This window comes from Aulonocara sp. 'chitande type north' Nkhata Bay, linkage group LG3, assembly GCF_057382095.1.
Source record: "Aulonocara sp. 'chitande type north' Nkhata Bay isolate Kocher_YH1m ecotype deep benthic linkage group LG3, A_spYH_male_GT1.1, whole genome shotgun sequence".
In the NCBI taxonomy this organism is placed as follows: domain Eukaryota; kingdom Metazoa; phylum Chordata; class Actinopteri; order Cichliformes; family Cichlidae; genus Aulonocara; species Aulonocara sp. 'chitande type north' Nkhata Bay.
The window spans coordinates 29,086,918-29,360,102 of NC_141346.1; the positions used below are offsets into that span (position 1 = coordinate 29,086,918).

The window sequence follows — 273,185 nt, forward strand, 5'->3', positions numbered from 1 at the left end:
TTACAGGTTATTTTTAGAACATAAACTCCTGTGATAAGCAGGGACCACTGTATTTTTTTATCTGTATAAAAAAGATATATAAATAGATGACTAGTCCTACTGCTATTGAAAAATCCCATTTGAGCATGCTTTGGTTTCATGCATGTGCCAGTGTTTGTGTAAAGTAAGGACTTTATAGACAGAAATTCAGTCTGTAAACTAATGTCTGCTGTCTAAAAGTGACAACTTAGCTTTTTAATAGCTTTTTAATGATGAGAAATGAGAGATGAGAAATGCTTATTTTATTTAAAATTACTGGCTGTGGTCGATCCATTAGTAATGTTTTTGCTGTTTTAGCCCACATTTAGAAACAAGCTAAAAGAGCGCACTTAACCCTACTTTGCAAAGTAGGGCTAAGTGTTAAGTTGGGTTTCCTACGTCCTGTCAGCACGTAAGATTTAGGAAGTTGCACAAGCTCTGCTCTTATTTTCATACTGCTCTATTTTCCTCAAGGTTGTATTTGAGAAATGTAGTGCTGCATGACTTGAAGGCATTTTATGACTTTTTGAAGGAAGACATTTTGTGGAAAGTAAGCTCATCCTGGAAAATTAAAAACACATTGAGCAAACTAGAGACAGTTTTTGAGAGTAATGAATTAATTAGGTCAGGGTTGTGGACTAGTGGATGAACAATGCCGCCGAGGGTCCTCAGCAGTACAGAGAGTGTGTGTGTGTGTGTGTGTTTTTGCGTGACAGAGAGACGGGGCAGTGATGACCTCCTCCAGCTGTCTGTGGCTAATGAGAAGCTGTCAGCACCAAGAGGACAGGACACACACACGCTAATAGTTACACAAAGAAACACACCTTATATTTACGCACGCACTGTAAGGCAGTCGCATAAACACACGCGGTGACTCAGTCACAGGCCTGAAAACAGTCTGTGTGCCTCAGTTTCTTTATCCCATCCTGCATTTTAGAGAAGACAGAATAAGCCAGGTGTCAGGTGGTGCCAATTAGGCAGCAACCAATGGCTTGGCTTGACTCTTTTTTTTTTCTTTTAAGTGATACAGCTGCCTCTTTCTGAACAGCTAACACTTTAATGTCCCTCCCATAATATTATCTGATTGGTTACATTCTGTAGATGGCCTATGAATACTGCTCTCTGTATTTATGAAAGACATAGCCACTGTAACATTCAGCACTGATGCACAAAGGCATGATTTTTTTTTAAGCCCACAAACGAATTATTTTCAAAGTTGGTGTCTACAAATGAAGCAATTCAGTTGTCATGGATCGCTTTGTTGCAGATGGTTGATTGGTAACAGGAATTCCAGGCTCTGCTAACCTTTTAATGTATTCATATGTCAGTCAGTGGTTTAATATAATTGTTGTGGCTGGCTAACAAATAACAAAAATAAATCAGAATTAAACTTAAATGTTTTGTAATTTTTTACCTGAGTCACCTTAAATACTAACTTGTGTCCAATGTCAGTGCTGCTGCTTTTGCCACTGTTAGTCTTTGTTAGCTGCTGCTAGCCTGTGGTAGCTGCTCTTTATCCAATCTTACTAAAACTTTTGTTGAAGTGTAAATAATATCATCAGACTTTGGCAATTAGTGGATGAATTCTCATATGTGTGAATTTAATCGAGTTGTTTATCGGGTGGAATGTTCCTTTTTTGTGGGGGGAATTGGAGAGGAAAGAGAGAAAAACAAGCTCTACTATAGGTGGTCTGAAAAAACAGACTCATTAGAAACTTATCAATCACAACTTATTAGATGATGAGCCTCAAGTTTTTGTCAGTCCTGCCCCTCCTTGTCACAGCTGTTTTTTGTTTGTTTTTTTCAACCATGATGGCAATCATGGAAATGTGCATCTCGAGGATTCAAGACGGGCCTTCAGAAACCAGTGGACATGCCCATCTTCCATATACAGTTTATGCGATAGAGTTTTTAAGATTTTTGTTTTTCTTATTTATTATATATATATATATATATATATATCTGAAAAAAAAGATCCCAACTGCAATGACACATTTGGTCTCCAGTTGCTCTGCTGATATCTGTCCTATTAGGTTCTCTAATTATGGTAAAAAAAAACAAATAAATAAGTGTCCGTCTTGTCTCGCTGGTCATACTGGCAGTGGTGTATGTGAAGCCTCCAGAGCTCCACCTACTGTAGGGCCTACGCCAAACAGCTCTCTGACCTTGACACACACCGTGAGATACTGCAGGTGGGTACAGCACAGCTAACACCACAATTTTACAATATTTTTTGACATGTCTGCTGTTTTCGGGTCTTAGACTTTTCGTTCCTATCTTAGCCGGTAATACCCCATGTGATCCTTCGCTTTTAGTTCAGTAATATATTTTTAAAAATTAGGAATCCTCACACAGTTTTTGATTTACATCATTTTATTTACATTTTCAGATCCGTGTGTGTGTGTGTGTGTGTGTGTGTGTGTGTGTGTGTGTGTGTGTGTGTGTGTGTGTGTGTGTCTGCTTGTATCAAATATCTAGTACATAGTTTCCACACACACACACACTGAGTTACCGTTTTGTTTCCTCTTTCATCTGCTAAACCTCATGTAGAAATTAACCACAGTTACACACACACACACACACACATACACACAGAGGCAGGTTGGACCTCAGGGTTCAGTTTGGGAGGAAACTCCCTTTCTAATTTTCCTCATAAAGGCCCTAATGAAGACTAATGATGGAGCAAGGTGTGTGTGTTTGTGTGTGTGTGTGCGTGTTTGTGTGTGTGTGTGTGTGTGTGTCTTAACAGCCTGGCTGCTCTGTCTGGGAATGTCTCTGTTCGCTCTCTTTTCCTTCCATCTCTCCATCATTTGAGTCGCCCTTTATTTCCCTTTGATGTATTTTCTTCTTCCTTTTACATTTTTCAGGTGGGCTGGAACATATAATTCAGGACTGATTAACCCGAACATTATTGTTAGTACTGGATTTGACTTATTGTTTTCTGTATACAGACACATACAGCACTGTGCAAAAGGCCCGAGGCTCCTTTCAGCTTTTTCACTCCCTTTCAGTCCAAGTTCTTGTAAGTGATCATTTTAAGAGGGATGTGTTTTTGTTTGTTAAAGCAGACTTTCAAGCTTTCATTCAAGATTAAAAAAGTCACCTAACTCACAGGCAAAGAACTGATTTTATATTGTATCTTTAGGCAAAAAAACAGATAATTTGTTCCCATTTCTGTATTTGAATCTATGAAAAAGGTCAAAAATAACACAGTTTGACAGACATAAAATAGTATTTTTGCACCAACAAAGTGATTCCCAAAGAACTGTTAACTGGAAACTTACAGAAGAGAAAGAGGAAGTGACAGGTCTAAAAGAAAAATATCTATAGCATATACATGGTATCTAAACATCATGTCTGTAAGACAGAGAGAAAGAAATCCAGCAAAGAGCTGACACACGACCTGAGAGATGCATCAGGACCTTCAGTGGATCCATCTACTGACCACTGAAGCCTCATCAGAAATGCTCTCAGTGGAAGGGACAAAAGGCTGAGGTCTGATTGCACAAGAGCTGGCCTAAAGATCAGTGAGAACAGGTCTGGTAGAGTTATTAATACAAATTTGGAATTCTTGGTTGAAATCATCATGAATATGTCCAGAGGAGGTCAGGAGAGGTGCAAGCGTGAGTGTCTACAGCCATGAGTGAAACACGGTGGAGGCTGTGTCATGGTTTGTGCTGCATTTCAGTCAATGCTGTTGGAGATCTTATCAAATCTGATGGAAACACGCCGTCTGTCGTGGTCTTCCTGTGTCTGCCATGCTCCTCTATCTGCGTCTGTGACCCCGCCCTTTTGTATTTCAGACTCGGCGTACTTTCGTGCTTCTGTCTTTCTTGCTAATGCACCTGAAAACTGTTTGCACTAATTTTGTGACCGTTTTATTTTTTCTGTAAGACTGGGCTGCATATGTACAGAATAATTATGTAACTTTTTTTTTTGTATGAAACTCTGCTGTAGCTTTTATGCAACGTGATGAAATTTATTTCAGATATGTTAGAATAGTTGCAAAAATGTTCCTGTAGACTTGGTTTCAGTTAAAAATGCTTGATTGTGTTTAGTGTGTGTATTTACAGTTTAGCCATGATGTGGTTTTTTTTAAATGCACCACACAGTTTGCACTTTGACAGCATTTCTGCCAGCTGGAGCTATACTAGCCTGTTTGGAATAAAACAGAAGACTTGAGTCATTAGACTGAGCATCAGTGATGTTTTCAGGTTGATTTCTCCTTCAGAAAAATCAATAATTAACCTTTTTATGATGGGCCACTATCTTTTTCTTACCCATAATCCACCACTCTCTCTCCATCGTCTTGTTTTCCATCATCTTTTCACCTCCCTACACTCTCCGTCCATCATTTCATCTGCCTTTCTTTTACTGCTTCCTCCCCTCATTCTCTCAATCTTCCTTAATTTTCTCCCACGTCAACTCCCAGGTTCTTCAGTCTCTGTTTCCCCCGGCTGTCACCTTTTCATCCTTCCTTGTTGACTCCTTCGCTTTCCATCCATCCTTCTTCATCTCTGGCTGTTTTTCCTCACCGTCCATCGCTCTGTGTTTCTGCCTCCATTAGGAGGAAATGGAAAAAGTGACATCAGCTATTTGGTAAACGGAGAGAGATGGAGGGTGAGAGAAAGAGACAGAAGATGAAACAAAGGACAGAAGGGGCAGAAAAATGGAAAGCAAAGGTCAGAAGAGTGACAGTGGGAATGATTGTAAAAGAGAAAAGGAAAACAGAGAAGGAAAGAAAACAGAGGCAGGAATGAGAGGAGAATAAGAGACAAGCACAGGAAGAGAGCGAGAGAGATCCATTAAAGAGAGAGTGAGTGAGAGAGGGGAAAGCTTCACCTCATTAACCCCGTAATGCAGAGTAAATATACAGTCTAAATGGAACATAGACGACGTGTGTGTGTTTACTGTCAGCCCTCTGTGCTTGTGTGTGTGTGTGTATGGCCACAAAATACATTACCAGAATACCAAAGTGCCAATCTGTATTTGTATTATGTGGTTATCTGTGTGTGAGTATGTGAATATCTCCTGAAATACCAGAGTGTTTGTGTGAAAATGCCTCCTTATCCCGGATAGTTGTTCTTCTGTCCTCTGGAATCAGATGTCACCCAGGAGCTTTATCCTTGCATGTTTATGGCAAACACCTTAATCATTATTAATCACAGATTTACTGAACTGTTTGAAGAGTTTCATCTTACACAAATGTCTTTGTTTTATATTTAAAGTTCAAATTTCATATTAATAGAAGAGGTGGAAGGAGTAGTAGTAGGAGGAGGAGTAATGGTCCTCACAGGAAGTGATTTCTTTGTCATTTATCCCTTTGTTGGTCCCTAGTGGACATTCCGGTTTCCAGTTGCCTAAGTGCCAATCTATATTTACCACCCTGTAACATGTCAATCAATGTTATCCTTCACTGTCATTGGTATTCATGTCAGTCGTTCACTTAAAAGTTGATAAAAGGTTAACTCAAAACCTGCCCACCTCGCGTTGCCCGTGGTTATTATGTCTGTCATCGCTCTTAGAATGTCTTTGACGTTCTATGGTCTCTGCTCGTCTGGCTTCAAATCTGTGTGGATGCCCAGAACAGTGGGTGTTTTAGATGGTAAAGAGAAGGCCACAAGGCAAAGAGTCATAGCATAACTAACCAACACCTCAGTCGTGTGACCCCAGAAGCAGATCGGATGAGAGACGCTCAGACATCTGAAGACCAAAGCCAGCCTGTTCTCATGGCAAAACATGAAATGCTAATGAAACAGTAACCTATTTGCTCGTGAGCAAAACTCTTCCTGTTAGTCCTGACAATCTGCAGCACATAGTATGGTCTGGAGGCTTTTAAGAGGCAAAGCAGCACCATAGCAATAACAATAACCATGCTTGGTTTGTGGAAACTCTTGTATTTTCACCACTGACAAACAAACAAATGGTTCACACCTGCATTCTTTTTAATGGTGAGCAGGGGGTGATGGCTGTGGATGCATAAAGACTTCTTGTCCTGTAGAAGTCTATGGAAAAAAATAGCCCACTGCCCTACAGCTATAAACACAGAATCTCCATAAAAAATTAAGTCCATTTTTAAAATTTTGATTATCTTAAATTTGAGGAGGACTATTCAGGGTGTGCTCGCTGGCTGAGGACTTGTAATTAACAAGATGTAAATTACAACTTGTTAATTACACGTTAATTAACTTGTTAGTGAAACTTCATGTCCTATGTCTGACTTTAATACCATCTGTGATGATTTTTTTCCAAAATCTAACAAAGTATCATCATCAGTGGTGTGAAATCATCAGTGACACAAAAAAACGGAAAGATTCAAGACAGACCCAAACAGGCAACCTTCAAAGATGTCTTCATTTTCAAATGGGCTAAAGCTGACGTAAACAGTGAGTGAGTGTAAAAATACTCCTCTGAAAAGGCCGGGTGTGCTTGATTTATAACAAGATAAAATGTTGTGGTGAAAATGAATACAAAAAGCAAAAAGTTGGATCATAATGATCAAATCTGTAATCAAGAATTGTATCTGTCGTTGGGCATTTCTGGCTCAACTCTTTCTCTCTCCTTGTCTTCAGACATTCACTTTTAATTATAAAACAAATCTTAGAAAGTTTCTCAACTTAATTTTGGTGAGTAAAATGGTATTATATCAGTCTGTTACACTGTTCAACTACTGGAACTTCTTCTTGTCTAAAAAAAACTAACCTTGCTAAAAAACTGCGACTGAAGCTTCAAAGAAAACATTGTGTGAGGTGTGTAGCTATCTACATGATTTATCCACACTCTAGGACAGAGTTCATTTTCTCAAGGGCCTACATTAGAAACATGGTGCGGCCCTCCACAATAGTCCCATGTGGACTGTTGTGGAGGGCCGCACAAACAACATAAGGAGATCAAATTAATATTAAGTAGAATTTAGTTGAGCTTACTAGTGCGGCCCAGTTTCTCATGTGCGCCCTCATGGGAAAATTAATTACTCACCTCTGTCCTGGAGTGCATAATAATGACCTACACAGCCGTTGTGACCTCACCCACTATTTTCTCCATGGGTGCCTAGGATGAAATCGTAATTGTTTTCATCTGAATTTAACTCCTAGTAATCAGACATGCTTGACGCAATGCCTTGCTGTTCGTTCATTACATCCAATTTAAAAATACTCAAGCCACCAGAAATACACTGAGCACAATTGCTTTGCGTAGTTTTTTCCCCCATGTCTGTAAAAAACATAGTGATAGAGCATTAAATTCTGTAAACACAAGGATAACTCGATACAAGAAAGTGTGGTGTCACAGTTCGTAGGACTTTACGGTTCAAAACTCTGCAGAGTGTTTAAATCGTATTAGCTTATGATGCCGTTCACATAAAGTCAGCAACGTACATGAACTCATGATGTAAAACACCAGGAGACAGCAGTCATTATAATACTGTATATTTGCAGTCAGCTCAAACCCAGAGAACAGTGACAGACTGAGAGATCATCAGGAGAAAAACATAATAAAACAAAAATCAAGAAAACGCTGAATGTCATTTCTATCTACACTTAATATCCCTTTAAGCCCACCCACCCTGGCCCAGCCCTCCCCCGTTCCTCCCGTACACTTTTCAAATAGTAATTCAACAAATAAACAAAACACGCAGTGGAATAAACAAAACTTCAACACAGTCTGCACTCTTAGTAGGTCAGAAAATCAGGAAGTGTTTGATGTTTCAGGAGAGCGTCTTCACCTGCGGTACGTTTGATCACTGAAAAGTTCTCAAATCCAACAGAAAAGGAGCAAAACTGAATGAGTTATAGAAAGTTCATAAACCTTTTTTTTTCAGGGCAGTTAAAAATAATAATAATAACAACAACAATAATAATAAAATAAACTCCCCATCTTTAGTTTGACAAACAACAGAAACTGTACTAACACTTCCTGGTAACAGGAACGGGCATCAAAATGTGAAAAGGTCAAATGTAGAGGAAGAGAATTCGACATACTTTTAGGATAGTATGTGTCTAAAAATCACTCCATTGCAATAAAAAAACAGTTTTTGTTTTTTTGCATTTTGGTTTTTTTTTTTTTTTTTTTTTTTTTTTTTAACTCTTGCATTGTTTCATAAACTGATTCCATAGGTTGTTTTAAGGGTGATAGAAAATACTTCATACATCGAAAAGCTGCATCCAACATTTTCAGAGTAATGTCTCCTTTACAGAGAGAGGGAGAGAGAAGACGTCGAAGAGGTAGACGGGAAAAAAACAAGTATGAAAGAGAGGAATTGGGCAGTGGGAATATACAGAAGGATGGGAGGGGTTTAATAAAAAGGATTTAAAAAAAATAAGAGGTAGAAATGAAATGAAGAGGTGGTGGGGAGTTCATAAGAGGGGGAAGAAAAGGGAGAGTTCAAGTTAAGGAGTGTATGGAGGTTAAAATAAGCCAAACAACAACACAAAAGTTTTCCCATGCATTCTTTTCAGTCCCTGTACGGAAAATAAAAATTAATGAAACACAAGACAGAAATAGCCTCCCAAGTTGTTTTCCTCTTTTCATCTTCAGTTTGTTCCTTCCTGATATTTTATACATGCCTCCCTTTTATTCATTTATTTATTTATTTGTGTGTTTTTTGTTTCTCTTGTCCAGCGACACACTTAGAGAGTGAGAGTTGAAACTTTTTAGCTCCTGCAAATCATCAACAGCCTTGGAATTTTTTCTTTTAACTGATTTTTCTAAATTATGTCCAACCATGTTGATTCTCATCTGTCCGAATTTGAGAGTATGTTGACGTCATCCAGCCCAGTCACATCTTGCTGCCTCTTTTTTTTTTTTTTTTTTTTCAAATCCTTGGGAATGACTTTCAGTTTTCAGTTTCGGAAACAAATAAGGAACAAGTTCTGCTGCAAGGACAGATAAAGAGGAATGAATGGAGTGAAGTTTGTCTAAAAAGAAGAAGAAGGAGAAAGAGAAGGTAGAGAGACAGGCCCCAAAGTACGTCCAGATAGGGAGTTTGTCTCTTAGTAGTCCCATTTTTATCATAGCAACGTCAAAAAAAGGTCGCTCTGCAGCAAAGATAGAGTCCCGCCTGGGGAGGTCATATCTGTGGTGATCCAGGCTGCCGTGGAAGTGGGCTGGTGGAGTTCTTCTGTGCAGGGCCGGGATTCTGGAGGCGGAGTCTCCCTCTAGAACATCATGGGAGTCTTCAGAAACGGCCGCGATTCTAGGCAAAAACATAAACATGTCATTTAAAAAAGAAAAAGAAAAAAAAGGTAGCACATGCAGCTAGCATAGCACTCAAAGATTCCTGAATCAACAATTATTAGAATTCATGGGTGCAATGGACTGGCGACCTGCCCAGGGTGTAACCCATGTGTCGTCATTTGACTGCTGGGAAAGTCTCCAGGCCTGCCACAACCAAAATGTTTGGGAAAATGCTAGAACAGCAAATATCTTGGTAAAAGTATAAAACTGAGTGTGTGTGTGTGTGTGTGTGTGTGTGGGGGGGGGGGGGGGGGGGGGGGGGGGGGATCCTTTGGCACAAAGTCAGAAAACTCTCAGCTTCCATCATATTTGACTGGTGATTCCAGCAATCCCTATATCCCAGTGATAATAAATTTAGATACTACCTTAAAATAACTGAAGAACTTGTTTCTTTGGTAAAACATTGATAAAGTTATGGAAGTGATTGTATCAAACTAGGCAACTATTTTATTTTTTTAATTATTTTCATTATCTATTTGTATCTTGTAACCCAGCCACAAGCCAGTGATGGTGCTGATCCCAAACCCAGATAAAAGGGGAAGGCTGCATCACAAAGGGGATCTGGCATAAAACCTATGCAAAACCAAACATGCAGATCATAAAGAAGAAGATCTATGTGCATCTTGTGTCTGTCTCCTTAGTAATGTTTCAGTCCTAGGTCAGCAGACTGCAAAAAGCCCAGGTTATACATTTAGATGGTAGAACAATAATTTGTTTGCCAGACCTTTAAAATGACATTAATGGAATAATTTAATGAGGAAAAAAACAGCTTCACACACAACTGGCAAAATATTAACCCCTTAACATCTACCAGGCCAAACACTTAGGGATAACGTTGGAGATAAGTTGCTCTTTAAGGTCAAAGTTATTTTCCAAAACTTGTTTTGGAAAATAACGAGTTCTTCTTCTTGACTAGAGTTCTTCTGCGATGAAATTTCCATTTAAGTCTGCCAAATGGGGGAAAAAATCCTTATAAAGGGGTAGATGTGAAGCTAAGGCCGCTGTTACACAGGCCTAGGGACCAGTCTGTGACCTCCTGGAAACCACCAGTCATTGGGGGGAAATGTGTATCCCCTGACACCAACCACCCACGTGAATGAAAGTTTCGATTTTTTTTGTTCACCAGTTGCTGAAGTCTGTGAGGATTCTTGGCTGTTATGGCATCACTTAGGGGTCTGTGTGACTTGGACGTAACCCATTTCCTAACTCTAAATGCATTGCTACAGAGCAGATGAATGCTAAAAGGTTAGCCAGTTTTAAATTGTAATGATGTTTTTTTACCTTCTTAATGCAATACCTTGAGCTAGTTTGTCTGACCGCCAAATGTGCCAATGGAGTGATTTTACATACTGCAAATCCGTCCGTCCAGCTACTGCAAAACTGCTCAAGGAGCTGAACATTCTTTACTGAGCAACAGGTAAGCTGTACAGTGTGTATATGATGCACTATGATCATGGTTCAAACATGGTTCTAGTAGATGCACCCATGGTATCAGCTTAAAAATCTTTCTCGAGTCATCATTTTCACAAGATTTTGAGAAAACTTGAGCTTGACTTGAACTCAAGGTCAATGAGGTTTGAACTCTTCTGTGATTTTCAGTAGATGCATCTATGCTATTAATTTGAAAATCCTCATTCTTGAGTTAGTGTGTTCACAATCTTGGTGATGCCAGCAGGGTGATGACAATAACAAAGACTGAACACTATAATTAACTAAAGGGAGGAGAGGCTAAGAACTGCTGACAATAAAGCTGGGAATCAACCTCAGTATGTAAATCATCAGCAGGTAAAAATGGGGAGCTGGTATGGCCAAAAACTTGTTTTTGTTGTTTTTATTTCCAGATTGAGAAATTGGCTAATATTAAGCTTGGGAACGACTGCACTAACCTAAAACAGAAATCCAGAAGGTGGTGACACATTATCCCTGCTTCTTTCCTTCCTCCGCTGTCATATTTATACTCCCTGAAGGCTAACTCAGTAAACATTTTCCTCCAAAAATTGGCCATATGAATTAAAATTTCCACTTGTAGCAACTAAAATTGAGCTAAAGTGTCTTTAAGCGCATTAAAAATGCAGAGTTTAAAGTCTAATGAGACGTTTGCACAGGAACTTCACCCTTTCTTTATGATCATTAAAGCAGGAAGTATTTTTTCTTCACTTGTTCTCCCTTTATGCCGTTTACGACAGAAATCTCGTCTCTCCAATTTTGCCAGGGTCGACTCTCCCTCCTCTCTTTTTTCTCTCCCTCTCATTTCACCTCCGTCGTTCTCCTTCCGCTCCCCGTAGTGCTGTTGCTGCACCCACCCACACAGGAGCACGTGCGCACACTAAAACCCCGAACACACGCATGCATACAACAGGAACACACACACGTGTGAAAACCTTCCTCTCCCTGCGGTGTCATTGTTTTCTGCGAACGTTGCAAAGTGTTTACATTTCTGCATAACAGCAACCATAAACCTGCCCTCCCTCCTCTTTCCACCCTGCACTTCTCTTTCTCCTGCCCTCTACTACCTTACTACTTTTTTTAAGCTCTTAGTCATCTTCCTGCCCTCTCGTTTTGTCCTCTGCTCATGATTCTTTGTTATTTGGATATGAAACAGACCCATGATCTCTGTGTTGGACTTAAAAAAAAGAAACTTTCTTAAATTTTCTCTTTCATCTCGCGCTCGCCCCTCGTTTCCTCCTTCATATTCCCTGCCTTCCCTCCTTTTCATCCCTCTCATCTCCTGCCCTTCCCTATTTTTATCACTCCACAATCCACTCAAACCCCCTCCTCTCCTCCTCTTTCATCCCTCTATTCTACATGCATCCCCTCCTCCTCCTCACCTCCCCTCTGCTCCCTCCTGTCCTCTATCTGTTACTCTCATATTATTTTTATCCCGCCCCATTCTTCTCTCTGTCCTCTCCTGTCCTTTCTTTTTCTCCTTTAGGCAGCAGGTTTGGCCCGGTGCTTAAAAATTGTCCTGCAACTTAAAGAGTGGAGAGCCGCGCTGATCCCCTCCGACAGTGCTGTCCTTAAAACTCGAACCTGTAACTTCTTCCAGTTAAAATATCAAAAACTTTCACATCAGCTTGCTTTTCTATGGCTGCGCTCATTTTTCCACTGTCCACTGGAACTAATCTGTTTTATTTTTGACCTGTTATTTATTCTTTGTTTGGTGGAAATTTTGAAAATGTCAATTCCAGGCTCCCACAGTTCCAGGAAATCTCTATAAATGTCTTGTTTTGTGCATCTAGCGGTCCAAAAGACAAAAAAACAGACAAAGCAGCAGAGCCTCACGTTTGAGCAGCTGCACCCAGAGCGTAATTTGAGATTTTGCCTGAATATTGAACTTATGTGTAAAGATTCTGCATAAGGAAGTGCAAAATTATTGGCCCCGCAGGCAAATTCATACCAAACGAGCCTAGATTCGCCTGCATTTGTGGCCCACAAGGGCAAAAGCAGGCATTTGTTTTTTATGTACGGTATCATTGAAGTAAAGGGCTTTTTTGAAAGTATAATAGTGTTTGGTAAATTCGATGTCCATCCATTCGTACATCCATCCAGCTTCTGACACTTATCTGGGTCTGGGTCCAGAACAAGCCCAGACCACACTCGCCCCACCTTCTCCTGCTCATGTGGGGAAACACATGAGCATGTCTGCACCAGCTGAGAAACAGGTCTACCCCGGGGCCTCCTCCCAGTAGGACATTCCTGAAACACTACTTTGTTTTGGTCACACACACACACACACACACCCAACTGACAACTACCCTAAAATGTGTATTCTTGGAGGTTGCTGGTAGTCACTATATGAAATTGGTTGCAAAGAAGTAAACTGTGTTGCGCAACCTCTTTGTGACTTTGGCTTCAAACTAAAAGTTGTGCGTTATTCGATGCAACAGTCTCCATTCTATTACCCATTTTTCCCAGTTTTGCTCCCACTCAGCGAGTGTTTGCAGACGTGATCTATCGAAGCGACAATCTGCTTCCAACCAAAGCAATCTTAAGGAGACTTTTGGTAAGCACTCCCTTGGTGACCGATTTTATCTATCAACACTCAGCAAATGCCAACATCCTCAGAGGTTGTCGGGGGGTTGCCAACCAGTCTCTAGGCCTGCGTGACTGAGACCTTAGGTAGCACTTTACTCACTGTTCATTTATTTAGATTACAGACCACTTAAGAATGTAAATAATGTAAGAGTATATACATTCACAATAGCAAATGTAAGTTCAAAGTCATACGTGATGTATTACTGTTTGACTGAACTGTGTGTGTCTAGGAAGAGCACAAGAGGCCCACGGTCAGGAAAATCAGTCCATGTTCCAGGGATATTTGTGGGTCATGGAGTTGGAGACCCAACGGCCAGGCACTCATTCCTGGTAGACTACTTTGAAGTCCACGGCACAGGTCTCAGTTTGCAGAGTCACGAAAAAACAGTTAGGACGTCCGCACAGACCCTCAAGCTCATTTTCTGATGATCAAATTTACATTTAGTTATTATTAATAAAATTAACGCAGCTTAAGTCTTTCCCCCATAAAGTATAAAATGTGTATTTAATGCCACATGATGATCCTCCCTGTACCCTTAATGACAAGTATGTATTTTGAGTTTTAGACTGTTGGGTGGAACCAAATGAAACCTTAGGCCAACGACATCGTGCTGGGCAAAAATGCTTTCCAATATTTTCCTCGAGGAAAGAAAAAACAAATAATCAACAAAAATACATCTGTAATAAAAGTAATTGTTACTTGAAGCCCTTAATGAATTGTCTAGTACTTAATCATTCTTACAAAATAGCACCAAATGTGTCCATCGCATTTTTCCCAAAGCCCAAATCAACAAATCACTTGTTTTGTTCACGAAACGCCCAAATATTCAGTTCAGTGTCAAAGAAGACAAAAGAAAACCAGGAAGCTGTGAATTACTGGCTGTTTCTGCTCCAAACATTCATTTACAGACTAAGAATAACTCGCTTTTTAGCACTCGGGTTTCCTTTTTCTTCTCTGATGTTTTATTACTGATTTCTTTTCTTCAAATTATTATCTGCTAAAATAAATAACAAAACATGAAGCAGCTGAGTCTTTGTGAGTCTGAGTCTTGCCTTTTTGTAACTGCTTCGGTACATTTCCCTCTCACCTCTATCTGTCACTATAAAATACACCTCCAGCCCACGCGTGTGTGTGTGTGTGTGTGTGTGTGTGTGTGTGTGTGTGTGTGTGTGTGTGTGTGTGTGTGTGCGCGCGTGTGTGTGCGTGTGTGTGTGTGTGTGTGTGTGTGTGTGTGTGTGTGCGCGTGTGTGTGTGTGTGCGTGTGTGTTTGCTGTCGTAGTTAAAAATGACGCTGACCTGCCTTGTTAAAAGTCTATCAGCAGGGTGGAGAAAATGTCACCAGGTCTCGGAACAAGGTCACATTTTTCAACTCCGTCCCAAGGAACCTGCTTAGTCTTCCTCCACCTTCTCCACTCCTCCTCCTCCTCCTGCTGTCCTCCTTTCCCACCTCTTCCTCTACTGCACCCCACTTTTCCTCCCTGGTTTGTTCATCTTTTTTAATCCTCACTGTTTCATTTCTTCTCTAACCCTTCCTCTGCTCCCCCTTCACGTGTCTGGGACTCCATATAAAAACGATGTCCATATACGCACGGACACCTTCTCATCCTGCTCTTTCCACCTAACATCTGGTATCCTTTGATTTTTTCCCTCTTCTTTTTCCACACATTTACTCTTATCCCTGTCTTCCTTTGCTTTTTTTCCCCTCGCTCCATCAACCTTTTCTCCCTGCTTCATTTTACTGCTTTTAACTCATCATCCTCTTCCTTTCTTCTGCTTACTTTTCCCTGTCCTTTCTTTTCATTCATTCTGACATCATTTTCCTCTTCTCTTTCTCCATCTCAGTCAAACCTTTCTCCTTTTTCTCCATCCTCCATCCTATTTGTCCCTTCTCTTGTTTGTTTTCACTCCACACCCTCCTTCCAGCCCATATTTGCCTTTTCCCTCTCAAATCCTTCCCTTTTCGCATCTCTCTTTTTCCCAAATCTCCCTTTCTCTCCCATTTCTCTTCCTACTTTTGGCCATGTTTCTATTCTATATTCCTTCAGTTTTCCCCTTTCACCATCTCAATCTTTTAACTTCCTCCTTCAGAGACTCCCACCCCACAACCTCTAAATCTTCTCCACTTTCTTCGCCCTCTCCCCCTTTCTAACTTCCTTTTCTCTGTCTTAATTTCCCTCAATTCTTTTTTTTTTACATGGCCAATTAGCCTGGTCAGCTTTTAACAACCAAATGAAACGGATCTCACTTCCTTTCTTTTTAACCCTCTCTCGCTTTCCCTCCCTTGCTTATCGTTTTTCCCTCCCTTCGTTCTCTCTCTTTTTGATTGTAATGCGATGTCTTTCTTTGTATTCAGCACTTTTCTTCCTCACTCGTTAATTAAGAGTGTGGAAGGTGAGAGAGGCAGGGGAGAGGTGTGTGTGTGTTTGTGTGTGTAAGTAAACCACCATAGGTGCAAAATGCTTTTATGGCAGGAGGGATGAGTGTGTATTTGTCTATGTGTGTGTGTGCAAAGGGGTCCTACTGGGCCAATCAACATTAATGAAATCAGGTGGGTGGGTGTGTGTGTGTGTGTGTGTGTGTGTGTGTGTGTGTGTGTGTGTGTGTGTGTGTTTGTTTGTCGGAGTGCTTGGCTTGCAGAAGAGAGGGGATCTAAAAGGGGTCTAAAGAGGAGTGAGAGCTAATTAGAGTTCCCTGTCTCACAAGAGTGTGGATCAAACACACACAGAAATGCACAACTACAGGTACAGAGCACACACACACACACACGGTGTGCGCCTGTAGATATTCATTTATACACACGCAGAGTTTCAAGTGAAGGTTTTCAATGTCAGGGAGGACTGAGCACAGCTGGTGGAAAGAGGACAACACATGCATACTAACACAGACGCACACACCGGCGCTGTACTTGTGAGGACCCTCATTGGCATAATGCACTTCCAAACCAATAACTCGGACTTGGACCTTTCCTCCACTTCAGCTCAACTTTTCAACCCCCTCCACCTGAAAACAGTCAGACTCCAGCGCCGCTTCCTTCAGGTTATGTTCATCTGCGGCCGGAGGTTAAAGTGGGCCGGACCCATCCGCAGAGGTGCACCTTTGATTAATAAGTAAATAAGTCTATTATTTATGAAACTGCCAAACAAAGTAAAGCAAGTTCATTTTTCATGCGCTACAGCCTGCCGTTCTTTCCACCCGAGGCCACGGAGATGCTCAACAAATCAGAAACTAATGTCACCCCACAGTCCCACCCCGCAACCAACACACGTCCTTTTAACAGTCGGCACTCGTTTTATCCATTTTCATCTGTGTGTGCCAAAGATATCACCGATTTACTATCGCCTCTTTAATCCCAACAGTAGCCATGCTCTTATTTTGAAAGAGCCTAGACTTAACAACCTAGCTCCAGGCCTTCCTGTCTTGTGTTTTTCCTTAAGGTCATCTGATCAGGTCGCCGTTATAGTCTCTCATCCTGGACCACAGCTGGAGATGGTGGTGGTACTTATTCTGCTTTGCAGCTTTAGTGAGCGACACTCAGGAGCACCATCAGTCCAAGAAGGTGGACTTTGTGGAGGTGGTGGTACTATGTATTTTTCTTTAAATTTTGGGTGTGGCTGCTCGCATGTCTTACCGCCACCACCTCAGCGTCAACGGCTGTTACACACCAAGCGCATTGTGAAAAAAACAAGAATATTAAATTCTGAACTTTTCGGATCCAAAGTTGTTCAAAAGTGTTAGTTTTTGTTAAAAATTCATCATCAAAAATGCACACAAATAAAAAAATGAAATCGACATCAAGCATTAATGAGATGGTCCTGATGGTTCTAGACAAGAAAATTAAGAAATTGAGATTCTGGGTTCATCCAGTTCCCAGGAGAAGGCAGCAGCAGGGAGAATCTGATGGCTTGATCCAGCAGTTGAAGCTTTCGTACATATTTCAGGATGTCAGTGGAGCACTTTGAGCTCAGAGTTGGGATCACATTTCAGGAGGCAGAGAGCGATTTGAGAGGTATAATCAGTACTGTTGCATGTTTTGAGCTACGAGCACACCTGTTGCCTAATGCAGTGGTCTGATTGGCCATATCTGTTTATTCTGAATTTGTCCGGTGACATCACGTGGTTCGTGTGATTAACAGGTGAGTCTAAAACATTTTTAGCTTGCCTAATTGTTATGCGCCTGATGTGCAGAGGCCTTAATTCAATGGGAAAAAAATCTAATCTACTCAACAAACATCACCAAACAAATGTGTGTCCATCTGTTCTGCTACACAGCGGCACTGTAGCTGTATTTACAGAGAGTTTACAACATTACTGGATGTAAACTTTACTTTTAAAGATGGAGAGAGCTGCCAGAAGGACAGGGCAGCAGAGGATGTCCTGGTGCTTTTAAGGATAAAGTCTGCTCATCAACTTAATCTAACAAAGTGGAAGAAATTTAAAGCCCACACGAGTATTGCCATTTATTTACGAGTTACATTAATCAGACAGGCTATATAATGTGTTGTTAAAGTTCCATTTTGGCTCTTTTACATGGCATTTGCTTATTCATTTTAAGCCGGAAAGCAGCCATGAAACTACGACAGTCCAGTGACAGTATGACAGTTATGGAAGCTTGTTTCTTGTTTGCATAGATAAGCTGAAAATTTAGGTTATTATCTCAAAATTTAGAGTGAGGAAGTTAAAACTTTGAGATAATAACCTGAAATTTTGACTTGTGGATGGGTAATTACAGTGGTGCAAACAAGCTTTCCCCCCATACAACACAGAACGGAGCTGGCTAAATCCACAAAGTGTAGTAACCCCCAGAGCGGCAGCAGTAGCACTGGTCAGAAAACAGGCATGTCACTTTTTCCTAAACTGCCAAATCCCACTTTAAACTTCTATTTGACTAAACTGTCGTCTCACTTTCAGGCAGCTTGAACTGAAGTTGTCAGGAGGAGTGCAGAGCTTGCGACTCTCTCATTTGAGCCCAGGCTGGAGTTAAACGCAGGTCACGAAATCAGTTTTGCTCGGGTTAGACACGACTGTGGTTTTAGTGAAATATAAATAAACTCACTCTGGAATTTGTCTTTAAACCAGACTTGGATCTTTTCTTTAACCAAGTGCTGCTGGCATCTAAAAATAACTCGCCATATGTTTAGTCTCTGCAAGTCTCAAAATATGCTGATTAACCTTACTACAGTCCTTTTAAAATGTGTTTGCTGTGAGTAATAACAAAGAATTTTCTAAATGACTAAGCTTTTAACCCTCTGATGCATAGTGGTCACTGGAGTGGACAGCTACTAAAACGTACATATCTCTTTAATGCATTGGTTTCTATGGTGGAACTGCATATTAGCCTCTAGAGTGCTCTCTGCTGCCATGCTCCATTGAGGTCAATTCAGTGTTCAGTTAGTGCAACTGCAAGTAAATTTCCTCTGAATCAAAGATGGCAGACAAACTGTCACCCCTGCCGACCACTGCTGGCATATCCTGTCAATCCTTCTATGCTAAAAGAGCCCAACAGGTAAAAAAAATATGATGATATGCAGTAACATCTAGGGAAGGATATTATCTGTTTGGAATAAGAAATTGTTATGTCTAATATGTAGAAAACTACGATTAACCATGTGTCCACTGTAGTGGACATCATGCATTACCCACTATATTTTTTTAACATAAGTCATAAATTGTCTCACTGTCTTTTGGGACTGTTTTGGTTATAAGTAAGCATATAATTGTTACATTTATAAGCTACTCATTTAAAATGTATATTTCTGTGCAGATCAGCTGTAGTTTGAGTTACTATAATAATTATTTTATCATATTTTGTAGACTTCAAATGCAGCAAAGAATAAGGCAGCGTACAGAATAGTCCAGGAAATTCCATCCAGCTCCAGTGATGATGATTTCATTGATGAGTGCAGTGATGATGAGTTCAGTGATAAGTCCAGTGATGATGAGAGTGGGTGCCAGAGCAGAACAGAGACATAGGAACTACGGACAGCCTAGGTGTGATGAACACAGAAGTGTTTGGAGATGCAGAGACTAAGATGTCAGTTTGTGTTTTCTTCCAGCATGCTACTAAGGGCTTGGTAATACTGTCCTGCATCGTTATAGAACTGTGTAGACTCAAAAATGTTTCTCTTGTTGGAGATAGTTTGCCATATTCAGGTGTAGGATTCACAGCTAGGACTGTTGATTGGTTTTGTTATTTACGTCTAAACATTGGGGCCTTATGAGTTGAAAGTTCCAAAAAAATTGCTGAGATGTTTTTCAAAGGATACAAGCAAACAAGTGTTTGTATATTTACAATAGAACACAAGGTAATTAATTTTTATAGTAAATTCACAGTATTTCATGCTAAGTGCTCAGGCGCATGTAGTCCACTGGAGTGGACAAGTTTATAACTTTATAAAAAAACATATTTTTGGGGAAAAAAGAGTTGAACATTTTTTTTCATGTCCTGAGAAGAATAAAAGCACTTAAGAAAAAAATCTTGACCAAGGCTTTCATAATTCATGCATCAGAGGGTTAAGAAAGTCTGCACTCTATTAAAATGTCTTCCACTGAACAGCTCACTACTTTTGAAGAAATGCAAACTCGAATAAATGCAAGTTTTGACTTAAAGATTGATCTTTCTCTTTGCTTCACTTTGCAAAATCTTTGTTAAATAATGTCCTTTGTCTTTGAAAATTGAAACAATTTCCAAAAGATCGTCAAGGATGTTTCTAATGTTGTTGCTCTCTTTCCTCTTACTTTCTGTATTTACCCCGCCTCCCCGAATAAGCTCTTTGTGATGGTGGGGAGAAAGAAGTCCCCAATGACAGGAAGAGCCATGTGGAAGAACCGGGCCCAGCCAGAAGCTACCTTCTGCTATGACAGGCTTTTTAATAAGCATGTCCCTATTTTCTTAATTGTTCAACCTTTAGTTTGATTTTAAAATAATCCATAAATATTGTTTATCTTGTTCTAAAACTTTATACATTTCTTATAAACCTTAAACTGATCCAGACAAAGATGGAAGTACAAGAAGATGTGCACACAAATACACTTAGTACACTCACCAGCTACTTTGTCAGGTACACCCAGAGCCCGTAAGTAAGTCAGAGTTGTGTCAGCTGGGGTTCAGAATTCAGGGTTGTCACGTGGGTCATGTACGGGTGTGCAGAAGGCAGTTGAAACATTGCATATGAAACCTCTGTGCTATTATATCTTTATCGCGCACCTAGCATATTTTGATAACTTTCAGAACTACTGCAAGGCTTCAGGATCTGCCATTGCTGTAAAAAAAAACAAAAACAAAACTCCACTGGAATGAACGGAGATGACGTAACTCTTCCATTTAATGGCTCTGGATACACCTGGTCAGTTACTTGCTAATGCAGAACTCTAATCAGCCAATCGCATACCAGGTATGCAGACATAGTCAAGATGACCTGCTGAAAGCCTGCAAGTTCTCAGCCATTAAGGTCAGGGTAGGCTTTAGAACTTTGAAATAAAGTTAAGGTGAAGAAGTTTTTAAATGGAGTGGGAGATTCACATCGTGGCTGACAAATCTGCAGCAGCTGTGTGATGCTGTCGTGTCAATGGACCAAAATCTCTGAGGAATGTTTCCAGAACCTTGTCAAATGTGCGCCATGAAGAATGAAGGCAGTTCTGAAGGTACAAGGAGCTCCAGCCTGCTAGTAGAAGTGGCTGGCAAGTATAATTTTCAGTGTTTGTTGCTCAGTTGGTTTCCCAACAGTGTTTATGCAGAGTAACGGGCCAATAACCAAACAAGTAGCCTTGATACAAAGTCGCTTTTGCCAAGTAGCTCAGTCACTCTGTTCTTCTTGTTGTTGGTATCTCAATGACATGTTCTTTTAGTCTTTTTATAGAAAAATGTGTTTCTACAGGACAGCTAAAAAAAAAGCAGGATTAGTTCCCATGAATATTATTTACTGTCAAATCTAAGACACGCTGGAATTCCAGCACGGAGAGCTTAAAGCCCTGCGTACTGACACGCAGCCGTCACACACTTAAACATGAGCTCTGTGAAATATTTACATTCGTCGTCACATGCGTGTCTGTTGAGGTGCACATCAAAGGGAGGCCACTGCGCCTGCTTAACGTCTCCACTGATCTCAAATGGGCCCCAACACACACATGTGCCTGCCATGTGTGTATCTGTTAACGTATGGCACTTTGCGTCATGTTGTTTGCGCGTGTGTGTATCGGCGTGACTGTGTCTGAATGAGCACGCGCTTGTGTGTGTGTGTGTGTGTGTGGATACCTTGTACAGCGCCGTTGTCTTGCTGGTTCCCATTAACTTCAGGTTTGTCCTCGGCTACAGCAGCGTCTGGTTTGTAACACAAAGACAAGACAGAGTCTCAGTGGGTCGGCCAATAAAAAACAAACAGCACCTTGTAACTGCGTGCAGGTGAAAGACAAACCGGATCCACAGAGGGTCCAGCCCCAGACAGTGTTTTTTTTTTTAAACTTTTTTCTTCGTGAGAATCACATCGGTGGGCGTTGCTATGCTTCTTTTCTCCTTATTAATGATAAACAGGCATAGTCACTGCCATCGGCCTGCACAGGAGCACCAACCTGAAGCAAACGTGGAGCTGCTTCTACGAGACGTAGTGCTGCAAACTGCGCTGGCGTTGTTTTTCTGCAGCGGTGCCACGCAGACAGATTAACTGCACGTTTACTGCTGCTGGTGATTATTCCGAATTTTATGGAAGGACGACAGAAAAACAGCAGCAGCCTATAACTCTGCTTTTAAAGCTGCTTGTTAGGGTAAACAAGAGGCTGAAGGGGGGGGGAAATCATTCATCTAACAGGCAAACATTTAAGCAGTTTTAAACGCAGGCAGTTCGAGCTAAAGCGACAAAGGGAAGAATTTAAAAAGACGAAAGAAGAAGAAGTAGGAGGCGGCGAGAAAACAAACCGTTCTTTTTGTTGTTGTTGTTGTTGGCAGCGTGCAGCGGCTCAGGAGAAGGGGAGGACGAGGACGAGTGTTTCAGAGCGTCCTCCACTCTCTCCCTCCTCTTCGACTCGAACTCCAGCGCCTCCTGCAGCTTCCTCTTGGCCTTCTTCTCCTTCTTCAGCCGCTTCTGGATGGAGGCTGGAGGAAGAAGATAGCTCGTCTTGTATCTACCATGTAACTCACTGGCAAATTTCCATTCTTTCTAACGGCCCCTTTATGTTCTAACATTGCTTTTGAGGCTCATCTTCAAAGAACTTGTCAAATGCCCCCCCCTCCTCCTCCTCCTCTAACCTCTGCTCTGTAGTTCAGAGGTGAGCTGTCGTTCCAGACTCTCTCTCATCTCCCGTTCCCTGTAGAGCTCCATCTTCAGCTCCCTCTTCTCCGCCTGGATCTGTTTGTCCTGTGCCCGGGCGTTCTCCACAGCCACCTTCAGCAGGCCCTGAGTGCACAGATTGGAGTTTATAACCTCTAACACTGTTCAGGACGTGCAGATGAGACAGGGACCTGCCGTGTCGTCAGTGTTTAAATTAGGAGTACTTAGAAAAAAAAGAAAAGAAATTAAATCCCAATTTGTATATATGAATTTTTCTTTTGTATAAGTTAAAGTGCATCTGCCAAATTATATTATTTTTACCGATTTTTAATTTTTTCAAGGACTTCTTTAGTGAAACAGAGAGATGAGGAGAGAAATGTCACGATTACAGACTGTGACCATACGTGTTTGTTTCCTTACTTTAGTTAGCTAATACACATGCTCATTACAAAAGCATCAGCTCTGTTACATCATGTTCAAGTGACTGTTTAACTCATTAACCCACTGTCTCTGCACATGTCCAAACTTTGTCTTCAAACCACTCAACCTGAGCTGTCCCTCATTTCTAATCGTGTCCACCTTGTCTTTTTAACAGCACCACCATCTACATCCTCTTCATCTTTCTCTCTCAGATCACTCCTCGTCACCCACTCTGTTCGTCACCTGTCTTTGTTGACCCCGGGTATTCAAACTCATCCACCCTCACTACCTCGTCTCCTTTCCACCTGCTTCCCTCTCATTCACACACACGTATTCTGTCTTGCTTCTCATTCCAAACATATGCAACCATAAGAATTATATGACCTAATGTAATATTGCTGTAGTGTTCTTTGCAGTAGCATTAAAAAAGTGCAATAAGTCCCTCGTACTCCTGGAGTCCATCTGCTGCCTTTTCCCAGCGGCTGTTAAAGCGACAGTGACAGTGAGAACAGCATCACACCTGTATGTTGGTGAGGAGGGTCTCCACTGACGACAGGCCGTCAGCGAACAGGAACGGAGCAGGAAACCCGGGCGGCAGGGTTTGTCCGAGCGGAGACTCCTCTGTGAGAAACAGTGAACAGAGCAGGCAACTTTAAATATTTTGGACCTGATGAAATGGTTTATCTGCCTGGTTCATTTAAGACGCTGTCTTAATTTGTGAGGACCCTGCTCCACAAATTCAAAAAAAGAAGAAAGGTTCCTTCGACAGTACTTGTCACGAAGTCAGAGTGAAGTTTATGAAATGTTTACTAAGGTATAAAAGGCAACGAAGCAGCGTCACAGAAATCAATTACACCAAACCCACACGCACACACACACACACACACACACACACACACACACACACACACACACACACACACACACACACACACACACACACTCTGAGGTCGTTAGTATTCAGACAATCATGTGGGGTACTAATTGGCAAGGATTAAAGACATCCTTGATTTGTGTGTGTATGCGTGTGTGTTCATTGTGAGTGCGTCACAGTGTCTGCTCAGCCCTTAATGCCTAACACACTGACAACTGGGTTAACTCTGCTGTGAAATTAACGCTGATTAAGATGCACTCTAACACACACACACACACACACACACACAAAATCTCCATCCCCTATCTGCCACTTCATCCACACATCCCTCGACTACCTTTCCCATCATTCCCAGATCTTCCTTCATCATTTATTTCTCCACCTCAGCTCATCTCTTTTCTTCATCTTCATCTTTTCATGCTTCTTTTTTCCCTCCGTTACTCTTTTCCCCATTTCCTTAAATCCATGTCAGGTTATCCTTTCTATCGTTTCAACCCTTTTTGTCTTCCCTGCTCCTTTCCTTATTTCTCTGCAATTAATTTCCTTATTTCTGTTCCTCCTTCTATGTTAAGCTTCTAGTTTGTGGTTTTTGGCTACTTGGAGTGGTGGAAACAAGCTTTAAGGTAGAAACTGACCATCTTCCAGTTGCAGGTCCAGTACTAACACACCTTTAGCTCTGTTTTTGGTCCCTACGAACATTTTTGTCACTTCTGAATGATCGACTCATAATTCTCTGCAAGTTTGCCACTATGAGCAAGCCCTTTTACACTAACTACAATATTTGTTATTTCTCATTTATAGCTGCTTTGAGCCTCAAAATGCTTCTTTTTCTGCTTTATCTCCTTATTATGTTTCCATCTTCACTGATTCATCACCTCCATTTTTTTTATTCCTCTGCTTTTCACTCAGACCCCTGCCACCCCTTTCATTATCAAACACTGAAAACGGCCAGGCTTTTCATATATTTACCCTGATTTCTTTCACTAAAATATGTTTGGCCAAAAAATAAATAATGAATAAATAAAGGGTAGAGACGGTGAAGAGGTGGAAGAGCAGAGAATGATTTAAGAAAAAAAGGTAGATTAAATAAGGAGAACAAACAAGGAGATAGTAAAGGAACAAAAACAGGAGCTGGAGGAAATGTTCATCAGTGTTAGACATATTTGAGCTTTTATTTTGAAAAATCAATAGATGGTGAAAGAGATTCATTGTTGGCTGGCTACAATTTGAAGTTCATACCATCCATACTACAGCTCATACTACTAAAGAAAGAATAAAAAACACTATGAATGAAATTTCATGTCAACTTCCAAGTTTCCATTTAAAGAAAAGACACAATAAAAATACAACCAAGGATTTGAAGCGCTGTCAGGTCATTTTTGATAACAAGTTTGGTTTATTATGTTGCTCTGCTACAGTAATTACTGCACTACACCGTCCAGATGGAGCGAGGCCACAGGGAACATTGTGGTCTGTTAACACCCCAGAGAGGAGCGGCAGCACTTCCTGTGTCTTTTTGTGGCTTTTAAAAGTTTTTTTACTCAATACATAATTTTTGTTGAATCACTCTCCAACAATACCAACTACACTACAGACACAGTAAATATTGTAGGTTACTTTCCTGTCTATCTGAAAATAAAACATAAAATCCTTTTAGCACATAAACTCCTTAAGACTTAGGAGTCAAATTATCCTAACATATGTATTTTGTTCTAGAGTGAATCATTTGTACAATATTTGATTTTTGTGGCATTTAACAATCTTAAATTTACCTGGAAGGCAAAGAATGCATTATATACATGGAAAAATGTAGGTCTGTTTATTATTTATAACTAATGTATAAAGAACGTATATAGAATAATTCTAAACATCAATTAAATGGTAAATGTACTTAAATTTAAAGCAGCTTCTTACAAAAGGCTCATTCAGCCACATTTTTTCCATACCAAGAACTTTGAATCTAACGTTCACGGGATCTTGCCCATAGACTTTTTGACATGCAGGTTGGAGGAACCAGAACCAAACCACCATCCTTCCAATTAGTAGATCCAACCATACTCAACAACTTGATTTGTAACATGTCCTTTTTTAGAATGTCAAAATGCGACAGCACAACAAGCTGTTAAAAAAACAAACAAAAAACAGTCTGCTTGATGGACTTTTTGTGCTTTCCAGCGTCCTCTGCAGTGCGTCACCCCTCTTTCACCCACATCTGAAAATCTCCAGACAGGAAAGGAGACGACCCCGTTCATTTACCGACATCAAAAGCAGCCTTTGGGAGTTTCAGAGTCGAGTAAATATGCGTAAATGACCCGGTTCTGTAAAGCGTTCTGCAGAATGACGCTCAGGTTAGGGTTCATCCTTTCACACGCAGGAGTGTGGCTGCTCCATCATTCAAAAAAATTTCTTCACAGACAAACTTCATAGCAAGCAGCTTGATGCGGCCTCCGTAAAAGAGTAGACTCTTCTGGAATCACTCTTCTGGAATCACAATCACTGTCTTGAGTCGCCGAGATCATCTCTGGTAGCGACACTGTAGCTAGAACTTAATGCACCTGGTTTATTCCCACCCATTATTTTCCAAAAATGAAAGGTGGCCGTCAGTGCTTCCCTTTTAGTTTCTACTACAAGCACCTATGGTAACAATTTGGAAATCCTACGTCGCCTTGTTCTGGAGTTATCATGTTCACAAAGTTAGGTTTTTCTTACGGTGGTCCTGAGAGGTCAAACGGACTGTAACTTAAGAAAACACCAGCAAATAGAAAAACGCTGCAAACGGACACAAAATGCAGCGGAAGTTGAATAAATTACATTTAATTTCCGTTTCATTAATAGTTTGATAAAACTTCATCACTGACCTCGACTTAGAGTTTAAACTCACCAAGATTCAAACTCATCCAAGGTTCTTAGTGTATACACCTGTTGTATCAGTTTGAAAATCCTACATGACATCTTTCGAATGATCATGTTCTTGAAGATTTTCATGTTCAAGATTTTCAAAAAATTTGATCTCTGACCCAAGATTCAAACTTTTGGAGATTATGTATCTGAATTTCAGGAGCGGGACCACGCCTCTAAACACGCTCCTTCCGGTTGCCATCTATATAGGTTTCACCAGTTCTGCAACTGTTCATTCTCGCTTACGCGCCCCACCCTCCCTCCCTCCTTGTACTCAATTCTTTAACTTCTTCACTTCTATTTAGTACATGGGGATCTGCCAGGCCCAGGAGCCGTCGCCAGTCCCCTTCGAGGCCAATTCATGTCCAAGCATTCACCTTTACCTACTAAAACGTTGTCAATCCTAAAACGAGGACATGGGCCCAGCTAGTGAAATCTGTGATTTTTAGTGGATTCATCTATGGTATAAGTCAGGGGTGGGCAATCTCACCTTGGGTCAACACACCTGAATCACATGATTAGTTTGTTACCAGGCCTCTGGAGAACTTCAAGACATGTTGAGGAGGACACATTTAAAACCTGCAGGGACACCGGCCCTCGGGGCCTGGAATTGCCCACCCCTGGCTTAGGGGGTAGAGCAGGTCATCTAATAATTGGAAGGCTGGCGCGTCAATCCCGGGCTCATTCAGTCTAAAGATCCTTGGAGAAAATATTAAGTCAAGTTGGTCTCCGGAGTGTGAATGTTAGATAGAAAACACTTAAGCACAGGAAAAAAAGTGCTTATATGGGTGAATGAGGCAAGTTGGACAAAGTGCTTTGAGAACTCAGGTAGAGAAGCTCTATATAAGAACCGGTCAATTATCGTATTCACAAAGGCAGGTGTCGACAACATCAACCTTTAATGGCCGAGTGGTAAAAAGCGTTTTTTAAATGAATCATTTTAAAGATTATGAGAAATCTGCCACCTGTAATCAACACTTTTCTAACTGTATTAGGAACCTCCATCTGGGAAAACTTTCATATTCATCCATACATGGCAGAGTGTTTATGTGTTAGATAGTTCCTCTGATAGATAAAAAGCAACAACTGAATTATGTGAAACAAATTGTGTTTGTGAACCTTAAAGCTCTTAAAGTAATTCTGATGCTTTCACTAGCTAACATCAACACAGTCTAAAAAGCCTCAGTTCTGATTGGTTCACAAAGCCTACTATAAAAGGCAACACACCATCACATTTATGAAGGAGGGCTGGCGCGGGGGGGTCACGTGGCCTGACTCCACCGCAGATATCGGATTAAGAAGACAATCTTCGAGACCGAGTTATCTATTTTTCTTTAGCCCTTATTGATTTTAAAGGAAGTAGCACTCCTGCTGATGTCTGCAGTGGAGCTTCAGGAGCGTGAAAGGTGGAGGTGGGGGGAGGGGGTGAGGATGGAGAAAGAGGAATTACAAGAATAATGTGTTATAAGAATGGAAAATACAGCGGACGGGGGGTGGAGAAGAAAGAGTGTGAAGGAGGAAGGAGAGGCCCTGCTTGCTTTTAGTGCGTGACCTCCTGACCCCTTTTAGCCACGCTTCCTTCACTTAGCTTTCCTCGCTCACCCCCACCCCACATCCATCTATCCATCTTTTATCCATCTCTCCCTCCCTTGCTCATCTGATTGATGGTTTGGAGACAGGTGATCAATAGGAGGGGCAGAACATCCTGACTCTTCTGTTTCTCAGTGTGTGTTTGTCTCTGCATGTGTGCGTGTGAATACAGTAGATGAGGAAAGCCCTCCTAAGTGAGGAAATTTATCAGATGTCAGAAGTAACCGGGAGAGGGCTTAGATTAAGGCGAGTAATGGAATATCCTCACTTATATTTAAGTGTGTGTGCGAGTGTGTGGTCCAACCTTTGTCCTTTGTTATTTTCTTGATGGGTGGAGTAGAGTTGGTCAGCGCAACATCTGCATCAGCTGACACCAGTCCTGTTGAACGAAAGCATGCTCTGGTTATGTGTGGGCATTACAGTGTGGACGCATGTGTTTGCATACATGTACATCTTCCTACTTGTGTGTTGTCTAGTGTGTAAGATCTTTACTATACATGCTGCTTTGTTTAAAAAAATGTAAGACAATTACTAAAAACTTATGTTTTGCCTGTGTTCAAGAATGAAAGACAGCATAACCAAATTAGACATATTTAAGACGCTTAAAACCATTAAAGATTTATTTTTATGTTTAAAAACTTACTTTCATGATAACCAGTCAGCAAATCACTTAAAAAAAGCTCAAAGTACACAGTTTACATTGATGTGACAAAGAAAGCAGCAAATCCTCTGATTCAAGAGGCGGAAATGTGAGTACTTTGCATGGTTTCTCAGATTTTTGCATTTAATCTGCCTCTTTGCTGTGTGTGTGATGAGTATGTGTGTGTGTGTGTGTGTACCCAGTCTTTCAGGCGAGCTGGAGGCTGAGCTGCTGGGCTGCGACTGCAGAGGAGTATTGGTTTCGTCAACAGACGGGGAGAGCGAGGGGCTGTCGCACACTCTCTCCTGCAGGAGGAGAGGCAATGAATGAAAGTAAGTGGAGAGATTCAAACATGTTACACTGGCTTATAACTGGCTGCCAGTGATTAAAGCTCTCTCTCTCTATAATCATTCTCAACATGTCATAAAGATAAACTTTATTAAATTTTTCATTGATAATTACAAAGTTGAGTAAGACTGGCTTTGGATGGTCCGCTGCACAGATGTTTACGTGAGATGATTAAATGAATGTGTATTTGTTGTAGAAATACAACTAATTCATATTTTGTCAGAAATTTGATTAAATAAAATAAAATCCAAAACTTAAAGATATCAAACTGACAACATAACAGCCAAGCTTCCCAAATCCAAATTCCCTCCGGATATTTTGCTTGAAAAATGTATTTAATTATTGCATGTATTTATTTTCACTTAAAATATGTATTTATTATTATGAAACAATACATCATTACACATCATTAGAAACTTTAACATCTATTCCAACATCTTCACAGTCTGCACCACTGCATGTATGTGTATAAACATGACGTACGTGTTGTTATTGTCTGTGTAATGTGAAGTACATTTAGAGCAAAAGAAAAATAACCCCTGCATGTGTACACATACTTGGGTCAATTAAAGCTGATACTGACTGCACTGCAATTTAAACCAAATGAGCTTTTCTTAACAATTTAAGGACTCAATCTGCTTCTATAAAAGGCTTTAATCTTTATATTTGGGTCTACTGTGTTATTGCGCAGCCTAAATATTTAGAAAAGTAGGGTATATGGTAATCATCTGGTGGGCTGCAGTAGCCACATAAGACTAAAGAGCACTGTAATGGCAAACAAACTCTCGAATAAAAGATTTATGTAAAGATGTAAAAGATTTTTCACACAGGAGTTCCTCATGGATCCCAGTCGGATCCTCTGCAGTTGCGTGTCGTGTTACCTTGATGACAGGTGCACGGTGTACGTGAGTGTGTATCTGCTGGGCTGCAGCGGCCATGTTGGCAATGGTGCTTAGGTGGTTCATCTGTGACATCGCCATGGCAACAGACGCAGGCGGCAGCCCCATGGGCAGCAGAGGGTGGGGCATCATCATAAAAGGCAGATCCAACCCTGAGAGACAAAAAGAGGATAAACTCTCCTCACTCTGAGGCAACCTGACATTAAGGCAGGGGGTCTCAAACTGTGAGGTGGACCCCACTGGTGGGACGTGGATAATAACTAGGTGAAAGACAGGAAGTGAAACCAAGATGAGTCCATATCATTTATTTACATTTTCAGAGAAAAGTTCTTGCTGATGCTATTGTGCTGACGTTGATTTCAGTTAAATGAAACTGAGAATTTTTTTTGCAAATAGTGATTGGTAAGAGTTGTTGGCTGTGGAGCAGAAGATTATTATAGTTAACCAAAGCTAAACACAAAACTTAAAGCTATATGTGAAAAAAACTTTTAACAAAGGCAAAAAACAGACTTAAAAAAAACCTAACTGAAATGATTTTGTGAACTTGGAAAACATAACTAAAATAAATATGAAAATAAAACTGGTAAAAATTTAATTACAACTTGTCTGATGAGGCACTGATGACTGTTTAATGAGAAGTTAGTAGTCTAAAAAAACTGAATCACTGCTTTGAAAAAGTTGTTAAAAAATACACACAAAAATCTGTAAAAGCACATTTATTTGCCTTTTTACACATTTTCCTGAATGGTTAATAACTAAAATACATAAATAAGCCTTTGGTTTTATATATTTCAGGTGCATATTCACTTAAAATTAATTTCACGTTTATTGAGGGTAGTCTTTTTTTTTAATTTGAGTGTTCATCTGACATTTGTCCGCCATGCAATAATAATTAAAAAAAGACTAAAACTAACAGTGAGACTAATAAAAACTAAAGCAAAACTAAACATTTTTTAAGCAATAAAAAGCAAACTAAAACAAGGAAATCCACCCTGGCAAAGAACTGAAATCAAACAGGATTAAAAACATAAAGTGAAAATAAAATAAGAATAAAAACAAATGAGAAAATTAAAAAAATTATAAAGGTGGTGAGGCACAACACAAGTGCGGCCTCCCAGAAAAAGCTTGCAAACCATTGCTTTAAAGCAGCTTAACTTAAGAGGAGCATCCACTAGTGTAACAGCAGAAATATGACATGAAATGAAGAAAATGCGAATATGTTTTCTTTTTAACCCAAGTAAAATATTACATACGAGATCTTTTTCTCTCTCTCTTTTTTTTTACATTTGGTTACTTGAAGCTTGATGGTGAAAACGAGACAGTAACACAGTCTGAGATTGTGTCTGTGAACTCAGGTTGAACTTAACCTTGAGGAGAGAGGGAGAAGGAGAGGTGTCATTTCAGTGTCGAATGTCTCGCTAACAAAAGTTAACCAAGCAGAGGAGGACAGAGAGAAAGAAAGACAGGAAGACCAATAAAACACGGAGGTCAGAGGTTTGAAGGGTGATGAGGTGAAAGAAGGGAAAAAGAGAAGGTCAGTTTTGTAGGTTTTTTTCTGTTTTATTCTCTGCCTGCGCTCTTTGAATACATCCTGTACTGGTGCATGTCCTGTCTCCAGGTTTTGTGCTTTATCTCTAGCAACACTTTTACGTTTATTTGCCCAGCTCTCCTTTTTATCCTCCTCTTATCCACCTCTCAGTTTGCCCTCTTTCCCTCCCCCTCGTCTTCCTCTCTTTACCTCATGCACAGATGCACATCACCAACCACACATTTCACCGTGTTTGTTAGGACTATCCATTAGCTTCGATTCATCCTTTAAAACCCCCCTTCCAAAACCTCTTAGAAGTCCAACCTTGACCTCTGACCTCCAACCTCAGTGACCCCCCCCCCCCCCCCCTTGACCCTCAGAAAGGCCACTTATTTTCCAAGACGAGCTCCCAGCTAGATGTACACACTTGAGCAGACGCCTCAGCTGTCCCACACACACACACACACACACACACACACACACACACACACACACACACACACACACACACACAAATGTGCAGCGGCTGCTTTCATTCCAATGAAACAATAACACTGATTGCTGTTGTCGTGACGATTGAAGTGATAGAATAATCAATGTGAGTGTTTGTTGCCGCCGCTGTTCTTTTTGTGTGTGTGTGTTTGTTTGTGTGTAAATATATTACTTCTGCAGTTAGAAAAGGAGTATGAGTGTGTCTCTGTTTATGTGTGTGTGTGTGTGTGTGTGTGGTGTTGATGAATTGAGTCATTTAGTAGAGTGTGTGCTGATTAATCCCGGCAGAGTGTTAATACAGGAGATGGGAACAGATTAAATGGCGTACATTAACAAATATTGCCACCCTTTAAACACACAAACTCACACACCTTCAGTGTGTGTGTGTGTGTGTGTGTGTGTGTGTGTGTGTGTTGTCCTTTTTTTCCTTGTGGTTTGTCTCTCGTGGCGTGGATGTGTGCACTCACTGTTTGCCAGTAGCTGTTGCTGCTGGAGTTGCTGTTGCTGATTGACAGCTCCTAAGGCGGGCCCCCTCCCGGCACCTCCCGCTGCACCACCAGTACCAGCTACTCCTCCTCCTCCCACTGGTGGTGCTCCTCCACCACCACCACCTCCTCCTCCTCCCGGCCCTCCGCTGTGGGCACCAGCAGGGGGGCTGGTCAGACGCTCCTTATCCCAGGAACACTCACTTCCTCCTGGGTAGAGATGGAGATATTTTTATTCCAAATGGTCCAAAAATAACAAACAAATACATGTTTGTGTGTCTTTTTTTCCTCATTTTTAAACAACAGTTCATCGGTTCATCCATTTCTGGGTACATTTCTGGGGAAAGAAGGACCCTATAAAGTACTGTGGCTAAAAGTTAATTTCTGTTACAGTCTTACAACAGCGTCGGACAGGGTACCACTATTTTAGAGCCCTCCAAAATTGTAACCACAGCCTTTAAACCTTTAAACAGAAAAGCTGACATTTCATAACGACACCTGTTACAAAACTGTGTTCAGCATAGACTGTAAATAAAAGATGTAGTTACTATCAAGCCACCCACTGGCTAGCAAGGCATTACAAATCTTGAGTTGAGCATTTTTGTTGTTGCCATCTTACTGTTGTGAAACCAGCAAGTAGGCTGTAGATCTCAATAACCTGCCTATTGTAAAGCATGCCCTGCTTTATCATCCTTTTTTACCCTAAGGTGGACAATAATGTACAAACTGAACGTCACTTCCTGTTTAGTTAGACTTAAAATTAGCTACTGAGACCCTGAACTCTCAAGGAAATGTTTACCAAGGCCATGAATTAAATAGGTAGTATGGTTGTTTTATCTAAAGCCTGTGCAGCAAGTACTCTTTCAATATATAGATCACCAGCTCAACCAGCTAGTGGTACCCTGCACTTAATGGCTCACTATAGTATAATATGACAGGAACCAGGAAAAATGTTTGGTTGCCCAGTGATTTGTTTTGCTTTTGTTGACTGATTGCAAGTAGTTGCAGTGACCAACTCGTCCACCACTTTAGATCAGAAGTGACTGGTGGTCCAACTCTACTTGTAATCACTCTTAGACAGATTGCCAACAAGTTGCAATCAACTTGAGCGAGTCTGCGCCGATGACTGCAGCTCGTCTCTGACACGTTTCTTTACAGCACAGGACTCGACTCATCTTGACGCTGACTGGTTGCATTCTGGTTATATTCCTATATAAAAGGAATAATGCAGAGCACCTGTATAATTTTGCAGTTAAACTACCATCCTGCAGCAACTACGTCACTATTTGTTGATGAGTTTCTGAATTTCTGTTTTAAAGCAAGTGACTGAAGCATAATGTAGCTCTGCTCTGTATGCGGGGAGCACAGGAGTTAAGCACATGGCAAAAACCCAGAGCAAAGGAGAGAGATTAGCGTGACTATAGATGATGTCAAAATGTAAAAGACACTCTCACAGTGGAAATATGAAAAGAGCGAAGTGCACATAAATCAGGTTAAAAAAAAGAAGCCAAATTTAATTTTACATGTTTTCTCAGAAAGGCCGAGGTCTCTGTGGAGCAACTCAGACCACTACTGATGGATATATCGATCGATAGAATTGATCTAAAAATCCTGGTACATTTTCAAAGCTTCTTCAAACAGCAGGAAACATTTGGTTGTCTGTGAAATTAAAAGGGAATAAAGAAAGTGTCCAAAATCCTGTTTCTTATAATTAAAAATGATAAATGAAATACATTTAGCTTGTAAACAATCACACGCATGTAAATGACTGACTGAAGCATTATTATTGTGATAAAATGATGATCACCACAACTTTTTCCCGTTGTTTGGATCCAAAATGAATTTAATCACTTTCTCACTTCACACCTTCATTCCCTCTCTCTCTCTGTATAGTGCTGCCTCTCTCGCTCTGCACAGTTCTCTCTCTGCTCCCCTGTTCCCTCTCTCATCCATCTTCATCTCCCTCCATTAGTTTGAATTAGCAACCGTCTCTCTCTATTATTGCCTACTGAATTCCCTGCGCTCTGTGAGTGTGTGTCTGTGTGAGAGTGTGTGTGTGTGGATGACAGCTGGGCCTCATCCCCTCTGCCATTTACACCGGGGAAGAAAAGAAGTATAAACAGATGGGCAGATGTTCTCTCTCTCTCTTCTCATTTTTTCCTTGGCCTTGTCCTCTACCTCCCAGCCTCTTTTTTTCTCTTTGCCTCTCCTCCATGTTTCTCTGTCTTTCACTTTTTTGGGCCTTTTTTGCATTTCCGTGTGAGTCTTCTGTGTGTCTCTTCCTCCTTTTTCTCTCCAACTTTCTTAGAAACTTACACCTTTGCTCTGAGGCTACAGCTTGCAGCTCTGACACCTGGATTTCAATTTAGCTGCTGCAAAGTTGTGGCTCTTGTTTCCTTTATTTTGGGGTCAGTAATCATTCCTCTTGTTCATAACATTAGGGTAAAATAAAATCCAGTCTTAACAGGCTTTTAGTGTGAGGGAGTGGGGACTAAACCCAAAGCAAGTTATTTAAAGCTAATAAGAGGGTTGTGAGACTTTATCTTCTGACCTTATGGTCTTTTTAGGAAAAAGAATTTGCTGTTTTTGTTACTTGCCCTCTATCCACTCCACTCCAGAGGATATCCACTTGGATAGATGAATTCAGATTCCTAAACCCTCATTAGCTTCAGATATAGTTGACACACACAATAAGGACTGCATGACCCCTATCATTTCCTCTGATGCTAAACTACAAAAGGACAACCAGCATGAACAGGAAGAAATATGTTTTGGTTAAAGTCATCGCTCCACCTATTCACTTTTTAAAACATCAACCTATGGTAACTGGGATAGGCTCCAGCCCACCCACAACCCTAATAAGTGTAAGCAGAAGACAGGATGGATCGAACCTGTTTTAGGTTTATATGCCACTAACTATGGTGTCAAATTAAGTTTGCTACAAAACTTCTCTTCTCCTACAGCTTATTTAGGCATCAGTCACACAGGCCCAGAGACTGTGCTGGTCTGCAGGCACTAGTCACCTTCAAAGGAAAAGTTGTGCTTTAAAAGGTTAAACTTTCACCGTCAGTGCAAGTAGTTTCAGTCATTATGCAAATGTACTGTTTATACATTAACTGCTTCCTTCACTACAGTGAACGTTTGCAAACATAATCTAATTAGTGATTTTGTCTCCTATCACAGCAGCTCTATAATAATCAGCAGGAGTTCGAGTAATGTAGCTCTTTCTCCATTAATAAAGCAATTAGAGGCAGATTTGAAAAATAATGAGATATGGCGTTACCTTCCTTTGTGAATACCAAGAAAATATCATCTCAATGTGGTTTAATAGTAATTACCCATGTGTTCATCTCTCACTCTTGAGTTTATGGCCCTTTTAATTTGAGTAATCCTCACTGAAATAACACTGCTCTTGTTCAAAAATTCATTTTGATTTCATTCATTTAGATAGATACGATTTATTTCGAACATGCAAATATAATTGAAATAACAAGAGAAAAAAACAAAACTTAAAAATCATCATGTATATATCGATGTCTACAGAATGTGTGTGCTCGAAAAGGAGTAGGATGAAGTTTACAGTTTTCCTGTTCCTACCCCCTTACTTCAAATTTCATTGCTTACAAATCCATATCCAGGATTCAACATATTTATTGATTTGTTATTTAGTATTTATCCACGTTTCTATACAGAAAAAACACTTGTTTGCTTTTCTAACTCGACACAAAAACCTGACACGTGAGTAATTTTGCTGACATGCTTTGGCCCAGCGTCTCACATGTTCTCACTGTTCAATGGTTAGAAGCTGCCATGGAGACATATGTCATGTTACAAGCACTTTATAACCAAAGCTGCTGCCACAAAGTTGCTCTATATGAAATCACCATGTTGCTATGAAGTATTTGCAGTTTTTTCCTCCTCATAGGTTTTATTAACTCCATCTTCTTTCTCACCTCCACCTACAGTGTTTTATTTCCAGTGTGACACTGTGGAACATCTGCATCTACACACCAAATCACACCGTCACACAAAACATCGGTGTGGACAAACAAATGGCGTGATGTGAAATGACATTTAAAAAAGAAGACTTTAAATGTGCTGATGTGACTCACAGAATGGCACAAAAAGTGTTGCGCTATGATTTAAATGTCAGGTTTCATGTTGGTTAATGATACAGAAATAACTGCGGGCCGACGATGCAAAGGTTTAACTCTGCAGCAGCATGTCAACTGTCCTCTCTCCTCAAGAAGGCGGCAGAAAAAGAAGATTCAGGTGAGCAATCAGAGGGGTGGTCTCTTGAACCATGGACAGTTTACACCATTTGTGTACACTTATAGCATTTGTTCTTTAATTGTTGTACACGTGTGACATGCTTTTAACGCCAAGAACTGTCTTCCACTTCCTTTGGTTTCTCCCTTCAGAGGTCACCACAGTGGATCACCTTCCTCCATATCACCCCACTTCTAGCATCCTCCTCTGCATGTCCTCCTTCGCTACATCCATGTAACTCGTTTGAGCTCTTCCTCTTCAACATCCTTTGTCCAATATATCAACTATCCCTCCTTTTCAAACCATCCAAGCCTTGCGTCTCTAACTTTGTCCCTCTGAGGTACTCACTGTTAGGTTCTGCTTGCTGGTTGATGGTCTTTCAAACAACTCGCACCAATAATTATCTGCCATTTTGATATCTTGTCCAAGGGAGGATTTTTGATTTCGAAGTTGAAGGCAACATCTAAAAATTAACCTTATGAGTAAAAATAAGGAGAATCACAATTTTTATATTTTCTATATTTTATGTTTACTTGCTATATTACATGTAATGTCTTTGAGTGGACAGGAATGGGAAGCACGGAGATATCAAGACCCCGAGCTTATAAAGAATGTGGCTCAGGGTCGTAAACAGGTTCATCCTACCATCCAGCACTCTCTGTTTTAATGCATTTGTCCTCATGTGCAAAACGCTTCTGTAATTATTTTCTTATCCTTCTGCCTGCTGGTGTCGACAGTAGGCTTAAAAAAATATAAAAAGTTGCGTTGTATTTATGAATAAACCTGCGATTAATACAAATATATGAATTGCGCAACTCCTCACGAACACGTTATTTCAAGTTCTTGTTTCTTCTGTCCTTTCTATTGCACATCCTCTCCTCCCATGTCTGCCATTGTTTCCTAAACTTCCTCTTCCTCGTTCTTCCATTGAAAAAAAAGAAGATATATTTTCCATTCACACATAAATTGGTCCTTCTCATTTTTCCATCATTCCAATCTGTGTTTTTCTCATTTTTAATGAGAGGAAATACAAATAAATACATTTTAAAAAACGTGACTGTCACCATGATCTGGACAAGCCCGAGCGATCGACTTTCACCCATCAAAACAGCAAAATATCTCTTCTTTTTCTCCCCTTTTCCTCTCGCCCTAAATATCCCTTTCTTTCCTCGTGAGTCCATTTTTCCTCTCGCTTTATTTTCTTTTTCATTTCGTTCCTCTGCGCTATTGTCCGCCACAGTTTCCCAGGCCGGTGTGAGTGTCCCTTACAAAGAAAACAAGGTCGGACAATGAAAAGAAGGCTTTCCACGCACTCACGAAACAAAACAAAGAAGAAAAAAATCACTCTGAATGAAATAAAAGAAGGAGAAGAACACAGAGACGAGCAGGAAGGAATAAATAAAAAACGACAGAAGAAAATGAGAGAATAGAGTAACTCTATCGGCCCATTTGCCAGGTCAGCTGAAGAAAAGGAAGAGAAAGAAAAATAGAAACAGGAGAGTCTGGGTGGAAACAGAAGGAAGGACCCCACGCTCTCTCCTTTCTTTTCCTTTTGCTTTTTGTTTTCTGTCTTTTTAATAATTCAGAGAAGCAAACACAGCAGAGATTGACTGAGCCGGAAAACACGTGTGTGCCTAAGTTACCTATGAAAAAGGACTAAAACATAATACTTATAAATTTTAAAAAAAAAGGACTGATTAATACATTTGTTTAATGTTTCAGCTATTGTCAGGCTGTAATCTGACCAGAACTTACATAAGAGATGAGCAAATTTCCATGGAATTCAGGCACTCAGGTTTAGTTTCATTACTTTTGTCTGAAGTATTCTTTTTCTTTTGTCTGTCTTTTATTTCCTTCCTGTCTTCTGTCTTTTTTTGCTTTACCCTGCAGTCATCAGGCAGACAAGAAACTTTAAATGGTGTTAATCGATCTTCAGGGACCTCAAAATGAAAGTAAATGGAGGTTTTACATGAACAAAAAGGCAGAAATCTCAAAGAGTTGCAATTTAATGATTTCCCCTGATCCCAAATTTTGTTTGTGGTGTACTGAAATTCAAATAAGACGAGAGTTACAGACTACACTACCAAAGCACAACTTGACTGTTATTATTATTGTTTTTTTTTAAATCATTGTTATATCTGTAACGTTTCTTCATTAATTTATGTTGTTTTAGATGTGCAATTGATTTGTCTTTTTTTTAAATAAATACCACCACTCCACAGTAAGGTTGGGCATATTTACCAAGGCTTACCCCATTAAGAACAGAACCTGGCAACACACGGCTGCTACTCACCCTCTGGATTGACTGATCGTCAGTATAGAGCACTTCTATGAAAGCTGAAGTTTTGGCAAACTGCTGGTCGGAAGCATTCAGGTGTGTGTTAACACAAAATCAAGAAGGAACGATATCAGTAATGATCTTAGAGAAGCAAATTTGCTGTCCAACCATCTGGGAAGGGTTAAAGGACATTTCCAAACAATTTTAATCTCTAAAAACAAAATGACAGTGTGGCTTTGGTTTCATGTGAACAAACTTCAAGACTTCTAAGTTGGTTAGACGGTGGAGACCAAAGTGGAGTTCTTTAACAATAATGCACAGCAACATATTTGCCACAAAGACTTCACACCAACTGTAAAGCATGGTAGTTAGAGAGGTGATGATTTGTGCTTGTTTTGCAGCCACAGGACCCAGGCTCTTTGCAGTCACTGAGTTGACATGAACTCATTGACTCTGGGGTCAAACGTAAGGCCCTTATGGGTCGGTCTGATGGCTAAAGTTTGGTTTAACTTAGGTTTAAACTGCAACGGGACAATGATCCCAAGCACAGCAGCAAATCTACAACAGAATGGCTTCGTTTCTATGAAATAATTTTGACACAGTGTAATATGTCATGTTGGTCTTCAGCTTAGGTTTTATAATTTTTAATACAACCTTAGAAAGAGGGTATACTTTCCTTTTCCTGTATATAATACAATAAGCAGGTTTTTTTTTACTTGAGTATTTTTTTTACCACATTTCTTTAAAAGAAAAATGAATTCCTTTGAAAATAACTTTATCAAGCACTGTTAGCATTAATTAGAAACCTTTTTACTTTATTTTCAACCATTAAGTTTCATGAATTCAGCTCTTTGTCTTCACATTACGTTGTATATTTTATGTTGTACCTATACAGTTCTTGTCTGGCTTGTGAGCACCTATGAATTTCAAGTGACTGAACATACTCAGAAATAAACGCAAAATAACTAATTTATATAAAATAACACCATCTGTGACCAACTTTCATTAAAACTGGCTCCTGGAGTCTTTAAACACCTCTTATGACCATGTACTTGTGTCCCTGGAGACTTCCACACAACATCTGTGTTCTGACAGTCCACTCTTACATTTACTGATCCGTGTCGGTTTACACTTCAGTTTTTGAAAAAGTGAGGCGAGCAGGCTGAATGATTAGCAAGAACTAAAGTCTTTTCAGGTCATTGTTGAAGACTGGCTCACTTTCACACATATCGTAATATTTTTACACTTACATTGCATTTTACTTTGCTCTTTCCTTTTTTTTGTTGATTAACTAAACAGTTTATTGCTTTCAAAGCTGCTGGGTTTAATAATTATTCATTTATAGATGGAAAAGTGTGTGTGTGTGTGTGTGCCTTAGTATTTTAAAAAGCTAAAGAGTTGATATTAATTGATTTCATCGCACTTATTATTTAGAGATTACAAGTTTAATGTGCCATGGATTTAATTACAGTACTTGGCTGTGCGCTACATCACAAGCCCTTTTTTTCTGTAGTGCACGGAGCCATGGATCTTAGACCTTACAAAAGGGAGTATGTGTGTGTGCGACAGAGAGTGTAGCAGTGGGGGTGTGCATTAATGGTGCCATGGATACAGTTAATTATTTGTTTAGACTTGGGCAAACATAACCTTTTAAAGTATGCTGAATTAGCTTTTAGCAGTTTCTGTTTGTAGCTGTCTGCAAATGGCCGAGTCCGTCGCTGGTTGTTAATTTTTTGCTTCATGTTTGTCACTTTACTGTAAACGGTTAAGTGGTCAGGCTTATTCATTTAGGTCTCCAGCTTGCCAGTTTAGCCTGGTTTAAAATACAATAATCGCTCCATGGAATTGCAGAAAAGCAAAAGAGTTCTAAAGCAATGAGCTCCCTCTTTCTATATCATAAGCTGCTAAATGATGTTAACATCTGCAAAATAAACAGGCTAGTGTTCATTATGCTGCATAATAAAAGAAACTGGGCTTAAAAACTCAAATTTGCCACCGATTTAGCACCGATATTCACAGGAACTTTCCAGAAACAGTTGACTAACTAGACTTGAAATGTACCCAATAACTTTGGATGCTAATGTAAGTGTGTGTTTGTTTGTGTGTGTGTTTGTCTTACCTGTATTGGAGTGTAAGTCCTCGTTGTCTGACTCATTACCGTTCTGGAGGCTCATCATCATCTTCATCTTCTGAAGCTTCTGGAGCTCGGCCATGGCTGCAGCTGTCAGGCCTGAAACACACAAACACACACACACACGGTTAGTTTCATCATGGCATAGCTCTTCAGGCTCACCGTCATGCCAGTCAATCAAAATTCAAATTAAAGCATTTGCTGCTCTCAAGTTCAACCATTTCTCATGAATAACCAATCACAACACTTGTTACAGCGTCCCTGGACCTCCCAAGTCCTACCTGCCTTTACCCATGATGACTTGCAGGAAGCTGGGACACACACACACACACACACAGATGCTTGCACTGGGCTGTCGCTGTCAAATTTTCTTTTCAGTGCCAGTGTTTTGCTGAAATGTTTCAGGTTGTGAGCGCAGTTTCAGGAGCCTTGGGCCTGATGTGTATTCGCTGATACACATGCAGAATGTGACACGCATACAGGGAGATACCCCCCCCCCCCCCCACACACACACACACACACACACACACTGACCCCCCCCCCCCACACACACACACACACACTGCCCCCCCCCCACACACACACACACACACACACACACTGACCCCCCCCCCCACACACACACACACACTGCCCCCCCCCCCCCCCCCCCCCCCCCACACACACACACACACACACACACGCACACACACACCCTTTTGTATGAACTAAGATCCCTGGCTCTGTGCACTGACCTGGAACTGACTTCTATACACAACAACCAGCAGAGTGAGAGAGATGACCCTGTGTGTGCGTGCGTGTGTGTGTGTCTTATTGTGTAAAACCCCTATTATGTGTGTGAGTGTGCACGTGAGCTTTTGCATTGTGCTGAGTGTGTCTGTACAGTTTGCTTTCATGTATAAATGTGAATGTGAGGGAATGCATGCATGCTTATCACTGCTATCCGTGCGTGTGTGTGTGTGTGTGTGTGTGTGCGTGTGCGTGTGCGTGTGTGTGTGTGTGTGTGTGTGTGTGTGTGTGTGTGGAGGTCAGTTGGCTTTGCCCCGGTCACGGTTGATGGCTTTGGAGGAATGTCCATTACACACAGTACAGTTGTCTGTACGCTATAAAGAAAATAAGATAGAGGGATGGAGGAGGAAAAGGGGGAAGGGAAAAGGGGGTTGTTTGAAATTTAATTTAAAGCAGGATGGAGGGATAGATGAGGGAGGAGGGGGAGGTGTGGAGGAGAGGAAGTTGTGTGCAGGTTAAACTAGACCTGATCTTTAATCAGTAGTAATAGTAACTAAGCACATTTATGTACTCGTAACAGGTGGATTTGTTTTCCAAAGTTAAGCTCCCCAGCAGCACATGAAGCAGTTATAACTGTCTCTACCAGCTTAACATTGTGTGGATGTGTATATGTAATGCTTTAATATACAAATATTTATCTCCATAATTCAGAAGTGAAAAGAAATACTTATCAAAATATTTTAATTGAATGTCCTATAAGCCAGCAAATGTACAATAAAAAAGTACATTTCCCTCACAGGGTATTGGAGTGAACCCATGATTGTTATATTGATTAATAGATAGAAAGGGTGAGCACTGTGAGTCCTATCACCTTCAAGGTTATTGTGATGTTTAGATTCGTTAAATTTGCAGTTATTGCAGTTATTAATAAGCACAAAACTCATCAACTGGATTTTTTAGATATATCTCGTAACTTTTTTTTTCAGTTTTTAACTTAGTAAGTTCCTTTTTGTATTACATTCACTTTTTTTGCTCTATTATTTATTTAGATTCTTATTTAATGACCTCCGCTGGGACTCTTAAAAAGCACCGTATTTTCACGACCATAAGGCGCACTTAAAAGTTTTAGATTTTCTTCAAAAAGTGCGGCGCGCCCTATAGCGCGGTGCGCCCTATGTGTTGTAAGGAGGACATAGTAGAGAACACCATGAGAACGTTAAAGGGTGAAGTGTGGGCGTTGATCGTATATACCGGGACAATCGCACATACCTGTATAAAAGAACAGGTATGTGCATTATGCAGGACATCGTTGTTTTAACAACCCTGAAAATGGCAAAGAGACACGCTTACGAAGCACAGTTTAAACTGAAGGCCATCAGCTACGCGGAGGAACATGGAAATCGAGCAGCGGCGAGAGAATTTAAGATTAACGAATCGATGGTTCGCAAATGGAGGAAGCTGGAAAACAAGCTCCGGCAGGTCAAGAAAACGCAGCTGAGTTTCCGCGGACATAAGGCGAGGTGGCTCGAGTTGGAGGAAAGACTCGAGCGGTGGATCATCGAGCAAAGAGCGAGCGGGAGAAGCGTTTCGACGGTCACCATTCGGCTAAAAGCAGTTTCACTAGCTGAAGAGATGAACATTGAACATTTCCAAGGAGGTCCGTCTTGGTGCTTTCGTTTTATGAAACGGTGCCATTTTTCCATCCGGACCAGGACTACGGTAGCGCAGCAACTTCCAGCGGATTATAAGGAAAAGCTGGCCATCTTCCGCTCCTACTGCAGCAAACACATCGGCGACAAAAACATCCAGCCAAGCCACATCACAAACATGGACGAGGTCCCGCTCACTTTTGACATCCCGGTGAGTCACACTGTGGAGAAGAAGGGGACCAGCACGGTAGCGATACGCACAACGGGGTATGAAAAGTCTTCTTTTACTGTTGTGCTTGGCTGCCATGCTAATGGACAGAAACTGCCGCCTATGGTGATTTTTAAGCGAAAGACTTTGCCTAAAGAGAAGTTTCCAGCAGAAATCATCATTAAGGCAAATGAAAAGGGCTGGATAGATGAGGAAATGATGAAAGACTGGCTGAGGGAGGTGTATGTAAGGAGACCAGGTGGTTTTTTCCACGCAGTTTCACTAAGAGTGGAAGGCAGCGCCGGGCGAGTTACGCCACAATTTGCCAATGGATTGTAGATGCTTGGGCTAACATGTCTGCTGGCACTGTTGTTCGAGCTTTCACAAAAGCCGGCATCGTTTCCGAGGAGCCACTAAGTGTCTCTGAACTGACCTTCAGCTTGGCAAAGCAGTTCATTTCACATTCAAAATGCACTACAACTACCAAAACACTTCATTCAGGTCTCAAATAAACTCATTCTTCCAGAACACTAGCAAAGGTTGACAGCCGACAAACACACTTTGTCACCCACAAAACAATGACCTAAAAAACACTAACAACATGTAGCATTACACAGTGTTTTCTTGTGTAAAACAAGGACACATCTCTCTTTATAATTTCAATATATGTTACTGGAATGAATCAGACATCATGCAGAATTTGTTAATATTTGTTTATGTATTTTTAATTTTTTGCACTAAGTAATCCCAAAATACAAGAATTTGTATACACACCATCCACTGATACACATACAATAGTAATGCTAATCTACTCGGTCTCCTCCATTTGGCCACAGGTTCTCATCCACATCACAGCGCAACACACCTAGGAAAGAATCTTCTGGCATTCCAGAATTGAAGGAGTTGAAAAATTGAAGGCAAGGCAAGGCAAGGCAAGTTTATTTGTATAGCACAATTCAACAACAAGGTGATTCAAAGTGCTTTACAGAGACATTAGAAACAAGAACAAATAAAAAGCATGATTTAAAATGTGTAGATGTTCATCTACAATGAGAATCAGCTGTGGCTGGTTAAACTGCATTTTTAGATTTAAAATATGTTTCAATAAAATATTGCTGTTGGATTTTGCTGTCTTTTCAAGTTTTGCATTGTGTTATTGTTTTGGCCATAAGTTTAACAGTTTTGAAAACAGTATGTAAGCACATGCAAAATGTCCTGTACGTACAAAGATTTTTGGCAGTTGTTGTGTCTGAGTGAGAAAATAATTCATGAAATTTGAGAGATGTAGTCATTGAATGCATTTTGTGCCAAAACAATGATAACTGATCCTCAGTTTAGCCCACATAGACTTCTGTTGTGCTCACTGTGTGAGGAGTTTTGCAAAAGTGACCTAAGTATTGAGAAATGTGTCCTAGCGTCTGTAAAAAACTGTAATATGGAAAATAACCATTAGCTTTAGATCAATTTTGACTCATAGGTTTTCACACTTTTTATAATTTATAATATAAAGTAACACTTGTGAAGGGAAATATTCTCTGACAGAAAATTAAATGGATTTTTAATTATCAAAAATTATGAAAATGTGACATTTCTCTTATGCAAATGTAGCAAATACGAGAAATGTAGCAAATAAAATAAATAAAAACATCCCTGAGTTCGGGGCGAAAGCTGTACAGACTGGACATCATACCTACTTTTGGACCAGGTGATATGACAAAACATTTACACACTTACATATTTGTCAGTTCCAGTTTTTAAAAAACATTGCACATCAAAGAAAAAGAAAACTTGGGCAAAGCCAAAACTGAAATTCCTCTTCAGCACACAATGACTCGGACTGTTAATCAGTCCACGAATGGCAAAAACAACAGATCGAGCAGAAAGAAAGAGCGACCGAAAGAAAGACAGAGGTCTATTCAGAGAGCCTGAGGGAGAGTGACCAGACGTATTGTCTGCTGCCTGCTGAGAGAGGAGGAGGAGGATGAAATGAAGAAAGATGATGGAAAAAAAGAGGGCAAAAATAAGTTTTTTTTCTTGAGTCGACGCCATCGAACTGCTGCCCAAAAACGCTAAAGAAAGCACATGATTCTAAATTAAATCATGTCACGTAATTTTCAATGATTTTTTAAAATTATTCTGTATAAATTCAAGAAATAGCTTTTGTAATTTAATATACACAACTGACATGTTTGTATTATTAATCTTTCATTTAATGGGTGAAATACCTTAGTGATAGTTCAAGGGGAAAAAAGTGAAGACAAGTCTTCTATTAGGAAGAATGAAGAAAAACATTCAGACAAGACGATATGAAGGAAGGCCCAAACATAGAAAGGGAGTTTGAAAATGGAAAAAAGGGGAATGGCATGGGAAAAAGTGGGACTGATAAAGGAAAGAAGGTCAGATAGATTTAAAAAAAAGTGAAAGGAAAAACTTGCTGTTTTATGGGGAAAAGGGAAAGAACGAAGAAGCATGAAACAAAACTATATTATGGGAAAGATTTGAAGAAAATATGTGGCTCTTTACCCAGGACAGTGTCAATGTGTCAACGAAATTCATACCACTACGGTTCATTCAGGAGTGTACAATTGTTAGGTGAATATGTGTGACACTGTGTTAATATTCCCAAATGAAACAGGTCAAAACCTCTGACTTTTCTTCTATTGCAACAATGAATTTAGCATTTGTTGCTTTGAGTTAGCTGGACTGACATAAAAGTTTGCACATGTACTTGTGTCTCTCTGAGGATGAATCCTTAAAATGATATACTAATCAATGAATGAACTGACTTTTCTCAGGCTTCATGGTTTCAACAACTACTGGATCGAGAACTATAAAATTGTGTATATTCTGATGCTTCACTTTAGACCAATGCAACAACAAATTTAGGTTTGTACCTTTAAGTTGAATATTTTGATGAGACTGAATGCCATTAATTTTTCCCCCGAGGAACAGTAGTAAATGCTAGCTGGAAAACTGTGACTGAGAGAACCTCAAAATTACTGGATTGAAACAAATGTTCCCTTCATAACAGCTAAGTTTTTGTCCAACATCACGATCAGGTTTACACTTCAACCTGGGTCCTACTTCAAAATGTCAGCAAAAACGTAATTTTGATTAACCTCATCTAATGCTGTAGTATAACACTAACAATATAGCTCGTTAGCATGCTGATGTTGGCACACTGAGAAAAGCATTTATTTTTAAAGCTACAGAGCTGTTAACATGGCACTCACCAAATTCTGCATGATTTTTACCTCATTCATACATCTCCATGTAATCAGCATACATCTGAAAACCTGCTCCAGAGCTGAGGGAAGTCTTTTATACATGAAGAAAAACAAGTGGGCTGAGAATAGATCCCTGTGGAACACCTGTTGGAAAGGACTAAGTTTTTTAAAATCATTTTTCTGATTAGAAAGGAAAGATTTGAACGTTTGCCATGTTGATGGATGAGAATGTCATGATTTAATGTATCAAATGTCTTTGAGTAAAAGAGTAACTGTAAAGAAGGTAAAATATATATATTCATAATTCATCAAAAATGTTGCTGCTTTTCTTTGAATACAAATGAACTCCAATCTAATCTATTATTTCTTCCTTACCTTTTTTCAACAGGTAAACATCTTACTGGATATCTGTGAACAGTTTTTTAAAAGCAACCTGGTTTCAAAGTGATGCTATCATAGATGTTTTTACTACAAATTTTAAATCATGCTTTTTATTTGTTCTTGTTTCTAATGTCTCTGTAAAGCACTTTGAATCACCTTGTTGTTGAATTGTGCTATACAAATAAACTTGCCTTGCCTTGCCTTGCCTTACATATCAAAGAAGCTCCTTTAATTATCCAATTCAGGGGTGCAGGGAGCCTATCCCAGCCACAACAGGGCAAGAGGCAGGGTACACCCTGATCAGGTTGCCAATGGGACAAAGGGCTAACAAAGAAAGAGACACTTAGTGGCAATTAAGAATGGCTAATTAACCTAACATGTATGTCTTTGGACTGTAGAGAAAGCACCAGTACCCGGACAGAACCCATGCAGAAACAGTGACAGTCAGTTAAACCCACTTTAAACACTTTGAATTCACCATCTGGATTGCTCATAGGTGTGAATGGTTGTCTGTCTCTCTGTGTTAGCCCTGAGTGGCAACCTGTCCAGGGTGTATCCCACATCAAACCCACTTTCACCCTTAATTGGACAAATGGAAGAAAATGGATGGATGGTATCTGTATTTGTTGTCGTCTGAATGACAGACTTATTATTCATTAATAGTTTTCATCTGAAAAAAAGTTGTTGAGATATTTTGTCCTGTACTTGTGGGCACAAGTGCAGAACATAAATAAGTCACTTTCATTTTGTTGCGTTGAAAGTTGAAGTCAAGATGTTCCATTCAAGTTTTTCAAATTTGAGAATGAACGCTTGGGAATAGAAAACAAAGAGAGGTACAAGGGGATGGGGTTAAAATAGAAAATGGAGTCCCTCTGTGGGGTCAGGACTGCATTTACACATTGATTACTCTGAGGAACACCTTGACACACACACACACACACAGAGTTGCATTTACAGATACAGGAAACACACATGGGTGGACACGTACACACATTTGATCTCCATGTACACACACACTCAGATACAGAGTCAGAACGCCCGCTCCGCCTCAATGCAACCAGAAGACGATCAATAGCAAAGCCAGAGCCACAATACTGTTCTCCATCATGACTATCAAACACGCACATGCACGCACACACACACACACACACACACACACAGCTCTCTCTCTTCCTATCTCAGATCAATGGCTGTCCGCTGTGTCCACGGTTACCGAGCATCGACCCCCGTCCCTAATGGCGACCACGAAACCTTGGGAATTAGTGTGTGATTGATTGACAGACTGCTTCAAAGGCACACGCATCATATAGCCTCCGTGTGTGTCTGTGTGTGTGTAGGACAGAGAGAGGGAATATATATATTTTCCAGTTTGTCTTCAAGTGCGTGTGTTTCAGCATCCCCCTGTGGGTTGTCTGCACATCGTTTACCCATCTCTTTTTTCCATCTTGTGCATTGTAATGCTTTCCGAAGGACATACGGTGGAAAGGAGAAGAGGAGAAGTGATAAAGGAGGAGTGAAAAAACAAGGAGTACAGAGCAGATCTCAATAGAGAAAACAGAGAATCATCAGCATAACTTGGCAAAAGTCAGGACTAGATTGTAAGAAAGTGCAAGGATTTCCCCACCAGCACTGAGATGGTGTTACACTTTTTAAAAACTAGTGTCCAGAAATAAAGTGACTTAATATTAATAATCTGTTAACGTTACTGTTTGAAAGTTGCTAAAACGGGATCTGTTACAGCAATACTCCATGCATGACATTCATAAAGGCTATTATTAGCCTGTTTGGCCTGTAATATTAATAGGCTACTGTTCAGTATGTGGAAATATACCATTGTGCTTTTAGATCTCATTTTTAAATAAATAAAGTTTATCCTATGTTACAAAATCCAATTATTTGAGTCACTTACACCAATTGGCTACAGCAATGAAACCACAGGGAGGTAATATGAATCACGCTGATATGTCCAGTGTCAGACAATGTCGAAGATGGATATAGCTACTGAGTCTGAAAAATAAAGACAAACGGGAAGTTTCTAGAACTTGCATTCATTTTTAATAGCCACCAGAGGGCGTTACCTGTGGTGCCAATAAGATTTCCGGTCTGAGCGTTCACACTAGAGCGCGTTTGCTGTCGCATTTTATTTATAGTGTGAACAAGGAGACAAAAAAATCGGACTTGATCAAAAAAATCTGAATTGAGCATTAAGACCTGCAACGTGAACGTAACCAAAGTTGACCTAAGTAAACACTTTCCAAATGAGTTTAATAACTTGGGACTGACAAGTTAGTAGCCAATGAGCGTGTGGTTTCACAGTCAGATCGCACTCTCTGGCAGTGTTCAGGGAGCATGCAGATTGGCTGCAAATTGTGGCACCTGGTACGCTCACTGGCTTTCAGCCATACCACCCTGAGCACACCTGATCTCATCAGATCTCAGAATCAAAGCACAGTTGGGTTAGTACTTGGATGGAAGACCACCTGGGAATACTAGCTGCTGTAAGCTTGAGGCGATTGTGTACAGTAGATCATCTACTAACCGGAAGGCTGGTGGTTCGATTCCTGGCATGCTGAAGTATCCTTGGGTAAGATACTGAAACCCAAGTTACTCCTAATGCATTCAGAGTGTGCACGTTAGGTAAAAACGCTTGTATTGAGTGTGTGTGAATGGGTAAATATGACATGTTATATATGTGCCTTGACTCTACTCAAGTAGAAAACTGACATAAGAAGCAGTCTGATGATACCTGCTAATATATGCATGGTGGTAAGAACAAGACAGGCCAGTACACACGTCATAAATCCAACAACAATTCTGCTTAAGTGCTTTTTTCTTGCACAGGGTAAGAACATTTGCACATATTAGTAAATGAAAACCTCATTATTCAAGTTATTATCATGGCAGCAAAAGGAAAACCTAGACAGTATTTAACATGGAGTCTTAATGTTAGGACAGATCTGTGTGTATATGTATTCTTTTATTTAGCATCAAGAATCAAATTTATGGTATCATAACTTTCCTCCAACTGCAAGGTCTGTGAAATTGTAAATTACAGACGTTCATATTTGCTGAATATTTCCTAAATATACCCTGAAGTGCCAATAGCAGGTTGGGATTTGGGTTTGTTGCATGCAAAGATGAGGATTGTTAATTCTGAATAAAATCTGATTTGGTATTTTAAAAAAGTAAAAAATAAAAAAAGGCCTTGTTGTCATTAGTTGTTTAATCTTTACTTATTGAAAAAGCACAAGCAGAAAATCCAAAAATCCAGACTTGAAACTTTTTGCAAGACAAAGTTCAATAAAGACTTAATACTCATCAATTGGGTAACCAGGAGTGGGTGGTTTTTATTTGATTTTATTTTCAACGTCATGCTACATTTCACATGCTACACCCAAAACCTACTTCTAAACACAAAACTTTAAGTCCATGTCCTACATAATACAATAGTTGGACTAATTCCTTAGCATCACAAACATGTACCTTCTTTAGCTACTGAAAGGCCTTTCTTGATAAAAGCATCCACCACATGGCAGGCGATATCCTAAATGAGATCTGACAGTGTCCTCCACAGTGGGTCTGGATAGTCTTTAATAGCTTTGAGTTTGTTGGTGGAGGCCGTTGGGTGATATTCAACAGTCCTGAACCCCCCTCCCGAGCTCGCGTGAAACCCACCCCATTTGGCTGCGGTTGTAAATATTTAATCCACTGCACCTACATCTCTGACGAAGTGCTCTGAACGTGCTCTCAGAGATGGAGTGACACTTTGAATAAAACAAACAGGAAAACAGAGAAATTGCTCTTTGTGTTCTGAATTTAGAAACACACTGTTCTGGCTTTTTTTTTGTTTTTCCCCTTCGCTTTCTTCCGGCGAGCACTCGAGAGTGCCAATTTACAAATGCAGTCGATTGCTCTTGTGCTGAGTCAAATAGATTTCAGCTCAGTACTCTGGCACTTAGGTCGCCCATCTTTAGCTCTTACTGAATGTTCACGATGCCCATTTGCAGCCATTTTGCAGCCGCCATTTTGTGCTATTTCAAATGGAAATAGACACTAGCTGGAGAGTGATTGTTTTTGCAAAGTCTTTGACTTTGAACAGTTCAAACTAGAAGGCTTGGGGATTGCATTTGTTCTCCCGAATCAATACAAACTTTTCCATTAGGTTTCTTTATGAACTGCTATAACAACTGGGTTTGTAGGTCAGGGACTTGAGTCAAATAGAAACAAGATTTGAAAGCCCGTTGAAGACAATGTTTGATGTAAACTTTGGGTAATATAATGAAATCCAGTATTAGGGCTCTATTCACTATGATATATACTTATTATTTAGTTTAGACTATTAGAGTTTGGGGTTCTGTTGCCTACTAAGATTTACCATCATATTCAGTCAAAAGTTATTGCCTATTCGGTCAACTGCTCAATGGTAGTTCTCAGTTTAGTGGTTAAAGGTCAGAAGTAAAAATCAATGATTATGGGTTCTGTCGGCCTCATAAATATTTGTTGGGACTTTACTGTCTAATTAGATGAACAATTTAAGCGATTTAATGCTTAATAAAGCCACCAGTTAGAGCTTTTAGTACTTGATTACATGCCAAAACCAAAGCAAAGCTGAAAGTTTAAAAGTCATTAGCAATGATGAGAGGCTCTTTACAGGTAAATGTAAGTCCACCTTATACCCAAAAAACGAATGTTTAAGAAGATACATCGCCTATTAGTGATGGCTATTATAGTTTCCATTAACTATTAATGTTCTGTTAACTGTTCAAGTTGATGTCTGTGTGTTGGTGTGATTGATTTGTATTTTTTACTGCCTGACGTTTGTGGGTTCACTTTCCTGTTAAAAGTCAGTAGTTATGATCTCATTTTCATAGTCATGTCTGTAGTTACAGATTAAAGTTCAAAAGTCACACTTCAAAAATAATCCTCATTTATCTTATGTTGGGTGTATGCGTGGCTCCTCAGTTTAACCTTGATCTGAAATAAGCCATCCTTTCAGTAAGCAAACTTTCTTCTGATTGGCTGATCCATGCAAACAGCAGATGTGGGTGGGGCTTCTGTTCTCACTGTGCCTGAGATGCCCATATTAAGGATATTTTCCCTCCATGAAAGCCTGAAACTGAGTGTACGCCACACACTGACCTTATTACTGCAAACTTTTGGATATGGCTAATATCAGCATCACCACTGTAACTGTATATCTGCCTGAAAATAAGACAGGGCATAATAGGCTCCTTTGTCAGAGGCGCTGGCCAACGTCACTGGCTTTTATGAAGAAAGAGTGATTAAAAAGTGATGCAGCAGGAGGGGAAGGATTAAAAAGAAAAAACTTAATGTCACCTCAGTCCTCCTCAGACTCCCTCCCTCTCACTCTCCCACTCCACCTCCTTCATCTCTCTCCCTCTCTCTCTGCAGGTGCACATAAGAGTCCTCAGACAAGTGTATTCTTTTTAGGACAAGATTGAAAGCACTTCATCTGTAACCTACACAGAGTGTGCGTGTGTGTGTGTGCACGCGTGCGTGCGTGCGTGCGTGCGTGCGTGCGTGTGTGTGTTTTCATACAGCCAGATGTGTTCATCACTTCAAATTGGATGTATTTGCACAAGACTGTGCTAAAGAAAGGTGTTTACGCACCAATTGTGCATGGATACAAAGTCCGTTATAGGTGTGTGTTTAAAAAAGAAAAAAAATGGCACACTTGTGCATCCCTGTAAGTGTGTGTGTGTGTGTGTGTGTGTGTGTGTGTTTGAAGACAAGGCGAACCATTGAGCTGTTTTTGAAGTGAATTAACAAGTCAAATGAGTGCCGCAGCACCCTGCATAGGTTACCACACACACACACAAACACACTCCCACGCTTATCATCGCAGCGTCTTTGTTAAGGAAGATGAGGCCAATTAAACTGATATCACTCTCTCGCTGTTGTTGACGCCTCCTGCCCTCCCTTCTTCTCTCTCATCTTTACGTTCCATCCTCCTGTTTTTGTCTCCTTCCTCTCTGTTTCTCAGTTTTGAACCTTTTTTCCTTCTTCACTCTTTTTTTTCTCTCGTCTTCGTCGGCTGGTTTCTTTACTTTTTTCTTTAAAGTACTCCATCCACATTTTCCACCTCCTCCCTCATCCATGATTTCTTCCAACATCTCCCTTCTTCTCTGCCCTCCTCATTGTCCCGTCGTCTTCTTCTTCTTCGTCTTCATTTTCCGCCCTCATGTCCTCTGCCTTTCTCTCACCATTTCCTCCAAACTCTCTCCTCCTCCTCCTCTCTCTGCGTTTCCTAACCGTGTGATAAATGTCCATCTGCGATTGGCCGATGCCCCCCATTGCTGTGGCGCCCGCGAGGTCGTAAACAACAGCCCGTCTCCCCCAGCAACGTGGTGTCTCCATGGACGCAGGGCCACTAAGACGACGGACTCTGCATGTGTGTGTGACTGAGACAGAATGCGACATCTGACAACTGCCAAGTGTGTGTTTTATATATGTTGTGCATGCATGTGCGTGAGTGTGTGTGTGTGTGTGTGTGTGTGTGTGTGTGTGTGTGTGTGTGTGTGTGTGTGTGTATGTGTGTGTGTGTGAGCTAATGAGCGATCATAAGTGAGCAAATGTTGTCTCTGGGTTCCACTAATGTTTAACAAACACACACACACACACATATATCAGGTGTGTGTGTGTGTCATTAGTATGCCACAGTGAGCTGTGTCCATATGTCACTAAACAAAACCATGTTTTATTTATCCTGTAGAGGGAGAGGGAGGAGAGAAGGAGGCCAACAGTCACTGTCAAGGGGGATGGAGGGAAGGATGGAGGAGAAAAACTGGCGAGGTGATGGAGGGGAAAGATCTGAAGGAACGAGAGCGGCAAGAACGAAACGCAAATATGTGGAGAATGAAGAGGAAGCAAAATGAAGATCAGAGGAAGAGAAGTGAGGAGGTTCACAATGTGGAAGGAAAGGAAAGAGGAGATGATTGAAATGAGGGTAGGAAGGAGAGAAGGAAAGTTTAGTGTGGGACCACGATGAGGTGAGAGGGGAAAGATGGAAGGAGACAGTCAAGGAGGCAAGAGCAGAGGAAGAGAAAGGGAAAGCGTGGGGGAATTCAGGGTTGAAGAAATGACAGAAGAAACAACAGGAAGGAAAAAGAGGTGGAGGAGGAAGATCTGGAAAATGAAAGGAAGGAGGAAAGAAAGGGAAAGGAAAGAAAGGCTGGAAATAAAAGAGGAAAGGACAAATTAAAGAAAAAAGGAAATGAAGGGAAAGAAAGCAGAAGAAGAGAAGGAAGGGTAGTGACCCCAAAAAAGCAGAAAGGACAAAGGAGAGAGAAGAAAGCTGATAGAGGGAGCAGGAGGGAAAGAAAGATGCTTGGATTTCTTTTAAAAAAAGGACATAATTGGGGGAGAGGGAACAGGGGGAAGGAGAGAACGAAAGAAGCAAGGAGGATACAAAAACAGCACACGAAAAAAGGAAAGTGAGGAAAAATTAAGAGCTTGTGAGGGGATGAAGGAGGAATACAAAGACGGGAAAAAGAAGGTGAGGAGAATGACGCTGAGGGCATGACGAAGGGATGGGGTAGGGAGCAGGAAAGCAAAAAGGAATGATGGAGAAAGAAAGAAGACAACTGCAGCAAATGAGTGGCACATGGAAAGAAAATCATGGAATATGAAGACAAAGGAAAGGGGGGAAGACAAGGTATGGATGGTGGAACTAAGAAAAAGAAGGAAGAGTGAAGGATAGAAAAGTTTACAAGAAGAGTCAAGATGAATGGAATGAGTTTAGGAATAAAAATGTGAACAGAGCAGGGAAGCAAGGCAAGAGACAATCAAGCAGGATACAAAAAACAAGAAGAGAAAGGAAGAAAATGGAGGAAAACTTATAGGAAAAAGGAGGGAAGAGTGAAGGAATGAAGGGAAATGAGAAGGGAGGATAGGAAGTGTGTTAGGAGTTAGGAGCAAGTTTAAGGAAGGAAAAGAAGAAAACAAAGGTTAGGAAAATGGAGGGCAAGTAGGGGACAGTAAGATGAAGGAAGCAGGATGGAAGAAGATGGAAAATAAGGCAAGGAAGATAGAAAGGTTACAAGAACAAATTAAGCAGAAGAAAGTAAAGGATATAAGGAAATTAAAGCATGAGGAGGGGGAGAAACAAAAAGGAAGAAAGAGGAGGCACAGGAAAGCAATTACAAAAATGAGTAGACAAAAGAGGAGGGAAGAAAATAGAGAGGAGATAGAGAAGGAAATAAAAGGGGAGGGAGGAAGGAAGAAAGAAGGAGGAGGGGAAAGAAGGAAAGCAGGAAGTAGAATAGCAGAATAAGTAAAGGAGAGGAGTAGGAGAGACAAGAAGTGGAGATTGAAGAGGATAAAGTGACAAAATAAAGGAAGCAAAGAATAAAGTGAGAAAGGTGGCAGACATGGGGGGGAAGAGAAGGGAGTGAAAGAAGTAGGAAGTAATAAAGTAAGGAAGATGCAGGCAGGAGGAAAAGAAGAGACTTAAAAAATGAAGAACATGAAAACCTGGATGACAGAGCAGGAAGGAGGGAGGGAGACGAGTTGAGGAAGAAGGGAAAGGGAAGAAAAGAGGGACACAGCAAGGGAAGGAGGGGGGAGGATGGACAGATGGAGGAGTGGGACCCCAGAGACGTGTCATTCATCACACCACCATGCAATCTGCACTCGTTCACTCTCCCTTTCTCTTTCTCTGCAGGTCTTTTTCCTCCTCCTCGTCTCCTTCGCTTTACCCGTTTTTTTCTTTCGTTGTGTCATCCACTCGTTTATCCATCTTCCATCGCGCCATTTTTGTCACACTCCTTGCCTCTTCCTCGGTTCCGTCTTTTTTTCCCACTCTTTGGTCCCTCCAACCATGTTTTCCTCAGTACTTTGGCAGTCATTTTTAGGTTTCATTACCTCCTCTGGCGACATCCCTCCTTTCTTCTCTCCATTTCTCCCCCTCCTCTATCCTTTGCGTTCCCTCCATTTCCACTTTCTGTGGCTACAGGAGGGGGAAAAAAGAGGGAGCCTTTCATTTTGTTTTCTTTGCCATCTCGATTGCTCAGAAAGAAAGGATGAGGATAGAGGAAAAGAGCTCCAACATTCGGAGTACCGATGCGTGTTGGTTACTTCACATCACAGATCACCAAAAGGTGGGCTGCAGCCCTGCCCAGATGCTCTCTTTTATGGATCCACATTATTTACTATACTCTGACACACTGTGTTTTTTTCTTGTTTTATATTTTACATGGCTTCATTAAATATGCTTGTAATAGCTGATTCTGAGGAGGTCGAGTGGGGACCTCCTTCGTTTTTGGTTGCTCTGATAACGGAGTGACCCATCTGCACGCTTCTTTGGTTGGCAGATGCAAAAGGTACGGAGAAAACTGTTTCTACATGAAACTGCTCACAACAGGGTACGCATAAAAACACCTCATGATTTCTGGAAGGAGACATTCCTATTGAGCGTACAAATATATTTTATGGTGCTCTGAGCAACATATTGTGAGTACTCAGAGCAACGTCCGTATCTCTACAACTCGGCAACTTGCATCCACACAATCTAGATGCTTAAACAGCACTACAGGCACTACAGAGATGTTTACACATTTGATCAAAAAAATTTAAAAAACATATGAGTGTTTCCTTAAAATACAGCCCGCTCGGGATTCATGGTAGATGTTAATGTGAAAGCTCAAAATTAGTGAAATGTGTCAGTGCGCAGCTTTATGAGGATTACTGGTCATTTTCTCTGGAGGTTATAAGCATAACAATGTGATACTTTTTTCCATTAAAGGCCAGCAGTTGGCTCCTCTACCAGCTGTCACCAATTCGCAAACTGAAACACGTGTCAAACACAGAGCGGGAAACACATTAGGTCCATTAAACAGACACGGAAACGCAGTAACAGAGTGAGCCGACCAGCGCGAGCCGTTCAGGACCGACCAGCAGCGAAATTTAGAGCGGTCGAGGGGGAAACACGAACTTTGATATGACAACTGTTGTGCAGTATTAACAAAGTAAAGACTATGCATAAATAATATTTCACATTAAAAAACACGACTGAAGTTCCTGTGACCACGTATTCATAAACATGTGCAAACTTAATGACACAAAAGGGAACACAAGTCATTTCTTAATCAAATTTTAGGTATACTCATAAACCCAATTAGAAATTCATGGAAACTAATGGTCACCGAGCTTTTCATTAGTTCTTCCTGAAAATGCACCAGAAAATCCTTTATTGCTCATACTCAAGTCCATCTGGTCATTGAGTGCATGTCCTTGACTAATGACTGAAAAAATATGTGAACAAAAATCTGTGTTCAGCCAATACTTTAAGTGCTGTAAAGGAGCTTAAATTGGTTAAAAGTTGAATTTTCTCTTCCAGTTCAGTGCAAAAATGCCCACAGCATTCGTAAAATCTACAGCCCTCACCAGCTAATTACACAGCCCAAGCTAACAGGAACATTCATTTCCTACTAACCATTGATCACTTTAGAGATCTTTGCAGTTTTAGGCACAAAAACAACTTTTCCCACAGATTTCCCCACAATCTTTCAGTTATCTTCCTGTTTGCTCTTACACCGCTGGTATGGAAGCAATCCAGTGTATCGCTGTGCTTTACCACAGGTGGTAGAGGTGATGAAGTCGTCACTCATCACTGCATCTTGTATGAAAGGAAGAAAATATCCTCCTTACGTTGCATTGTATGTGACCTGTCATCTGCAAAACCCGCCTCATTACCTGTGCTCTCCATTTTCATGGAAAGGCAAGTCAAGGCAAGGCAAGGCAAATTTATTTGTATAGCACAATTCAACAACAAGGTGATTCAAAGTGCTTTACAGAGACATTAGAAACAAAAACAAATAAAAAGCATGATTTAAAATTGATTAAAACAAGCAAACAAACAAACTAACTAAACACACACATTTCACACCTGTTCGCGCGATCTGAACCCTTATCGTAAGGGGAGCTACCAGTCCTTCTGTGGACGAGCTACTTTCTATTTTAAATTCCCTGAATTTAAAATACTCTCTAGACCCAGTCTAGACCCAGCTGGGGAGCTACCCAGAGCTCTAAGCCCACTTAACAAACAAACAAACAAACAAAACAGTATATAAAATCAAAACAGATAAAATCAGAAATAGATAAGATCAGTAGTTAGTGTAAGTTTTGAAATTTAAGCTTAAAAGTGTGGATTTGGTGCTTTATTCAAATGCAGCTGAGAATAAGTGAGTCTTCAACCTGGATTTAAATAAACTGAGTGTTTCAGCTGATCTGAGGCTTTCTGGGAGTTTGTTCCAGATATAAGGAGCATAAAAGCTGAATGCAGCTTCTCCGTGTCTGGTTCTGACTCTGGGAACTGATAAAAGACCGGATCCAGATGACCTGAGGGATCTGGAAGGTTCATACTGGGTCAGGAGGTCACTGATGTATTTTGGTCCTAAACCATATACAAGACTTACAACATCAGGTCGCGGGACATGTTAGCATGAAAAGCATTGTATGTTTAAATTAAGCATCAAAGAGACGATTTCAGTCCCTACAAGTCACTGAATCTGAAATTCTTCAGTCTGGAAATAATCTAAAAATCAACACAGTTTATGCTTGTATGCGATCCCAGATTTTTCCACCTGTGTTTGGTTGGGTTAGATGAGTATTTATTGAAAGTAATTTGCATCAAACAGCAGTTGTTGACCCATCCATCCACCCCTACCTCCTCCCTACACAACTTCCTCTCTGTTTTCTGTCATAATTACTTTGACCAGTAGAGGGCACTATCACAGAGTCCTCAGAAGCTGCTGGAACAACAAAAAAAGGACTCAAAATAAATCCCAATAAGGTAATAAGATGCATTAAAAACGAGAAAATCATTCATGTCTCGGTCTCTTTCTCTTACCAGTGTGGGACAGCAGGCTGGGGGACAGCAGGCCGGGGAGGCCTGGGTGAAGCAGCCTGGGGCTTTCCTGGATCCCTGCACCAGAACAACGCTTGGGAGGACGGCCTGGGCGAGAGCTGGAGGGGGAGAGAGAGAAAAGGAGATTAGTTTCTAAGATTTTCCAGGGTTGAGTGCAGAAAAATGAAGCCATTATAATCTGTGCACGCCTCTCAGACCATCTGCATCAAACATGATACAATACGGTATCATTCAAAGCACTTAGGTTCATGTATATCAGTTTCACATCTGAGGTCTTTGTTTTCCATATAAAGATATCAACACTGTCAGCTGTGTCGGGCAGACAAGTTTCCAAGGACTCCGAGCAAAAAAGTAAAAGCTGCCTCACCGACATATTTCATCCTGCCCTTTGAGCAACTGAAAGACTATGAAGTACAAAGTCTCATGTCCACCAAGTGTTTCTGAAATCCTGAGTATGGCTGACAGACTTTTTCCTGTGAAGAAGCTCCTGGAAGGAAACTCAGCAGAAAACTTAAATGTTGTTTAGATATGCAGATTGTTATTGCTGCCGATGGACTTTAAGGAGTTTACAGTCTTCACGGAGAGACAGAGGAGGAACAAATATGCTAACACTCATGTAAAACAGCATTCTTTTTACATACATAAGCTGGGATACATGTTCTACATGAGCAAGTGAACCTGAATAAACACTCAACACACTCCAGCATCTCTCTCAACCCCCCTATTTCTGTCACACACACACACACACACAACCTACTGTATTATGCATGTGCACGTAGGCATAAATAAACACACTCAAACAAGAATACTGTAACTGAACACATGCGGCTAAACATAAAGGAAGCCACACACACACAAACACACGCACACACACACACAGAGGAGGTGCGCATGCAGGCCAACTCTCTGCAGGGTAGCTAAGTAACAGATGGCCATCCAAAGTCATTTACACCTAGAGAGAGAGAGAGAGCGAGAGGCCAAAAAATAAAACCTGTTCAAGACTTCGACATAGTGCCACTGCATGAGATTAGAAAAAATAGAAGCAGGTACACTCTACTTTATTTTCCAAACCTAAGATTTCTGTAATGAAAGTACAAAAGTGTGACTTTCCCTGTGCTAACAGAAGGCACTAACGTTAGCTTGTATAGCTAACTAGCTTTTTATTACTTGACTTTGAAACAAAGGGAAACGACTTCAGTGCTAAATATGGCAAATGTGTGGTACACAATCTACCCCGTCAAAAATTAATTAAATAAATAAGTAGAATGGAGCTCATCTGCTTGCTGACAGTTAAACCAAGAAATACTGAGCCACTTGTGTTGTAGCTGTCGTGCAACCACAGTTTAACAAAGTCATTTGAAAAGTGACTCCAGTACTTACGCTAAAAAACCTGGAGGGTCAAACTTCTAATAAAACTTTTTTTTTAAACAAAATCTGAAATTTATGCATCCAGCTTATAAGTTTCTGTCATCATTTTTAGATGGGACACTAGTCTTGTATCTCCACCTGGGGGCAATACACAGATAACTAACGCACTGTTTTGTGATTGTAAAAGTGTTCTTAAATAATCCTTTTAGTTGGATTTTATAGTCTTTATACCAACACTGTCCCAACAAAAGCAGCACTGCTCTGTTATGTTAATGTCATTTGCAAAGACCTTGAAAACACTAAGAATAATGCCTTAAAAGGATAAGATCTACACATGACAGCAATGTATTTGGTTTTTAATTGTACATCAATAAAAGAAAAAACAAATATTACTGTTTTTATTCATACCAGCTGTTGATATAGAAAAGTGAAACATATGCACATGCTTTTCCAACTTATGAAATCATAATTTTGTATGTTTAATTGTGGCCCTCAGTGCATTAAGTTGTGTTTCTAGTGATATACTGAGAAACAGCTTTGTTTTTCCCTAGTAAATGGTCTTTAGGCCCTAGCGTAGATATCATTCATAGTGTCCAGATATGAATACAGAATTAACCTCATTTTGGAGATACAGTTTTACAGGTAACACACCTTCTCCAATTAGTATGACTGTCATCATGACTTTTACATAAAAGTCATCAGGGCTGTTATTCAAACATGAAGCCATCACATAAATGGAAAGTGGGTGCAAGTCTGAAAAGCACCTAACAAGGGTGTGGGCTTACAGACGGGTCAGCTACTACAACAGCAGAGACTACAGAGTGGCTGTGCGGTTTTCCAGGAACGTGTCAAGTACTGAATATCGGTCAAATCCCACTGGGAGGTGCGGAGCAAGAAAGAAAAGAGAAAGTGTGCTAAAAGAGAGAAAACGTCTGCAAATGTTTTTGGGTGTGATCTGTATGTGAGAAAAAAGACGTGCACACACAAACACACACACACACAAACACACATACAAAAACCGAAAAAAAGAGAGAGAGAGGCAGAGGAGCATGAAGAAATGAAAACATGAACCTTCACTTTTCCTCTGAACTCTGCTTCACCTCGTCCTCCTTCAATCACACACACACACTCATCTTTGCAATAAACTCCCTGTTCTCTCTCTTTTACAGATACACACACACGCACGCAGGTGTTTGCATTCAAACCTTAAAACCTTTCCATCAACAACCCTCTGCTACCTTTCAACTCCCACATACACACAATGGATACATGTTACAGTACCAGGTGTGTGTGTGTGTGTGCTCATCTGCATCCATCCATGTGTAAGCAACATTAGAGTGTGTTTGTGCGCATCCACATGAATTCATGCAGTGTGTGTGTGTGTGTGAGTGTATAGAGGACACATGATATCGCCTTCTCATTAGCCTTACAGTTCTTTGTTCAGAGTAATGACTGCAGTGTGTGTGTGTGTGTGTGTGTGTGTGTGTCCCGTAGGGTTGCCATATGTTGGGCATTAATCCTCGTCAACGGTCCACTCTCCTTACTGCACTGAGCACAGGAACAAAGAGCAGGTCACACACACATACACATCACATAGACATGAGCTGGAAAAAAATGGAACCACATATGCTCATACATGCTACATATATGCACACACACACACACACACACACACACACACACACACACACAGAAACTTCAGAGCCAGTCCATTGACCTACATTCATCTGTTAACCCTTAACCTCAACTGCAAACAGCAACAAGACCACTTCTTGTCCACAGGTTCCTGTTTCTGCACTGAAGATGTGGGATAGTTATGCCGGTGACCTTTCACCCTTAACCTCTGTACCTGTCCACATTTATCTCTCATTTCCATTTCAACCAAGGTTTAGGCCTCTCTTAGCCTGGTTCCAATCAGACCCTTTTGGCGTGTGCATGTGTGTGGATGTGGATCAACACAACCAGCCTTCTTTTTGTGGAATTTTTCATCCCAAATACAGGAAGACTGTCCTTGTAGTCTCCTGTAATTTTCATGTGCGATGCAGATAAATGTTGCCAACTGCTCCATGGGGAATGCTGCAAGTCCCAGCTAGACCTTGAGTCAAAGTTTTCCTATAATTGCGGACATCTTTATCATAGAATTCCAAACAATGCCCAACTCTAATTAATGTGTGACGAATGATCCAGTAGAATCGGCGCCGTTCATCCTGCCTGGTCTGCAGGTGTAACTATTGCAAAATGTGCTCTGGAGAGGTGAGTCAGAAGAGTTATTTGGCCATAGCAGAAGCAGATATGCTTGGCACAGACCAAAGACAGCTTTTGTTGAGAATAATTGTTGAGCTTTTGGTGGTGAAATGCTATGCCTTGGGCTTTGCTGATTTGAGGGCTGAGGATCATAACACAGAGTGCTTGAGGATAGAGCAAGTCCATCTGTCTGAAAGATGAAGTTGAAATGTTAAAGGACCCCTCGACAGGATGATGACCACAGCGAATCTATAGTGTAATGTCTCAGATGGAACAAGTGGAAATGGCTTCATCAAAGCCCAACTGAGATATATTTGTGGTTATTTCAAATGGACGGGTCTCTCTCTGCATGTTGTCCTTGTGTCTGCGTGGGTTCTTTGTGGATACTCCAGCTCCAGCGCTCTAAAGACATGTAGTTAGTGGGGTTAGTAGATTGTAAATTGCCCATAGGTGTGAATGGTTGTCTCTCCCTGTTAGCCCTGCGACAGACTGGCCAAACCCTAACCCTTTATCCTGCCTCTTGGACAGGCTTCAGCCTCCCCACCCCGTGACTCTGGATTAGATAAGCAAAAGAAGAATGCATGCATGGAGGATATTAGAACTTTGGCCCCAACAGGTCTATGCATGAGACAACTTTAGAAACATAAGCTACAAATGTTAAGCTCGTCAATGATCCTATTACCTAACTGTTCCTATTATTCAGTTTTTACTAATAGAAAGAAGATTGAAAGGGTCAGTAGAAGTATAAATAAAACGAATCACTTCCACTGTGAAAGGAGTGGAAGACAAAAGAAAAGTGAAAGATAAAGTTACCCCCTGTTGTCCAAATGTTATACTTTAAGACTCATAATCAATAACAGTCTCAAAAATTTAACTAGACTTTTTGTATAAAGGATTACAGAATGTCCGACTTCCTCGTGGTTAGAAAAACCGATGGATGTAGCCACCGTGATGTCACCCACTAGTTAGTTAAGTCCAGTTCAGAATCCTGAAGTTAAGCTTTTCTTTCCGTGTTTTGATGCCTGATGCGATGAGCGAGTGGCGGATCTGATTGAGAAATTGACTTGTGATTGATAAATAGTTAGACAATGACCAAACCCTAGACTCTTCTTTGCCTGTTAAAATGACCATAATGTACAAAGTGGACTCACAATTGAGCCCATAAAGTGAACATAAAGGCCTTTAAAGCGGCGACAGAGAGAGGAAGCCATGTGGTCACATTCCCATAGACCAGGGGTGCCCAATCTCAGTCTTCGAGAGCTACTGTCCTGCAGCTTTTAGATGCATCTCTACTGCAACACAACTGAATCAAATGGTTTGATTACCTCTTCAGTATGCCATCAAGTTTGGCAAAGGCCTGATAACAAGCCATTCATTTGATTCAGGTGTGTCAGAACAAGGACGCATCTAAAAGCTACAGGACAGTAGCTCTCGAGGACCAGGATTGGGCACCCCTGCCATAGACTTTTATATAATCAGAAGACCCGGATTCACCCCCTGCTGGCCATAAGAAATAATACAGGCTCAAGGTGCTTGAGGGTTGGCTTAATTTTTCAGAACTAGAAGCTACATTCATCTTTTAAACCATAGCATGGTATGGTACATGTATGTTCTTGGCTATGGAGATATTCTGTGTTGTCACAGTGCCCAAACACTACAGCAGTAACTCATCACTGGTCTCTGTCTGAAAACACTGGATGGGCTTCATTACGATCAAGAAGAAACAGCCATCTCAAGTTACCCACATCTCTGGTTTAAATCCTGTAACATCACTTCACAGTTGAGTAAACGTTACTACAGATATTCGTTCTGTTTAAGCCAACCTTGAACCTAGAACTTCTTTCAGACATTATGCATCGTTAAAAAGGAATAAAGTCCAAACTAGAGTCCTTCATTCCCCTATGGAGAGATTTAGAGCTTTATTAATCAGTGTGTTTAATGATGCTGCTGCACACATGCATGTGGCATTATACTAGATCTGATTCATTGATTGCTATTGTGTTCCTACAGATAAAAAAGTACTTTGGTCAGTCTAATGAGTGTTAGTGGAGCTAAAGTGAGCTCTCAGAATAAAACACGAGCTGGGGTAAATCATGACTGAAACGAACTATGTGGCTGAAAAATTATACAGGAGACACAGTCTGCTCCTGTTTGTTTACAGTAATTATAATATTGTCTCATAATTACACAGGTAATGATTTATGGAGGTTAATTAAAGTAAGACACACAGTAGCTTCCAAATGTTTGCCACTGATGTGTTTTGGTTATTTGATGACCTTTTAATTGGCCGAGAACACCAGAACACGCCACGAATGGAAAACACGAAGGTGACATTTTACACACGCACTCACACACTCACGCCCACACCCCCAACGATCTGATGAGCCACCTTGAAGTAAGTCTTCCCACTTTGACACACGCGCCCCATCGCCTGTCCTCCCAAATGGCCGTTTCTATGGTGACGGAGCCTTGATCAATACTCCGTCATTGGCTCTGATGGCCGGTCAGGGTCGGTCACACACACACACACACACCGATGCCTGCACACACACTCAAATAACACACGCACAAACAGGCATGGCGGTGAATAAGCACGGATTCGCTAACACGTTTGACAGATTGATTTAGCTCAGAACGTGCAGAGGTCACACACACACACACACACACACACACACACAAACACACACACACACACACACACAGTGTAGTTTATCAAAGCCTAGTGCGGTCAATACGTGGGGCTGAGCGAGGGGTCAACCCTCTTTAACTAAAATCTTTCATCTTCACTCTTTCCTTTCTCCCATCTCACCATCAGCATGCTAATCTTTTCCCCTCCTCATTTTCTTTTGGTTTTTCCTCTTCTTGTTCATTTATTGGTTTTCTCTCTCGGCCCTCCAAATTTGGCTTTGTTCTTGGATTTTGTTTCCTTTTTTTCCCCTCATCAAATAAGTAAAACGTTTTTGTAACTTCTGTATTTTTGGTGTCAGGATAAAATGGGTTCTCAGTGAGTTTTAGATAGATTCATTATCTTTTACTTTATCTGTTATTAGAGTTTTCTTTTTTGTCAAGATTTTCTTTCAAATGTTGAATCCCTTGAAAAAATCTATTCAACATTTTTACTCTTTTTTTTTACATTAACTAAATATTTCACAAGTATATTTTTTTAGGATTACAGATGCATTCTTTGCCTTATTGTTGTTTATGTGTCAGTTTTTAGCTTTATAGTCACAGTCCAAAATGTTATAATCCTGAAATGTTACTCAGTTATTTTTATATATTTTTGGTATTGTTTGGATATTTCTTTCATCTGTCTGTTGTAGGAATGCTCCAAATACAGCACTTACAAATTCTAACATTTTTTCTGCTTATCCAGGGATGGATTACGGGGGCAACACCCTAAGAAGCCCGGCAACTTTCTCCAGTTCTTTTAAAAGACACAGAGGTGTTCCCAGGCCATTCAGGAGACGTAATCTTCTCTCCAGTGTGTCGTATGTCTAGGGTGGAGGGCCTGGCGATCTGATCCCCAGCTGTTGAGGCCGACTGTTGGGACACGCTAACACCCATCTTCTGCTTATTCAGGGTCGCATGGGTAGGTGGAGCCCATCCCAGTTGCCATAGGGCAAAAGGCAGAGTACACCCTGGATAGGTCGCCAGTCTGGCTAACACACCTGTGGGGGACTTCTGGGTCTGAAAAGTGAAGCCAGTGATAAGGTGTTTTCAAACTACATGTTTGCTAATGATCAGCAGGGGGTGATTCTTGTTGCTGCAATGCTAAGTACAGGAAGATGTCTGTGAAGGTTCGCAGTCATCCAGGTCTTTTCTTTCCAAGCTCCTTAGACTAAGTACAGAAAATCTGAGAAAAAAAAAGTCACTCTTTTGGTTGTTTTGTCTGGTAAGTTTGGGCTTGGTCACTATTTCCAAGTCTTACTGAAAATGTGTTTGGTTTCTCGATTGTGGCACTTTTTTGTGTTTCTGCACACTGAAGCCTTGTCCCCATTTAACTGATAGCTGCCTGCTAGCATACATTGCAGGGCTACAGTTGCATAGCCTCCTGAGACCCTGTGTCCTCATACAGGGACATTACATTTTTGGTTATTCTGCATCTCACACTTCATTCTACTCAGCAGTGTCTTAGACTTCGTCCCCACACGTACTTTCTCTCGTTCACAACTTCAGGTCAAATTATGTCACAACCTCTGCTAATCGTTTATTTTCTTTGTCTCAGAACCGCCGGTTGGTGGACACTTATACATTTCCTTCTTTCCATCCATCTTTTTCCTCCTTATTTTCCTCTTGCTCCCTCTCCGTTTTCTGTCTCCCTGCACCTCTCAACCATCATAAATCGTGTCACTGACTTACATCCTCTCTGTCCCTCTCTGTGTGTCTTTACTCTTTGTTTGTAGCAGAACAACAATCCATTCTTTTTAAAGAGACACCAGAGAAATGGGATACATGTCTGTCCACGCACACACACACACACACAGACACACACTCACTCACAAGGAAAGGCATCATAATCATGGACGCTCACGGACTCACAAGAGAGAGGGAGAAAGAGAGAGAGATGGATGTTTACTTTCTTCTGGGCTTCCGCCTCTTTGATTGGACAGATGAATGACTTCATTGTGTGTGTGTTTCCTTCTCTCTTTTTCTGTCTTTCGTTTTCGACATGGAGAAAAAAGAGCCAGAGGAAGAGGTGGGGAAAAAAGAGAAAGAAAGACAGGGAGAGAATGAGAGCGAGAGAGCACTGGAGTAAGGTAAGCAATAATAAGTATTGACTGATAAGGGAAGTAGAGCGAAAATAATAAAGGAGGAAAAAAAATCACCCTAAAACACAGAGTGGAGGGAAACAGGGATCCTGTATTGATTAACTGATGACACCTCTCTCCTTCTTCTCATCCCTCGCTTCTTTTTCACCCCTATTTATCCATTTCTGCTTACTTACTATTTATCTTACCACTTCCTGTCTTTTATCCTATACTTATTTTCTCACATCTGCTCAAATCTTAATCTATCCTTCTGCCCATCTTATTTTTCTATTCATTTGTCCATTTAGCAGTCTATCTATCACATGTACAATCCATCCAGCTTTTCCATCCATCCTTTATCTGCAACCTAACATTAAAGCCACTGATTGGTCAAGTAGCGCTTACCATCTTTTTATAATGCAGTCTTTGCACTCGGCTCTGGGATTCATGTGGATATACTCTGACAAGTACTAATAAACCTGAAGATTGCTGCAAACCAAGCACACTCTCTATGGCAATGGTGCTCCCCAACTACTGCATCTTCCTTCTCTGAAGACGAAGAGCCCAAGTTTGTTCACCCAGAATCAAGGTTTTCCAAATCCCAATGATATCAAGAATCCACAGCATGCCCCTGAACAAACCGAATCCTGGGAGGTAATCGCCCTACAGGACCAAAAAGGACCCTTTTTCAACCATCAAGTGGCATCACAGGACACCCCCAGAGGTCCTATGACCATTCCTGAAGGGGACAAACCTGCTGAGATGAATCTATACAGTAGTAGGCAGAATACCATGGCTTCAAAACTAAAATCTAAAACAAATATTTACTTCAATGTTGTGACTGATCGGTATATACATGTATCAAATCTCATATCCATCTATTCATATTTTAATCAACTGTATCTACATCTATGCCACCATATGCTCTATAGGTTTGGCAAGTATGCTAACATTTAGCAATTGGACAACCAATAATTGTTGATACCGCCTATTCACAAGTTCATTTACAAACTCTTCCAAATGGACAAAAAGGAGAGGATACTGTGTTACTGAATTATCAGGTTGCATGACCTGTAAGTTCAACAGCTGCTTTCCCAGACACGTATCAAGTCCCAGACTGAAAGGAAACTTCATTGAAGACCACCACGGACAAAGTTTTCAGTCTAAGACTTAATCTTTTTTAGGACAAAGAGACGTCAGAGAAAATTCTGAGCCAAAGGCTTCGACAATGGCGCTTTGTTCCGCAAGACTTCCAATGCAACAAGTCTATATTCGGTGGTCATTCACTAGGCATATCTCTGCTAATGTCTGTGTATGAACTGCAATTCTCAAAAAGCAATTGGAATTTACATGTTAATTATTGGCCACTTTGAAAAAACAAAACCCAAAAAGCAGTGGCCTCTCCAGTCGCCTATACACAATTTATTTGTTTATTCACTCAATCAAACAATCAAAGGATCTATCCAATCATCCACTTTTCTACCTACACCGTCTATTTTTCTTTGCTGTACCAATCAATTTGTATTTTTGTATCTATATCAGAGTCCATCCTTCTAGGAATCATTGTCCTCTACCTCTCCATCCATTCATCCTTTATCTGTATATGCATCTATCCACACAAACACACATTCTCTATCATCTGTCTATAAATATCTATCTGCACATCCTCCGTACCCATTCTTAGTATCCTCTTTTTTCTATCAATCCATCTACATATCAGTCATCTATGCAGCCATTTTGCCATTCTTGCATCCATCTCTATTTTCTACATCTACCACCACCCATCTCCCCCTCTCGCTCTCTCTCTCTCCAGTGGAACAGGTGTGCAACGGGACAAGAGACAAAAACACTCCTGCATTTTTAACCAGCACCTATTAAATATTAAACATGGCACACACACACACACACAGTCATACACTGAGCGACACACAATCGCTGACGAGACAAGTTATACAGGTCGATGGGCTAACGTGTGTCTGCATGTCTGCGTGAGTGTGTGCGAGTGTGTGATGGCTTTAAGCGCCATTACCTTACTTCCTCGGCATGTGGGCAAACACACACACACACACACACACACACACACACACAGGCAGGGATAATTCATACAGGCATACACAGTGCTCTCACATGTTAACATTTAAGAGGTAAAACTATAACAGACTCCATGTTCTCTCTCTCTCCTCTTCTGTGTGTCCGCCCCCCCCCCCACCCCCTGCCTTCCCTCCCTCGCCGTCTCTTTGAAGTGCTCCATAACAAACTATAACAACAGGAAGTTTTCAATGCGCCACATTGAGAAGGAATGTCACATATGGTATGAGCGAGGGAGGGACGGAGCAAGGGAAGGAGAAACACAGGGAGGATTAGAGGAGCTGGATGGATGGTTACACTGTAGCTGGGAAGCCGCCTTCACTTCAAGCAAACCTGCAACTTTATATAAAAGCTCCCCAAAGACCCTGACTTATGTGGTTTTCATAGAAAATATAGATTATCTAACAATTCAATAATCAATAGATTTAGTCTGCAGAATAGTCTTGAAAACCCTCTATTCCTCTCATTCAACCTCTGTTATTTTCCTTTATTTGTCCCTAATGTTCTTTATTCTTACACAGAAATCATAAAAGACAAAATCAGAGAGAGTTCCTTAATTGCTAACAAATCCTTAAATCACTCAGCTTGAAAGTCACTGTTAAAAAGAAATGTCCTATAATTAACATATGCATTAGCAATGTTAATTTTTGATACTTTCTATCCAAGATGGAAGCAATTCAGTTTTTTCACAGCACCACATCATAACAACAGTCGCCTGAGGGTGCTTTTTACTATAAGGTAAAAACCCTACAACAGTAGAAAGAAAGCCAACAGTCATACAACGCCCCTACAAGCAAACAAGCACTTGGTGACAGGGGTAAGGAAAAACTCCCTTTCAACAGGAAGAAACCGTAGAACCAGGGAGGGATCTGCTTCCACTGGTATACTGTAATAATAACATCTGGCAGATGACTCTCTGCCAAACAGATATCTTGTGTTAAAAAGGTTGTTAGCATGTGGTAAGAAAGACTTCCTGCAAGTGCCCTTGTGGCATTGGTGCTGCTTCAGTGTGTTAGAAAAGATGCTCCGCTGCCTGTCCTGTTGGAGGTGCAGAGTCAGGACTATTCATGATGGATAACAGCATGCTCGGTGACCTCAGCTTCAGGGGTTTCCAGGTTTGCAGCCAATCAGAGAACCAGGTATCCTGATCAGATCATTCAGTTCACTGGTGTCACCAGTTCTCATGATGCTCCTCAGCTGACCACAGCGACAGAAAATCTCTGCCTCTTGTTCATGCCCAGGTACTTGTACACCTGCACATCAATATCCTGTCCAAGGACAGACATGGGCCAGGAAGCCCCCATCTTCCTTGTGAAGTCGAGCCTGGTCTCTCTGGTCTTATTAATATTCAGCAACAGATGATTCCTCCCAGACCGCTTCACAAAAATCCTCCACCAGTGCTCTTTCCTCCTCCTCCTGACCATCACTAATTCATCCAACCATGCAGTAATCTTCACAGTATTCCTGTAGGTGGCACGGTTTGGAGTTGTGCTGAGAGTTGTAGAAAACAGTTCCTGTACTGCTCAACATCACACAGAGCACCACACAATCTCGCAAATGAGACTTAAAAGGATTTTAGATAAACATTTAGCAGCAGAGTATCTGGTTAGCTAATCCCTAATTTATCCCATATTTATGAAACTCACAGTAACAGTAAGACGTTAATATGTGAAAAGAGAAAGTTGCTATCATGTTAAGGAGCATATGTTCTTGGCTGGTTCCAGTTCATTTATACTGGGACTTCTGCTCACATTATAATGTTAAACTGGGCAACTGTCCCATATTGGGTGAGGAAGTGGTGGCAAATACCTGCCAGTTTAAAGATGCTGATCATCACCAGCAGATGTATACTGCCTAATGTCAAGGACCCCACCAAAAAGGATATAGTGCTGTTTATCTTCTGTTTATGGAAGTAAAGAAGAAATCACATTTTTCACATGCAAATAATCAGATCTGACCAATCAGATCACTGCATTTAAAAACAAGTGTGCTGTAGCTCACTGATGCTGAAATATTAAAATAATACTATTTTATGTCAGGCACACAGCTTTGGGTCAGATGTGGTAGTTTTGTATTTGCTTATCAGTTTTTCTTTTACTGTGTTTTAAGATAAGATAAGATAGAACTTTATTAATCCCTCGGGTGGGTTCCTCTGGGAAATTCGATTTCCAAAAAAAGCACAGCAACGACCGAAGTTACAGTTACAGAATTGTTATATATATATAAATATATACACACACACACACACACACACACACACACACACACACACACACACACACACACACACACATATATATAAATACAGAAACAAATATAAATAAAATATACAAAGGGGATAAATAGAATAAATAGGAATAAAAAATAAAAATACAAGTGAATTGCACATTTCAAGTATTGAGTCTATTGCACTGTTGACTATTTACAAAAGTATTGCACAAGGTATTGTACAGTGAGGTGAAGAGGCACTACAGCTTAGTTGTTCCCCCCTCCTTTGTCCTCCTTTGTCCCCCTGTTTCTCCTCCCTCTCCCCTCCAGAGAGGAGTTAAACAGTTTGATGGCGTGTGGGACAAAGGAGTTTTTAAGTCTGTTAGTTCTTGTCTTGGGGAGAAGCAACCTGTCACTGAACAGACTCTTCTGGTTGTTAATGGCCGTGTGCAGAGGATGCCTGGCATTGTCCATAATGTCCATCAGTTTCTTTAATGTCCTTTTCTCTGCCACTGTCACCAGAGTGTCCAGCTTCATGCCGACCACAGAGCTAGCCCTCCTGATCAGTTTCTCCAGCCTGGATGAGTCCTTCTTTGCTGTGCTGCTCCCCCAGCACACCACAGCATAGAAAAGTACTCCAGCAACCACCGACAGGTAAAACATCCTCAGGAGCTTCCTGCAGATGTTAAAAGACCTCAGCCTCCTGAGGAAGTACAGTCGGCTTTGGGCTTTTTTATACAGGTGCTCTGTGTTGCATGACCAGTCCAGTTTATTGTCCACCCACAGCCCGAGGTACTTGTACTTGTTGACCACCTCCACCTCCTCCCCCTCTATCTGAACCGGCAGTGGACCTTCTCTGGACCTCCCGAAGTCCACAACCAGTTCCTTAGTCTTTGAGGTGTTGAGTTGCAGGTGGTTTGTGTGACTCCATGCGACAAAGTTCCTCACCAGACTTCTGTACTCCTCTTCCTGATCATCCCAGATAGACCCCATGATGGCCGTGTCATCTGCAAACTTCTGAATATGGCATAATTCAGAGTTGTAGCAGAAGTCAGAGGTGTACAGGGTGAAGAGAAGAGGGGACAGCACAGTTCCCTGTGGTGCTCCTGTGCTGCTGACCACAGTGTCAGACGTGATGTCCTTCAGCCTGACGTACTGTGGTCTGTTTTGACTTTTTGCTAGTGTCCAAAGGGGTTTGCTTTCATTTAAAGTGTTTAAGTTTAGTTAGTGTTTATTAGTTTTGGTTTTAGTCTTTATTACTTTTTATTTCATTTAGATTCAGGAAAGGTTTTGGAAAATCAGTACAAGGATGAAGGGTTTGTAAACATCCGAGGGCACAATAAAAACATCCATCACACCCTCATCAGGCAGACTGTGAGAACACATTTACCAAATTACCAAATTAACTTTTTTTTTTAGTTTGTTTTCCAATATAAGGAAAGTGTTTATCTTATGTCTTTTCAAGAGTCTAGCTTCCAGTTTTATTTTAGTTATTTAAAATCTGTCTCCTCAGATTTGGTCCCAACAGCTCAAACTGCCCCACTGACATCCTGAAATATGTCGGGATGCAGCGTCAACTCCTAAGTCAAACCATGAAATCCTCCCTGCTGCCTTCTTCCTGTTCTTGCTTCGAAACACTAGGACCAGTTAAATTTTTTGAGGAAAGCTTTTCCACAAAATAGTTATAATATATAATATAATATAATAGGTTTATATACATATATAACTTACACTGCATGTTTGGATCTGATAAATTCAGAATTTCGTGTTGCTCTCTCGCGATGTGCTCGTTGTGTAAAGGCCTTAGCACTGCTTGAGCCTCGCGGTCAAAAGGGAAAGAGAAACCTTCATCAGATCTCTTTCTTTGCCTTCTTCCCACCATCCCTCCATCTTTCCCCAACTGTAGTTAATTTTCCTCTGACTGTTCATTCCTCACCCTACATCCATCCCTCCTCCTCCTCTTCCTTTTTACCTGTCCTTTCCTTCCTCCCTCTCTCTCTATCAATCTCTTCCTTCCCCTCTCCATCTCTCTCTCCTCTCCCCTCCTCTCTCTCTCTCTCTCTCTCTCTGCAGTTAAGTCAGTGTAATGTAAATGATGTGCCATCGATCGCCCCTGACAGTGCAAGGACGCTCACCTCTTCTCCTCCTCCTCCTTTTCTTCTTCATCCTGTCATCTCTCTCTCTCCCTCCTTTTCACACCCCTCCCTCACTCTTTCTCTACTCGGCTGCTCTTTCCTCCACCTAATATCTTTTTATCTCTCCTCTCTCTCTCTATTGCTGCCTTTCTAAGTCTATCTCTCTCACTCGTCCACTGCCTCCCACGCCTGTCATCTTTCATCTGCCCCTCTCTCTTCATTTTGCTCCCTCTCTCTTTTTTACCGACCATCATTTATGTCTCTCTCTTCCTCCATTGTTCTTTTCAGAGCATCTGCTCTCTCTCCATCGCTCTCTTCCTACCTATGCCATCTTTTATCTCAGCCTCTCTTCATTTCGCCTCCTGTCTTTCTACCGCTTGCTCCCTCTCTTTGCTGTCTCAGGTCTCCGCAGTCCATCTTTTGCCCGCTGGCCTCGCTTAAAGGAACACACAGACCACCACGGAAAGTTCAAATCGCCTTTTGCTGAAATTTTGGTCAAATTATATCAATTTATTATCGCAGTAGATTTAAGGAAAATGTAAGCAGCGCCATGTTCTTAAGCCACATGGGGGTCATGTGTAGGCAACTAAGGGCTTTTGCTAAGATGAAAGCTTTTATTGTACATCATAGTTACATGTCTAAGTTAATGATCTCTATCAGATGTACAGGAAGTGCAGGAAAAATGTGTAGACCCATAGATGAGGCTGTATTTGGCACCTGAGTAACACAAGCCATGAGAACTGCAGCCCTGATTTTTTCTACACATCACCTGATGCAGGTGAACGTGAAAACACAAATGTCCTACTTAAATCGGACATTAACCCGCCTTGAAACTGCCAGCTTTTCGGTACAAAGCTCACCAAATGTGCACAGGCATGAAAACTGTGCCGTACTAGCAAGTGGTCATCTGGTTGTTTTCAGCCTCCTGTAAGATAAACACACTTGCCTAAACTATAACCTGTAGTGGCGACAAAACAAATGATATGTCATTGTTTTGTCTCCCACCTGCGTGCTACATGCAAAAACAACTCAGTATCCACACTAAAAAAATTAAAATCAAGCCTAAAATGTCAGCTTTAAGTAAATTATGTGAAACTTTTTAAAGTAATTTTGTTACATAAATAAAATGTAAAGGGTTGCATTAAATTTAAAAAAATAATCATTTACAATCATGTTTTGCGATCAGTGAAATATACTTGATTGGAGTGCATTCATATTTTCCGTAACTCTTTCAAACCTGAACCATGAAAGAATTACTTTTTTTTTTTTAAACGCAGTGTTTATTGAACCTTTATTCAGCCATTCTACATTACATTCTTGAGTCCAGGTAAATGTCCGTGAAAGGGAAATTTCAGAAGAGGGATGTCAAATGACCTGATAATACCTACTCTTTTTTTAAGTACATAGGTTTATTCACCACTGGGACTTTCTAAAATATGACTCTTACATTATTATTTTATGTTTCTTTTATTTACAACAAATCTTTATGATATAAATTACAGTTTCCAGGTAAACAGGTCAGTATTGTGGGATTTTCAAACACCTGCCATACGGCAAAAGCATGCCAATATGAAAGCATTAAAAATCATATTACTAATAAGTGTACATGTCAGCCCTGTGGCCACCTTAAAATTCAGAAGCCGCAGTTACGGAAACACTCGTGGGAGCTGCAGATGTGATTGTGAATAATGCGAAGAAAATAAATGCTCCTTCATCTGTTTTACTGTCCTGTCGACCAGTAAACACCCATTTTTATCTTTTCAACGATTTCTCTGGGGAGGGGCTCGAACATAACGTGCACGTGTGTTTGTCACAATGCAGATCATGTCGGCCCCTTGTGCTGTCATCAGACTGTAAAACACTGAGAATTGATCACTTTATTTAGCACCAGACAGACATAAATTTCATTGTTATTATGCAGATTTTTAACACCACGCAGACATTATGTGCACAATAACCATTGTTCAAACTCTTCCCTCATTTAACAAGTACAGTGTAAAAAAGATTTTTTTTTAATTTTGCCTGCTAAATGTTTTAAGATGAAACAATCTTAAACACCTAAAATATATAAAAATATACACTTGCTAATAGGAAAGTATCAATTGTTTGAACACTATAGTATTTCTTGATTTATATGTACATTTTTTTTGTTTGTGAGGAGCCCAAAAATAGTGGAAAATGCTCATTACACATACACGTTAGATGCATCTTCGTTAAGACCTTCTGTTCCTGTTAATCTTTAATGGAAAAATTCAGTACATGGAAAACATATCACGTTCTAATAATTGTTATCAGTTGCTTCTAGCTTGTTGAATTTGTCCCCTCAGCTGTACTTTTTACTCCATTTTCCTCCATCCTCCTTTAATTCTGCTCCTCTGCCTCTCTTGTCCCTTCTTGTCCTCCATTGTTCCCTTCCTTCTTCCTCGTGCTCCCTCTTTCCCTTCTCCTTATCCAAATAGAGGACACAGACAATCCAATAAACGCCCCCACTCGCAACAGCTGGAGTGTGTGTGTGTGTGTTGTGTGTGTGTGTGTGTGTGTGTGTATGTGTTTGTGTGTGTGTCAGCGAAGCACCGAGTCAGCAGAAAACTAGGATGACACTCTGAGTGCTGGACAGGAATGTCACAGAAAAAAAAAAGAAAAAGGAGAGAAGAGAGCGATGAAGAAATAAAGAAAGAGAAAGAAAGGGAAGACAGATGGGAGGGAGAGAGCAAGGGAGGGAGGAGGGACATGATGAGAGAGAGAAAGAAGAGGAAGAAGAGAAGAAGAAAACTCTGGGGACTCAGAATGACACATGCAGTATTACTCACCGTCCCCACACACACACACACACACGTGGACGCACAGCGACACACACAAACAGTCTGAATCTTTCTCTTGTGCACAAACAGACATGCAAGGACACCAAGAGACAAACACTCTCACTTTCTCCTTCACCCACACCAGCAGCGCTTTCTGCCCTAAAAAATAGGCTTCAGGGAAATGCTGCCCTCTGTAAATAAACAGGGGCATTATTTTACTTTTATACTAGAATCTCTTCAAACCTCCAACTCTTTTACTGTCCATTATAAACACAACATGATCATTTGAGTAGTCGTCAGTTATTTAGTTCAGTAGTTTTTTAGCAACAATTCCCTGCTAAAGTTATCCCAAGGTGTTTTACACTGATGTTTCCATATGAGCAAAGACCTGGGAAGAGTAGGGAAAAAGAACTTCCTTTTAAAAGGAAAATAACCTGAAATTTAGAGTTAATAAGTCAAAATATTTACCATTTTTCTTGATTTATGGATGCCATATTTTATTTATTTATTTTTGGTTACTCTGCGGTCTGGGAAGTACCTATAAAGTAGTATTGTTCCCACCTAAAGTAAATATGTGCATAAAATTTAAATATACATCTGGAACACTTTAATTTAATCAACCTCATCCTGCAATGATGATTGTTTGGGACATCAACAGAATCCATTTTGGGCCAGAATTTCTAAAACCTTTTAAACGTTGGTCAAAACTTCTCTTAAATATATGAATCTGAATTCACTTCACCATATGCAAATTTGACTTTTTACTGTCTGTAATTGTGCCACACAACAAATTTGCTTTGCATTTGGTCTGAACGCACCATTAGAGAGCGACAGATAATGTCAGGGCCTCCGTATGAAGCAAGTTTTTGTGTTGGAAAACTGAGTCTAATGACTAAAGACAGCCCTTTTCCACCAGTACCTACTCAACTCTGTTTTAGAGATTTCTGTTAACATCTGATATCAGGTACTTTTTTAGTACCTTCTCAGCCGGGGTTCCAAGCAAGCCCAGACAATCTCATGAGAGCGACTACTTAACAAAACTGAAACCACCATTTTTGAAACCCGACAACGAGGGAAATGGTTAAACAAACACCAACCCTGTTGGCCCCGAGTTTGACAAAAAGCCATGTATGAACCAGCAGGTATACCATCACCTCAACGTACTCCATTATTGTGTTGCATACAAGTGATATCACGGGACATTTGGCCATGTTGCTATAACGACCACACGCACGTTGATGGTATTCAATTGTAATGGAAAGTGAGCAACACAGAGTAGAGTAGATTTGAGTCAAACTGAGTAGGTACCAGTGGAAAAGAGGCAAAAGAGTCAGGGATGAAGCCCAAAAAGATCCAGGAAATCACCTTCAGTGTTACCAAAGCTACAAAGAGCAATTACAAACACATAAAATAGAACCCCCCAACAACAACTTCACAGTGAATTTTCCTGTTTGAGCAAATGATGCAACACAAACTGAAGCCCAGATGATTTTTCAATGAAAAAACAAAATGCCAATCAGATAGGCAACAAACAAAGCTAGCCTAAAACTAACAAAGGCACAGAGAACTGAACTGACGGATTTGATGAATTAATAAATGCTTGACTGGAACAAACCACAATGCTAGTCTTTGTGAACACTTAGACCTGAAAAGATAAATCTGAAACATCGTAAAACCCAAAAACTACTTTTACCCAACCGCACGCCTTAGCACACGGGGGCAACGGCGAACCGTTCAAAGTTTGATTGTTTTTGCTCTTGATTTGCAATGTGAAGCATTTGACACATAAACTGCACATGGTCTAAATCCAACCCAGGACCCCGCCACACCCACACACACAGAAACATGAGAAAGCACCCCCCCCCCCCCCCCCCCCCACACACACACACACACACACACAGAGTCAGAAGGTAAGCCTAGATCCTACAATAAGTCCAGTTTTATGACTAGTGTATAACACCAACAGCTGAATCAATATTAGTTTACACTGGTCACAGTGGACACACACACACACACACAGCTCTGTTCTTTCATAAACACACACTCTGAATCTCCCAGAATATATTATTATTGCAGATTCACACACACACAGAGATTAGCTTTTATTCTATTACACCCTGGTGGTAGGTCTGCTTGGCCATGTAAGGAAACACACACACACACACGGTTAGCCATTATAAAAGTGATAACTGTAATGTAATAAAACACGCACACACACAGAGAGAGCTGGTTATTATAAAAAATGATAAACATTCAAAGAGTTGTAAAGTTTTACAGTGATGAACTAACATATCAACTTTATTAACGGCTGACCGTCCTCGTTCTCAGGCTGCTGCCGGGTTTTAACACACCCATTTAAACCATTTTAATTCCCCCTTTTTCCCCCTTTATAACAGCTGATATGGAGTCAGAAACATTAAACGGTTTATGGTGACAAAGTGACTTTAAGTGCAGAGTTTCAGACTTGGACGTCTTTCAGCAGCAAGGACTCCCCAGCCAGGAAACAAAGTCAGAGTTTCCATTGATAATCGCACAAAGAAGACAGCTTATCGGCAAAACTGAAACATTTGGAGGTATTTTGAAAACCCACCATAGCAGGAAAATATGAAGACTTTCATTTTATTTATATTATATATATTATATATATATACTATTATATATTGTATATATATTTATTAGTTTCAGATTTAGCCATTCGTATATTTTGCCTGTTTATGTTATTGTATTTTGCACAACTCTGTTGCTTGTGAAGCTCGAACACAAGAATTTCACTCGCATGTGCTGTACCAATGTACCTGCACATGTGATGTGACAATAAAAGTGATTTGATTTGATTTTAAGAAGGCTCCACCCAATACATACCTTTTTATTTGTTTATTGTTAACTGCAGTGCAGGTCAGACAAACATGGGAGTATCAAAATAAAAATGATAATCCCATACCATATCTTTTTGTACAAATGGAATTTGTACAAAAAGATATGGTATCAAGTCATCCCAACTTCATTTTTAGACTCCAGCGCTGGTTTTATGTTGCTTTCTGCCATGTGATTTTGCTTCTGTGATGATGATGATGATGTCGTTATTTACTGTGTGCTCCACGTGGGTGATTGCTCATTATTCATTCTGGCACAGAAAATTAAGATGAAAAATATGGAGTGCCCAGTTTCTCTCCCCAATCAAATAATGACTTTCTGTAAGAAGGTCTTTAACTTAGGAAAGAGTTTTTTCCAAGTTTTTTAAAATACAATTCTTTTTTACGTTAATAACACATTAATACTATTTTTCTTCTTATCTGGGGGACATTTTCAGAGTTTGAATGTAAAGAACACACTCTATATGATTATTCTCTGTATAATGATAGTACTTACCAAAATAAAAGATGGTTCTTTTATGAATTCCCAATCTTCATGCTTTGGTGCTGTAATGTTTATTTCACTTTATTTCTAGGTTAGGCAAAGATTTCAGAAATTATTTAACACACAAAAAGTCAATTGCTTGACAAACTACAGTCTTTCCCTAGCTTGAAGCACTTCCTATCTATTAAAACACACACACAATCCTGTGCTCTGTACAAGTCACCCCAGTCTGTTCTCCAGTGTCAATTTTCAGCATGCTCATTTTGAGTGCCATATTTTTAATTCTTGGACTCAAGTATGTTAGCTTTGCATGAGTCGCATTTCAAACGAATACCTGTTCATTTATACTGGGCCTTTGTGTAGTTCATCATCTGTAACAAGCACTTTAGTTCCCTTTAAGACAACTTTCTTCTGATTGGCTGTCACTCACCAACAGAGGATTTCAATGGGAGGTGGGTGGGGCTTCTGCTTTGGCATGTCTTCTCTCAATGACATCATTTAGATACAAAAGTTTTAACGTTGTATATAAACCTCATTATTATAAAATTGGCCGTGCTTAACATGAGCATCCACCTTTGTAACAACATATATGGGACAAAACAAAAAAAATTTATTCCTTTCTCATTGCTCAACTCTGCTGAATTCTGTGTTTATATTAATTAGTAAAAAATCTGACATAAACCTACTTTAATAAAAGGTTATTATCAAGTATCATCTGTGGCCTTCTTGACCTCCAACTGGACCACCCATCTTTGGCACAGACTGTTACATCCCCTCAAGCTACGGTGGCCTGTAGATGACACAAACAATACAATCAAATTTTCCCAACAGAGGGAGCGAGAAGTAATCTGGCTAATTAGAGCAGAGATCCTGGAGAAACGTCCAGTGAGGAGGCAATATATCACTGTACTAACTACTGGAACAATAAAACTGCTTTGTCATGTGCTTTTTTTGGCATGAGAACAGGGGCTTTTCATCCCTCGTAGGTTAAATATTCAGCTGTGTTTGTTGTTGGTGGTGAACGGCTGGAGGAAAAGGAGGAGGGGGAGGGCAGGATCCTGCTTCAAAACAGAAAGTAAAGCCACAAACAGCAGCCGGTGAAGTCTTTATTGACCTGCTCATATTGATCAGCACTCTCCAATGGCGATATTATGGACATATTGTTCACTTGGTTAACTTATAGGTGAACATGGGGAAAAAAAACAAAAAGAAAGAACAAACATGACCAGACTTTCCACCTTCTCCTGGATGCACATGTATCTGTCAGTGGTGTTTAACTCCTTCTGCCCGAGTGATTTTAATCTAATCTGATCCAAACGTGGCGTCAACAAGCTCTGTCGGAGGAAGCCGAGCGGCTCGGTCTGCAGCTTTAACAGTGTCCTACTTTATAAGGCCCTCAATGGTATTTGATTACACACAAACTGTATCACTTTATTAGGCTGTTAACTCTGTTATCAGTTAGTCGATGGGAAGAAGGGGAGGGGGAGTTCACTAGCTTCATTATTACTGTTGCTGTGGGGTCACGCTAACATTTCAAAGTACAACCTCACCGCCATCTGCTTAGTTCGTCTGTTGTTCAACTGGCAGCTGCTGAGACCTTTGCTGTGTTGATTTTAGTCCTTCAGAACTATTTTTTTAATTATCTCTCTGAGGCATTCAAAAATTTCCTCAAAAAACGTGAAATGTATTATGTGAAATAGATGCAACGTATACATTTGTAGTTACTTGACCCAAATAAACTTAGCATGTTTCCATCAAAAATGTGCAATAGTCCAAAATTTGTTCATTAGGTAAAATTTTGTTCAAAAGCAGATGTAAATAGCTACCCAAGCCTGTTATACAGCCTAAATTATTATTTATATATTTATAGATACAACTATGTGAACTGACAGTAAAGCTACAGGCAAGATTTTAGTTAAAACTACACAGCCTACACAGTACAAAGCTCTGTTAAATTCATATTTATGAATTACAAAGAATATCGATGAAGTCAGCCATCTCAATGCCATGAAAAGAAAAATAAATTAGCATTTTTTAATTTAATGTGTAGAACGTTTTAACCGACAGCTTCATGCTGTCACTTTGTTCTGGTCACAGGGTTAGACATCCCCCACCCAGTGGGCGAGGGGTTGGTGAGTTGCTGTTGTAGGCTGATGGCAGTTAGTAGGTGAACTTGGTTGCAGGAAGGTTCTTGTTATCGCTTTGGACACGTCGATATCTTCTAATGCAAACTATGCAAACTCCGCACCGCGGATGACGTCAGTGCGCACACTGTGTCTGAGGAGGATGTGCGGAAGTGCTTCAGGAAGGTGAACGCACGCAAAGCTACTGGTCCGGACGGGATTCCCGGCCGCGTCCTCAGGTCATGCGCGGCTCAGCTAGCTGGAGTGTTCACGCACATCTTCAACCTTTCCCTCTCTCTGTCTGTAGTCCCAGCCTGCTTCAAAATGGCCACCATCGTCCCTGTACCCAAATCCTCCACCATCTCCTCATTGAACGACTGGCGACCTGTAGCCCTGACCCCCATCGTAAGCAAATGCTTCGAGAAGCTGGTCAGGGACTTCATCTGCTCTGCACTACCCGACTCACTGGACCCTCTACAGTTTGCATACCGCCACAACAGGTCCACTGATGATGCCATAGCCCTGACACTACACACTGCCCTGTCACACCTGGAGAAGAGAGACACGTATGTGAGGATGCTGTTTGTAGATTACAGCTCAGCATTCAATACCATCGTTCCCTCGAAGCTGGACAGGAAACTGCAGGATCTAGGACTGAGCAGCTCCCTCTGCAGCTGGATCCTTAGCTTCCTGTCTGACAGACGCCAGGTGGTCAGACTGGGCAGCATCACCTCATCCCCCATCACACTGAACACTGGTGCTCCACAGGGGTGTGTACTGAGCCCTCTCCTGTACTCACTCTACACCTACGACTGCACAGCCACTAACAACTCCAACATCATTGTGAAGTTTGCGGACGACACTACAGTGGTGGGTCTTATCACCAACGGTGATGAGACGGCTTACAGGGAGGAGGTCAGCGCCCTGACCCACTGGTGTCAAGACAACCATCTCACCCTCAACGTCGCAAAGACAAAGGAGTTGATAGTGGACTTCCGGAGGTGCAGAGAAGTACACACCCCCATCACCATCAACGGCGCTGCTGTGGAGAGAGTGAGCAGCTTCCGGTTCCTTGGAGTACATCTGGCTGAGGATCTTACGTGGTCAGTACACACAAACAAAACAGTGAAGAAGGCGCAGCAGCGCCTCTTCTTTCTCAGGAGACTGAAAAGATTCGGCATGAGCCCCCACATCCTCAGGACCTTCTATCACTGTGCCATTGAGAGCATCCTCACTGGATGCATCACCACCTGGTATGGCAACAGCACCGCCTACAACTGCAAAGCTCTCCAGAGAGTAGTGCGGTGCTCTGAACGGATAATTGGAGGTGAGCTTCCCTCCCTCCAAGACATCTACAGGAAGCGCTGCCTGAGGAAAGCGGGGAGGATCATCAAGGACTCCAGTCACCCCAGCCATAAACTGTTCAGACTGCTTCCATCAGGAAGGAGGTTCTGCAGCATCCGGTCCCGTACCAGCAGACTGAGAGACAGCTTTTTCCATCAGGCCATCAGACTGCTGAACACGTCATAGACACCTCAGCTTCACTACTGGAACTTCAACATTATGCACTCCACACTGTATATAAATGCCACTTGTTCTGCACATATTCAACTCTGTATATTTTATATATTTTATTATTATTATTTTTTTTTTTTTTTATTTTATTTTTTTTTTTTACTATTTAATTTGTAAAAATGTGTATACACACACACACACACACACACACACACACACACACACACACACACACACACACACACACACACACGTAGGAAAATATTTAGTATACACATCCAGAAATGCATACACTATTATATATTGTACATATATTTATTAGTTTCAGGTTGGCCATTCTTGTATTTTGCTCGTTTGTGTTGTTGTGTTTGCACATCTCTGTTGCTTGTGGGGCTCGCACACAAGAATTTCACTCGCATGTGCTGTGCCAGTGTGCCTGCACATGTGATGTGACAATAAAAGTGATTTGATTTGATTTTATTTGATTGGGCAACTGTGTGCTAGCAACCACTAGCAATCTCCAACAACCACTCACCAAGTCTTGAAGGAATAAGCTTTTTTAGCAACTGGATGTTGCCAGGGTGCCACTGACCCATCGCTGGGCCTGTGTGACTAGGGCCTAGAGCAACCCTTAACACAAGAAAACATTCATAACAAACATCTCATGACCTGACTTGCATGGTTACAGCGATAAACAGTCTTGTTCTAATTACTTCAAGCCGAAGACTTTTAATGGATCACTCCTGTGAGTCTTTACAGCTACAGTTTGGATGTCGTGTTGATAAGATAAATAAAAAGAAACAACATTGATCTTTTAATTTGTATAAAAACTAGATTTCTCAAAAGAGACCTTCTCATGTTCAGGCTCCTTTTTGCAGCTGGTACATTAGCTGAGAGTGACGCAATGCTTCATTTCAGCAGCCACCCAAGAACATTATGCTCCAAAACACAATCTATTTAATACAAAATGACACAGTTTCTGCCATCAGGGGATTTCTGCAGGTCTCCAAACCAGGAGCGTTGTCATTTTGCATTAAACGACACCAGGTGAGCTGGAGCATGGTGGCGTGAGGAAATGAAAATGTAAAAGCGGTGTGTGAGCTGCAAGTTGAACAGTTATTAGTATCCCAGCTATTTCCTTATTTTTATGTTAAATATATGTAACACTTATCTGTTTAAACATATAACACCCGTCCTGTTTCAGAAACACAGATAAATCTTTAACCAGCTACCTCAGTCCAATAGAAACCAGGATGTTATGCTATGTAAACACCAGATTCAGAACATGTCAGGTGCTTTCTCAGAACAAGCCACATTAGCAGTTAGACAGTAAAACACTAAATATGATAAATAAGTCACTGAAATGAAATGAAAGTCACACCAATAAAGCAGAGGACAAATGTTATTGTAGCCCGAGCCCAATGACACAATGTTAAAGCTTTAGAAGCATGACGAACACACACCTCAATCTACAGGCAAATCTCTACAGTAAACTTCAAATAAAATAAAAAAAATACATGGAAAATATCAACCTTTTAGGCTTTTACACATTGGATGCGTAAAATCCATCTAAATATTTCTTGATTTTAAAATATTTTTCAGATTTTCTGCATTTATTTTTTCAAATCAAGCTGGATTTTCAACAGATCTGACCAATCAGATTACGGCATTTGGCAACAAGTGCACTGTAGCTCTAAACGTGTACCGGTAGTGACTATGCCATTCTATGAAAATAGTAAAATAATCCGATTTTACCTCAGATACACAGCTAGACGCTGCTCTGGGTCAATCAGCTCTCTGAAATGATTTTGAAAGCAGCTACAGCTTCAACTCCTGGTTCAAACCATGAAATTCTCCCTGTTGTTGCCTTCATGTGAGAATTGGTTGAACCCAAAATCTGTTTCTTCCATTTCATGGTGTGTTTTATTGAGGACGTTGGTGTGTCAACATGTTACACAATTTTGGATCAGAAAAAATCTGAATTTCGTGTTGTTTTGCAACATTTTCAGTCATCAAGATCGAAGCATCTACCAAAAAAGTTGATTCTGGTCATCTGGAGGCAGCGTTTTCAGTTTCATTACTCTTCAAACCACTGATCAATGATTATTGGTCATTAACCAATGGTGATGACAGTTTGCATATTAACGATAATGAAACTGAGCTCACGGCCATTGTTAGTCAGTGGTGCTAGTGTCAGTCATTATGCAAATGCACCCTTTATAAGGTTGGGGAAACCGTCAGTCAGCTAAGACTGAAGAAGTCACTTGGAAGAGTGACGAAACGTTTCTCCCACTGAAAACTCTACGTCCAGATGAACATAATCAATCTTTTTTGGGATTTCTTTACCTGGATGATAAGACATCTACTTGGTTAGGTTTATTAAAAGAGACACAATTTTAAAAGACATCTTAAAAAGCAAACTTGTCCCACCTGCTTCACACAGATTTCTGATTATGACAGTTACACCTCCTTTGATTTCACTGATTCCATTTCAGATGGTTAGGGACTCTTACAGACCCTGTTACATTAATAAATAATCCTAAAGAGGACACCTACAGGTCCTAACCAAGTCTCAGTATGTGATGACATAAGAGTGAAATTGGGTTGGATATCAGCTTTCCTGTTGGGCGTCACAAACACGTTATGGAAGCTGACATATCAGGCGAGATAAGCTGGTGTTAAGATGCAATACTGGTTTACGCCAGATAAAACCATCAACTGCCATGGCTACATCTGTCACATGGGCCCATGATGGTGCCGAAATTATGCAGCCTGACTCTGGCATAACCTCTAAGTAGTTAAATGATTTGAACCTAAAATCCCACCAAACCTTAAAGGATAATGTTGATTCACATTCCCCTCTGCGTTAGTCGTTCTAGGTTTATCTACCAATGGATAGAGTCTGTTTCTGTTCATCCCTCTTTGTATCTGCTTCTAAAACCTCACCAGTGAAACAGCACAAAGCCTCTGCTTATGAGTTCACCGGTGTTTCCAGTAAATATCAGGCCCGGAGTGACACATCGTCTCTCCCTCTCTCTCTGTCTGTGACACTCATTCCCTTTCCTGGAAGCAAACGGCCTGTAAAAACGTGACTCTCTCTTTCGGCTTGACTACATTTCACAGACAGCAGCCACACAAACCAAACTTTGTTTTTCTTTAATAAACTGGCTTGTTATTGCCCTCATTATGCTGTCGTAGCCTAGTTAATCTGTTTTCAGGGAGGCCACCGCGCTCTCCACATTCTGCTGAGTCAGCCTTAACCAGCTACAAGCTTTAATGGAGTCAGCATTAGTCGTCTATTAATTATAGCTGACTGATAATTTTCCTGTTTTGTTCTTTTTTATTTAACAACACATGAGACAACGGCTATGCAAATGAAGCAGTCAGTGTTGGATGTCTTGTGGCTTTGGTTGATAATGTGGTTGCTCATAGGTGACTAGTACACTTTTGTTTTCTTTTACTTGTTCTGTTGTAGTTTAACCTTTACATTTTTTTTCCAAGTTTTCAAGAGTAAACAAATAGTTTCATGGAAGTTCTGTTCTGTTCACACTTAATAAAGTACGTTTATGGAACTGGAAACGGAAAAATAGGGGGAAGAACTGCAGCTATATAAAGTACCCATGTACTCAAGTTTGTCATTGTACACTCATAAACAGCTAAATAATTATTTATTCCACAAATATGATTTCCTTTACTTAAAAGACAGGGTCCGGGTTTACCCACATCTGTCCTAAAATTATGGGAATAAATTAACTTTCTAGACTGTGCTATTGGAAGTTTCTCACCTGACACCATTGCTCAAGAGTTGTCCCCGATATTGGATGTGGTGTTGCTAGGGAAATGTGTAGGCTGTGGTTCCTGGAGGTTGCTGGTTGTTGGTGGGTGAAACTGGTTGCAAAGAAAAGAGTAGCCATATGGTGTTTGTAGACAAGTCCATCACTAACATTTCAAACTATGTCTGCAGCTCATCCTAGCAACGAAAGCAATCACAAGGAGGTTTTTGCCAATTGGTTGGAGAATATATATTTTTCTAAGCATCATGTGGTTGCCAGTGGGTCACTGACCAGTCTCTAGGCCTGTGTGACTGGGGCCCTGTTCACTTGACCTGATACTGTCACCATGGTTTTCACACATCCAGAATAGCAGACAAGTTTAAGTCATGTGGTTCGTGGTCATATGTCTGCAAAACCTCAACATTAATCGACCACAACAATAAATTATAACAAAATAATCCCTACTCCCAGTCGCAGATATCGAGTCTAACTTGTTTCTACTCAGAACTTTCACTTGTCCGGCAAATGTGTAAACCACTACACTATCGAGTCACTGAGCAGTAGAATGATGACTAGACTCCCCTGCCCCCACTGCAATCTCTATTTCCATATACTTCTATATTATTATAATGACAGGGATTAAATTAATAATTTCTATGATTTAAGAAGTTTATCTGAGTCATCGGACTCTTTGATGACATTGACTATGATGAAGTCACTGTTCCCGATGGAATATAACTGTGATGATGATTTCACCACAGGATGGCATAATTATTAGATGGCTTTTGATCACAGAGACTCAAATTTCCAAGAAGTCAGCTGATTTTGGACTAAATAACACCAAACACAGAGTGAAACCTACAGCTGTGTGTCCACCAGCAAGTTAAGCTACTATAAGCTCAGGATGAAAGATTTTAGTTGCAATTTTCTCATTTAAGCCAAAAATATTCAGTAAGGGGGGCCTGTCCATTTTGTCTGGCATGCTTGAATCATCACCACACAGTCTGAGGTGCTCTTGTGTTCAGCATTTCTAGGACATGCCCCGAGGACAGCACTGAGTGACAGCAAATATAAGTGAGAGAGTAGTTAAGCCCTGAAGGCAGCGGGGTATAAACAGCACTACGTGTTTAATTTGGTTTAGTTTACTGCCTTTCCTGTGTTCATACTTCTCACGTGGCAAGCATAAGTATGGGATTTCGGACATGTGGTGGAGAAGACTACAACATCTTTAAGTTAGAAGATGCAGAAGAGAAAAATTTTATTGTAGATCCTGAAACACTTCAGCTGCTAATGGACATATTAAATAGAAGTTCAGTCAATTTAACTTGGAACCAAAGTCAAAGGACTGTATTCTCAGTCAGTTGACAAAACTCCACCCCCAGGATTTTGCTCCACTTACAGTTAACTGCTGGAATTAACGAAATTTCAAACATGTTCTGACTGATAGTTTTAAGCAGGAGTTCCTCAGGGTTCCTGATTAAGATACGTTTTAATTTCGAGGTTTTTTCTTAGTCTTAAATTTCTTAATTAATTTAGTACGAATCATCTTAAACTCGACTTATAGGTTAGAAAAATAAAAAATGAATATAGAGAAGTTTTATACCATATGTTAAAGAAAGGTGGAGGCTATGGAGGTATGCCTCAAACCTGGTTTCTTAGTAATGGCCACCAGGGGATGGCATCTTTGGTTCTTAAAAAAAGTCCAAATACAGAGAAGTTTATAAGAATAGGGCCCTCCTTTTTGCTCTACACAGCAAATTCAAAAGTGTTAAATGTTTTGGTGTTAATAGTCTTCTTGCAAAAGTAGAGTTAATTTTACTCTAAGCAGAGTCACATTCTTTTAATGTAACTCTGAGGTGTAAAATGATAGTAGTTAAAATCGAGTGTTAAAAATGAGTGTTTCTATTTCAAATCTGGAGGTGTTAAAATGGAAACATTAACTCTTGACCTCTTAACTCTGAACTCTTAGAGGGGCTATGACACCAACAGAGTAAATTCACAGACTCCGCCCCCAGCACGGCTCCAATCGAAGCTGAAGTGCAGCCGTTTCAGAACATTTTGCTCTACATATTTGAGTTGTTTGCCATGCTTGGTAAGTCATTTTTTCAACGATTGTTTCAATTATTATTATGAGCTTTTACTTCTGTGGCTCTTTGGAGTTGAGACAAAGCTGTGTGAAAGGCATTAGCCATGTTGCTCGCTGATAGCATAATATTCTGTTTTAGCTAGCTGAAAGGTATTGTTTGCGGGCAAATACCACAGCCTTGAAAAAAGCTTGCATGTGAATTTTCAGTCAAACATTTGGTCAAATACACCTAAAACAATGTCTAGAATGTGAAATGTTGGTATAATGGTGCTAAAAAAACAAAAAACGAGCAAACAGCAGTAGCTGACGTCCTGACTGGATTCTACGTTAGCATAGATCCCTCCAGAGTTTGGTGCACACGGTTTAGGTAAAAATTAAAAAGGTTGAGGTTTTACATTTAGTTCAGTATTACCTGTTGCCTGTGTCCTTGTCTTTTGGGAAAATACTTTACACAAGTAATGGCTCAAAGAGGATTCCTTTTTTTTTTCTGTGCTGCAATTGTTTACTGGATTATTTGTGCCATTAATTAGCGTCAACTAATTTTTATTCAATCTCCGCACAGGATATGCTTGTGAAGATGGAATATGGGGGAGAGCAGAAGTGCGTTGAAGTTCCACAAAGGGATGAATGAAGGACATGCATATTGTATTGAAGAAATAAGTGATGAGAATGCTGTTATTTGCATTTACCATGTCAGACCTTTTGATAAACAAAATTCTAATGAAAGTGAGAACATGTATGCTGTTACATCTTTCAGAAGATGTTTTGAAATTGTGGTGCACAGTTCAGAATAAATGTTTTTCAAAAACCATTGCGTCTTTTTAGTAAATGTTTATTTCCAAAAAAAATTTCTAGAAGTTCAGAACAGTAAAATTCCTGCTTTTTAGAATGAATTAGAAGATAACTCTTAAGTAGTTAAACTAAAATACTCTTTGAGAGTTAATATATAAACTCTTAACACCAAGTGTTAAATTATCAACTCCAGACAGATTTGGTGTTTAACACTAAATCAGAGTTAACGTACCAACTCTCCAAAAAGAGTTAAATTAACACTCTGGTGTGGACCCATATGGACACTTTAATAGTGTTGAAATCAAATCCGACAGTGTTAATTTGGACATGCTGGATTTGCTGTGTATGACCTCAGTAAATACTTTGCCAATTAATTTATGTTCTCAGCTATTACTTTCAAGGCTTTTACTGAATAAACCATGAAGTCGATTTTGTAAATTATTGGTGTATTAGTGTCATTAGGAGGATGAGCAATATTAAAAATTAAGGTGTGGCTCATTTAAGTCATACTGTCCAATTTCAAAACATGAAAATGGAGAAGAAATGCTCAACTCTTCACTGAAGAGACTAACCAGTGAGTGATGATGGCGACGGTGGTTAGATCCAACTTTATATACAGTCTGTGAGACAAATAGACTCATTTGATTTGGCCTGTTGTTTGTTTAAACTGAGCCCTAAAACTTCAAGTACAATTTAAAGTTAAACTCCTGCTTCAAATAGAAGCACTAGCAGCCACAAAGAGAAAGAAAAGAAAAAAACAGGAAGTCAGATAACACGCTATGATAACAGAGGAAGTTTAGAGAAGCTGATTGCATAACAGCTGCCAGTAGTTTACAATAAAAGCAACAAATATTGCACTGTTGCCAGGTACACAATAGCCATCTCCTTTGTAAAGTGTCTAACTGTGTGTGATGTGGAAACTTTACACTTTAAAAATGTCTAACTGTGCAATAAATTGGTCAGAAGTTTACATCCACTCATTCATTGGCTTGAATCTCATGGTAATTTAGATCTTTTAATGATTTCTTTCAATTGTTCTTTTTCTGGGATGACTGTACAGCATCGTTAATGACTTAGAAAACAGGCATGCAGGTGCACAGCATTGAGTTTATTTTGCTGTAGTTGTGGTCACAATGAAAACTTCTGACCAAACTACAACTTTGTTGGTTATTTTCTGTCCATCCACTGGAGCTATCCCATCCACCCAACAGGGTAAAATATATCTGCTGATAGACTGTTTGGGTCATTGAAAACTGACGTTTAATCTGGAGATACTGTAGCCAGTCTCTTTTTTTTCCCTTGGAAAATTACAAAACTGGAGGTTTTAGATGATTAGTTGGTTTGAGACATGTGTCTGACAGACAGTTACAGACCGACATAAAAGTCTATAAAAAATCTTCTGCTCTGAATCAAAACTAGCGTAGTTTCATATCTGCTCAATTACTTCATTAAAGAAAGAAAAATGTGGATTTGTGAAATCTCTGTCCTTTGATCCTATGCCTGTCTCAGCATTTATTCATCCTCACGTTGCTGGGAGCCAGAGTAAACACAGGGCCGAGTTTATTTGGATGAGCAGTTCTCATTTTTGGGGGTAAAGTTTCTCCCATAGTGACTCCCATCTGTTTGTGGGACAGCTTCTGATTCCCAACATTTCTATACAGTCAGACACCTGCTGACACCTGCTGAATAATATTTTGTTTTTGTTTTGCCTCTGTGATGTGTTCAGGGGACATCTGTAAATTAGAGCTACAAAAATGAACCAGGCTTAGATTCTTTGCAAACAGGCACAAGCAGAACGACTACAAGCAAAACAGTTATAAGAGCAGTAAGATGTTTGATGCAATGGCATTTCCATTTAAAAAGACTTTTCCTAGGTCCATAACGTGATTTGCTGAGCTTGACCTTGGATCACAGTCAACACTGACTCTTTTAAAATTCTTTTATCCAATACCATTTCCTCTCACTGCTTCCCTCCTGTTTTAATTCTTGGTCATTTCAGGAATTTCTAATTTAAGTTAAGAGTGAATAAAGTACAATATGGTAAAAATGTTACTACAACATGAAGCAAAGACAGAAGCAGAAGGAGAGGAGAATGTGGCAGCAAATGTGGCTTTTGTAGGTCACCCCAAAACAAAGCATAAGGGAATGAACCTTACACACACACACACACACACACACACACACACACACACACACTACAGGCTGGCAGAGCTCTCTGAACTCTCCACTTCTAATCTACAACCATCCGATCAGGAAGACACACACAAACACACAGGTGCACGCATTCAGGCTCATATGTTCTCGCTCCCCTTTCCTCCCAAACACACACACACACACAAACACACACTGATGACAAAAAAAAATCAAGAATGAGTTCACAGGAACAGCAAGGCCTGTGGTATTTGTTGGCCTCAAGTGGGTCACACACACACACACACACACACACACACACACACAAAGGACAAATAATCATGCAGCTTTCATCCTCTGAGGCAGGAAATGCTGCTTTTAAGCTCTGTGTGTTTGAGTTAAAAGATGAGTTTACACACACACACAAGTCAGATTTTGGAAGTGTTACAGAGGAGTGAATCTGAACAAAAACACACATGAAAGCACAGGATAAACACACAAGCGTAAAAGTCATGTTAGTGTTATGGATGTTCACATACACACACACAAATACACATTCCTTCTCTCTTTACATTAGCGCAAAAAAGAAGAAGAAGAAGACAGATAAAAGGGTTGCTGTCCAAAAACTACAAAAACTACAAACATGGCTGAGATTTGATAAATCCTGAAGGAATCTAAACAACAACATTGAAAAGATTTGGGTCTCACACACAGGAGAGGTGGATGACGGGACGGGGAGAGGGCAGGGAAGGACAAGAAGGAAGGAAAGGAAGATGAGAAGGAAGGAAGGAAAGAAGGATGGAAAGGTAGGATTGGGAAAAAGCAGAAGAAGGAAAAAAGAGGGATGCAAGATGGGAAAACATGAAAGAATGAAGGGGTTCACAAGAGATTGAAGCACCTCATCATTCAGAAAAGCAGAAAAGAAGAAGAGGAAGAAGACAGACGACCGACAGGCGAGATGAATGGAGGGAGGAAAGAGAGAGAGGGGAGCGGTGGGAGGGAGTGATTAATGAAGAAGGAAGGAGGAGAGAGAAGAAGAAGACGTTCTGTCTGTGCGTCTATTATGGAAAGAGAGAAAGAAACTTTGCATTTGATTCCAACATCAATCTTTCCCCACCTTCTCTTCCGTTCTTTCACAAGATCAAAGGTCAAGAGAGTGACGATAAAAACCACTGTCCTGCAGAAACATGTCACACATGTGTTTGATATTACACTCACAGCCAGGCTGTCGCGTAGAAAACGATGTCACACCCGAGTGGATTAAATCTAAACTCTGCTCTTTCTTAATTTGGTGAATTTGTTTTACTCCGTTTTTCCAGCTGTAACGTGTAAACGTTTATTTGTAGTGAGACTTTCCTATTTGGTATATTTGTGTAGCAGCTATTGTTTGCCTTGTTTGTGTTGGATGATATTTAGCAACAAGCAGAATTAAAGTGAGAGACAATAAAAGAGTGAAATTTAAAAAAAAAATCCTCAAAAAAGAGTAACTCAAACATTTTGATAAAAGTAGGAAGCTTTATATATATATTTATTTATTTATTTTAAATTCTGGGACTCCATCCGAGTCCTCCTATTTTCAAACGGAGCACTTTTGGGCTAAAGAAAATAGTCCTGTCTCTGAGGGACCTTTGGTAACATGGATAGATTTATTTTCAGACCATAAGCCACACAACAAGAATCACAACCAGCCACTTCCAGCAGAAGGTAAACAAATTTATTTTTAGGTAATCATAAATAATCTGATGCTCATTTTATTATTAATAAGTTTGATGAAACATCTGACTGCTGAGCTGGTCTGCTGTTAACATCGTTACACTTGGACTGGGAACACTTTAAGTGTCTTCATTTATGTACAGAGAAGGAAAAATAAAATACATGAAAACTTGATGATTTTTAAGTTTTTTTGTTGTTGTTGTTTTTTCTGCTGTTATTTCAATTATATTTGCATGTTCGAAATAAAATTATATCTATCTATCTATCTAAAAATAAAATAAAAATTAAGCACCAGGCAGAAATTCAACATATAAGGGGACTTTTACTAAGTAAGTCCTTTGTGTCTTTTCTGGTTGAGTTGGTGGAAAACGTCTCCAGAACAGAGACGTCTGCAGGTGCCAGGACGGCCTCCGAAGAAACTACAGAAATTACATGTGTCGTATTTAAATTTGCATCCTTTAGGAAGCAAAGGACACACTTAGAAACTTTGAATATTTTGTTGAGGATCAGGAGGTTAGCTGTGACGATGCAGCCGCACAGAGGGTCGACTAAAGCTACCACATACGCTCTTCCCATGAGTTCAAGCAATTATACAATTTGAAGCCCTCTTCTTCAAAGATCTGCCAACAACAACTACTTTTAGCTTCATCCTTGAACATAAGGAGCCGCCACATGTTTGACTTGGCACATGCAAACCACTACAATATAGAACCACTCTGAGCAGCCAATAAATGTACAACCAATCAATCGATAAGTAAAATTACTGAATGTAAGTAATTTTACAATGTAAAAAGTTACATTTATTGGATTCTGGTCAAATGAAATTTACAAGACTGATATAGATTCAGTTTATCCAGAATATATTTTACTTTATTTGAAAAAGTAAAGCTTTGATTTTATATGTTTCAATTGCATTTTAATATGTTTTTGCTTTGTGTTTATTGGGGGCCAAGAATCTTTTGAGTGTAAGTAAATGTAATGAGATGGCTAAAGATTTGTTGCTTAAAGACTCCCTGATTTTTAAATCTATAAAAACTGTTGATGTTCAAAACGACTTTATGCATTTTCCTCTTTACATGTTTTTAAGTTTTAACTTCTTTTTTTAAATGTGCTGCACGTACACGCAGCTTAAACACAGGAATGAAAATATAGAAAGACAGAAACACGATGAGACAACAACATGTCTGTGAGCTTCACAGTTACACATGACACCAGCAGCTTGTCCTGATTAAATCCTGCTTAAGAGCACAAAACAAATTAGTTAGAGACTTTTTAACTCTGCATTGCTTCATTTGCTTTTCTGTTTCTGGTCAGGTTGAACTTAAACTTGAAACCCAAACTTCTTTTTCCATAAACAGCTTAAGAAGTTGACCTTGTGGGGGGAAACAAAAGGGAAACCACTTGGCGCAACACCTGTGACTTGTTAAAATTTGGGTTTTGTTCGGGTTTATGATTACATACTTTTGAAACTGCATGAGATTGAAAATGTGTTATGAAGTTAAGCAGAAAGCTGACAAACTCAGAAGTCTTCTCTCGAGTTGAGCTTTAACTTCTGTCTAAACTCGACTTGGATCGGCCGCAGTGGAAAAATAAAACATGCAGTTTGCAGGGATCAGATCTGCTCATTGACTACTTGACTATCTATCCGTCTATCAGTGTGTGTGCAGCAGTATTGTTGGTGTTAACACAACCTCAGACAGACTGATAATGGGGCAGCTGGAGCATGAAATCACATAGAAATAAAGAGAGAGAAAGAGAGAGACAAATAGAAAAAGACTAGATGCCAATAAGGAAAGAAGAGGGTGAAAAAAGGATGTCCGAGTACAGAGTGGAAAAGTAAAAGACAGAAAAAGAGAGGAATAAAAAAAGGGTTAAGTATTGGTTGTTGGCATGAGCAAGAGAGTATGAAGCAGGGTCACCGTGAGTGAGCAAGAGAGGGCAAGCGAGATGGGGGAGGGTGAGACTGGGAGAGAAAGAAACAGACACCAAATTCATTGTTTTCATTGTCTAATTTGAAGCACAGAGAGGGAGATGGTTATGGACGGACGGGGGAGTGGAGGAAGGGAGGAGGCAGAGAGGAAGGGAGAAAAAAAGAGTAGCAACATGAGACGAGTTAAGAGATTCACAAACATTCCTACTTCAGACTCGAGTTTGAGGCTGAAAATATTCATCTTCAGAGCAGCTCGATTCCCACCAAACCTTCCCATCACTGTTTACTTTCACTCCAAAAATTCAATTACAGCCACTTTAAGCCTCTTATTATTGCAAACTGCCATGTAAACACCTTAAAGACCAGCTTATCCTATTGGATTTCAACTGTTACCCCACACCACAGATTAGACTTTTGAGTATGAAACACTTAAAAGGACCAAAGTAAAACACACAATAGTTATTTAAGCAAACGTGGAAAAGTCCAGCTAATATTGACTCAACATTACACATCTGTATTGATAATATGAGCTTTTAAGTGCTTTTTTTTTCTCCAGAAAAATGACCAAAAATAAACTTCTAAATCTATTTTTTGCTACTTTCAGTTGTCCTGATGTGAGGGTAGTTTACATATATTATCCAGTGTTGGGAAGGTTACTTTTAAAATGTATTCCACTACAGATTACAGAATACATGCCCCAAAATGTATTCTGTAACGTATTCAGTTACGTTACTCAATGAGAGTAACGTATTCTGAATACTCTGGATTACTTAATAAATTATTATGCTGTTTACAACTACGTGAATGTGATTTATTACTATTACTGAAGGTCCGCGGCTTCGAACCGTAGTAAAGGGACCTCTGGTTGAAAAATAGCTTTACTTTGTTGTCTGGGTCAAGTTTGCTAGCGAGAGACAGAGAGAGGTGTTGAAAGGCTGCTGCAGCGGAGCTTATTGTTTCAGAGGAAAACATGAACACGGTGTACAGTTGAGTCTTAATAGCTTACTTACAACTGGGCTCGTCAGGCACTCTTTTTGGCTGCAGTGGTTATTATTATATTTACATGCTTCCAGCTCCCGTTTCTGCTCGATGACAACTCGTACTTTTCCACTCTCCTTTTTCTCCAGTCCTGAATATCACGGCACAAGCAGGATTCACTGCACTGTTAATGTTAGCTATGTTATATTGCTGCCTCTGTTCTGTGGTGTCGAGCCAAACGGACTTTAACGTGTGTTTGAACGAGCTGATGGTTCACTCGTTAAGCTGAAAGAAAGATGCTTTAATCACAGGAGCCACACATGTGTCCACTGTACCATCTGGGAACTCTTCTTGTTTAGCACTCGTAATAACACAAACTAAATCCTCCTGTTTGTAGCAGTGTATACACCTGAGACTGTCACCTGTCTGTCTGTCCTGCTCTCTCTCTGTTTCTTTCTCTCTGATTGTGGAATAAAAGTATGAACATGTATTTATAAGTTACACTTGTGTTTGAATCCTGCAGCTTATCACACATTTGATTTCCATGTGTGACAACTGCAAGTGTCCAGAGTGAGGACAGACTGAGGGACCCACTGCTGCACATCATCTGTGAGGCTTTGCACCCCTGATGATCCACCAGGACAAACTCAGCAGTGTGTGAGGAAGAGGAGGAGGAAGAGCCAGCAGCAGCTGACAGATGGAGAGAAGAGACAGACTGTTCCCTGTTTGTGAAGGACTGCTAGAAAAGTTTAAAATCACTAATTGTCTGTCCTGAATCAGTCTTATTAGGTAATGTTCAAATAATTTTATCATCCCAGTGTTTTCAGTGTGGGAGAAAGTACTCAGGGCCTTCAAGTTACACACTATGAAAGGCAGCAACAAGTTTAACATTCAGAAACCTAAAGTATGTATCAGCAGCAGAATGGAGCTAAAAATAAATGTTTGTTTCAGTTCTATGAAGCTTTGAGTATTTTGGATCAGTAGCTGCTGTGTTTGTTGCATCATATTGCTGTAATTGTTTATATGCTTTATATATTCTGAGGTAAGTTGATCTATAGTGTTACATCATATTCTATAAAGATGTTATGTGTTTGTATACTTTCTGCCCAGTTTGACCCATTTAGCAGAAGTCAGCCTGTTTAAGGCTCTGATATGTATTCTGTGTGACTTAAAGCAGTTATGACATGGTATGATTTTATTACCCAGTAAATGAATATTTAATTATATCAGTCTACTCTTCATTTTATCAGAAACAGTTTTCACAGCTCGTACATTTTCTTTTTACACAAATATGTAAGCATTGAGCCAAATTTAGTAATGCCAACATACTGAAGGAACAACATTTGTCTCTTATGTATAATACATCTATATATACACTGTCAAAGATACTTGTCTTTGAGTGAAGATTTAAGGTGATAGGACATATAAATAACTGCAACTTGAATCTTTGACACAGAGTTCAAGCTCACTGTTGTAATATACAAACACACACACACATATACATATATATATATATATATATATACATATATATATATATATATATATATATATATATATATATATATATATATATATATATATATATATATATATATATATATATATATATATATATTTAAAAAAAAATTATATACATTTTTATGCGGCACAGGCACACCACAGCAATGGAGGATGTCGAAGTGACGGTTACCTGATACACGCTGTATGGCTTTTTGTCAGACTCGAGGGGCACGGGTTTTAAACATAGCAGTTTTGCTCTTATGACTCATCAAGTGACACCAATGGCCAATCATCTCAGCTCACTTGGAACCCCAGCTAAGCAGGTACAAAAACAAGTACCTAGTATCAGGTACTACCAACTAATGGAAAACCCTAAAATCCAAACAGAGTTAAGACGAGCCGAGGCAAATACTGTAGGTACTTGTGGAAAAGAGGGTAAAGCAACGACAAGGTGTACTCATGAACCTGAAATGAATTCATAAAAAAATTTAAATACCTGAAAAGTTCAAATGAATATAAAACATAAATGGAATTAAAATGATTTCATAAAAGATTACTTAAAATCACAACCACTCACCAACAGGTTGGGGAATACACGCTGGTTGGCAGGGTTTCAATCTCCAAGCATGTGTAACTGAAGCTTTACATAACTATGTTTATGAAAATACAGAATAATAAATAAAAATAGTTTTTGGATGCTTTCTGATGACCTTTAACTAAATGTTTGGGGGTTTTTTTACTGGTCTTCATCTTCTCGTTGTTTCGGCCGCTCCCTTTAGCAGATCATCAGCCTCCATCTTGTTCTATCCCAGCATCCTCCTCTGTCACGCCAACCCTCTGCATGTCCTCCTTCACTACATACATGAATTTTCTGGATTCTTCTTTAATGGTAATGACCATTAAAAAAATGTGGGTGTGGGAAGCTTATTTTTGGCTTGTATAGTGGAGCATGCCGGATAACGTTTACAACCCCCTGGTTTACATGAATGTATTTATAGTTTAGACAAAACAGACCTAAACAATGACAGTTTGACTGCTTTAGGAAATGCCATTTAAATGATTTCGATGTCAAATAACGTTTATTTAGAGTAGTTACATGCATTTGAGCATGAGAAACAGTGTGGATGACAGGATGCTTGAGTCTAGCATGTGGGGGTACATCAAATAGGTTTCTAGTACTTTTACTGGCTCTTTTCATATACATTTACTGCCTGTTTTCTTATCTTCTTGTTATGATGCAGGAGTATCTACAGACAGGTGCTACAAACTATCTGTAGACATAAACGCTGAGGTACTTGCCAGGGTACTCGTTTCTATAAAACCTTCATAATACAAACATTAGAATAAATACAGTATATGTGGCTTCAGAAGTGGACTGAAAAGTATGTATTTATGTTTTGTTTTGTACTCTAAAAACAGGCTGCCACTAGCACCGTTATAGAGCCACATTTCAAGCCTGTAGAGGGATGATTACCTGTCATGTATGCTTTCAGCCAGGTGTCCAAACTGCGTGTTGCATTCTTGTCAACTCATGAGCACTGGAAGGTGAATTTTCAGCTATTTCCTTTTACATTGTTGACATAAAAAAACAGCATTTGGTTAATTGGTATGCACTTGATGGTCTCTTATAAAATGCAGCAGGTTACAAGCTTTGGTCCACTCGATCCTGACAGCCACGTGTGTTCTGTCTCTGTCCGAGTCCCAGGCTGAGGCTAAATTTACTCAGTGTGGGTTACATGCTGGAAAAACAGGGCTAAGAGCTCCTGATATAGGGCTGCATAAACACACGTGGCCTTTTATTCCGGCTCCGAGTGCACTGACTCTTTTTGAGAATGGTGCCGTATTTATCCAGCAAAAATGTTTCATGAGCATGTTTACGCTCATTTCTAATGACTTCCTGTTGCACGTTCTCACACTCCCACACATTCACAGGCACACTGAGCTGCAGATCGCTCTGGAAGCTGGGAGGTCAGTGCCTTGCCCGATGGCACAATGGCGATCCTGATTAAGGAAGGGGAGGAAATGTTTAATATTTACCTTCTGTTCAGATGCTCTGCTTTGGGTTCCTACCCATATACAGTGTTATTTGTGACTAGACTTAAACAAGACCTGGTTCCCTCTTATCTCTGGATAAAGGATTAACATTCAACAATGACCGACTTCCTGCGATTTAACCCACCAGCTTTGCAATTTATAGTACTTTTTGAACTTGCTTGTATTAATTTAACTGTACTTTTTACCCCACATAATGAGAAGTGGTGCATGTAAACTTCTTCTGCAAACACAAAGACTCATGGGACTGTCATTTAACTTCATATCCTCAAAGTACTAATGTAGTCATTATATTAATTATGGTATGTTTAGACTAGGATTCATGTGTATTTGTGTGGTAAAGAACAATGTATTATCAAACCACTGTGACCAGTACTCATGCACCGATTAAGGACAATGACCGTGTTTAGATTTATTCTTCAAATATCATTAAAAGTAAATAAATAAGAGTTTTCCTGTAACTGTGCGGTGTATGGGGCACAGAAATTGCACTATATATATATATATATATATATTTATACACAATGTCTCATTTTAAGGTGTGCTGACAGAGCTGTGTTGTTGTTGTTGCCTGCATGCACTGTAAATCTACGTTTTTACAGTCATCATGTCCTGGCCTTTACTACCACATCGCTAACGTCCTCAGCACATTACTGCAGCCAACTGTCGACTGAGGTGACGACACGAAACCTTCAGTCGTTCCTACTAATATAACGACACAGATAACAAACTATCATGTTCCCATTTAATTTAGCACCAACAGAGAAAAACACACAATATTAAAACAGCTCAAAGGTCAGAAGTGGCGACAAATGCTGCGCGTGATGAACAACTGCAAAACAAAAAGGAACGACAAGAGAAAAAGGAACACGAACATATAATTTAATTGCGACCAAAACAAAATAAAGTCTTACAGTCAAATTCTGAGTCTGGATGTCCTTTTAAAACAAAACACACACTTCTCTCCCACACACACACACACACACAGAGATAGTAGTTGTTGCTTACACAGACGATCCTGCCGTCCTGTAAACTGCAATAAACCCAAACACACACAGACACACCGTAAATCTCACTATAATACGCCCTCTGAGTGTACGTGTGTGTGTTTACGTATGTGTGAGCCTCTGTCTGTGTGTGTGAGGGAGAGAGGAGTGTGTTTTATAGGTGTTGTAAATTTGGCTGCCGGCGTTGTTTTTATCAGCATATTCGCAAGCTGTTTAGCCAACGGTGCAGATGTCACTGTTACGACCACACAAACACACACACACAAATATATATATATATACACATGAAGGAAGACACACAAAGAAGATGCAGACTAAGAGAAACATATTCACAAACACACACACATACAGGATATTTCACACTGTTTATATAGTGACACATGCGTGTATAATCCCATCGAAATTCACCTGATAGAGTGTGTGTGTGTGTGTGTGTGTGTGTGTGTGTGTGTGTGTGTGTGTGTGTGTGTGTGTGTGTGTGTGTGTGTTTTTAAATGTATGCATGATCGGTGTACGTGAATGCAAGTGTGTGAAGGTCAGCGCAGGACTGTGTGTGTGTTTTTCAGAGTGTGTGTGCGTGTGTTTGAGTGTTATTTGATTAATGCTGAGAACCGTGGAGTGTTTAGAGAGAGGTCGCGACCTTTCAGCTTCCATTCAATCAGACAGGGAGCGAGAGAATACCTCCGTCCTCCCGTCTTTTTCCCTTACCTCTCTTTCTTCTGGCTTTTTCCCCCCTCGCCTCCTGAGAATCTGATAAACCTTCGTCAGCACACACGTGCGCACACAGACATGCATGTACCACATGCTAATAAACCTTATATACCTGAGGGGCAGTCACTACACTTAAACTAGTAGTTGGACTGCCCTGTTTTTTTTTTTGTTTTTTTTTAGATTTATCTGAGATGAAGCAAAACAGCCCAGTGTGAGACGAGATGTGGAGCCAAAGATTTTGCAGGCATCAATAGAAATTCTGGATGAAACTGTCCAAATGTGACTGCTGTTATCATCTATGTGTGGACGCTTGTTTCCACCTCTGGAAAAAATGTTCTTGTTGTCTGTAAGTCAAGATTTGATTTTTACAATTTGTTCCCCCAGATGTTTTGGGTTCTCAGAATATGTATCTCAAAATTTTAAGTTACTCATCGGCAAGACAAAAGTTCCAGACTCTTAGTGAGTTGATTTTTTTAAGATACTAACTCAAAATTTCTATTCTCAAAAACTATTGCACTTTTATTCTTCAGATAACGGGTGGGATGATGGTTAGTGGATATCAGATTCTTATTTAGTTGGAGGACTTGTTGCCTTACGTAAAGACTCAAACCCATAGAGAATGTTTTCCAAGTAGAGTTTGAGAACCCAACTAACTTCTACAAAGAACCAACCTCAACATCATCCCACACCTTGGGAGAGTTGAAAGGCCAAATTTAAGTGCAACCTCAAGACCGGAAATCAATGGATAACTTTGTCCAAATGAAGTGCAACGTCCAACATAACAAGATGGATAAATCTTCCAAAGTTCATTGATCCATAACTCAAACCAGACTACTTGGATTGTCTGTTATTATCTCACTCAAAGCTGAAACAACACACTCGTGGAGGTAAGTCTCCTAGAATCTATTGGTCAACTTTCCCAGATGAGAGGAGGGTTCTCCAGCAGAGGATTTATACCTGTGCTTTAGAAATAAGAAGTTTAACAACCATGCACTGGTGTTATGCTGTCCACATACTTTTGGCCAAGCAACATAGTTCACTCTTCTATCCACCAATCTCATCTTTCTCTGAGTCAACAATTTCTTTTTTCCCTGTCTTTCTCCCTTGTCATCTCTTTCCTTTCCTCCTCTTCCTCCCCTTCATCTTTCTTCCTCTATCTGTTAATTTGCTCTCTATCGCTCTCTCCTCTCTTTGAACCTTTCCTTTAGCCCCTGCGGCCCCAGCCAATTACACACTGTTTGTCCACCCGTTTTCAATAAAACACTGCTTCCCTCCCTCCTTTTTTTTCTTTTTTCCCCTCCCTCCCACTCCATCCACCCCCGACTGCTTCCGTCCACTCCCGTCTTCCCTCTCCTCCTCCCTCCCTTCGATCTCTTTTTTCATTTTTAATTAACTTCTTTTGTAACTTGGAAGCGACCCCCTGCCCCTCCTTCAACATGCCTCTTGCACTCCCACACTCGCTCCGGCTTTCTCACAAACACACACACTCATTTGTGTGCGACTTCGGCACAAACACAAACGCACATGTAAATGAAGGTTAAACATGCTATTTACATATCAATTACCGGCAGACACCAAATCAATGATTAATGCAGCCTCAGATTAGCACAGAACCCCGTAGCTTAACCGTTTTCTGCTGGTGTTAAATTGCTGTGTCGGCCGTGTTAAAGATTTTATACATTTGATTAAGATTTGAAGGCTTTTTATTTAAAGCAAATTGATTTTGATTACCTTCAGTCCCTGATTCATTGATTTGTGTCAGCTTGTATTTGTGGCTAAACTCTGAGCTTAGCTACTATCTGCTTGGACTCTAAAATGTCAGATGTCTACAAGAGCTCATAAAATTGGTTAAGAGTTAAACTAAGCCTGGTTAGTGGTCTTCCAGTGACTGAATCTATATTACTCAGTCTTTTATTATCAGATTGTGGTAATTTAAAAACAGCCTGCTAGCGTAATTGATTACCACCTAATGAAAATAAACCTTTCAAACCAATAAACACACCGAATTCATACATTAATTTAATCAGATGAACATTTGAATTTATTGATTTATTGACCTTGTGTCTTGGTGTTAGCTGACACTGCTATGAAGCTACACACATTACTTGGGAATATAATAAAGGGCTCGGTATATGTGGGTTCAAATTAAAGATGTGATCTTGGAATATTTAAACTGTATTTAAGCTACAAAACAAAGTTTATGAGAAGACTTAAAATGTAAGTTTTCCCTCATTTATACCAGCACCTAATAGAGATGTAGAGCAATACAGTACGAGCACTTACAAGTTATCAATAAGTATGCTAGTAAGACGTCTTGATGCATGCTCAATCATCCAGGTAAGTAAATCTCCAAAGGTTGATTCTGTTCATCTGGACGTAGCGTTTTGTGGGAGAAACGTTTCGTCACTCATTCAAGCGACTTCTTCAGTCACTTGAATGCAGGTCAGACTGACTTCCCAGCCCATTGTTCCTTCAGTGGGCTGGTTTCAGTCATTATGCAAATGTCCTGTTTATAAGATTGGGGAAACCTGCAGTCAGCTGAGACTGAAGAAGTCACTTGGATGAGTGACGAAATGTTTCTCCCACAAAAAGCTACGTCCAGATGAACAGAAGCAACCTTTGGAGATATGCTAGTAAGACAAATTTGCAGAAAATTTTAGTGTAGTTTGGGTTACCCTTCGAACACTCCAAGTTCCCAGTGAAAATTAGTCTTCACCAGCTTTAATTAAACATTTTTAAGGAAATATTTTCTATTTTCATATTTAGATGATCTACCTCAACACTGCCAGCTTAGGCCCAGGCCACACAGGCCTAGAGACCAGTCGGTGTCCCTCTGTCACGAGGGGAAAAGTGTATTCCCAAACCAGTTGGGGATTGGTTGCTTTTTGTCACTCGGTGAAATTGCTTGTGAATAGGTGTATGATGCTCTACCAAAAATCCCTGTACATTTGCTATGATTTCTTGCAGAGCGCCATAGTTACCCATATTTTGCATTAAGCTGCCAAGTACTACACTTGCCAACACTTTCCAATATTTGCCAAGCAATACTTAGAAAGTAAATATCATCATTAAATTTGTGGCTAGTCAACATCTTCATGTTAACTATGGGCAACGATGGCAACCTGCTAGCAACCAAACCAATCCTAAGAAATTTTTTGGTGCAGTTCAACCAGTTGATGGCTGAATTAATTAATTAATGCCAGAAAATCTTCTAACTTTTGTAAACATTCTTAATTTAAACTGTTTAACTGAGTTCAGTAATGAAATCCATTACTTACTGCAGTATGGACTGGCACCAGGCTTTCTAGCATAACTTCTACCTGTAACACTATAGACAAGATGAAAGAGTTGAGCTGTATTTAAAAGGTGGTCTAGTTAAAACAGGAAACAGCCAGCTAGTTATAGGAGCAAATAAGTGGCCAGAATGGTCCACTTTAACTTATAAACGCTCTACAAAACCATAATTGTACACTAAACTGCCCACCACCATAATTAAAACTGAGTTAATGAATGAACAGTATTGGTCTTTATGCATGACTGCTCTATATTTCAGCAGTCTTTCATGTTACAGTATGTAGTTTTATTGGTCCCACTGTGCTTTTATGTCAGGTTGCAGTATGTGATTTTACTGGCTTTAAGCTGCAGTTTAATTTCACTTTATTGCATTCCTGCAGGCGATTCACATGTTTGTTTGGTTGACTTTGATTTCACACAGACATCATCATTAAAAGTAACTTTTTATTTATGTTTTTCATGTTTTATGTCATTGTTTTTACCACTATGTGTTTATGGGCTTTTGTGAGGATGTTTTTCTAAACGTTCATACAATTCATCAACCTGCCAGGCTGCAGATAGAAAATATGGCTAATGTACAGTTGTGTTATTTTTTCTACACATACAAGAATTTTAATCATTAAATCATTAAACTTTTTAATGATTAACTTCACTGCATCAACTTCAATGAAGACTCAGCTGACTTAAAAAGCCATTCAAGAAAGAAAAAAGAAGGATCAGCTTTGGAAAAGAACAACAAAACTTTCTTTGAAAGTTACACCCAAGACCAAAATTGACTCTAAAACTGATTTTATCATTCCACCTTTTCCAGGAAAATCTCATGACAAACCTCCTTTCATCCACTGCGTGTCTAATTCTGCTCTACCTGTCCCTCTTTCCCCACTTTCGTGCAATGATTTATTGGTGACACCAATACGTCAAACATTCAAGCAGCAGGTAAAAAAAATAGATACAAGAGAAAACATAAAGCAAAGAGAAAAAATGAGAGAAAACAGAGCCTGAAAGACATAAAGACGTTGCACAAGTCCAGTTGACACAAGCATGGACACACACACACACACACACAAACACACACACACAGAGCGCTGAGTCTTTTTATGACAGCGAAGCATGTATTGTTGCATTGTTTTCTTGGAGTAGAAAATTACAGTGGACCGGATCGCTTCAATGACAAGCTATCAAAACGACAGCATGTGTGCCTGCACACACACACACACACACACACACACACACACACACACACAACACAAAGCATGTGATAAGCAATAGCATGCATAGATAAATTAACATACAAACACACATACACACCACGCTGCTACTAAATGACAAGCTCATAGCTGGGATAACAAACATTGTTTTCACAATGAGAGCTTTTTCCCTGCAGGTGAAGCTGTGAATTGAGGAAGCCTTAAAGTGGTAAAAATGTATTTTTAAAAAAATGCTAATGTGCAGGTGCTGCAAAGTTTAACAAGCTCATATATGAAGACTGAAGATCCTAGGTTTGGTTGAGGACTTGCTACAAAGATCTTAAAGGATAGATGAAGCAGTTGTGCTGAAACTAAAATACAGAACATACTAAGCTGCTTTACAGCACATACAATTAATTTAGAAAGTAAAGTGTGTAGCACTAGCAGTGTTTCATAGGAAATGTGTTATTTTGGCATAATAACAAGCACCTAAACGTATATCTCATTCACATTAGTATACACCGTAAGCAGAACAATAAACAGAATAATATCGTGTTAGCCGTGCACAAAAAATTGTAACTAATTATATCAACTTATACAACATATTTTACTGAAGCATGAAAACTACTTCAGTGAAATGAGAATTTTAAAGCGTGACAGGAGGTTAGAAACATTTTTTGAAAGTGTGGGAGGACGTTCATATGTATGCATGGTATTGTTACCTGTTTGCCATACGCACAGGAGAATCCAGGATCAAAATGGATGTTAAAGAGCTGCGATTACGTTTCTGAAACTATGCATGCAGTTAAACTACAAACCTAACCCTGAACCTACTCCGAAGTGGTTCACTGGTGATCTTCAGCATCATCTCAGAGTTTTTGTTAATCAAACTGTTCATTTGTCCCAGTTTGGTGGGTTTCAGTCAAGGAGCCGTGCTAACGCATTCCTTTGCTTTTATTTGTAATAAAAAAACAACTAAATACGGGAAAATTAAGACATTTGAGGTTGTTCATGTATTTTATAAATGTCTGTTTCGTTGTACTTTCCACTGGTTTTACTGGCTTTGCCCAACTGGGCTGCATAGTACATGGCCCATGAAGGAAGACAGTCATTAAAGTCGTTAAACCCTAAACGTATTATTTCTTACTTAAGATACAAATTCACAACAACTTTAAAATATGAAATTTAAATTCATACAGATTTAATTATTTCTTACCAAAGCTGAGCACAGCTGCGTTTAACCAAACTGGAGGAAATGGTACATTTGTTGGGGTCTGCACTATGTGGACAAAAAGTACTGAAACACCTACACATGACACCTCCAGGAGCTGCCATGGCATGAAGCTCCTGGTTTACAGTTAATGTGCTGCTGTTAATGCCAGAGGAGGTTTGGAGCTTTAAGCTGGCAGAGCGCTGGTGACTTTTACACACTCTGCAGCTCCGCGCTGTAACTTTATGTGGTCTGACGCTTTGAGGCTGAGCCGCTGTGGTTCATAAACACTTCCACTTTGTAATCTTATCACTTACAGCTGATTGTGGAGTATATATGAGGGAAGAAATGTCACAAACTGACTTGTTGCCACGGTGGCATCTGATCACAGCATCACACTCAGCGAGCTCTTTAGCGCGACCCGTTCTTTAAGTGCTTGTAAAGACAGACTGCACGCCTGTGGCAAAGGGACTCAAAACACCTGCATTCAAAGATGAAGCGGGTTAGCCCAGTACTTTTGTCCATGTTGTGTAACGCTTCAGCTGCAGATCAATACAAATATGATGCTGTCGTGAGTATTCGGGGCAGCAGAACAGTGGAAGTGCGGCTGATCTACAGTTTTTGACAGTAAAAATTAGGTTTATGTCACCGAGGAATAAGATATAGAATTTATTGACAATAAGAAGCTAACGCTCATGATTATGAAATATGATCCTGTAAAAGCTCCTTAAATGCCTGTGTTACGTGTCACCTGTTCCTAAATACATACTAGATTCTTCAGTGCAGGCATCTGGATGCATTTAGTCCGGCAACCTGACTATATGAGCAGTTTCCTTACGTTTTACATCACTTGAGTTTCTCAAGTTTCTCACTGACTTAACGGAGCAAAACTTTGACTAACAGAGAAAGTATTCGAGTCTAAATCCTCGGGATCTTGTTTTATTTTTTGCACATGTTAGACTTCAAACTGCAGGTACAGACTTCATCCCCTCACGAGACGAGAGAAGAAAAAATATATAATTTACATGACCAAGTTGTCAAATTCCAAACTTTATTTGGTGAACAGCGCTTGTTGTAACATCATTTTCTTGTCCAGAATCTCTTTATTATATGTAAACAAAAGAAGAAACGGCAGGAGTTTGGGAAGTTGGCACTCAACTGCAGCGCTAACGTGTTTGTTTGCTCACACACACACACACTCACACACACACAAACACACTCACACACACACAAACACACACACCGGTAGAATGATGAGAACTTCTTCCTCCATAAACGTCTCAGTCAGTTTAACCACTGTTATTATTCTAATCATGATGACATGTTTTTAAATGGATTATTATACGTTTTCATTAATAACACGCTGTCTGGGAAGGATTTTTTGACGCGCGGGGAGGTGGTGAAGCACACACACAAACACACACACACACACAGAGGCACAACAATAAAAACTTAAACACTCATACAAAAGCTTCACACATGCATAAAAAGTAAGGGGGGGGGGGGGAGAAAAAAATGAAAATACGCGCAATAAGAAGAAGACGAAGAAGTGACTTTGAATTTCACATGCTCCTGACATGTTTTCACACTGCTCATGACAAATTACACAAAGTTTTTGCTAATAACACGCTGTCTGGTAAAGTTTCTGTATGACGAGCAGTGGTGGGCGACACACACACACAGACACACACACTCACTCGGATATGTATGTATGCTCTTGTCATGTTTTTAATTGATTTCAGCTATAATTATTTTCTCTCATCTGCACGTCACTGTGTTTTAAAAATGGATAGTAATTACGTCTTCTTCCTGTTTTTATTAATAATATGTTGTCTGTGGGAGAGCGCGCACACACACAAACACACACATCACCTGTCATCCCCCCTAGCTGCCCTCTCTTTACCCTCTCTCAGCTCCTCCTCTCTGTTCTCCTTTCATCTCCTCCTTCGCCTCTGACCTCCTCCTCCTCCTCCTCTTCTCTCGCTCTCCCTTGCTTTGATATTGCAGTTTGCGGATGCCGCTCGCTCAAAACTGTAAATCTGTCAACCGCTTTTTCTTTTTCTTCCCCTCTCTACACACACACAAACGCACACCTCTGACAAGCTGTCACAATAAATAGAGAGATAAGACCAGGTGGAGGAAGAGGAGGGAGGGAGGGGTAAATGACAAGAAGATTGAATAAAATAAAGAATGGGAGGGAGGAGAAAGAAGAGGAGGAGGAGGAGAGGAGGAAGAACAACAAGAAGAGCGAGGAGAAAAGAAAAAAGGCGGGAGATGCGGAAAGAAAGGAGGAAAGGGGCGACAGATGGAAAGCTGTAAGAAAAAAGGGAGGAGGAGGAGTGATGGGAGAAGACACACTGGGATAGGGGAATGAAGGTAAAGAGGGACAGAAAAGGAGGAACGGGTTGGAGAATGATGACTGCAAGGAAAAGGAAGGGGATAAGAGAGGAGTGAGATTAACTGAAAGAAAAACATGAGAAAAAGAGGTGCGGGACCAGGGCAGGTGGAAGAGAGGAAGAAAGAGGAGAAAAAAGTAAAAATGAAGTATCAAAGGAAGAAAGGAGGAAGATGGCAAAAAATGATGAACAGATGGAGAGACACAGGAAGTAAGGAGAGAAGGAGGAGACTCAGAGGAAAGGAAAGAAAAGAAGAAAATGACGTGGAAATATTTGAAGGTTTGAATCGAGAAAAGAACGGGAGAGATGAGAAGGAGGGAGTTAAGAGAAGTGCAGGATGGAAAATAAGATTAAACCCGATAAAGGATAAAACTAGAAGAGGAGAAGAAGGGTAAAGAAAGAGAAGAAGAGGAGGAGGTGAAAGGAGGAGGAGAGATGGAGAGATTACCTGGTGAACGAGAGGAAAAGCTGTTGTGACACTCCCTAATGCGATTTCTAAACCAATCTGCTAAGTGCACCTAAGAGACTGTGTGTGTGTGTGTGTGTGTGTGTGTGTGTGTGTGTGTGTGTGTGTGTGTGTGTGTGTGTGTGTGTGTGTGTGTTCACAGGCATCAAATAATCTTGTTGCAGACAACAACCTCCCTCCCTCCTCTCTCACCTCCCCGTCCCTCGATCTCTCTCTGTCACTTGGAGTGCGTCCACACCGAGCAGCTAAATCTGAAAAATGGTTTCCATTTCTTACAGCTCTCGCCGGCTGTCCACAGCGAGCTGGAGCGTTTTTACATTCAGTGGGAAAAAAAGAAAAAAAAAAAAAATGAAAACAAAGACTGTGACACATTAGTTTATGAGTCGCGCCTGTTTTATACACGGTGACAGTGGGAAGGAAGAACTCCCTTTTGACAGGAAGAAACTTTATGCACAGCCAGGCTCACAGAGGGGCGGCCAGCCATCTGTCGCAACAGGTGTGAGAGTAAACAGAAGAAAGACAATAACTGTGCAAATCTTTGTACAAACAGGAAGTGACGGACCAAAACCACTGATAGGTTTGACAAAGAGCAATAATTCACACCACAGAATAAATTAAAACAATAATAATAATGATAATAATAAATAGTTATGGAAAGGGATGGTGAAGAGGTGTGTGACCTGGGGAACCATCCTAGAACCATCATCTGAAAGAATCTCAAATATAACATAATAATACATTAGAAATAAATAATAATGGCAACTTTTAATAAACTGTCTTCCTCCCCGAGCCTGGTTCTCTGCTGGAGATTTCTTCCTGTTAAAAGGAAGTTTTTCCTTCCTACTGTCGCCAAGTGATTGCTCATACTGCTGCTGTGATTTGACGCTATAAAAATAAATTTTGACTTTTAAAAGAAGAAACACATAAGAGGAAAAAGAGTGAGCGAGGAGTTTATCCAGCATGAAGAGAAAGTAAAGTAGGCTGTACCAGCAGCAGCGCCCCAGATCACAATGAAATTATGATAACAGTCATAATATTTGCGTGTTTTCACTTTTACTTATTCAAGTTAGTTCTACTAATTAACTAAATTAGCTGCTAGTATTGTTCAGTCAGTGCAGGATCTATCTGTATCTGAGACTAAGCAGGGTAACAAGAACACCAAAGGTCAAGGGGCACTTTAGGCATTTCAACCCAACAGTATCTGATAGGCCAGAAATAAATATACATTACACTGCAGACACAGACTGAAATGTTACGGTGTTTCTGATGTTTGGTGGCTCGATCCCGGGCACACACAATAAAGCACTGTGTGAATGTAGTCAACAGCACTGTGAGTGTTCAGTGCCATATATGTACCAGCCTATAAGGCAGGTTACTATTAAAAGAGCTGCTTTTCTGTTGCTACTAATTACGTAACTAATGGTTAAGTATAGGAGATGTCTGCCAGTCGGGAGCAGAGACTTAGCATGTCTGACCCACAGCTGGCCAGATGAGCAGTTTTAAAAGATGATGTTTCACAAAAAGAGTCAGAATGTTATAGAAAATGTTTGTATTTTTGTTATTCTTCCAGCTCTCCTGCTGAAATCAACTTCCTTCCTCTCTCGCTCTCTCTTTAGAACTATCAGTGTCCCTCGCCCCCTGCTTTTGGAGTCTGGCTCAAAAGTTGGAGACTGAAGCAGCCTTTGTGAAACATTATCTATTTCCCAACACACACACGTTGACCTGCCTCTCCCCTTTTGCCGTTTTGTTCAGTCCACACACACACACACACACACACACAGGATCAGTTCTTTTCCATGGTGACAGAGGGTCATATTTCTTGCTTTGATCTTCACTCCTCCCTCCCTCACGCTCTCCCTCCCTCTCTGTGATCCTTCACTCTCTTCTATCTGTTTTCATCCAGAAAACAGGAGGAGAGAGAGAGAGCATCTTTCCTCAGTGTCGCTCACCCTGGCCGGTTGGTAGGTTGGTAAGTGAAGCATGAAACCACCTCCTCGGCCCCAGAGATGCACAAGCACACACTCAGCCACCAAGCGGCTGGATAGAAAATGTGATAAACATTCAAACTGTACACAGGGTGTGAGGAACCCGATAATCTGAGATGAGCTGTGCAGTTGTCTAAGCCCATCTCCCAGAAATATTTATATACTGCTGATACGACACGGAGATGTTTTTGAGTAAACATAACTGTGGCCATAATTACGTGTTTTATCAACATGATGCGAGCTAGTCGATTTAATGATTAAGACAAGCCACATGTATGTTCGATGGCAACCGAAATGTCAGCTCTCTTTCTTCATGACAGTGTTTAAACGATAACAGCAGTTTGATAAGGGCAGAGAAAACACTTTTTAGTCTTTTGCTGTCGTTTAATTGTTGTTCATTTGATCATTTTTTCTTTAATGCCTGAAATATCAGCACGAATTATAGGTGTTAAGCATCTTTGTTGAGCTCACGATCAGCACCGTAATTTAAAGCACGTATTTAGAAGTTAAAGGAGAGAAAGCCCACAGTCAAAACACAGACTGTGTTTACTTATGTTAAATCAAAATTACCAGATTTTTTTAAACCTTAAGCAAACTGCTTTCACTCGCTAAAATACAGGAACCTACACAACCCTGAGTCTGCTATACGAAAATGATGAGGCTTGCATGCCCTTTAGCAATTATAGTCAAGCTCAATAACTGGAAAAAAATTACAACATATAAAACATTTCAGAAATATTTAGATATTAATTTGTAAGAGACTAGGTTGAATTTAACTGGCATTTAATTACATTTTTGGTGTTTTTAGACATGAAGTCAAAGCAATGTACAAACAAAACACAAATGACAATGGCCCAACCAGTTAACAATCCATCATTATTGCCATAAAAGGACAAGTGTGACTTGTCTGCAGTTTGAGTGAAGATCAATTACACGATCAGTGTGACCAAATCTGACTAAATAAGGAAGATAGCAGGAGTAGTGATTGTTTTGAATAGTGGACAGATAGAGGAACCAACAGACACCTTGCTACGGTATAAACTTATTGGTCAATCAGCCGGATGAACGAAATAAATCAAATATTGATACTTTCCTTATTTCTAATAACCCAGCACCAGTATATTGTAAATGAATGAAACGATAAATGAAAATCAAGGTAGTAAAGAAGAGATGGGAGGAACAACCATGTTGTGAATACTGATGTTGCACAGTTTGGCCACCAGAGGGCACTCTTTGGAATGCTGCAAAAACAACAACCAGCTGATCCGGAGCGTAAACGAGCAATCCACAACTTGCTGTGACAATAAAACAAGAATATTTTTAAACTGCACTGGCATGTTAGCTTACTCATAATTAGCCACACATAACACACATCGTTTGGGAAATTTTAAAACCACCAAATATTGGTATCAGTATCAGTTTTAAGATATCGGTCAGGCTCTAATCCAGATTGCAATAAGTTAAAATCTGATATTCTCAATTATGTGTTAACAATAACTAAAATTTCTCAGATACTCATATGTGTAACTGTTCAGGTTAGTTAGTGGTTAGTTGGTAGTTGCTGTCTTAGTGTCGCTCCTTGCCCAGTGGGACTCATCACACTGGAAACCCTGATGGAGGAAAAGCTCTGTGCTGCCACATTGGAGTTGAACACTAGTTTCATGAGTTAAGGTTTTGCAGATCATACTGTAGCCCGTTTCCTTTTACATCTTTAAAAATGGAAACAAAATTGTTGGAAAGAAAAACACGAGACCTAATTGTTGCTGTTCTGTGTGCGAGTCAAATTATCAGGGACACGTTACAGATTGTTTGGACCTGAGGACCACGTTCTTTCAGTTGGACTACTACCAACGGCCACATGTTTGGTATTGTGGCGTCTCCAGTTACAGTTAAACAGGTGAAAAGCAGCACTCTAACTGACCTGTCGGGCTCACAGTGTGCATTAATGTGAGCAGATGCTTTCAGAAAATCAAATAAATGAACAACAATAAAACTCTCATACTGTGTGGCGATTATAAGAGACTTCTAAACAAACTTGAATTTTTTGTGCCTGTCTGTGAGAAAAAAAGGGTGGAAAAAAAAGCACCTCTTTGTCACGGATCAATCTGATTAATGCAATGTGTGAAGATTACGTCCGATTGGTCACCTCCTCGCTGCTAACGCGCACTGTCACACTGCAGCGAGGTGACCTCAGCTCCCCGCCGGCCAACGCTTTAACCTTTATCAATTAACCAACAGCACAAAGCGGAGCTGAAACCAGACACACTTGCGCGCACGCGTGCGTGGGAAACATCACACCAACAGAAACAACACACACGCACACAAGCACCAGCAGGACACACATGACAAGAACAAGACACACAAACACACAGATGTAACCTGACACAGTGTGACAACTGATAGCTCTGTTTGTGCTTTCTACTCCGTCACACACACACACACACACACCTCAGGCAGAAGGCAAAGCGACTGACCACATTTGACTGTGTGTCTTACAAACCACTGTGCTCCATTAAAAGAACTTAATGCCCCATGTAAAAGAATGAAAAACAGCAAATTGATGAAAGGAGTTCACGCTGAGTGTGTGCGGATGTTATTCTGCGAGAGTGTGTGAAGCTGCAACGCTTCAACAAACCAAAACGACTTTTCTCCCCCTGCGTTGCAGACAATGCGACCTCCATCATCGGTATGTGTGTGTGTGTGTGTGTGTGTGTGTGTGTGTGTGTGTGTGTGTGTGTGTGTGTGTGTGTGTGTGTGTGTGGGCTCTAACAGCCTGTCGTGATAAGGAGAGACCAGAATAACACTCCGACATCAGCAACCCTCCCACCTGTCACTCACTATCGATTCTCTCTCTCTCTCTCTCTCTCACTCACACACACGCACACACACACACGCACACACACACACACACACACACACACACACAAGCAAGGAGGTGACAAGGAGGCAGAAAACACTCAGACCAAAACAGCTCTGCGGTTTGATAGAGATCGTCTGCTTCGTTTTTAAGCAAAATAATGTTTACATTCAGGAGGCAGTAAAGACACCAGTCCTCCACCTTTTTAGTTCAGTTAGAGGGCAACACAAACACTCTCAAGGATACAACAAAAACAACCAGTCCTCCAACAACATGACCACATCAACAGTCTTAAAGGATCCCTGTGAGCATTCCTGAAACTGCATACAGGGGAGTTTCGTGGGTGCCATAAAAACACAGACTTTTGCTCAGATGAGTCTCATCTGGGAGCGGCTTTCAGATGCTGTTTGGTTAGGCTTAGTCACTGAAACTACTTGATTAGGTTTAGGGGCGGAAAAATTATGGTTTGAGTTAAAATGATCTGTTGCAAGAGTGCAGAGTTCGACTCCATCGAAATGGAGCACGCAAACACAAATAAACTAGCAGTGATGTGGCAACCAGATCAAATTGTGCAACTTGTGGTAACGAGAGTCAAGTATTACGTTACCTGACCGTTAACCATTCTTTAACCTGTGAACTCTTTGGTTCAAAGTATGCTGACCAGACGCTTTAACACTGCTAACATCGACGCATTAGCACCAGAAATACTGTATTATTGTTATTATCATTTTATTAACGTCTAAGCTGCTAGTTTAAAGATGTTACAACATCACTAGCCCCCTCTCTCGCTCCCTCTGAATGTAAGTTTTAAACAAACGGAGGTTGAAAACAAATCAATGGCAGCCGTGTTAGCTAGCACTCCTTTGCTGTACTTTGATGTAAAAACAAAAATGAGCGCCTGGCTGTCGGCTTCATCAGGATAAAATATAACTAGAATATAACAAAAGCAGTTGAACCGATGCGTAAAATTGTTCTGCACCAGGGTGTAGACGCTAGCAAAGAAGAAACCAAGGCTTCTGGTGCTAGCACTGATAAGGTTAGCCAAACTCTGCAAACTGATCTGACAATGCGTGTTTTTGTGCAACAGTATACTCGGGTCAATGTGCTGCATATTTCAGCTACATTTGATTTGTTTAATGAGGGGCGTGATTAATGTTTAACTTGGACGGTTGAAGGGATGTTCTAAATGTTTTTTGAGGGTGTCAATAAGGGTTTCTCTTGTTTAAAAACAGCTAACAAATTAGTCATAAGGAACATGCCTAATGTGCTTAGCACAGCTAATGTTGCATCGCATTCGCAGCGGGCAAGTGGGCTGCATTAGAACATTTCTAGTAGTTGTACACCCAATGCAGGTTGTGGTATCCAATGCACCCAATATCCCCGTGTTGGTGTTGTTCCTGGATCATCGAAATAAACTTGGGTCCACATTCAACACTGCAAGGGACCGATCGCATTGTTGTGATGTCATAGATTTGTGATGTCAGGGTCAAGACGTGATCATGGTCAGGGTTAGGGTTGTGCAATTGGTGTGAGGGTGTTTCCACGTTGCAAAACTATGACATCACAACAGTGTGATTGGTCCCTTGGAGTGCTGAATGTGGACCGACGTTAATTACAATGATCCAGGAACAACAACAACATCAGTTTAGGGAAATCTGATTTTGCCTCTGGCTGCGGTCTGGGGTGGTGGCATTGGTGGAGTTCATGATACAACCTGGTCAACCAGCAGGTGGGGAAATATAAGACAGGGAAGGTCAGGCCTGGGCGGTTATAAGCAACTAAACTTTCAAAATTAGAGCACAGTGATTGTGCACTACAAAATAAATCTCAGACTGTGACTTTATCAGTTGGATGGAAAGTTAATAAAACGAGCAGCAAAATATGCTTGTGTGTTCAACCCAAAGGTAGTATGTTTTGCCTTTGTCACGTCAACACATTTTAAACTTCTCACATGTCATTTAATGGCGTAAAATGACACTCAGGTGGGCACCACTCTCAACATTGATCCCGCAATAACACTCAAAATGACCTGACCTCTTTCTCACCGTTTGTGACACCAGGCTCGATTCTCAAGTTATTTAAAGGAAAGTTTAACAAAGACACTGAAGACATTAAAAATGCGTCCCTCCCTCTTTCTCCAGCAGAAACAAAGAATAAAATGATCTGAAGGTCTGCGCTGCAAGCTCAATTTAACGTCCGCAGGTTACAAGCAGCTGATGTCACCTCCTTTAACTCATTCACTGCCAGCCATTGGCAGTGAATGAGTTAAACCCATTGACTCATTCACTGCCATTGACGGCTATAGACGTCAATGGCAGTGAATGAGTTAAATAACTCATAATTCATTTTGCCAGACTTCAGCTGCTGCAAGTGTGGGAACTTTGTTTCACTTTCTTACTCGCGCGCATCAGGTCTCCTTTTCCTGTTTCTTTTCTTTCACGTCAATAAAAGGGCAGATCTTTAATAAAAACAACATCAAGAGCACTTTAAATTAAAACAAAACAAGGCATAAGTTAACAAAACCGACACCAGAGGTACGAGTGGATAGAAGCGGTGATTGCTTTTATACACACACACACTCACAGAGAAACACAAACACACGGGTTACAGAGAAGACAAACTATGCAGAAGCCCAGTGGGAGTTCTCTTTCTTTTCTTTTTTTTTTTTGAGCGTTTAATTTTTTCTTTCTTTTCCCAGACAATAATGTTAAGCGAGGGAGGGAATAGCCGGGAGGAGGGGGCATTAAAGAGGGTGAGAGACAGAGAGAGCGAGAGGCATTAGAAGAATGTCAATATGATTGGAGAGAGAGGAGTGTGTGTGTTCGCTGTGCGTTCAACAACAATGGATCTCCAGCCGTGTTGTTCCATGTGCATTCGCATGATCCATTATTACCCCTGACATGTACCGCTGTGTAAAGTGAGTGTGTGTGAGAGAAGCAGAGGGCAAGAGAGGGGAGGCAGGGTGATTGAGATTGAGAGGAGAAAGGTTTGGGAAGAAGAGAAAATTAGCCCAAAACAGAACTACACCTGTGAATTTAGGCAAAGTCGTAAAACGAACCTTGCCTGTTCTGTTCTTTATGAAATAGCTAGAGGACTGAACATGTCATGCTTAATAGAGTATAACCTAGTGTGTGTGGTCAGCTTTAACAAAAAACAAGAAACAAACAGGCCACTCATCACCAGTCCAGCGACTCCACAGCAACATGATCTGCCGTTAATTATTAGCCGATACTGAACGAGCGCAAACAAAAAGCCGTTCATCCATCAACAAAAATAACTGAGCAGACGACATCCTGCGCTTCCAGCTGCAGCCCTCGCGTGAACTTTCACTGTCTCTCTTTCTTTCTCTGTTAAGGAGTTTCTGGAAACACAGCAATATATGAGGCGCTTGAGAGGTTTGGATTCTCATCAGAAAGCGGGCGCAACTGGTACTAAATTCATTCTGCAGCGAGATGACACGCTCAAACATTCGGCAGGAGTCATAAAAACTAACCATCTTCAGCTACAAATCATCCTGCAACAGATGGTCTGACCCACACACACCCTGATCTCAACATCATGGAGCCAGCCCAGGATTACACAAAGAGACAGAAGACAATGGAGATGAAATCCACAGAAGGCAAGTTCTCCCAACAGCCCGCTTCTTCACCGAGATGATGCCTCAGCTACAAACGGGCCAAACAGCCGTAACTAAAAGACTCCTCAAGCCACGTTTGACTTGATCAATTCCTATACAGTGCTTTTCTACTCTCCTTTGACACCCAGTCATATAAGCAGTTTTGTTCCTACCTAAGTGGTTTCTGTCCAACATTCACACGCTGATGGATGCAGCAGAAAGGAACTCAGGGTTTGCTGTCTTGCTTGAGGCTATGTTGGATGCAGACTGGAGCAGCCAGGGATCAAACCACCAACTTTTTGACTATTAGATAACCTGCTTGATCTCCTGAGCTACCGCCACCCCAGCAACTAACTCACTGACAGAGATGCAGCCCAGAGATTATCACAAACGTTACCCCAACATTTTCCAGTATTAGTGGTAAATATCCACCTCAAATCCTCAGCCACCAGAACACCTCCACCCCTCCTCAGCACTGATTATCCAAGTCTGTGGAAGTCTACCTGAGGGAATCGAGCACCATTATCCCAAATAAGATTCCCACACTTAGCATTTCAATCATGAGCGTGGAGAGCGCTGTGAAGCACTTGGTTTAGGTTGTTAAAAGTGGATTTAAATTCCATCATAATTAAACCTTTCAGTCATCTCTGGTGCCCCACGGATAGGGAGGCAGTGTCACCCCAGAACGGATCGCTCCCATCAGAGGAGAAGAGCTTTATCACACAATAAAGGTCAGAGCAAAGGTGGGCCAGCAAAATTCCTCCCCCAGAATAACGCAGCCATCAGAGAAGCTGCTGATGGGGTCCAGTGTGCCTGCCTGTTTGGTCTCATTAAAGCTAGACGTAGCAGCTCCCGTCTGCTTGTACAGGCAGCTCGCAGTGGATCACACTGATAGTGACGTAAACCTATAGATGATTCTCAGGTAGGTTCCAGGTTTTGTGAGGTGTGCCATTATGTCTGATTTCTAAGCAGATTTATGGATGTCTATAAGAGATTGACATTGAAAACATTAACATCAGAGTAATGATCATAAGCAGAAGTGCAAATTTTGGCACAAAGCGCAGAAATCGGCTGCCAAGTGTTTTTTTTCCTGCACAGGGACAGTGAACTTTAATAAATTATGCAACCAGAGTCAGCAACAAAAACATGGCATGAGACAGCCCAATGCATACGAGCCCATCAGTGTAAAATTAAGAACAAGAGCAGTCCGAGGACGAGCGCCTCCCACCCAGGCTGGTAATTCTTGGCACGAACCGAGTTGTCAGATTATCTCGGGATGTAATTTGATTTGTATTTGTGAAGATTTGACGTGAAACGCCTCGCAGCGGTAAAAGAAAATATTAATTTCTAAGAAAGGCCAAGCACCACCTGTTCCATCCACAACGAGTTGTAGATGGTTTGAAGATTCCCGCTAACAGACGGGCGAACCGAGCAATTAGCACGAGCTCCTCGGCAGAGGTGATCAAATAAACTCGACAATCGCGGCACGAGTTTGGCCAGAACTCAAGGCTGGTTTTAAATATTTTAAATCGTCAGTGTTTTTCTAAGTAATGAATGAATTTCACTTTACTTAAACTGAGAACGCAGACTGACTGAAGGTGATCTTTCTAAACTTTGGTACTGGATCACTTGACTCTTTCCAAGACGACCATCAGAGCAAAATACAGCTAAAAATAATAATAATAAAAGAAAAACTTCTGTGACCATTTTGGTAAAAAGGCCAAGTCTGAGTGATGAACTCATTTAAACCTGCTTTTCTGAACTCAGAACGCATCTGTCCTTCTCACATGACTAATTACCAATTTTTTTTAACCTTTATGTCAAATTTCCCCGACATCTTTAAAGTTTAAATTTAAAACCGAAATACTTTAAATCTATATGAAGAGGGAAAAAAGAAGCGGGGAGAAAGTCTTAAAGTCATCTTTGTGGAAAACAGTAAACGTCAGAGTTTAAAGAGGGTGCGGAAAATCGGAAATTTCACAGGAGATGCTGCAAAAAGTTTTTTAAAAATTGTGGCAGTTACATTTTTTTCTGTCCAAAACGAATTCACTTCAATTCAGTTTGAGGTGCCTAAAAGAAGAACTAAACACAAATCGTGTAAAACCAAAAACACTTTGATTTAAACGTCTTCCAATATGTTCTGTAAATGAGGCTCGACACAGTTAAAAACAACAGAACTGAGCAAATAAAAGACATTTCTAAAAACTGTGAGGCCTCTTCTACTCAGCGCTAAACTGGAGAAATATTTTAACTTCTTTGGTTTGATTGTCTGAACAAAACTTGATTTAATCTTTTCTATATTAGTGACAATAATTTTTTTAAAATGTGAATGCAATGAAGCAACAGCAAGTCCAAAGAGTTCATTGCAGCTTCTAACTTCTCTTTAGTTATTTTGAAATCATTTGAAATGTGTGTTGTGAACTATTTTTGCTTCGTTCTGTGGATTCACATCAAAATTTAACCCACTGGAGAAAAAAAAACAAACACTTTCGAGTTTGAACTTGAAGCCAGCTAAATAGAAGCTGTGGGCTCAGACAGGTGAGGTGGCAGGTGTACAGCAAGTATTCACACACACACAGTGAAAAGCCTATTTACACACAAACGCACATCAATGCTGCATTTCTGCAACACACATCCACTCGATTCCCGTTAAAGCCTCTCACACACATATTACCTTTCATACACCACATAAAGACACAGAAAAGCTCTTTCCCTTTCACTGACACACACACACACATGCGCACACACACACGCACACACACAGATCTGCTGGTGAGATATAAGGTAATGGATTATGTGTAAACAGGACAAAGCAGCGGGTTGTTTACTTTGCATTTGTTTGCCATAAGCTTTTTGTTCCTGTAAAAAAACACCAAACTAATGAAACATGTGTCTGTCTGTGTGCTCATTTAGCATCACACACACACACACACACACACACACACACACCTTCCAAAGTCGATACAGTAAAAGCATCATCCAAAGTAAAATAAGGAACAGTGCTGATAACAGAACAGGAAGTGTGGAAGATAACCATTAATCAAAAACAGTCCCGAGCCTCCAACAAATGTTTGCAGAGTGTCATAAAAATGCACCCTAGAAGCACACACACACAGAGAGAGAGAGAGAGAGAGAGAGAGAGAAATGCAAAGGAAGCAGGAGTCTAAATAGAAATATGAATGAGCTGTGAACAGAAAGAGAAACAAGAGTGGGATAAAATTAAGAGAAAGACTCTGGATGATTTATTTCAGGAAAGTTTCGGGAGGATTTTGCAGAAAAACTTCATATCAAAAGATCAGGATTCCCACAGCTCGGTGTTTTACCAAAAACATGCTTGTCACAGTAAATTTAATCATTTCATTAAAAAACATATTGCAGGACCACTTTGTACACAAGTTTAAACGTGCGGACGCAGAGCCAATCCAAGGCTGTAGTCCTAAAAGGGGGATGAAACCGCCGCTAAACTGACTCAGAGTTCTCTAAATGTCGCGATTCAATCACGCTGGAAGAAGTTTGAAAATTAGACAAACTCTTTTTGTTTTTTGTTTTTTTTTTCTTGAAATATGAAAAAGTGCGTAAAGTGCGGACCGACCTGGCGCTGGTGCAGTCCTGGTACAGCGTCTCGAAGTCCTTCCTGGAGATGAGCTTGCAGCGGTTCACGCCGGGTTGGATGGCGCCGAGTCCCCGCAGGACGCGCACCTGCTCCACGGTGCACACCACGGGCGTGATGTCCAGCCTCTTCAGCTTGGTGTAGACGGTGTGCAGCCCGCCCACCAGGTGCTTCAGGAAGAGGTCGAACACCTGCGGCAGGCATATCAGCTCCTGGCCGTCCACGCTGAAGCTGGCCACCTTCACGCCGTGCACCTCCACCAGTTTGCACTCGCTGCACAGACCCGAGCCGGACGAAGTCTGCGCCAGGCTGGGGGAGCCCGGAGTCAGGCCGGCTGTGCTCAGCGAGCCCAACCCGCTCAGGGGACCCAGAGGGGCGGTGGAGCCGCCGTTCCCCAAGCCGGCCAGTGCGCCTCCCGGTCCAGGCAGGAAAGCGCTGAGCATGCTGCTGGTGAGCCGTGGAGACGGGGACAGGGAGTGGGAGTTGGTGTGCGCCGGGCTGGAGGTGCCGGTGGAGGCGACGGATGTGTGGAGCGCATCCGGGGCAGAGCGGTAGAGCGCGACCGGAGTTGGAGCGCCCGAGCCCGGCGAGAGGAGCGGAGGGGAGCCGGGGAGCGACATGACGGAAGGTCAGCGGTGAAGACGCGCGCACGCACTGAGGCTTTCACACTCTCACACGCACTTTCTTTCGTCCTCTCGCTCTGTCCAGCTGGGAGAGGGAAAAACAACACTTGTGCGTCTCTGCTGTTGGGCTTCCGCTCACTTTTTCCGTTTCTATTTTTGATTTCCTCGCCTCAGCTTCCACTCGCCTCTCGTTCTATCCAGAAGGAGCTCTCGCTCCGGGTATCCGTGCGTGGAAAGCGGACTGTCCGGTCTGTGCGTAAAAGCGACTGGAGCAGAGTCCGGGTCAGCCCTCGCCGTAGCCCCGCCTCCTGTAGGCGTGACTGACTAAACATTGGGCCAATCAGACGCGGTCCTTTGTAGGACTGTGAAGATGATTGGTGTAGAAATGAGAGGAGGACTTTATTGCCCCCCATTGATGTGTGTTTGTGTGTGTATGTGTGGAGGGTATCGGTCAGATCTCTCGCTTTGCGGCTTCATGAACTTTCTCACGAGTTGCTTGAGTCTCTAACGGGAACTTTTTATTTTTCTTCTTCGAGTTTTTTTTTTTTAATTACATGCTGCGTGTTTGTGCGTGTGCAGGATGACCTGCGAACAGCTGAGGTTTAGGAAGAAAGGAGGGAGAAAGAAGGAAAAACAGGTGAAAAGGGAAAAGGAATGAAAGAAGGGAACAACACAGGTAACGATTAAAAGAATGGAAATAACAAGGAAGGAAAAACAAATAAAGAAGAAGTGTGCATAGGTGGCAATATCGAAGGAATGAATGAAGGAAGGATGGAAGGATGGAGGGAAGAAGGAATAGCAGGTCACAATAACAACAAGGAAAGACGGAAAATGAAAGGAATATATATTTAATGAAGGAAACAAGGAAAAGGAAATTTAAGGCAGGATTGAAGAAAGGAGGAAATAAAGGAAGAAAGTTAGGGAATAATGTAGGTAAACGTAAAGAAGAATGAAAAGAACAACAATAGGAAGGAAGGAAAGAAGGAAGGAAGATCAAAATCAAATGATGAGGTGAAGGTGTGGACAGGTAAAAATAAAAGAAATGGAAGGAAGGGGAGATGGAAGAAATAATAAAACTGTGATAAGGAAGGAGAAGGAGGACATGAGTAGAGGAAAACAAAAGGAAAAAGACAAAAAGTAAGACAAGGAAGGATGGAAGAAACAACATACGTGACAATTAACAAAGTGAAGAGGAATAAGAGGCAAAAAGGAAGCAATGAATGACAGGAAGAGAAAAGAAGGAAGGAAGGAACAAGAAAGGAAGAATGGAGGGGGAAGAGAGAGGGAGAGCAGTGAAATAAACAAATAAAATAAGGAAAGAAGGGAAACAAACTGAGCAAAGGCGAAGTGATGATAAAAAAAAGAACAAAGGTGTAAAGAAAAGAAAAGAAGAAGGAATAAGAGGTGACAGCAAAGTAAATGGAAGGAAGGACAGATGTGGAAAGAATGAAACAAGACAGTGTAAGAAAGGAAGAAAGAAAGAGAACAAAATAGGTGATGATAAAAAGTACGGAAAACAAAGACAGATTGGTAAGGATGGGAAGGGAGGAAGAATAAGATAAATAATAAAACAGGACAGAAAGAACAACAATAAACATAAGGAAAGAAGGGCAATGAAAAGTATGGAAGGGTAAATATATAGTGGAAGGGAGAAAAAGTAAGGACAAGAAAGAGGTGTGTAGAAGGAAGGAAGGAGAAAGGAAGTATGTGGAAAAAAGTATAAACAAGGACAAAAGGAAGGAAGGAATGAAGGGAACAAAATCGGTAGCAACAAGAAGGGCTGAAGGAAGAAAAAAGAAATCACAGTTTGGAAGTAAAGAGCAAAGGAAGGAAATGAAAAGAAGGGAACAGCAGGTAACAATACAAAAAAGGACAGAAGGAACAACAATGAGAGAAAGGAAGGAAGGAAGGCAAAGAAAACCAACCCGTTCTCACTCCCAAAGCGTAACATTTTACGCTAGGTGACAAATCGTCACCATATTACGTTTTCGGCTACCCACCACGTTCCTAAATGACGACCTCGGAAAAAGAGGAAATATGAGAACCGTCTGGACTGAACCTACACATGTTCGCTCTTATTCTTCAAATCGCTTAGAAACACGCTATTTAACATCATTAAAGTCCTGGTTAAGGTCAGGAATAAGGTTATGGTCAGGGCTAGGGATAAGGTTAGGTTTAGGGCTGGAAGAACGCTCTGAGAAAACAGAAGTGGAAGGAAAGAAGGAAGGAAGGAAGCATGAAAGGAAGGACATTGATGACGAAAGGAAAGAAGGTAGTAAAGAGGGAAGGGACATAGGAGGGAAGGAAGGCAGGAAAGAGGAGAAAGGATGAAAACACAGACATTTAAAATATAATAAGAAGAGGAGACATGAAAGAAACAAACTGGTTTAGTCTTTCTGTTTAACAGAGAGGAAGGATGCTGTCGGGAGAATGATAACAATCGAAAACCCAAAAATGGAGATAGAAAAGGAAACAAGAGGATGAGGAAAGGAAGCTGGGGAAGAGAACAGAAGCTAAATGACCCATGGTGATCATTTATGTGACAAAAGAAGAGGACAGGGATTAAGAAAGCAAAAGCTCTAAAAGAAAAGAGATCACTGTGCAGCATCAAAGAGACTCACACGCGTGTGTGTGTGTGTGTGTGTTTAAGCAGTGAAATGGGATTGAGTGGTGTGGATTACAGACAGACGGAGCTTTATAATCCCGTGTAATCTCATTACACTGAGAAACCCTGACTGAATGAAAGGGAGACTGAAAAGAGAGAGAAACACACAGAGTGAGAGAAGATGATGATACTGAAGGGGAGAAAGAAGAGCTCGCTAAAATTTGTAATAATGTTTGAAAATCCAGATTTACTTTGCACAGACTGACAGAAAGTCTGATATGTTCTGTTTTTACTCTGATGAGACAAATCATTTCAGTCGGGACCGAGATGTCGCACCGACAAAACAAACAAAAGAGGGAAATTAGTACAAAAAAGAAAGGAACTTTGGATGATTTATTTCTGACTTGACACTAGATTTAAGAAACAAGAAGTCTGTTTTCTGTCTTCCATCCCTCACTGCACTTAAAGTAGGAAGGCATTTTTCTGTGCATTTATTTTTACTTTTGTTTGGGATGTTTTAAATTGTCTTAATGCTGCATGGACGGCAACAAAAACTCAAGCATAAAGCACATCACATCTTTAAAGGCACACTCATTTTATGTTTATTTAATGAAAAAATTTATTGTACTCAAAAATATGCACTGATTAGTGTGTAACTGATGCATCATAAACTTAGATGAGACGAGCATCACTGCTCAGTCATGTTTTACTTGTGATTAAAGAACGGCCACATACGTAGTACTAGGAGATGAAAACTCGTAGGCATCAACGTGCTATGGAGGTAAATATTAATTCACAACTGCAGACTCAAGTTATGAAGGATCACGCCTATGTTTTATCATCAGAGAAACAGTCACCTTCTCTAAAGAATAGAAGGGGAAGCAAAATGTCATCGTCCTCCTCCTCACCTCAAGCCTCATCTTCTGAACTGAAGTCAGAGCTCTGACACATGAAAATGTGCATAAACATGCTCATTTATTCTCAATATTGTCACAATTACTTATTGTCAGCATATTAGACATGTGACTGTTCCATGTGTGGATCTGCGGAAAGATGACAATGAGTAAGTTAAACAACACCAAGAGCTGGTTATAAGCTAACATCATTGGGTAATATTTGGCTTAAGTGTCCTAAAAACTCTAATTTACCCTCTGATAAACAGTGTGACATTCTCACTTTTTATGAGAGTTTATTCACTAAGTGTCTGAGTCCAACATTGTTTGATCCTCTTGAAAGAATGTTTCACTAACAGCAGCTAACAGAGGCTAACAGTGGCAAAACAGTTGCACTTACCAACATAAAAGTTTGGGATATATCCTCGTTTCGTTTCTCAAAGTATTACAGCCTCCTCCAGAGCAAATAAAGGTTGACACTTCTCACCCAGCATTGATAGCTGAGGTAAACAGCAGCTGTTACGTGATTATGCACTTGCATCGGGAGGGGTAAGAAAACACAATTTAGAGGTGAAATTTTACTTTTTCTAACTTTTCAGCAACGCTAATAACACCTGATGGCTCTCTTGCTGTGCCATCATCTAATCCCCAGAAGCTTGAGGGTCCTGTTGACTCTCAAGGTCGGTGTTGAAAGGTCAAAGTTGGCAAAACCTTAGCATCGGGCTTCTATTCCCTGCTTAGACAGTCACCTGTGAGCTCCTTATACGTGGTTCTATTTTATCACCTCTCTCCCATCCGGTCTTCCAAAAGGATGGTCAATTCCAGCAGGACCACTTGCTTCAATGAAATAAATCTGACACAAGAACCACATTACGGTGCTTGTCTGCACAGGTTGACTTTCAACCACCAAGACTTCCTGCTTGGTTTGTATGTTGCTGTAACCTCTCTCTGGTGTGACTCTAGGATAACCATCAGCACCTGGTCATGGCAGAATCAGTAACTCCCATCTCCCAGGGCCTTGTCAGTCTGCATTTAACACTGGAATTCCCAGCTTCTACCGTTCTACCTTTAAAAGCCGGAGAGCAGTCAAGTCAAGAAGGCTTCTACCTGAGACCCCCGCGGAGTCATCATTTTGCGTTTCTACCTTTAAAAGCCGGAGAGCAGTCAAATGCTGGAAGTGGAAGCTAAATTGGCTAGTCATTCATATGTATATTGGGTCGTTACCTAGGAATTCTGGAGGGAGGGGATTGGGGGAGAAATCAACACACATGAGTCTAGGTCCTTTGTTGCTGACATTTATTGATAAAAACAGTAGTTTCATTTCATGTTATTTCCTTTTTCATTTCAAGCAAGGAAGTGGATGTAGTTAGTAAGTAAGATATTTCAGACATTATTCTGACACAGAGGAGGAGATACTGGAATTATAATTAGTATCTATGCATGCATTTGTGATTTTGTTTGACCTTCCCATTGCTCACAATTTGAATTTGTTCACACTGCAGATGAGTGTCTCAGTCCCCAAACAAGCTCTCTTTTTCGGTGGAGAAGCAGTCTCCTCATCCGCAGTGAGTGTGGAGAAATCAACACACATGAGTCTAGGTCCTTTGTTGCTGACATTTATTGATAAAAACAGTAGTTTCATTTCATGTTATTTCCTTTTTCATTTCAAGCAAGGAAGTGGATGTAGTTAGTAAGTAAGATATTTCAGACATTATTCTGACACAGAGGAGGAGATACTGGAATTATAATTAGTATCTATGCATGCATTTGTGATTTTGTTTGACCTTCCCATTGCTTACAGTACAAAAAACCAACCATTTGTACACATATGTACTAATAATAATAAAAAGTGAGTGCAACACTGCAACCCGTCACCCCGTCGTTCAGTGGTCGTTGATCAGTGGTCCATTGTGGCACCATTCAGAGCACTGGTACAATAGTACCAGCAAGATATGGGAAGACATTGCAAATGTACTTGGATTTTAGGTTGCAAGCCACCCAAAACTTGATCCCAAACTTGTCAGGTTTACTTGCAAACACTTGGAGTGTTTCAGTATGCCATCTTAGGGAGAACTCAACACACATGTAGGTCCTTTGTTGCTGACATTTATTGATGAAAATAGAAAAAAAACCAACCGTTTGTACACATGTTTACAAATAATAACAAAAATTGAGTGAGTACATTACAACATTTTCAGCAATCACTCACAATCCTGGCACTGCCACGGTATCTGTCGCCTGCATTTACCACATGTGTACCTGTAGCAGTGAACACATCGCACAGTGGCCTGATTTTTTTTGCATCTGTGTTTGACCTGACACGTGGCCCTTTTTCCAGGGCTCGGTGTGGAGGGTTGTGTCCGAAGCAACTGTTCTTTTCTTTCCTTCTTCGCAGCTACATGAGAGTGAGCCAATTCGGTTGCAAGGGCTACCAGGAAGTCCACCCGTCTTTCCTTCGTCCCGGTGCATTCTTGATACAGCACATGTGCATTCAGTGCTGCCATGTCAATCATGTTATAAAACACGGCAACTGGCCAGCGCCGTGTTCCTTTGCGGACAGTGTACTCCCGAACCATCTGGTCCATCACATCCACGCCACACTTTGTCTTGTTGTAAAGGGTGACAGTGTTTGGCTTCCTTTTGGTAGTGTTTTCGGTCTGAACCACGCTGTGCATGCTGCTAAGAATATATACTGTCTTCTTCCGTTTGGCCGCATACGCCGTCAGCGTGGCAGCAGAGGTTGAAAACACCTAAGAAATAAGATAAATTGTTAATTCCATAGCCCTTTTACACACAATGAAACACATAAACATAGAACCACAAAAGACCTGCAACATACCTGAGTGGTGAATTCATTGCGATCTGTCTGTCTAGTGGATTGAGGAATTTCCCTGCGAATCTTGTTGACTGTGCCGAGGATGGTGGTTTTCCGTCTAAGAAGTTTTTGCGCAAGTGAAAGCGATGTGAAAAAATTGTCAGTGGTAACATTTCTGCCCTTGTCCAGGAATGGTTCCATCAGCCTCATAACTACATTTTCGGAAAGTCTCTCCCCAGTGGGACGATTGGGGTCCTTGCCAAGATATGGGAAGACATTGCAAATGTACTTGGATTTTAGGTCGCAAGCCACCCAAAACTTGATCCCAAACTTGTCCGGTTTACTGGCAATATACTGCAGGAAACTGCACCGAGTTTTTGATGGGAAAAGCTGTTCATCAACGGTGATATGTAGACCAGGGTTGTAGCACGTGATGCAGTTGGTGACAAATGATCCCCACACACTGGAAATTGCTGCGAACTTATCAGTCTTTGCTCGATCACAGCGGGTGGACTTGTCATCAAAGCGTAGGTGTTGCATGATGTCTTGGAAGCGGTTTCGTGCCATAGTTCCAATTATCTGTGGGTTTCCCAGGTTTGCTGACCAGCAGTCATTTACAGATGGAACCCTGTAAACCCCCCGCAAGATGACAATAGCAATAAATGCCATTAGTTCAGGGAGGTCCATGAACCAACAAACATGCTCCGTTTGCTGTGCATGTTGAATAGTCCATTCTTGAATGCTACGAAGCATGTCAAGAGTGATGAAACACAGGAAGCTCTGAAGGCGACTCAAGATACTTCTCCTGGCCTTAGCCGTTGGCTCTCCATCTGCAGCGTACGGTTCTATAGGGGTGAAAGGGAGACGGGTCCCCACATGTTCTTCACGCCACACTGTGCCATCTTTCGCTGTCTCAGTCCCCAAACAAGCTCTCTTTTTCGGTGGAGAAGCAGTCTCCTCATCTGCAGTGTGAACAAATTCAAATTGTGAGCAATGGGAAGGTCAAACAAAATCACAAATGCATGCATAGATACTAATTATAATTCCAGTATCTCCTCCTCTGTGTCAGAATAATGTCTGAAATATCTTACTTACTAACTACATCCACTTCCTTGCTTGAAATGAAAAAGGAAATAACATGAAATGAAACTAACCGGAAGACTGATCAGACAGCTCTGAGTCCGAATCCGGCTGAACTTCTAGGTCTTCTCCATCCGAGTCACAAGGGTCGACTTCCGCCAGGATCATTTCCAACGCCTGCTGGGTGGTGAGTCTTCTCTGCATTTTCTTTCCTTGGAGAGGAGGTCCGTACACCACAGGATTCTTCAGGGCAATGAAGGGTTAGGCTAAGTGCAGTGAGATTGTATCATATATATACCCTTGATCACAATTGATCAGTGGGGTCAGGTCACACTGATCAGCGGGGTCACACCCCCGTCGTTCAGTGGTCGTTGATCAGTGGTGCCACAATGGACCACAGAACGACGGGGTGACGGGTTTCCTGCAGTATATTGCAAGTAAACCTGACAAGTTTGGGATCAAGTTTTGGGTGGCTTGCAACCTAAAATCCAAGTACATTTGCAATGTCTTCCCATATCTTGCTGGTACTATTGTACCAGTGCTCTGAATGGTGCCACAATGGACCACTGATCAACGACGGGGGTGTGACCACATAACAATGCAACCCGTCACCCCGTCGTTCAGTGGTCGTTGATCAGTGGTGCCACAATGGACCACAGAACGACGGGGTGACGGGTTTCCTGCAGTATATTGCAAGTAAACCTGACAAGTTTGGGATCAAGTTTTGGGTGGCTTGCAACCTAAAATCCAAGTACATTTGCAATGTCTTCCCATATCTTGCTGGTACTATTGTACCAGTGCTCTGAATGGTGCCACAATGGACCACTGATCAACGACGGGGGTGTGACCACATAACAATGCAACCCGTCACCCCGTCGTTCAGTGGTCGTTGATCAGTGGTGCCACAATGGACCACAGAACGACGGGGTGACGGGTTTCCTGCAGTATATTGCAAGTAAACCTGACAAGTTTGGGATCAAGTTTTGGGTGGCTTGCAACCTAAAATCCAAGTACATTTGCAATGTCTTCCCATATCTTGCTGGTACTATTGTACCAGTGCTCTGAATGGTGCCACAATGGACCACTGATCAACGACCACTGAACGACGGGGTGATGGGTTGCAGTGTTGCACTCACTTTTTATTATTATTAGTACATATGTGTACAAATGGTTGGTTTTTTGTACTGTAAGCAATGGGAAGGTCAAACAAAATCACAAATGCATGCATAGATACTAATTATAATTCCAGTATCTCCTCCTCTGTGTCAGAATAATGTCTGAAATATCTTACTTACTAACTACATCCACTTCCTTGCTTGAAATGAAAAAGGAAATAACATGAAATGAAACTACTGTTTTTATCAATAAATGTCAGCAACAAAGGACCTAGACTCATGTGTGTTGATTTCTCCACACTCACTGCGGATGAGGAGACTGCTTCTCCACCGAAAAAGAGAGCTTGTTTGGGGACTGAGACACTCATCTGCAGTGTGAACAAATTCAAATTGTGAGCAATGGGAAGGTCAAACAAAATCACAAATGCATGCATAGATACTAATTATAATTCCAGTATCTCCTCCTCTGTGTCAGAATAATGTCTGAAATATCTTACTTACTAACTACATCCACTTCCTTGCTTGAAATGAAAAAGGAAATAACATGAAATGAAACTACTGTTTTTATCAATAAATGTCAGCAACAAAGGACCTAGACTCATGTGTGTTGATTTCTCCCCCAATCCCCTCCCTCCAGAATTCCTAGGTAACGACCCAATATACATATGAATGACTAGCCAATTTAGCTTCCACTTCCAGCATTTGACTGCTCTCCGGCTTTTAAAGGTAGAAACGCAAAATGATGACTCCGCGGGGGTCTAAGGTACTACCCCGAAATGACTGCTCTCCGGGGGTGTAAGTGTTAATCCTTTTGATATAGTTTACAGTTAGGGCTAGACCAGGTGACCCTTAGTTATGCTGCAATAGGTCTAGGCTTCCCATGATGCACTGTTTCTGTACTCACCATGCGTCTATATGTCACTCTCTACTTGATCAAAGGGTGTCATCTTTTTGTTGGGGTTTTATAAATATATATGCAGCATGATTTAAAAAAAAAGCCATAATCTATGACTTTATGACCTCTATAGTAGTTCTATGAAGATTAAAGAATTTAGGAGAGAAAGTACAAGTATAAAGGTGAAAAAAGAGCAAGAGAGGTCAAGGAGGAAAGGTGGAGCAGCAGCCGAAAATGAAAAAGGTGAGACGGAACAAGACAGAGATGAAAAGAATAGAGAGGTAAGGAGAGTGTCAGAGGGACACGAGGGCAATAATTTGTCTCTCAGGACTAATAATGATCAGACTGAAGCTGGACTCAGAGAAAGACAGAGAGAGATGAGCTCTTAGTGGAGGTGAATATCTCTCTGTGGGGTTATAATGACCGATATGAACTTGGAGTTGGACTTTGGGATGCTGAGAGCGAGGCAAAGAGGAATAGGAGCGAAGTCCGAGACAGACGAGAGAAAGAGATGAGGAGGGGAGGGAGAGTGACAGAAGGGCAAAATGAAGGAGGTGACAAGAGAGAGGAGAGTGACAAAAGTGGAAAAACTTGTCTGCAAAATGCTCTTCATCCCCTGAGGAGACACAGAGGAAGATGTAAGTGACAAAAGGCTTTTTTTTACTGCTTTCTGCGTATTGAATCAGTCGTCCTGACTAACTGTATGTCATCTTTTTGTGTTGGTGCAGTTTTTACTGTGGGGTAAAGAAAAAGTGGCAGCAGCTGCAGGAAAAGACTCACATTCACCTTCATGGATGATGTCACACTGCTCTCCACCAACGAGAAAAAACACCACCATGTTAACATTTCACAACTGCCCATTGTCAGCCCAACAGCTGGCGATTGCTGATAAAGTTACAGAGGGGAGGCGTGTGTGATATGCTTGTCGCTTTTTGGCTTCAAAAGAACTTCAAGAATTCAAGTTATTGTCATTGTAATAGATTTGCAGCTGGAAAAACTTACAAGGTGTGTGATATTTAAGACAAGACAAAGAGAAAGATAAAAACTATGAAACACCAGATCTCTGCAACACTATCAACATTAAAGGTACAGGACAAGGAGGGAAAGAAATATAGGACCTAAGGACTGTGCATGAAGTATAAGGTAAATGCACAAAGTAAAATATAATTTACACATCAAAGCATGAAATCTAAAATATATTACATTGGAAATATTTTACATGGAGACCGTACACATCTTTTTGTCATACTGGGGAATGTTGTTGTGATGCAAAGTGACAATGAAGACCTTCTTAGCATAACCTACCGGATCCCTTATTCAATCTGAAGTGAACAGGTGCTGTTTTTCCTAAGGCTAGAAAGTAAGTAATGCAAAACTTGGTTTCATGTATATATTTGCAAAATTCTAATATATTCATACTGTGATATTCATTGGAGTATTTGAGTCACAGCATGACACTACACTCTTATGTGGCTGTGACATTATTGTATCATTGTGCTTTCTTAAAAGTCTAAAAACTATAACATTATTAATGAGAGGCTTCTTTTTCACTCAGCCATTATCTTCATTTAAACACAATGTGGTCTTATATTTTCTGAGTGTGACAAACAGTACACAGTGCAGCCAACAGGTGCATCTTTGCGCCAAAGTTTGTCAGGATTCATTAGGCAGAGTCAGCGTTCCTACATCCAGGACTCTGTTCCTTGAAACATCTGTTTAACCACATGAGTTGCAGCAGTGAAAAGAGAAACTCCCGTGCAGGCAGCAGGTCGTACGGTGCCACTTGACAATGATGTATGCTTGAGGGAAGTTTGCTGGGTTTTAACTGAACCAAAGAAGACATCAGAAAAGTTTGACAGCTGTGGTTACAAAAAGAATCTGTGTTCGTGTTTGGCTACCTTACATTTAACGATTTTATAAAAATGTTTTTGTTGATAAACAAAGTACCACAGACTTTAACTAAATGATGGGTGATGATTATAATCAATCTAATTACTTATTATTATTATTATTATTATTATTATTATTATTGTTATTATTATTATTATTATTATTATTATTATTATTAATTATCCCATTAAATAAATGTTTAAAGAACAATTTTTTTTCAGCTGCAGCTTCAGTGTTGTTTAAGAGTTTGAGAAAAAGAATAAATATAATTAAAGCTGCAAGCAACAATGAGAGGGCCCTCATACCTGAGTGCAAATGAGGGTGTACTGGGTTCAAGCTGATCGAGCCATTTGAACAGTTTGGACCGTAACTCTTATCAATGCTGTGATGTTTGGTCCAGACTGAAGAATGTGACTTTGAGTTACAGTCATTTCATGCTTTATGGTGATGCATTGAAATTTGTTTTCAAAATAAAGTAAAGATCGTTAAGATTTTCCTGATGTAATTTTAACTAATTCTTCTCAACCACGGTAAATCTGTACCTCAAAGTTTAAAACATGACATTTCCTTCTGTACCTAGGTGGTGTTCTGACTATCATTAAATATTTCCACACAGATGTGTTCAGGGGTGGGCCCTTATCACACACAAGAAGTTTAGTCCAGACTGGATAAAGTATGTGTGAATGACAGCAAATTAAACTTTTAAGGCGAATGAGCAAAATTCGCAATGGTGTCATAGACACACCCTTCAACAAAAACTCAAAAGCTTGGTAATTTAGCATGGCCCACATCTGTAGTTCTTACTGACCCAAAATTAAAATGATCCCATTAGAACCCTAGGAGCAGTTTGAAAAAGTACAACAACCGGAAATCTCAACAACGATGCCAAAATTACATCATAATTTCAAAATGGCAGACTTCCTCTTGGCTTTAGGGGATAACTCCAAGAGGATGTTTTGTGCATCTTGGGATGTTTAATATGTGTACCAAATTTCATATCTGTATGTGAAATACAGCAGTGGCGCTTACCTTTTCCAACTTTATTGGTACCACTATAATTTAATTCCATTCAATTAAATTTTATTGATATAATGCCAAATCATAGTTGGCAGAAAGAAATCACAGTTTCTTGAATGCTCTTTACAGAAAACAGAGAAAACCTCAACAATCATATGACCCACTATGAGCACTTTGGCGACAGTGGGATGTAAAAGCTCACTTTTAACAGGAAGAACCATTCAGCAGAAACAGACTCAGAAAAGGCGATCCACCCCTACTTCCCCCTGGATTCACAAAACAACACAGAGCATGTTGCAGCCCCAGCAGGTTGGGTTAAACTGAGGTTGGATGGATTGCCATCCTCAACCGCGCCGTCATATACTCCGCCTCCAGGTCATCATCCAATCCGGGCCCACCATCTTCGGGATCCACCACTCCTGGAGGTGCACCTGCACACTCAAATTTACATTTCAGAACCTCAGCCTGTGACAGCAGCCGTAACAGTGACTGAAGAAGAAAACACTTCAACAACATCATGGGAATCCCCCAGCAGCCTACGCCTATTGCACCGTCACTAAGAGAGGATTCAAAGTCACCTGATCCAGCTCTAACTATATGGTTTGTGAAAAGGAAAGTTTTAAGCCTAATCTTAAAAGTCGAGATACTGTCTGTCTCTCGAATCAAAACTGGAAGCTGGTTCAACAGAAGAGGGGCCTGAAAATTGAAGGCTCCAGTAAGCAGCACTTATGTACAAGTCCAATGAAATACGTACATTTTCACGAGACCTGATGTGTGTGCAAAATTTCTGAGCCTGATTTCACCCTCAAAAATGTGACTAGCTGCCGGCTCTTGGGGCTGTCCATCTCTGGGGAAAGTGCACTATCCCTGCATTTGCCTGAATAATAATAAACAGAGCAGATACACAAGGAGCTTTGTACTTATAGTGTTCAGGCCCTAAAAACAGAATTGAAACATACTCTTGGTCTACATGCAAATTTGGCATGATGTCAGTGACTACAGTGTAGGTGTCCTGTTTGATGATCATATTTTGATTCTTATAGACACAGAGGTCCAGGTGATGCTTCAGAAGTGCATATAATATTTCCCAAAAGTTCTTTGGTAGTTTGGTGGTGATTTCATACCTTGACATAAATAAGATAAAATCCTGCTTCACAGTACTGGCCTCAGCACAGGACCATGAGACCTGTCTTGACCAATATGTTGTCACTCCCAAAGCATAACATTTTACGCTAGGTGACAAATCGTCGATATATTACGCTTCCGGGCACCCAACATGTGCCTAGATTACGAGATCGGAAAAATTAGGAAACATGAGAACCGTTTGGAATGAGTCTACACACGTACGTTCGCTTTACTTAAAATGCTTTGGAAAACACTATCTAACGTCATTAAAGGGCTGGTTAGGGTTAGGGATAAGGTTAGGGTTAGGGCTGGAATACATGGCTGGAACGTGTATTACTGCAGGAGCATCATTCTACTGGATTTCATTCATAACCCGGCGTGTAGCATAAGAACGCGGACGGTCACCTTTCACGTTCCTCAGGAAAGCAGCCGGACTCGACAAATCGTCATTATATTATGCCTCGGGAGTGAGAACGGGCTGCTTTGATTGAGTTGTCTGTATCAGCTGACTTGAACTGAACTTCATTGTTATTACCTCAGCATTTAATAAAATGATAACTCGCTAGGTGGGAAAAGTTGGAAGGTTTTCCCTTTGAAAGAGTGAAGAGTTGTTGGGGTCTTCTTTACAGATAACAAACACCTAGGTTGCATCTAAACTTTGTTTCAAGAGCATTTTAAAGCACACGTCTTTGTGTAGTGACAATCTGTATTCAAACTGCTCCATAGGTTTGCTCGCCATGCAAATAATGAAGCAAAATTCAAAGTGGCCAGGTGGATGGACAAGTCAACAAAGATTGTGTGTGTGAGGGAGATGAAAAGAAAAAGGATGAAGAAAAGAAAAGAGGACATGAGAGAAAGATGAAGGGAGAATATTTTAGACTCCAGTGCTGGGTGACATTGGTCTGCCGGCTTTTTATAATTTTCTTTTTTTATTTCACTTTGGGACAAAAACATGAATGAGAAAGAGCCTCGGGCTGTGTGAGTGTGTGTGTGTCTTTGCAAACTCTTGTCTCTGTGACACACACACACACACACACACACACACACACACACACACACACACACACACACACACACACACACACTGCTGCTATATCTGAGCCATCACTTGAGGCCATCAGGATTTATTTAGCTTTTATTTATACAAGCTTAAAGTCAAACCATCCATCTCACACACAACAGCCCCCAGCTGCCATTACAGTGTGTGTGTGTTTGTGTGTGTGTGTGCGCAGTAGATGACATTGCTTGCATACAGGCAAGTTTGTGATGATCTACAGTAAGTACGGGATGGCACGTGAGTGTGTATGTGTGTGAGTGTGTCTGTATTTGTTTTTCCCATCATCCTCGGCTGTACCTCCAGCAATGATGTTGACGACGGCGGCTCAAGTTGTGTTCTTTAATAATCTAATTCAACAACACAATTACCAAGTGTCAAACTGCAGTGTGAGCATCTCGGGGCCGGGGCGCAGCGACGGCGATGCTTTGTTTCCACAAGCAACATTCATCAGCTAAATTAAAACTCAATGGACGGCCCAAATACTCAATAAAAATCCCTGTCTTGTTTTACGCTCACATGAGGTGGAAAATAGATCCGTCGATAGTGAAACCATTCAATATAAGCTTGATGCATTAAATTGTTTTTTTTTCTTCCCCCCTGACAAACATCATAGGAAAGGGTGTATTTATCAAAAAGTAAGTATTCACCTGTCACTTTTTGGCACTTACATGGCTTTGTTGCTCCTTGGAATAAAGCTCTTTAACCTCCCAAAATAACGCAATGCATCATTTAAGATAATAAGTTGTGTAGATTCAGGAAACTGCATTATTAAAGGAGAAATAACACTCAATTCTGGAGCTGTATATTTAGAATAAAAGAGGCAAATTGTACAAAGTTATCAGTCTTACCCTTAAAACAACCCAGAAAATTTAGACGTATATTTTATTGTAACATGACCTCTCAAGGTTGTGTGCACACTAGCAAGCGCCCTCTGCTGTCTGTAGTAACAGCAGGGGTAAAGGACAAAGTAAAGTGATGTTATATTTGATGTTACAGTGCTACAGGCCTACTGCGATGAACCTACAGCTGACTTAACTCAGTGGTTAGGCAAAGGAGTAATTAGGTTCTAGGCCAGGGGTGTCAAATCTAAGGCAGCCCAGCAAAGATTCTAATTCGGTCCACAGGATGACTTTGGAACAGGTGAAGGAGGGAATACATTTTGGACATTTAATTGTATTTTCATAGGTTATCTTTTCCGACTGAGAAAGTGTAACAGTGTTGGAATCAACTAACAGCAGCTATCAGGGGCTAACAGCAACTATCAGCAGCGCTACCATTGCCATTTATATTACACTTACTTAAGGTTCGTTTTTTTATCATCTACTATAGAAATGTCACTTTCCATAGTGGGAAAAAAAAACAAATTTTCTGTGAATTAGAACTTCCTGTTATATAATTACAGGACAGTCTGTTTAATGAGCTACCAGAACTTGTACTTTTCCTACTCTTACACTTTATTTATTACAGTTTAAGCTCAAGGAGTCGTGCTGGCAGATTTCTTTCTTTGCTACAGCAGCATCTCTTTATCATGTTGAAAAAATTAGACATTTTGGTGAAATTGCTCTTTTTTTTTAGGAATCTCTGAGATTAAATATTTAGTTAAACTTCCTTACAATGACAGGAGAGTTTAACTGGTCTGGCCCACTTAAGATCAAAGTGGACTGTACGATGTAAAATGAGCTTAACCCTTGTATGGTGTTCGGGTCTGTGAGACCCGTGTTCAGTTTTTTTCAAAAGAAAAATTAAACAATTAATTATTTTTTCACGTGTAAATGTGTTGTGTCTTTCCACTCACTCCACTTGATTATAACTGATTTATTTATAACATTTTATATAAAAGAAAAACGAGAAGCACATTAATTCATAAATGTGATCTAACAAAGGTAAAGGGAAAAAATTAACCATGTTTGCTGTTCATATGTCTTGTAATTGGGATGAAGTAAACATCTGTTGAGTAATTTAACATAAAATTGTTTGATAGTGTTAATTTGGAAAGCCAAAACTCTAGCGGGTCCACCAGACCCATGAACACTGGCTGAGTAACAAAAATACGAACACCACACAAGGGTTAAAGTGCTTGGTATACGCTGCTTTGTGTTTGGGTGACGAGTGATGTGACCTTTTGTTTTGACCAACTTCCTGGTTTTGTTGTATTTCCTTTTTTAAATTGACAATAGCAGCTTGTTTTTTGTTTTGTTTTTTAAGTTTAATTATTAATTATTATTATTCTTTTTGCTGCTCTTTTTAGGGGTCACCATAGTAAATCCTCTGCCTCCATCTCACACAATCTCTACCATCCTCCTCTGTTACACCAACCCTCTGAATGTTCTCCATGATCCTCTTTTGAGGTCTTCTGCTTTTCCTCCTGTCTGGCAGCTTCATCTTCAATATGCTTTGTCAATATATTCACAATATTCACAATCACAATCTTCTGTACATGTCCAAATCTTCTCCACCTCACTTCTCTAATTATGTTCACAACTTTATCTTCTTCTCTCCTTTATCAGCCTGGGTACTTTTATGATTACTCCCAGGCATCTCTTGGATTTTCTGGGGACTGTGACAAATGGGGGCTCATCCGGGATCTGGAACCAGGAGTTCGAGCTCAGAAAGGAGCTGGATCTAAACAACCTAGAAGTTGAGACAGTCATTAGGCTGCCCCAGCTAGGGGTGCCGGTTTAGCTCACTGGGTTGTGCAATCGACCTAAATGATATAAGGGTTTGAATGTGCCCCAGGGCCATTTTTTGTGTGTCTTACCCCTCAGCTTTCTCCCAGCTTTCCTCTCTTCTCTCCACTGTCCTTAACATAAGACTAAAAATCCCCCAAAAAATGTTTCAAAACAAAACAAAACAAAAGATCGCATCTGCCGGAACTGCACAGTTCAGGTTGCACTGCTGCTGGTCCGCAGGTGTCTGCTGCCTCATTTGTTCCGAGTGAAAACATTCACTTACTCCAGTCACTTGTGAGACAGGTGTTGAAATGACTTCACTCAATGTGTGGGCCATAATGTCATAATGTAAGGTTGCTGGGAAGGTGTTGTTACTTGTTGTCAGATGTTTCTTTGTGGAATGAATGAAGGCTGTGAAAGCACATACTCCTTGGGACAATAAGGCTAATCTATGAATTGAAGTCCAATCAGCAGCCCTAAAAGTGACATTACTAAACTCAGTATCTTTGATATTTGGCTTCCTGTTGGACGCTTTTTACAACCCACACTTTTGTCCTGTCCCAAATCAAGTTGGATCATGTTGAACTCAAACCAAGCCTGATCGTAACCAGAAAACATCAACAAATATCACAGAGCGAATGCAGTAATCTGCAATATATGCTATGAAGTCAGTTCATAGAATTAACTACAAATCTTTGTGTTGTACCTGAAAATATAGCTTTCATCAAAAAGAAATAAAATCAAAATAGAAGGAGTTAATGTATTACTGAAATCTGAGTATTACTGCATGCTGAGATCGTTTCAGGTACCACTGTGATTTTTTTTTTTTTTTTTTTTTTTACAAATGAGTTTAAACGCTTCAAATCAGAATGAACCTTGAGACAGGAAGGGACAGACATTTTATGCCATAAAAAATGTTGGGCAATATCCAGTCTGGTGTAATAAAGACTGAGCTCATTCCTGTTTCTACTTCTTTCTATCCCCATCTCCCTCTCTCTCTCTCTCTCTCTCTCTCTCTCTCTCTCTCGCTCTCTCCCCCCCCTCTCTTTTTTTTACCTCCGTCCCTCTCTGTCCTCCACCTCTCCTTCCCTCTCTGCCCTTCATCCCCCCCTTTCTCTTTATCACTCCACTCATAAAACCTGCTCATCCAGAAAGAACAGAGTTTAGAGGAGGATGGAGGAGAGAGAGACAGGGAGAAATGAATGAGGGATGGAGACAAGGATAGAGAAAGAGGGAGGACAGAGGGATGAAAAGACAGAGGGAGAGGAGACTTAGGAGAAAGGAAAATTAAGGACCCAGTCCCGCAAAAAGTAAAATGTCCAGTGCTGATTAATTAATTTCAAAGTTCTGGGACAATAGAGTCGCCCTCAAAACCTGCAGTTCTGTTTAAAATCCAGCTTTTGTGAACTTGATTGTGAGACAGTTTGCACTGCTGAGTGATTTTAAACCTTTTTAACCACACTGACCTCTGAAGGAACTGACAGTCAGAGAGTCCTAAACTGAGGAAGCTATCATTTTAGCTGTGTCGCACCATTTAATTTTATATAACTTCCTTCCCTGGGGTATAAACTACTCCACAAGAGAGCTGCAGCACAGTCTAAAATTGGTGGATTGTATAAAGATATCAAGTATGTTAAAAAAAATAAAAAAAATAAAAAAAAAGCATGTCAGGATGTACACTGATTCAATTTTTTGTTTTTTTGTTTTCCCAGGAAGTGATTAGCCTAGCTTAGCATAAACATGAATGAAAGCTTATCGCTAAAGCTCATTAGTGCACTTCTTTCCACTGAAATGCATGGGGCTTTTAATTTGAAACGGTTACAGGAAATGTTATGTTTGCAGTTTGATGTAGTGATTTTAACATAAGATAAATTAAAACAAGGCTTTAAACCAAAACACAAACAGGGTTAGGCGTGTGTCTAAAGGGGAGTCTTCACCAATGCCACAGGACTACAGTACTGCTAGTTTTACTATGCCAGATATATTTAATAAAGTTACACAACCTCTTAACAAATGCTGGGCAAAGATTAACTTTATATGAGGATTTAGTGCACACACACAGTTGAAAATGTTGATGTGACCGGACTCAAACTTTTAACTTGTTTGCTTATTCCAGACAAAGTTTGCTTAACTTTTCTCCCAATTAAGTACAACTTATTATTATTGTTGTTGGGTCAACTGAAACCTTGTCATATCTCAAAGACCTCAAAGTACCTAACAGAGACCTTTGCTTTCAGACTGCACTCTTACTTGTTGTTCCTAGAGTATTTAAAAGTAGATTGGGAGGCAGAGCCTTCAATTTTCAGGCCCCTCTTCTGTTGAACCAGCTCGCAGTTTGGATTCAGGAAACAGACACTATCTCTGCTTTTAAGATTAGGCTTAAAACTTTCCTTTCTGATACAGCATATATTTAGGGCTGGATCAGGTGACCCTGAATCTTCCCTTAGTTACGGTGTAATAGGTGTAGGCTGCTAGGGGCTTCCCATGATACACTGAGTGTTTCTATTTCACCCACTCACTTCCACAGTGTGTCTTTGTCTCATCTGCCCCAATCAATTTAACTTAATGTTTCTTTTGTTAAAGAATTAATGATGAAAATGAATGAAAATGGCGCCAATCCAGATGCCTGTTGCAGTGGTGTTAACTGGGACAGGGATCTCTGCGCTGTCTTGGCTCAAGGTCAGGTAGTTAATACCAGTGGCAGCTCAGAATAAACAAGAGGAAATGCTTTTTTTAGGTTGACTTAGCATGCAACTTGACAGAGTTGAAGAACTTTTGTGTCACGTAGGGGAACAATGTCTAACCCCCTCCTCTTGATGGCCTATGCGTGCACCACACAGCCAGCAGTGGCGGAAAAGGATCAAAAACAGGACTACAAGCTACGTAAGCTCCCAGCACCACCTATCTCAGGAATATCTGCAAAGGAATTTCACTGTGCCACTTTTTGATCCGACTGGGCAGTGGGAGATAAAAGAAAGGGAAAAAACAGCAGCAAGTACGAGAGGCGGAAAGAGAGACATAAAAAGGGAGATTAGGAGAGAGAGGGCAGGTCTCAAGGTGACTGCTCATTGTCCTAATTCTTCTTTTAAAACAGTTAAAGAGGCCAAAAACACAGCTGCCTCTGTCTCTCCCCATGTCTCTTTCATACTCACACAATCTCTCTACTCTCTCTCTATCCCCACCATTTTCATGGATAAAGGTTAAAAGCATCCTCCATCATCACCTCTTTCTCTGTTTTTATATTTAACTCATTTTCTTTTTGCATTTACATCCCTTCATCCTGATGCTACCCTCTCTCTCTCTGTTCTTGTCGTCTTTGCCAACAGCGATGTCTTCAAACTCTGATTGATGATGCTTGCCGTCGGTTACCGTTGTGTCCTGCTTTCTGTTTTTACCAAAATGCACACTTCTCCCTCTCTACCCCCCTTTCTCCTCTCAAAACTTTTCAACTTTATTTATTTATTTATTTAGAAACTGCTGATGTGAAAGTCAGCTCCCTCCTACTGGGTCATGTTTTTACATGATTGTGCGTTAAAGCAATGCAGAGTTTGTTTTCCTTTTTTTGTTTTTTTAGTCTTTACCCAAATAAAATTCTTCTTAGAATTGAACTATATGTGATAGCTTTACACACCAATAGTGTAGATGTATTAATCAGCCAACCACACGACAGCAACTAGTTCAAACTGAGCATCAGACTGGGGGAAAAAGGTGATTTACGTGACTGTGAATGTTGACCGGACTGCTTTGAATTCATAGGAAGGAAACTAACTTGAATAATCACTTGTTACAACCAAAGTATGCAGAAGAGCATTTCTGAATGCACAGCAAACCTTGAAGCAGATGAGTTACAGCAGCAGAAGACCACACCAGGTGCCTTCCACAGAAAACTGCTAGCAAAAAGCTTTTAGTAAAGAGACATTAGCTGGCATAATCTGCATGCTAATGTCATCATAGTGGTGCAGAGATTTTAATATCTAAGCTGAGTTAGTAGTATGTTTAGTCTCAAACTTTTATCTTTTAATCTTATCAGTTCAATTTTTTTTAAATTATGACATCAGCAACATTTATTTGAACGCCTCTTTGAATTTTATTTTGAAATCAGTCACTCACAGTCGGTAGAAACAGAAACCTTCCATGTAACAGTAGAATTATTTCCCAACCCATCCATCCACCCCAGCCTCCCCACACTTTCTATGTCTATCTCAGTCAGAATTACAACAGGCTACAGGTCTTCATCAGTTAAGTGCAAACATGTGTTTTTGACAGATTTGGTGAAATGACAGATGATGCTGTCTTTTCTCTTTGAAAAAAGTCTCAGATGCCAATCAGAACATATATTTTTATTATTATTAACACTAAAAAATACCATCACGACTGAAATATCATCTGTGTCACTGAACACCTTTTCCTTTAGATAGATAGATAGATAGATAGATAGATAGATAGATAGATAGATAGATAGATAGATAGATAGATAGATAGATAGATAGATAGATAGATAGATAGATAGATAGATAGGTAGGTAGGTTCATTAATGGGGAGCTTTATTGAATGTGTTTTTTAATGTTTATTTCATTATTAACTTATAATCAGTGCCATCAATCACTGTGACAGCCACCTATTGTCAGCCTGGCTGTCACACTGCACCGCTCTGTGTGTGCGTGTATGTGTGTGTGTCAGCAGGAGAGGGATAAATAAAGAAAGTGAGAGACTGTGAGTGTGTATTTGACGCAATTTAAACAAGGTGTGTAAAATCAATAGTCCTCGTCCTAAGGCGAAGGACAGAGGATGCAATGCAAGGAGATGAAGCAAGTGAGCAAAGGAAGGAAAAGCAGGAAGGAAAAGGCAGATGGATAGAAAGTGCGTAAAACTGAATTTTCCATAAACGCCATTAAACTTGTAAACGTTCACGTCAAGTGGTCCCGCAGTCCAACAAGGGAGCTAAAAATCTAAAATCTAGAAGCTCTAGTATCTGTAGGGTGAGCGTGATGTGACGTGAGGAGCACCTATGTTTTCTTAAACAGCTGAATTAAAGCCTTAGTTTGGGTCGGTAGTCCTCAGTTTGCTTCGCAGCCTCACTGAGCTACCAACGAATCAGCACATGAACTAATTCTCACCCAGCTTCAGAGTTACATTGAACTGATTCTCCGGATCCAGAGGGTTAGCAGTTATTTCGTCCATGACTGGTTAAAGATGTTCTTTTGACCCAAATCATAATTTTGTGTACTGGGTTCCCTCCTCCATACCTGTTTTTTTAAATCATGTAATCTGGGACGTAACATCGCTGAATGTCATTCACTGTCAGCGGTTTCCACTGCTACTCACTTCCTGTGTGAGCGGGTGCCACAATTTTTACTCTGTTTTGACAGAAATACTAAAAGATGACCCAATGCAAAGACAACACCAACACTGTGATTTCTCTGGTTTTTAAAGGTCATCATGTAAACACTGCAAAAAGTTCCCGGTAATGACTGACTGTGATTTTAGGTAGAAAGTAACTCTGTCAGAGCTCACAGCTGGATTGTTGCTGGTTCAAATCCCAGCTGGGAAACATTTAATCAGCTTTGAAATGTAAAAAAAAAAAAGTATTTGATGGGAAAATTCTAAACTCCTTCTGCAATGCCCTCGAGGACAGCACTTAGCCCGAGTGTAGCGGTAGGAGAGCCGGTCGTTCACCAGTTAAGAAGTGAACATTAAAGAGTAAAATCTGAAAGGAAACCACCTTCAGTCGAATAAAATCAAAACCAAAGCTGGTTTGTTTCCGAGGCAGGGGGGTTACTCTCCGGGTCCCCCCCAGGAGGTGCTGCAGATTTCATTTCCTAAAAAAAATTATAATAATAATTAATTAAATAAATAAATAAAGATTCAACAGGGGAGACTGGGAAATGGCACAGGAAGAATGAAAAGCATTTGGACGAGGGCTCTGGTTTTAAATTTGACTCGGAAAACTTTATTGATCCGGGTGCCAAACGGAATTACGGAAACGAACCCGGAGCTTTGAAGAGAAGTTTCACTGTCGTTATCGTAAGCCGCTGTAATCCATCATATCAGGGAATCAAATTAACATATATTTACATGGACACACACACTCACACACTTTTAATGCAAGCGCAATATCTTCATCTCACACACACACACTCACACACATAGAGGCCAAATCATTAGTTGTAGGTTAATTAGTGTTATAATTAATAACCCAGCAGACATGTGTATGTGTGTGCGTACGTGTGTGTGTGTGTGTGTGTGTGTAACGAGAGGTCGGGAGTTAAATCATATTAATTTCAACATTGATTAAGCAATAAAAAAGACTTTTAACTAGCGGGGGTGTATATCACTTCACCACACAGGCATCGCAATTTAAATCTATGTATTAATTAAAATGCGTGTGTGTGTGTGCACGTGTGCTTATGTGTGTGTTTTCTCGAGCTTGTCGCCAAGGTTTCTAGAGCGAGGAAGGGATCAACACTCTTTAAGAGAGATAAAGAGAGAGAGAGAGGTGGGGGGGAGATAGGAAAACATGGATCTAATTCAGAGAAAAGGAGCCGAAACAGAGACGAAGAAGTAGTAGAAGACGAGGGGAGTGGGATCGAGGGAACGTGTGAGAGGTATAGATAAAATGGAAAAAGACAGAAGGGGGTGGGAGGGGGGAGGCTGACTGCTGTGTGATTGGATAAGCGCCAGTGACTCTTTGAAATTGCGATCGCCTCAGATATGCATTTCAATGTATAGCTTAACTTTTCTCATATAGATAACAGCTTCGTTAGCCTCCCGAAAACTTTTTCCAGTTGCCAACTTGAAAGCCGTCGCGCAAGGCGTTTCTGCTTTAATTTTCCCCCAGTCTGGATTTGGCGATTGATCCGCTTTGAAGGGGTTTTTAAGCTGTCGAATGTAAAAGGCGTTTTTTACGTGGTTGCAAAACTTGGGCGGTTTCACGTGTCTCTTGAGCTGCAGAGGGTTGTTCGAGTGCTGCTCGGGACTCAACAAAGGTGGAAAATAATTGAGTTCTAACGGCGTTGTTGAAGAGCTGCGGTGAGTTATTGGCTGTGTTAGGCTGCCAAGGCTTTCCCAAGACCATGCAAGGCCTCAGTGAAGGTGAGCTCCATAAAACAAAGCGGGCTGGAAGGTTAAACCTGCGGCAGGTAAGATTTTAAGGTAAAAAAATGTGGCCCGTCTTATCGGCTGGAATCATAAAGCAAGTGTGCGGCAGGAGAATCACAAAGAGTCTCTGATCTCACACTAACACCTGTTTATTCGTATTACACGAGGAATATACACACACACACTTACCTCTTTCAGGGAGTGCTGCAGGGGATTTCAAAGGTGAAACACCTGGAAATATAAACTACATAAAACAAAACTGAACCCAGATCAAGACTGAGAGGGACAGTTTACCTCCAAATCATACCGGACATTTTTCCTCTGAGCTGTAATACTTAGAGCAACACCTTTATTCTCTGTTTCCTGTTTTATTTTGAAAGTATGTCATGCCTTGTTTCATGTGTGTTTCTGCTTCTCATCTTTGTGCACATTTCTGATATTTCTAGCTGTCTCCACTAGCCTGCCTGTATCCTACATCATCTCATATAATCATCATATATACATTCTTCACAAAGGTGCTGGAAATAATCCTCACAGATTTTGGTCCATGTTGACATAACAGCATCACCCTCATTCATGCTATCAGTCTCCTGTTTCGCTCCATCCCAGTTGTGCTCTACATGACTGACATCTGGTGACTGTGGAGCCCATCTGAGTACAGTGAACTTACTGGGATGTTCACAAAACCAGTTTGAGATGATTTCAGGTTTGTCACATGATTTGTTATCCTGCTGGAAGCATCCATCAGAAGATGGCTACACTGTGGTCATAAAGGGATGGACATGGTCAGCAACAATACTCAGGTCGCCTGTGGAGTTTAAATGATGTTCAGTGGCCCTATGTGTGCAAGGAAAATATCCCCCACTCTATTATGCCACCATCAGCAGTCTGAAGTGTTGACATAAGGCAGGATGACCCTACCATCCGAATGTTGTTGCAGAAATCGAGACTCGTGAGACCAGGCAACATTTTCTATCTTCTTGTGTCCAGTTTTGGTGAGCCTGTGCAAACTGTAGCTTCAATTCTTAGCTGTGTGGTCAGTGTGGTCTTCTGCTGCAGGTCATCTGCTTGAAGGTTTGAGGTGTTGTGCGTTCAGAGACACTCTTCTGAATACCTTGTGTCAACAAGTATTTGAGTCATTGTTGCCTTCCTGTCAGCTCATTTTCCTCTGACATCAATGAGGCATTTTCACCCAGAGAAGTGCTGCTCATTGGATACTTTCTCTTTATTGGGCCATTCTGTGTAAACCCTAGTCCTGTGGAAAAATCCCAGAAGATCATCAGGATGACTCTATTTCTTAAATAGAGTCATCCTGTAGATGCACAGCCAAAATCCATCAGCATTGTAGTAAAAGCTTCTTGTAATGCCATAATTTAACAAATCATTATGACCTTTCCAGATAGTTGGTAGGATTTAAATTCTTCCCTGCGCCTCCCAACAAGGACAAGTAAAGGGTACTTTTTTGTACAGTTTAGGGCTTGAGTGTGTGGTAAGAAGAGGGGCAGTAATAAAGACAGCAATAAAGCGACCTGGTTCGATGTTATTTCATCTTTTTTTTTTTTTTTTTGCATTAATTAATTAATTAATTAAGTGATAGCAGTAGTGTTTGTTTTAAAGTGCATTATTTTGTGCCTTTTTTTAACGGTCACTGAGGGTGTGTTAACATTTTTGGGTCACATGATTTGGTTATTTTACACCTCATTTTGATCATTTTCATCTCTCTCTCTCAGTAGTTCTTGTTTTATAATTTGCTACATATATCTCTTTTTGGAAAACTTAGCATCACATTCTTACTGTTCTCCATCTTTTTTTGTTTGCGTCCTGTATTAATAAAGAATATCGCAGGTAAAGACCAAAGGACCTCAGCAGATATTTAAAAGTTTAACACTGTTAAAGTCCAGTGTTTTAGCTTAGCTGTTAGCAGTTGTCACCTCATGGTTTCAACACAACACTGAAAAAATAAGCTACTTTTATGAGTTTAACCAGCAGACTGCAGGAGCACATTCAAGGCACACCAGACACAAAGTCAGGTTTAATACACACAAACACTTGCACACCTCTCACTTCTACACACACACACACACACACACACACACACACACACACACACACACACACACACAGTCACCGCAGGGTGTTGGAGGGAGAAATGATGAGAAGATCAATCATCAGCTGTCAACAGTGGCTAATAGAGTATGAGAACAACATATTAACTATACTGGTTAGATTAACACTTAAACACACACTCACTCACTCACACGCACACAACTGAAGTGCATTAAAATACACAAACCAATTCAGTGCTGACTATTGATTAGTTTCATAGATGATTAGTCAAAAATTAAGTGACAGATACAATTTTACTTCACAAACGCAAAAAGTAGCGCTGTGAAATCACACGGATCAGGCCACATGCAGACTGACACACACACACACACACACACACACACACACACAGACACACACAGATATAAATAAAAAAGCACCGACTCAAACACAGCCTAGAAATCAAGCCTGTTTGTACTGCTGGTGATTTTCTCTGTATTGTGTTGGTTTCGGTGGTAAACAGATCGAGCTCTGTGGAGAGAAACTGGCAACGTGGCAGAGTTTCCTCCTCAAAGCTGCCAGACAGCAGCAGAGATGTTTGATTTCCGAGGGGTTTTCTCCTTCGCACACGCGCAGAGGAGCTGACTGAGAGCTGGAATTTCACCTGGGCATTAATGGAAGAATGTGAACTCTCTTAACGCTCCAACTGGTCTGGCTTGAACAAAGGCGGCACAGAGGGGGGGTCAAACCAGAAGTTTGATTATTCTGCACTCACATGAATAGTCGGAATTGCTGAAATAAGAAGCAACTCCTCCATATTTCCTGACTAAAATGTGCAAATAAATGACATACTCTTAGGTTTGTACAGTAACACCTCCAGTCACAATCAGTTTAACATAAAGGATAAATATCTACTTCAAATGTGGGGTTGATATGTTTTAACTGATAATCCTGCTCCTGTTTCATGTTTTTCTTGTTGTAAAATAAAAACAAATCTGTTAGGCAGTCATTAAATACTATATCTATAGTTCCAGGTTACATTTTAAAAAGGTGGGCACTTACATTTTTTGAAAATTAAACTTAAAATTAACTATGCATCCATATTATTATATTAAAATGCTCCAAAAGGAGCCAACTGTCATGATTGGCTCTGTGGGAGATTGGGTGTGGACCCAAACGCAGGACTCAGTAGACCAGAATGGTGGTAAGAGAAAGATCGACTCATACCGCAAGCAGGGAATCCAATGGTAGAAAACTCAGAGAACTCAGGGTAAGGAAACATACACTCATGGGACAATAAATGCATGCCAGACAAGCACGGGGAGGAAACAACTGAAAACACCTGAGTGAAAACAACGCAGGCAATTAACCTAATATGCAGTTGGGGAAAGTTAACTTTAACATGTGACACAGCGAACAACCACTGTCACAATAAAACAGGAAACAACTAAACAATGAGCAGCATAGTTGAGGATGTGGGTTGCTCGCCAAATCTCTTCCAATGCCAAACAGCCTATTTTGTGACCAACAGAACAACACAAACTTGGAACAGATGCTGGTTGAAGAATAAGATGCCATCCCACAGCAGTGTGTGACCAAGCTGGTGACCAGCATGAGGAGGAGGTGCCAGTCTGTCGTGGCTGTGCATGGTTCTTCCACATACTCCCGAGGCCTCTGTTTGCTAAACGAATAAACTGTTACATTGCAGGAATGTCTTGTTTCTTTAGACTTTAATTATCCAATCCAATAAATTACGGAAATAACAATAATGTGTACTTTATTGATCCCCGTGGGGAAATTCCTCTATGCATTTAACCCATTCACTCAGTGAAGCAGTGGGCAGCCACCAATCTAGGGAACAGTGTGTTGGGACAGTACCTTACTCAGGGGTTCCTCAGAGTAGGCTATCCCTGCTGGTATTCAGGAGACTGAATACCAGACTGAGCTGTTTGGCAGTGGCAGAGAAGCTTTTCTCAACACACAAACAAATTTTCATTACAGTCACCATTTAGGAGAAAATAAACAGGCTTTCCATTGGTACGAGAGATAAGAAGCAGTCAACCAAACAGAAATTTCCTAACGTTTTGTGCTACATTTATATAGACACAAAAACCGTGTTTTGCACAAGGCTGTAAATATGTTTACTTCAGTTTACAGTTTAACATGGGTAGCAAAAACATAAATCTGCAATTAGATGGACTATGGAAGAAATATTTTGGCACTGGCATCTAGTGGTCATTTATTGTACTGCATGCTCAGGTTGATTTCAGGTCAGTGTTGCAGCTGCGGATATGTTCTAATACCACAGCCTTACCTGAAATAATGTTCATAATCCGTTAAATAACTCAGAGAGTGCTTCACAGCATTGAAAGTCTCCATAATTCACATGCGTATGTATCTCAGTGAAATCACTGCTCTCACTTTAAGGTGTGTATAATGGCATTAATGGAAAAATCACATTAAAGTGAAAATACTATTGACTCTTAAACAGGAAACTACAGCAGCACTCCTTTCTTTGACCTCCTTAATGATCCATTACAGCAGCGTGTGTGTGTTTGTGTATGTGTGTGTACTGACCTTTCCCCAGTGTTAGCCAGTCTGAGCTATCACAGGAGGTATTAATGGACTAATCACATTAAACAGAGAATCATTAATCATCTCCCCTCAGCGCTGTCACTGCCACGCAACGCCTAATCAACTCTATTGTTTACACACACACATGCACTCGCATATACTCGCACCCAGGCTGGCATTAGCCTGGCACATACACTCATACACACACATACAGGGAATAAGTGTGCGCAGCTGTGAATTTAAAGTACACACACACACACACATATGGGGATGACGGGTAATGTTGAATCCAAACGCACATCAAAACTTACTAAAAACAAGCAAAATATGAATAAATATAATTTTTGTCATCTGTCATCACATTTTATTATCTCATTTTTATTATTTTTGATGCACCCATCTTTCTCCTCTTTGTCCCTCTTTCCATGGTTTTGTGACATCTCTTTCTTTATTCATCCTGTCTTGCATCTTTTGCATTTACCGTCCATCTCTCCTCTCTAACCCTCCCTTCCTCCCTCCATCCCGACTCTCCATCTTTCATCCTCTTCACTCCGTTTCGCTGGTTCAGCAGCGGTGTCATTAAGATGCCGAGTAAAAGGCAAAGACACACACACGTACACACCCAAGCACGCACTTTGCATCTTTAATAATCCCACACGCAGCTAAAAGTGACACGATGCTGAACGAAGCTAAATACCTAAAACTTCATCCTAATCCTTTTTTCCCCAAAGATGTATTCCGAGTGTTGATTTTAATCAGGTTTCTAGCCGTCTTACTGATCAGCTGTCATATTACTCTCAAGTTCCTGTTGTTTTCTAAACACATTACCAGAGATGTTTTAAAAATATGCCAAAATTTGGTTATGCTTATGAGTGACTGCATGTGCTGTTTTCATCAAGTTAACCCACATTTTCTGTGTGTTTTCTTCTTTAAAAAGTTTCAGATTCTTGATTGGACAGCATATGTGGGCATGTTGTTGGAACTGATGAGTGTTTTTCTTCACTCATCTTTGTTTATACACCCCTCTGCATTTAATCATTAGTTAATATTAATCTCTGGGTCTTTTCCACAGTGTTTCTTTGTCTTGTTTTCCTTCTATCAACCCAACCGGTGGCAGCAGATGGCTCCCCTTCCCTGAGCCTGGATCTGCTGGAGGTTTTTTCCTGTTAAAAGGGAGTTTTTCCTTCCCACTGTCGCCAAAGCACATGATCATAGGCATCTATTGTTGTGATTTGGTGTTATATATACATATACATATATAAATAAATATTTATAGAGTCCTGGCAAAAAATGGCAAAAATTTTTGCATGGTTGGATCTTAACAAGGCTCCAAGTAGAGGTTCAACATGTAACAAGAAGAATTGGGAGTGAGGCAAAACATTTTTTGAGCATGCAACTTATTGAAAACAATGCTTAAACTGAAAGAGGCTGTTTTACAGCTGATCAAAAGTTTAGGACCACACCTCCACAAAAACCTGTAAACTCCCCCCAAAACAGATATCACAGTTCCAAACATGAACTCAGCAATGAGTAGCTCAATCATTGCTGTTGATCACTTCAGAAATTTGTTGTGGCATGCTTGATGCAAGGGTTTCCATGAGGTGAGTGGGACATTTGTCCAAGTGGTAAAGACGGCTGCACGAAGGGCATCTACTGTCTAGAACTGTTGTCCATTTTTGTAACAGCCAGCAGCCGTTTGATGCCCCTGCACCTCCTGAAGCTCCATTGTTCCACTGAAGGAAAAAGCACCCCAGACCATTATGGCACCTCTCTACTGCGACACGTAGAAAACATCTCAGGTAGGATCTGCTTGTCATGCTGGTACCTTTGGAAACCATCAGGATCATCAAGGTTACATTTTTTTTCTCATCAGAGAATAACACTTTATTCCACATTTCAATGTCCCATGTTTGGTCCTCTCTTGCGAAGTCCGAACAGTCAGTTCTGTGGCGTTCAAGGATCCGAGGCCTTTGAAGACTTTTTTTTTATTTTAAGCCCTTCAGCCTCAGATGCCATCTGATGGTTAGGGGGCTTCCACTTGACGTTATTGTTCCATAACCCCCAGGATCATTTAAGAAATTCTAAATGACTGTCTTACTGCATCCCACCTCTGCATCGATGTGGTGCTGCGAGAGACCCTGCTTATTTAGTTTAACGACCTGACCACGTTCATCAGAACGTCATGACAGTGTGACTACCTGACAGAAAATGACAATGAACCCACATCTTTGCCCAGATTTGACCGTTTAAAGGCATGTGGTCCTAAACTTTTGATCAGCTGTAAAACAGCCTTTTTTCATGTTAAGTGTTGTTTTAATAAATGACATGCTTAAAAACTGTTTTTGTCTCACTCTCATTCCTTCTTGTTGCATGTTAAAGCTCTATTTGGAACCTTGTTAAGATCCAATCATACAAAATATGATTTTTTGCCTTTTTTCAAGTGATCTTTAAATTTTGACAGAACTGTATGAAGCTTAATTGAACTGAATTGTAAGTTTTAATGTACATTACCAGCTTTTTAAACTGGTCGTATTACGTTAAAACATTTGGTTGTCAAGCTTCATTTGGTCCCAATCCCCAAAGGATTTTCTGTTTTGAGAAAGCTAAAAGAAAACTCACACTTTGTCTGAACAGCGCCCTCTTCCTGTGCTTCCTTGTAGTCAATCCAGCTTGTTATCAACAAAATTTGATGCCGTGTCAGCAAACAAATGTCTTAGGGATTTACTGTTAATAAAATGCCACATGGTGCAACTTAAAACACGAAGCAGGACACTGGGGATGAAGGATGAACTCAGGTGTGACAGATCTGTGAATGTATAACAGATAGATGGATTATTTATTAGCAATTTTTCCGTAAAAGAAGATGGAATGTTTTTATTTTGTCTAAAGAGGTGCCAGTTAACACGGCGCAGATATTCCACAACCCTGCTCTTCTTTGTTTTTCCTCTGCTCATCCAACCTAACCATCAAAGTCCTGTAAAGTGTGTGAAAATGATTAGACATGGATAGAGGGAGGAAGGAAAGTTTAGGGGAATTCCTGCACAGCAAGTGCGAGGTGCGGACACAAATAAAAATATGCATCGATGGAAAGAATGAGAGGGAAATCTAGAAGGGAAAAAGAAAGCAAGAGGCTGAGGTTTGAGCTTAAGATAAAAAAAAATCCAAGATTTTATGGGTCTTAAAATACAGAAGATAAAAGCTGAACATCCAAAGACTGAAAAAAGACAGATGGGGCAACAAAGGAAAGGCAAGGATAAACACAAGCAAAACAAGGGTAGGGAACTCATACTCTTATAAAGTCTATAATGTTTTATAAAATGATCCTGAAAGAGTTTTAATGGTTTGATATGTTGCTGTCCAGATTAGTGACAGACTGAGATTGAGGACAGAAAAACTGACATGATTTGAACTTTGATCACCTTGAAATAATTCATGTAAAAAAAAAAAAGACAGGGGTTATTTATAAGCAAGCTTGTTTCTGCCACTGAAAAGAAAAAAATGTGTAGGGTAGAACTAAATCCAAATTTTGATTTAGATATCTTGAAATTTTGACTTTAAGACTCAAATTATTGAGTAAGTTGAAACCCAACTTTAGGTTTTAAGATAAGAACCCAAAATGTTGACTCATGGCTTCAATGGCTTTATATGTAGAATTAATTCATTAAGAAGGGAACCTCCCATGATGTCCTTACACTGAATTTATGTATTTAAAGCATGTAAGTGGGCTAGCATGATGCTTTTCTACTACAAGGATTGTTTATTTTTTCATTTAAGTGCTTTTTTTTTCTCTGCCTAAGAACCTTTAACTTATACTACAGCCCAGTATCTTGTCCAAGGATACTTCAACACGCTGGTGTGATGGATCGAAGCCATCAACCTTCTCTACTTCCTGAAACAAAACAGCCACGTGGTGCTGTTTATCCATCAAGATTATTCTGGTTGTGAGTTTTGGAAAGGGTGAATCTCATATAAATCAGCAGTAATTCTCTTTAAAGAAATCATAACAGGTTATTCAAAATATCCACAAACATCTGTAAGAACTATTTGGGTTTTTTGGTGGGGGCTTGCCATACATCACCCAACAACTGGGTTGGGTAACTTTCTGGTCAAGGAACACTTTATCTGTAGTTGCTCACAAATAATAAATTAAGTTTTTTTTTCTACCAAAATAACACCAGACTTCCAATTTTGATGCAGGACTCAAATGGAGGATGTACAGAAAAATGTTCAGTGCTTTAGTGTGATTCGGTTTCACCAATGAAATTCAGTGGAGGACTTTGTTGGTACCCAAACTAATGTGGCAACTACGGTGGCCCTGAGAAGTCAAATGGATGGCAACTTAAGAAAACACAAGCAATAAGAAAAACGCTGCAAAAGCACACAAAACACAACAGAAATAGGAAAAGCAACAACGGAAATAGGAAAAAATTGGGTCCTGGTTGGTGTGTTGCCGGGGTTGTGGGCGGGTGGGTGCATGGGGGCCCAGCCCTGGAGCAGGGTGCCGCCGGTGCGTCGAGCCACCTGGGGGGCTCTTCAACTGGTGGGGGAGATTGTCACATCTTGCAGGAGCTTTCCTCTCCTCAGGAGCTCCCTCTGCAGGAGGGGGAGATACAGGAGAGGTGGAGGAAGATCTCAGCCTGGGTGTTTATTGTCTTATGTAGTCTGGAAGATGAGTGGATGGTGGGGTGGGTGCAGTTTTCTCTGTGGTGGGGTTGGGTGGACTGTCCCGGGCTCTGTGGGGCCGGGCGGCGCTGCTGCACTGGGCCCGGTCTGGATGGGCCTGGGCCCCCTTTCCCTGGCGGGTCGCGGAGTATGGGGGTGCCTACTGGGGTCAGCGGGGGAGCTGGCCCCAGGGAGGGGTCACTTGCCCCTCCCTTCCTTCCCTCCCCATCTCCAGCTGCCTCCCTCTTCCCGCTCCACCACAACCACCCACACATGCAGGGCCTTGGAGTAGGGGTATGTCACCAGGGTGCAGAGGAGGCTACCCCCCCCCCCCCCCCCCCCCCCTCTGTCCCCTTCTGGCTGCCTCTGCCTCAATTTTATCCCACAACTTAGACATTCACATTACTCACACTCTCATTACACATACATATAGGATCTTGGGGGTGGGCACGATACACGGAGTCCAAAGTACCATCAGGGTGTACACCCCACCCCTGGCATCGTTGCCCACCTCTCAATTTTAAATACACGTAGACATTGAGGGCTAGCAGGAGGGACCATGCGCTTACCTGCTGCTCTCTGGCAGGTAGCTCCAAGCCCTCCTGGGTTTTAAATGCACCTTAGAACACACATGCATCAACATTACAATGAGCGGGTGGAGGGAGGTTTGGAGTCTTCTCTCACCCCCATTCTCTGCGACCTGCTGGAGCAGGGGGGCTAGGACTAGGAGGAGGAGTTGGCCGTCCGACTGCGGTCTGGAGTGTGGAGCCTTCCTGCTGCTGCGGAGTCGGGGCGGTCTGCCTCCCCCCACCGCAGGGAAAAGGGAAACACCACCTGGGTCTGGGTGCAGTTCCCCCCTCCAGGGGCGGGGGCACCTAGACCCGGTTTGTAGAGTACGCTTGGGGAGTGTGATCGTGTGTACAACGTCTCTTTATGTCTGTCTCCACGTTGGTTGAGTGTGGAGTAAGTGCATATGAGAGCATGAGGGTGGGAATGGATGTTTGTATCTGTGTGTGCCTGTATGTCTGTGTCTATATGTCAGGTTGGGTGTCAGGCGCCACCTCTCTGGGGACATCTCAGGCCCTCCAAGGTTTGGAGGCCTATCTCCCCCTACCACCACTTCCCCTGCCAGTGGCGGACCCCCTCAGACATCGGTGCGTTGGTGGTTCTTTGTGTCCGGGGATGGGCGTCCAGGTACACACCGGCTCACTCCTTGGCGGCCGCTTATCGGGGCCCGGAGCCTGGGGCTCGCTCGGGCCACTTCGGAGGTGGGGTGCCCCCGGCCTCTCGGCCTGGGGCTCGGTCACTCAGGCGCAGCTGGCTGCCGGCGGAGCTCACGGGCGCGTCACTGCAACTCCCCCTGGCTTCTGCTCCGCGGCTGCTGAGTGAGCCCTCATCTGGGACTCTCCTCAGCTCTTTCTGGGACAGTGGCGCGGCTGCCCCTCTGTTAGTCTTCCTTGGTCTCTTGTGTTCTGGGGGCCTCTGGATGTCTGGAGTTTTGATCTCCTCCATACCTGCTTCACGCCCTGGAGGACGGGGCTGTGGCCCCCCCACACCCTCTAGCAGATTATTACATGAAGGAACCTTTTAAAAAACAAAAAACAAGCGCGTCCATGCTCACAGGTGTACACACGGGTGATCACACCCACAAACTACACCCTTTATGGCTCCTACCTCAAAGCACACAGTGTTCTGTTGATCTTATGTGCTGCACAATAATGTTTAATATTTAGTATTTACTGTCATATTCCCATATATCATTGCGATGTTGTTTATTCTATTACTCTTGTTCTCTTCTGCTTGCTTTCTTTTTTCTTTCTCAGCAGGTGATCCAGGTGATTGATATATGCATTTTTTTTTTCTCTGCCCGTTCTGTTGGTTTTTGTCTTTTGCCCTTCTCCCCCGTCCCTCTTCTCAGCTGTTTCTCTTTCCCTCTTTCTTTCTCCCCTTCTTTCCCCCAGTCAAGTCTGTCCCGTATTCAGTAAGTGAAAATAAAATAAACAATAAAAGGTGAATCAAATGGACCATTACGGCAAGGCTGGGATGGTCAGTTTGGTAAAGTAAATCCGTTGGGCATCTTTCTTTGCCTTTAGACAACAATTCTGATGGCAAAAGAGCCAAACGGGACAGGCCAAAAAAAAAAAAAAAAAAAAAAAGGAAATAGGAAAAAACAGATTTCCAAAAGCACAAGGGCAGTGTGTCTGGGGAGACAATAACCCGATGGACCAGTTGCAGGAACAAAATTATGCCAAGAATTGCGCTGGGAGACACTTAAAAGAAGTTTAGGATCTATCGGTTTTGTGAGGAAAGAGAAGATGAGAGGTAAGTGTGTTAGCCTAACTATTAGCCTAAAAATCTGTCATCAGTATTAAATGAATCATGATAAAACACACCTACCGTGTTTTGGGTTCCTGCAACTGGTCCGTCTTGTGTACAAAGTCTTGTGTACAAAGTCTTGTGTACAGAAGGCTTCAGAAAAGTGGTTTCACAAACCAGAGGTATCAAGGTATTCATCATGATTTTTAAAATGCAGCTATGTCTACACCAACTACCCATGATGAAAACACATGTTCGTGACAGTGTGAGAGCAGATAAACATTGCCACTGAGCTGGACTGTAAAGTACGCTGCATGGTACTTCTGTTGGGAGATCTGATCAGAAAGAAAATTAATTATATTACCACATTACTTTTTAGTTTTTTTGGCACTTTGTGCACGCCAACATGAGTACTGCTGAGTTCCATTATATTAAAGACAAAGTAGATTTCTCCATAACTTTCATCATTTCATCAATACCATTGGAAACTATTTAATATTCTCTTTTTTAACAACATTGAAAGAAGAAAACAGTGAAAATACAAGGAAAGCATTGGTGGAATGTAAGAAAACAATAACAAAAGGAGCAATAGAAACAAAAATCTAAAAATACACCAATCACAGGAAAAAGGAGTGCTTTAAGAGCAGCCGTGGCATATTTTAGCAAACGTCTAATTGTAAGATGAAAAAGAGACAGAGAGCTAACCAAGTGGAAAACACCATCTAGAAAACTATGATTAAACGCGTCCACTGTAATAATGAGATCTGCTCCAATCCTTTTAACACCATACTTCACACACACTCTCGAGCCTGGGATTTTATTTTAACCATATAAATTTAAGGTCAGACATGTAATTTGACTTGTGTTTTAATCACTTTATGGATTTCTTTAAGTGAGTGTATGTAGCAGTATTTAAACTCATGCTGTCTAGATACAAACACAACGGAGGCAAAAATACTACAATTTGGAAAGTTCTTTAAATTACTGGATTATGTTGAAGCTCATGTTTGGATTATGTCATCTTATTTATAATTAAGAATAGCCAGGTCAGACACTGAAAATACAAACCATCCCAAAGTGCAAAATGAATGCAACACGAGTGAGTGCACGTGTAACCGTAGACATGCTGCACCAGCTGCTTTCCACCACCAGTGTTTCTGGTCACATTATACACCCTATTAATGACATTACACATAGTCTTTTGTTACACACCTTATGTAATTTGTTATTCTAATTAGGGTTCATGTGTCTTAGGTAACGTTCTCTTTCATGCTTCTTTAATTTGCACTTAGTACTTTTGTACCTTTGTTTTCTGACTGAGCTGCTCTGGCGAAAGATCTGATAACTTGAGAAAAAAAAAAGAGGCCACCAAAGTTTAGCAGAGAGGAAACAGAAGAGGCCAAAAGTGGGAGTAAAGAAGAAGGTGATCCTGGAAATTTACTTTTAAAAAATAAATAGAAATGACTGATTTTGCACATATGTTTGAAACCTATTCTTATTTTATTCTTTGTTTTTTTTAATAGACATCGAGAGACAGATGGAAAATACTGAAGAGAGTAATATGCAGAAAATTCAAACCAGAGACTCGCTGCTCAGTGCAGAAGGCCACAGAAGGCCACACTCACAGGTGTGTGTTTCGGGTTTCACCGCTTTTGCCTCTCATTTGCTTTGAATGGGTTGACGTCATGCAGCGTTGAACTGCATTGTGGATCCGTTACTCTGCTTCGCTTCAGTAGCTCTGCTTGGAGCCGCCAGTTGATGAAATCACATTTATGAAAACATCCAGAGGAAGAAGTTGATCATTGTGATGAGCAATGATAGAATGAGGTAGTAAGAAGCACATCGCCAAGCTCATGCTAATAGCTAATTGAAGCTAAGTCTTTCTGGACACTCAGCAGCCATCTTCTCCAACCAGGTATTTGGTAAATTGACCCCAAAAAAGGTTTTAAAAGCCTTTCTATCCTCAAGTTCATTAATGTCTTGTTACAGAGGGCTAACATAATCAGCATCATCAGCACCTGTGGCATTGAACAAACTAGCATATCCCCTCCCTGTGCATGAGTGTTTGCTTTGGTGTCAAGTAAACAAACAGTAACTGTCAAGAAAATCATTATATAGATGCGGAAGATTTAATAACTAATGAGTTGCTTCATAAGGTGTCTTTTGATGATGACGCTCACCCAGACTTCGTTGTCTTATCCCCACAATGTTGCTCTGGGTTTTGGATGTCTTTACAGGAGCATACTTACCAAGGTCAAAAACCTTTCGTAACCCCTTGCCTGAAAAAAAAAACCCTCCAAAAGTCAGTTTCAAAACAGTAAGATGGCAACATACCAACACAACATCAACCCTTAGATGCACGACTGATTAGGAAAATTACCCGGAGTAATGTCTTTTTATGCCACATTTGTTATTTTTGTTAAGAGTAATCATTTGTATTATATTTGGTCCCACTTGAGAGATTTAATGTTTGACATATTTTTTTATTTTTACTTTTAACATCTTTAAAATGAGCTTCTCGTGTGTGACCTGTCATCCATCGCTGATGCTATTCTTGAATTCAGGGTGCTGAGCTGTGAAAAAGTGTAGGCATACACAGTGGGGATGTCAAGTAAGTTGTACCACAGCACCGTGGGCCACCTCAGTGTTTGATGCTTGCAGGTGTAGGTGCCAACCATCTGGTCATGGTGTGTAAACCTCCTTTGGTCTCGGTGTAAGATGTGATCACTTCTGGTCTTTTTCACTTCTTTTCCATCCTCCACTTTGCTGTGATGCATTGTGCACAGGAGCCATTCCTCTTTTTCTAACACAGCTGAACATGGTAAGGCTGCCGCTGAATCTAAAATCTGTGCTGTAAAACTCGCTGGGCGTGGAAGGAATCAGAGGAAGGATGTCTGCCTTGTTCTGTTGTAGTGTCCCCAAAACAATGAAATCCTTCTCTAAGTGATGCTGGGCAAGAGACGCACTGGAGAAAAAGTTATCTGTGGTGAAGTTGCACCCTGTGTTTCTGAATCTATTGCATGACTTCTGGGCAATGTTTGTGTAATCCATTCCATCTATGGTGCGTGCTTTATAAAAGATCTTTCGACATACTTGGCGGGCTAGTTTGGCATGTCCTGTAGAAACTTGGAACTCCACCTGAATGGTACAAGCTGTTCATCTACAGTGACACGATTATTGGGGATGAATCGCTACCTGCTATCTGTTAGTTCGTGCTGTGTGAAATCATTTTAAGCACAGAATATATATTCTTGAGAGTCACAATTGGTAAGCAATCATAGGTTTACATGAAATTCCATAGGAAATGAATGGGGGTCATTTTTTACCTACCTACCTACCTGGAAGCTTGGGATAGTAATAAAAGGTAACTTTTAAAAAAAAGGCATGTTTCCCGAGGAATAGCTGGAAACAATAACTTTGCATTACAAAGATATTGCAAGAAAGCACCTCACTAACAAATGGCCGGTGCCACCCTAGACCAGATGACTAAGATGTTTCCAAATATTCACGCAACTTTTGCTATTTAATAAACAGCTGAGAAATGACATGAAAACAAAGGATTGGAGGCAACTGATAAGTAGGGTATTGTTCTGCACATCAAAGATAAGTATGTCAAAGAAGTCTCACTTAGTGTGAAATTGTCGTTCGATTCTTCTAACTGGCTTATGACTCGTCCACAGATTAGCCTTTGGTGTCTTTTTTTTGTCAGCTTTGTTGAGAACCATTTATGTGGTAGAAAAAGAGAATAATCTCTTTGGCAAAATGTGAATTAAATCAAGTGTTATGCTGCTGTAATTAGGTTATTTTTTATCTTCAAATTCTGTATTGAATGTGGCTCTATTTTCTTAGTGTGAAATAGGCTGCACTAAACTCCTAACTGGCTTATGAATGCTCTCTGCTGTGTCAGAGGCAAATCCTGTGTTCTGCCCCGAAAATGAATGTAAAAGATTCAACCTCTTAAATTAATGTCATTTTCTGTCCTGTCTGCTGCTGCTTCTAAATTATTTCTGTTATCCCCACACTGCCGTTTGCAGGGTCTCTGTCTCTTGAAGCGATACCACATTGACATTCATGAATTTATCTACTTATCTACAGAGTTTATTTATTATTTGGTTATTGGTATGGTGAAAATATTTGTGCAATATAAAAATGACTGTGGCCTAAATTTTACATAGAAAATTCTTCACCTTAGAGAGGCATCCCGACTCAAAATGTACCTTTAAAGCATCAGTTTATATTCTCAATGCTTACGTTGTTGTACGTTGCTGTACTATATAAAGCGCCTTGAGGCGACTGTTGTGATTTGGCGCTATATAAATAAAATTAAATTGAGTTGAATTGAATTGAATTACGTAAATGCATACATAATTTCCTTAGCGATTAATAAAGTATTCGGATTCTGATTCATAAAGTACTGCACTGAAGGTCCCATGTCTTTGACAAAGCTCTGTAAGAGGTTGAGGTTTTGAATTGCAGCTGAGCTCAAAGACTATGACAAAATATAGAGACAAGTCTTTCATCTAAGTCATCCAAGAAAGCAGAAATGTATTTCATACAAGTAACCTATGACATTGTATATTGTAAGCACACCAGTACTGTAAATAATCTGCATATAATAATAATTCTCACAACATACACAACATTATGATCACAAAGAGTCAATTTCTCCATATTTCAAACTGTAGGCCACTACTATCTGATACAGTTGTAGCTATGGACATGTTTTATGTGACGATAAATAGATGCCAGTTATTTTTTTGATGTACTGCCAGTGGGTGTTTTCAATTCTGATATCCCTCACACACAAAAAATGTAACACCAGTAACTGGAAATATAACAGTAATGAAATGACTGAATTTGTTCAGCATTTATACTACTGAACTGCTAAAAATGTAATGTGATTACAGTAACACATAAGCTTGATTGAAGATTGAAGATTCTGGCATGTTTTGGTTCTGACAATATAAAGATGCCAAGTAGACATGTTAGAGACATGGTTGACCAGTTTTGTTTTGTTTTAAAACCTCCCTCTTTACTGGACAGTTTCAGAAGACCTGGAGGCTGGGTGGGATGATGGTGGTGGTCCCTGATATGGATAGTATCCAGCCCTCCTGGAGTGACCTGCGGCTGAAAAGTAGAAAAATAGATGAAACTGCGAAGCTATTTCTCTTTTCCAAACAATCTGGTACATTCATTTATGATTTCACTACCTTAAAAATTAAACAAACACATTTGATGTTAAAAAAGCCAAACTGTCATAATCTAGCACAACGAGGACCCACTGCAGATGTGAAAATAAGGCAGAAATAAACAAAAAAGAAAAACTTTTATTGCAAAGGTCCAAAGAAACCAAAGTCCATGTGGAAGGCAGCAAAATACAGTGAAAGACATACTTTGAAATATGCTTTGAAATAAACGTATGCAGATGCCACCAGAACAAACAAATGGAAAACGTAAGTTATATATACAAGCTGATGCACAGTAAGGGGTAATCAGGGAAATAGGGAACAGGTGTGGAACAAATAACAGCTGAGAGACTAATCAGGGTAACGAGACAAATGAAGTAAAACTGAAAGTACAAGGATAAAGTACAAGAAACAAGAGAGATGTTTCATTGTAATATGGAAGGGTCTTAATTTTACAATTTAGAGCACCTTGAGGTAGGGCTGTTCGATACAACGATATATATCAGGTGACGATATAAAACATCTATCGTTTCATTTTACGCTATCGTTTGTTTCGTGATGTCGCAAAATAAACTGTTTATGGCAATATTTTTTCATCGTTCTAATGTTCACTGTAGTGGCTATATTAATTTCTTAAAGTTCTCTCTTTCTCTTATATTTAATATAACCACACTACAGACGGACAAGCGCCTGTTTTTATGCGTTGTCCTTAGCAACAACTACGGTAACACCATCGCGTGTCCGCTTGTTTATTTTCCACATAAACTGTCACAATAAAGTTCAAGATCCTGTTGAGACTTTTCAAAATAAACTGAATCACGTGAAAGAGCAGATTATTTACGGATGAGAAGTAAAAAAGAGCCGCTAGGTGCTAAAAAATAAACCTTAGACTCAAACGTTAGAACAGGCTTTTCCCCGCAGCACGCCGTGTAATAAATACTCACAAAGAAAACGGCGGCCGTTACAACTTATGTCTAAAAATGTATCGTTTCATACATCTGTTAAAACACTCGACTCCAGCTACATGACGCACAGCTGGAAACACTTCCCGCAAGATGAGCTGCCCGAGATTCACAGAGTTTACAGAAAATGTTACATTTTTGTGATTTATATCGTTATCAGGATGATAGAATTCTTATATCAGGATATGAGATTTTGGTCATATTGCGCAGCCCTACCTTGAAGTGACTGTTGTTGTGATTTATGTAAATAAAACTGGATTGAAATTATTTGAAAGGACTACCAAAGCAATACAGGAACTAAATGCAGAGAAACCTTGACCAAGAGGAACACAAGGGAAAAGCTAAGAAAAATAACATGTGTAACTATACTAAAAAACAAAAATCCTAGCTAAGATAAAAATGGAAATGAAACTAATAATAACAACCCACTACGAACCAAACAGAGTATCAAATAAGAAGACTTAAGTCAGAAAAGCTCTGGGGCAAATTTCAGAACCATGACACAACCGTTTAGTGTGAAGGCCTTTACACAACAAACGTGTAAAATTTGTGCAAATATTTTGTGGGTTAAAAATACTTTTTGGAGTCGCCTATTCTTAATGAAGCCATTCACAGCAAACATGGAATTTCACAGGAAGAATTTGCAGCACTTACTTTAGCAGCTCGAACCACATTTTTCAGATTAAAAAAACAAATAGAATAAACAGATCTGACCAATCAGATCACTGTATTTGGCAACAAGTGTCGGCATACCTCAAAACGCACACCGGTACTTAGTATAGAACGATATGGAAATAGTAAAATAATACTGTTTTACCTCAGGGACACAGCTGGACGATCTTCCAGGTCAGTCAGCTCTCTGAAACTATTTTTCTTCCTCCTCAGATGTGGACCTAACTCTGTCAACAAGAGCTCAAAGTGGCGCACTGATATCCTGAAATATGTACAAAAGCAGCCGTGATATAGCTTCAACTCCTGGATGAAATCATGACATTATCCATGCTATTCCCTTCTGAAGAGAACTGGATGAACCCTGAATTTTGTTTTGTTTTTTTCCCATCAGGACCAGCTCATCATCGCTTTGAATTCGAATTTGGAAAAAAGAAATTATACAGAATTTGCATTTAGCAACCAATGTTAATAGTGCTCAATTTAATTAACTGGGATCTGTCAATCTATTGAAAACAAGGTATTCTCAAGCAAGTTTAACAAAGCAAATCTCTTTGTATAATTTTTTAAGCCAGTCTGAGGGTGTTTAATCATAAAAGCCATTTGAGATATCTATATGCCCAGAAAGTGTAACTCGCACTGGATCTAAATATGTGAATCAGACAACATTCATGACACAAATTGTGGTAATTGGGCTCTAAGGGTTTTAAGGCAATGTAACCCACCCAAATGCTAAGAAATTGTTCCAAATTTTTTTTATACCCACTCAGTTCAAGAAAAACTAGGGCAGTTGGACAGAAAACAGCCTAATCTGGCAACAGGCGCCTGTATTGTTTGAGCTTCACTGACACCAATACAAGAGAAAGCTGGCCTCTTCTCCAGGAAACTCAGTTACATCTTTGAAGGCCTGACAATCGTACAACAATCAAAAAGCTCTATTCCCCATGTTCGAACCGAAACACAAAACCAATGTTTTCACATTAAATCCACTCTGCAGGGTTTTGTCGAAATGCTCTGCTATCGACAATGTTAAAAATCTGTACCTTTTAATCTTTGTTGTCAGAGCAAAACCCTCAAACAAACGTCTCACACCGACTTCCATTTCCTCAGTGTGAAATGGGCTCTCCAGCCGTCTTAACTGGCTTACAGCCGTCCCCTTCTGTTTCAAACATAAATCCTATTTTCAGCTCTCATCAGTCAAGAACAGACGCGAGGATGTCTCTGCTTCAATAACTCATCTAGCTGCACACACACTTGTGCTTGCACACACTCACACTGCCTGTTGCTACAGCTGCATTTGGAGACAAATCCCTTTTTCTGCTTTGCCCTCTCAGTCAAAAAACACCCGTCTCATTTCTTAACGCTGCCTGTTGCACAAGATAAAACCTCCTTCAATCTTCTTTTCCTCCTTCTTTCTTTTTACTTTTTCAAATCCAAATTTTGCTCAGGCTTAAAACAGGAAAGAAGTCACTGAAAACAGGTGAACAGAACACGAATACTACTTCTTTTTTCTTCTTTTTTCCAGTCAAGTGTTGAGTAATTTTTACTGTGCAGCCAAACCAGGACAAGTGTGCGATTACAGGCAACCTTGTCTCCATGAAATAATTCAAGATGAAGTGCCTTTCAATGGTTAATGGTAAGACTACGGTAGTTCTTACATAGCACTTTTCTACTTTTTTCTACTTTATCTGGAGACCTATTCTGTCATATATGAACTGTTGCAATGTTAGATTTTCAATTCCGTTTTAATTATAGCACCAAACAGTCACAACAGGCTGTAAGATAAACACCCGACAAAGACAGAGAAGATCCCAACACTCAGACGACCCAGTATGAGCAAGGACTGGGTGAAAGCGAGAATGAAAAAACCAAGGAGGTGGAGTCATCTGACTTAATGTCCATATTAAACAAAGTTAAAGCATTACAATGAGTTACGTAATCTGATGAGCCAAAAGCTCAGGGCACTTGATCCCACCCACCATGTGGTAAAAATCCTCTATCTATGAGGGGCAGCCAATCAGACAAAAGCTAGCCCGGTGCTAAAACAGCTTTTGTTAGACAAGCCCAGTCACAACTAAAAAAATGAACAATTTGAATGAATTTTAGAAAATTACTCAAAGTTTGCTAGGGTCCGCCTGGGTCTGCGTTATGGAAATTTCGCCATCAGGTGACGAGCGCAAGAGTCTGTGTGGATGCCTGTGCCTGACTGAGCAAACTCATCGAAGTTACATTACAAAGCACAGACAACATGTGCTCTCCAGGCAGTAAACTTCAGAGAAGTGTAACAGGGATCTGCTTGGACACGGTGTCTCCAGCTTTCTTCTATATTGAAGGCGTAATCTAGTTACTGATGTCCGTTTGACACTTACTCCCTAGAAAATGTAGAGTTCAATTAAAGATTTTGGGAATTGTTTTTAGATTGCTGTATTCCTGAACCAATATATCTGCATGTAACTACTAGGTCTCTGAGCTGGTCAGCGGTTGTTGGTGGTGCCTTCGACCACATTAAGGTCAAAAGAAGATTTTGAGGTTGTGGAGCTAAGACCCATTTGTGGACAACATCTTTAAAAATAAGCTTGAAACTCATCTGTGTAGGTTTGCATTTCTTTTTTTTTTTTAATCTATTTATGCCATTTTGGCATAAATAGATTCTGTGTCTTATTTTATATTGTAAAGCACATTTTGACTTTTGTTCTTGAAACATGCTATAAAAACACAATTTCAAATATTTCTTTTGAAAAAGAAAGAAATAAAAACAAATAGAAAAACTCCTACAGTTACACTTCACATCTTTCTGCCCCTTTTGCAAATATCATAAGGTTTAATAATTTTAATAAAAGCATAAAATCCTGGGACAATCACACCTTCATCTACAACTATTCAGATCTGTATACAGTGTATACAGATCTGTATACAGTGTATACAGATCTGTCCCCTAGTTTGGCTTTTGAGATAAAACCCAAACATTTACACAGTCTCAAAGGAACTTTCCAAAAGAATGCATTCACAGATGGTGACACTGACTGAGAGGAAGGCTATTTATACACGTAAGGGTATAAATAAACTTTTGCTTCCCATTTTTTTAATAAAGGAAAGCAAAAGTTTCATTTATTTATTTTTTAAACAAAACCAGCTGTTGGAAAATGGGCGTCATCTCATAATCAGGGTCGTCTTACATTGTTGCCAATAGAGTACATATTTCCCATTAAGGCCTTAATGGGAAATGTGTAGCTGCACAGTTGCAGTCTACTGACATTTAAAGAAAATGTGTTTTACTGCTCACATAATTGGAGCACACTTTGACATCCGCCAGACACATCTGTAAATCTTCACACTCGTCATCATGTGATTGGAAAATTAGGCTTTGTACTTAAGCCAGGAAACTCGGCAGATGTCGTCCTGTTCGTTGCACTGCTGCACATATGGGCTGGGAGAACATGTGAAAGAGGGGAAAAAAGCATTTTAATACCAGAGTGAGACAGAATTTACACGACCTTTTGTGCTCTCCATATCTCTTTCATTCAGTGTGTGTGTGAGTGTGTGCGTGCCTCTCGAGGCTGACGACGGGGTGTGAAATGGAGTCGCGCTGTAAGTGGATGTAATTGAAGCAGGATAATTAACCGTCGAGGCTCCTCTGCAGCCCTCAGCACTGCAGAGATGGAGGGATGATGTGGAGAAGAAGGAGGGGGGGATGGAATATGAGGGAACGAGACAAAGGGGAAGAAAGGGAGGGTAAAAGGTAATTTTTGGGAAAACTGGAAAGAACAGAGAAAAGAGCAGGAAGAAATAAAGGCAGGAAAGAAGGAAGGAGAGCAGCATTTTAAAAACAGAGAAGGTGGAAAGAGGTGGATGAGGATAAAAAAAATAAATAAAAGAAAGAAAATCAAATAGCAGAGAAAGAAACATGAAAATAAGAAAATAAAAACAGGAAGAATAAACAAAAACAATGAGTAGAAACAAAAAAGTGAAAGAAAACAAGAGGAGGCAAAGACAGAGAAGAGAACAAGAAAAACATGGGATGAAGAGACGGAGGGAAAAGGGAGACTGAAAAAGAAAAAGTGCCCATTACATCAAAATAAAAGATGCATGTAAAAAACAAGAGACACAGGCAGAGAGAAACGGAGGACAAACTTTAGCGGCAAAAATAAAAGAAATAACTAAAGAAACAGAAAGAAAGCAGAGGTCAAGTTTTAACAAATGATTTATTCAAATAATAAAAAATTAGACCTTTATATGCAATAGTTTGCATAGTTAATTTAAAAAACAGGAAATAACCACATTTAATCAAAAGATCTCCCAAAAAAGGAAAACATTGTTGCATAACACCAAAAATGGATTTTAATGTAATATGAGTAATTTAATAATAACCACAATTATTTAAGGTTAAAAAGAGAAGAAGACAAGGAAGAAGAAAGTAAAGAAAAGGAGGAAAAAGAGGAGGATAATGTGGAAAGATCACAAGAGGAGAAAGCACCAAGAATGAAGAAATAGAAAATATTTTGAAGAAGACATTAAAAAAGTAAAAACAAAGGCTGTGACAAACGGTAAGAATGAAGACAGAAAGAAAAAGGGGTTAAGAGGAAAGACAGAAACGTTAAACTGCTGAGAGAACAAAAACAGATTTGAAGGAAAGAAACATTTAGAGAAAACTGAATTATTAAGAGAAAGGTTTATGAAAAAGGACAAGAGAAAAGCACGAGACAAGGATGGAATCAAGGAAGAGGAGAAAAGGAGAAAAATGAGACGCATCAAACAAGTGAACCGGGAAGGAAAGGGAAAAAGAAAGAATCACAGGGGAATGTAGAAGAGTTCAGGAAAAATAATTAATTATTTGGAGGAAGACGGACGAGAAAACAAGAAAGCACAAAGCAATGAGAGAGAGAAAACAAAAGAAAAGAGAGAAAAGAAAGAATCGAGAAGGATGAGGTAAGATGGGAAAGAGGCTGGAAGGATGGGAGTAAAACAACATGAATGAATCAGGAATGCTTGAAAAAGCAAAGAAAAATGAAAGTAGAAGAAGAGGAAATGTGAAAGAAAACTGCACTGCCTCATATCTGAGAGAAGTAGCAAAAAAAAGGAAGAAGAAAGAAAGAAAGAACGAAAAGCAGCGATGCAGGTTTGTTTTTCCCAGCAGATAGAATCTCTGCCTTCAGCTTTCTCTCCGTTTTCCCACATCAGATCCGTCCTGCTGCACATTACAATCAGACCTCCATTATCTCCCATTAACCCGCCAGGAAACTCACTTCATTTTTTTTCTGTTCCTTTTTTTTTTTTTTTTTACCTTTTCCAGGCCTTAAATGTTGAGTCTGACCGCTGATAAATTCATGTGACACAATCACTGATACATCTGAGAGTCAGCTCGGCCTAACGACTCTTTCACTCATTTAGCAGGAAACAGCTCATCCATCACTGCCACAGAAGAGATCCAATCACAATATAGGGAGTTTTTGGAGAGATTTAACATAAAGTTTCCTCAACTAAGGGTTATTTTCATTGTCAGATAATCGGTGGGATTTTTTTCTGCTTATTATTTAATCTTTTGGTCTAAAATGTCACAAAATTGTCAGAAGTGCCCGTTTAGTTTCCCACGTTTTTAAAGCTGTTTGATTTGCCCAACCGAGAAGCCAAAAAGCAGTTTAAAATGCTGAAAACCCATTAATGTAAGTGACATTTCAGTTCTTTATATGTGGAAAGTTTTTAAAAATAGTTGTATGAAATGGTGTTGCTTCTAAAATAATGTCCCTCTGTCCAATTATTCCCAAAGTTTGGCTTCCTTCCTCAGTTTTACATTAAAAAATAAATCAGTGACACATAAACGGGGTCAAATACACAAGTTTGGAGATATATAATTTTTTTAAAGTGTCCTGATATGATCAAAAAATGTCTGCAGTGATGGGAAACATGGAGAGGAAGCAGGAGATGAGCAGAAAGTGAAAGTGGAGTTTGTTTTGAGCACCTGGGCAAAACAGGCAGGTGGAGTTTACTGATCGCGGAGCCAGAAAGTCTGACTGTCGGTGACTTTAGGTGGCCATTGTCTCGCTCCCTTTCTCCATCTCATCCAGTTTTCTGACTTTCCGCACAGGCTTTAATGGCTTGCACCTGCCCTGCTCTGTTCTCAGCAGCTTTTTTCCAGCAGACACTTCATCAGACTTTTCAAAAATCAGCACATGTACGGTCAGATTGCCTGGTTTTTCCACATCCTGTCCCCTTTTTTTGGTCACGGTGCATCTCCTGTTTCATAATGACCGACTATTCAATGTCGGTTTTTTTCCCCCATAAGCAGATGTTAACTTCTGTATTTGAACATTTCTTCTCTTTCTTCTTCTGACTTTCATAGTTTGGCATATTTAAACGTTTGCTGCCTAACCAACTCTCTGCATCTAAAAATATGCATCCGGCATTTATAAATTGCCATGTATGTTATTTAAAGAAGTATTAAAATAGTGTTTACCAAGGATCTATCAATTTCTTGATGGTTGTCTCATAATAGGTAATGGGCAGAGTTATTATGGGTAGTGCCTCCCATCTCCTTGTGGACTTGCATTACTGAACCAGTCTGCATGTCACTGACTCTGGCACACCCAAAGGCTCATGGTGAAGAGCCCCAGTTTAACATTATTTATTAGCATTTATTGGTGAAAAGTCAATCTGATAATAACAAAAAGACACAAAATTAATAGAAAAGATAACAAACAAACAAAAAAAATGGGGTACAATTTTTCCACTTGCATAAATAAACAATAAATGTTTGTTTCCCTGGCTTGTTGTTGCTGAATGTAGTCTAGGCTGGACAATCTGAAGGTGACCCAGGTCCAAATACACAATCTCTCCAGTGTGATTTTGGTCTACCCTTGGAGTCTCCTACCAGGTGGACCAGCTCTGAAACCCTCGTTACAGGCATCCTGATCAGAGTTCAGACTGATTCAACTTCAAGCTTTTGCTCCTAAACTATCTCTAAGAGGCCCAGGTGCTTGATGCTAAAGTTATGCTTTGGTGGAGGATCTATTTAGAGCCTAAGATGTGGTATAAACAAGTGGTCGAAACCATTACGGGATTTATATCTGTGTGGGTTGCATCAACAGCAAGATGTGGTTATAATTCTAGGAAGATACACATCAGGTTACGGTGTAGGGTTACCAAAAAGTTTGCAGTTAAGACATAGCTACGATGCAGATTTAACAGTCAAGCATGTTTGTTCCTCCTCCTCACTTCCTCATTAGCCTGTGTTTAACAATGTGGACCCAAGTACACTTCAGTTTCTCGAAGCGGTGACCCTCTATCCTCTAACTTTTGTTAGACAGGCTGGCGAGCTCTCGTGGCTGTATCCTGCAAATCCCAGCCCGGTGACAGCCACCCTTACACACACCCTTGGATGAGAGGGGGGGAAAAGGGTGGATCAACATAACATGGTGATTTCTAGTTGAGCTTAAATTAGCAGACATCTGTAGTTAGAGAAGCATTAGAGTACTGCTCTTGGGCTTAGCAGTCACATTAGACATGTGCCATACTTGTAGTCCACACAAACTTGGCAAGTGGGTCAAGATCCATCCATCCATCCATTTTCTTGAATCAAAATCTAGTCTGTAAGGGCAGAGACCTTTGAGGACTCTAGAGTTCTAACACGTAAATCAAGAGCTGCCATACACAACAGCAATCCGGTACAGGGTAAAGCACCACTCCACACTCGTCAGCAACACCCAGAGATACATGAATTCCTCAGTGTGGGTTAGCGTGTGAGTCCCAGTGGATTGATTTACAGAACCTGAGGCTGCCTTGAATAGAGAACTTCGCTGACAGGTGGTGCAATCCAGAACAGAAACACAGTCCATGTGGGACTACTTCCTCAGGGATGAGCAGAGGGCTGGGTATGAGGCAGACATGGACGAATAATGGAAAAATTTAGTAATGTAAAAACATGGATATAACCATTTGTTGATGTTGTTGTTGTTTTTTTGGAGACAAAACTGCCATATTTAGAGAAGAGGCTGAAGTTACCAACTAATATATTTAACCGACTGGATCCATAACCTGTACAGATGTAAGTACCTGTTAATTAATACTAGACTAATAAAGTATTAGACTTTTACTCACCAAAAATGGTATATACACCTATTGGATGCCCTGCACCACAGAGCATGCCATAACATCAGGCAGTCCATTAACATGCCCTAAAAATGCTCCACCAGCACAAACATAGTGGAGTTCAGTGACTCCAGTTGGCAGGATTGACCCCTTGCAGACACACTTTGGCTATAGCTTCCTGTGTCAGGACCAGTGTTGGTCAAGTTACTTGAAAAAAGTAATCAGTAACTAATTACTGATTACTTCCCCAAAAAAGTAATCACGTTACTTTACTGATTACTTTTTTCAAAAGTAATTAATTACTTAGTTACTTAGTTACTTTTTAAAAACACGATTTACAACCTGAAGAGGTGATAAAGCGATAGATCTTTCAGCCCAATTCTACTTTTTCTACATAATACATCATACAAAATGTAATCAAATGGAAAAGTCTCTTTTTAAAACTTGTTTTATTAGTTTTAATCTTTTAACTTTATGCATCAAGCAAAAGTTTTATTATATGCACCATTCTCTTACTGGAAGAAATTATCATTTAAAGCTATTTTCTACACATTCCAGCACATAAAATAAAATATTTTTTTGTGTTTACACTCACTCTTTCAAATAGATGCAAGTAAAACACAGCAGAAAATAAATAAAATCAAAGACTAGCGGTCCTGTTGCTCTATTTTCACCTGTAAAGCAGGAGTAGGGTAGGCGGAGGTTTACCCTGGTGCAGGTGTGCCGCAGCGGTCAGTGGAAGAATCTGCGAGTTTCTCTGTGAATTTCCCATTACGTCGTTGCGCACTCGGTGCTTGCTTGGAAGTTTAGGGGTTTTTTTCGCTGTAAAAAGAAGTTTTCTTCCCACGCACGATGGACGCTAATGTTTTTGTCACTTTTTATGGAATCAAACTCAAAGTAAGGTCAGTACTTCCACGCTTTAAACGCTGCACGCTCATACTCTCTCCCAGCACTCGATATATTGTCCGTTGTTGATCTGCACACAGCTGTTGTCACTAACAGCGCACTCGCTTATATCACTGTCATGAGACATTCTCGCAAAAAAATCACGGTTTTAGTAACGCAGTAACGCAGCGTTCCTACGGGAAAGTAACGGTAATCTAATTACCGTTTTTGCAATAGTAAACCCTTACTTTACTTGTTACTTGAAAAAAGTAATTCGATTACAGTAACGCTTTACAAGTAACACGTTACTGCCTATCTCTGGTCAGGACACTTAATAATCAATGTGGTCACACTCCTAACTCCAGTATGCAAACATATTAATCCACCTCAGAGTTATGTAAAGGGAAACTGGCCACAAAGGTTTGTGTATGTTGTAAATTTGCTTCATAATGCTGTAAAGTTGGACCTTTTTACATCAACTGTGGGGACTGATGTAGTCTATAAAGTCCAATGATATGATAAAAATGTAAAACTCATATTTGGATTTTTTTTGTAGCGGCAATAAAACTTAATTGCATTTAGCTCTGAATGTGCCTTAACTACACTTTAACTTTGTCGCAGAAAGTTCAATGTCCCTATCTGGGCATAGCGTTTTCAGCGGGAGATTCAACTTTCTGGGATTTCCTTAACTAAATGACTTCCTGTGTCAGTTATTAAACTGCAGGTAAATTATGATCCTGTGACATGTTGCTGCTGCAGTAGTAAAGAGTATGTGTGTGTGTGTGTGTCTGTCTCAGGAGAGAGGCAGCAGCATAAAGACGCCAGATGCTACTGTGTCAGACAGGTTAGGTGTGTGTGTGTGTGTGTGTGTGTGTGTGTGTGTGTGTGTGTGTGTGTGTGTGTGTGTGTGTGTGTGTGTGTGTGTGGCAGATGGTGAGTGGAGATGGAGAGAGGCAGGTTCATATTGCAGTATCAGAATAACTCCTCATGTTTACTGTACATTTTCTGCATCCCTGTGGACAAACTGTCATTTTGGCCTCTCTTTACAGCTTCAACAGGCCGATCGAGGCCTCCGGCTCACTTTTAGCGATTAATTTGTGAAAGATAAAGTTGGAGTAAAAAGTAACACTCGTGTATTCTAATAAAGTTTGTACACTCGCCATGTTTGTCTTTGTATTACTCCTGTTGTGGGGATGAAAATGTGTTTGCTGTGAATGTGTTTTAGTGTGAAAACTTGTAAAGTAAGTCTTATGCCAGCAGTTATTGTGTGTGATCCTGTATTAGGGACTTTGTTTGCATAGACATATTGTGGGGACTAGCAAAGCAAGGTTGAAGTTTAAATTTGCATAACTGTTATACCTTCCACACCTGCAACACTCCACTTGGGTCCAGCAAATGGAAATTTTTGAATCAGAGGGGCAAGGCTTTGTGTGAATGTCTGTGTACCTCCCATTTCTTTATGACAAACTGGGGGTGGTACAGCTCAGGCCCACACATTTTGGCATAGGGGCACCAACTATAAAAGTGTTCTCCAAGCAGACTACAAAATAGGCCTATCCAAGTAAAGGTTATGTGTGTGTTTGCCAGACAGCCCTAAATTTAAATTTCTAATTCTTCTGATATTTAAGGAAGGCAAGGACAACTTTGGCTGGTCCCCACTGTGGGACAGACTTTTAAAGGCATGTTTGGGTGTTCAGACTGGGTTTGAGGTACTTACCACAAACAAAAGCACAAAAATACGCTAGTCCATGTTAAGCAGACTGTCAAATTGTGGACACCTTGTCTTTGTGAACTAAAAATAATAATTTACTATGTAAATCACTAACTTTCAGTGACACATTTTAGTTTAAGTGATGGTATAAAGTGTGCCTCTGCTGCTGTATTTGTGAGAACTGGCTTCAGTTTTAGTCCATGGGTCTTTGGATATAACTTCAAAGAGCTGTTCTATACTAGTACTTGTACTATTCATATTGTGGGGAGATGGGACGAAGAATAAATCTGTATAAGTCATATTTCAGGAATCTGCTGGTTTGAGTTTTTGACCGTAGTAGGACCTTTTAGCTGACTATTAGCTATTTTCCATCAACACACATAATCCTTGTGAACAATCTAGGACAAGTTATTCTAAAAGAAAATGCTGGCAACCACAGAACTGATGGGCCCACGATCCATGGATACAAGAGTGGTTTCCTCAAAAGAAATAAACAATAATTGGCAAAGGCGGCCTACAGATTGTGGGTAGTATGACATTCTTCCCATGGAAATTACCCAAATTTTTGCTACTGATGGTACAAATGTTGGGTTGTCAAAATGCACAAATCCAAAAAGTTCAGGTTAAGGTAAAGATGAAGTCAGCAAGTGTATTCACAAAGATGCAAGCACAAATATGTGTGTGTGTGTGTGTGTGTGTGTGTGTGTGTGTGTGTGTGTGTGTGTGTGTGTGTGTGTGTGTGTGTGTGTGCGTGTGTGTGTGTGTGTTACTGCACTGGACCTTTTTATCAGCTACTCTGGATTATCCTCAGGCCTTTATCTCCATCTAGTGGTCTGATTGTAGTACTGACAAATAAATGTGATCCACCAGGCTGCAGCACTATAAAATCACTGTGCTCTCTGTCCTTTGAATCACTGTTGTATTTTTATTCATTCAGCCTTTTTGGATCTTTGCAGATTTGCTTAGATAAACTTTTATTCTACAAACATAATCTTACATCACAAAGTAGATTTCTTACCAAGAACGCGATGGGTCTCAAAGGCTCCAGTTTTGCTTAAAAGTCCCTATATGATTTGAGCACTTATACATTTATTCTTAAATTTCTCACCTTAAGTGGAAATTCAGCTGTGTGGCCTCATCTTATGTTGTGTTGTGTAACTATGCCAAGGAAACCGGTCTATATATCAACCAGAAGTAGACAGAAATGATGATAACATGTTAGTTGGTCGACCCTGAAGAATGCTGAAGTACTTTGGTAGCCTGATAGGCAGTGACCATAAAGACATCAGAGGCAGAGTTAACAAAGCTTGAGGTGCTTTTATAGCCAGCTCAGTCACTTCAGGAAGTTGAAGCAACACAACTTTAAAACCAAGACCAGGCTCTATAATAGTGATGTTAACTCGGTGCTACCATGTGGCTCAGGATGTTGGAGGGTAGTGCAGAAGGACATGAAAAACACTGACACCTTCCAGCTGTCTTAGAAGGATCTGCAACACCTGCACAGCCTAAAAGGTCTGCAACAGTAGAGAAGACATCGGTGTAACTTTGTGCTGAAAATTGGGGGGGGTCAAGATCTCTGTCTAAATAAATAAATAAATCTGGGTAAACTCAGATGATTAAACGTGAAACTATTTTGCTGGTAATAACGGATATGAGTAAAGAAAATCAACAGCCTATTTATGCAAGATTATTCATAATTTTATGGGGGTTTTATTGGTTGGGTCTGATTATTGGGGGGTTCATAACCTCCCCGGAAATTACGCCCCTGGAAGATGGGCTGAAAGATGAGGAGGCTAAAACAGCTCTGTCACATCTTAAAGACGCTCAAAAAAAAAAAAAAGAGTTACAAAAGCTGCCTCAACATCGACCCCTGCTGGACAGAAAAGGATGTGACGGCCTAAAACATCTGGTGATCACAGCGGAAGAAAATGATCACAGCAAACAGTACAACAGATAAAGACCTTTATGTTGCTTTAATTCTCTCTTCTTCTTCTTTTTTTACCTTTACATCACATGTAATTAAATATAACACATTTAGTTTTTTAATCTGCTGTTGTCCTGAGTAATCACTATGTGGCTCTGTTTATATCTGTGCAAGATAAATGAAACAATCATAATTATCATATTCTATATTTTCAGATTTGCTACATTGTTTTCTTATAATTAATTTGTTAAAGTTGCTAACCTCTAAATAGCTTTTTAACATTATAATCTGCTCATTATTCTCTTGACTGAACCACTGATTTACTTTGTGAGGTGTAAAAAAATAGTGAAAAAATGTCAGCTCAGTCAGTCAACACATGTGACACCTGCACTTGTTTTTGGTCATTTTTCATGTTTATTTCTTTAAGTAATTGAAAGCTCAAAAATATTTAGTGTGCATAATGTTAAACTATTAAGTAACTTGTAGCTGAAGTTTTCAAATCAACATATTGGAATAAAATCTGATCAAATATTTAACTTACCTCACAAATATGCTAAAATTAAAATGCAACAATAGTACCCGAAAATGAAAAAATAATGAAGCGGAAATGTGAAAAAGCTTCAAATGTACTCAGGTAAATTTGTAATTTTCATCATTTTAGTGTAAGTGTGTGAGCGTGTGCATCTATGACGGTAGGAGATGAAAGAAAGGAAGCCAAGTGAGGATGTGTCTTGACCAACATTTCATATGTGTGCCATCTCTCTCTCTCTCTCTCTCACACACACACACACACACACACACACACACACACACACACGCAAAGTGCTCAGTCCATGCTGGAGGCGACTGAAGGCATTGCACTACTAGCCTACTTTTGGACAGGTCAGTCCTCTAAAAGCGTCCAGCCACCGTGAAATTCATATTATTCCCGTGAAGCACACACACATACATACACACACACACACAGCACGCACACACACACACACACACACACCATATATTGTCTCTTTATATACTGAACATGCCTACATAGTTTACTAAAAATGTGTTTTACAAGCATAAAATTTAAATATGTCCATAAAAATTTACTTTGGTAAATGTACTACTGATAGCTGTTGGTAGATGTACAATAAGCCATAAAAACACGACAGCACCTACTTTAACAGACTCATAAAGACATCTTAAAATTAATTTTATATTGAAACATTTTTCTTATTATATTCACACATTTTGGCCTTTTTTTTTAATCCAGTACATATTCACGTATGTGTATATGTATAGTGAATTATTATCTTTGATTCAGCTAACTACAGCATAAAAATGACAGTTGTAGTGTAGTGCATAGGTAGTAATGATGAACATGGATACATTCCTTAATATAAAAGAAAGATGAACACAATTTCTGGTGCCTTTTTAGTCACATCAATACAGGATTTCTAACAGGTCTAAGAATTAATCCTTGGAGACCACAGAAAACCTCTGCTATGAGTAAAGAGTAAGTATCCGTTAAGTATTCAGTAAATCAAATTGCCCCCTGTGTGCTCATATAATGATCTGTTGTACTGTTATAAAGTATTAGATCATTATTACGCATGCATTGATGCTTACTGCAAGTAGAGCTGTACTCTTTTGATGTGGCTGATGTGGAGCTAATTTATAAACTATTTTGTATTAAAACGTAAAAAAAAAAAAAAAAAACAGTGAGAACTCCTCATCAGTAACACAGTGACAGTGTCCCGTTGAGTCCCAGTAACTTGTTAAAAAGTATCAAATCACCACATTTCGTGCAAATGATGATATTTTTAGTCTAAATAATCAACTTTTAAGATCACAGTGTTAGAAGTCATTCTAAGCACTTTTTAAAGGTGAATGCAGTGAAATGCGAGTAAAGTTTGTTTATTAGGCGATTTTTAAAGACAAAGCCCTGTGAGTGTAAAATAAATAAGAAATTGTCACAATAGCCAATAAAAAGACACAATAGATGAGAAGGTGGGAGCTGTATTACTCCTCTAAAGTACAAGTACATGAAAGTGTGTTTAAGCGCAGTAATATTTATGTGCAGTGAGTTTAATCCAGTGATTTCTCAGTGAACGAGAAGCTGGATGAGGTCTGGCTGTCTGGAGACAACGTCAGCGTGCCATTGCGCATCCGGAGAGCGCGCGCTCCAGCGGTAGGAGCGAAGGGGAGGATGAACACGATCGTGGAGGTTTTGGTGTTGATGGTAATGGCGGGGAGCGCGTGAAGCCGTTTCTCGTGGGATTAACTCTCGTGGACATGGATTTAATGGACGATCGTAGTTGTTTTAGTTGTTACTTCTCCTGAGAGACGCAGACAAACAGAAAGGAGCGGGAGAGATGGGGGACCGACAGCGGCGGACCGGGAGACTCGAGAACCTCACTACCAAGTCCCGGGTCTCCAAGGAGACCAAGCTCCGGTTGCGCGTGGTCTACCTGGATGACAGCGAGCGCACGTTCGAAGTGGAGGTAAGCCCTTCACAGGGGGCAGTGAAAACATTCATATTTACTTTTCTGAGTGGATCCACATACAGCACGTGTCTCTCTTCAAAACAATATTATAAATGATCAAATGTGTCGAATATGCGTTTTAAATCTGTCTGGATATTATTTTTTCCCCGTTTTGATAAAGCTTTCTGTCACTTTGTTTGCAACTTTCTTCCCCTCCTTCCTGAAAAAAGAAAGAAATCAAAGAGGGGGAATCCACCACGGGCTCTGTTCAGACTGGATTCTTCTCCAACATTTACGCTTTAATATAATATTGAGGATTATTATCTGGGAGTACCTGGTCATGCACTTCTCTGGTCTGACAGGGTTTAATCTGCTGTTTAATATAAGTTAAACCTGCTTTATAGACACTATTTTAGGTTTTTATAGCGTGCTTTATGCAGCAGAGAGTGTGTACTTGTACTAAAGTATTTATTTAGTTAGACTGCAAAACAGAAACTGACCATTTAAGCATAAATGTGCTTCACATTTATGCTTACGAGTGTTCCTTATTCTTAGGCACCAACATCCGACACAAACCCCGTGTCTCTGATTATCTCTGTTGAACAATCAAAAACAGAAGAAGAGCGCTGCAAGTTATATTTAAATAAATAGCAGATCTGTGGTCAGTATAGTGTAGCTATACTACCATATTCCCATGTACTTATTTTTTCAGGTGGGTTTCAATCAGTGGCAAAACTGCAATCAAAGATACAAAAGCACAAGATTGCTGCACTCAATAATCAATTAATTTATCTATTACAGATAACCACAGACTGTATAAAAAGATGGAAAGAGTTTCAGGTCTGTCAATCTGGTCTTTCGGTGATGACGTATGAACCCTGCTTCCGGGTCCAAACTACTCTGAGTTTATTAAGGCTGTTGTGTTTTTAACATGTTTTAATGCTTTGCATCTTGTTCTATTTAATCTGACTTTAAAAAGTCAGTGATAACTGTGAGACTCTCTCTGTGATTATTGCCACTATTCATTTTAGAGCTCGGTTTTTAAAACCTTACAATGTAACTACAGCCCAGCCCATGCAGCAGTATATGAATGTCTAACCTCGTATTGTGGATGGATTATCTCAGTTGTTCTCCTGACTGAAGTTTGGTCCGTTTACATGCAATTACATTTGCCCCCGGCAGCTTTCACAGCTTTTGTGACATAAAAGAAATGATGGATTATATGATATGGAGAACACACAGGAGATAAATGTGTGTTATGTCCTTTCCTGCTTGCACTTACATAACACCGTTTTACCTTAGTGGCTCACAAAGAGAACTACAATGTGAGTTGCTTGCCTACTAACATTAGCAACTTGAGTTTTAGTGTCATATCCAAGTGCAGTTTAGCACAAGTGAGGAGAACAATCAAAACCTCTCCCACCTGAGTTACTGCCACTCTTGACTCTCTCTCTGTGTTAGTTTGTCCAGTAAAATAGGGAAAAAGATGAAATAGGGAAACAAACTCTCAAGCTTTCTGACAACACTGGTACAGCTGTAACAGTTGATTGTTTGTCTTGCAGGTGCTGTTTAGCGACAGAAAAGTGTTTGTGAAGGCAGGTTTGTGTAGATTTATGCATTGCTAGGACTGCTCTCCCCCCTAAAAACTGAAATTAATGCATTAACGAGGCTCAAACCCCAGTTTCTTCATTAGAAATGGTGTGTTTGAACCATCTCCTGTCTAAACTTTCATTTTTTAAAAATGGAAAAGCTCCAAAATGTCTTTTCAGAAACTCTTACGTGGGCTGTTTCACATGGTAGGCACAAATGAGAGAAATTGTCTTTAAATATTAGTATTAGTCATCACAGTGACTAATACTGCCATTACTAATACAGTTTAATTTTCACTCAGCATTAAATATACTGATGCAGTCTTCAGTAACATAATGACAGGCAGAAGTCAGTTAAAAAATACCCTGTAACCTGATTTAAAAAAAAAAGTTTCATTACAGTTGTAGGTGCTTCAGGATTGCTGAACAGCATCCTACAGGAGTGCTTCCAAATCCGCTGTTTAGCGTCAGATTCTCCCAGTGTCCCTCCGTGATCGTCTCAGCAACAGCGTGATACGTAGTCAATGTCACCAGCAGCCCTCAATGGAAGAGTGGATTAGGAAGTGACTGCAATGATTTGGCCACATCTGCCGCATCACCTTTTGATGCAGCAGCACCCCGCCCACTGGAGAATCAAGCGTGGCTCGCCTAAGAAGACTTGGATCAAGCAAATTGAAGACGATTTTAAACAATGACGCCTAACCCAAGCAAATGAGCAAGCAAATGTGAAGGCAAGAGACCACAAGGCCTGGGAATGCATCATTGACCAAAATGGAAACCCTACGGCACCCACAGCAATGTATTGGCTTCGTGGACAACCACCAGCTAGGGACAAAAGAAGAAGAAGAAAGATAGCCTGTACTGTTTGCATTCATACTTGTGCATTGATGTTCCTGATCTGCCATCAGGACTGCCTGAGCTGTTCATGTTGGACTTGGAGCTGATAAATGTTGAATGACAGCTGATTTTACTGTCACAGCAAACAGAAGACTTCAGAATCACCCCTGGCCAATAAGCGTGTTATTAGAGCTACGGAAACCAGAAAAATGGCACATGTCAACATTGTCAGAGAACTAGCTATTGGATTAGCGATGTTGGTGAGCTACTTTAAAGTTACCATGATATAGATTTCAATATCAAATCTATGCTGTGGGTGTGCTGGAAGTTGATAGGTACCTACCTAGAAATGTTACTATATGTCAAATCGGCGCACTTTGATAGGTCTTTTAAGTGCTCCTGTTTACTCCTATGCATTTCTGGTTATTCTTGAACTCATTTTTCTCTTTTATTAGAAGAGAGAAACTTCACTGCCAGCATGTGTTTTCGCAGTGAAATAGCCGTACAGCAGAGAAACGCCATCCTGAGGGATAAAAGCAGGCCACAGCATCAGGCTCTTACATATGCAGATGCATATACAGCCGGCGAGCACTGTGAGGGTCATGTTTTTTGACTTTTCCAGTGCTTTCAACACCATCAGGCCGACCCTCCTGGGTGATAAGTTAGCAGCGATGCAGGTGGATGCTTCTCTGGTGTCCTGGATTGTTGATTACCTGACAGGAAGACCACAATATGTACGTCTCCCACAGTGTGTGTCTGACAAGGTGATTAGCAACACAGGGGCACCACAGGGGACTGTCCTCTCCCCCTTCCTCTTCACCCTCTACACCACAGACTTCAGCCACTGCACAGAGACATGCCATCTTCAGAAGTTTTCTGATGACTCTGCGGTGGTTGGATGCATCAGCAGGGATGATGAGACAGAGTACCGGGCTGTGGTCGACTCCTTTGTCACGTGGTGTGAGCAGAATCATCTGCAGCTCAACGTGGCAAAGACCAAGGAACTGATCGTGGACTTCAGGAAGACCAGGAAACACTTGACCCCTGTTTCAATCCAGGGGGTCAGTGTTGACATTGTGGAGGACTATAAATACCTTGGAGTACACATTGACAATAAACTGGACTGGGCTAAAAACACCACAGCACTTTACAGGAAGGGCCAGAGTCATCTCTATTTTTTGAGGCGACTGAGGTCCTTCAACATCTGCCAGAAAATGCTGAGGATTTTCTATGAGTCTGTGGTGGCCAGTGCGATCCTCTATGCTGTTGCATGCTGGGGGAGCAGGCTGAGGGTCGCAGATGCCAACAGACTTAATAAACTGATCCGTAAGGCCAGCAATGTTGTGGGGATGGAGCTGGACTCCCTCAAGGTGGTGTCGGAGAGGCGGATGCTGTCCAAGATAAAGACAATGTTGGATAACACCTCCCACCCACTCCATGACATGTTGGTCAGTCACAGGAGCTCGTTCAGTGAGAGACTGAGATTACTGAAAAGCACCACTGAACGACACAGGAAATCATTCCTGCCTGTGGCCATCTCCCTGTACAACGCATCCACTTAACACACTGTTTGCTGCTACAACTACACATGTTTCTTTTCCAAATATTTATTTATAAGTGACTTATGTATGTATGTATGTATATATATGTATATATTGTACTATTCTTAGTTAGCGTATTGTCTGTCTTGTCTTAATGTTGGTTTAAAATGGAGCACTGTAACAAAAAATAATTTCCCCCAGGGATCAATAAAGTATTCTGATTCTGATTCTGATTCTGATATGCCATGCAGTATCATCACTGTGCTAGCATGTTTCCAATGTTAGCATGTCAACAATTCCAGTTAGAGACACATATAGCCATTTGGGGTTGCATCAGGAAGTGGATCTTTCATGAAACGCTGCCTGATCTATCTGACATTATCAAGTGATACCAAGCAGAAATATCACAGTTGTTAACATCTGCATTGCTAAAAGTTATTGGAAAAAGTTTTGTGGTTGTATGTACAGTGTGTCTCTGAACACCTCCTAAAACCTGAATGTTGTTACCAGCTTCATAAGTCATGTGGCTGTAAGCACATCCACCACAAAGTAATGACAGAGAATTAAACTTAGATGGAAAATTCAATTAAATTTTATTTAACCTCCTAGGACCTGTCGTCCACATATGTGGACATCACATTTTGGGTTATTTAGACTAAAATACTCAATTTTGCTCTACAAGGGCCTGATATCCACTTACGAGGACATTATACTGCTACTGTTCTATCAAAATATGAAATGAATATCCTCATATGTGGCTCTTATTTTTCTTTAAAAAAAAATAAGGTAAAAAATAAAATAAAATCTGGTAATTCTTTGTTTTTACATTCAACAGGCCCCAATCAGCCCAAATATCAAAGAGAAATTAAAAATGCGTGTCGTGGAAGAGTTCGGGTCTTAGGAGGTTAAAATCACAACAACAGTCACTTCTTGGTGACTTAATTAAGTCTGTCAAAAGAAAGATTTATTTTATTTTTTTAATGGGCCAAACAGCTGCAGATGTTTACCAGCTGTGTGAGGTGTAAACACTCTGCTGTCTATGAACAGCCATGTGCTGCTCTACTATCCAGGTCAGAAAAAGCAGACCAACGGGCCTCTTTTTCAACATGGTAACGTCGCCTGCAAGGCAGTATTGCAATCTAAAAAGAATCTGTGTGTGAGTGTGTGTGAGTGTGTGTGCATGGCTTGCAGTATTGTGCTAGCAAAGGAGCTCCATTTTTCCATGCCCATGCTTTCTTCCCTGTCAGTTTCCCAGCGGCCTCCGGGACATTAGCAGAGTCTGTACAAGAGGAAAGAGAGCTGAAGGAAAAGGCATGGATGGACAGAATAGGGAAAAAATAAAATGTGATAAATTTAGTAAACACCCTGATCAGGCATAACATCACAACCACCTGCCTAATATTGTGTCGGTCCCCCTCTGTACTGCTGTGGGGTCTTTACCTTATGATATAAAGAACCTAGAGGTGACTGTAGTTGGGAATTAGTGTAATATGAATAAAATTTAATTTAGCTTAATTTTGCTGCCAAAACATCCCTGACTCACTGAGGCATGGACTTCACTAGACCCTTGAAGGCATGCTGTGCTATCTGGCATCAAGATGTTAGCAACAGATCCTTTAAGTCCTGTAAGCTGTGAGGTAGGGCCTCCGTGGAACGGACTTGTTTGTCTAGCACATCCCACAGATGCTTGCTTAAGATATGGGCAACTTCAAGGCCAAGTCAACACCTCAGACTCATTGTTGTGGTCCTCAAACCATTCCTGAACCATTTCTGTGCAGTCCTAAAAGATTGATTCTATTCATCTGTATGTAGCATTTTCAGTGGGAGAAACGTTTCGTCACTCATCCAACTGACTTCTTCAGTCTCAGCTGACTGCAGGTTTCCCCAATCTTATAAACAGTACATTTGCATAATGACTGAAACCAGCCCACTGAAGGAACAATGGGCTGGGAGGTCAGTTCCTTGATCATTAATATGCAAATTCTCTTGAGCATTGATCAACACCACTGATCAAGGCTCATTGATCAAAGATCACTGATGAATTGCGATGAGTACCATTCACAGAGAGTTTGGGAATGGCTGCAATCACAGCATTGTAAGATGGTGAAAGATGTACCCTTAGGCCCCCTCCTCGATTCAGAGATGGTCTTTCCCTTTTCAAGTAAATGGCCTCATTGACTCCGCGCTCATACCAGCGTTCCTCCCTGTCCAGGATGTGTACATCCTCATCCTTGAAAGAGTGTCCACTGGCCTATAGGTGTAAATAGACTGCAGAGTCCTGGCCTGACGAGGTAGCTCTTCTGTGTTGTGCCATCCACTTCGCCAGAGGTTGTTTGGTTTCCCCGATGTATAAATCCTGGCAATCCTCCTGGCACTTAACAGCGTACACTATGTTACTCTGTTTGTGTTGGGGGACCCGATCCTTGGGCCGGACCAGTTTTTGGCGCAGCGTGTTTTGGGGTTTGAAAGCCACAGAGACCCGGTGTTTAGAAAAAAATGTGTCTCGACTGCGCCGATACTCCTGACACATATGGGATCACTGCAGGTTTTCGCTTGGGCAGCGGTTGTCTTTCTCTCCTGGATCAGCTGGAGCTTTCTTTAGGTGTCTTTCCAGCTTTGACAAAAGTCTAGCTGGGATAACCACATTTACTCAGGGCCTTCTTGATGTGATGCTCTTCTGCTTCTGTGGCCGTTGTGTCAGTGGGGATGGTGTTCGCTCTGTGTTGTAGCGTCCTGATGACACCCAGTTTATGCTCCAGTGGATGATGAGAGTCAAACCTTAGATACTGATCCGTATGTGTAGGTTTACGGTACACGTCAGCTTTTAGATATCCCCTATTACTGATGGAAATCTCACAGTCTAAGAAGGCTAACCTGCCACTTTTCATATCCTCCCTGGTGAAGTTGATGTGTTGGTCCACCGAATTAATGTGATCCGTGAATTGTGGTCCATCCTCAGATTTGATTTTCACCCAGGTGTCATCCACATATCTGAACCAATGGCTTGGTGGTGTTCCATGGTAGGATAACAAAGCCCTCTTTTCCACTTCTTCCATGTACAAATTGGCCACGATGGGTGAAACTGGGGAGCCCATGGCACACCCATGTTTCTGCCTGTAGAACTGACCCTTGTGAAGTAGGTTGAATGAAGACACAGTTCCAAAAGCAAACACACTTGGTTGATGCTGAGAGTGGTCCTGTTGCTGAGGTTGGGTCATCCGGTAATCGCTTACGAACTACCTCCAATGCTTCCGTGACTGGGATGCAAGTGAAGAGAGATGTAATGTTGTACGAGACCATGGTTTCATCTGCCTCCATAATGACATCTCTCACCTTCTCAACAAAATCCAGGGTGTTCTGGATGTGGTGTTCAGAGCTGCCTACCAGCGGGTTGAGGATCAAAGCCAGAAACTTGGAGATGTTATAGGTTGCTGGAATTTATTCTGTTTCAACAGGAAGAACTGAATATGTTACTCATCATAGCTTAATGGTACAGAAATACACAATAGTGTTTGTTTGCTACAGTCTGCTTAACAATTATGGCAGCACCTTGTGGATGTTTAGCAAAGCTTGTGGTAGCTAATCCGTAAAATGTTAGACATGTTCTGTCATGCTGAATTTTTCCCCGATGTGCATGGTTCAGTCACTCAGGTCATGTTTTCTTAACCTTCAGATTAGTTTATCAAAGCTGTGACACCAAGACTGAGGTGAGTCCGCTGATTAAAACAGAGAACTGTGACGCGTCACTGGACCATGACAGCAATTTCTATGTTTGGTTTATGAACAACTTGTGAATAAAGCTTACACGCTTGAGTTTCCTCTGGAGTCTCTGGTTTCAGTCCAAAGCTTTTAAGGTTAACTGGTTTGGGTCAATGACTGAGTTTTAATTTGTATTATTTTTGCTACATCTGGCAACTTTGTGCCCTCTGGTGCATGAAATACTGATCCCTGGTGGATTTTCTGTGAACTGCATGTGTCCAATTCACAAAAGTAAAATAAATAAAATGATGTGAAAGAATAATAAGAAATAGAAATAAACAGCAATAATGCAAGAACTATATATCAGGGTAGAATTAAGTCCAAATATAAAGTACAATTAGATGTACATAGTCATACTAAGGTAGGACATACAGATTGTACAGGTGTTATTATATAAAACTGTATCATAATGTGTACATCACAGTTCAGTAATCAGGCAGTGATTCAGTAGCCTGATGGCCTGTACAACCGCACATGTTGAAAAATAATACTTAACCAATATGTTGAAATTTAAACTTGTCCGTACATGATGAGCTGGACATGTTCAGTGTTACTGCTACCTCGCAATGTGTCATGACACCTATGACAAAGGTAACTCTGTGCCTGTCTTTGAGATTTGACAAAACTGCGTTTGTTCCTCTGGAACCAGCTTGAACGAGCTAACACTCCACTGCTGTATGCAATGAAGGCCCTTCACTAGTCAAACAAACACGTGTAAGCTTGTGCAGATATCATTAATGAAACTGTTTTGCTGTTTTCTGCTTTGAATTCACATCCAAAGTTGCACATCGCTCACTTTTTCCTCTGTTCTGCTCTGCTGGAAACTAACTGCTCTGCTGATCTGTGGGCGGCTGTTTGCTTCCAGTAATTATCAGTTAGGCCTATTCTTCTCTCTATAATCAGTTACAGCTGCCATGTCCTTCGTCATTCTCCCTCTCCCCTAATAACCTTTCTCCTTCCCTCATGACAAGTTAATGAGGGACGTCCAGTGACCCCCCCAACAGGGCACTAAACACCAGCTATAAGACGGTGAAGGCTAAAAAAAAAGCAAAAACGTGTCACTGCAGTAAGTGAACACCGCACAAACACCAGAGACAGGTTCAGGGCTTCATGTGGGCACACACTACTACTTTGATTTAATCCTGAATTAAATTTAAGACACAGGGTCTTCAAAATAGATAAACAATAAGGCAGTACTTTTACATGTTTGTAGTGTCCTTTGTATTTTTGTCTAATGTGGTTAAAGTGACCCATTCTTCTGATCTGACTCCACATTTCTATTCTTGGACTCTACTAGAAAAGCTTTGCATGATCCAGAGTTCAAAATAATCATGACAATGTGGGAGATGCACCTGACTTTACATTTTCCAGTGTGGCTTGACGCCCCAACCTCGCTTTAACTGGACTTTCTTCTGATTGGCTGCCCCTTAAATACAAAATACTTAAATAACAAGTGATTAAAATAGTAAAATATCTGGTTATATAAGATTGTGACAAGATTGAATAAATATCAGTTTTTAGAAAATAACAAAGGGGGGGGGGGGGGGGGGGAATAGAGGAAATATAACTGTTAGTTTAAAGGACAGAAATGGAGGTAAAAACAGGACATATCAAAAATAATCACCCAGTTTCAAAGTGATTTAATTTCTTGCTGGAGTCACAAACTTCATATGGATGTAGGGGGTCACACCAATTAGGTTGGTGTGCAAACAAAAGTAGTAGCAGAAACTCTTAAACATTGTAATTTAACAACAAACATTAAAGGAAAGATGCACAGCTTATATACACTGCGTTCCAAATTATTATGCAAATTGTGTTTAAGTGTCATAAAGAGTAAATAAGTTGTTTTTCAATTAAACTCATGGATGGAATTGTGTCTCAGGGCTCTTTGTATCACTGAAATCAATCTCGGACACCTATGATCATTTGTTTGCCAGGTGAGCCCAATTAAAGGAAAAACTACTAAAGAAGGATGTTCCACATTATGAAGCAGACCACATTTTCAAGCAATATAGGAAGGAAAAATGATCACTCTGCTGCTGAAAAGAGTGAAATAGTTGAATGGCTTGGACATGTAATGAAAACCTTAGATATTTCACGAAAATTTAAGCGTGATCACCATAATGTTAAGAGATTTGTGGCTGAGTCAGAGCACAGATGGGTTCATGCAAATAAAGGCACAATGAGGAAGGTTTCTGCCAGACAAATACATCAGATTAAGAGAGCAGCTGCTAAAAGGCCATTACAAAGCAGCAAACACATATTTGAAGCTGCTGGTGCCTCTGGAGCCCTGTGAACATCAAGGTGTAGGATCCTCCAGAGACTTGCAGTTGTGCATGAACCTTCTATTCGGCCACCCCTAACCAATGCTCACAAGCAGAAATGGCTGCAGTGGGCCCAGAACTACATGAAGACTAATTTTCAAACAGTCTTGGCCACTGACGAGTGCAGTGCAACCCCGGATGGTCCAGATGGATGCAGTGGTGGATGCAGTGGTGGATGGCTGGTGGACGGCCACCATGTCCCAACAGGGCTGCGTTGTCAGCAAGGAGGTGGTGGAGTCATGTTTTGAGACAGAATCACGGGGAGAGAGCTGATCGGCCTCTTTAGGGTCCCTGAAGGTGTGAAAATGACCTCTGCAAAGTATGTGGAGTTTCTGACTGACCACCTTCTTCCATGGTAGAAAGAGAAGAACTGTGCCTTCTGCAACATAACCATCTTCATGCTAGTCAATGCACCATCTCATGCTACAAGGAACACCTCTGCATCAAATGAAATCAAATCAAATCACTTTTATTGTCACATCACATGTGCAGGCACACTGGCACAGCACATGCAAGTGAAATTCTTGTGTGCGAGCCCCACAAGCAACAGAGATGTGCAAACACAACAACACAAACGAGCAAAATACAAGAATGGCCAACCTGAAACTAATAAATATATGTACAATATATAATAGTGTATGCATTTCTGGATGTGTATACTAAATATTTCCCTACGTGTGTGTGTGTGTGTGTGTGTGTGTGTGTGTGTGTGTGTGTGTGTGTATACACATTTTTACAAATTAAATAGTAAAAAAATAAAATAAAACAATAATAATAATAATAATAAAATATATAAAATATACAGAGTTGAATATGTGCAAAACAAGTGGCATTTATATACAGTGTGTAGTGCATAATGTTGACGTTCCAGTAGTGAAGCTGAGGTGTCTATGACGTGTTCAGCAGTCTGATGGCCTGGTGGAAGAAGCTGTCTCTCAGTCTGCTGGTACGGGACCGGATGCTGCAGAACCTCCTTCCTGATGGAAGCAGTCTGAACAGTTTATGGCTGGGGTGACTGGAGTCCTTGATGATCCTCCCCGCTTTCCTCAGGCACCGCTTCCTGTAGATGTCTTGGAGGGAGGGAAGCTCACCTCCAATTATCCGTTCAGAGCACCGCACTACTCGCTGGAGAGCTTTGCAGTTGTAGGCGGTGCTGTTGCCATACCAGGTGGTGATGCATCCAGTGAGGATGCTCTCAATGGCACAGTGATAGAAGGTCCTGAGGATGCGGGAGCTCATGCCGAATCTTTTCAGTCTCCTGAGAAAGAAGAGGCGCTGCTGCGCCTTCTTCACTGTTTTGTTTGTGTGTACTGACCATGTAAGATCCTCAGCCAGGTGTACGCCAAGGAACCGGAAGCTGCTCACTCTCTCCACAGCAGCGCCGTTGATGGTGATGGGGGTGTGTACTTCTCTGCACCTCCGGAAGTCCACTATCAACTCCTTTGTCTTTGCAACGTTGAGGGTGAGATGGTTGTCTTGACACCAGTGGGTCAGGGCGCTGACCTCCTCCCTGTAAGCCGTCTCATCACCGTTGGTGATAAGACCCACCACTGTAGTGTCGTCCGCAAACTTCACAATGATGTTGGAGCTGTTAGTGGCTGTGCAGTCGTAGGTGTAGAGTGAGTACAGGAGAGGGCTCAGTACACACCCCTGTGGAGCACCAGTGTTCAGTGTGATGGGGAATGAGGTGATGCTGCCCAGTCTGACCACCTGGCGTCTGTCAGACAGGAAGCTAAGGATCCAGCTGCAGAGGGAGCTGCTCAGTCCTAGATCCTGCAGTTTCCTGTCCAGCTTCGAGGGAACGATGGTATTGAATGCTGAGCTGCAATCTACAAACAGCATTCTCACATACGTGTCTCTCTTCTCCAGGTGTGACAGGGCAGTAGTGTCAGGGCTATGGCATCATCAGTGGACCTGTTGTGGCGGTATGCAAACTGTAGAGGGTCCAGTGAGTCGGGTCATTGGCTGCTATCGGCGTAAAAGGAGAGGAACTCATGTTGTGGTCCCCATCCTGACTTCAATCCTACTGAGAACCTTTGGAGCATCCTCAAGCAAAAAACTATAAGGGTGGGAGGCAGTTCACATCCAAACAGCAGCTCAGGGAGGCTATTCTGACATCCTGCAAAGACATTCAAGTAGAAACTTTCCAAAAACTTACAAGTTCCATGGATGCAAGAATTGTAAAACTGCTATCAAATAAGGGGTCCTATGTTAATATGTAACTTGATCTGTTAAGATGTTTTTGATTGAAATAGCTTTTGATTTCAGTGAAATTGATCTACTAATGCTGCAAATTCAACAAATGACTATTTTGAATTCTCTACAACCTATAAAATCTTTTGAAGCTCTGTGTGCGTAATAATTTGGAATAGTGCATTTTAAGTTTTTTATTTTTGAAGAACATACTGTTTTCATTGGGAGTTTTGTTCAGCAACATTTGAATTATATTCTGTTGGTCGATGACTCGAAAATGATGCCAACTGTCATTTGAATCGACTATTTCGGAAAAACAGAGAAAAATATAATTTGCATAATAATTTGGAATGCAGTGTATATATCTGTTATAATCTGTTCATTATTTCCCTTCAAATGGAGCCACGTTTGTAAGGGAAATACATTTGTGAGTTGAGCAGCAGAGTTGAGTATGCGGGTTTTGTCCATGAAAAACAAGCCAGACCTTCTCTGCCAAGGCCAAACAATTTATTCTTGAGTCTTGTTTGGTTTAATTTAATGGATTGGATAATTGAAGTCTGAAGAAACAAGACATAGCAACAGTTTACAGTCTATTCATTGAACAAATGGACCTCAGTACCATGTGGAAGAACCATACACAGCCTGGTACCTCCTCCTCATGCTGGTCACCAGCTCGTTCACACACTGCTGTGGGATGGCATCCCATTCATCAACCAGCATTTGTCACAAATCAGCCTGTATAGTTGTGCTTTTGGCATTGGCAGAGAAGACCCCTTAGGTTTATATATCTATACATATCTGCCAGCAAACTGAGTTTCCAATGACCCAAAAGTCACTGGAATCCAGAGTCAGGGACATTAGTTGAAATACACCATTTTTACAGATTTGTAACCATGACGGCAAAAGAAATGTGTGAGACTTCATGTGAAAGGCAACACCTTCTAATATTTGAAAATGTGCCTAATTAACAAACTAGTGAAAAAAACAAACAAACCTAATCTTAACCTTTCGCCTGACGTGTTCACCATTAGGAGGTTAAGTAAGACGAGCAATGAAGGTCTCAGTTTCCATGGATACAGTTCAAAATTTTCTGCCGTTGTCCTCTGTCATGCCTCAACTTTTTCTGTCTGTTGTCTTTTAATCATTTAATGTCCCCTATGCATATCTTCCACAGATTAATTAAATATGAAAGAAAAAAAATGGCCATGATTATGCAAACTCTCATTAAGCAAAGTATTAGTGGATAAAGTAACTGAGCTGTAGCACATTTTTCTGGGCTCCCAGGAGCACTCCCGGACTTTAGTTTTAAGAACGTCTCAATTAAAAAGTCCTATTATCCTTCTCACTTTAATTCTCTCCCACTCTTTCTTCCAGCAAAAGGTTTTAGGTGGCGACTTCTACAACAAAGTGTGCGGTCATCTGAAACTGCTGGAGAAGGAGTACTTTGGCCTGGAGTTCAGACACCACAGTGGCAATTATGTAAGAAATGCTGGATCACACAGATACGCACAGATCAGTGCGGGAGGTTTTTAATGTCTTAACAAGTTTCTGTTGCAGGTTTGGTTGGAGCTGCTGAAACCTTTGGTCAAACAGATCAAATGTAAGTCATATCTGTCCTAAGATTAGTGCTCTGACTTCATATTTCCTCCAAATATTTCCAGATCTCAACGTCTCCGTTGGCACCATTGTCCTACGTCTATAATCTCTTTTCTTTTCCCCTCTGTCAGACACCAATGATTTATTCTTCAGGTTTATAGTCAAATTTTTTCCACCAGATCCTGGACAACTCAAGAGAGGCCTCACCAGGTAAAGTCTGAGCATAGATGTGATATATGTGAAATGCCACAGTAGGTGTACTCATACTGTTTTGTGTGTGCACAGGTATCTTTTTGCCTTACAGATCAAGCAGGACTTGTCTAATGGCAGTCTGACCTGTAATGACAACAGTGCCGCCCTGCTGGTCTCTCACATACTGCAGTGTAAGCATCAAAGTGCATCACACCTGCTGTAATTTTTTATTTTTTTTTTTGTTTTTGCGGAAGATTCAGAAAAGTATGGAGCCCCGCAAGGGACATGGCAGAAAAAAAAAATTACGATGAAGTTTTGCGAGATCTCGCAAAACAAACTCGGGATCTCGCAAAACTTTTGCGAGATGTCGCAAAACTTTTAAGATATTTCGAGGTGTGAATGTAGCTATGTAAACGTCAAATATCTGCTGGGTTTACAAGACATCACATATTTGCAAAAGTGCTCCGACGTTTTTGGAGATCTGACACCCACCATCTCGAAGCTAATGGGAGGTCGAGACCTACTACAGCCGGGAGGAACACCGCTTTCCCGGCACATTGTGCCTCGACCTCCCGGTCGGCTTCGAGCTGGCGGCCACCAAAGAATGCGGCTAAAACTTTTGTGAGATCCTGAGTTTGTTTTGCGAGATCTCGCAAAAGTCAGTCTTAATTTTTTTTTCTCCCATGTCCCTTGTGGGGCTCCGTAGAAAAGTACTGGAAACGTTCCTCAGACATTTTGGTCCATATTGACATGATAGCATTACACAGACGCAGGTGCCCATCCCAGAGGTGCTCAGATTCAGATGTGGTGATTGTGCAGCGCGTTTGAGTACAGTGAACTCATTGTCGTGTTCAAAAAAACAGTTTGAGATGATCTGAGCTTTGTGACATGGTGTGTTATCCTGCTGGAAGCAGCCATCAGAGGATAGGCATAGGCAATGGCATTCAAACAATGTTCAACTGTTTAAATGTGTATTTTAAGAAAGTATCCTCTTACAATTACACCGGCAGTTTCTTGGCCTTCACTGACAACAGTGGCACCTGGTTTGGTCTTCTGCGGCTATAGCCCATCTGCTTCAAGGTTCAGCATGTTGTGCATTCAGAGATGCTCTTCTGCATACCTTCATATCATGTTATTTGATTTACTGCTGCCTTCCTATCAGCTCAAAGCAGTCTGGCCCTTCTCCTGTAATCTCTGGAATCAACAAAGTATTTTCACCTACAGAGCTGCTGCTCGTGGGATATTTTATCTTTATTGGGACATTTTCTGTAAAGCCTAGTGATGGTTGTGAGGGAAATTCCCAGTAGATTAACAGTCTCTGAAATGCTCAGATGAGCCCATGTGGTACCAACAACTGTGCCACACTAAAATTTGAACTTTGGTAGGAAATCTATATGTTTACATGGCTACATGCATTTTTCTGCATGTGTACCTAATAAAGGGTCCGGGGAGTACATAGTCATTATATACATTATGTTTTTGAAAATGTGTTTCATATACTGCATTTACTTAGTCAAAGATTTCCCTCTAGAGCAACGACCCATTCCGATTCTCTCCTTCCCAAATGGCCCAAAAATGGTGACTATACTGCAATTAAATATTTAAAACGCAGAGAAACTAAATATGTGTTTGCATGCATTTGCATTTGTGCTACAGCAGAGATAGGGGACTATGATGAGGAGCTGGACTGCCAGCATTTGGAGATGAAGCACTATGTTCCCAACCAGGAATATCTGGACCACAAAATCATCAAGTTTCACAAGAAACACAGGTATGAAGTGAAGCAGAAGACACTGGTGCTCTGTAGTATGTGGACAGTTTTGTCAAACTAGTGTTAATTTTGACCAGAGAGAAAGGGCAAAGTATTAACTGGACGTAGGACTGCGCCTCTTTCCCCCATCCCACCCATAGATTCTTTTAAAAAGACGATAGATTTGAAAATATGATCGTTTCCAACCAAAATGCCACTTTTGAAACATGTGTTTGACGTGTTGTTTGAGTCTAACTAGGAGAAATTTTGTTGGAAAAGCAGAAGTGACTGCTGGGTCAAATTGGCAGCAAAACAACAGCAATGCATCCAACTCTCCATAAATCAGAGGCTGGATAGTAATTGTGATTCTTTGTTTCTGTCCATAGAGGACTCTCTCCAGCAAACTCCGACATCCAGCTGCTGGAGGTGGCGAGGAAGCTGGACATGTACGGAATCAGGCCTTACCCTGCCTATGATGGGGAGGGAATGAGGATCAATCTGGCTGTCACACACTCTGGAGTGCTAGTCTTTCAGGTGTGTCCACTTCCACATAAAAGGACAAATCTTTTTATTTTTTTCCATCAGAAAAATTTCCTCTTCTTCTAAGCTAGGAGTTGCTGTTTTAGCATAAAAAAAGTTGGTTTGTGAAGTTACAACACAATAAATTTAATGGATCTAATAAACTAACAATCATTCATTGTATGCGAGATAAAACAAGATATGCGAGATGTGTAGAGATAAAACCTGAGGACGTCGGTGATCCTTTTTAGTTTTTACAGTACCAATAAAAGTTTACAATTTCCATGTGCATTTCTCAAAAATCAACTAACAGGTTTAGGAGAGGAACACTGTTTGAGGCTAAATATGTGTGCAGATGCTACACTACACATTACATATAATCTCTCATTATTTTTTTCTTGTGTTTTTCCAGGGAAACACAAAAATTAACACATTCAGCTGGGCAAAGATCCGCAAGCTAAGCTTCAAACGCAAGCATTTCCTCATCAAACTACATGATAAAGTTGGGGTGAGAAACTGGTCCAGTTTGGGCCACACGGTTTTGCTTTTTGTCCTATTAAGATTTATCTTTGAGGGGTGTACCCTGCCTCCCACCCTAAGACAGCTGGGATTGGCTCCAGCTCCCCCGCAACCCTGAAAAAGGATAAGGGGAAGCGGATGGATGGGGGTTTTTTTGGCCGTTATTCAATAGTTGAGCTGTTAAGAGTAGAAAAGAAAGGGTGGTGGGGGGGTAGACATGTAGAAATAAGCCATGGGCCAGACTCAATCCTGGACATCTGCATTTCAGCCATATGGCATGTGGTCACCTGCTCAACCAGTTAGCTAAACTGACACACCTACCATTAGTATTTAGTATGGAATAATGAGTGAGTTTATGTCTCACTCCCCTGTGAGTGAACAGGGGACTCTTGTGATGGATGCATGAAAAATGGGCAGGTCCAAATATTTAAGAGATCTTTGGAAGGAACAAAACATCCTGGCCAAAAGAGTAAGGCTTTTGTGGAGATCTCCTGGCCAGTAGTTCTAAGTACTTGTGAACAGCATGCAAATAGGCAATGTAAAGATCAAATCCGATCCATAGCAGCTACCAAGTTACTAATGTAAAGGTTCTACAGCTAAAGCACTGGTGCCAGTTTCCACAGAGCACCCTATGGGGGCTTTTAAGTTCTCCGGTAGAAGACTTTTTGGGACTTGAAGTGCAGACAGCATGCTATACAGAGGCGGTTGTAAATATTTGACTCATCATCGTCTTATTTCATGTCCATCCAGCCCTCGTGTAAGGATACACTAGAGTTGGCCATGGCCAGCCGTGATGTGTGTAAATCATTCTGGAAGATGTGTGTGGAGTACCATGCTTTCTTCAGGCTGGCTGAGGAACCAAAGGCCATACACAAAACTCTGCTGTCATGTAAAGGCTCCAGCTTCAGATACAGGTAAAATGCAGACAAGTGCACATAATGCTATAATCTGAAGGTGCATTCAGGCTTTTGTATAATACATATATATATATTAATCATCTTTTGCCCAAAATCAAAGTCATTTACTTCCAGTGTCTACTATGCATGAATTGTTCTCCAACCATTTAGTGGTACATCATCTGGATTTAAGCTTGTACACAAATATTTTGACTCACAAAACTTTTTACTTACCTACTCTTGTAGTGTTTGAATAAACCATCCTGAGCTTTCCAGCTTATCCAAAGGACAGATCATGTCGTGGTGATCAGTCTGTCCACAACTCACAAGAATCCCTACTGATAGTATTGGTTAGAATTGAACCAAACTGTGCTCAAAGTCATTTGCTGATTTATAAGCAAAAACCTGAGAAATATGATGGACTGTGAGCGTTTTTTTATTACCCTTTTCTTCTGATGAATATTCAGACTCTTTGTTTTCAGTCAGGTGTGGTAGTGTGTCCATCTGATGTTAGTAATGTTGTTTGGCAGTGGTCGGACCCAGAAGCAGCTGCTGGAGTGTCTGGGATCAGGGGAGAAGAAGCCTTCACACTTTGAAAAGTGAGAGAGAGATTTTATTGATGCTTCAATTTCCTTTTCATAAGCAAGAAACTTGCTTATGCATGTACTTCAAAAGCAAGGAGCTTTAAGTACTTGAAACGGCAACATATTTTATTAAGCCATCTTATGTATAGGTCAAAGGATCTGGAACAGAGGAATATTTTGTGATCAATTTTTATAGTCTGTGTATAACATCCGTTATTTTATTCCTTTCTCTGTCTGTCCAGGATGTACAGTCAGACTGACTGTGACCCCAGACAATGTCGATCTTCTCCTGATCTCCTCACAGATGTCTCCAAACAGGTAATAAATATGACTGTTCAGTCTTTAAAACTATTACTTGACACACAAAGCATATTCATGTCTGACAAAATTAAAACAGCTACTGTTCTATTATCTGTTTTTAATGATTTTGTTTAATTAACTTGAAGAGCTATGGGTTTTTCAAAATTTCATTACATGTTCTTGGGCCGTTTTTTCTTCTTTTTTACAGTTCTCTGATATTATCTAATACATACATACTCTGATATGGTTTAAAATGGAGCACTGTAACAAAAAATAATTTCCCCCAGGGATCAATAAAGTATTCTGATTCTGATTGATTCTGATATCATATGAGCGAATTAATTAATAGCATAATCAAAATATTAGTAATAAAAACAACTCGAGTGTTCGTGCCTTTTCTTCTCAGGTGTACGAACATTCCCACCCATTCCCACGGTCAAGTCGTGCTCTGGCAATACACAGCCAGGATCAGCTGGACCCGCATCATCGAGACAATGATATTGAAATCAACGAAAGAGTGGCTAAACGCAGCCAATCATGTGTTGAGGTCAGCCAGAGGCCTCGCCTCCTCTCCCAAGTCACTCCTCTTTCTCCATCTGTCAACCAGACAACGCCGCCTTCACCCTCACTGAAGACGAGATCTGCTTCGATATCTGTAGTAGAGGACGCAAGGGGGGTACGAATCGGGACACAGCGCCAAGCCCAGCGGTTAGCTGGTGTCTATGGAAACCGATCTAGACGTCGACCCAACCCCCAGCCACATCCAGATGCAGGACAGCAGCTGGTCCTTCTCTACCCTAACAGCCCTGCCTACCAGTATCATCCTGTCCTCCCATCGTTCCCATTAGGTGGCTCCTCGCCACTCAACCGACATCCCTACTTGTCGGAATTTGTTACCGTTTCCTCACTGGAACGAATTCCACATACAAGACGGCGGGATTATGTGACAATGGATGGCATAACACGGCCATCTTTTTACCCAATGTGTCACGATTCGCCATCTAGTTCACCAATCAGGAGAAACCTCCGCTCCAGTGGTTCAGGTGGGCTGGGATTGGCCAGAATGTACCAACCAGGAAGCAATGGTGCAAGAATCAGGGGCGTTGGACATACAGAGGCGGGTCATTACAGCGATGACTCCAACTTCCTTCCTGGACTGCCTCGCCGTGTAGCCAGCCAACCTGATGTCAAATTAAACCTCTCGAGGAGCTCAAACACTGCCTTTAACCCTGCTTCTGAGTTTCGCCCTCTTGGTTACTACCCCCACCTGACGCGCCCCTCCAGACCCACCTACCTCCCACTAAACTCTTCCCCTCTGCCTGAACGCCCCAGTTCACTATGTATGATTGGCAGCACTGCGGGAAGCTACAGCGACTCAGACCCGGAGGTTTTCTATCCATACTACTGCCCTGCCCCTCAGGTAGGCAAGATGGTACGGTCCGCTGGACTAGCCAGGATGAGGTTTTCATCGGGGAGTCTCCAACTTGATGAGGAGGAAGAGGGGGAGGAGGAAGAGAAGGAGCATGCAACAGCAAAAGAAACTGCAAAGAAGGAGCCAGAGGGTGAAGAGGAGAAGAAAGAAAAGAGTGAAGGAGGAGCGGATACGAAAGGAGCGGCAAAGGTTACTGAAGTGACGCTGTAGAAAAGATTAAAACATTAAAGCGATTGATGATCACAGTCAAAACTGGAAGGATAATTTAAAATAGCACATCCTCTGCAGACTGTAGATAACACGATAAATGTATTAGATAAGAAGTGTGTCGTTTTGAGGTGCACTGGCAGATGAAATGTATTTTTTTGCCTTCTTCAAGTGAAAACCTCAGATTTTGAAAAGGGGCTACTGTTTTAGTGGCTATTTTATAGGTGCAAGCTTACAAAAACAAGTAAATAAATAACAATAATAATAATAATAATAATAATAATAATAATTAGTATTTTAGAAATTAAAGATGTTTGACAAATTAAAGCAGACAACAATTTAAATTTTTTGTTAAGGTGTTTGAGCCACTACAACATTAACTCTTCAAACATTCCTTTACCAGAGGGGTATGGGCACCATGTTTCTTAAATATTTTCCCTCATTTCATGTCTTGATGATGATCATCAAATGGAGACACATTGGTCTCCTGAAGATGTTAATTTTAGTTGCAATCTGGTGACTGTGAAGTTCATAGGCTACTCCTTAAGCCGTGTTAACTATAAGGTAGGCCCATATATAGGTGGAGGCACTGTCATCCTGAAATAGACCACTCACATCCCATACAACTGGTCAACCAGAACAACTTTCTATTGGTTTTCATTTTTCGTTCCCTCTAAGGCAGGGGTGGGCCAATAATTTTTCCAAGGGACTACATGAGAAACTGGGACTGCAGGGCTGCATCAATTAAGCTTATTGGTGTGGCCATCCAAAAAAGTCCCAGTTTCTAACGTGGCCCCTCGGAAAAAGGAAACCGCAAAATACCCCAAATGTCTTAATAGAGCCAACAGATGCTCTAAGGGCCGAGCATTCTAGGCTGTGCTTTTCTCTTGATGTCTTTATGTGTGTCTTTTATGCAGTCTCTCACTTATTGACAGTATGGTTAAGGATGGCTCACCCAAACGTATCACTTTTCCACATTTCTGCAGACCAGTGCCTATGTTGCTTTTTTGCTTTGTAACCCCTTTCATTGAAGCACTCTATAGCTATGTGCAGTACATGTGTGAAAAGCATACCTAGGTTGAAAAAAAAAATGGATGAAGCAACTGTGACGTTAGCTTTTCGGCCACTGTTACACTAGTTTTTGGAGCCAGAATTTACCATATCTGGACAAGTTATCAGTTGCTGGTAAAAAAAGGAGAGTGTTTGGTCACAACCCCCCTGAAATCTTGGTAGATAAAGAAAATCTGTATTCCCCAATTGACTGGGCAGTGGATGCCAAGTGAGAGCCGCTAAATGAATATGGTACTGCACTGAAAACCTCTTTTTGATTGATTTGCTCACTGGCAGATCACTACGGTGATCCAGTTTGCGTGGAAGACGGAGACTTGACTACAAACAATCACCTAGTGGTGGTGAAACTCTGAAAAGTGCATCTATTGGAAAGTGTTGATTTTATCATCTTTGACGTTGCTAACCACAGGCAGCAACCTCCACTGCCAGCTGGTAAGGGAAAACATATTTTTTGCATACTAAATAGTTGTTGCCAAGGGAACAACAACCGATCTGTGTGTAACTGAGTTTTAAAGTACAAAGAATACGCCAAGAATCTGCATTCTTGGCATTACCTTTAATCGTCCATAATTGTCTATATTTCTATGTGATCGTCCTCACTGACTGTCCAAAGTAAAACATAAGCGACATGTGTATCAACAAAGACCCTTGTTGCTACATCCAAAAAACAAACAAACAAACAAAAAAAACGCTAAGAGAGAATGAAATCCCTGTTGCCGTTTATATGCATTTATAGTTATATGCAAACACTAGCCATACCCTTACCAGTTAATCCAGCCTATCAAGGACTGGAATCTAACATTCACAGATTGTGTGGATTGGACTGAAATCATGTGGAGTCTGTTTTGATCCCACTGGACCAGCGAACTATTAGCAATGTGGTAGTTGTGCTGGCTTTAACCTTTCCCACAGACTAAAATGGTGGTCAATTTGATCCCGATCAGATCATCTGAATTTCAGGTTGTGTTATTTAATGTTGACATACTGCTGTATTTGGAGACATTATTTCAGACTAATGGCAATGGTTTAAAAACAGAGCAAAACAATAATAATAAATAATCAAACACCAATAAAAATAAATAATTTTTAATCTGTGTGAAAATGACTAAATTAATCTTGATGTCTGTTGGAAAAGGACCTTCTAGGACTTAAATATAAAGTCTTTGTGTGTGGGTATGATGCCTTCATAATGTTGGTGGAATCATTTTCTGGGTGATGTAGTTATATAATGTATTGTTACTTCTGTAGAAAAAAGTGAACTTTGGGTTTATATATATTACAGTCGCATTTTGTCATTAAAGGATTAAAAACAAGAAGACAATTGTGTTAAAATTAATAAAGTGCAAGATTGTAAAAAATATATAATAAAGGAACTCATAATCACTGAATAAAACCCAGTGAAAGCAGTTGAATCAAACTTAAATATTTATTCATAAAACTCTAAGTCCCGCTACAAAAAATGAGTACATTGCTGTAAAATCTTACATCTTTCACTTTACATCTACCCCTCAACAAGCATTGTATCCCTTATGATATATATAAAAAAAACGAAACAAATATACAGCGACTGAATTTTATATAGTGTCTTTGGTACAAACTATCAGTAACACCTTCAACTGCAGGTCCCTTCATGCCCTTGAAAAAACCTGCGCTACTTTCCAATGTTGTCTATTAAGGAAGATATCGTAAAACTTTCTGACACAATCTGAAACTTACCAAGTTTTCCAAAATGCTACATATAATGAAGCAGCCACTGGAAGACCTTTGTGTCATAACTACATGTCAACATGTATTCTTTAATAAAAAAAAAAAAAAAAAAAAAAGATTCCTTCAATCTTACTGGGTGTGGGTTATCAAACGTAGTTACACTCACCAAATGGCAGCCATTTTCATCATTTTAACATCCTGTACCTCAGTCAAAAAGACTGGTCAGTGACTGCATGGTAACCTCCAGTTGCTAAGAATGAAGGCGTATCCTCCTAATCAGTTGGCAAGTGATAAACGTGTTTGCATTGAGTGTGTTGCACTGAAAGACTCGTGACTGCTTCAGTCACTTGCAGCTTGCCATGTTTGCCAGCAGTCTGCATGGAAGATGGCGACTTATCTGCAAACACTAACCAAACACCGAGTGGTAGTGAAACTGGAAAAAATTTGTAATGGAAACAGAGGACATGTGCCTAATGAAATGTATTGGTTTCAGTGGTAAGGCAAAACTTACAAAGGAACGTTCTTTGTTTCCAGTTGGCACCACATTTTTCAAGGTTTCATTACCACTTGGTGTAGTTGATCAGTGTAGACAATTTTTGCATCTTCCGTACAAACTACAAACAACTGTGGCAATCTGCTAGCAACCAAAGCAATTGGTAGGAGGTTTGCATTGAAGCTAGCAAGTGCAAGAACACTCCAGCAACCACTTGCCAATCAATCGGGGACTACACATTTCTTTCCCCCCTCTACTAGGTCACCGATTGGTCTCTAAGCCTCTGTGATTAAAGCCTTAACTGCTGCTAATTAGAGAAGGGCAGTAACAACAACAGCTATCTAGCTTACTGTTTAGCAAGCTACTAACTATTTGGCTAGCAAGACTAACATAACAAAATAAATCTGGACTAACAGTTGTGTGCTGCCAGTGGCTTTGTTACTAAAACTAACTAAACCAGCCTTATTCACATGGCAGCCATTTTCAGCATTTTAACTACTCATATCTTGCCAGCAACTTTGGGTAGCTACAATAACAGCTAGCCTACCAGTTAACAGGCAACTGGCTACCTAGCCAAGCTAGCCAGAGACTGGAGATAAGCTATTAAACTTGATGGGGAAATTTAAAAGTTTAGGAACATTTGGACATTAAAAAGTTCCATAAATTCACCACATTTGTACCATTTTAGAGTAGGAGGCTTTTCACCTTGAATATTCAAGAAAGTCGCTGTACAAAACAGTAAAATTGAAGGATCTACACTGCTTTAACAGAAACCACCTTGAATGAATTCTGGGATCAGGGAACTGTAACTGAAAGACATTACTGAAAAACAAAAATAAAAAACAAATGTAATATTGGCATATCATCTGTCTCAAGTGCTACTAAACAAGAATAAAGACATCTACAGACTCCAGGCAACTCATGACACAAAAACATGACACAAAAACATACCACTGCTGATGGACGAGAACCTTCTTTGGTATTACATTTCCTTCGTGAGCCATTTCTACAAAAACCTCTTAAGAAAACAAGTGACAGCAGAAAATGTAGAAAATGACTGATAACAAAAAGAACTAAGGCACATTATGGTAAAGGCAGATCAGAAATAAAAGCTATACATCAGATTTTATTTTCGTTATTGTTGTGGATTTTTTTTTTAATTAACCATAGGGAGATAAAAGGTTTTCAACCAGCAGCAGGGAATTTATATGTATATGTTTAATATAGTGTATATATTACATTGGTAGTGTGTGTGCGTGCATGTGTGTGAGTGTGTGTTGAGATGTGTGTGTGTACAGCAAGCAGATACTGCACAGCAAATCTGCCTTATTTTCATCATCCAGCAGCGTCACCGTAAAGGAAACAGTCTCTCTCTCTTCATGTTTTTTCTTTTTCCTGGGTCGATCCATCCATCTTTCAATTTGTTGTGTATCTGAGGAGGAAGATATTTGGTTAACAAATGAAGGAGGATACAAATGTTCTGTTCTGAATAATGTAAAAGAGGGAGAAAGAAACAGGACGAAGGGCAAATAAAAGCATCATATTCTGGCATAAATAAGAGAATTAACTTCCAATAAAAGAAATTGAGTAATGAGAGAAGGTTGTCATAAATAATTGAAAGAAACAGGAACGCAACGCTGTATTTAGAAAAGGTTACACTTCTGGTACCTGGCAATGATATGCGTGACCATCTTGTCCGTGATGCCTGGACAGATATCTTCAGCTATTCGAATGTTACGTTCCAGCTCCTCGATGGCCAACCGCTGCTCAGAGTGCTCCTTGTGCTGTTGCTTCAACTACAGAAGAAGTTGAACAATAAGAATCATTTTTGAAAATCTTTTATTTTATTTTATTTTAGCTCACTTCTCTCAGGTTACCACAAAACCCTCCAACAAAAATCAGCACAAAAGCCCAAAATCAATGGCAGGATAACTACATATTCCCTGATCCCAAAAACAGTGTCTGAAACAAAAGGATGAGTGTATTGATGTTTAGGAGACTTGTGTATACCAACCTCTGTGAAGACGGGGGAGATGACTGTGGTGAGACTGGCAGATTTACTCATCTGATCCTGAACCCAAGGATGAAGAGGACAAGAAAACAAAAGACTGTGAGAATCCAAGTTATACTGACCTCCGACTTCCTCATATTGCATTAAAAAAAAAAAATCCAACCCAGTACTAGCAAGGTGTAACTAATAAAGTGGCTGGTCCGGCTAGATGATTGAGACTGAGGCATTACTAGCGAGACCATTATGGACCATACTTCTGATTTGACTTTAAAATACAAGTAAAAACAACTACAAGTTAAAAAACAAAGTAACACACACAGGTGGTACTAACATTTCCATTGAGGATGGTCCTGCTATCTGACTTGTCCTGCTTCTTCTTACGGACAGTGGTGAAGGACCACTCTGGAGACTCGTTGTTTTCCTTATTACTAGATTCACTTAAAGAAAAAATGAACACATTTAAATGCACAGATAGATGTCGGACCTCTCTGCTCACACACACCTGAAGACGAAGTTCCAGCTAAATCAAGAGACAATACCTGTCAGAGTCGTCTGAACTGTTGTCACTGTGGTCCTCCTCCTTCCACCTCCTGTACCTGTCAATCAGCTCGCTGAGATAGGACGTCTTCTTGCAGTGTTTGACGATGAACTTGTGTTTGAGCAGCTCCTTGGCTGTGGGACGCTGCAGGACAAGAAAACTGATTGTAATTTTTTTTAATTTTTTTTTTTTTTGAAAAGAGATAAAAAACAAAAAACAAAAAAAACAGGTCATGATGTTATTAGTCTATAGATTTAAGATGAAAAGTTAAAAAAGCTTCAGCTTTCCTGGAGGAGATGGAGAAAAAGAATATCAGAAAGATAGGCTGAAAACAGAAGTGACCAGCAGGGGGCAGCAGGATCCAACGTAAATCACACACACAGAGAACAGGGAAGCTGTCCTGAAATATTCAAACCACCCTAACTGTAGGAAATGAAGCCATCTGCGCCAAGCTCACAAAATACTAAAGGGGGAGTTTACAAGGATGGCGGCCCAGCAGGTAAAGCCACCAATCAGAAGCCTAAGTTGCCCTTGATGACCAATAGAGTTTGTGTGTGGGTGATTGTTAGATATTACGGGCTGCATGAATGGGACTTTTAGCAGAAAGCACTCTGTGTGCTCAATCAGAGTAAAAACGCACAATAGAAGTCCCAGTCCATGCTACCATTTCCCAACACTGACACAGCTTATGAATAATCTGGGGTCAATAAAGCCACATATGTGGTAGCGCGTCTCTCCGTACAGCAGGAAATGCTAACATTTATGACTGATATAACATTAGTACAAATGTAAACTAACTTCCTTAGTTATTCATATTACTAGCTAATGTAAACACAGTCTAAGACGTGTATGCCGACAGCCTCGTCACTGCCAGGAAATTGAACTCGTAAGCTTTGCTAGTAAGTATACAAAACACTGTAAATAGTGCCTAAGTATTGACACCAGCGCCACTTATCCAAGTGCTTCCCACACCCCGGTGGGCCCAGCTGGGAAGCAGATGGTGTTGACTCAGGCTACATTAACTCAGCCCCAGGTTCACCTTATATCGGCCAGATGTCAGGTGTGTGGCGATACCTGGACCACGTTGAGCTAACACAACTTCTAGGTCCATAAATGAGCTGTAAACGCCAAACGTAGCCCAGGTTTGACACCTGGAAGCGACTGCCATCTGGAACTTGTTACAATCTAACAATTTTCTTAGCTGTATGTGGTCACCAGTGTAACAAATACCAAGTAGCAAATTAGTTTTGTAGTTCAACCTACTGGTTATTAAGTTAATTTTTCAAATAACCAATCTGCTTCTGTTACAGTGTTTCTGGATGCTGCTCATAATGTTATTCAGTTTCTCAGACTTCTTTCTAGCTGAACAGTGACAAACGCACGTGCCAGAGGCAAGATTAGGGGAAAAATTAGTCGAGGTATTGCAATAAAAAAAACAAAACAGTGGACTTTTTGAAAGCAGGTGACTCATAATGTGTCATTGTCTCATAGACATCCAGAGTCTTTCGGTGACTCACAAACTAACAGATAGTAAAACTAAGGATGTTTTCCTTTGCATTTTTATTTTAGCTTAGTTCTCTAGGAAGTTCAAAAAATTGTTTCACTTAGTTTTCATTTTTTTCAAAAGTTAATTTTTTTTATTTTATTTGAGTCAACTAAACTGTATGTTCCACAATGAGTTTTAGTTTTAGCTAGCTATAATAACATCGCATCTTTTACACTGTCAGCTAGTAAGGAGCTCCATCAGCCAGCTACATACAGACCGAGTGGGCTAAATTAAGGGAAATCAAAGCTAGTTTCTCGTGATGTGGTGAAAGAAATGCTGCAAATATCAAAACGCTAAGCAGTGAGTTAAACTCAGTACATTTAGAGGTAAATGTACAGAAGGCTACATGAACTCTGGGTTTACAACAAAACATACAAGGCAGCTTATTTTGGGTAATTGAAACCCCCCCCCCCCCCCCAAAAAAAAAAAAAAAACGACCTCAGAAAGTTACCAAGACTGTTGGTCACATAAATGCAACTGCTCTAGCTCTTTCCCCATAAAAACAAGATCTAATGACCTCTCCTGTACACTCAATGGCATTTGATGCCTCAGTATATATCAATAAAGACACGGTTTGACAACCATTGGGATCGTTTCTGGGTTTTTCCAAAGTCCAGAGACCACCCTCACTAACTTGTGATGCACACAAAGTTATTTTGTTCGACAAGCAGGAGCGAAATGTGACAGAAATTACTTAGTTCAGAAAAGAGAAATATGGATTACTCCAAGTAGGAATTAAAGGGATAAAGTGCTAAAGTAAAACCAGAAATGTCACAGAAATGCAGAGAGAAAATTTTAAGCACTTTCCACCAGTGTTAAAATAACATAGATTTTTAATGTGAATAGAACTCAAAGGATATGGCAGCTAAATACTTTTAAATTACAAAACCCCCAAAGGTTTATTGCATTAAATGTGTGTGTCAGCTGTGAGTCTTACAAAAGAAGGGTCCTTGTTGAGGCAAGCTTCTGTGAACTCTTTGAAGCTTTTGGAGAAATCACCAGTCAGTGTTGGAGGAGGGGATTTGGGGATGTGGAAGAGCACTCGCATTGGATGCATGTCGGAGTTCGGCGGTTCCCCCTTGGCGAGCTCGATGGCCGTGATGCCCAGCGACCAAATATCCGCCTGGGAGGGGCAAACAATAAACACATTTACATGTTATTGACAGTGATCAAAGCTTTAAACAGACTTTTTGCATGTTTATAGGTGGATTATGGCTATGTAAAGCAGACATACTCATACCCAGACAACACAGGGGATTTTGTATTCTTAACAACAAACTGACAGAGACACATGAAGGAATCTGATTTTTTTTTTAACCTTATAAATGACTTTAAACATTCATGTGATTGGGTAAAGATTATTTTAGCACAACTTTGATACAGGAATACAGGCTGTGCAGCTATTAATACATAAAGGCAGAAACACGCCAACATGCTGAGTCAGGCTGACTTTCTGTTTGCACGGTGGCTGTGACACCCACTAAACATATGTCAAGCTGGTAAGGAGGAACACACTCACACACACACAAACCTGTATTTATATCCTTGTGGGGACATCTCATTGACATAATGCTTTCCCTAGCTGCTTACCCTAACCATCAAAAATGAATGCTTAACCCTGACCCTTACCCTAAACCTAACCACAACTTAATTTTCAACCTGACACTAAAACCACATTTTGAGTCTCAAAAATGCCTTCAAACTTGTGGGGACCCTGATTTTGGTCCCCACAAGGGCTGTTTGTCCCCACAAGTATAGTAAACTACCAATTTTTGGTCCCCATGAAGATGTTAATACCTGTCCACACACACACACACACACACACACACACACACACACACACACACACACACACACACAGCCGTTACTCATGCATGAACGATTGAATATCCCATCTTCTCAACTTGCTCTAACAATCATGTGGCAGACCAGACAAGAAGCAGACATTGTCTTATATATGCACACACAGTCACACAGACTTCAGCTGTAGCAGTGCTGTTCAGGGTCACATTACTACAGGATGCTCAGTCACTATTTGACTGTTAACTCTGCCAGCTCCATTACAGTCACACTGACCATATGGCAGCATGTGGTAGGAATACACACACACACACACACACACCCACCCCGATGGACACCAAATGGTATAAAACAAGTTAATTCTCAATAAATACCTACAAAAATGAGAAAACTACTCATCTAGAGATTATTCATGATAAGGTTTTATTAGATTTCTTCCATGTAAAGAGGAAAAAGACCAAATTTGTGCCTGAGTCTGGGTCCCGTAAGTTGCACTCAAAAAAAAAACGAATAAAACTCCAGCAAATAGAAAAATGCTGCAAAAGCACTAAAAATACAGAGAAAGTAGAATAAAATTTTATTCATATTGGCGCAAACCAGGAACAGCAATGTGCCGTGACAGATTTGGCGTGAGGGAAGAAAGACAGGGCAAAAACAGAAAGGTTCCTGGGGACACAATATCGTGACGGACCACTGGCAGAAGAAACAAAAACCAAAACATGTAAAGGACTGCACTGAGGCACGCTTAAAAGAAGCACAGATTTCATCATTGTTGTGAGAGGAAAACAAGACGAGGTAACGTGTGTTTTAATCAGTGATTCATATAACACTGTATATTCATGTTAGCCATTTACTGCTAGCTTGTCACTTCATCAGGTCGAACATTGCATTATTGTTTCCCCAATAACACGTCTGCTTTGTTTCATCATTTATGTATTTATTTATTTTTTAGCTTTTGCAGTGTTTTCTTTTCTCTAATGTGATTTCATAAATTCTGTGATATGTAGAAGGATTTAACAAAAATTTGTTCTGTGCCTGGAAAGGTTTTTTTTTTTACGTAGAAGAATAAACAAAAACTATCCAGGTGAGTGTATGCACAACTCTCAACTGTAGCTCAACACAACATAAAGTGTAGGAGGCACCACCTTTTTGAACTATTACCCTAGCTGGAGGCAGACCACTATTATTTAAAAAATAGATAAAAAGAAAAAAAAAAAAAAAGGCGATCCAAGCCTCTTCCACCTCTAATACAACCAGTGATGCAGAGCAGCTGATCTGTGCATCAGATGAACCCTTACACTTATCTACAGTTCGATCTAGCTGAGGTTCCCCCCACTTCCTGTCTGCTTTTTTTTTTTTTTTTTAACTTGTATGGACTAAACCCCACAGGAAACTGTGGTGTTAGTGGCAAACAGTAGGGCAGAGTTAAAGAAACATATTCAACTTGTAAAAACATTTACATTTCTCAGTCATGTCACTGTCCTGAATCAGCCTCTGGCAGGCTTTACACTGCTCTCACGCTAATGGCTGTTCAGGCCAGTCACTGAAAAACAGGGCAAGACTTCTTAGAAATATAACTGAATTATGGGTTATGAGTGGCTGTAACATCAACTAACAAGATTATTTTGAGAAAGTTGAAAATACTGCTGGTTGACAGAGGAAGTGCTTCTGTAAATGGTGTGGAGATTCAAATACCTCTGGTCAAAGTCACATGGTTGATGTATTAATAGGACAACTGACAGTCTGTGACCGAGACTGATATGAGATTAGGCAACACACACACACACACACACACACACACACACACACACACACACACACACACACACACACACACACACACACACACACCAAAGTACAATGGCTGTCTTCTGTTTGCAGGCTTGTTCTAACTTCTCAGGTTACATTTACGTAACCGTTGGCAAAGTCTCCAAACCGCCTTCGGTATTTCAACAAGTTGCACTTTGTCTTCCTTCCCTTTAAAGAGGATTTTAAAAACAAAAAAACAAAACAGTACAGACTCAAACATTCATTCATACTTGAACCTGTTTTTGTTTTTCACAAACTACATGATTATTCCTTTAAAACTTAAAAAAAAAACCTTTAAATCAGGGGTCCCTTATCTCAGTCCACAAGGGCCGGTGTCCTGCAGGTTTCAGATGTGTCCTTGATCCATCACAGCTGATGTAAATGGATAAATTACCTTCCCAACAAGTCTTGAAGTTCTCCAGAGGCCTGGTAATGAACTAATCATGTGATTCAGGTGTGTTGATCCAGGGTGATCTAAAACCTGCAGGGACACCGGCCCTCGTGGACTGAGATTGGGGACCCCTGCTTTAAATGATGGTCTCCTGCAGATATTTGAGCAATTAAACTGTGCCAGAGAGATAATGAACGAGTCCAGCTTAAATGAGTTTTTGGTCACATTTCTAGATCATTTATAGACCTTTTTTGTTACCTGATCCCTCTAAGGCCAAAATACACAATATAAATCACAAAGGCACATGAAGGCAGTGTTACATATACGCACAAAGACACATGAATCAAACCACATCAAGAGGTCAAGTGAAAACACCCTAATGGATCTGCCTTATTTCCAAAGAACACACTTATAAAACAAGCAGACAGAAAGCAGCTCCGCCTCTTTATACAAATTTCATCAGTTTTGTTTGCTCTGTGACTTGCATCAAAACCTGCGTGTTTGATGCCAGCAGGTGCAAGGTGCATTTCTAACTCCATTCACTGCTGAAGTCATTGTTTTGATACACAAACAAAGGACACGGTGAGGGAATCCCTTCTAAACTGGGGACCAAGTGGACGATCATCATCATCATCCTCATCAAATAAAAGCTAAAATCACCACGATGGCAGCAGCGTCTCTATTGGATGCAAATAAACCCTAGAGGACTGTGGAAATAATGCAAAGTGGGCCACAACAACAAATCCACATGTGTTGGGTTGCTACAGCAACACGCAAACAGAGTAGGAGGAAAATCACAAAGCGGGATAGTCTATTGTTTTTATTTTTTAAGACCTGGTGGACTTTTAAAGGGTGAGAAAATGCCTGTCTTGGTATAAGGATAGGTGCTGTTTGAATTAACTAGGAAAATTTGCACTAATCTAAAAGATGGTTCTTTCAAAATAAGTCTCAAACACTGATTAGAAGTTTTCTGTTAAAGGCTGTTATGTGACTACCGACTACCAATGCAGCATCACAATCAGGCCTTTAGCTAGAAATGCATGCTAACATGCTAACAAGCACAGGTTTCTCCATTCCTTAGCATTTGTATTTTTGACTATGAGAAGCTATTAGCTTAACATAAGAATAGTTTTATACTTTATTTTGTTGTGAACCTTGCCCAAAGTCATTAAACTTATGAGAAAATAATTTTCTCTCAAGTTTAACAAATTTATTAGACAACCACCCAATATTAGGATAATGCCTAACTTAACAGTATAGCTAATACACCAGTATGTGCAAGCTCTTAATTTGATTAGTTTTCTTAATTTTAGCGTATATTTTTTGGAAAAACACACCCAAAAACTATATGCAAAAAGCAACAACAACAAAATAAAGTCTAAAAATAAATGTGAAAATATGCTTTGCCTACTGTCCTTTTGTGCAAATAAGACATATATAGAAAGGTATGTCTGTCGTGCCTTGCATACTTATGGCACCTCAGACATAATTGGATAATTACAGTTTCCAAGAGGAGCTGAGTGGATGTGAAGAAGGGCAGCACAATAGAAAGTATTTTGTTTGTTTTACATTTAACTCTTTCGTGTTATGCCTCCAGGTCCAGTGCAGACGCAGTTTGTACAACTGCAACTATGTTAATGACATTTAATTCTGATCAAATTTGGCAGTTTTCTTTTGTTTTCAAGCACATGCTCAGCAGAGTCGTCAAGCTCATTGTTACATGGCTGTTGTTGACTTTAAGTTAGAGTTTCATTGTTAGATGGAAGTGGAAGTACAAGCTTCAGGTTTTGATGGACATTTTCAAAAGTTCACGCTGTCCGGGTGATGTAAACAAGCAGAACTGTTGTATAAGACACTTCCTCTAAATGTCTCTTATTTGTACAGCCAGAGTTTGCTCATTTTGAATGAATATGAGGTGGTTCTGCATTCTGAAATTCCCACAACTACCTTCTAGTTATAAGCTAAAGATTATGAATGGCCTTTATGAAATCTGCAACGGTATAAACAGGTGTCTTACCTTGGAGTCGTAGGCGGACTGCTGGATGACCTCAGGAGCCATCCAGAACGGCGTTCCCACAAAGGTTTCCCTCTTGATCTGCGTGTCTGTCAGCTGACCTGCCACTCCGAAGTCCGCCAGCTTCACCTGACCCTGCTCCGACAGCAGGACGTTGGCAGCTGCAGAGAAGCAAATAATTTAACCTTTCTGCAACATCATCGGACTGAGTAACATCATCAACTAATGGTAGTTATTTTGTGCAATAAATGTAATTCTGATTCTAATGCTGTCAAATTAAGTATAAAAATCGCAAAAGAATTCCAGATTTCCACTAAAGCGGCTGTCCTTCATCTCTGAACCCCTACAGCTAAGATGTTGAGTACAAAGTTAGCACATATTAAAGAATAAGTATCAAGTAAGTATCAATTTCACGGGTTTGAAAATTTTTTTTTCCATTTCCTCCTTCTGACGACTTCCCCTGTACTCTTAAAGATGACTTTTGACACATCAGGATATATCAATAAAGACGTAGTTTGACAAACATTAGAATCGTTTTCTGCGCTTTTCCAAGAATATCTGCACAGGCAGAGATCACCCTCACTAACTTCTGATGCACGCCCAGTCATTTTGTTCCATAAGTAGGCTGAAATATGATTTAAACACATCAGGGTGAATCAAACTACTGAGACCTCATGTTAAACCTGCTCTCAGGCCTGTGTGGGTGGCTCAACATCCTGAGAGCTGTTTCACAGTTGGTAATGAGAACATGTTGAAGTTCTTCATTGTTTCTATGACAGTGTTTACTTCAATACCCAGCTCAGTAACGCTCGAGTGTCACAGCCTCGCAGAATATGAAAATCTTTTGTCAAATGTGAGAAAATCAAGTAGTGATCAGCGATCAAGAAAGCTTTCTGCATGGATCCTGCGACATAAATTAAATGGACGGGCTTCCAATGAAAGAGGTCGTCAATTGTGGGAAGTTTCGTTTCCCCTAAGGCACCAACACCTGCACCGATTCTCAGATTCTGAATCTTACTTTCATTTAAATGATATAATATTTGAATCGGTGTTAGAGGTCCGGGCGCTACAGTCTAACCAGCACCTGCCGCACCTTTGATGTCTCTGTGGATCTTCTTCTCAGAGTGCAGGTAGTCGAGCCCTTTCAGGATCTCCTTCAGCATGGTGGCAATCTGAAACTCATCAAACGGACCTGCCCGCAGCTGCACACACACACACACACACACACGCAGAGTGATGACACGGGTATAAAATACACTGTGATATGCCGGAGGCTCACAAACACACCCTATTCCAGTTTCAATCAAGACAAGTCCCAACACAGAAAATTAGACAATCAAATGTTAATGAATCAGATTTTCTCATTTTAAACAGAGTTTTAAAAACTTTGTTTTTTATTTTGATTTAAAAGAATTAAAGTTTAATTTCTCTGTATTTATGTGCAAAGAGATGTTTATACTCATAAGTGAGAATTCTCCAAAACAGGGAGGATGAAACTAAAGGATAGGAGATTAAACGCTTTCTACATCTATTAGCGAGACCTCACAAACATTGGCTCTAGTCATTACTTGATATTATTTCACTTACTAGGTTTCATGGACAATAAATCCTCTACAAATGGACATAAAGACTCACCAAGTCGAGTGCTGAGCCCCCTCCAAGATACTCCATGATGATCCACAATTTACTTCCCTGAAAGACAGAATTACAAATAAACTTCCAACAATGTGCCTATAAAAATGACTCAACTACAATATACTGGGAATAAAAAAAAATCCTTAGTTCGCAGTAGGTGAAAAATTTTCCGTGGGAAAATAACACTCCCCACTCCTGTGGAATTCCTTTTAAACCTGACTTAGATCGGCTTCCGGGCTGAATGAAAATATCCGCCTTACCTTCAGGTAGGAGCCGTAGTACTTGGTGATGTACGGACTGTCGCACTGACTGAGCACCGTGATCTCCTGCTGGATGTCCTCGATTTCATCCTCTGCCTCCTCCAGATCGATCGTTTTGATGGCGACGACGCTCTGAGTGCGATTATCGATTCCTTTGAAGACCTGCAGGAGGGAACGGGAGGCAGAGAAGTGAAAAAACATGGATGTAAGAAAACAAAAGAGGATCACCAGGAGAGGAAGAAGAGAAAGAGAGAGGTGAGAAAGAATAAAAATGAGGGGGATAAAGGAAGTGAATGTAGGAGAGAAGATGACAAAAAATAATAAATTACACCCACCTCTCCAAAAGATCCTTTTCCAATGCGATCCAATTTAGTGAACAGCTCCTCTGGATCGAGCTGAGTACTCTGAGGAGACGACGAACAAAGAGTTAACAGCTCCATAATAATAATAATAAAAATAATAAACTATTAGCAAAACTACAGGTCTCAAACAAATTAAGATAAATGCACCACACGGGCTGAAACACAAACAGACTCATGCTGCTCATTTGCAAATAGATTAAAAACACATTTCTATCATTTATAATATCCAGAAGCAGATATCCAAGTCATTTGCATGCTTGGAATATCGGACAGACATCATGACGTGGAATGGCCAGTCTGGTTAAGACAAACGTCTCTCTTATTATTAAATAAGCTGTAGCTTGAAATTGAATGTATTTTTACAATTCCAACAACAGCAACAGAAAACCAGATTTCTGTTACTGAAGCTCAGCAGCGCTGTGACATTTGACGTCAAATTGATCCAAAAACATCTGCACATCCTGCGTGTTTATTACACATTTGAATATTATATAACTTCCAGTAAAACTGTTGGCTCATGAGTGTTAATGCATCGACACACTGAGCCTATTCAGGCGCGCCACCAGGTGTAACAATCATGTGTAAACTGATCAGGAATTACTAGTAAATAATTAACTCTTATTTTGAAAGTTCAGGCAGTTCTATCGCTCCTTCCTTAGTTTAGGGACTTATCCTCTTAACTTCACATTCAACCTGTGCTTTACACTGTGCTTCTTCCCAAGGTGCATCACCACGGTAACTTGAGCTGCAGATGAAACCTCCTCCAGAGCAGGTCACGTGTGAGCTCAACAGGTATGCGTCTATTCCAAGAAAGGCCTGTGGATCTCAGCGCTCAGTTGCCAGGAGGGTTTCAAGAGTGTCTAAAGTTTTTGTCTGTCTCTGATGAGCATCATTAAGAAGTATAGCTTCATACGAGGATCCTTTTTTTTCCTGTTGGCTGCAAGCTAGTTAAAACAAAAAAACAAAAACCAAGAACCTAAATATGGTAATATGATTGTAAAACAGGGAACCTATTTGTACCAGGTGACCTTACAGACTATTGTTCTTCATTTGCCATCGCAGCTGGAAAGAACAGGCCTAAAACTCTGTTAAGCATGTCAATAAACAGCCAGTTAATGTAATGGATTATCACCTGTTAGATCCTCCCTTGTTTGCTCTATAAATCTAACTTCTAAGAAAGACCTGGTCAAGGTAGCATCCACACCCTAGCTGTAGCATAAAACATTACAGGCCTTTCAATAAAAACATCCACCGGCCTCCTTCATTGCATACCTGATGATGCTTTAGATGCAGGGATGTTTAAAAGTTCAGGTGTGTGTTAATTATTCCTTGTCAAAGGTGCATAACACACACCAGAACCTTCAGCACATCAAAAAGCAACCATCAGAGCATCACAGCTGGTGCCTACTGGGTACGAAGACAAACTGGGAGTAGGGCAGGGCAATATTGCAAAATATTTATCATCATATATATTTGATAATTTGCGATAACGATATAACTGACAATATAATTGACACAAGACAAAATACTTTACAACTCCACAACTTTATTAGTGCAAAAAAACCAGCATCAATTTATTTCCACTTAAACAAGCAGCTGTTTCTTTATAATTGCATTAAAGCGATATAAAAACTTTACAGTGCAAATTCCTTGCTGACAGTTTAACCAAAAGGCATTTCCATTGGAAATGGGCCGATATATCCCGAGCATAACCATGTATGATATCCACACAATATAAAAAGAGGTGCTTTGCAACATGAAACTGCAGTGTGCCAAATAAATAAGTCAAATACGTATTTTTTTGGACCATAAGGAGCATGGAATTATAAGACGCACTGTCGATGAATGGGTCTGTTTTCATCCATAAGGCACACCAGGTTATAAGGCACATTAAGGGAAACAAAACAGTCAGATAAGTCAAACTTTACTCAACTTTCTTCTTGCTTCCTCCACTTGCGTCCCATTGATTCATTAATGTTGAATTCTTTCACAGCTGCTCTACTTCCATTAAATCACAGAATTAATTATAGTTAAAAATCAGCTGCTAATAGACCAGTCTACGTTTCTGATGTAGTGACCGACTTATCCAGCTGATAGCCGCCTTTAGTCGCTAAGCCTGATTGCAGATGTTAGTCTAAGAGAAGCCCAGAAAGATATTGTGGGTGTGCTGACCTTGCTGTGTAAATACAGGTGCCTGCTCTGCAGATTCGCTGCAAGCTGGAGAGTCACCCTTACTGGCACCAGGTACGATGAGGTCAGCGAGGCTGAACTACCCTCAGCTGAATTCACTGAACAAACAGCTGCTTATCATGCACAAAATATTTCAGCTATAAAGATTCGCAGAGGAGTTACTAATGAGTAATTGCTGCCCTTGTTTTTGCAGGATTTGTTTTAAATATAAAATCACTGAAATTAGGCAGAAAGACAGAATAATAAGATATTATAGTGACTTTTAACATCTTGATGCATGCTCAATCTTCCAGGTAAGTAAATCCCAAAGATTGACTGTGTTCATCTGGACGTAGCGTTTCGTCACTCATCCAAGTGACTTCTTCAGTCTCAGCTGACTGCAGGTTTCCCCAATCTTATAAAGTCATTGCACAATGACTGGAACTAGCACCACTGAATGAACAATGGGCATTTCTCCCACTGAAAACGCTACATCCAGATGAACAGAATCAACCTTTTGGTGTAGTGACTTTTAACATTTTGCATTAATTTGAGTATTGAAACAGCATATATTGCAATTTATAATCATTTTTAAAATGCAAATTACATCCTCAAAGTTAAAATCTTTTAACATCTGATTTATTCAATAAGAATGATCTCACTTCAGTTTTATTTGCTGCATAATGAGACAGAAGAATGCAACACTGTCACTAAAACCTGCCATACGTAGTGCCACAGGAGTTTAAAGACGTACGGAGCTGGTTGTAGTATTTTTACTCGTGTGACTGAGCCGTTAGCTTGATAAAGCTACTTTCTAATTCAGAGCAAACCCAGTGTGTTTAGTGTTGGGTGGTTTTTCAGTTGAGTTAATGCAGTCTGGACCCCCAACATTAGTATCCTTGTATCGATACAATATAACAATGTAAAAAATATCAAACACTATACTGTCTTCCACCGCCCAAATGTTTTGTACGTTATATTTTAAAACATGCATGGGTTCTCTCCAGGTACACCAGCTTCCTCCCACAGTCCAAGACATGCAGTTAGTGCAGTTAGGTTAATTAGTAATTCTAAATTGGCCAAAGCTGTGAATGTGAGTGTGGATAGTTGTCTGTCTCTATGTGTTAACCCTGCGATAGACTGGCAACTTTTCCAGGGTGTTCTCTGCCCCCCCCGTATGACCCTGACAAGGGTAAGCGGAAGAGGATGGACGGATGGAAACATTTGGATTTTTACATCCCTCAAAGCAAACTAAAACGTTTTGAGGACACAGAGAGAATTTTTTAAAACAGTATTTATCATTTGATATAATGACAGTGACAACTTTATTTATATAGCACATTGACTTGTCATGTAAATTAAATATACTTAACAACAAAAATGAACACGTAAAAATTAAAATGTTGGTTTAAAAACCTTTAAAAGGCAGTGAAAACAGCAAAACAGAACAAAACAAAAACAGCTATAAGATATAAGACTGTATCAATATGGATCCATTAGTGAAACCAAATAAAAGATGAATTATTAGAGCAACAAAAAAAAAAAAAAACCCGCAAAAAAACTTGATCACATTCCCAGCGACCTGCCTTATTTCCTCACACGCAAAACTTTGCAACATGAATGCAATGTTGTTACCACAGACTCACACAGACACACACAGACACACACAAACAGCAATGAGGTGCAGAAGGAAACAAGCATGACAGTTGAAGATAACAGGAACTGAACACACACAGCTGCGTGACCACACAAGCACACACACACACGCGCGCGCACAGTACTTATCTGAGTTACACTCATTTCCTAAAAGCTGCTGCGGCTCAAAGCGCAGCACTTACACTGAAATACACGTCATTTCAGTTCATTTCTCCCGTTTCTGCATTCGCACAGACTCAAAACCCTGCACGAGTTTCCAAGCAAAGCCGTCGTGGCCGTGACAGAAAAAAAAAAAGAAGCCCAAAAAGGAGTCAGTGCTCAAAGCTGAAAACTGACAAGTAGGCACAGACAATTTCACAGAAATCTTGAAAAACAAAGAAAGTTTTGATCGACAGGAAGAAAACATCCGTGTTTATCATTGTGATGCTTCACATGTAGAATGAGCTCAGCAGTTCAGACTGATGCAACTTCCAGTTATATTTTAAGACTGCAACGTTCTTGGGAAATACATTTACACTCAAGCCACACTTAAAAGTTTGACACTTTTAATCACCTAAACCAATAAAATGTAAAGCACACCATCTTCATTTTGCTGTGCAAAGTAATCAGAAACACACATTTAATTCTGTGTCACACACATTTAATTCTGTGTCACACACATTTAATTCTGTGTCACACACATTTAATTCTGTGTCACACACTGCGTTAGGGCTGGGCGATATGGCCTAAAATCCATATCGCGGTATAATTTGAAGCACGTGCAGTAACGATATATATCGCGATATATTCTTTTCTTCTGTGTAACGTATTTTACACACTATAAGGCACACTTAAAATCCTTTAATTTTCTCAAAAATTGAGAGTGTGCCTTATGTATGAATTCTGGTTGTGCTTACTGACCTTGAACAGATTTTGGCGTGCAGAAATCTGTTAAAAAATGTTTTAGTACAACTTTGGTAAGCCGCACTGCTTGATGGATTGTCAGAGCATTACGGCTGCCGTAGTGAGGAGCTTAGTAATCTGGGTCCAAAACTCCGTCCGCTTCAGGTCCCAAAGTCAAATGAACACTGAGTGTTAAAAACTGACTAAATTATTTCATATAAAATGATCAGCGTTGCTGCTTTACCAGGTGTAACAATTAAGTTTAACATCCAGGCATCCATGAAAACTGAATTTATTAAATTTAACGAAGTTAGAAGTTTACAGGAAGTTAGCTCGCTAGTTTCCACCTAAACATTTCATACCATGTTCTGACTGAGAGATTTTTTTAAACTAATTAAAATGTACAGCTCTGCTACCACTTCCAACATAAATGAAGACAGAAAACTAAACAGCAGTGGTGTTTGCAGGGTTACTGAAGTTGGACTACCTGGTATATAATGTTGTGCTACGTGATTGCTAGCGACACAGCTATGTTAGCATAACATTAGCACAGTGAAGCTGGAGGATGAACTTTTTTTCCACTCGATAAAAGTTAATGTGACGGATTCTGGTGGTTAGGGACAAATGCAATTGCATAACAGGATGCTATACACGGGGCAAACTTCAGTCAGGAGAACAACTGAGATTATTCATCCACAATACAAGGTTAGTTATTAATATACTGCAACAACATGGGAATAGAGCAGCTGCAAGAGAATTCAACATTAATGAATCAATGTTACGGAAGTGGAGGAAGCGCAGTTTTTGGCTTTCCCCATATTTCAAAAGTGCTTCATCTCTTTGCTATGACTGTCGCCCGGCATAATTTGCAGATGATAATGGTTGTAGCCGCTGCGATGCTTTCGACCAAAACAGGTGCAGCTTGATGACATCGTCAACATGCGCTATTGCGGTAGAGCGGTATAGTCAAAATCTCTATTGTTGGCCAAATTTATATTGTTTCTATTGTATATCGTTTATATCGCCTACCTCTACACTGTGTGTAATTCACTATTCTCTGAGCAGTTTCTACAACTATGGCTACGTTCACACTGCAGGTCTTAATGCTCAATTCCGATTTTTTGATCAAATCCGATTTTTTTGTCTGCTCGTTCACACTACAAATAAAATGCGACAGCAAACGCGCTCTAGTGTGAACGCTCAAAGCGGCCCGCATGCGCAAAAGAAGACGTCACACACAACGCGCTCTGTTTAGACCCAGAGCAAACTATATTGTTTGACTGATGGCCCTTAATATAAATGGTAAATGGCCTGTATTTATATAGCGCTTTACTAGTCCCTAAGGACCCCAAAGCGCTTTACATATCCAGTCATCCACCCATTCACGCATATAAAGACTTCGGACTTCATGTTTCCCAATTTTTGCTTTAAGTTATTTTGTTATTTACATAATAATGTAGATAACCTAATAATGATCCTTATTGCTGTTTTAGGGGAGCGGTGCTTCAAAGGATAGTTGCAGATTTCTGTCAGAATCTGCAGGTTATGCAGTACAAATAAAATGTTAACGTTTCTCCAACGTTGTCTTCCCAGCAGTTTCACCGGATGGCCAGGAAGCGTTCGCGATGTCTTCTCGGGCACTTCTCTGGCGCTGATAATTGGCGTCTGTCTTGTGTCAGTGACGTAAAAGACGGATTTAATGCGACATGACCATTCACACAGCAGTCGCTTTCTGAAACATCGGATATGTATTGGATTCAGTACCACATACGAAAGTGACCCAGATCGGATTTGAAAATATCGGATTTGTGCCGTTCACACTGTCATACCATGATCGGATATGGGTCGCATAGGGTAAAAAAAAATCGGATTTGATGCGCTTTCGCCTGCAGTGTGAACGTAGCCTAAGTCTTCTCGGAGTATCACGGACATAAAATGGCTCGAGTTTTGCAAACATGGAAGCTGCATTTTTGTTAATGACCAGCAGGAGGCAACTCATCTGGTTGAAAAAAGAAGCCAATGGAAAAATGTCCCTCTGCTATGACCGCAATAAACACCTTTTCTTTATAAGCTCAGTCTCAGAATAAAATACAAAGTAAATCTGCAGATTTTTCTTTTATTGAGAAACTTCTAAAAGTCACAAAAGAGGATAATCCAGGATGTCGTCACTGGCTAATGCCTGGCAAATTGTGAGATTTCCATCTGATATTTTATTTTCTGGTTAATTTTGTAACTAGGTTTAATGACTGCATCAACAATTCCCCAACATCACTGTGAGAAAACATGACTGATGTTCGGGCTTATCAGCTTCCTAGCACTCTGTGTCTAAAGCTATGTTCATGCAGGAGGCCGTTTGCAGCGAAGTGATGGCCAAAGTCCGCAGAATGTTGTTGCTACGATGGGCGAAAGAATTGAAAGGATGTGGACAAAGATAAACTTCTAGACGAGCGACTGAACAACTACCTACCATGAAGAGTGAAGAATACTGGTGGCTGACATATGACATAATATCAATCCATTAGAGGCTCAGCTAGGCAACCAAAAAAAAACCGGTCCTATTTACCAGCTTTCTTTCTGGTTCACAATCAAATTCTCCTACGTTTCTATAAAGAACAGCTCTAAACTCTCGGACTGTTCCCACCTACGCTCTCTCAAACCTGCTATCAAAGCCTCACTGCCACAGTTCGCGGTTGGGTTACGTCATGTAACTCGTTCTTACTCTGAGCACTCCATAAACAGACATATCTGATAGATCTAGATCTCTGAGGCAATCATTGCTGCAGTTTCCTGCCTGTTTTTCTTGATTTTTACCACAGTTATGGGACCAAATCTGCTGCTGCTGCTGGTCTTTCTGGTTTTATCCATGTCAGTCAACAGCATGACAGCATAACCGACTTCCTGCAAACAAGCAATGCTTTACCTTTCCTCTGACCTCACTTGACTCATCTTTATTTCGCGGCCATTTTTTTGCAACGGGTTTTATCAACCCACTTCTATTATAATCTGTGGGTAAGCATGTGGTCTACTGCATGAGTTACAGATGAGAAGCAAGTCTGTAACTTGTCCATGTGGTTTTTTAAAAACCTTTCACAATAAAATGTTTCAATTTAGTTAGATTACATCATGTATAATATAGATCAGCGGTCCCAAACCTTTTTTGCGCCACGGACCGGTTTATGCCCGACAATATTTTCATGGACCGGCCTTTAAGGTGTCGCGGATAAATACAACAAAATAAAACTAGTACCGGTACCGAAAAAAAGAACATTTATTCATAACACACGTGAAAAGACCAAGGAAAACCGAGTAAATGATAAAAACGATAACAAAATAAGGCTGAAAACCGATAAAAGCCCTGACAACTATACATTTCACACCTGAGCCTCAACTCTCGCGGCCCGGTACCAAACGACTCACGGACCGATACCGGTCCGAGGCCCGGGGGTTCGGGACCGCTGATATAGATCACACATTAAAGTCCAGAATCTTTGTAAATTGCCCTTCAGCAGACTAAATGGAGATCAAGCTATCCAGCACAGAATGTGAGATAAAATTAAGATAAGGGAGAGACAGGCCTCTTGTTAACGCTTTAGAAATGGACACATTTACATTTCAGATCTCTTAAAACAACACTAACTAACTGTTTACTAATCATTGCGTACAGTAGGGGTGGGCGGTAGAAACAGTAGAAATTATATGAATTTTGCCAACGGTAGAGATTTTGACTATACCGCTCTACTGTGATAGCCGTGTTGATGGTGTCATCAAGCTGCGCATTTTTTGGTTGAAAGCATTGCAGAGGCGGCAAACAACATCATCTGCAAATTATGCCGGGCGACTGTGGGCGGTCAATCCTTCAAGCTCGGGTCCTCTACCAGAGGCCTGGGAGCTTGAGGGTCCTGCGCAGTATCTTAGCTATTCCCAGGACTGCGCTCTTCTGGACAGAGATCTCCGCTGTTGTTCCCGGGATCTGCTGGAGCCACTCGCCTAGCTTGGGAGTCACTGCACCTAGTGCTCCGATTACTACTCGAACCACTGTCACCTTCACCCTCCACATCTTCTCGAGCTCTTCTCTGAGCCCTTGGTATTTCTCGAGCTTCTCGTGTTCCTTCTTCCTGATATTGCTGTCATTCGGAACCGCTACATCGATCACTACGGCCGTCTTCTTCTGTTTGTCTACCACCACTATGTCCGGTTGGTTAGCCACCACCATTTTGTCCGTCTGTATCTTGAAGTCCCACAGGATCTTAGCTTGGTCATTCTCCATCACCCTTGGGGGCATCTCCCATTTTGACCCCGGGACTTCCAGGTTATACTCGGCACAGATGTTTCTGTATACTATGCCGGCCACTTGGTTATGGCATTCCATGTATGCTTTGCCTGCTAGCATCTTACACCCTGCTGTTATGTGCTGGATTGTCTCTGGGGCATCTTTACAAAGCCTGCACCTGGGGTCTTGCCTGGTGTGATAGAGCCCAGCCTCTATGGATCTTGTGCTTAGTGCTTGTTCTTGTGCTGCCATAATTAGTGCTTCCATACTGTCTTTCAGTCCAGCTTTGTCCAGCCACTGGTAGGATTTCTGGATATCAGCCACCTTCTCTGTCTGCCGGTGGTACATACCGTGCAGGGGCCTGTCCTTCCATGATGGTTCCTCGCCTTCCTCCTCTTTCTTGGGTTTCTGCTGCCTGAGGTATTCACTGAGCATGCTGTCAGTTGGGGCCATCTTCGTGATGTATTCGTGGATGTTCGTTGTCTCATCCTGGACTGTGGTGCTGACACTTACCAGGTCCCCGGCCCCCTTCCTTCCGCTTAGCGTACAGCCTCAGGGTGCTGGACTTGGGGTGAAACCCTCCATGCATGGTAAGGAGCTTTCTTGTCTTGATGTCAGTGGCTTCTATCTCCTCCTTTGGCCAGCCTATTACCCCAGCAGGGTACATGATCACGGGCAGGGCGTAGGTGTTGATAGCCCGGATCTTGTTCTTACCGTTCAGCTGAATCCTCAGGACTTGCCTGACCCTCTGCAGGTACTTGGTGGTTGCAGCTTTCCTAGCAGCTTCTTCATGTTTCCCATTCGCCTGCGGGATCCCCAGGTACTTGTAACTGTCCTCTATGTCTGCAATGTTGCCTTCTGGTAGTTTGATCCCCTCCGTTTGATCCACTACCTTCCCTCTCTTTGTTGCCATCCGACTACACTTCTCCAGCCCGAACGACATTCCGATGTCATTGCTGTATAGCCTGGTAATGTGGATCAGTGAATCGATGTCTCGTTCACTTTTGGCATACAGCTTGATGTCATCCATGTACAGGAGGTGGCTGACAACTGCTCCATTATGTAGTCGGTATCTGTAGCCAGTCTTGTCAATTATCTCACTGAGGGGGTTAAGGCCTATGCAGAACAGGAGTGGGGACAGAGCATCTCCTTGGAAGATCCCGCACTTGATGGTGACTTGTGCTATGGGCTTGAGGTTGGCCTCCAGTGTTGTCCGCCACATCCCCATTGAGTTCCTGATGAAGGCTCACAGGGTCCTGTTGATCTTATGTAGTTCTAGGCATTCCAGGATCCAGGTGTGGGGCATTGAGTCATAGGCCTTCTTGTAATCAATCCAGGCAGTGGTTGGTCAGTTTGGTCCTGCAGTCTCGGCTGACTGCTTGGTCTGCCAGTAGCTGGTGTTTTGCGCCTCTGTTATTCTTGCCCATCCCTTCCTGTGCCCCGCTCATGTGTTGACCCATGTGCCTGTTCATCTTAGCCGCTATGATGCCTGACAGGAGCTTCCACCATTTTATCTATCTATATATATATCTATATATATATCTATATATATATATATATATATATATATATATATATATATGCGAAGGCTTTGTGCGATGTGCATATTCAGTTCAATTAAGCGTCCATTAAGTGTATCCATATCTGGCCCTTAATATGATTCCTATCTCGGTGTGATATACTCTGGGCTAGGGCTGTGCGCTATGACCAAAATCTCATATCCCGATATAAGACATCTATCGTCCCGATAACGATATAAATCCCGAAAATTTTACATTTTCTGAAAATTCTGTGAATCTTGGGCAGCTCGACTTGCGGGAAGTGTTTCCAGGTGGGTGTCGTGTACCTGGAGTCGAGTGTTTTAACCGATGCATGAAACGATACATTTTTAGACAAGTTGTAACGGCCGCCGTTTTCTTTGTTAGTATTTATTACACGGCGTGCTGCGGGGAAAAGCCTGTTCCAACGTTCGAGTCTAAGGTTTATTTTTTAGCACCTGTCGGCTCTTGGTAAATGGTAAATGGCCTGCATTTGTATAGCGCTTTTCTAGTCCATAGGACCCCAAAGCACTTTACACTACATTCAGTCATTCACCCATTCACACACACATTCACACACTGGCGATAGCAAGCTACATTGTAGCCACAGCTGCCCTGGGGCGCGCTGACAGAGGAGAGGCTGCCGGACACAGGCGCCACCGGGCCCTCTGACCACCACCAGTAGGCAAACATGGGGTTAGTATCTTGCCCAAGGATGTTTGGCATGCAGCGAGGATGCAGCCTGGGATCGAACCACCGACCTTCTGATTAGTGGCTGACCTGCTCTGCCACCTGAGCTATAGCCACCCCTGAAAAGTCTCAACGGGATCTTCAGCTTTATTGTGGAAGGTTTATGTGGAAAATAAACAAGCGGATACGCGATGGTTTTACCGTCGTTGTTGCTAACGAAAACGCATAAAAACAGACGCTTGTCCGTCAGTAGTGTGGTTATATTAAATATAAGAGAAAGAGAGAACTTTAAGCAATTAATATAGCCACTACAGTGACCATCAAAACGATGAAAGAATATTGCCGTAAACAGTTTATTTTGCCACACCACGAAACAAACGATAGCGTAAAATGAAACTATAGACGTTTTTATATTGTCATCCGATATATATCGTTATATCGAACAGCCCTACTCTGGGCCTTTTTTGTGTTTTAAGTGGCCTCATGCACTTGTTATGAAACACACTCACATTTTGTCCTCAGACTTGGAGTAACATGTAAAAAACGTGCTGGTCACAGAAGTGTATGATATTCCTATGATTCTGTTTGAGTTTCCTCTCTGGACTAAAAAAAGAACGCAAACACAGAAGCGCACTCAGTACCCACAATGCTGCCACACCCTGTCAGCAAATACAGCGGTTACTGTTTAATGATACTTTTAGCTTGGTGCAGAGAGGCGAAGAAAAAAAAAAAAGGATGAATGCAGAAAGGAGAACACAGCAATGCAGAGCATGACAATAACTTTCTGTACAATAATTTAAATTAATAACCTAACCAACAAACACAAAGCAGTAAAAGCACCATGACGCAGGAGCAACTGAAGGAAAATATGCCTGTGTGACTAAGTAAAAAAAACATTTTGCATGAAAGCACAACTAACAGCTGAAATGACAAAAACTGCAGTTATATCTTCACATTTAACATCTAGGCACACTAGGACAGGGCAGTTGTGGTAGTAAAGCAGGTCATCTAGCAATCTGAAGGCTGGCAGATTGACCAACTCAGTTTGTCAAGATACTTAAAGTGGATCCATCGGTCTGTGAATTTTAGAGAAAAGCACTGTATGAATGTGACTAGGATTATGAAAACAGTTTGTGTGCTCAAAAAAGGTAAATCCATTTAAAATGTACATTAAAACAATAAAAAGCAATAGATAATTAAGTCAAGGGAATAACATGACAGGATGCAATAGAAACAGGAGATAACTAAATCATATTTTTATACAGGCCATGGTGCCTGTCTGAATCTAAAGGGATGCAGTGGTATGGCTTTTCCGACAACCTCCCCACCAACTTAGTTGTTGGAGCCTCATGACACCGTATAAAAAAAAAACAAAAAACAAACAAACCTGGTGACGCCCCTGCTATAGTGGAGGGAATAAAATGTATTTGGTTATTGAAAAACGTGATTAAAGGTGAGAAATTGCTGCCAGTATAAGTAGAGATGGACCGATCCGATATTACGTATCGGTATCGGTCCGATACTGACCTAAATTACTGGATCGGATATCGGAGAAAAATAAAAAATGTAATCTGATCCATTAAATATCACGAAAGCACCTCACAAAACTTGCAACACGCCGTAACTCGCCTCAGAACGTTAGCACTCGGAGCAGTATGCATCACGTGATAGAGCGGCTGTGGCATGCAGGACCTGTGGTGGTCTGGATAGCATTTGGAGCTTCGCTAGCAACCTGGCATTTCATCTCCGACAAAGTTATCCCGAGAGAAGTAAAGCAAGTGTGTAAGTCCATCTCTGAATGTTTGTAAAGCATTCCTGCGTTAAGCTTAACAAGCGATATATGGAGCGACTGCCTCTTCTTGCTGCTACTTCAATCATGAAACTGATCAATGATCAGCTGATCGGCTTTTCTGTCGCGACTCCGTCTCTCTTCTTTGTTTTTGGCCCACTTTGCACCAGAAAGAGGAAACCAGCGGCTGAACAACAGCAGCACGTTTAAGCTTGATCAGCTGTTGTTAGAATTTATTTAATATTACTTTCTACACCAGGATCCTTTTCTACGTAGCTGACGCTGGTAACTGTGCAGGGGCGGATCTAGCAAAGTTTAGCCAGGGGGGCCGATAGGGCATTAACAGGGAAAAGGGGGCACAAAGACATACTTTTCTTTCTTATTCTCATTTAAAATGTCGAGCTTTTAATAAATAATTATCTGAATCTTACACCCAAAGTTTTAATCTGATGTAAAATGTATAGAAGTCCATTACTGTATATAGTAACTGTTAAGTCGAATATACCCTAGTAAGCTATAGTACATTTTCCTTTGGGAAGGTACCATCTGTGCAGTCTGCAATTTTGTTGAAGAAAGATGTTGAATCTATTTAATATTTCTTGAAAAATAATTGATTTCTGTGCTTTTTTTTTTTCACACTGCATCAAATTAAAGTTGATTACGTCGATTAAGCATCATGAGGTGGAGCGTGAGGGGTGGTTCCCTATTTTTTATTTATTTATTTTTGTTGTTGCTGGGAGTTGGAACCCTATTAGTTAGGTTGCTTAATATTTACGCTAAGTACTCTTTAAAATACCAGAATAGGGAGGATGGTGTAGGTTTAAGTTTATTAGATTGATCAGTATTGCTGAACTATGAAATATTTTTTTTTGCATACAGGTATAACAGAATAGCCTGAGTGTAGTTATTGTTTTAAACTTCAGTATGAACTTATACAAAATGCAGCAATATATTTAAAAAACAGTTTTGTTGATTAAAAAACACTATATCGGATTCATATCGGTATCGGCAGATATCCAAATTTATGATATCGGTATCGGACATAAAAAAGTGGTATCGTGCCATCTCTAAGTATAAGTACAGTAAGTAATTTTTTTTAATCTAGATCTTTTCATGACAAGAAACCAGTCACAAAGAGTCGTTATAGAGGTGTCAATAAAAACATTTTTACTCTTGTCTAAATGTTGAACTGCTTCTAGGTTTGTCAACTGGCCTGATTGTTTAGTTTTTTTAAAATTTGACTTTAGGGTGGTCATCAAGAACGTAACTAAGAAACACAGATCAGGAGGATTACATGACAGCATTTAACTGAGTTGAGCTTCGTGGTAAAACAGTTTGAGGTAAAGAAAATACACATTGTTGGAGAGTAATGGAATACATGTACCGGCATTATGTATTTAAAATACAAAATATGAATGTATTTTGTTACAGATACGGTTTAAATAGGTGATAATTACAATGCAGTTACTTTGTTGGAATAAATGGATTTCATGGGGGTCATTTCCGTTTCTAATTTTGGTAATTAAATGCATTGCCGGAAACCCAAACAAAACACGCAATAAGAGACTAATGTAAGCATTCTGTGTATGTTGATGGCGTCAGTTACACAATGGACCTGGAGCCAGCACAACAGCGCCAGCAGTGCACGGGCAGGAATGCATTTCTTATTTGGAAATTCCACCACTTCATATTTAAAGAAGAAAGGGATGAGCGAAATCTGACCGTGCAATGCAAACTCTGCCAACAAACAAGCTGCTCTCAGCGTCAAAAGACTCCAACCTAAAGAAACATCTGGAAGAAGTTATTTTTAAAAACTAAAGTTAGCCTGCTGCAACTACCTTGCTTTAGTTGTGGTAGCTACCTGAGTTATATGGCACTTCAGTATTTTCAATGTTCTATTGCTGTGCGATTTATTACTATTACTGAAGGCTACTCGCCACCAAGCTAGCATCTTATCTTGACATACGTCTTTTCTCCCCTAAAGTAAATAAATTGTCTACTCAGTGAGATTTGGGCTTACAAGCCAATTGGTAGAGAAAAACAAACAAGAATTTGCAGGATGTCATAATATGCTAAGTAACCCAAAGTATTCAGAATACGTTACTCACATTGAGTAATTACATTTTGGGCCCTGTATTCTACAATCTGTAGTGAATTACATTTAAAAGTAACCTTCCCAACACTGAAAATGCTTTAGTATTATAAACATGTATCTGTATACTAGTCACATGATCATGTTGTTTATGCAGCTGTAATTAAGAACATCACAAAATATTTTTGCTCTAATTTTGATGTAGTTGACGTCTTTACAGAAAGAGCTCCAGACTGCAGGCCAAAAACTGAGATATGAACTGAACCGTGAATGAACAACTTTAAAAAGACTGAACAAAAACAAGAAGAGGCTAAAGAAAAAATAAAAGATTACTCTTTTCCAACTCAGGCTGAAATAGTTATTTCTACTCTTGGATCTGAGTGATCTGAGTGATGTCTTTATCATTCCCTTAAATGCGTTTCCTGTAATTCCCAGCCCAGCTACACCCACCTGTCACAGCCAATTAAAATACCTGTGTGAGTGTGACAGCCCTTTGACATATTTTCGGTTTACATAGCTGTTTGTGGTTGTAAATTAGCCACTCCTTCTCTTTAAAGGATCAATATTTTCAGGTTCCAGCATTTAATATTTTTTACATATTAAACAAATGTAATATACCCAGGTTTAGGGTATCTGATATATATATATATTTTTTTTCTGACACTTTATGGACCAAAACTTAAATCAAGGAAATAAACAAAAAAAAAAACAAAAAAAAAAAGAGAACAGAAAGAATCATTCATGTAGCACAAAAAGGGGTAAAACCTAAATTGTAAAAGCATCTAAATAAAATGAATTCTATAAAAATCTACATTAACATCTACATCTACATTACAGTAAGGCAAAAGTTACCAAAAGCAATTAAAGCCTTTGGTACAATCTTGTTTGCCATCTGGGAAATCCATAATCGCCTGCCTCATAATTCACTTCAAGCCAATAAGGAAGTCCTGAAAGTGACTGTTTATTTATCAATTATGATCTAAGAATATGATAAAAGAGCCACGTGGCTTCCTCAAAGACAAACAGAGACAGACGGAGAGAAAGTGTCTCTCCCTTCCCTCGTCTATTATCCAATCAGCATTATTTATCATTTTCAGTCACATTATTTTAGCAGCATGAGCTCAGCGTTGTTTTTACCCCCGAGCCATCATAAACCTGCTGATGACAACAAAGAAAAATAGAGTTCTTGGCCCTCATGGCTTCACCCAAATGACTTTAACAAAACTTTAGCACAAAAATATTTGAATCAGATGTTATGTTTAACCCCACGAATCTAGAAGTATGAGCAGACTGGGGATTTTTAAGTGCTGTTATTCCTCTTTGGCCCTTTAAATGTTCATATTTCAAATACTTTCAGTGTTGGGTGTTCTCCTCCTCAGGCCACAGAGTTTAGGAGACTCTTATATGTGAAACTAAACAATAGAGGTCTTTAAACATTAAATTGCAGATGTTTTAACTTTTCTTTCTGTGCAGTAAAAGCGCAGAGGCTTCACATTTAGTATAGTCGCAGGAAATACGCTAAAATCCACCGTCTTTCAAACTGTGCATTTTTGTCATCACCGGAGCATAAATGTAATTTTAACTGCAAGTAAATAACATGCAAAAACACTAATGGGCGGTAAAACCAAGAATAGCACCCACAGGCCCCTGGTGGTCTCTATGGGTGGTTTTGAGAGAGTGTATGAAAGCTGGAGCTCCTGAACCTCTCAGCAGCAGCAGCACGCTCACGTCTGCCTTCAGGGAGGAAGCACGTCAGTTGGGGGCGTTTCCACCGGCACAGAGACGGCTCTGTTCTGGTCGGGTGTTCTGTGTTTCCATCAAAAGGTTTGGAAAGCAAACAGTCACAGCTTAAAATAGAAACAGCTAAAGCAAAAACCAAGACATTAGTCTTCAGAGGGGAGAAAATAGAGAATATTAAATATTTTAGACACCGTCTGTTTTGCAAGCATTCCTATCTACACCTGTACAGTAGCCATGACTAAACTGAGAATTTTACTACCATCTTATTCTTAATGAGCATTTTAAAACTTAATTTGAACAAAGTAAAAAAGTTAAAAAAAAAAAAAAAGACTACTAAAGTTTAGTGTGTAACTTGTGTAAAAGTTTAAAAAAAAAAAAAAGCTTTTGTTATTCATTTCAAGTCCAATGACCTATAAATTCAAAAAAGTCCTTTCATATATTATAGCCCGTTTTGACCTGTGCTACATGGTGATATGACCCTTTCAAATTTTGATGTGAATTATCAGAAAACGTGTAAAACATCCAGCAAACCAATTTTTACTATTGTTCCTTTACATCACAAACATTAAACTGGATCAGTTTTGCTACTGAAACACTGAACCTGAACAAAAACATGATTTTCTCTTCACAAAGTGACACTTTGAGTGGACGCTGCAGTTTTAAACACAGCTCAAGGCCCAGATTTACTGACATGTTCGCTCAGTGGAAATTTTTTTTCCTTCATAAATGTCTAAATTTAATAAATTTTATTTTTAAACAAGAAAGAAACTTGTCTTTAGGGCTGTTCAATACAACGATATATATAGGATGACGATATAAAAACGTCTATCGTTTCATTTTACGCTATCGTTTGTTTCGCGGTGTCACAAAATAAACTATTGACGGCAATATTCTTTCATCGTTTTGATGGTCACTGTAGTGGCTATATTAATTGCTTAAAGTTCTCTCTTTCTCTTATATTTAATATAACCACACTACTGACGGACAAGCGTCTGTTTTTATGCGTTTTCGTTAGCAACAACGACGGTAAAACCATCGCGTATCCGCTTGTTTATTTTCCACATAAACCTTCCACAATAAAGCTGAAGATCCCGTTGAGACTTTTCAAAATAAACTGAATCCCGTGAAAGAGCAGATTATTTACGGATGAGAAGCAAAAAAAGAGCCGGCAGGTGCTAAAAAATTTGTAATTCACCTGTAAAGCTATCTACTGAGAGCATGTAAACACTATTTTGCCCTGCTTAGCAAATCCACTGCGAAATGTGTTTTTTTAGGATTGCTGTAAAAAAACAAAAACAAAAAAAAAACAAACCACACCCTCATGTAGCTTAAAGGCCTGTAACTGCTACCCTTTAACGTAACAGCGTAGACAGAAAGGATTATTTTGAGTATAAAACTCATATACAGTTTGATACATTTCCATCAAGTCTTGCACATTTACACTTTTTCAATTCTTTATTTCATATTCGAAATAGGGCTGTGCGATAGGACCAAAATCTCATATCCTGACATAAACATTTATTATCCCAATAACGATATATATATAACAAAATAGTGCATTTTCTGTAAATTCTGTGTGCGGAGCCACTCAATAGTTTTATTGTCGTTATTGTTGTTGTTAACATAAGTACGCATAAAAACAGTGGCTTGTCCATCCATAGGGTGGTTATTTTAAATATAAGAGTAAGAGAGAACTTGAAGAAATTAATATAGCCACTACGGTGACCATTAAAAAATATTGCCGTAAACAGTAAAAATGCTCAACATTCCATCATGCATCCAAACTGTGGTGACTGTGAAGTTGGAAAACTCATTTTGACATGGGGATGATGAAATGAACATGTACATTTCAATCCCAACAACTGGGGAGTTACTTTTGTTTTGTTTTGTTTTTTTAAACATGTCGACGTTCATATAGATGTTATGATGTTTCTGCAAAGTTTCGTTCAGATAGGTTCATCCCTTAAGGAGGAGACGTGGTAAATACAGACATATTGCATATGCTGATCATAAACTACAATCGACATAGTAAAAAGGTGTAGAATCGCCGTTTCATAGATGTAACTGAATCATGAAGCATCAAAATAAAAAATAAAAAAATCCAACAATGACAGTGCTAACATTCACCTGTCATGTGAAAACACTGACAGGGAAAAACTGGTTTGGGGTTCACACTATAAAAATATAAATAGATCATAATAAAAGCAGGATTACGTGACCCTGAGAGGTCACACTTTGCCCTTTCTGTCCCCGGGTCCTCAAAGAAAAACAGTTGGGTAACAGGAGGAAGTTAAAGATTCAACAGCTGCTCAACCATTACTGACCATTTTACAGGCTGTTAAGTTACTGTTAAATTATCCATTTTTATAAGACTTCAAAAAAAGAAAAATGGCTCTAGTTATTGTTTCACGTTGGGTCTGATTAGACATGCAGCAGGGGAATTTTTAATGTTGGCTTATCAGTTAGAGGCATTCAGGAATTAGACAAAAGGTAAACAAACCAAGTTCCCATACTCAGAAAAAAGGCGTTTCATGCTAACGTTTAAGCAAATGCAAAATAGCTCAGGTGTATTTGCATTCTGTTTGTCACTTCGATAAACATTTTAACTGGCTTTAACATTGTTGATATCAAGTGGGTACACTGGAAGACTATTAAATAACCAGCACCATTAGGTCACAAGCACCATTAACCTCAAGAAACTGCTGGGAAGCTAACCAGTCAGCAGGATCACTGGTTTAATACATTATCTGGTGCATGACAGCAAAAACAAATTTGAAAAGTAAATATTCTCTGAGGGTCATTGCTTACTGTAAATGACTTTAAATTTACAGACTTCCATAAATATGTACTGGTGTCTCCTTAAAACTATGTGACAAACAGAAAATAGGCATGTGGAAGGTTTTTGAAGTGAATTTAAGAGTTTATATGCAAATGACCGAGCTTGAAGCATGCCCTAAAAATAACACCACAACTACAAATTAAAATAGAATAAATGTAGTAAAAGAGGAACTTCATCTGGTCATGCATGACTGAACACGACTAAACCACACCTGCTTCTCACAGTTGTTCAAACAGCGAACAGTCAGTGACTCTTCTGATCGAATCATTGGTAAAACACCGACTTTGTGTATCAGTATATCGATCGCTCAGCTAATTAACATAGCGCCACTCATTCTATGAAGCGGAAACACCCAATTGCAAGTGTAATTATATATATTAAATTATTTACAACTTCCAGATATAGATAATAAAATGGGTTTCTTTAATATAAGTTGGAACTGGTTCACATTTCCAAACTTCCTGAAGGAATTCCTGTTGAATCAGCAGAGCCCATTTTTCCATTCTTTTTATAGCCTCTTATATGCTTCTGAGATAAGATACGCCGTGTTTTATATTTAGACTGATCTCACACAGAGACTGATGATGTATATATAGTGATGACACACATGCCTCAGAGTAGGGCTGGGCGATATGACCCAAAATTCATATCTCGATATTTTTTAGCTGGATGGCGATATAAGATATATATCTCGATATTTTTTTAAAGCCATAAAGTAAGAACAAAAAGAGAGTTCTTAGTCACACTGTGTCCCAGCTGTCACACGGGCACTTTTATTTACATACAGCGTAGATGTACATGAAGAAATTACTCAAAAATAAATTATCAGCATTTATTAAATAATCATGGTCCATAAATAAAAGAAAACAATGTTATTTTTGTGCATAACAAAAAGCTCACAATTGTGCAGTCAAAATGTAAACTAATAGATGCTGAGCATAATAACAAAGAGACAGATTTCACAGCTGCACCACGTCTCTGAACAGGTGCCATTTGTGGTCCTTATACACACACAGTACGGTAATATTGCTCAAACCACCGCTACTAGCGCTGAGCTAGCCGACACAGTGCAACATCCAGCTGCTGTGTCCCAAGATCCCGCCAACAGTCAACACAGGCTCTCAACTTGCGTCGCTGGTGCTTCTGCCAAGGACGAGAACTCCTGGTTTCAGCTAGGGGCCAGACCCAAGGCTCTGGTCAGCTCCACTCCACTCCAACCAGCGCCATGGACCATGGTTGAGACGCGTGGTGGCTGCAGAGGGGGCAGGAGGATCCGTCTCTCGCACCCTCACCCCTCCGGTGCGGTAGTATTGGAGAATAAATTCAATGTCCTGGATCCTGTGGACTTTCCTCCTCTGACCGCTAGCCCTCGCCATCCCGCTGTGTCGCTGAGGTCTGCGCCATCTCCACCACTACGCCCCCGGAGCCGCGGCGGGCAACCCGACGCTGTGGTGCAAACTCACCGCGGAGAGCTGTGCTTTACCCCGGCTCCTCGGAGAAGAGGACCCACGGCGCGGCTACCTGGGAGTCACTCACGCAGTCCGGCTGGCGCATCTCCATCTGAACACCCCCGGTGTCACGGCGCGGGCGTCTCAGATGGCCAACAGCCCTCGGTGGCACCTCCTCTCTCCACGCTGGTCCTCGGGGATTCCATCGTCAGGAACGTGCGGATGAGGGGGGCGCTCACGCTGTCGTTCCCGGGAGCCACTGTTGTTGACATAGTGGACAGAATTCCCAACATTCTGGCATCCCACCCACAGGTTAACCGGCTCATCATCCACATCGGCACCAATGACATCCCCAAACAGCAATCTGAGCTGCTGAAGTTGGACTTCCTCGAACTCTTCAGCCTCCTTGGTCAGTTGCAGGTGAGTGCTTTTATCTCTGGGCCCACCCCCACCTGTGGCAGAGGGATAGGCCGTTTCAGCCGGCTGCTCAGCCTTAACACCTGGCTTTCCTCTGCCTGCATCTCCCACGGCGTGGGTTTTATTAACAACTTTGATGCCTTCTGGGAGAGGAGGCATCTTTTTGGGGCAGACGGGCTCCACCTCAACGCCTGGGGACGCCGTTTGCTGTCCGCCAATTTGGCATTTGGCGTACAGCACTCCCGCACATCGCCACTGTCTGCCACTGACTGATGTTCCCCTGGTCCCAGCTCCTATATTTGTTCCACTTTTAACAGTAATACACAAAACTCTGGACTAGGACCTTTCTCTCCCACAGTCAACACAATACCCGTCATAATCACAAACAGAGAGCAACAGAATTATCATAAATCCAGTAACTCCAAAAACATTAATAACCTCCGGCCTCTTCAAAAATATCAACATCCATTCAACTCTATTGTCAATAATCCACCAGTCTCAATCAGTATGGCACTTTTAAATGTACGCTCTCTGTCGAACAAGTCTTTTATTATTAATGATTTAATTTTAGATAATAAACTTGACTGTTTATTTTTAACTGAAACATGGCTGGGCTCGGATGCACCAGTTGTTCTCACTGAGGCCTCCCCACCAAATTTTAATTTCTCTTTTTCTATTAGAAGTGGTAAGAGAGGTGGTGGGACTGCATCTTTAGCCAACAACACACTCACCACCAAACAAATTTTATTTGATCATTTTACCACTTTTGAATTCCATGCTATTGTTTTCAGCAGCCCTCCAGTTTTATCTGTCACAATTTATAGACCACCTAAAGACAGCGCTGCTTTTATCAAGGAATTCTCAGAATTTTTAACAAACATACATTCAAAATATAATATGATAATTTTAACCGGTGATTTTAACCTGCACATAGATAATCCTTCTGACCCTGCAACAAAAGAATTCTTAAACATTCTTCACTGTTTGGATTTTATCCAGCACGTCACGCAGCCGACTCACAACAGAGGACACACTCTGGACCTGGTCATCACCCATGGGCTGTCCACCAGCGTGTCCTCTGTTGTTGACTTGGCTGTCTCTGACCACTACTGTGTGTTTTTTAACATCACCGGTTTTATTCAGCGGAAGACCTCGGTGCGAACTGTGAGGAGGCGCTATCTAACCTCTGAAGTGGCTGCAAATTTTACCAGGGTTTTAGTCAAATGCCCCCCTGTGATTTTACCTGCACCCTGCGATTTGATTTTTAGTTATTTTAACAGCAAACTGAAGAAAAGCCTTGACTCCGTTGCTCCACTCACCACCAAAAAGATTAACGTAAAACATGCATCACCCTGGAGAAACGAAGAACGAGAAACTCAAAAGAAATTGCAGGGCAGCAGAAAGGAGATGGAGGAAAAATAAAAATAATATCAACCATCAAATATTTTCCGAGCAACTTAAAACTCTGTGAGCAGTTTGCAGACCACTTCAGGGGAAAGATCAGCGCCATCAGATCTGATATTTTATCTAATCGCGATATGATTGTAAACACATCTGAGGGCTCGATTGTACCTGAGGAGACACTGGACAGCTTTGTCCTGGTTAATGCTGAGAACTTTCAGAAGGTTTTCTCCACAGTGAGACCCACCACATGTCTTTTAGATCCAATTCCTTCTTCACTCTTTAAAACACTTTATGGATTTTTTGAGGCTGAGCTTTTATACATGATGAATTGCTCTCTTCAGTTGGGTGTCTTCCCTGCTGCCTTTAAAACGGCGGTGGTGAGGCCCCTTCTGAAGAAGAGCAATTTGGATTGTAATGATTTTAATAACTACAGACCTGTATCAAACTTACCATTTTTAAGTAAAGTCTTAGAAAAACTTGTTTTTACTCAGATTACTGATTTTCTCAATGATAGACAGATCCTGGAGATATTCCAGTCTGGATTTAGGGTGAACCACAGCACAGAGACTGCTCTCCTAAAGGTTTTAAATGATCTTAGATGTAACTGGGACGCCCAAAAGCTCTCAGTCCTGGTGCTACTGGATCTAAGCGCAGCCTTTGATACAGTAGACCACGCTATTCTTTTAAACAGACTGAAACACATGGTGGGCCTCTCTGGTGCTGTACACAACTGGTTCACTTCCTATCTCTCTGACAGATCTTTTATGGTGAGTATGGATACATGCTCCTCTAACATCCATAAAATGACATGTGGTGTGCCTCAAGGGTCGGTTCTAGGCCCTGTACTTTTTAATTTGTATATGTTGCCTCTCGGCAGTGTCATCAGGAGGCATGGAGTGAACTTCCACAGTTACGCTGATGACACGCAGCTGTACATCTCCGTGTCTCCTGATGACACCAGACCAATGGATGCCCTTTTTAACTGTATCTTGGATATAAGATCTTGGATGGCAGAAAACTTTTTACAGCTTAACCAGGACAAAACTGAAGTTTTAATTGTCGGTCCTGAGGCTCAGAGAGAGAAACTCTTGTCTAAATTAGAGGCATTTTCACTATGTCCTTCGCTACAAGTGAAAAACCTGGGTGTTATTTTTGACTCTGAGCTTGGTTTTATCCCACATGTTAAACATGTAACCAAAATTGGATTTTATCATCTAAAAAATATAGCCAGAGTCCGCCCTATTCTCTCTCGGGCCAACACGGAGATGCTGATGCATGCTTTTATTACCAGTCGCATTGATTACTGTAATGCCCTGCTCTCTGGTCTTCCTAAGAAGAATATTTCAACTTTACAACTCTTGCAAAACTCGGCAGCTCGTGTGCTGACGAAGACCAGAGGGCGGGCCCACATTACACCGGTTTTAGAATCGCTGCACTGGCTCCCCGTGTGTTTCAGGATCGATTTTAAAGTTCTTTTATTGGTTTTTAAATGTCTTAATGGTCTTGGGCCTTCTTATCTCTCAGATCTGCTTTTACCATACGAACCCTCGCGGACCCTGAGGTCCTCTGGTACTGGCCTTTTGATTGTCCCTAAAGTCAGGACACATACTCACGGAGAGGCAGCTTTTCAGTGGTATGGTCCTCGTCTGTGGAACAGCCTGCTGGAGGAGCTCAGGGCCGCAGAGAACGTACATGTTTTTAAGAACAGGCTCAAGACCCACCTTTTTAATTTAGCTTTTACTTAGCGTTTATTCATTTTTTATGCTTATTTATTCTATCCTGTTATTCTATTATTAATTTAGGATTTACCTAATATTTCTTGATTTTATTCTTATTCATTTTTTAATCTTCTTACTCTATTTATATTTATATTTATATTGTATCCTGTTCTTATTTATTTTATCATTTTACCCTGTATATATCGTATTGCGTCATATCTCCAGTGTTTCCTCGGAGGGCGCTCTCTGCACCGGGGCTGTTATTGACCGTGGCTGCTGGGTCTCTGGGGTCCTCTCAGCCTGGTTGGGGGGCTCCTTTGCCTCCCTCCGGCTGTGTGCCCAGCCCGGAGGCTGCGGTCTGTGACCGGCTCCCGGTGCAGACGGCTCTCTGTTATAATGTTTCCTCACTTGGCTCATGCGAGCCCAGGCCAATTTTTACTCTTTAAGTGTGCGCGTGTGTGTATGTGTGTGTGGGTGGGGGTGGGGGGATATATGTGTATTGAGAGTGTGGGGAGTGAGTTGGAGGGTGGGGTGGGCTGCTTTTAACTATGTAAAGCACTTTGTGCTACATTTTTTCTGTATGAAAAGTGCTTTATAAATAAAGATTGATTGATTGATTGATTGCGTTGGAAGCACAGTACGTATCACTCCGCAAGGCTCCTCCCCGGTAGCCGTAATCCTCCGACAATCCATCAAGCGGTGCAGCTCCGTAGCTTAGCAAAGTCATATTAAAACATTTTTTGACAGATTGCTGAGCGCTGTGTACCACATAAAATCAGTTCGCGGTCATGAAGCACAACCAGAATTCATACATAAGGCGCGCTGTCGAGTTTTGAGAAAATTAAAGGATTTTAGGCCATGCAGCCCCTCCGGGCTGCATGTGGTTAGCGCGGTTAGCTCGCTAACACGTTGACGCCGTCCAGCCCCACGCACGGGGCGATCCGCGGTAACTCGCTAACAGAGATTTTCCGCTTTCATCTTGTCATTGCCTGCAGGTGAAGCTATGGGGGAGGGGGAGTTGTGTTCAGTGAAGGAGAGGCGAGGCCGAGTAACCTTGCATAGAGACAAAAGTGGACGAAAGAGAGGCAAACCTGCGGCTCCACAAGTATAATTATAACGTAACATAGACTATATCGATATAAACGATATTGTCACATCTTATATCTCGTATGAAAATATATAGATATTTTTAAAAAAACTCGATATATCGCCCAGCCCTACCTCAGAGCAGGTGATAAGAGGTGGAGTCGGGTCAGGTAGAAGCACTAAAGAGAAGCGTTTAAAGTTTAAAGTTAGAGGTCAGTGAGCTGCTAACACAAACATGACACTGCCCTGGAAAACTTGGACAAAGCTGTGGAAACTGTGCAACTGAGCAAGAAAGGACCATGTTTTTACTAACAAGTGCTGTCCAAAAACAAGAGAAGTCTGTGTACAAGTATGTCCCTGTTGGAGGTCAAAGGTCACAGCTGCTAGAGGAGGAAGTACAAACACAGCATTCTCCAAAATGACCTTTGCAGACAGCATCATGTGAAACTCTCAGCACTCTTTAACATTTCCTCTTTCCTCTTAAACATGACATGATGCGTTGAATCACCCAAGATGCGAAATTTCCAAAACAACTTTTGTAAAATGATAATGGCACCATGCTTTCACCTTACATACCAACATATTTTATTATATACAATAAGTTAAGCCCTTCACTACTGCTTCCTCTAAGTCAAAACTCTAGAGTAGCTGCTGGAGGGTGAGAGTGGTTCATGTCATATGACAGCAGTGCAGTACATACATTGTATGCAACATACATACATACATTGTATGTATGTATGTTGCATACAATGTATGTATGTATGTATGTTGCATACAATGTATGTATGTATGTATGTTGCATACAATGTATGTATGTATGTATGTTGCATACAATGTATGTATGTATGTATGTATGTATGTTGCATACAATGTATGTATGTATGTATGTATGTATGTTGCATACAATGTATGTATGTATGTATGTATATTTTATTTGAAAATTAAGTGAGTCATGATTCATGTGCTGAATCATCGTACATTTGCCAAATAGTTCAGTGGGATGCAGTAGTGTTAGCTTAACTGGTGATTCTAAATTCCCCACAGGTGTGAATGTGAGTGTGAATGATCTCTTTGTGGTAGCCCTGCGATAGACTAGCGAGCTGTCCACAGTGTAACCAGCCTTTTGGCCTAAGACAGCAGGGATAGGCCCAGCCCACTCTCCACATACTAGACTTTGAGGAGAGGAAGAAAATATCGATCCAATTGTGCTAGTATCAATCACATACTGATACCAGTGCAAGTATCGATACTATCAATATTTATATTGAGCTGCCCACCTCTACCACCTACACAATGATTGACTACAGCCCTCATCCAAAGCTTACAAAAGCCACCAACAAAGACTTTTTAAGCACTTATAATTTCTACGGATATTGCTTTTCTAAAAACATGTTACTCCTCTGAAAATATTTTCTTTACTTTGTGGCAAATACCTTCTGCAACACTTATCTGTCTGTTCTCCTATGGTGGGACTACAACTCCACATCTTAGACTGCAGGTGCAGATGGCAGTTCTTTGTCCTTGAGGAACGTCGGTGAGCGGCTGCATGTAAACAGCTCTCAGCATACTGCAGATTCTGGTTTGACTGGCTCTCCAGCTAACAGCAGATCCTCCGAGCAGAAGACCGTTTATAGCTGACAGCTACAGCTCCATATGTTGGCATATGTCCAGCTGCAGGATGAGCAACTATGTGGGGAGCAGGTGAACGATATTTAGGATTCTTGTTTTTGCCCTACAGCCAGTACTGAAAAAAAATCAAGGACAAGTAGGGCCAATAATAGGTGATTGGCAACAAGTTGACTATTAAAACAAGTTAAAAACAAGTAAAGTCTAGGGATGTGCAGCCAAAATAATATCTACTTCTGGCTGGTCTCTTTTTCACAATGGGTCACCACTGTGGCTGGCCCTGCACTTTTTATTTGGCAGATGTTTTTGCAAGATGCCCTTCATGACGCGGTCTCCAAAGAATTTGTGTTTCCTCCCGCTCTCAAACCAGATAAAATTAGGTAAATAAGTAAACCAATGGCTTGCATTTAGTCAAATATATATCAAAAATAAGTACATATTATCTACAAATAAAATTATTTGACCATTATCCAAAGATTTTACTCCAAGCTCCTGCAAGCTTTATCTGGCAGTATCTGGTATTTTAATGAATTTTTATCCAAATTTTGAGGCTGGGAAATGGCACATATTTCTGCCACCTGCCAGCACTAGCTGCGTATTACGTACAGTAAGTGGGCAGTAAACTACGTTGTTACTACAGAGCACCGATTCACACTAAATCAACCTGTGCCAAATTTCCAAAGGAGAACACATTCAGATTAGAAGATTGCAAGACCATGTGACGTCACTCATGCAATATAATGAAGAAAAACAAGCACCAAGCACACAGGGCAATGGCAGCAGTAGAAAGCTGAAAAGTGTACTATGTTTTGTAGTCTGAAAGCCAAAATCACTGAAAGACTTTGAGCTAACTGAACATCTTGTCAATGTATAAAAAAATGGAACCACATTTGGCTGGGGGATATGGCCTAAAATCCATATCACGGTATAATTTGAAGCATGTGCGGTAACGATATATATCGCGATATATTCTTTTCTTCTGTATAACGTATTTTACACACAATAAGGCACACTTAAAATCCTTTAATTTTCTCAAAAATCGACAGTGTACCTTATGTAGGAATTCTGGTTGTGCTTACTGACCTCGAACTGATTTTATGTGGTACACAGCGCGCAGAAATCTGTCAAAAATATTTTAGTACGACTTTGGTAAGCTATGAAGCCGCACCGCTTGATGGATTGTTGGAGCATTACGGCTGCCGTAGTCAGGAGCCTCACGGAGTAATCTGGGTCCTAAACTCCGTTAACTTCTGGTCCCAAAGTCAAACGAACACTGCAGCATCACAGAGTTAAAAACTGTCTAAATTCTTTCATCTTTAATAAAATGATCGGCGTTGCTGCTTTACCAGGTGTAACAATTAATCCAGGCATCCATGAAAACTGAATTTATTAAATTCAACAGAGTTGGAAGTTAGCAGGAAGTTAGCTCGCTAGCTTCCACCTAAACATGATATAGCATGTTCTGACTGAGAGATTTCTAAAAGAAATTAAAATGTATAGCTCTGCTATCACTTCCAACATAAATAAAGACAGAAAACTAAACAGCAGTGACTTTTGTAAGGTTACTGAAGTCGGACTAGCTGGTATATAATGACGTGCTACGTGATCGCTAGCAAAACAGTTACGTTAGCATAACATTAGCACAGTGAAGCTGAAGGATGAACGCAAACTTTTTACCACTCAGTAAAAGTTAATGTGAGGGTTTCGGGTGGTTAGGGACAAATGCAATTGCATGGCAAAATGCTATAAACGGACCAAACTTCAGTCAAGAGAACAACTGAGATAATCCATCCGCAATACGAGGTTAGTCAGGTTACTGCAACAACATGGGAATAGAGCAGCTGCGAGAGAATTCAGCACTAATGAATCAATGGTAGGGAAGTGGAGGAAGCGCTATTTTTGGCTTTCCCCATATTCCAAAAGTGCTTCGTCTCTTTGCTATTACTGTCGCCCGGCATAATTTACAGATGATGTTGTTTGCAGCCGCTGCAATGCTTTTGACCAAAACAGGCGTAGCTCGATGACTCCATCAACATGCCCTATCGTGGTAGAGCGGTATAGTCAAAATCTCTATCGTTGGCCAAATTTATATTGTTTCTACCGTATACCGTTTATACCGCCCACCCCTCCACACGTACACTGGTATCTTTCAAAACGCAGCTTTTTCTACATGTTTGGGCCTTTCATCCACATGTAAATGGAGAGTTTTAAGAAGTCCTGCCAATGTGAAAATTTTCAAAAACTTTGTCTGGCCGTTTACGCGTGGATGAGGAAAACAGAGATTTAGTCAAGCAATGTAAAAGGAGTGCGGCCTTTTTTGACGTCACACTGTGCACCACTGATTTAGACAGAATTCACATAGACTCCCGATTGGCCACCTGTTGTGCTCTTAAGAGCTTTGACTTCGTTTTTTGCATTTACATGCCGACAGAGATATTATTTCCATAACTGCACGTGTGAACGGGATTTTGTTTTTTGTAAACGAAAACAGAAAATCTCTGTTTAGAAAAAATACCCGTGTGCGTGGAAGTAGTTTTGCTGGATAACCTGCTGTCAGAGAACTTATAACTTACTAGCTTTTATATTGTTCACCCATTCAAACTGAAGCTTTAGAATAACTATGTTTATAAGGTTGACTGGTCTGTAAATTGTTGAGTCTATGGTTCTTAGGTTAACTTTGAATCTAAAGGAAGCCCGGTGCAGTCCAGTTATTTTTTGCCACCTGAAAAAACATTTTATGCTAAAAAAGACTGGTCAAATAATGTTTTATCACAGATTTGGTGCTTTTCCATTGGTGGAAGGTAAAATCCTCTTTAGTGGTTGGCTGTTTTTATTTTAAAGCAGGAAACAAAAAAAAAAAACATATTTAAAATCAATAATTGGTCCCATAAGCTATTGGAGCTGTGGAAAGGAGCTGGAGTACCTGGAGGCAACATGCAGAAGTCCACACAGAAAGGTCCCACTCAGCTGGCGAATACAAAACTTCTTGCTAAGACGAGACAGTGCTAACCACCAGACTACTGTGTCGCCTATAACTAATCCAACATTTAAAAATTATGCCCTAATCTAAACGCAGGCAGCTGCACAAGATAAGCAATGCAATGCTGAGAACAATCAGCACCACAATATTTTACTGTCAACTGAAAAAAACGATAACCACAAATTATAAGTGTTAGCTATATTTAGAGTATTTTCACCATTTCATCAGACAGCCGTTTCCGATGAGGAACTGAAGTAATTATACTGCTCTCTCAAAATCCCCCAGACTCCTCAGACAACAACAGTAATTTTGTCATTTTACCTCACAGGACTTACCGATCTGCCGCTGCCTTGTTTGAGTTACTGTGTGGCTTTGAAAGACCACCAACTCTTTTTGTTTTGATGGGTTAATGGCTGATTTATCTATCAATTCTTCAAAAGAATCAACTAATTGTTTGGTAGGTTTACATAAAACAACTCAAACCACAAAAATGACCAATTTCAGTCACACAAGAAATAAAAAAACATCTCAATTACAACAAAGTGGCCAGTTTTATAACTTGCCAGTCATTTCTGTATAATTTGTATCATTTTGTTTCCTCAAAATGATGTTGAAGCCAGCACTGAGTGAAACTGAAGACTTGAATGACTCAAACTCCGTCCAACACAGGAGCCGCTTGTGCCGTCAGGCGGTTTCTGTTTATACGTCCTCATCCAGGAAAATGTGAAGATAAACAAGACAAACGCATGAACAGAGGGGTGTGAGAATGCTCTACTATGATTCAGGCTGCAGAAAGACTGACTCACGCTCTATAATCAAAACTTGCAGGCAGCTGGCTGGTAGCTGCTGATAATTCCTCACTCAGGAAAACACAAACACACCACCTTCAGGGTGGTGGAGCCTGTGATTATATATAGCCACAGATACGTACAGGCTGTGAGAACTGGAGCGCTGAAAAGGTGCAGCCGTAAAAATGACAAAGAGCAGAAGGAGAAGCGGCCACTCCCAGGTGTTTGATCAGGTGTATGCCACTTTGACAATCCGATTGTTCAGTCTGACGTCACTAGCCGTGTCTGGGTCTAAACTCCGCTGCAGGTCCATATATCAAACGATCACTATGGCATTACTGAGAGTTGAAAAACTGTCTAAAGTCTTTCATCTTTAATAAAATGATCAGCGTTCTGCTCTACCAGGTGTAACAACTGAGTTTAACATCCAGGCATCCATGAAAACGGAATTTATGACATTTAACGGAGTTAGAAGTTAGCAGGAAGTTAGCTCGCTAGCGTCTATCTAAATACAATATAGCATGTCCTGACTGCGGGGTTTTGGAAACAAAATAAAACGTACAGCTCTGTTATCACTTCCAGCATAAATGAAGACAGAAAACTAAACAGCAGTGACGTTTGTAGTAGGGGTGCAACGATACACAAAATTCACGGTTCGGTTCGGTTCGATACTTTGGTGTCACGGTTCGATATTTTTTCGATACAAAAAAAATGTTCATGCCTTCTTAATTTGTCATTTATTAAAATTATAAATATATATTTTAACTCAAAAGTACAGTTTTTAAATTTAACCCTAACCCTTGTGCGTGTTTTTTATTTTGACAGCGAATGCGCACCTGCGGACCACTTATGTGCAGCCCTGGTTATTTAGCTCGTCATATTGCAGCCACAGAAATTATTTTGTCCATGAAACCATAAAGCTGCACTTTCTTTTTGCCTTATAGTCTGATTTGTCATAACTTCTCCGTTTTGTGGTAAGCTTTTCTTTGGCTGTCACTTCTTCACCCTGACCTGTCTTATTTGGCTCAGCAGAACTAAAATATATATCTGTCTGTGAAGGTTCTCAGTCATCCAGGTCATCGTAGTCAAATATATATCCTGCTGCTTTTACAGACGCACTCACATAAGCTCAGCGATTCTCTGCGCGATCAACCTCTCACATGTTTAAGCTTGCTGCGGGAGATTTCACTTGTCATGTTTGCATAGTAAGCTAACGATTAATAAGACGATGTCAGAGGAATTGGTGCGCAAATTATCATCACTCACAGATCAGTGCTGTCGCTCTCTATACACAGTTCGCACGATTGCAAAGTGAAAGCAAAAAAACAAGCGCAAATTCAAACGCGATTTCAATATGTCACATATTGACAGTGGCTCACCGATGCCAATGACATAATTACCCAGCTACATTTCTGAAAGAATGCAAAAGCATTGACATATATTTTTCCTTCCTACAATAGCCCGACGGGCAGGGAAGAGATAGATTTTGGTAGCCCGACTGAAAAAAATCGCTAGCCCCAGGACGTCGGGCTAGCGATATTGCAAGCCCTGTATCTGATTGAGGAATCACTCATCTTTGGAAAAGAGAGTTTATTACAGAGAAATGTCTCTTTCCAAAATAAAAGCTCAATTCAATTCAATTCAATTTTATTTATATAGCGCCAAATCACAACAAAAGTCGCCTCAAGGCGCTTCATAGATACAGAGAAAAACCCAACAATCATATGACCCCCTATGAGCAAGCACTTTGGCGACAGTGGGAAGGAAAAACTCCCTTTTAACAGGAAGAAACCTCCGGCAGACACACCTGAAAGCCGGCTGAAGAAGCTATACTATCCGCTTCTTCTGGGCTATATTCTTAGCAGCATAAGGAGAATCATGTGCTAACAGCTGTCTAAATGACTCGGCTAAAGTTAGTAGCATGCTTGTTGTTTTTGTCTTTGCACTAGGATGATGTCGGCGTAAATGTGCAGTCATATTCGTTGTGTTCCCACTAGTGCTTTCAGGTTAATCTCGTTGAAATGACCTTAACGCCACAACACGGCAAATCTCCGTTAACGAGCTACCGCCGAGCTAGATGCTGCGCTGACATCCTGAAATCTTTAGGATTTCTCACTGCTGCTAAATGTCCTAAATGAAGTTTGAATGAAGAAAAAATTTTGTTTTGTTTTTTTCAGAACGCACTCAAGAGGCCTCAAGAGGCTCTTTTACATTACAGTGCATTAGGGTTGTGTGACTGAAATATATCTGCTTCAGGCAACCAGCTGGGTCAATCGCTGATTGGTTTTTATTCTAATGACAGTTTTATTTGCTAATTTAGTAGTTCACCTTATGACAGTTGGTATCTGTGAATAATTAAGCGATGCATCCACATATGTGGGTTTTTTGTTTTTGTATTTTAAGGCCAGTAAAGTCCTGTAGTGGATCAGTGAGCAGGAATCAAAGTAAAAAAAAAAAAAAAAAAAAAATGGCAGGAACAGGAAAATGCCAGACGTTTAACACCTAAAACCCATGTTTAGTTTTTTCCTCTCTCTCTCCATACGTAGCTCCATTTTTTATGCTAGTCTGCCAGCTGAGTTAACTTTAAGTTGGTTTTTAAGTTGCTGCACTTCCAGTCTAATAAAACTTCAAATCTACACCAGCCATACTTCAGGTACTAAAATTACACAACTGTTACTCAGCGAGGCTGATAAAATGCTATTGTTTGATTGGGGTAAAGTTTCCATTAATCGTTTGCAGGGATGCACTAATCTGATATTTGGATTGGATATCAGTCCAATCTAAAAGCTGGATCGGGTATCATCAAAAATGCTCTGACCCGTCGCACAAATTAGTGCCATGACACTAATTCAAACCAGCAACTGTTGTCAAGTTAGCCGACACAACCAAAAAAAATTGTAACTTTCGTTACAAGTGGTGTAAGACTTGCTGAAATACTTTATGACACTTATGGTAATATAATGTTCTGCCGTCACCTGGCTTTATATTTTTCAGCTTCCCCTCTACAGGGGAGAACCAGGGAAGGAGAATCTAACGTGGCCGTTATTAATAGCAGCAAAGACTAACAGACAGCTGAAAATAAACTAGAGTGAATAAATTAAAGGGATAATATAAATTAATTTTGTTTTATTATGTTCATCTGTACCTTAAATTTAGAAAAAACAAAAGAAAAACCTATTACCAGTACAGTTTATATTTGTAGAGATAATTGTTTTGTAGTTACGAAGTTACGAAACCAGTGTTCAATTCATTGTCTTACACAAAAGAACGATTCCCAGTTCTTTTTTAAAAAAAAACATAATCACAGCTCATTAATGTGACACTGCTATCAGATTACTACTGGATTTCAGCTGATACCCAAAGTCATTGATCATTATCAGATCAGAACTGTAGAAAGTAGGACTGGTACATCTCTGGTTGCCATTTCTTGGCCAAATGAAGGCTGGCTGGAAATCCTAAGTATATTTGACTTTGAGGGTGATTCCCTGGATTGACAAAATATGTGATTCAACTAAACTGTCATATTTAGTTCAAAGCCCAACAGAGTGACAGTTCTAATAATATTCTGCGAATTAAACATAAATTCATATTAGATCAACAAAATTTATTAGTGTAGCATGAGGCAGGAGCCCGAGGAGGAAGGTAGGCAAATGTCCAGAATCAAACTCTTGGGGAAATACCTTTAAGTTGTGGAATTTGCCTCAAGTTTGTACTGTTTGACAGGGAATGACCTCCTTAAACCGCCATGGGGCACTAAAACTGAAAGCCCATTACTGAAAGAACAAACATCATAAAAACATGTTCCTGCATACCTGCCAGCACGCAATCAATCACAGTGCCAGCTGAGTCATTGGATTTTTCTTCTGTGACAATCAACAACTCAAACCATACTGTCAAGATGCTTCTGATTTGCAAGTGTGACATCATACATTAGTAGCTGTGTTTTGTGGCGCCACTAGATTTGATTTTAGGCATCAGTGGAAATTTGTACATTTCACCAAAGATGGAATTTCGCCCACGGTGTTAGGATTCTGTGGAAAAATAAACACAATTTTTATATCCCAACATTGCAAAATTTTCCACTAATTAAGCGTTCAATCCCGCTAATGAGATTTTATGATCAATGAAGATTAGGCCTCGCCTAACCTTGCGTAATGTAGGACTATTGATATTAGAGAAGAAGTTTGTCGATCACTTTATAAGTTCAGTGATCTCAGATGTGAATACCTTGTGCTTTCCTTTTTTCCCCCCCATGTTGGTAAAATGGAAATCTTACGTTTTGCCATGTCTGCACGGTTAAAAAAGAAGAAGAAAGCGTTTCAATATAACAAACATGTATTTTTGAGGGCATTTGTTAAGAGAGTCATTTCCATTTTAACATAGTGTGGAAACCCATGAAAGAGCTGACACAACGATGTGATGCCCAAGGCAGCAAATATCACAGTCAGACAGTGAACTTATTATTCGTAACAGACTGTAAAAGACATAAACAAAGGAGTCAGCTGGGGGCACTTGTGTAATTATAACGATAGCACTGTTTCAAATGATATCAAGCTTATTTTTCTGGATTATGTAAGATTTCTTTCAAAAGAGGCTCTGAATCATGGTCACAAGCCAGAAACCAACGTAAGAGTCAGCCGAGTGATATCGTTCAGGCTTTACACAACATTTTCCATGGAGCTGGGATCTCTCAGCAGCTTCCACTGATAGCAGAAAGGAAGGACTAGAGGAACTAGAGGTTCAAAGTATGTGTGAAACTGATATCCTGAGCCACAAATCATCCATTATGCTACTGTACCGCTTTTGTAAACTCATTCATTTAAGCTAAATACCCCCCCACCTGTTACAGGATAATTCTTACAAAATGAGACACTCCAGCACAAATTTTGGGTTATTTTTTGAGCTGTCTAATAACAACAAATGTTGCAATAATGGCAACCATGCGTCTTAACCTTGATTTAAAATAAATTTTTGGCTACCTAGGGGCAGTCAAAACAAGTTTTAGACATTATGCGAAACAGATATGTTGTTTCCTCTTCCAAGTTTGTTTTGCTTTAGCGGGGGAAAAAATATCAAGCCCTTTAGCTTAGGTAACTTTGCCCATTTGGCTAATTCAAGTCACTGTACTGGACCTTTTGACTCTATTCATGACTTTAACACTTTAACACCTTTAATCCATTTTCTGCTAAATACAATTACTGGATTTGCAGTTTATTAGACCACTAGCCCATTCATTTTGTTATTATCATCATTTTTAGTAAAGTTTTTATCATTTCTTTTAGTTAGCATGAAATTAGCAAAAACGCTTATCACCTGATACTTTCATACACTATAAATTTAGCTTGCTAACCAATCTTGTCACAAGGGCTCGCCACAGCAGCTTGCACTGCATGTCTAGTTGTACGCTGGATGCCAATGGTCAGTTGGTTAGCATTATAGTGATGCTAGGTACCTTCATCTTCACTACAAATTCTGGTATTATTTCCAAGTGGTTATAATATAAGCACCCTTTTAACGCACTTAGCGATTCAATTCTTCCTTAACATAAAAAATTATTTATATCACCTTTAAGCTACCAGAGATCAAAGTGGCAAAGTTACTTATACATTTAGGCCAACAATACATAATTCCCAGCCACATAAGCAAATATATACATATTGGGTTTTGGTTTTTTTTAAAGCGATCTGAAAGCCACCATAACTGATATTTATGCTTAAAAGAATAACTACCCAACAAGTGATAAATATCCTATCACCTAATCGACTGATCAGGTAGCTCCAGTCTTGCACAGCACTTTCCACTATGCATCATTGCTCTTACTGGCAGCAAACCTTGCTGTCTGTCTCGATGCTGTGGCAGCTGGTGCCAGGCGTTGGGTGTGTTGATGTAAGCAGCCTGTGACACCATTTGTGGCCCCGCCCACTTGGGACGCACAGAGCAGACACGGCGAGCCAGTCCCACAGGTAGACACACCTGAAAGCCGGCTGAGCAACAGGTTGGAGGCGTTTACACACTTTTAGTGCACGTTAGACACCTTTTGTTTCTTACTGGCACAAGTCTGGCATACCTGAAGATTTTCCTCTAATATGACTTCCAAGGGAAGGATGATCCCAGAGTAGATTTTAATCAACTAGACTAAAGGCAGTGGATGTCCTATAAAAGATATCAATCAATGCTCCTGAGCAACAGATACAGAATGGGCCATTAACACATGGAGTGTTACGGGAAATCATGAAGGCTAGACACACCTTTTGAGTTACGCATAGCTCACATCATTAAGGAGATAAAGACAGAGGACTATAAAATGTGTCACTATGGAAACATTACATGAACACAAAAGTGATACAATCAGAAAATACATCAGGTTCAGGAGAATTAAGGTCAATATAATGTGAGTCTGCGATATCAGCTGATAATAACTAAATATATGGATGTGATAAGAGGCAGAAACATTGTGTCATCATAAAGTGTGCCTGGATTACAAGCAGCACATTAAGTCACGGTAAATCTGGATTATTTAGAAGTCTTAAATCCTAAATACACAAGAGAGTTAAATAAACTCGTTTATACAGCAGCAGAGTCACACTGTAATTCATCGCATGTATATATCCGACGGTACGTAAACCACAGTCACACTTCACCTTGGGTTGGTAAAACAAAGTCACAACACAAGCCATCGTGACACATTACACGACACTGTAAAGTACATATGAAGCAACAAAGCCAACACATAAGCCACTACAGAAACACTATTTTCACACTTTTACAGCTGTAACCACCTTAAACATACAGTAAACTCAATAATGAGGTAATATCGATAAATATTAGTTCACTTTAAAAAATGTGAACACCATGAAATAAAACTCGTTTTAGGGAACCGGAGAGACATCATGGGTACACCTTAAATTGTATAAACACTACAAATTCACTAGTTCAGAAAGCTAAAAGTCACCTTATAAATCATCATACACACATTATAGGTCGCATTAAGAGGTAAGGGCACTGTGAACTATGTGTATGCAAGTATCACAGTTACCACTGAAGACACAAAAACACCCTAAAAAGTTACTGTAAGCTTATTTTGTAGAAGCCGAGCCACCTTATAAACCTTTCTATGAAGATTACAGTTTCATTTAAAAGATTTAAACATTAGAACTAGGCACACTTGATGCAACAAAAACTTCAATTCAAAATTTAGACTAAACTTTGAGCACCAAAGTCACAATATAAGCTAGTATAGATTATAGTTATACTTATTATAGATGATAATAACGCAAGGTTATTATCAAGTCGACTTGGAGAAGTTAAGTCACATTATTAAGCAATTATTTGAGTAAAACACCCAACTTTAAAGTGATTTAAAAAGCACAAAATAAAAAGGAAACTCAATTTATGGCCCCAGAGTTCCATTATGAGTACACTTTAAACGATATAAAATACCACAACCTCACAATTTCAATAAGCTAAATAACTTTATGGGTCATTAAATCCACACTATAGGTCACATCAAGAGAAAAGGCCCTGTAAACTAAACTTTGAGCACCAAAGTTATGATATAAGCTGGTATAGAGGTATTGGAATTACACTTATTACAGATGTAAACACACAAAGGTTGATAGAGCAAGGTATTGAGCAACTATGTAAATATAATGCCAAAACTTAAGGGATTTAGACACCATAAAATAAAAGCCAGCTCAATTTAAGGAACCAAAGCTACATTTTACACAAGTGTAGCTTCATTTCACAGCGCAGAGCCACAATCTGGGGAAGCTACATCACTTTATGAGTCAGCACATGCACATCAAAGGTCGAATAAACAGGTATAAATACACAATTAGACACCATGTGAGATTTTGACCATAAACTCATTTTCCACAGCTAGAGAAGATCTGACGAGTCACTTTTCCCTGATGTTTGTTTAACTGGATGTGGAGACCTACGTCTGTTTATTTGAATACACAGCGCTGTATGTTAGTATGTTCCTATGGCTCATATACACAACAGGTAATCACTCTTACAAAAGAAAGAAACATGCAGCAGCAGTTGCACAATCTCCCCTCCACTTCTCATAAAGACCCGCTTCAGTTTTCTCATGAGGACGATTGAAAACCCAGAGAAGAGCAGCAGCAGCACGTCCACCTTTCTCCTTACCTGCATACCAGGAACTTCCATGGTTACTTCGAAGTATGAACGCCCTGTTCCTCCTCCAGGTTTGTCACTTTTTATTCTCCTCCTTCTTTGACTACTGCCTTCTACTATATATATTTTTTTAATCCTCGTCGAGCTTCTTCACAAGGAAATAAACTTCTCGAAAGAAAAATAAGTAAAGAGGTTTGACTTCGAAGTGGAGGAACTGTATCCGAGAGGAACGGCGGTTTAACTTGCAGGCGGCTGAAGTGAACAAACTACAAACACACAGTGACAAAGTGAGCACAGAAGAAGAAGTGCACGGAGAGGATGACGCGCAGCTTTCTGCCTCCTTCAAGGGAGGAGCGACGGTGTGTGAATGTCAGCTTCGCACACACTTCTACTGCCACCTGCTGTTCATAACTGTTCCTATCTGTGGTTCATGCTGCCTTCAGGTGCAAGTCCAAAACTGCTTCGAATCAACAGCTGCCTACACTTACCGGCCACTTCATTAGATACATCGGTTCAGGTCAATTCAATTTTATTTATATAGCACCAATTTATAACAGGAGGCACCTCGAGGGCTTTATACTGAAGGGTTTAAGAAGAAGTTCCAACTATCAGATGACCCACTATGTGCAGATGCTTGGAAACAGTGGGAATGAAAAACTTTGAACAGGAAGAAACCTCCACCAGAGCCAGACTCAGGGAGGGGTGGCCATCTGACACAGCTGGTTAAGGGTTAAGGGAAGGAAGACAGGACAAAGGCATAGTGTGGAAGAGAGCTAGAGATTAATAACAACTAATATTTAAATACACAGTGTGTGAAAAAAGGCGACTGAAGAAGAAACTGTGCATCGTGGGAATCTCACAGTAACCTAGATCTAATGCAGAGTAACTAAGGGAGGATTCAGGATCACCTGATCCAACCCTAACTATATGGGTTATTAAAATCCTTTTATACTATATAAAACTATGTAGTATTTATTAAAATAATGTAATAATCCCTAAGGACAAATATGCAACAGGAGTGCCCAACATGGGGCTCCAATCGACAACTCTGAGATTAAGAGGCTCATGCTCTTCCAACTGAGCTGGCCAGGCTTGGAAAGTTTGAAGCCTAATCTTAAAAGTAGAGATAGTGTCTGTCTCCTGAATCCAAACTGGAAGCTGGTTCCACAGTAAAGGGGCCTGAAAACTGAAGGCTCTCTCTTCCATTCTATTTTTAAATACTCTAGGAACAACAAGTAAGGTTGCAGGCTGAGAGTTCAGTGTTCTAATGGGGTGATATGGATTAGGATAAGATGGGGCCTGATTATTCAGACCTTGTATGTGAGGAGCAGGATTTTGAATTCAATTCTGGATTTAACAGGAAGCCAACAATGGGAAGCCAGTATGGGAGAAATATGCTCTCTCTTTTCTAGTCCCTGTCAGTACTCTTGCTGCAGCATTTTAGTTTTTAGGACAACCTGATAATACTGAATTGTAGTAGTACAGCCTAGAAGTGATAAATGCATGAACTAGATTTTCAGCATCATTCTAAGTGGGCGTCTAAATTCATAGCCTGCATCCTCCTGAGGCTGCATTTGTAGGTCGATTACGTCACAGCAACGCGTCGACGGCTGTCCCAATTCGTAGACTCCTCCAAATGCAGCAGACAAACGCATCCTCCTTTTCCCCAGATTTGAAGGATGGGTCGGGTGTATCCTTCATGGCCCACCATATCCCAGAATTCATAGCGCAGCCCAGCCAATTCCACTTTCCAACAATGGCAGAAACTACTTAGTTTTAATATTACTCTTATTCCTCTTTCTGGGTCACAAAATAAACTTTTAACATATTTTCAGGCGAGAATGTAGGTGTGTAAACTTCAAATATCTGCTCGATTTATTAAGACATCAATATTTGCAAAAGTGCTCTAACTTTTTTCGGAGACGTCTGTTACCCACCAGCTTGATAGCTAGCCGGGGGATCAAGGCTCACTAGAGCCGGCAAGAACATCAAACTCCTGGCACATTGTTTTCAGTCCCCCGCGGTCTTTCGCTACTCAGGTTAAACATAATATAATATAATATATTCACTTAGATAACCTAAAAATTTTATTGTTTGGCTTTTTCAATGTTTTATTTGTCCATCCATCCATCCATTCGCTACCGCTTATCCTTTTCAGGGTCGCGGGGGGTGCTGGAGCTAGCTGTCATAGGGCGAGAGGCGGGGTACACCCTGGACAGATCGCCAGTCTGTCGCAGGGCTAACACACAAGGACAGACAACCATTCATACTCACATTCACACCTAGTGGCAATTTGGATTATCCAATTAACCTATCCCCACAAACTGCATGTCTTTGGACGGTGGGAGGAAGCCGGAGTACCCGGAGGGAACCCACGCAGACACGGGGAGAACATGCAAACTCCACACAGAAAGACCCCGGCCTGATGGTGGAATTGAACTCAGGACCTTCTTGCTGTGCGGCAACAGTGCTAACCACCATGCCACCGTGCTGCCACGTGTTTTATTTGTTTGTGAGTAAATTGGTTTGGCTGAGATTATAGCTAAATAAATGTCAAACGGAAAACTGATTAAACAGCAGTGTGACATGATTGAGAAGTTACACCAATATCCTGTTATATTTTAGATAGCAAGGAGCAGACGGCTGAGTTTATTAAACTCCACTGAAACAGCCGGTGATGCAAATCTGAAGACTAGACGGTCCAATTTCACAGCCACTCACTTCCAGCCTTCGAAGGACCTGGTCCACATAGACTGTGAAGGCCAGGTCCTCAGGAGGATGCAGCCTATGAACTTGGACACGGCTAAAGACAGGATGTTTCTAATTTTAGAGAAACTGTCCAAATGCAAGAAAGCATTATATTGAAATAGAAGAAATATATTGGTTTAGCATGCTTAAAAATTCCTTACTGTGTTACTGGAGGCCAAGGTAATGCCATCCAGATTAAGTGTCTAGTTAGAGACAATGTTTCTAAGATTGTAACTGATTGCTAAAGACAAAATCTATTCAGCCAATCACATGGGAGCAACCCGACAGAATTGGGCAACTGTGCTCAACGCGACAACCCACTGAAGTTCAAGTCAAATCAGAAGAGCGTCTCTGGCTGACTTCAAACCTGGCAGCAGCAGAAGACCTCACCGGTCTTTTATGCTGCTCCTTTCAGCAAAGAAAAGGAACTTGAGGCTACAATTTACATGAGCTCATCAAAACTGGACCATAGAAGGTTGGACAAATATTGTCTGGTGTTTTTGCATGTCAGTGTCTGCTGAAACATTCCAATGGTATGGTCACAGTTTGACATAAACAAGATGAAAACATGTATCCAGTCTTTGAACCCCACTATACCAGCTGAGTACCACAGCCTACCATAGTATTACTGTTCACCACGTCCATTCCATGGTGACCACAGCTTACTCCCCGTCTACTAGATTGACTGGCAGCTCTGTGATCTGAAAAACAAATCTGCTTAAGGGTATCAATAAAAAAGAAACACGGCAGATCAGAGGTGAAGATTTATTTGTTGAGTCAAATATTCTTTAATCTCTTTTGAAGAAAAAAAAGATGAACTGGCCCTTTAAACATGAATCGCCTTTTCTCGACGGTCCTGGAAGGCAGCTTCAAGTTTCCATCTGACGTCACCCGGAAGCGGGGGACGGGGGTGGAGCCCGGGAGAAGATGGCGGTTCTTCGCTGTAGGCGAGATCCCTGCGGCGTTATCTGCCTGATTTTAACTTATTTCAGCGTGTTTTATGCGGACTATGTGGTCATACAGTACGTGCTCATCCCCGCGTACTCGGACAGGTGGGTGTTTTGCATTTCCACGCCTTTTTAAACCCCTTAAAATCCCTCAATATGTCGTCCGCCTCTTTGCTGTGCCTTCATTCATTTGACAGCAAACAGATCAACAGTAACGGTATCTTCACGATTTCACCCTCGGCGCAGTGAAACTGAATCAAATCTCGTTTGTTCTCACTGTAATGTGGCTTTAATCGCGTTCCCATTCACGTCTTTGGTTTTGTAACCGGGCTCGCGCTCCATCACAGGTGGCTTTCGGTTTGTTTTCGTAGCTGAGGCGTTTCATTAGCCTACTCCGGAGCCGACGAGTCCAGCTGTCGTTCAAAATTTTGGGTGATTTAAAGTTGCTCTGCGTGTCTGAGAACAAAAATCCTCTTTAAAACCAGAATCGCAGCTTCATCTAAATCAACGAGAGTTGCTCTTTAATTCGTCCTAAATTCAAAACTGCGTTAACCAAGTCTTCATGCCAAATTCAGACTTTCCTGAGCTGAGAAGCGCGCACTTCCTCAATTTCCACCCAAATATTTTAAATGTTAGCGTCACAAAATGTTTGTATGTACTCTTATTTTCAGTCAAATGTAGTGCTTTTTGCTTATTCTGTGCAGTTTTGTATGATATTGGATGTAACCAGGACTATTTAGAAAGCAAAGGAGTAAAACGTATTTTATTAAAATTGTAAAGTTGTCAAAGTTACAGAGCAGTCATCCAGCCCCTTCAGAGAAACTTATGCTCAGTTAAGTTGTAGTTTAATGCAAAAATAAATAAATAAATCGGCTTTTCTTTGTCTTTTGTGATCATGAACATTTACAGGATATTTACCCAATTTTCCTCGGGGTCAACCTTCAATTCAATAAAGTTTTATTGAATTGAATTGAAATGTACCGTGGACTCCCTAAAGCTCTAATAACTTGCTTTACTTCTGTCATTGTACTGCTGTAGGGTCTTTACCTTAAACATAAGCACCCAGAGGTGACTGCTGTTGGTATTTGGCGTTATCTAAATAAAATTGAATTCTATTAAGAAGATTAAATGATGAAGTGTAATAATCGCATGTCTCTTCTGTCTCTGACAGTGTGTGGTGTACTCTCCACGGGTCAGTGTTCAACCTGATTCTGCTGCTGCTGCTAGCCTGCCACTCTAAAGCTGTTTTCTCAGATCCTGGTCAGTAAGACACACACACACACACACGCCCTGTGTGTCATATTTATCTCTCATAAAGTTAAAGTCTGTCTTTTATACCCCCAAAAGTTGATTCTGTTCATCTGGACGTAGCGTTTTCAGTGGGACAAACATTTGGTCACTCATCCGAATGACTTCTTCAGTCTCATCTCACTGCAGGGTTCCCCAACCCTATAAGTAGTACATTGGCACAATAACTGAAACTGTGTCGCTTTTTAACGTACTGATAGTTCATTCAGGGCTGGTAGCAGTCTCCCTTTGTTTCAGGGTAAGGCAGATAACTTTTTATAAACCGCTAACTTTCCTCTCTGAAAGTTTTTCAGCTCTTCATCATAATTTCTTTCACTATTCAGCTCACAAACACGTAGCACGAGTTTCTCACTGCTAGTCCATCTTTCTAAAGAAAAAGAAAACGCACACGCTGTGGGTTCTGGGTGGAAACATCCAAACAAATGTCTTTTGTGTCTGTGTGTTTAGGCATGGTGCCTCTTCCTGACACGGCCATCGACTTCTCGGACCTCCGCTCTCAGTCGTCTCGGATGAACGAGCGGGTGAGTCGCAAGAACACAGAAATCTTTGTGATCCTCCTGATGAGACGCGCACACTTACACAAATTAAGTTTCAGGAGAATCGGTTTGGGGACGTTTTCCGCAGTTTTCCTCGGTCACGGGTAGCACTGAGAGCGTAACGACAGCATCAGACGCGTTCGGACTGCTGGAAAAATCCTCCGTGTGGTTTAGGGGAGAAAGCCGCCAGGACAGAGCAGGAAGGAGGCGGCACAGATGACGCCCACTCGCTCGGGAGAAGAATGTGATTCTCACATGAGCGGAGGCTGAGATCACAGAGCCGGCAGGTTGAAAAACAAGTTCAGCCTGAAAATGATATCACGATACTGCAAGCGGGGAAATCTGATATTTCTGACGATGTAGAGGAAATACCGGACAGTGTTTTATTGAAGCCTGCTAGACAACAGTATTTCTAAGTGCAGTTAAATAAAAGGCATGTTCATCCTTCCTTTGATGAGCTGCTGTCACTGATGACAGCACGACCTGGTAAGTTTGTTGGCTTGGGCTTGCTTAACCAGCTGCTCAGAGCCCTGCTTTACCCCTGCGTAACTACACCCGTCATTTCAAAGCACCGTCAGCTCTTCTTGTCATTCTGAGATTTTCAGTGGGAGTGAGCAGAATGAACAGGATTAGAAACGAGTCCGTCAGAGGGACGGCTCAGGTCGAGCTGAGATGGTGCGGACGTGTGCAGAGGAGGGAGAGTGGATATATTAGACAAAGGATGGTGAGGATGGAGCTGCCAGCCAGGAGGACATGTAGGGGTTGGTGTGATAGTGAGATGGAGATGATCCATTGTGATCACTCCTAAAAGAAGCAGCAGCTTGAGCTTCCTGTTGTATGGAGCACAGCTAACAAGCGCTCCAGGTCACATGGTCAGGTCTTTCAGGTCATACGTCTCCAGTTGCTAGCATCACCTCTTTGGTAGCCTGGTTGTACTCGACAGGTGTTTATTAAATTCTTTCCACACCAGTTTGTGTTTGGTTGAAGCGGCTCTTTTATTTTGGTACTAAATCTAAATTGCTGGCTACCACACCGCTCTCACTGTCGGTCGGGCTCGGCCTCGTCTCGTCGCGCACGCTACGAAACATAAACGTGTGGCCGGTGTCGCTGTAGTGATGATGTCAAATAAAAATTCAGACACATGCGGCACAGCTGAGTGTCAGTTCATGCCAGCTGAGGATGATGGTAAAAACAGTAGGGTCTTGGGTAGGGCTGTTCGATATAACGATATATATCGGATGACGATATAAAAACGTCTATCGTTTCATTTTACGCTATCGTTTGTTTCGTGGTGTCGCAAAATAAACTGTTTACGGCAATATTGTTTCATGGTTTTGATGGTCACTGTAGTGGTTATATTCATTTCCTAAAGTTCTCTCTTTCTCTTATATTTAATATAACCACACTACGAACGGACAAGCGCCTGTTTTTATGCGTTGTCGTTAGCAACAACTACGGTAAAACCATCGCGTGTCCGCTTGTTTATGTTCCACATACACCTTTCACAATAAAGCTGAAGATCCTGTTGAGACTTTTCAAAATAAACTGAATCACGTGAAAGAGCAGATTATTTACGGATGAGAAGCAAAAAAGAGCCGACAGGTGCTAAAAAATAAACCTTAGACTCAAACGTTAGAACAGGCTTTTCCCCGCAGCACGCTGTGTAATAAATACTCACAAAGAAAACGGCGGCCGTTACAACTTATGTCTAAAAATGTGTAGTTTCATACATCGGTTAAAACACTCGACTCCAGCTACATGACGCGCAGCTGGAAACACTTCCTGCAAGTCGAGCTGCCCGAGATTCACAGAGTTTGCAGAAAATGTTACATTTTTGTGATTTATATCGATATCGGACGATAGAATTCTTATATCGGGATATGAGATTTTGGTCATATCGCACAGCCCTAGTCTTGGGTAACCTAATTGGCCGGCTGCTGGCCTATTTGGACCAATGACTGCGTTTCCATCCATCGAGTTCACCTACACCAAACTGACTGAAAAGATCCGTCACTAATCTGTAGCGTAGTTTGCTGCAGGCTGACAGCAGTTCACCTCTCAGTATCAGTGAAACCTTTCGAGTCGGGGTGATGTGACGCCGCGCCGTCTGCATTTTTAATGACCTGGAGGTGAGAGAGGGAGGGAGAACTGAAACGTGTGGATGGATTTCTGCAGGTTTGAGGGGGGAAAGTGCTGATTTTTATATGTGGGAAGTAAGACTGGGCAGCTTTAAAAATATATTCTTTACAGCTAAGAGCAGAACCAGAATGATAGCTGTTGTTTTTAATCCCACAGATTATAAAAACTTGTATGAGAGCAAGACTGACGCTAAAAGAACAAACACTGGAAGAGCTCCAAATTCCTACTTTTGTTCCCACCCTGAACTCAGCAGTGATGTTTGTGGCTTGAAAATAAGCAAAAACAAGCCGAACGCTAATGACAGAGAGGGAGTGTCGGTGGATGGCAGCTGTACTCTGAGCTGTAATTTTACCAGGTTTGCACCGTGTTTATCTCACCGCGCCTTCATTCACGTCCCAGCAGCTGCACTCGTGTCTGCTTCACAGCGTGTTATTATGCGCTTACGAGCTTACAGCTGTCTGTAAAGTGTGTTCCTGCCAAAAAAGGAAACCCTGAATGCGTGCCTATAAGTTTGGATCATATTGTATGATTTTTATTTTTTATTTTTTTAAACTTTAAAGCAGAAATGATTGGTGCACGTGCAGCTGCTCATCCTCACCCTCAGCCTGCACTTGGGAGTGTTTGAGGTTTTAACACATGAACTGCTGCGCTGCTGTGTTCAGGGCTGCGAGGGCTGGACGGTGTGCAGTCGCTGCGAAACCTACAGACCCCCCAGAGCGCATCACTGCCGCGTCTGCCAGAGGTGCATACGCCGCATGGACCACCACTGTCCCTGGTGAGAACACGCCCTCGTCTGTCCATCGGCCTGCCACCCCCCACCTTTACGCTCTGTTTTTACACCTCCAGCATCTTCTCATCTGTGCTTTTCTGATGTGCGTGTGTCATTTTTAGGATCAATAATTGTGTCGGGGAGCTAAACCAGAAGTATTTCATCCAGTTTCTCTTCTACACTGGTGAGCACACAATTCACACTGCCTGTCGAAATGATGACTTTTTAGAAAACACACAAAAGTTTTGTGTAAAGTTTGTGAACACCTCCAGCGTGTAAAGTTTTCACACGCTGGAGGTGTTCACAAAAACACAGACAAAGGTCCGCTCTGGGAATGTGGTGAGCTGCTGCTGCTGCTTTCACCTCAGTCTGAAAAGTGAAGGTAGAGATTCTCAGGCTGTGATTTGTGACGTGATGTCTGTGCGCAGGTATGGCCAGCCTGTACTCCATGGTGCTGGTGGTGTCGGCGTGGGTGTGGAGAATAAGGAACGAGCGAGGCGGTGACGCAGAGAAGGAAAGCGAGGAGACGCCCAGCAAACACCTGATAGTGTGAGACAGAGCGACCTGTGACGGCTGGTTTTCAGGGTGAAGCGTCAGGCTTGTGACAGTTTCCTTCTCTTTGTCTCAGGGCGCATTACATCATCCTCCTCGTGGAGTCGGTGCTGTTTGGTGTGTTTGTCATGGTCATCTTCTACGATCAGGTACACACACACACACACACACACACACACACACACACTTTTAAGTATTAGAGATCAGTCTAATGAAAACATGCCGTCAGTCAGAGGTGATGCAGGCATGTTTTAAGTCGTCCCTCATGCAGTACACAGCTTCTTCCTGTCTTTGTCTTTCACAATAAAAGCCCTACACATACAGATTGCATTCCTATTATGTAGATCTTTGGATTAGTAGAGTAAAACACTGCTGTCATTTAAAAACCCTAAACGGTGTTAAAGAAACGTTACTATATCGCATGTTTGACCGGTGGGTAGCGCAGGTCAAACATGTGAAATTAAGAAGACGACTGTCTGTTTTCTGCCAGTAACGTTGAAGCTCCTTAAAGAAACAAAAGGAAAAAAATCATGTGCCCTCGTTTGTGGTTTGTCTTCTCTCAGCTGGTCTCCATAATCACAGACGAGACTCCCATCGAGCAGATGAGAAACAGGCTGATGATTAAAGACAGGGCTTCTTCGTCCTCTTCATCCTCCACCCCCTCCTCACAGCTGCCTCACCACCCTTCACACACCCGCAAGCCGAAGCTGGCCCTGTTGCGGGAGGTCTTTGGGAGAGGTGCGCTGATCTTTTGACACCTACGTCTCGCCGGCGCTCCAAATACATAAAGCACTGTTTCATCTCTCTTTCCGTCTTTGCAGGGTCGGTCTTTTGCTGGCTTCTCCCGCTCCACTCCAGCCCTCCGTCAGTCGGAGGCATCACCTACTCCGCCCTGCCTGACTACGACGTCTGACTCGTGGGCACAAGAGGGGACGGAGAGGAGAGAGAAGAAAAAGGGAAGGCGAGGGAGGTTTTTGTGTGCTTGTGTGAGCGCGTGAATGAATTTTTTGCATATTTATGATGTCTTATCTCTGGAACTGAGGGGGTGAGAGTAAAAGGGATGAAGGCCGAGGTGTGAATGAATGAATGAAGAATGAATAATGCACCAAGTATGACTCTCCTCCAGGACCTAAACACAATGTTCATGAAAACCTATTTCTCATCTTTCCTGGCACGAGGAAAGAGCACTGACCGCCCCCCGATGTGTCCTGATGTGCAGTTATAGGAAAGAGCTACTCCTGTGTGGACTCTGGGATTTGACTGGTGTGGCTTTTAGACAGTTTCACACTAAACAGGGTTGAATTAAAAAGGTCTAAATATAATGTCCACTAAACCCAACGACAGGCGCTGCTAAAGAGACGTAAATGCAACATGCACATCAAGTGCGTCCAAAGCTGTGGGAGGGGGGAAAACGAGATGCGCAGTCGCTTCAATGTTCTTTAAAGAGTAACTCAAAAACGGGTACAAGTCACCTGACCAGGGTTTAAATCCTGACAGGCGAAGAACTTGACCTTGTGATTCCTCGTGTTGTGAGGGTGAGTCGATGCCTGTCTTTCATGTTCAGTTCAAACGCTGATCACCATCAGCTCTGCCTTTAACAATAGATTTCATATAGCTGAGTTATGAAACTGAGCTTGGCGTCATACTTGTGAGACAGCTCTCTTTATGGCACGATGCTTAAAATTTAGTTAAACCTCCAGATTTTTATTCATGGAAATTACTTTTCTATTCAGTTCAATTCAGTTTTATTTGCGTAGCGCCAAATCACAGCAACAGTCAGCTCAAGAGGCTTGTAACGTAAAGACCCTCCAGTAATACAGACAAAATCCCAACAATCACATGACCCCAGTGAGCAGGTCAAGGTCAAGGTCAGATTTATTTATATAGCACATTTCCAACAGCCGATGCTGCACAAAGTGCTTAACAATAACAATAAAATTAAAAACTACAGTGTAATACAATAAACAGTGTAATACAATAAACTACACGTGAAACTACACGACCAGCTTTGCATGATTTAAAATTAAAAATAAGCCTTATTTATATTAAATAAAGCTCCTCCCACTTTAAGACAGCTTTCTTCTCATTGGCTGCCCCTGGTCACTCTGTGCATTTGTGTATGTGCGAAACGTATCATTTGTACAGAGAGCGTGTAACCTCACCTGTCCGAAACTTCCTCCAAATATGGGTATGGAGCCGTTCTTTAATCCCGTGAGTGTAAGAAGAGGAAAACCGTCCTTTGAGTTACTCTTTAATTAAAATGCCTGTGACGTTTCAGCTACTGTGACCAGCTGATGTCCACTAACAGTCAGATATCGGTCAAATCCCAGTGCTTTACTGCTTTATTCAACCAGTATTTATGCTGGTGATTGTTTTACCACTCAAGCTTTCATCAGCCTCCACAGGAAGTTTCTAAAATAGGTCAGTTCAGCTTCCTGGTTCATCTCAGTGTTTCTTAATCATACACTGCAGCACGATAGAGAGACTATTTGAGTTTTTATGTACAGTCGAGCTTTAATTATTCGGGATGCACTGATACTGAATTCGTTAGGTTCTGTGTGTTTTGTGTGTTTTCTGTTTGTTTTCCGTCCACACTGGTGAAGCCTTGTGGTGCAAAACATGTCAAGCTTTAAATTTTGTTTATGCAACTACTGTTTACCATGGTATGCTTTGTGGCCATAAGTACTTAGGCTTCTTCAATCTACGCTGGTGTTCAACCAGAAAGTTTATCCACAGGGATATTTGTACGTTTTGATGGTGGGGCTCTATTGGGAATGAATAAGCCCTCTAACTTTTAGTCACATAGTTTATTAACGTGTTTACGTGGAGGGCAATTAATTATCTATTTTTATTCTCGTGCTCAACCAATCTTAAATGGTTTCTATATTTATAACATTCATTTGTTTTATTCTGAAACATAAATGCATTAGCTTCCTGTGCAGTCATGTCCAGGATGACAAGCGTGTGTGGGAATGTTGAATTCTTGTTTTAGGGTTTTTGTTTTTTTACTCATTCTTCTGTTTGACGTGCTACTAAACTTTGTTACATTTGCAGATTTCTTACACTATTATTACGCACACATGCACACACATATATAGTTTGGTGCAATTGAAGGTATAAAAAAGAAGCTGCTTTTGGGGGGGAAAGGATTTACTACACTGAAATCTGTTTGACAGTGAAACACAAACTCAGAGTTCACCAGTGAGTATTCTGCGTTATCTCAGTGAAGGGACGACTCTTAACTTAGTTATGGTTTCTAACTATTCTGTGGAATTAACTCTAACAAGTGTGTGTTTTTATGTGAGGGGTGGGGCTGCCTTTCACTGCTGACCTGTTACTTGGATATATTTGAAAGTATATATGACCAGAGTCGGGCGATTTATCAGCACATTGTATTTTTAACACAGGAAACAGTCTCAAATGAATGATGGTGATCATGTGATACATTTTATAAAGTAAACTGGTGGCTTTGTATTGGAAAGAGTCAGAGGTCAGACATGAAGGCAGCTCCACCCTCTGTGTGTTTTATGTATGTTTGTATATATTTTTTCATTTCCTTGTCCAACCTGGGCTGAACAATATTCTGCGAATTGTCCATTTTCTCAGAGTACTCGCTGCAGCCCTCAGAGGTTTCGATCAAAACTTTCCAGCTGAGAGATGAAGTTACATGACTTAATCTGCCTTTTTTATATTTTAACATGCTTTTGGATATTTATTAACAATTTAAAGGCAAAATATTAAAGATTAGAGAGATGTTATGAAACAGCTGTAGAAAGACTTCTAGTTCTGCATTCACATTGTGAACAACGTGGGGCTGCTGGTGCAGAAATGCATAGTTTATTTTGACCTTTAAACGTTACACTTGAAATTATACTAAATATTTTTACAGTAAGAATGAGTCAAAAAAATGTTGAAGCACACATGTACTGCTACATTTTTTTGTTTTTTTGTTGTTGTTGTTAATGTGGACATCCCACATATCTGAAAAAATATGTAGATCTGGGACTAGTGGCCGCTTAGCTTAGCTTAGCTTAGCTTAGCTTAGCATTGGACCTAGAAATTAGCTTATCCAAAATCAGCATAGTGATGTGTGGTGTCAACCAATGAAAGTGGCTTGAAGGCCAAAGGTGGAGCTCTACGTCAAGTGCTACTACTGCCACTTTTGTCTAGCCTGCAGGTATCTTCTTTGGAGTCACACAATATTGGACGATCACAAGGGGTTTTTTCTTTTTCTTTTTTTTTTTTTAGACTTAGCTAGAAAAATTACTTGGCTATGCTAAAGAAAACATTATTTGACTGTGCAAGTTGAGAAATTAGGCTAATTGTACCTACACTGCAACAACATGACAGAAATTGATTGCAATAAACTTGTCAAAATGTTGAATTCAAGCATCCTTTCAGGGCCAGGGCTAACTAACATAGTAAGATTTTCCAAAAGAAACACCAGCATTTTTGTTACAAGTTAAGTCTGCTATAACAATATTTCCAGAGAGAAGCTCATCTTTAAATGGGAATTAATTTGAGGTAGACTGGAGGCCACTGTGGCATTGCACTGGCTCAGTCTGAACCAGTCTCTGGCCACTTTCAGTGTAACTGGGTGGCTAGCTGGTTTAAGTCCTGATTATACTCGGACATGGACAGATGGAGACATGATGGCAGAGTTGCTATATTTTAATGTAATGTCTCAGCAGATGAGTCCGTTAAGTCAGAAGAAACATGCAGGTCGGCAGATGTCTGGATAGACCCTGGCACTCACTGTCTGACGAAGAAAATTTATGTCACTTAAATACCCGCGGACTGGCTGCAGAAAGTATAATTAAGGCTTAACAACCAGCATAGGTTTATTAAGAACTCCGTAGACTTATGGGGTCAGGTGTTTCAAAGCTTTACGGAAAGATAAGCTAATAAACTGGTAGCTTAAGTGCACACCAGGAAATTATTCTTAAACACTTGCACAGTTGGGTGATTCTCACAAAGATCCCCCCACACGAGGAAAAATACAAGGCTTCTGGAACATTGATACTATTAAAGATTCAGTATTTTCTAACTTTCAGATGTTAGTTTAAATTTTGCCTTTAAGGTCATCATTTTCCTCCAAACTGTCAAAGAAAGTAGAATCTTGTGTTGCTCAGCTGTGAGGCGGGCCTTACTGCCAGGTAAATGCAACATGTGGACCGTGTAAAGGCTACAAATGCTTGGGACAGTTCTCCAAGGCTTTTGGACCTTTTAAAGAGAAAAATCATAGGTGTAAATGAGGCTTTTACTGTTCGTCTCATTCTAATTTATTTAGAATTATGTTGCACATTGGATCTTAAGTTTAGCTGCATGTTGTTCACAGTGTGAAAGCACGTTCTTCGAGCTGTACGCTGCCTTATTTCTGTAGGATTTTGAACTTTTATAGTGACTGCAGAGGATGTTGGAAAGGTTTCCTGAAAGTTTCTCGTAACTTCTCTCATGACAGACAGAAACACTCAGTCCGCCCAGGTCGGGTCTCTGCTAGCTGTAAATAGGAAAGTTCATATTTTCTATCAATGATGTGCAATTCTCATGAAGGGACAGTTCCTGCAGTCTTTTTTTGTTTTTGATCAGTTTGAAGCAAAACGAGGTTTGAAATGTTTTTGATCTTGTGAACGTCAGAGAAGTCCAGAGGTACACAAGGTTTGATGTTTTAATTATTCTCTCCTTAAAATTATTTTTGGTCTAATTGAGGGTTTATTCAGGGCTGAACAAAGAGTCTAATATAATCACTCACAAACGAAACCAGCTGTACCTCAAATTTGTCCAACACCTAAAAACCCCCCCACAAAAAAACATTTTAAACTGTAAATGTTTTTGTCCAGGTGTGTGTTTGTATCATCAGCGCTTGTTTTTGTTGATCCATGTCGGGGCAGTCGCCTCCTCATAACTGATTCTGTTAAAATCCAGCATAGATGTTGCTAGCTAAAACAAAACAGGCGCATCTCGGTGCTGGTTTACTAGACAGCGAGAAGGAATGTGCGCACACACAAAGAGGGCCTGAAATTAATAGCTGGCCGCCAGTCAAACACAAGCGCTAAATCAGAAATTTTTTTGTAATTTTTTGTTTATTTGAACCAAATCCAAAAAACTTTGAAAAACAGTATTTTGAGATCTGGGAAGATGTGTTTTCAGATTGGGTTGTTGGTTGGCTAAAAAAAAAAAAAAAAAGTTTCAGAGCCCAAAAAACAGAGTTTAATATCATGCAGCTTCATGATGAACAAGTTTACAGCTCACTGATGTTTTATTTATGTCATGTTACAACCTTGAAACCGTGACCTGTGTATCATTTCTTTTGATATGCTGCTCTGGATCGTTCACCTGGAATTAAACTGATGTCTTTTAAACTACTTTGGCTCCTTTTGGTTTTTCACGGTGGTTTGTGTGGTTTTACTTTATTTTAGCATTACATGTACATCCAACAGCGGTAACAACAACAAAGGCAGGAATTTCTAAATATTCTGAACATTATCAGACATGAAACATGAGTCTTTTTACGTTTTTGCTTTTGCTGTCTCACAAGTGGGCGCTGCAGGTGCACCGGTCTGAGACATGCTGCCTCTCAGTAGTGTCATCTTGTGGCAGCACATTGTTTTGGCAATTGGCATTTTTTTTCGGAGCTGTGATCACAGAAAACAAGTCTGACGCTAAGCTTTGAAACATGAATATTTCATCCATAACTGAACCTACTCAGTCACTCCTGAGTACGTTCACCGCTTTTGCACATGGTCTCCATTTGTGTGTGATAACTTTCAACTTATGAGCCACACTTTGCTCATAACCTACCAGGGGTGTTTTCACACTTTCCGAAACAGCAATTAAGCCATGAAACCATTTTATATCATATTTCATCATTAAAACAATCAGCCAAGGTATAAACGAACCCTATATCTGAATTAAAACCATTTAATGTTAAAAATCCCCAATAACAGCTAAAAAAAATATCCAAGCACCAAACTTTCTCCTTGGTCCCTCCCAGAACGTTTAAGAAGCATTAAAGTTCCTAGATACACATGAATACCCCGGAGAGATAAAGGAGAGTGACTGCTACTCCACAAATATATTATTTACACTTTTTGTAGCCACATCATAGTAAATTACATTCATGGACAATACTGTCTCTTTATCTTAATATGGAAATATTTTCCTAAAGTCCTACCTAAATTGGAAATGTGCCCATAACACCATTTGCTAATACAATAATGCTAACTCTAAACGAAACACCTCTGTCAGTACAACAACCAACATCTGGCATCATCAATGATTTTTTTCAAAACTTGCTAATACTGAGAAATCA

General features: G+C 40.6%; 4 protein-coding genes across 5 annotated transcripts; 2 read left to right on the forward strand and 2 right to left on the reverse strand.

Annotated features, from left to right (window-relative positions):
* Positions 1–8,063: 8,063 nt before the first annotated feature.
* dachb (dachshund b) lies at positions 8,064–124,224 on the reverse strand. 2 transcript variants are annotated; one of them, XM_086275604.1, is made up of 12 exons: positions 123,347–124,224; positions 59,464–59,579; positions 41,389–41,499; positions 32,705–32,932; positions 30,200–30,369; positions 29,170–29,275; positions 28,635–28,709; positions 23,489–23,589; positions 22,527–22,674; positions 22,197–22,373; positions 21,540–21,605; positions 8,064–9,211 (listed from the first exon to the last, which is right to left on the reverse strand). In XM_086275604.1, the coding sequence occupies exons 1-12, from the start codon at positions 123,982–123,984 to the stop codon at positions 9,174–9,176; spliced, it is 1,974 nt and encodes a 657-aa protein (XP_086131730.1). In that variant the 5' UTR covers positions 123,985–124,224; the 3' UTR covers positions 8,064–9,173. The 2 variants fall into 2 exon arrangements, with proteins under 2 accessions (XP_086131730.1, XP_086131723.1); XM_086275597.1 differs by lacking the exon at positions 8,064–9,211 and having other exon boundaries at positions 19,823–21,605.
* A 57,219-nt stretch (positions 124,225–181,443) lies between these two features.
* LOC147335056 (FERM domain-containing protein 7) lies at positions 181,444–204,711 on the forward strand. Its single transcript, XM_086275626.1, has 12 exons — positions 181,444–181,746; positions 195,346–195,450; positions 195,529–195,571; positions 195,699–195,777; positions 195,853–195,950; positions 197,416–197,530; positions 197,896–198,043; positions 198,441–198,536; positions 199,298–199,461; positions 199,974–200,042; positions 200,270–200,345; positions 200,734–204,711. Exons 1-12 carry the CDS (start codon positions 181,618–181,620, stop codon positions 201,967–201,969), a joined length of 2,358 nt encoding a protein of 785 aa, XP_086131752.1. The 5' UTR covers positions 181,444–181,617; the 3' UTR covers positions 201,970–204,711.
* Positions 204,445–257,170, reverse strand: LOC147335057 (serine/threonine-protein kinase 26-like). The gene is made up of 12 exons (XM_086275638.1): positions 256,887–257,170; positions 217,577–217,645; positions 217,242–217,403; positions 216,982–217,038; positions 216,440–216,548; positions 215,350–215,507; positions 210,270–210,455; positions 207,788–207,930; positions 207,580–207,685; positions 207,252–207,308; positions 206,906–207,033; positions 204,445–206,669 (listed from the first exon to the last, which is right to left on the reverse strand). The coding sequence occupies exons 1-12, from the start codon at positions 256,905–256,907 to the stop codon at positions 206,654–206,656; spliced, it is 1,212 nt and encodes a 403-aa protein (XP_086131764.1). The 5' UTR covers positions 256,908–257,170; the 3' UTR covers positions 204,445–206,653.
* A 3,340-nt stretch (positions 257,171–260,510) lies between these two features.
* On the forward strand, positions 260,511–272,238 carry LOC147335058 (palmitoyltransferase ZDHHC3). Its single transcript, XM_086275648.1, has 9 exons — positions 260,511–260,674; positions 261,741–261,829; positions 262,325–262,398; positions 265,215–265,327; positions 265,444–265,505; positions 265,750–265,870; positions 265,950–266,022; positions 266,437–266,611; positions 266,695–272,238. The coding sequence occupies exons 1-9, from the start codon at positions 260,550–260,552 to the stop codon at positions 266,784–266,786; spliced, it is 924 nt and encodes a 307-aa protein (XP_086131774.1). The 5' UTR covers positions 260,511–260,549; the 3' UTR covers positions 266,787–272,238.
* The last annotated feature ends 947 nt before the right edge of the window (positions 272,239–273,185 follow it).

What these genes read in the sequence shown, in the direction of transcription:
- LOC147335057 (XM_086275638.1), bottom strand. Translation starts at nt 256,907, where the DNA reads ATGGAAGTTCCTGGTATGCAG. An exon ending in GGGGCTCAGCACTCGACTTG is followed by an intron (nt 216,549 to 216,981) that starts GTGAGTCTTTAT and finishes GTGTGTGTGCAG; the next exon opens with CTGCGGGCAGGTCCGTTTGA. An exon ending in TCAACAAGGACCCTTCTTTT is followed by an intron (nt 207,931 to 210,269) that starts GTAAGACTCACA and finishes CTTGTCCTGCAG; the next exon opens with CGTCCCACAGCCAAGGAGCT.
- LOC147335058 (XM_086275648.1), top strand. Translation starts at nt 260,550, where the DNA reads ATGGCGGTTCTTCGCTGTAGGCGAGATCCCTGCGGCGTTATCTGCCTG. An exon ending in ATCCCCGCGTACTCGGACAG is followed by an intron (nt 260,675 to 261,740) that starts GTGGGTGTTTTG and finishes TGTCTCTGACAG; the next exon opens with TGTGTGGTGTACTCTCCACG. An exon ending in CGTCTCGGATGAACGAGCGG is followed by an intron (nt 262,399 to 265,214) that starts GTGAGTCGCAAG and finishes TGCTGTGTTCAG; the next exon opens with GGCTGCGAGGGCTGGACGGT.
- LOC147335056 (XM_086275626.1), top strand. Translation starts at nt 181,618, where the DNA reads ATGGGGGACCGACAGCGGCGGACCGGGAGACTCGAGAACCTCACTACC. An exon ending in AGCGCACGTTCGAAGTGGAG is followed by an intron (nt 181,747 to 195,345) that starts GTAAGCCCTTCA and finishes TCTTTCTTCCAG; the next exon opens with CAAAAGGTTTTAGGTGGCGA. An exon ending in CTGGAGTGCTAGTCTTTCAG is followed by an intron (nt 198,044 to 198,440) that starts GTGTGTCCACTT and finishes GTGTTTTTCCAG; the next exon opens with GGAAACACAAAAATTAACAC.
- dachb (XM_086275597.1), bottom strand. Translation starts at nt 123,984, where the DNA reads ATGTCGCTCCCCGGCTCCCCTCCGCTCCTCTCGCCGGGCTCGGGCGCT. An exon ending in GAAAATAACAAAGGACAAAG is followed by an intron (nt 23,590 to 28,634) that starts GTTGGACCACAC and finishes TGTTTCTCACAG; the next exon opens with AGGAGTCTCCGCTCGGACAA. An exon ending in CCCTCCTCACCAACATACAG is followed by an intron (nt 22,675 to 23,488) that starts GTGTGATGCTGT and finishes CTGTGCACTCAG; the next exon opens with GGCCTGCTGAAGGTGGCTGT.